This window comes from Lissotriton helveticus, chromosome 9 (genome assembly GCF_964261635.1).
Source record: "Lissotriton helveticus chromosome 9, aLisHel1.1, whole genome shotgun sequence".
NCBI lineage: Eukaryota > Metazoa > Chordata > Amphibia > Caudata > Salamandridae > Lissotriton > Lissotriton helveticus.
In genome coordinates, this window is record NC_136070.1 from 835,025,277 (window position 1) to 835,313,634 (window position 288,358).

The window sequence follows — 288,358 nt, forward strand, 5'->3', positions numbered from 1 at the left end:
TCTTTAGTTATTCACTTGGCAAAAACAAACTTAACTTAAACTGTAACTTTCTATTCCCGCCCACGCATTAGACTTAGGTCAGGTACACGGGGTAGGCGTATTTAGAAACACCAGTTGAGTACGTTTAGTCAAATGTATATGTGTATGTAAATATATTTTAATCATTTTAAACATCATATGGCTCAGAAACCATATCAATGTTTTTACAGTATTATTTTATACTATTGCTTCTAATGTATGCACTTTACTTAACTATAAGTATTGCAATAATATCGATCCATTTCTCTTGTACGAGAAAAGAGACTGATCAATAAATAACATCTTTTATTGAACACGCCCGTCTCTTCCTTTTCTCTACATTCTGATGAGACTAAGAATGCACGTACTGACTGAGTAAAATAATTGCCTTGTGCTCACACGACTCATGAGATTGACTCTTGATTAGGGGAGAGCAAAGTTGTCATGTTCTATGGTTGTCAGAAACTAAATCCCTTCTTGTCTAATCAGGGGAGTTAATTCCTTCCTTGAACATTCGAGAAAGTTTCTAGCGAACTCTGAGCTTAGCTGGCAAACCCAAAAATTAAGTCTAGTATCGACAGTAGTAGACCTAGTTAACGTCTGGTCTAGGCCTTTACTGCTGTAGGTACTATTCCAATGCGCAGAGCCTATTGGGAAAATAGGAGCTACACTACATAATGAATGGCTAAATAAGGTTGGGAATGTTGCTGCTTACGTTCAAGGACTGCTAAAGGCTCAGTGTTTTTTGATGTAGGTGAGGAGATTGGCTCACTGACCCTCCTGATCGCTAGGTCCTATGATACCTCAATACATGTTTATATCTTGCGGATTGTTTGTCGCCAAAGAGAGTTCTAGACACTTTTTGGTTATGAGTTCTTTTGAAGGCTGCGTAGAGACACATATAACTGTACAAATATATAAGGAAAATAACAAATATAAATAACCTGGCTGTTCTTACATACACATATTTTGTTTGGAGGCACTGCTTTCACTGTGTTTTATCCATCCTTCTCCTTTAGGAGTTGTGATGAGGGTCTTCTTATGAAAACTGTTCCTCTCACTCGACCTCTGAGACCAATACCTTCCTTCAGTGCCTCTTTGTCTTTGTGTCTGCTGCTACTGCTGTGGCCTCTAGGGATATCCTGCCCGTCCCAGGTGCCACTAAACCGGAATAATCTATTTCTCTTCGGTTAACTTATCCTTGTGTTACTGTAGATGGGGCTGGTGATGGTGGAGCAGGGAGGTATCAAAGTATCACTGGGAAAGGTGATTTAGAAGTGGACGAGGGTTGACTGAAACTCATGCTAGTTGATTACTTTTTCTATTTTTATTTAGCCATAGAGAGTGGAGACCTATACAGTGTCTAAATGTTGGGAGGCTTATAGAAAAGTTTTGGAGAAGGGGCATGAAGGAGGAGAAAGCTAAGAACATCTGAGTATTCTGAATATATCAATAGTACAGGAAACCAGAGGAAGAGATAATGTGATTAAAGGAAAGTAAAACAGGAAAGGTACCTGGCAGAGGCTTTGGCACATCAACTCTCAGGGGTATAGATAGTGATAGCAAACAGCATCTGAAGCTGAAAAAAACAGTTGGAAAGAACCATTCTAATGCATTCCCCAGGATACCTAGTGAATTGAGAATCACAGCATGGTTGGGTGGAAAATCGTATTTTATGTAATTGATGTTGGATTCTTATATCTGCATGAATAATTAATTGTTATTAAATATGTAAATTACTTGTTTATATTCTGGATATATGCAGTTGTATTTTGGCAAAAGCCTGAACATCCTCCCTTGTTGCAAATTGTGATGACTAATGTTGATGGGATTTCTGGCACAGAAAGACAGCAGAAACTATTGTGCGTAAGGCAATAGAGTCCCCTATACCATATGAGCAATTCTTACTATATTATATGTTAGGGTCAACAGAGACAACATAGTAATTTCCATGCAAATCACTATTAGGTTTTTTTCTGAATAATCTGATAAGTCAAGCTGTATTGTGAGGATCACAGTTGCCTGCTGTATGTATGTGAGAACTTTCAAAGCAATCCCTACCAACACCTGCCGCCTTAAGACCATCTTTCAATTCCCTGAATAAATTTTTTTCTGCTGCCTTCAAACCGATTTGAGTTCAAGTGAGCAGCTGGTACATAATCATGCAAGTAAGCATAAAAGTTTTTTTATTGCGCAATTAATTAAAATCATTGCAATGTACACACACTAGGTTGACCATTACGTATTAAAGGTGAAGAAATGCACAGAACAGTTAAAAAAAAAAAAGTAAATTAATAAAAAAGACGTACCATAGTGTCACCAGGAGATGTGGAAAATCAGGCTGGGTCAGAAATCAGATTAGGGGAATTAATGTCTAGGATAAACTTAACAAAACGGGCCGCCAACTGCGGCGAGTCTCCCCTCATGCAAGCGTCTAGTGCTTCCTGGCAGGTCCTGATGTTAAGAAGAAACCAAATAGGACGCAACCAGAAGTTTCTTTGGATTCGGAGTTTTTGGAAAATGCACAGTATGTGAATAAGGTTTTCCTCCTTCTGCTTGCAAAAGCGGCATCGAGAGGATGCCTCTTTCCTGTACCCCTGGCCAAACTTGTATGCCATCAGCGGGATTAAACCAAAACAAAATCGCATTAATTGAAGTTTTATGTGAACTTTCATGGGAGCTGCCAGATATGGCGGAAGAATTTTCTGGTTGTATAATTTTGAAACCCAGGGGCCATGGAAGAGCTGAGCGACCCGTTGCTCGTCGTGGTCGCTTGATAGAATTTTTGCTTGTTTGGTTAGAAGATTTGTTTTCGCCGCAATGGGCAAAAATCATGTAATCATGCTACTGCTGCAACCTTACTCTTTGAAATAAGGGAATGCAACTAGAGGTAAATCACCTTAAAACATATGGTGTAGAAATCCCCATAAGCAAGTGTGTGAAGTTTGTTGTTTTTGAAAAAGGGGTGATGTGTGTTTTTTACTCTAATTTGGAATATATAGACATCCACACATTGTAGCAGTACAGATATATTTATTTATAAACATATTACATTTCACAAAAATACCTCCATTTAGCAAAATATATTTATACATATATTTTAAAACAAATTACAATGAAATAAAGTTATACACCTTGCAAGGCCCAGTAGGCTCATGCTGAAATCCCAGGCTGGTATTCATTCCTCCTTAAGGATTTTCAGCACTCATTGCTCTAGCCACAATTATATCTCACTTTATCATTTCACATGACAGTACAGCTTTCGTCTAGCTGTATGATGATTGCATTCATCCGAAAAAACCCAATTATCCCTTTTTTGGGGCACACTATATCTCAGCCTTGAATGTAGTCCTTCAAGGAATCACACATTCTGTTGGCACTGTTGTTAGGTTTCTCAACAGGGTTGTGTTCATTTCAGTATTTGTCCTTCATTATTTGTATGTTTAAAGGTGAGGCTACACTGTTCACCTTCCGTTTTATGAACCAAGTAGCATCACATTAAAATTACTTCTCCCAAATCCACATGAACAATGCAATGTCCATTATATGATGTTTTGCCACAGTATAAACATAAACACTGTACGCAGTGGGATCAGGAATGTTTCAGCAGATTCAAACTCAAATCATCTTCAAATATGACTGGAAATAGTCTTCTTTCCCACATGACCCAACATGCACAGACCTCTGCATTGTGCAAGCTCTGGGCTGGATTTTAATGCATGTTAATATTTCAGATGTGCAAACATTATGAGTCTGCAGTGGTTTAATATCATTTTAAGAAAGAAAACTAGACCAAATCAATTGCTGTCCGAACAGAAAGGTCCCCTCTGAGTATAAGTCATCTGGCATGCTTTACGTCAATAAGAGTTAGGGATGTGTACAAGCTTCTACCCCCATCTTGACCTCTGGTACTCCTGGCACATCTCTTTTCTATCTTAGTTCTCTGGAGTCGTGAAGGCAGAATTTAGAACAGAAATCAGACAGGGCTATAAGAGCCCAGTTCACTCTTTGTAGATTATATACATTACTCTTCCCTTAGTCCACAGTAATTAACAAAGGGATGTAAAGGGACTAAGAGTGGTTCTAGGGAATCAACCCCTATTTTTCGTTTTTTTGATTTAGTGAAGGACAGGTGCCCTCTTCAGGCTGCTCCACAGCACTGTGTTGTCATTTACTGTTGAAGTGTGTAAGAAACCACTTCTATGATAGCTAGAATATTGAAGAGAAGTCTCTACTGCTCTCCAAACCAGTTGTAGAACACATGGTGTGGTACAAGTGAGGATATGCCTCAGTGACCAGTGTCTCTTTGAAGTGCAAAGAGATATGTTATCAGAGGAAAAACGTGAGATGTCTTCAGTCTCTGAGATTTGAATGGTTTACAGAAGAGAAACAGGAACATTAAGAAAGCTGCATAGCTAAAACTCTTTATATGTTAGTCACACAGATTGTAGTGTGAAACAAATTACCTTTATATAGTCAGCTCAAGGTGCAGAAGAGTTTGAACATTCATACGGGTCACCTTCCTGTGTAATAAATGACATTTCGACCTCTACATTGGAAATACAGAATTTCCAGGGTGAGTTACACTTCGACATACAAAGTCGCCCATGAGTAGGACTTTTTCATTTGAATAAGTGTAGATGGCTGAGGGGGATAAAAAACTGGGATGGGCAGCAGATATGTGGAAGTTATGTACATACTCACAAAAACATCCTTTGGGGCACTCACAAACATTTGCTTGTGATTTATTGCACTTATGCACACATTTAAACCCCAAAAGATGGATCTTAGTGCAGTGGCGGCTCCTCGAGGGAGTGCTGCAGGGCGATGCTGCGGGGGAGGGACAGAGTGGGGGGTAGTAAACTACGGAATGCGGCCAAACGGAGTTGTGTATATAAATAAATAAATAAAACGAATTACATTGCGCGCTGTATCGCCGATTTGGCGTTGCAGCGCCCGCGATGTAATTCGTTTTATTTATTTATTTATATACACAACTCTGTCGTGTTGCATTCCTGAGTTTACTACCGCCCCACCCTGCCCCTCCCCCTCCCCGCCTCACCGCCTCGCAGTACTCCCTCGAGGAGCCGCCACTGCTTACTTGTTTAGTAGATTAAAAGGACAAACAGAACTGAAAAGTGATTTCTGTGCAGGTGTGTCTCTTCTAGTTAAAAAAGGGCAAAGATGATGGCGAGAAAATGGATTTTGAACATATTTTCTCACTTCCATCGCTGTTGCCTTTTTAAGCATGTTTGGATCTAGTCAGATGCAGGGGTGTCAAGAAAACTGTGGCCCCAAAATAAGGCATATATATCTGAAAGCATGGTTAGGGGCCGTGATATCGCCTTATGCCCTTCTAAAATATGAAGCCTTGTAAGACACAAGTCGTTGAGTGTTTGACCCCAAATGCTATATCTCATGGTTGCACCGTTCAGCCATGAGTACTGAAGGAAATGAAATATTTACATGAGGTGATGATGAACAGAAACTGGTATTACCACTTTCTGGTTTCCCAGTTAATGTTTGTTTTAGCAAGTAAAAGTATTAAAGTCACATTTCTTTGGAATAAAGATTTAGTATCCTCCTAATGATAGATTTTGAAAAAATATTATTATATTTGTTTTGTTTTAAGTAAAAAAAAACTATCGTTTTTATATATTGAATTATATGAAAGTTGTCATTGACATATAATGTGTATTTGAAAGTGTACAATAAATATTTGAAATGCAGATATATATGTAAGAGGCAAGTGCTGCAAAGAAACCAAAGCTTTGCAAGCTCTCGTAGAAAAAATAATACCTGAGAAAATGGGTGTTTGAATTTGGGCAGCGTTCCCGCTATTCACTTAAAGAAGTCTTTAAGAAAATTTTAAAGGAAAATAAAGTCGACAAAAAATAGGTCCTGTTGGGAAAAAAAACCCTGCAGCATCTATTTTTGCAACAGTACTACTCATCCAAATAAAGTTTTGGCACAAAAATTCTCCTGCTTGCATTTTTTTTTTGTTGCTGTGTTAAACGCTGCTAGGTGATATATTGGACAAGCGCCACACGCGTTGCAATTTAACAAAGTTGAGAACTCCTCACATCCATGTTGGTGAAAATTGTCCCACTTACCTCAACATTCATTTAGAATATATTAATACAATGTTGCCAGTTTAGTGTAGGACTTCAAACCTTGGTTTGGCGCAGTGCATACAGAGAGAAAACATCACAATCTCTTAGTGTCAGAAGAGAGAGACACATTTTAGAAACCCTGATATAAAGTATTTCGACTGAAAATAAGTCAGCCTCTGGGTTACTTCAATTATTATTAGTAACCCATTGATTAATTTTGCTGATTGCGCTCCTGTTGATATGTCTTTTTTTTAACCACTGTGAAAGGCGGTCTCTTAAATTAATTAATTCGAACATTTACAAGCAGACTTCAGGTGCACCAGTTGGATGTGATGTTGTTGTTTAACTTTACTCCCCGTGCGAAGAATTTCTGTCCTTTTCCAAATTTTACTCCTCCTTCTTCACCAGTTCACATTCTCTCTTGACGCGCGAAAAGGGGCCCAAGGATTCGCAAAAGACAAAATCCCAAAGGACTTGAGCCCATGAGATGTGCTGGGGCAGGTTGTCGTAATATTCTGCAGCGATCCTCTTCACCTAATAAGAAAGTAACGCAGAATTAAATATACGTGGTCAGGGTAATACAAAGAAAAGTCAAAAGCAAACACTTCAGAAAAGCCAATGAGAGCTACTAGCAATTTTTGAAGATCCACCTTGGTCAAATAAACTCTATAGTACACTTGGGCCCTAAATCCAATTTCAATGCAAACTCCAATTTGCACCCAATTTCGTAGTGGGTGCTATTTTCTCATGAGTTAATTTCACATGTGCTATTAGCCCACGGGCAAATGACTTACCCTATGCTGACAAGTGTTCAGTAGATAAAACTAAGCAAAAATCGTTTTGAGCTAATAGAAAAAAATCTCTTGTCCATTCTACGTGGCCAAATCCGAATTACACGCTATCTACCAACACGATTATCATCAGATGTTAACTGCGATAAACCTATGAACCAATTTCGCAGGATATGTAATTGGCAAATGGGCAAATAACACTTGTGTAATTAGTGCATAGGTAGATACCACCCGACTTTGAATCCAGTTTCAGGTGAAGGCAGGAATCTGCATCCAAAAAGCAATTGGTTCCTCAGCTGTACTTAGGGCCTAAGAGGGACCTATGTTCACATAATGTGATAAGACTTGGGATTGTTCAAATGTAGAGGTGTATTTTTAGTGTGCCATACCATGATGGGAGCAGCTTACCCAACCCATCTTGCGTAGCTTCATGAAGCCACACGTGTCACATCAGAATTCTGACAGCTGAGCAGTGCTACTGTACCAAGAGAACTGACCTCCTGGGCCCAGTTTTTCCATTTCTTCCTTTGTGTTTGCCTTTCTCATTCATTTTCTGGTATGCATGAGCATTCTCCTTTCTGATCTGCTTTGTTGCAAAGAGATGGGTTTGACTGATCTAGGCCCATGTTAATGGCAGTAAGGGTACGGCATACGAGTGCAAGCAGGAGTGGGGGAGAGCACAATGTGTGTGTGTGCATGTGTGCACATGCACACATGTGTGAAGACAGCAGAATTAAATGAGGCGGGCCTGATCAGTCATATTGTGGCAGTAGTATGCTAACCATTTTGTGTTTCTTCATAGCTGTGCCCGGTACGAGCCACCCTAAGCTTTAAGGCTATGGCTTACCAGCATTTTGTAGTCTTCAGACATGTGATAGACTTGGGGCAGAACCCCCTGGCCAAACCTCTTAAACAGTATCTATGGAGGCAAGGTGCAAAGGACTGAAAGTATTAAAAATTGCAGGTTAATATTTTGTGGGGAATGGTGTTTTCTTTTTCCTAATAGTTCCTTCCACTTTTGATTTCCTAAATTGGGCCACCAAGGTGATGGATTTGGAAGTAAGCACAGCAAAAGAGATCAGAATCACTTTTATCTGTGCTGAGTGTGTGTGGTAACCAAGGCTTTAGCCAATTTCTTGGTCATGAAAAGGTTATTTCTAGTGTATTTAGGGAAAGCTCTAAATGTAGAAATGCCACTATGGGACTGAAAAACTCCTGTATTTTAGATTGAGTGCTAGATGAAGCACTCATGCCCCATGTGAGGGAGTGGTAGGATGAGTGAGGGATCCTATGGTAATAGGAGTATAAGAATTTTCTTTCGAAAGGCAAAGGCGGAATACAACATACAAAAAGGTTATTGAAGCTTGGTATGATCCTCTATTTTCTGTAAATTTGTTAAACAGTGTGCGAGAATTGAGCCCTTATTAAAACAGATATTAAAATCTCTGAGCACTATTAACTAATTAACCTAAGTTCTGAGGCCAGATGTACGACCATGACAATTTGCAACTCACAAATTGCGCTTGATTGCGTGTCGCAACTTGCGAGTCGCAAAATGCCATGTACAACAGTGTCTGAGAGACTATTTGCGATTCCCAATGGGGTTGCAAATTGCATGCCTCATTAGTATTCATGAGGCACTTGCAATTTGCGACCCCATTGGGAATGGCTGTCCCTCCCAGTAGGGTGACCCGAGTTTTAAAGCAAAAACAAAAAACAGGACATTTCCCAAAAATAGAAGAACTGCAATTTTACTTTAACATAGTGCACAGAATGACACTGCTCCTTAGCAGAAAATTACAGAAAAGGCAGTAAGCTGACCCTCTTAAAAAACCAGGACATGAGCTCAATTTCCTGAAATCTGCCGGGACAGCTGTCAAAAAAACTGGACTCTCCGGGCAAATCCGGCACGCCTGGTCACCCTACCTCCCAGGGATGGTGGCCTGCTGGGCTCAGCAGACCTCCATGTCTGGGACTGCTTTTAAATAAAGCAGTTTTTTTTTATAAAATGCAGCCAGTTTTCCTTAAAGGAAAACGGGATGCATTTAAAAAAACAAAATGAAACGTTTTCATTTATTTTTTTAAGGGCAGGTAGTGGTCTCTGGGACCACTGCCTGCTCCTAAAAAATATTTCCCCTGCATTTGCAAAGGGGAAGGGGTCCCCATTTGCAAGTGCATTATCACCCTCTTGAAGAGGGCGGTAAATTGCAAGTGTTTTGCGGGCGCAATTGCGGGTTCAAAACATTCATACATGGGGTAGAGAGTCGACCTTGAAACGCCCCTGCCTAATAGCGAGTCGCAATTCCTATTTAGTCAGTAGCATAAAAATTGTGACTCGCTAAATAAGAATTGTAAATGGCTCTAATTGTTTTGACATGCGCATCACGGGTCGCTAACTCATTTGCGCATGCAATTTAGGGTCGTACATCTTGCCCTAAATAATGCCAAACCCAGTGGGAGAGCATGAATTCTCAACGTAACAACTCCCTGGGTAGTGGAAGGAGGCTGTTTAAGAAAGACTATACTTTGGGTTGTCATACCGTGAGAGACAATAGAATGTCTAATATTTTAAGGCTTTGGTACCCTAAATTACTACTTCTCCTCCTTCCACTACCAGTCAAGTCCCTCAATTTTTACGCCTGGGGCTGGATCACTAAACATTTTTGACTGGCGATAAATCACATTATGGTTGGGAAGTTAGGGTAATGCTTTGTACAAACATTTTCTACTACCTTATTAAGACAGTAGCTTTCTGATGGTGGTACAATGTGACAAAAATTTATGCGTTTATTTGCTGCTTACAATTTTGTAGTGGTTGGGAAATGTTCAGTTGTTTTTTCGTCTGATGAATTTCTGTATCACATTATTGCAATGTGATGTAGTTGTGTTTTGCTGTGGTTGCTGTGTCATCTTTCCACTGTTTTTATGTGTTATGTTATGTTTTAATTGTGTTGTTGTGTTCCTTGTGTACGTTATTGTGTTATGTTCTGTTGTTTAACTTAGATATGTCGAAAAAGGCTATGTTTTTAGCCCACAGCAGCACGTCTTTAAATTTCGTGTGACAAGCAACAATTTACCACCGACTAAGCTGGTACATTTTTACTCCACCAGCCCATCAACTGTTTGGGACACCGGTCCGACCAAAACAATGCCAGAAACCATCTGTTAAATTAGCACTGAGAGAGCTTACTTTATCTAATGTAGTCTTTGGCAGCGCAAAGAAAACAACAAGCTTCAAATTTGGAAAGATTGTCACCGCCTTTTGTCTCACCCGAAACTGTTTACGCAGCTGCTAAAAAAAGGTATCATGCTAATACATGAGAACTGATTCAGTTTAGGGTGTTACATAAAAAGGATTAGCCAGGCACAAAAACAAAGGCCACCTTCCTGAAGGAGCAAACATGTTTGGCAAAGCGAGAAAACGAGTTTGGCAAGTTACACACCCGTGTTGATAACGTTTTCAGTCTCAATAAATTAATCGAGAGATCCAGTCGTATCTTGTTTTTAAGCTAAATCTGCCGGAAGAATCCCAGCGGGTGTCAACACTTCACTTGACTGCCGCCAGGCCTCCCCGTTTAGCAGTAGTTTTCGACGCCATCACAGCTCACAGGACAAATGGGGCTAAAAAAACATATCTGTTCCACAACTTATTCTCCAGACACTTTTCCAAACGCGACAGTACATTTACATACCGCAAGGCGACCCATGATGGGGAGACCATTGTCAGCATGATATGAGTATTTAGCCTTTAGAAATGACGAGGGATTAACATTTATGGACCGTTACGCAACACTAGTCCACGCGAAAGTACAAGGAGGGGGGGTACAATCCATTTTGTTCACAAACTGCGAGGACTAGGCTCACCTGCCAGCGACGTAGCAACGATTTAATTGCTCTAATAGAGTCTAATTAATAAAAGCGCGGTAAATGGGAACCCACTTCCAGGCTGAAACTAAAAATAGATAAAACTGCTGTGGAGTGGTCCATTCACACCACTAGGCCCCACTGCGGCCGCGCCTGCTTAACTTTAATAGCTACAACGCCCTTGTTCGTTGCGCATGTACTTGGTTTTTCGTAGAAGATAGTCTCATATCAGGAGAAACTGGAAGATATAATAATTTGCCCCGGAGCGTGCACTGTGGTCAGACGCACACTTACGGCGTCGTTAGAAACGATTTTATGTTTATTGACAAACCAGCTGTGTCACTGGTTTATAAATAGACTTCTGTCACAATAGGTTTGTGTTTTTTATTCCACAGCCAGTGACCTAACCAGCAGAGCCGGCCCTGGAAATGTTGCTAGACTAGCCCAAGGGGTGGGAAGGGGGCGCCCCCTGCCCCGCCCCAGTGGCGTAGCAAGGTTAGGTGGTACCCGATGCGGAAAATGACAAAATGGCAAAAATATGTTTAGGACACATTTTTTTTACCCCCCTCAGTGATGACACTTGTCACCCCCGGCTTGACAAAGTGGCAAAAATATGTGTTTAGAACATATTTTTTTGCCATTTTATCACCCACCTCAGTGATGACACCCGGGGTGTCCCGCACCAACCGACCCCCCCCCTTTCCTACGCTACTGCCCCGCCCCATTATCTTTTGTATGTGCCGGCCTCGCTGACTGGATAAACGCCCAGTGCCCACTTGCCAGTCCTGCTCTGCATCAGACCGTGTGTCCTCTGTCATCATGTAAACATTCTTCAGAGAAAACACTAACTTTTGCAATGGTGCCAGCTGCTGCCATGCTAAAACAGATCACTTTAAGTGCTCACTTTCGAGACTGCTAGATTTGCACCGTGAGTGCTTGAATGTGAGAATGAATTAAAAGCTGGAATGACCACCTAAACAGACGACGCATGGATGAATGGGCGGCTGGGTGAATGGGAGATTGGGTGAATGAATACAAAGGTGTTACAGTATGCAATGAAGCAAGAGCAGTGTAGACTGGCACAGTTGAGGTTTGGGGGTAAAGAAAGATTAGTGCCAGGGGCCAAGAGTAGTTTTGAGGCACAATATGTGTGGGAGAGGCAATGTCTATGGTAAGGTGCACAGAGGGGAAAAACACAACCTTATAAACAAGCACTGGCGTTGCCAATAGGTCTCGCAGTAGGAAAGTTGGAGCTATTGGCTTTGTAAATGACATTTTATATTTATGTTTTGTGATTTACAATGCCAATACTTTTAACTTTAGCAAATGTGACACTTTTAGCATTTGTAATGCCACATGTTTTGTATTGACGTGACTTAGATGTATTGATATTACAAATAACAATGGCTTTTAATTTTTTTAAATAATTAATACTTAAATAAAAGTGATTGTAATTTATAATGGCAATAGCTTAAACTTTTGTAAATAACTTTTGTGAAGATTATGTTCAGTGACGAAAATCCAAGAACAGAAGTGAAATATTAACATTTTTTTGTGACATTTGTAATAAAGTTTGAAACATTGAGAGAACATATTTGAACCAGTGATGCTGTGGTGGTGCTGAGTGATGCTGTGGTTGCGATGAGCGATGCTGTGGTTGCGCTGGGTGATGCTGTATTTGCACTGAGTGATGCTGTGGTTGCGCTGAGTGATGCTGTGGTTGAGCTGAGTGGTGCTGTGGTGGTGCTGAGTGGTGCTGTGGTGGTGCTGAGTGGTGCTGTGGTGGTGCTGAGTGGTGCTTTGGTGGTGCTGAGTGGTGCTGTGTTGGTGCTGAGGGATGCTGTGTTGGTGCTGAGTGATGCTGTGGTGGTGCTGAGTGATGCTGTGGTGGTGTTGAGTGATGCTGTGGTGGTGCTGAGTAATGCTGTGGTGGTGCTGAGTGATGCTGTGGTGGTGCGGAGTGGTGCTGTGGTGGTGCTGAGTGGTGCTGAGTGATGCTGTGGTGGTGCTGAGTGATAATGTGGTGGTGCTGAGTGGTGTAAGAAAGAGAGTGAAAGAGAAAGGTTAAAAGCATGTGAGAGATCAAGTGGAAATGAAGAAAGCGAGTAAGAGATACAGGGAGAGGAAAAGCGAGGGTGAAGGGGAGGTGTGTGTGTGCATTCGTAAAATAAAGATAGTGGCAGTCTAATAGTGGGAAAGCATGAAATACAGCTCTAAACTAACGCAAAAGGACTAACAGTTGTAAATAAGAGGTTGGGCTGGGCAGAAATGCGAGTCACGGCCTGGCGGCACATGAGCCAATACGTGCAAATATGGCACTTGAAAAGGGCTAAGAATGTTTACAAATCTGGCCAGGTCATCTTGGAGGAGAGTGGCACTTTATAGTGCAAAGAAAGCCCTTCTGCCATGAAACGAACATTACACAACATTAGACGCACATGACATCAATTGTGCCTATCTGAAAACATCGTTCGATTGCGTCAACCAAACAGCTGTGTTGTAACAAATAACTGCGCAGATCATGGTTTTTTAGTAAAATTAAAACATATTTTGTGCTATTCGAACAGGTTTAAACAGAGAGCAGAGAAAGGTCGGGAAAACGATGAGTGAGAGAAGGAAGAAAGGCATGGACACAGAGATCAAGAAGGCTGCGAGTGGGAGAGAGAAAGGTGGGGGTGAAAGGCTCAGAGTGGATGTGGGGGGGGGACAGTGGGCGTGAGAAAGAGTCTAAGGCGGAGTGCGAGCGGTTTGCAAGGCCACGAAAGATAGTGTTTTTGAGAAAGTGAGATTGAAAATGAGTAAGAAAGAGAGTGAAAGAGAAAGGTTAAAAGCATGTGAGAGATTAAGTGGAAATGAAGAAAGCGAGTAAGAGATACAGGGAGAGGAAAAGCGAGGGTGAAGGGGAGGTGTGTGTGTGCATTCGTAAAATAAAGATAGTGGCAGTCTAAGAGTGGGAAAGCATGAAATACAGCTCTAAACTAACGCAAAAGGACTAACAGTTGTAAAGAAGAGGTTGGGCTGGGCAGAAATGCGAGTCACGGCCTGGCGGCCGTGAAGTGTGAAGCAGTGGGCGGGGAGGCAGGAGCAAATGGTGAGGGGAGCCTTTGAAGAGCAAGGCAGGGGGGTTGAAGCACGTTCACGAGCAAGTGCACTTCTACAAATCCGCATCGTGAACTCAGCTTTCTGGTTTGACTGCAATAGGTCTCTCTGCGAGACCTAAAAACATAGAAAAGGGTAGCGAAGAGAAAAGGAGGCTGGCAGAAGACAAACTACGGGTAAAATAAACAAGCATAACGCGGCAATAAATGGCAGGCACTGAAACGGAAGAGAAGAGCAAAAGAAACGTGCTGGAAGCCGTGAATCAAGGTGGGGGCCTGAAGCAGTGGAGTGGGAGAGGTGAGTGGGAGAGGTGAGGGGGGAGTCACGGGGAGATTAAGGGACAGAAGGCAAGCAGATTTGCAGACCTGATGAGCGAGGAGGGGGTGCGAGGGATGAATGAGGATGGGGTAGCAGGGGAGGGAACACGGCCTGGGGGAAGCTGGCTGGGGAGGGGGAGGAGAAATCCAAGTAAGGCTGTGTGCGGGGAGAGAGAGGGGAGGTGCTGGGGAACAGATGGCCGTGAAAGTTTATGGCCCAAAAGCGCGTGCCTGTGGCCACGTGAACTCGAAGAAAACCGCACCAAAAAACCCTTGGTTTGACGAGTATTTTGACCACTAGAATTCTAAATGGGGCACTACTTGACCCAATTTTATATAGCAGAGGTGTGCATCAGTGTAGGTCCTTGAGAGCCAAATCCATGGCAAATGTTCATAATATCCGCCACGTGCCTGTTAAGGATTTTAAATTCATTGTATGTGTAACGATCTTACAAGGATAGCTTGAAAACCTTGCAAGGAGCCTGCCATCCTCAAATTGAGTTGGGCATGCTTACGGCATAGGTAGCAATGGTACTCATACTAGAGGCTAGAGCATGGCACTTATGGTGATTAGCACACAGTGCATAGGTCAATCTCCCCTTGGTCACTGTAGCACCAGTCAGATTCACAAACAACAACCCACACATTGCAATGCAAGAAACACCTTTACATGGGAAAATATCATCAAGATCATGGTGGGTTTCACAACAGTAAAGACCACAAACCATGCAAGGTAGGTCATGCTGCATATGAAGCACCATGGAAAAGAGGAACAGTGGAGCTGCTGCACAAATAAATGGAGTGTTTGAAAATAAAATAATTTTGCAAAACTGACTATCAGCACACACGGTTTTAAAGTATTTGCATTGACCTAGGCGCGTATGAGCTCTAGAGGCTCAGAGCACCTGCTGCAACCTGCAATGGAAGAAGAAGACTGACTGGAGTATGAACATAGCTGTGGTTGGCAGAAACAGTCTTAGAGGGTTAAGGAAAATGGAAATTATCCTGAGATAGATGAAATATCTGAAGAAGCAGAGTCCTGAGCTCATTAGGGCTGGGCTCAGAATCTTCTCAAGGGGACCAGGTGCTTTATGTTAGCTTCTTGATGTGTCTCAATGGTGTATCCGATGATCACATAATTAAAGTACACAGTGAGCGACAGAGGCTGTGAAGATCAGCACTAGCCGGGTTACAAATAGAGTTGTCATACTATCAGAAATCTATCAGCTCCACCGGTATTTAGAAACCAACCCAGGTTAAAGAAAATCATGAGAATCATGATTGGCCGGGAATTTTTCCTTTTGGAATGTAAACTGAAAGCAACAAACATGGAATGAAAACCCACCAAAAGAATTCTAATGCTTCTAAATTATTCCTAAATTTGTTGTAAAGCAAAGTCCAAATTGTTGTGTTAAAATGGATTTAGTGGGTTTTTCACAAACTGCAATTTAGGCCCTACCAGAAATCCCAAAATATTAGTGGATTATCTTTTCTGTTTAGTCTTTTAGTCTTCCGACGGCGTATACCCCGGAAGACTAAACAGAAAATATAAAAGTGGATAAGCAGACCGACAGAAGAGACCGATCTTGAAAGGAGGAAATATTGACGAACAAGAGTCATCTCTTTGGGCAACCCTCTGGTGGAGTGCCTTTTTCAATTTCAGTTCAGCTCTTACAACATCCATTGTGAAGTGGGTGCTCTTTCATGCACGGGTCATCCATGCACACAATACCTGAGAGACTTGGAGCTGGACTTTGCAATGGTGGCAAAAGCCTGGAGTTTTGGAAGTAGCTGATGGAAGCGTAGAATCTGATTGTGGCAAATAGGAGGATTGTCCTGATCCTGATTGCATGTTGTATCATATAGACTGAAGAAACAACAGATTCACCCCAGAATGCATGAGCAGGACCTCAACTGTTTTCAAGGAGGGCTGTAAAGGATCCAAATGGTAAAGAAGACGTCTGTCCTTGTATACCACTCCATTTCCTAACCGTCTAGCTTTCAAGGTCTTGCTCAGTAGGCTGTTTAGTCAAAAGGCCTTTGGCGCGCAATGTTTTGCATCCCATAATTAGGAGGGTAAAAGCAAAAACTACAGTTCCCAAGATGCAGCGTGCTGGTCTAGGACTTGTTGATTGCCAGCTCTGTCTTTATCCGAAGGTGGATTGTAGAGTTCCAAGACCCATCTCAGAGTATGGTTCAGAAAGAGCCCCAGATATTTCCCAGGCATGTATTTTCAGTCTACTTTTTTTAGGCACCCGTTTTCAATTTAAATAATACAATACATTATACTCGCTGAAATGCTACTCTATTTTTATTTTGCCTGTATTATTAATACAAACATGTTGCTTGAAAAATGTCCTAATGCCTGCAGCAGTTTTAGGGAAACGTATTGCACGAGTACACTCAAATGTGCGCCCCATTCAGAAGTCATTTATGTACACGTGGAATAGAATACTAAGCATACAACTGCAGCTTGTGATTTGAATTTAAAAAGACTGTTTGAGAAGGGCGGTGGAGACAGCTGCAAGGCTCAGAGTTGCTCATCCACCCCAAGAAACGGTATCATTAGACATAAAATTCAAGGAAGGCTGATGTATTTATTTTGTATGTTGAGCCATGTAAAAGCAAACATAAAAAAAGTCACCTATTTGATTGATGTCTAATAAAATATCATTGCAACTTAAAATAAGTTTAACAATACCAACATGCCTGATTTTGGTTGCTTGCCTTTTGGCTTTGTCAATACTTGCTTTGTTTTGTCATATTATGCTTTGTAAAGAGTTATTGATGAGGGAACCACTGGGCCTCACAGATATATAAAAAAATCTGGTAGAAAGCACACATTGCCATAGTAATTTCTGCCACTGAAGGCTACAACTTTGTGTGAGGATGTGCACTCTGAGAAAGAGCAGATTGCCCTCACTTACTGTGAAGTTAGCCAATAGCTGGATTCAATCAATCAATCAGGCGTTTGTTGAGCGCGACTACTCATCCATAAGGGTCTCAAGGAGCTGGGGGTGGGAGGGTGCAGGTTCTAGTCCATCAAGGAGGGGGTCCGTCGAAGAGCCACGTTTTGAGGTTTCTTGCAAAGATGGGGAGCTATGTTGTCTGTCTGAGGTGGAGCGGGAGGGTGTTCCAGGCTCTGGCTGCGAGGAAGAAGGAGCGGCCTCCCAATCTGGTCTTTCTGGTGCGGGGGACCACGGAGTAGGAGAGCTGAGCTGATCGCAGGGTCCTTTGGGGTGCGTGGAATTTGAGTCGGCTGTTCAGGTATGCTGGTCAGGTGTCGTGGAGGGCCTTGTCTGCGTGGGTGAGCATATTGAAGGTGACTCTATCCTTGATGGGGAGCCAGTGGAGTGTGCACAAGTGCTGTGAGATGTGGCAGTGTCTTGGCAGGTTGAGGACCAGTCTTGCACTGGTGTTCTGGATGTTCTGGGGCTTGGGGTGGGGTTTTTGTTTATTCCGGCGTAGAGTGCGTTGCCATAGTCGAATCTGCTGGAGACCAGGGGGTGAGTGACGGTCTTTCTGTGTTCGAGGGGGATCCATTTGAAGGTCTTACAAAGGAGGCGGAGGGTGTGGAAGCAGGAGGACAAGACGGAGTTGATCTGGGGTTCCATTTTGATCTCAGAGTCCAGGATGATTTCCAGGTTTCATGTGTGGTCCGTAGGGGTGGGTGGGCTTCTGAGGGCGTGGGCCCACCAGGTGTCATTCTAGGCATTGGGGTTTGGGCCCATGATGAGTACTTCTGTTTTGTTGGTGTTTAGTTGTTGGCAGCTGTTTTTCATCCATTTGGCGACGGCTTCCATGCCTTCTCGAAAGTTGTGTCCGGCGGTGTTGGGTTCGTTGGATAGGGAGAGGATGAGTTAGGTGGGCTGACCCATTGCGCCATGCTGGGTGGGTGGAAGAAAAATGTTAATGAAACAGCAACAGGCCTATGGATTATAAGGGCGATCTGAAAGTCCCTATAACGTAATATAAATATCATTTTAATAAAATCAAAGGGTATTAACTAATGCTAGACCTAAAACTCAAAAGCCTCTGACTAAATTGTGAAGATGAGCTCTACATAGGGTTATTTACCTGATATACATTGGGCTGTTGCCTATATTAGGATGAAGCGTTTATGAATATTGAGAAGTACCAGCACGTATGCTAACAAAAAGGATTGACTGCTTCCTTATTAAGGTGCATTTACTGAAATTCTATATATTTTCAAGTTTGGCCTAGAAACACCTTTAGCTGTAGCCAGACTCATGTTTAAAAGACAGCAACATGCATTATAAAGTATTTACATAAGGGCTGGACTGGCCGTAGCAGGCATCGGGTGTTTGCCCGGGTGGCAGGACGGGTGGGTGCCAGTTTTGGGGTGGTGGAGCCGTTTTTGTTACTTAGGGCTGGTTTTGCAGCAATGCTATAATATCGCCCCCCTGTAACAAAAGTAGCAGTGCTGATGGCAGGTTTTGTTAAGCAGCAGTGCTTCACTATTTTCCAGCCGGGGTGAGGGCCGGTTCAACAGAATTGCCAGGGTTCTGCGTTGGGGTCCCAGTCCAGCCCTGATTTACATACATAGGGAAATGGGGATTGTGGTCTGCCTTCCTTTGCCAATTGTTAGTTTTCTTGTCAATCCAAAAGTGGGTCAGTCCTTACATAGTATACATTTGGTTTTAGACGGGGTGTGCAGGTTGTTTTCACTGACTTTCTCTTCGGTGGCAATTGTATTTCGTGTTTCTCTGCTACATTGTGATTAAACGTTTGTTCAGTTGAGTGGTGGCACTGAACCTGTGCACTTAAAATGAAACCCAGTAAATGCCTTTCTGCCTGTTAGTAGAGAAACTGCTATTATCCAGCATGTTTATATTTTTATTTTGCACAAGTATTTATTTGTTTTAAATGGGTTTTTATTGGAAATTCTGTTGGGCATCTTATTATTGGGAAGTGTGACATAGTGTTTTCAGTACATGTGTATAAACTTACTTTCTCCAGTGTTATTCGATTGTATTTAGGCTTGCAGCAAGTTTCTTTTTTCCCTAATGTTTACCGCTACTTTACTCAAAACACTTATTTTTCAAAGGTTTTTTATTTATCATGTTAACTGGCAGTATTGAATCCAAGAAACATGTTTAGAGATGTAGCTTACTGGCTATAACAGCTAACTTTAGACATAGGGAATCCGGATGAATCCCAGCGTTGCCTTAATCTTCTGTGTAAATTACTTAGGGTCCGATTACGAATTCATTGTTCGGACTGCCACCAGCCCGTCGGTGGTGGTTCGACCACTACATTTAAAGTATGGCGGTCGGACCGTCACCAGTCTGACGACACACCGCCAGGATCTAGGATCCCAACGGTGCTGCTGGGACTGGCAGTCGAGAATGGGGGAGGTGCCGAAACAGGCACCGCCGACCAGATTAGGACCTGCCTTTCTTCCAAGCATTTAATGGCGAGGAGCCTGCCATGAAATACTTGGCAGAAAGGCATGCAAAGGGGCCCCCAACAGAGTCCCTGGCCGAATCTCCTCGTGGGGGTGCATGTGTGGGGGGCACATATGCCCCCCCCAAAAGTGCACGGTTGTGTGTGCACTGTGTGGCATGCACGACATGAAGCATGCAATCTCGTGCACGGGCAACCTGGAGGCACAGTCATGGTGGCGGTAAGCGTTTAAGGCTCTGCTATGGGTCAAACATATCACCGCCATGACACCACCACCAAGCACCACCCGCCATTGGTTACACTCCCATTAGCCATTCACGGTCCGACGGGAAGACCCACAAACTCACAATCAGGCTCTTAATCTCGTCATTCCTATGGAAAAAATATGTAATCTCTGGCTCTCATGTAAAGCACATTAATGCCCTCAGACCAAATTTACGCAGTATAAAATTGAAAAAGAAAAGAAAACTACATACATAAAGAAGGACTAAGGAAAAGGTATTACAGTTTATGCTGTATCCTTCAGTAGTTGTTTACTTTTGCTGTACCTTTGTTTCTTTTTCCATAACACGTACAATTAATATATTTCCATTTACTAAGTAGACTTTTTGCAAAGGCATTTCAGTTACCATCCTAATTGGCAGCACCGAATTCAAGAAACACGTTTTAAAGATGTGGCCTAAAGTCTAGAGCTGTAGACTTTACTTTCGACCTGGCGAACCAGGTTCGAATCTCAGCTTCGCCTCAACATTCTGTGATTCTGGGCAAATTACTTAATCTTCCCATATCTAAGAACTCATTGCGTATCCTCTGTTTTGCACAGAAAGCAGCCACGAGTCAAGATTTTGCTATATAAAACTGCAAAAACCAAACAAAAGTTCAAACCTAATGAAAGACAAATGTAAAAGTATTACCATTTATGTTGTAATCTTCCGTTGTTGTTTACTTTGTATCAAGATAGCTCCTGACCTGTTACACTTAAAGCAGAATTCTAAGTAAAGGAATTTATTGCTGGAAATCAGACATCGTTTCTGGCACACCTGTAACATTTCTGCTCCTGTGCATCCATGTTTTTATTTTGTATTTGAAAAAATATGTAAATTTCAGGAACTTGTCTTCCTGTGACTATACTATGTCACACGTACAGCACTTATTTTGACATCGTTCCTTTGTGCCTAATGTGCTAAGGTTATATATGGTGAAAGTGCTGCTATTTAAAAATATGTGGTAGGGTTCAGCTGTTTCCTTTTTACATGACTTTGTCCCACCAGGCAATAGAGCGCACATCAAGATAACTGTTTTTAACTTTTCTCCAGGGTCACTTGTTTGAAATGGTGCTGTAATGTAAGCCAGGTTGTTTACCTTAAATTTGCACAGTTACATCATGTTCTCTCTCTCTCCCCTTCACATCTAAGATAGTGCTTTGTGCAGGTTTAATATTTAAATGTGTTGGGGTGTATATATCCTGTACATAAATCTGTTTGCTAATGTGATTTAAAGGAATTTTGTGCTGCATATTTATTTATTTTTTATGAAATTGGTGTCGAAAGAAAGCTGCTGATCGTCATAATAGAACAGTAATTATTTATTGTTATGGGCAGTTGCTAGTGTTCAGTCTGCCACATATTTCAATAAAGTATTGGTTGTTATGCCGCCCTTTTCGTGTGGCCAGGGTCTGCCCAGTGGGTCCATAAAACCTGCTTTTAGTATGTACTAGTACAGTATGGATGGGGTAGTGCCTCAACTCAAGTGGAGAAGCGTGGCTCAATGGTTAGAGCGGCAGACCCTGATGCAGAGGTCTAGCCCGGGACCAGGGTTCAATTCCCCGCCTCGGTGGGTCTTGAGCTAAAAATAAATTCCACGGACCTGATCATTCTCGCCTAGGTGCCTATTCCAATCATGGAGTCCCACTCTGCAACTCTGGGCAATAGCTTGCTTAATCTCCACAACGTAGTTACAAAAAAGTGGTCGGTTAAATAACATATCCTAGCGGTAATTTCATCATTCAATTATAAAGGTACACACACGAATCAAGTAGCATTGAAACTGAATTTAATTCAGCTGTAAGCATTAGTATCCAGTACTTTCACACGTATTATATTTCATTTCATACAATACAATTTCTGAAGTCTTCATTCAAAATAGTGCTCGGTGAGTGTCAGAGAAAGGGGGGATTTCAGTAGGATAGGGTGTGGTTGGAATAGATTAAGGGACAAAGAAAAGGAATTGTGTCCTGTAAACAATTCTATCTCATTCGAGAACATTTCTAGTCAATGGTAGATCAAACAAGGTTCCCTATATACACTATACACGGGAGCCATATATGGCAAACTTTGCTGCGGCGTGTATGTATAAAGGTGGTGTTGTCGACGTTTCGACCCCTATGGTAAGGGCGGGTGATTCCTCAGTCTAGGGTCTTCATCAGGACAATAAAATCAGTGACAGTGAGCACCTATGGAAACAGAGATGTATATCGCTTAGTAAAATAAATTGAGGGGGGGGCAACACTCCATGTCCCACATGCACGGTGTACCTACATATATATAAAGGCGTTTTGAAGATGTCCCACCTCGGTTGAGAGGTTCATGGTGGCCTTCTAAACTTAATAATGCGCCTTATGCCAAATTTATCTCGTGATCCCGTTTTTATAATGGGAATCTGCCAATTTACAACCACCATTCTCCGTTTATTAAAATGACCGATTTTTAGGCTGGGAGTACTCACTAAGATCAGTGAATATCACTGATGGTTTCCACTACGCGTAGTGCATAGAGATCTGATAATATAGCATACCATTGCTTGTCACAACGGCTTAGTAAGCACAATTGATGCTACACACACGGGTTGTTTTTGTCTCTCGATCCCGTTATTATTTTTAATTATTAGCAGAACTCGGGAATGGTAGTAATCACTGCTATTACCGTTGATCAATGCCACACTGAGTCTGGAGTGTGTCAGAAATTGTATTGTATGAAATTAAATATAATACGTGTGAAAGTACTGGATACTAATGCTTACAGCTGAATTAAATTCAGTTTCAATGCTACTTGATTCGTGTGTGTACCTTTATAATTGAATGATGAAATTACCGCTAGGATATGTTATTTAACCGACCACTTTTTTGTAACTATATGCTGACCCAGGTCGGTGAGGAAAGGGTTTACCCCGTTATTACCTACCACCTAATCTCCACAACGGCCCCCACAACGCTAAGGATGCCTGGCCTCCACCTTGGGGGTGCACAGGATGGGTTCCACAGCGGTATTCGTACAAGCGCCTTGAGACCCTTGCGGGTGAGTAGTGCGCTATACAAGTATCAATTTACAATTTACATTTTAACTCGGAGAAAATGTTTTCCTGTTGGGATAACCACTGATAGTGTGCCCCTTTGGAAACCTTGACTAAAGTTCGTGTTTTGAATATGAAAACGTGGTTTAATGTGCACCGTGCGTGCGCTTTTTTGTCCATATCTATGGTCTTGCCATAGATGTGGTCAAAAAGGGGAGATGTGACCTAGTGGCTGGGGCTGCCCACTTTGGAACCAGGGAACCAGGTTCAAATCCCATCTTCAGCTCAACGTCCTGTGATTCTGAGCAAATCACACAATCTCTTCGTGCATGAAAACGATATTCATGTAAGGGATTATAATGTCTTGGGGCCAAGTTTGTGCTATATAAAATTTTAAAAAATGTAAAAAAAACAGTTCACCCAGTTCATGGTGCAAGGCAGTATTTCGGTCTAATAATAGCATACGGATTATTTATTATTAAACCAAGCAGCTAACGTTCTTCACGGGCCATATAATAACTAATAACGTTCCTTTTTTTGAAGATATGTTTTTATTCTGCACCATGCATTTGCGGCTAGTGTTTTGCCGAATACATCTATAAGAGTGTTTTCTTACATTGGTGTTGGTACAAGGTAGCCACTCATATTAGCACACTAATTATTCAGATGAAAACTAGCTACCAGCTTGCCTCTTTGACATTGTTAAATAAAGGTCCGTTCGTCAAACAATGCCATTTCTTCTGTGCATTGAGCACAGGTGGCTGCTGTCTGTGGGGCACTTGTTTCAAGACTAAAGTAGATATGGTGAACACTATGGGGCTTATTTACAAGCCCCTTGCGCCGCCGGTACGTCACTTTTTCCCGTGTTAAAAGTGACGCACCAGCAGCGCAAGGGGCTTCTAAATATGCCCCTATAAATATTATATACTATAGTACAATAAATACTGTTGTTTTGGGCACTCACAAGCCATAACTCTCTTTATATTTTCACTTACTAACAGCTATGTTTTTCCAAACTACTTTTAAATAAAAACTAACTTGGCTTATATTTATCCACTGAATTTCATTTCTAACTTTGCAATCTCATATTATTTTCAAACCTTTATACAACTTATGAATTTAATAAGTCAGAAATAAAAAATAAAAGAAATTATAATATGCCATAAAAGGGTTGGTACAAAAATGAAATCACAAACGCACAGCACATATTCAAATGGCCTGATCTACCGGCTTTGCCTGCACTTGCTTTGAGAATTGGGGTTAAGGATATCGGACCAGATAGAAAAAAGGGGAATGGGAGGAGAAGGAGGAGGAGTAAATAAATAATGCCAAGTGGAGTTCCCATATGGCCAAGATGCTCCTTAACCACAAGCGGGTGTCCGGGGCAATCTTAAGAGAACAACAACTCTCTGCAAGTAGGCCAGTAGCCCCGGCCCGTGAGGTATATGATGGCAAAGCACTTCCCTCGGCCCTCTATGGGTCCGAATTATGGGGCTACGAGAATACCATCGATCTTGTAAGATCGGAAAATACGTTTTTTAGAGGTTTGGTTTCTCTCCCAACCTCTATCATGGACATTGCACGTCTCCGCCCCCTCCTATTTTGGGCACGTATAAGAAGGACCCCCGAGCTGGCCAATTATGCTGCTGGCCTAAGTGAACTAATAGCAGCAGATACAGGCAACAAGATCAAATGGATTTTTGATCTTAGGCAGCTTGTCTCTGATATAGGGTTTGGCGGGGCATGGGCTAATCAGACTCCGCCACCAAAACAAGATTTAAAAAGTGCATATTGGAAATGGATACAGGCAGAGGAGGCGCGTACTCCTAATCTGGGGACTCTCACTGAGCGGTTCTTGGAACACAAATCAGTCCGGAAATTTGAACCTTTTCTTGAGTTCATCCAAATTCCAAGGGACAGGGTGCTCTATATGAAGTTGAGAATCGGGACTCTTCCGCTAGGAGAAACGATAGCAGCCTGGAAGTGGCGTAATCCATCAGCTGCTTCTTGTCCCGGCTGTGTAGCCCCCCATTGAGTCTACCGCCCATTTCCTCTTTGCATGCCCAGCATACAGGTCTGCAAGAACCAAATGGCTCAAACCCATTTGCAAAAAGCTGGGTTCTAAGAACTACCGTGTGGCGCTACGCATTTTAACATCTGACACCTCCTCCCTCACCTTGGTCTGTGGTGTAGCAAAATATTTGGGTTGCGCATGGCTAATACGTTCTAAGCTCCTAGCGAAAAGCATGAGCCAGGGAGTGTGCAGGTCCGCTTGCTGATATATTGTTTTTATCATTATCAGTTTTAATGTTTTTATAGCAAATATATTTATAACGAAAATGTTTTTGATGAATTTATCTATTAAGTTGTATAGCACAATGATCTGTTTTAAATTTATTGAATTTGGGATGTATATGCTTTTATGATAATTTTTATCGAATAAAGTACATACAACAACAAATAATGCTAATGTGTTTTGCATTTGTCTTTTAATCTTCTTTAAAATTCCAACAGCCACAGAATCTGCAATGTCTATCAGCTTCCTCCTGTGAGAGGCCTCCAATGAACAGGATCGAAGACTTAACTCCATCTCATCTGAGATGGGTTGATGAACTCAAGGAGCAGTTCTCACTACAGTGGGTGACCCCAGGCTTCAGTACTTTAGCATAATACATTCTTTAAGATTACTAAATCTCCCTCTACACCAGTGAGAATTAACATATCCACAGCTATGCCCTTGAATCTGAGAAAAAACCCTTCACTGTAGTATTATAGTGAGACTGGGTGGAAAAAAACCCTGTCACCGGGGGCAGTTAGGTTGTAACTTTCCAACTGTACCTTTTCCAACAAGCATTCGCAAAGCCAAAAGGGCTTGGCTTTAACAGGTGAGATTTGGATTTGCCAATGATTTTTTTATTTTACTGGTATAACATACTGAAACGTATACATATTTAAAAAAACGGCCACCATGTCGGATCACAGCCCCTGCGGCAAGTGTTAGGTCCCTTCCCCAGGTCCGAGTGTCAGATCAAACGTCCAATTAATGCTACACATATAGTTGGCTAAGAATAATGCTCTATTGGTGCTGCCAGCTAGGAACGTCAGAGATCTTTTCCCCTCCTTTCTCCTGTTCTGGCATTTTGAGCCAACTTCAGACCTGCTCAAAGCAGTTTACAACTATCCAACACTAGTGTCAGACATACACGTTCAAATTAACAGTATCAAACCACAAATAACTGGTTTGGGTGGTACATGCCTATTTGTGATTCAAGTATCAGGTCACAGTCAATGCAACCAGAGTTGAGTCACAACCCCTTGACACCCTTTTCAAATTATATGGCCCTGGCATCAAGGCGTCAAATAACCAAACTGTGGTACCAATGTCTGCTCAGAAGCCCCTGATAACTCAAAATATTTCCCTAGGTTTAGTGTCTTGGCACATGGCACAAGTTTCTGATCACAAGCATCTGACATTGTCAGGTCACTGGCACCCACTAAGCGATTCAGATCAAAGAACCTGCAAAATGTCTGAACAAAAGATGGAGAATTATTTATGATTGAACAGAACATACTCTTGTTGTTGGAATGCAACCTGCGCATAAACGTGACTTGAAGTATCAAGGATAGCTCCTCCCTATGGGATTTGTGCTGAATAATGGAACTAGGGAACCAGGCCTGTCAGGTTTTGTAAAGACTGCTCCCATCTTCCAGACATGGCGGCTCTGGTCCTATGCACCCTTGAACTACTGAAGCTCTGTACCCATTTCTGGTGCTGAAATCCCAGCTTCATGAGCATCAATCAATTGTGTGCAGAAGAATACTTGTGAAGAAACAACTAGCTGTGCTCTGGTTCCCACACTAGGGTCGCCTTATGTGCAAATCTCTGGGCTATCTCAGTTTACCGAGTGGAAATCCTAGTACTACATGGAGCTTCATGTAGTGTGTGGAGACCTCTAGATTGTGTTTAGATGCTCCACCTCCAGATCCCTCACATTTGTTGTCTGTACAGATATGTGCCAAACATTATACTGTGTACATTTATGTGCACGTTCTTTGGGTGATGAAACGACCCCTTAACGTATTTGTGCCAACTCTTGTGATAGATGCCGGCCTTGTGCTGCATGTAGATTGCTGTGGAGTATACAAATCCATGTTATGATGATGATTGCAAGTGTATTGTACTGTACTGTATTGCGCTTATTACCCCTGAGTGTGGTGTTGAAGTGCTAAACCATATGGGTAACAAGCTAACACGGGTGGCTGTGAGGATGGAAGTGTGTTGTCTTTGAGCCTATGTGTTTCCATGTCCTCCGTGATGACTATTGAGGTATCATGTTATGGTATACAGACCTTAGTGGTGTGATAGCTGAGGAATTTTAAGGGATTGACTCCCATTGTTATGCTGGCAGTTTTGTTTAACTTATTGAGCAAGAGAAAAATCCCACTTGACCTGTATTTCTTCTATTATGTCTAAATAGCACAGTGTGTTCTGGCCTTCAAAAGCACTACACAAAATACATGCTATGTTGGAAAGATTTTTTAATTAACAGCTTTTAAAACATTCTTTTGGTCGACTCAGTATCATCAATAAATGTATTACTCTCATATATCTCTTTCAAGGTAATGGTGATGATTTTAGGATACTAAGGGATAGTTCCATTGTCAAGCGCATCTAAATTTCCAGAAAACTTTTAGACTGACAATTCATGAGTTAGGGTTATAGGCCTCTATGTATAGTTCCCATGTGGAGCTCCTAATTACTGTTATTTAGCAGGGACTGCGAGTACTAGTTCTTTGTACCCTCTGCAGGTCCCCCAGGGCCACAAAACACGAAAGACATACATCACTACAACAGACTGCTCACATGATGATTCTCAGGCGGGACCTAGTACACCCACTGGAACCAGTTCAGTTGGAACCGGAGAACTGAAGTTTAAGGTTAAGATCTAACGTGTAACCTCCACATTTCTAGAACAATAAGGGATCATGGAAGGTTCACACAGCTTTTGAATCAGATTAACAAGCCACAGCCAAAAGGATCCTACCTTACGATTAAGGGAAAAGCATCTGTGTCTTTCTTCAGCTGAATAAGGGTACAGATATTCTCACCCTTGTCAGGGATGATGTAGGAACAGTTCTGGGAAGGCCTCCCCACAATTTTTCTTTTGCAGGCACAATCTTGCTAAATTTGTGGCATTTTTTAAATTTTTTACGATTTTGCAAGTGCAAACGTTCACATGATTTTCACCCATGGGAAAGTGGTTTGAGTAGAAAATGTCATGCAGAAACAGTATAACTGCAAAAGAAGGACATTATTTCCCCAAACCATTCTCCTGTCAGTATCTTGGGTGACTTTTTTTTTATATTTTTTTTTTATATCCTCATTTGCCTGACCCACTCTTATTTAGCCTCCAACTGCCAACCACTTGATCAAGGTGCAGGGTTTCCTCTGCACCTTATACTCCATTTGGTGGAACTCGGCAAGAGATGGCCCGAAGAGTATCGTGGGAAAAGACTCCAAACTTGACGTTTTATTCAATTGAACTAGCCATTCGGAGCCGACTGGGGGGGGCCTAGTTCTTGGAGTTTCAAGGCATAATCATAGGACCGGGAAAAAAAACCAAAAAAAAAAACCCCGGTTATTGTCTCTAACGAACCAAAACGTCCCAAAAGATACGACTACGATCGCCACCTGATCTCTTCAAATCTGTTTTAGAGGTTGCGTAGAGAGACGACAGCCAGTTTGCGTGAGTTGGTGCTGAATTTTCAATCCAGACCTTGCATATCTCTCTTCTTGCAAGCAGTATGGCAAAGAACAGAAATGTCCTTGCGTGACCCTTTATATTGTTGTCCCATCCAAATATAATCAAGGAAAGTGAGATGGAGATCGAAGTATTAAGAATGGAGTCCAGAGTTACTTTAACTTCATTCCAAAACTGTAATATGTTGGGGCATTCCTTGAACATATGGATATCTGAGGCTGCGATATGGCCACATTTATTACATTTCTTCCCTGGGATGAATTTAGATAGTTTTAACGGTGTAAAATATGCACGGTGAATTGTGAAAAAATGATTACGCCTTAGCCATGCGGGTTTGACGCATTTATATAGTAGGGTGCAGGAATTCTGCCAGGTTTCGATGCTCTGGGCACCCAGATCTGAGCCCCATAGTTGTTCCGGGAGGATGAAATCTCCGTCTGTCTCTTCTAGCAGGCACCAGTACCACTGCGAGACCTCTTTACCCCCTGCTGGTTGCGCTACCAATTTCTCTTCAGTGATGCTATGCTTCCCTAGTGATACCCCGGACCTATTTGTTGCCTTTACCCAACTATCTAATTGTAGAAACTTAAACCTCGAGAGCTCTATCCCCCGCTGCTCCCGCAGCTCCTCCCAGGGCCTCAAAGAGTCACCTGTCAACACTTCTCCCCATGTTAGTATCCCTCCTGCTCTCAACGGAGTAGTAAGCCTGTCATCCCAGCAAGAAGGGAGCCCTGGAGATTCCCAGATGGGTGCAAGGTTAGAGTAGTATGACAAACCCAGGTTCCTCCTTATATGTGACCATAGCTTCGCTTGGGACATAAGAATTTTTAATTTAACTTTCTTGAAATATTTCTGTTCTCCAAACTTAAACATGTAGCCATTAGTTGGTAAGCCAGCACCGATCAACATTGCCTTGAACATGAGACCTATTGATGTATTGGATGGCACTTTTAAGAGCATTCTCGAATGGGATAGTTGGAATGCCCACGCATAGTATTGCAAATCGGGCAGGGATAGCCCCCCCTTTTCCCTCCTCCTCCTCAGCTTTTTCCATGATATTCTTGCTGACTTGTATCCCCACACGAAGGAGTTAAACTCTCTCTGGCATTTCTCTAGCGCTGTTTTATCAAAGGCGAGGGGGATCGTGTTAAATAAGAAGGTAAACTTGGGAAGGATTGACATCTTTAACAGACTTACTCTGCCTAGGATAGTCAGTGGAAGATTAGACCAAGATTTTAATGATTTTTTAATTTCCTTAAGAATTCTCTCAAGGTTAACTTGAGCAATTTGGGCGATATCTTGCACTATCCGGATTCCCAAATATCTCATTGAGTTTGATGTGTTTAATCGTAGGTCAGGTATGTTCCATGCCATGATGTCTGTTTTGGATGCGTTTATCTCATAGCCCGAGATACGGCCAAAGTCTTCAGCTCTCTCAATGACTACTGGGAGTGCGGTCTCCGGGTCTGAGGTAAAGACCAAGATGTCATCTGCGTATAAAGCTACCCGCTTTTCCCACTCCCCGAACCTAAAAGCTGGAATAGAATCTTCTCGTCTAAGAACTTCCGCAAACGGTTCTATATATAGGTTGAAGAGGAGGGGGGAAAGCGGGCAGCCCTGTCTTGTACCTCTAAAGATCCTGAGCGATTCAGACAGTTTGCCATTTATTAGAAGCCGTGCTGTTGGCGATTTATATATAAGCTTTATTGTTCGACAGGATTTCTCCCCTAAGTTGACCTTCTTTAAAACGTCGTTTAAATAGGGCCAGTTTACCCTGTCGAAAGCTTTAGCCGCGTCTAGGGTGAGGGTTGCCAGCGGGATAGAAAATGCTGAGGCGATGTCAATTGCACCCACTAGATCGTATGTTAGGTCGGAGAGCTGACGCCCTATAATAAATCCCTTCTGGTCTTGATGGATTATTTCCCCCATTACTGAACCCAATCTAGCTGCTAAGATGGAGGCATATATCTTGTAATCGTTATTCAACAATGATATAGGGCGGTAAGACCCACATAGTGTTGGATCTTTTCCAGGTTTTAAGATCAAGACTATAGTAGCCTCGCTCCATGATTGAGGTGGGTCGTTGCCGTCCTTCAGGATACCGTTGAAAAGGGCCGTCAGGGTAGGGACAATTGTATCGGCCAAGGCTCTATACAATTCTCCGGGGAGTCCATCAGGACCTGTAGCTTTGCCATGTTTTAGTGCGGAAACGGCCTTTTTAACCTCTGCCTCTGAAATGTCCAATTCTATTGCCTCGCTTTGTGCTTGCGATAAGTATGGAAGAGATATCTTATCTAGCCATGAATTCCTTGCCTGTTGGTCATCTATAATGTCATCCCTGTATATTTCCGCAAAGAACTGCGTGAAGGCAGTACTAATTCCTACATCTGATGACCTGAGTTGATTTTCCCCCGCAACCATAATCCCTCTTATGTGGTTTTTTGCTTGGTCTGCTTTAATCCTCCAGGCTAAAATCTTACCTGCGGTTTCTCCGAATTCAAAGCTGGATAATTTACTCGCCTCCCATTTCTTTGAGACCCTTTCTTGTAGGATATCTTCTATCTGACTTCCGAGGTCTGACATATTTTTTTGATCTTGTAGTGACCCAGTTGTGCCCCCAAGCCTTTGTTCAATTGTCTCCAGCTCCTGTTCTAGGTTCTGGATTTTTAATAGATAGTTTTTCCTCATAAAGGAAGCTCTGTTAGTAATGCAACCTCTCAGGTATGCCTTAAGAGTTTCCCAAACTAGAGCCAGGGAGGTCGAGTGCAAGTTGATATCTAAAAACATCCTAGCTTCGGAGTTAAGGTATGTCACTTCCTCCGGGACCAATAAAATGGTTCGATCGAATGACCAGGAGGGGTGTTTTTTTTTAGCTTGAAGTTTTAAGATGAAAGACAGAGCTGAATGATCGGATAGGTGAGAGGGTATATACTTAATATTAGCTATGGAGTTTTGGAGACAGTAGCTAAACAGGGCAAAATCTATTCGTGATGTATGTTTGTATTTTAGATTCTTATAAGATACCCCTGGTTTAGTGCCGGCTCTTTCTCTCCATAGATCTGCCAGGCCCAGGTCCTCCATAATCCCTTTAAGAGTCTGTCTAGATTTTGAAGGGAGTTGACAGCTATGCCTACTACTATTGGTGGTTTTTTCTAATTTCGGGTTCAAAATAACGTTAAAGTCCCCTGTCCAAATTATGGGGTCAGAGGTGGTTGTTAAATCGTTCCTTATTGTTTCCAAAAAAGATGGATCATCAGTATTAGGACCATAATATCCAGCTAGATTGTACTTCTGCCCTTGTATGGAGAGGTTAACTATGAGCCATCGTCCACTATTGTCCTCTCTGAATTCAAGAATCCGCACATTTGCTGATTTTTTGCAAATTAAGAGAATTCCTCTTATATTTGCATTGTGGTCGGTACTTAAGAATACGTCAATCCATTTTTGTTTTTTTAGTATTGCATCTGCCTCGTTTTTTAAAAGATGTGATTCTTGGATAATGATGATCTGTGCCGGGGAATCGCGCAAATATTGTAGAATGCGTTCTCTTCTCCCTTGTACGCGCAGACCATTCACGTTCCAAGATAGAAAATGTATCGATGTCATTTTTCCTTCCCAATATTCACTTCCATACCACACAGTTTGGTGTTTATTACTTTGTTGCTTTTAGTTATTTTATCTAAGGCAGTTGGACTATTAAAAAGAAAAATCTGCTTTGAAGGGCCAAGCTTCTGAGGATAATTTTGAGTTTTTATGCTTTTGTGTCCCCCCCCCCCCCCACCCCTTTGGAGAACCCATCCGTACTTACTCCGGCCAGTTGATGGGCCGGTTCGCGCTGATCTGAGCTCTTCTTCTCTCAACACGGAGTTGCACTCCTTAAAATTATCTGGGAAAGAAAAAAAAAAAAAAAAAACAGTGTTCTATCTTGTGCTTTCACCATCACCATCACCATCACCCTGTTGATTTATATATTTACGTTCTCCAGATAGTGTGGGTTTTATTTATTTGTTTATTTACTCAATTTATTATTTTCTATTTATATATATTTTTTTTTTCTTTCTTCTTCCCCTCTTCTCTACCTCTATTTCTCTTTCTCCCTATTGTTCCTTTCAATTTCTCCCCTCTTTTTTTCTTTTTTTTCCCTTTTTCACTTCAAATTTTCCTTCTCCCCCTGCTCCCCCTGCTCCCCCCTGTTCCTCCGACCTTTTCTGCTTTTTTTTTTTTTCTTAGTTTGCCCTCTACCATTTTTCCTTCTCTTTTTTTTTTTTCCCCCTACTTCCTGAGGGTTCCGAATAGCTCGCAAGATGCATTCTTAAATACTTCGTTATTCAGCCTATTGAGTAAGTAAACTGAGTAGGGGGGAGGGTCCTGGTCGTTCAACATTTGCCCTGAGAATGGTTCTGGATGGACTCCAGGAGCTCATCCGCCTCGAATGGTGTTCTGACATTATGCATCTTGTTATTGTACATGATGCGCAGGTAGGCCGGGAACCTCATCTGGACTGTTGCACCAGCCGTTCTGAATCTGTCCATCTTCTGTCCCAGCTCCCACTGCCTGTCAAGTGTAGTCAGAGCAGATCTCAAAAGGGAATTCAGAGCATTTTGTAGTTTTAAGTTTGAGGCATAAGTCAGGAAGTTAACAAGGATTTTCCGAGGTTTAGACCTGCCTGCATTAAGACGAAACGGGTCACGATGGATCCTCTGGATGTCTTTCTCCAACACTTCAACTGTTTCCTCGAGATCCAAAGCTTCCTTCAGTAGATTTACAACGAAGCTCTTAATGTCCCCCCCTTCTTTCCCCTCCGGTATTTTGAGAAGACGCAGGTTGTTTCTACGTGAGAAATTTTCTAAAGATTCCATTCTTTCTTTCATCGCATCCCCCTCCTTGCGTAGGTTGTGGATTTTTAACTCAGCTGCTTCAAGGTTGGCTTTTACTGCTCCCACTGTGCTCTCTAATGCCTCCGTTCTTTCACCCAAGCCATCTACTTTCCTCTCCAAAGCTTCACAGGATGAGCGAATGTCGTTTTGGTTTGATTTAGAAACCAAAAAATCATTACGAATTTCTTCTCTCATTGAGGCGATTGAAGCCGCCAAAGCTGCCAATGCAGACTCGGTAGTAGTATGTGTCGTGTTACTGGCCACCTCTTCCTCATCTCTCTCCCCTAAAGCTTTTGAGGGGCCTGTCGATGTCAGGTTCTGGGCCTCTCCTTCATCGTAGAGGATATTTACCCCCACCAACTGTGATGGAACGGACAGTGGTGGGGGGAGAGTGGGTCTGCCATTTCTGCCATTTCTGTTCGTGGGAGTAGATTCACCAAAAGGATATCAGTACTCAGAGTGGTGTCAGGGCTCTCGTCCTGATTATTAACTGGGCTTAGATCTAGAACTTGAGGCAGGACTTTAAAAAAAGAGCGTAAAGAGGGGGTTATTTTCACAGCACTGTTGGTTGAGACCAGGGCCTTAGCCCCTCCTTGGCTGTTTTTACTGATTTTTTTATTTCCCTTCCCTTTGGCTTTCGTCCTTGTAGCTATCGGTTTGGTTTTCTGACTAATTTTCCCTTTCTCTTTCTCTTTTGATAGAGCTGAGAGACTAAAAGGGATAGGCTCGCTTGAAGGCTTGCTTACAGCGGGGACGGGAGGCAAGGCAGAAGCGGGGACAGAGGACTCAATTGCTGCCGCTGTATGTGGCACTGACACTGTCTCTGAAACAGGGGATTCTGGTAGCTGTAGTAACGACTGGCTAACCCTTTTAATCTCTTTTAGATTTTTAATTACACAGTTGAGATTACTTGCCTCCCCTAATGAGGCACCCTTGCCTCTATCAAGGCTCGTTTTCCCCGATCCCTCCGAATGCAAAAACACCCCCACCCGAGGTTCCTTGCTGTCGCAGGTTACTGAGCCTCCGGCACCAGCTCGCGCCTGGGTATTACTGATGGGTTCAGACTGCTTCTGTAGCAGCTGAACCACTGCGCCTCCAGAGCCCACGCAGTCAAGCCTGCCTCTAAGCAGACCTCGCGCCGAGCGACCCCGGCGAAGCTCCACGGCTGCTCTGCTCCACGGACACTGAGGGAGCGGAGAGCTGCTGGAGGGCAGGGCGAGACACATCCGAGGTGGAGCCGGCTTGGCGAGGGAGAATCAAGCCGGCAGGCCTATTGTTCACGCCGCTATTCCAAATCCGCTTTTCAAATCCAGCGGCTTCAATCACCGGACACTGTGAGACCGGAAGGCAGGGCGAAAACACTCCCGGAGCGGATCTGGTCTGGCGAGGGGGGATCAAATCGGCAGTCCCCGACCTCGCTCCGCTATTCCAAACCCAGCGGCTTCAGTTCATCTCGCCGATTCAGGTAGGGGAAATGGAGCAAAACCAGCAGATCCTCAAGAGTAGCCGGTCTTAGTTTAGAGGCGGAGAGGAGTGCTTCTCCATGTCAGGGGAGCTCAGGCGTCTAGCGCGCGCACCGCACTAGCCTGCGGCCGCCATGTTCTCCAGACCGCGTCAACCATTCTGATCTTGGGTGACTTTTGAACATGTTGTTTTATTCCATATTTAACTTTCGCATGAGATACTCATGAGTGTATTTCCTTCAATTTTACATAAAATATGTGAATTTTTATGAAAGGAAATTCACAATTTTCCCCACCCTAGGTGTGGTGATGCAGGCTACACTATCACTACTTAACTGTTGGTTGCAGTCCTCCAGCCAGTCTTGCAATAAAAAGTCTACTGGGCTGCCAGTCCCTACTGGATACTAGGTGGCTGAAACCTACTAGGCCACAGCAGGCATCTGGCTCTAAGGGTACTGGCTCTGGATATTGTTATTTAGCAGCTTGACTCTCTGCTCACCAAGCAGCACGCCTTCCTGCTTGTAATGATCGGTGCCCTAGGCCCCAATGCGCAATAAGTAATCACAGACACAGGGAGTTACTATGTAGAACAGGCCCAGGGCACATGCATCAGGTCAATTTTATTGACAGGGTCACATGACCTGTGACAACTGTGCTGGATGGGTGTAGGGTGAGTGTGGAAACCAGGCTTCTGGGAGTGGCTTTTGGATACAAATCCCTTGTAACCACTAGAACGTGACCAGCCGGTCACTACACTGGTCCTTCTACCAGCAGCGACCGCGCCTCTCTCCTATTCCTAGGGCTAGTCCTGGTCTTGAGTGGGAATGGGAGACAGCCAGAGTCTTGTACATGCAAACACATCTCCGAGCAGTACAGAGACCACTTCTGATTGCAGATAAAGTGCACAGATACTGATCAAAGAGACAGCAATTAGAAGGAACCGGAGGTTGTGTAAATTAATGGTCATCCTGGTAGGGGCAAAAAGAGGCGAGGCTGGTTAAGAAGATTGAAGCTTGGGTCAGCAGGTCCGGAAAAAATGGGAGAATGTTGGGCTAGGTAAACAGGTGGGCAGACTTATGCAATGCCGGTAAATACAGGATAGGGTTAATAAAACAGGGTGGAACAGGAAAGCGGGAGTGCTGATATAGGGCAGTATCTCTGATCCAATAAAAAAAAAAAAGAGAGCAGGGGTGTGCGAGGGGGAGGGGACTGACAGGCACCCATGTATGGGAGTACAAAGGTGGACTCAGTATTATTAGTTCAGCTTTGCACCAACGTCTACACTGCTGTAGCCAAAACATTCAGGAGCATTACAGCAGGGAGCCCTACTTGGGGACAGGTGCCAAATGTTCCATCTGTATTCTGAAAAGATGGAGACGGAGCCCTAAATTTTTTGCATCCGCCTGACATGAATACTTTATTTTGGGGAAACCCTGATCCTATGTGAAGCTTTCGCCCAAAGCAATGTCATCACGACCATTTCTACAATATCAAAAAACACTATGACGGTAGAATACATTATAAAAATGCATTAACGTGGTAGATAGAGCTAGAAAAATACAAAAATAGATTTCCCCTTCGTACACACACAGCTTCAAACAGGTTTTTCTCGTTTTAAAATTATGGCAGAGAATAGGAACTTCGTCATGAGAAAGGAAAGAAGATTAAGTGATTAAAAAGAAAGGGCAACAATGCGCTCTATTATACGGCGTACACAAGAAGAGACAAAGTGCTCTGAGAAGGTTTGTCCTGAACTTGTTCTGTCTCGTCCTTTCAAGGGTCATAAAACATATAAATAGAAAATACTCACCTTTTGTGTTCCTACATTCTAACCAACCATAAAGTACTTTTAAATAGAATAACTTATCTGTATGTGAGCCTGCCCATGTATGTACCAGACTGCCCATGCGTGTGCGTGTCTGTGCCTGTGCACACCTGTGTGGATATGTAGGGGCTGTGGCTATGACAAGCACAGCATGTGGAGTGTCCCCAGGGCCCATGTATGTGAGACATTAACTGTATCTTAGTAGCAGCAGTCTTTTTCTACCCAGTCATGGCCAGGCAGGCCCATTTCCCTTGTTTGCATTGGAGTCCATTTATTTATTTATTTATTACGGAATTTTATATAGCGCACAGATACCCCAACGGGGTGTCCCGGCGCTTCTGTGAGAACTGATGCTATGTCTGACTCAGATGGTACTAACAGAAGAGAAAGGTTTTTAAAGCCCTCCGGAAGGGGAGTTTCTCCTGGATGGTCCGGATGGACATAGGTAGCTTGTTCCAGTGGGAAGAGGCACAGACTTGGAATGTTTTTTCCCCCAGAACAAACTTTTTTAAATCTGGGGGTGGAAAGAAGATGTTTAGAGCTTGATCGGAGAAGTCTGGTATTGCTGTATGGACGGAGGCAGGTATTGCTGTATGGACACCATGACACCTTGTTACACCACCGTGTATGTGTGCTACATTGACCAGGCATATGTTCTTCATTTTTCATTCTCTAACTCATCTATAGAATAACTATCCCTCTGTTTTTGGTTTCTTGTACAACCCAGTTAGCCCCCAAATTTACGCTTTGTGAGCAACCACCAAAAGTGGGTTCACAAAGGAATTTTAGACCATAACATTACACTTACATTTGAACATGGCTTCATTTACACATGTTAGAAGTCTACAGAATGACTCCTGACAGGAGTGAATGGTCTTTCGACTGCGTAATGACCCACCACAACTGTGCAGCATTACAGAATAGTAAAGAGCAGTAAATATCTCTCAGGCAAAATAATTTTCTGTCACAGATGTGATGGTGCAGAGTTGAAGATGTTTTTGAATAATACGTTGGCGCTTTTTTAAAATGTTATTTTACTCATTTTCAGTAACATCATGACAATGCACCCCAACAGTTATCCTTACCCATCAGTAGGAACTCAGTCACATAGATGTTCTTCAGGTTAAATGTGAATTACTAGAGCCTGTTCTAACAAAGCGACTCTCCTTCCAGGGTAGGAAAGGGAATGGATGATCACCAAAATTAGAGATGTGAGGGATCCTCCACAGGGAAAAGTTTATTCCTTGGTGGAGTAAAAAGGGGTGTGGAGTGGGCAAAAACAAGGTATAGGTCAAAGTTTGTAAAAATGCCCAAACTTGTAAGCTTGTAGACATTCACAGTCTTCGAAACAATCCTTACCACCATGAAAATGTGGGAGTTAAAGCTATGTAATTATGTGCCAAGTGGGCATAGGCCATACCCAGCTGGCAATGGATGGAAGGGTACAGGCCAATTCCATACAACTGCTAGAGTATAGCACAACAAAATCCCAAAAATTAGTAGACAAAACGTTTTTAAAGGGTGTTGTGGTTGTCTGACAACATCAGTAACTAATGAACTATAAAAACTAAAATAAGCATACAAATTCCCTTAAAAAACATAACTTGAAAGAATGTTGTATTTACTATCTAGGTTTTTAAAAAAACACCAAATTCCTCAATTATGATGAGCTAGGCAACCATAGCGCACCTCTAATGCACTATTCATGAATGAAGCATGACATCTTAGATGTCATCAGAAATGACATCACCAAGGACATCACTGGTTTCTTCAACTACATCTGCCTTCACACATGTCTTCACCCACAACATCATCCATAATAGCGCCTAACCACTGTCCCTTTTCAAATATGTTTGCCAACAGGGAACTAAAGCATTATTTATTTAGAAATAGAAGTTCTGTAGGATAGCTAGATGTTGACATTATACTGAAAGTTTACAAATCCATTTTAATGTGCTCAACGACATCTATTGCTTATCACCTCCTTTATTCTGGATATAATGTGTGCTGGGGCATCTAAATGTTGACAGTGGTGCTTCCGTCTTACAATTGAATTTAGTGGGAACTGTTTCTTTCACAAAGTAAAAAATCAAAAATCTACAAAATAGGCATCGGAACCTCGTATGGGTGAAAATATCTGGCTTTTCAGATTCATTAAAGTTTCTTCAGTGTTGCCAGGAAACCTGGGACAGGAGCAGGTTTCTATGTTTAGCCCTAGAGGTCTTTTTGTGTATTCCATTTCTCTTGAGCATATTTTTGCATGAAAAAACCTTATAACAGATATCCCTCTCAATTAATCAATTTGTCAATTTAACTTTATTATGACACAGAACTCCTATGGAGGTCCAAATAATTTAAAACAAATGATAAAACAGTAATATATTTTACAGCTTAAGCTCCACAATTAAAAAAAAATATAAAACCTCCAATCTGTTGCATCTATCCAATGTAACGATCTTATAAAAAGTAACAGCGTGCATAGCACCATAAAACGTTATATTTCAGTACACGAAAAACAGATGCCATTTTCTGCTCGCTTAGTTCCAAAAGACAATATAAAAGCAAATATGACCTATAAAGAACTTATTAAAAACTGCATGTTCAAACCATCACAAAGTACAAGTAATGCTTGGAGCAATCTTATGAGTACAACCTTAAAAATTAGAGGAAACCAAGCACAAAATTGGAACGTGCCAGTATCACATATCTAAGGGTATCAACAGAAGCCCTAATAAATATTCAAAAAAGATTTTAAAGATTGGTAAATCTTATTACAAATTGTTTCATTCAGGGGGTACAAAACACATTTACGGGCCTTCAAGGCAGAGTGAATCTTAAATTTAATAAGCATAGGTTTTAAAAAATGACAATGAGCATACTGCAACACAGAGCACACAAATAGTATATGGTTAAAATTGTGGATATATATGCGGCACAGCTCGCATCTTCTTTCCTTTTTCGGGGTTTTGTCCCAAATACCAGTAATCTCCAGTAGAGGGAGCAGATCTAATCTCATCAATAGGATAAACCTTCTGATCCTATGAGGCAAATTCCATACTAAATAGGGTTGAGGTTTTTTCCCCAGATTGCTCTCACACGCCACCTGATTACACGGAGTTGACTGGCATAGTGCAAGTCTCTGGCCAGGCTCATATTGGACATGGAGCCCTTTATCAGGCTCATCAGGACGAACTTGGGCATTAAATAATCAATATTTTAAACTAAGCCCAAACATTTATTAGCCCGCTCAAAGGACCTAAAAACGTGCTACGTTCTTACAAGAATGTACGACATTACAACGCGTTCTATTACAACGTGTGCTTTCACAACACGTCCCTTACAACGCAAGTCGTTACCACGACTCGCGTTGGGGGCGCGGATTGAGAATAGTATAATTTACTATTCTAACACCAATCCCCGTGGACACTAGGGAAGGTGTTGGAATAGTAAATATACTATTCTTAATCCTCTAGCCCCCTCCAGCGCAAGTCGTGGTTACGACTTGCGTTGTAACGGACGCGTTGTGAAAGCATTGCGGAGTAAAATCCGCGTTGTAAAGGATGTTAACCTCTTACAACAGGAGGAACATTTCACCTTCAAAACTGCCCTTAATGCTCCATCCTCAGCATCTAAGACAGAGTTCCCCCACCTCAATACAACTGCCAGGGAGAAGGCTTACGAAGATAGTAAACCAAACTCCAGGCACATAACATGGGGAGCTGCAAGGATATTCAAAATACACAATTGACCTTCAGTCCCTTTGAAAGATTGCCAATAACTCAGATCCAATACTTCATAAGCATAGAACAAAGAGGAGAGAATTTTGGGCCTGTAAACAGATAAGACATGCTCACAATGATGCCTCCCACAAATTATATTAAATCTATGCAGGGCATTCGTGTGAGAGAGGGCTCCACTCACACAAAGTTTCATGTGATCAGTATCCAGCCCATTGCTGGAGAAGACCTTCCCAAGATAAAAATACAAATCCACTATTTCAAGTTTATCAGAACTCAAATACCATTGAAAGCTCCTCCTTAGTCTCAACTCATTCTTATAAAAGATCAAAACTTTGCTTTTAGAAATAATGATCTTCAAAAAATGGGCTTCAGCATACTTAGACAGAGTTTCTAGACAACTCTGCAAACCAAGGGGCGTTCAGTCCAAAATAGCTACATCATCACCAAACAGTAATGGAGATAGTGCCAATTCTTGGGGGGCTGGGAAATACCTCTCTCTTGGTTTAAGCTGTCTGGAAGGTTGAAAATATATAAAAAAACAAAAGGGGATAATAGACATCCTTGCTTAAGACCGGTATGGGGTTTTTACCATCAGGGACAGAACTTGCGTCCCTTCCATCAGAATTTGACAACAAGTATCCATGTGTAACTTCATATTAAGACCCAAGAGTTGGTGTGGAATACCCAGGAAAAATGCTTCCTCCACAGCGTTTGGTGATCCGCTTCATCAAACACCGTGAAGAAATGAATGAACGCCGTACATAATGGCATCCCTCGAGAGAACCTCAAAGAAAAGGGAGGTTCCCCTGTCATGTATGTCACGGAGGGGGATATTCAGTCTCAAAGAAAGTCCCTGTTATGGTTGTAGCAGACTAGGATCGCTGAAGGAAAACTAAGAGGAGGTGGTAAGTTTATCTTCTTTAACTAGTGGGGATATCGCAAGGCGAACTCCCTAACTCAATAAAGTCTGTTTAATAAAATACACAAAAGTAACTGGCACTGATACAAACATGATTCAAACATTTTAAAATACCACCTAAAGTGGCGACAAAATCAAAAATGCAGTCAAAAGTTTAAAACTTTTAAAATGTTTGAATCATGTTTTAGAATGTGACCCAGTTGGGAGGCTAACAATAAATTTTGTGTACTTTTATAAATTGTTTGTATCAGTGCCAGTTACTTTTGTGTATTTTATTAAACAGACATTATTAGGGGGCTACAACATCTACTGGTGCATCACATGCCACTAGTGAACGGGGGAGTGAGAGCCGCCAATCAAGCCAGGATGGACTTGTACAGGTCACAAGAGAGTGAAGAAACTGCAAGGGTCAGGTATTATACTATAGAAGGGCGGATAGAACATGTTATGACCTTGTAATAGTAAGAGATACAATAAAACAATCCCTTAGGGAAAACAGAGAAGCTTTGCACAAAATCCATCAGTAGTTTAACAGCTGTTGTAAACAGACAACTGAGCTGTAATTTTTTTAAAAATAATTTGTGTGCTGATTACTAAAATGGCAATACGGTCATTTATAATGTAGGGCCTTTTTAGGGGCTTCGAATGTTTCATCCTTGAAGCCAGGGGTTTAGGTGGGGGGTCTCTGAAAGGGGTGTGGCTGAGGAACTTAAGGGTGTGGCCTAAAAGTACTTAAGCTAAAAATATGTGCTTAGTTAGAAAAGTGTGCCGCCCGACTGGTATTTTGCTTCTTCCGTCATTGCATCCAGATATATAATACAACAAGTAACATTACACCTACAACAAGCCTGGAATATTGGCTTAGTCAATAGCTGTTAGTTGCATAGGATAAAAAAAGCAACGACTGTGGCTTTGTTGTATATGGAACATTGAAAATGCTTTAATTCTAAAATGATGAGAGCGTGAAAGAACTACAACCAGTGTCTTTGAAGTTACATCAAAGGCAATGCAGAGTTACGTTTTATTTCCACTGAGGGTGAGTGGAGGGGGGCAGAGAAGCACATGGTGCTTTAATGTAACACACAGAGTGACGAAGCAAAGCATAGAATGGAGGCCACTGCAAAAACACGCAATATACTCTTGGCAAATCAGGTAAACGTAGGTAATATAATTGGCACGCACATAAAGCGCTCCGATACCATTAGGTCGAGTTGAGGTTGCACTATATAAATTAGCGCAAAAATAGATGTCGCCATAAACATGTTTATCTTTAATACCTGAAAGCAAGGAAGGGGGGGCAGCAAACTGGGCTACTGGGGTCCCGTGGAAGTCAGGGTGTCCTCCACTTTCTAATAGCTGTGGAAGGCAGCAGTCCAGCTCCAATCCCTATGTGGTGAGTGCAGAGCAGTTGCAGCAGCAGATAGAGCTTTGGGTTGCAACTCGTTGTTCCACTCGCAAGCATGCACACAGCCCCCATGCCCAGGCTCCAGCAGCAGGAAGCCACTGGCACGGTTAAAAAACACAGCAGGGGCTCCATGCAACCTCACCCCCGAGCGGTTTACCTGCCGGAGGTTTCACCTGCCGGGGATCACGCATGCAGATACGGCTCTGGGAAGGGCCTGTCCAGACAGTCCTGTGGGAAAGGCATCAGACACGGCTGTCAGAGGAGTGACGTGGCTCACCTCCTCACGGCCGACCGCTTGGACGGTCCTTCATGTTGTGAATTGCAGGCCCATGCCAGAGGTGCCCGAGTCCCGCAGAAATCCTGTGCTCGGTGCACCAGCGCGTGGGTGTCAGTGTCCAGCCGTGGGCCGTGAGAGGGCACCTCAGTACACACCCGCGTGCACCCTCTGAGGAGCAGTGTGAGGTGCAAGACATGCCTGAGTGGTGGCAGGCCCATCCAGCCTTCAGTGGGTAGTGTACTCTGAGGCCACGCTAGGGCCACCCCTTACCCCTTCCGACGCTTCCGTGCTGCTGTGTGTGCTTTACTGTGTTTGCAGGCGAGTTTTATTATCTTCAGGTCAGACGCTACGCTTTTCGCATGTTTAGTACTTGGCATCAGAAACTATTCCCAGGTAAAGCCCTTCATCTGCTTCTACCGCTTGCCCTTCCGTATCCTAGCTTTTCCCCTCCAGCCTCACAATATGCCTCCTTACCACGCCCCACATACCATGGACAGCTGCCAAGGGTTTGGATTGCTCATGTAAGCCATTTTTAAAGGGGGTCGGAGTGCTTCTTATGGCAATCCAGCTTCTTCGGAGACACAGTGGTGCACATGCCACACACAGTGGAACAAAAATGGGAGAAAGCAGCGCCTTAATAAAATAAATACGAACGGACTAATAGCAAACAGTATCGGGCGGAAGGTGGCAGTCGGACGTCACAGCACAGGGAGATTAATTGAACTGGGAGCAGCGCCGTGTGCCAAATGAAAACCTGAAGCGGAAAACTCACAAGCAGCTGGGAATAACGATGGACAGCAAAAGGCCGTGGGAGTGACCAGCAGGAGGGAGGAGGGGAATTGCGAGATTCACTTGCGAGAGCGATAATTGCTGCCATATGGCGGCGCTCACTCCCGCAAGTGAATCTCCTGATGTGCCATTGAAGGCAATGGAACTCGTGCACGTGCTTGGCTGAAAAGCCAAAGCGATCCCAAAAGGTCTTTTGCCTTGGCAGCGCATGCGCGCTGCATAGGCGAGACCTATAAATAAATATATATATATATATATATTTCCAATGCCCAGTTCCTCAATCCTCGGGACTAGTTTCCAAAAAAGAGCACTCAGAGCCGCTCCAGCGTGGTTTGCCAAATTTTATTTCGGTTTTTCCAGTTTAGCAAGGTTACAAACGCGTTTCGGCGTTGCCGCCTTCGTCAAAAAAAAAAAATATATAAAATTTGGCAAACCACGCTGGAGCGGCTCTGAGTGCTCTTTTTTAGAAACTAGTCCCGAGGATTGAGGAACTGGGCGTTGGAAATATATATATATATATATATATATATATATATATATATATATTGACAGTAGTAGTACAGCTACAAAACGAGTTTTAATGTATTTAAAGACAATGATTTGGGACAGCAACTGCCAAAGCATTTCCGTTCAATATACATCATGCGGGAGAACATTTAGATTACGCAGCACATTGGTGAACTTTAAATTATGCAACTGCAATTTACATAATTTGGGAAATTTTGTGTCACGCTTGTTTTGCCAAATTCCTGAAAGTACACCATTACGCCACTTTGCATAATTATATGCGGTTTGCAGTATAACATTTATCACACACTTGCTATTCCCTGTAATAATTCACTGGGAATGCACAGAAACAACAGAACATGTGTGGCTGTTGTTAGTGGTGTTTTTGATTTTTGCACATATTTTAGAATGAAATGTGTCCTTCTGTCAAAAATTGACAAACGGATCGAATTTGCTCTAAAATATAGTGCTAAATTATGGATTTGCATTTTGCATGATTACGCGTAATTGTGCCATAAATTCACATCATTAGATGAAAACAAATTACTAACATTTTGCACACCCCTAATTTAGATGTCTGTGTAGAAAGCAGGATTCCATTTTTATTGTATCTAATTAGTTGTGAGTGAAACTGCAGCAGCCTTTCCTCTTCATGCAATGCAGAATGTGTTGCAAAGTCGATGATGTCATTTGCCATGTCACCTGGAATGCCAAGGCCCACATTCCCCAAGTTCCTGTTTGCCCAGTGTCTAATGATATATAATGTACACATTACACTCTGGGGAAACTTATCTCACTTTGCAAATGCACCTATATTTTTCTTTTCTTTACACCATAGGGAGATCCAATCTATAAGCAAACACAGTGTGTGCAGGGATTGAAATTTACCAGTTCACATGGAATCAGCACATAGGTTTTCTTATGACATTCATCATCTTGGGGCTTATTATGTTACCATAAACACATGATGTTGGTATTGGACTATACACAGTTACCCTTTATCCATCTCAATAAATTACAGGATTTCTTACCTCTGGAAGTTTGCTCCCTGGTATGCTGGGAAAGTCGTGGTGCTCCATATGATAGCCAACATTAAAGGTGAGCCAGTTCAGGGGCCCATAGTAGGAATATGTCTCGTAGCCTTTAAGGAACATGTAGTGTTCGGCTATAAAATGCCCTGAAATGGGATGCAGTCCCATGGATAACACAGACCCTGCCAAGAGGTAGACCACTGGCTTCAATCCCCACATGTGGTAGAGCAGCAAGTCAAAGGAAAACTGTACAGTTGCGTTGACCATCTCCATCTGCGTAATGGGCTTGGGGTTAACATAAAGCGGCCTCAACACGTAAAGCAAGGGCTGCAAAAAAAGCCAGATGATCTTGCGTAATGGGGTACAGAAGAAGCGTCCCTCAAAATCTGTAGGGATATCCACGTCCAAGCCATCGCCTCCAAGGTACCGATGGTGATCGATGTGGTACTTCTTGAAAGACACAGAGTAGGGCATGGCTATGGGCAAGTTTGCAAACATGCCGAAAAAGCGATTCCACTTGGCGGCCTTGTTGCCGAATGCCACATTGTGTGAAATGTCATGGATGGCCAGAGTCAAGGAGTGGTTGATGCAGCCCCCAAATGCGTATGCCCAGAATATTACCCACTTCCAAGGCAAGTCTTGTACAAAGTAGCAGGCCACAACCTGAACAAGAACCATTACGGAAACGATCCACTTCAGATGGGGGTCTGGGCCCATGAGATTTTTCAGTTCTGGGTATTTGGCTGCAAAAAAAAAGATGTAAATAGATGGTTAGCAGTGAGAGTATTTAATTGCAGAATACGTCCATTCATTTTTCTAGACATGCATGTCCTCACACTGACCAATGTATATAGCCTTTGATGAGAAGGGCAAATAGCAGTTTGGTAATTTGGACAATTATTTTCTGTCTCTGTCTGGGAGATATCCAAGGGTACAGATCAGTAAAGTGTGCCACGTTGATAGAACTAGATATGCTCAACATTACTTGGACAGTAAAGTACTGGGCCGAGAATGATGCTTTATATACGTATTTATTATTGCACAGGTTTTGAGTGCAAACCCTGGCACAAACCACATAAAAGAAATTAACATAATGTTTTTTTTTCAAAAACGGTATAAAAAAATAATATATTTTATTAAAAAAAAAGATGAGAAGACGTTTAAGACAAAAAAAACATTGTATTAAGGCAGCCAGCATAACCGCATAAGCTGAAAATCAAGAGGCATTTAACAGTGATAAATTCTAAATATTTCAGTATTTATTTGCATCCTGCACGTTGATAGTGTTGCCAAATTCAATGGGTAATATATTCCAAACGGAGAAGCCCTTTTTAACGGTTCTTATTTTTATCGTACCAAGGGATGCATAATATATTTGCATAACAGCTACAATCATGTCATATGGCACTTAGAGTCCCACAGGCAACGTCTATGCAAGCTTTTCAGATCTCAGAAGAAACAAAGGGGCCCATTAGGATGGCGGGCGGATTGCCCACGCCAGGCTGGCGGTAGCCACCGCCAGCCTGGTGGGGGCAATCCGCCCGCCATCCGTACTGAAATGACCCCCCGCCACATTAGGATGGCTGGGGGGTCCGCGGTGGACGGAAAGACCGTCCGCCGCATTTCGGCCCCGGTCGCCTTGCGGCCGGGGCGGAAAAGGTTTAATATGGTGGCGGTGTCTGTTAGACACCGCCAGCCATATTATGATGGGCAAAAACAGATGCCTTTGGCATGTGGTCTTCACTTTGGGGGCCCCCTGTGGGCCCCCGGAGAGAAGGAGAGGTGGGGGGTGCACACAGGGGGTACCTGTGGTACCCCCCTGCATTTGCATTAACAAAGCGGCAGGCACCGCGCGGTGCCTGCCGCTTTGTTAATGCAAATGCATTCGTGCATTTCACCACAATGCTAAAAATGTAGGATGCACCCGCCACAGTGGCGGTTGCATCCTAATACCCCATACGGGACGCCCGCCCTTATGGTGGGTGGTCCCAATGACAGATAGGATGGCGGGCGGACTAAGTCCGCCCGTCATCTTAATAGGCCCCAAAGTCTTTCATAAAATAACACTTTCTGCAAGAAAAGCCAGTAATCTGAGAGTAACATGAACATATTGTAACCCCCGTGCCCCACACCATAAAACTATAACCACCCATTACACAAGTCAGTTGATTGGTTGAAGACTGATTTATGGTGTACAAATTAATTTTCCACCTTGCCACAGTCTGCTGGACTGAATCGCCATTCAGACTGTATGGCCAGGATAGCTTCTTCATCTGAAGATGGTATAGTTGATGTGTAGCGAATCATCATAAGCTTACCTCACTGGAATAAATATATATTGTCATTGTAATTGCATTCATATAGTGCAAGGCGTTGAGGTGTTTTTCAGCGATTAGCACGCTACTCCATAACCCAAAAGGATTAGTGGTGAATTAGTATAGGGAAATATGAAGTTAATTTGAGCGGTAAACATGCGAGTCTGTTAGTTGGATTGAAAAGGATAGTGGAGGGATTGAAGAGGGAAAGTGTTTATTTGGGCAGCATAGGAGGAGGAGGTTTGGGAGTAAAGGAGACATGTAGAAGGAAACAGTCTCTACAAGTGGATTAGGGAGGAGGATGAGGTATCATGTTCATCGGAGGATTCCGGAGATAAAGACTTTGTAAGGTATAAATCAGAAATGTCTGCCAAAATGTCGAAATACAAAATATCAATGTCAACAATATCGACATCCTATCTCCAACAAGGTAAGTACAAAAATATCGGGAAAAAAATATTGATGTCAAAAATATCGTAATTGAAAAATATCGTTTTTTTAATAAAAAAAGATGTAAAATAAATTAAATAATGCTTATAAATGTAATAAACATAGTTAAAACTATGTAATTGTATTTAAAATTAATAATTAATATACATACATAAATACAAAATGAATTGAACTTATAAAATTATTACATAACATATACTTACTTAATAATAACCTTTAATAATTATTTTAATAACGTATAAATAATTACAAAAATTATAAATTACAAATACATCTATACACATAAAATAATAATATAAATAAAAATTAAATAAAAATGACTATTCCCACTCCAGAGAGTGCAAGAGTAGGGAAAGCGTTGGATAGCGTAGGGGTAAAAATTACTATTCCAATTCCAGAGTGTGCAACAGTAGGGAAAGCGTTGGATAGCGTAGGGGTAAAAATTACTATTCCAATTCCAGAGAGTGCAACAGTAGGGAAAGCGTTGGATAGCGTAGGGGTAAAAATTACTATTCCAATTCCAGAGTGTGCAACAGTAGGGAAAGCGTTGGATAGCGTAGGGGTAAAAATTACTATTCCAACTCCAGAGAGTGCAACAGTAGGGAAAGCGTTGGATAGCGTAGGGGTAAAAATTACTATTCCAACTCCAGAGTGTGCAACAGTAGGGAAAGCGTTGGATAGCGTAAGGGTAAAAATTACTATTCCCACTCCAGAGAGTGCAACAGTAGGGAAAGCGTTGGATAGCGTAGGGGTAAAAATTACTATTCCCACTCTAGAGATTGCAACAGTAGGGAAAGTGTTGGATATCGTAGAAGTTAAAATATAACATACTTATAAATACATTAATATTTTAAAATATTAAAAAAGTAATTAATAAATATATCTAAACTATTTACAAATACCAATACATCAGTATTAAAAACATAATTACCAATTAATAATTAAGTAACAATACATTAATAATCAATACCAAGTATTAAAAGTTAATTACCTATTAATAATTAATTAACAATAATACAATTAGCAAAAACAATTAATGAAACTAAATTATTACTTAATTACATTTAAGTTACTTCCCACCCTATTCCCCTATAAACCCATAACCCACTAAAGAACATAATCATCAATTAATCAATACAAATTAATTACCAATGAATAATACATTACCAATTAATAATTAACAATAATATAATTAGCAAAAACAATTCAAATTAATGACTACTTAATTACATTTAAATTACTTCCCACCCTATTCCCCGATAAACCATTAACCCGCTACAGAGCATAATTATTAATTAATCAATTTATTAAAATTCATTACCAATTAATAAAAATTAATTACCAATTAATTAAAATTAATTTATAATTCCTACAAATTAATAATTAATTTAGTATAATTAAATTACTTCCCACCCTATTCCCCTATAAACCCACAACCCACTACGGTACTAAAATACAAAATTTACTTACATGACATTAAAAAAAGAAAAATACATAATAAATACATAAAAATATACAAAAAAAATCATGTAAAAATCGATATTAGTAACATCGATATTACTAACATCGATATTAGTAACATCGATATTACTTACATCGATATTAACAAAATCGATATTACTTACCTTCGAAATTCTGTCCCTTCGATATTAAAAAAACGATATTACTTACCTTCTATATTCTGTATCTTCGATATTTAAACATCGATATTATTGTATGTTGATATTTAAAAATCGATATTTTATCTGCCTACCATAAATCAGGTTATTTCTTTCAAGCGCAAACAAGCATTGTCAAACTTTTTCACCAAAAAAGTTGGGCTAGTTGGAATGCAGTCACTTACAGTCACTTTAGTCAACCAACTGCAGTAGGGAGCCAGTCAGGGGGACCAGCAAGATCTCAGAAACAGTTACCTCAGCAGATGAAGCAGTCTTCAGTCAGTTCCAGGCGCTTTTATCCTGTGCCGGACTTTCCTATGGAATTGGTGCTGATGCATGGGATGAAAGGAGCCTAAGGTGCTCAAAGGATGCTGTGGGTGTGATGCAGTTGACCGGGGTCTTGCTGTGGCCACTCCTAGGTCCTTGGAGGGGATGAGCAGACCTGGTCACTGGGTTGACATCTCTCAAAGTACTCTTGGTGCTGGCAGAAGTCCAGTTGGCACTGGACTACCGGTTGCAGAGTATCGCAGTCACAGTCAATCCTTCCTGGGAAGGCAAGTCGTTCTCTGGTGGTCCCATCTGCACTCTGAAAATACACCTGGGCTCAGTGAATTCAGGGGCAACTTTGTGCATCGGGTCCTGGTCCCTGTGCTGAACGGCAGAACTTACCAATGGGTTAAACCACTTTGGGCTACCAACTTGCACCAGGAGGCTTCCCAGCTGTTGTTTCCTTGTACTGTGAAAAGGAGACCAGTTCACTGACTGTTGAAGTCTCTTGGCTTTGGCTGTGCTCTGAAGATGACTTCCCCTCACAGCAGGCACAGTCACTCTTCTTTGCTAGCCACCAAGTTCAGCAGGTGCAGTCCATGCCACTCTCTTTGCTGGTTTCACAGTGCAGCAGGGAAGTCCTTCTTCGGTCCTCTTCCAGTCCTGTCAAGATCTGAGTTCAGGGTTTCCTAGAATGCCTACTTATGTTCAGAAAATGCCCTCAGCGCAGGATGCGGTTAGTAGCCAATTGGCTAGCAGGTTCCCTCCCACCTGATGACCACTTCCTTTGAAGTGTGACATCTGGGCTTCCAGGATACACAATTCTGCCCTCTTCCAAAATGGCAGGACCCCTCCAGGCATGTAGAGCTCCCTAGCCCAACCCAGTGGTGGTGCTACCCAGGGGCTACACACCCCTTGAAAACCAGTATGGCTACTGGTTTCACCTCTCCTGTCTCAAATACCAGCCTATCTGCCTGAGCAATAGAGCAGTCCCTCTCCCAACTGTTACCCATTTGCCCTTTAAGGGCGGCTTCTCCTTTGAGGCTAACCTTTTAGGGCCAACACTTGTATGTCTTCCTTCAGGAGGGAGGTGATACCTCCTTACAGAGCAGGCCCCTATGCATCCTTTCCTGGGAGTCATTAGTACGTCTCCCCAGGAGCGCAGAAGCAGTCTCGGCAACAGGACCCCGTGTGCAACCAGTACGGGCACAGGGGACTGAAAGCAACAAAGTGGCAACTTTGCTAAAGTTGTACACGGCAACATGTTACATTAATTCTGACCTGAGAATCAAGTCAGTCTTAATGTAGCAAGTTGTTCGATACCTTGAATGGCCCACTGTGGTCGCACCGTTCCATTGTTAGCACAGCTGAGGGGTTAGCGTGGAACTCTGCACTCACAAAATGGGCAACCAAGCTTTTCCTCAGTAAAAACAACAGTTCCGTATTTTCATTGTCAAAGCATTTAAAGTTACATGTCTCCTGGTGGGATATGTTGCACTGTGCCTTAGGACACAATAGGACTGCCATAGGGGTGATATACATATACCAGGGTTAAGTCTGGCTTTGCCATTTCTTTAAATAGCAAAGTCAGGCCAACAGTTAAACTACTCTTCCAACCTGTAAATGGTGCGCTAGGAGTCTTGTTTTACTTGTATCCCACCCAGGGTGGCATAACCAGTGCTGCAGTCCCTGGGGGGATTTTTAATGTAAATGTCCTGGGTACCCAAGATATCAGTTACTAGGGACTTACAGGTAATCTAGCTCAGCCAATTCAACATATCAGTTTAAGGGTAAGGGCACAGGCACCGATGTCTGGTTAGCAATCCTCAGTGCACTCTTAGAGTCGAAAAACCAGCGGCATCAGTCCCAAAGCCTGGGGTTGAACATACAAAAAAGGGGCATTTCCTTACAATATTGTGAGCAGATGGAGAGTTAAGTATAGTAAATGTATACTTCCCTCTACGATATTATGGTATGTTATATTTAGATCAGGATTTGAACCTGATATTTTTTTCATCGGAGTAAAACACCATTCAAAGGATATCAGCAGGAGAGGGGATTTATGAGTTAATTATGGGTAGAAATTGTTTGCTCGAGTCTCTTCAGACACCTAAACATTTGGCCAAATTCACCAAGAATGTATGTGAGCAATCTTGCAAAATGCTTTTTACTTATGCCCACATGTTAGCTGTTTAATATTCAAAAAGAGACTTGACTAGTAATTCAATGGCAGTCTATCGAAGATTAAAGAGGACAACATTTAAGACTCATATTCTGCCACCTAATTAATTAAAGATGTTTTTGTCAACATGGCCCATTGTTTTGGTGATAGCCCTCTGTACAGCTTCAAAAATGTATGCTATGCTGCCCTGCCCAATCTTTTGTTATTTCTGGATTAGCTTGTGTTTTAATTTAAGTGAACTCAATAGTTGTCATTTAATGAAATATATTCTATCGTGTGTTATCCCACCTGTGCTGTGCTGCAGGAAGAGGAGGTATCCAAAGTGTATTCCCCTTATTCACTGTGGGTGGCTATTGCCCCCTCAAAAGAGGCCTTGTGCTTTTGGAAGCAGGTTTTTAGTCCAAGGCACAGGTAATTCATTTCTACCCATATGAATTCACTCCCTATTGGCTCTCTCCTGCTATAGTTCCTATACTTGTGTCCTATGCCTTCATTATTGGGGGGATTTTATGAAGGAGCAGTGAGAGAGAGAGAGAAAGAATGCTGGGTGAGACCTCCAGACGCCAGTCTAGGGAAGGCGATTCGGCCCCAGTGAGTGATACTACACGTATCCGTGTGGTTTCTGGAAGAACTTGGAAACTTATAACAGTGATTGAAACAGTGAATACTTATTGCACTTATGTGCGGATGACTGACGTCTTTGTCGACATTTCAATACATTGCATTGGAGTTCCATATACTGTCATCGTTCCCATAAAGAGGTTACCCTGCCGGGTTGGAATTATCACCGGACGTGGGCCATAATTTTGAGGATCCAGCCATTGAGCCCTGAAGAGTTGTAGCATCTGTGTATGTACAGACCTACAACGAAACACGTGTCGGCTGGCTGTAAATTACCATTGATGTGATGACCAAATAAAAGGAGATATACATGAAACTCCAAGAATCGACGTTGGACACATTTCTATTCAATTGCATATAGTAGCACACTACTTTGTACACTTGTTTTAAGTGCGCAGGACTTTGTGTTACAATGTGAAAACACGCACACGTCCTCTCCACAAAAATAACCTCGGTCCGTGATGAATATATAAATTGTAGACAGAAGCGGGAAGGCAGCAATAGCTACATTTAATAATGTGAATTATCTAGTATTTCCAGTGCTCCTTTAGGCGCACGCGCTGTACTTACAGCATGTCCTGTGTGTCTGCAGCATTTCAGTTTCTGCATAAGGCAGCTCTGTGGCTAAACTTGGACGGAAAAAATCAGGTTCAGTCATTTTATCCCTTATTTTGTTTACAAGCTGGCCCATAGAGGAGCATCTGTTTTGTCCCTTTCTTCGCAGCGCCTCGAGAGCTCTCCTGTTGATTCACCCGGTGTAACGCTGTGTGCATGATTGATTACACGCCTTGTGCCCCTGTCGGATTACATGTATCATTCTATCAAAGAAGGAAGGGCAATCTTGTCAACTCAGTGGTGCAGGCGTCACAGCTTTCAGGTAGAAATGTTATTTGACTGACATCACAAAAAACAAGAAAGAGAGGGGAATGGAAGAGGAGAATCAGAGGGTGGGGACAAAACTCTGGCAATGGAGTGGTGCGTGTAAAAGGACTCGGAGTTGGAAATTAACTGTGTGGGTGCATGAGTGAACTCTGCCAGGCACGCGAGGGAGGGGAAGAGAGGGGTAGAAAGGGGAGCACAGAGCGCGAGAGAGCCTCTAGACAGGGCGAGACGGCGAACTGCCTGCACGCGCAGTCTGAGATAAAAACACCGCAGTGAGACTGGGTACTTTAAATGAAATTCTGTTAAGAACAAGCAAGAAGAGCAAACAACGCACTGAACTGAGAAAACTTCACAGAACTCGAGGAACGGGGTGCGGGAACGTATTTACTGAAATGCACGCTTTTTTTAAAATTCAAATACACTTATTTGGAGGATGTTTCCCACGTGTTCTGCATTTGTAGAGAGCGTGGCTTCCCCCTCAACCTACGTCTGCAGTGGCACCGCCAGGCACCGAGGGGCGCATCAGCAAGAAATGATTTGTGTGCCATTTCCAAGAGTGAATTGCACACTGGGGGGCATGGTGGCTACGATACATTGGGTGGTTCCTCACATCTAGTCCAGGCGGTGAGTGAAAGCATATGCACAGTGTTGCGTGTGCGGCGCCAAAAGTGAAAGCATATGCAGCATCGTGCGCGTGGTGCCAAAAGTGAAAGCAGATGCAGCATCTGCTTCTAAGCGCGCGCGCATAACAGCAAGCTCATCGCCACACTGGTAGCATTTTCCGAAGCCCTTACTAGAGTCTCGCCAGAGCAGCGAATGTGCCCTGACTCAGCGAGACCTAAAAATGTCTTACTGGTTTACAAGCTTCTCCTCAAAGGTCTAAAATATAAAATCAACCCCTTTTTAAAGGTTTACAGCCGAGAAGGATGGGTTAGGGAGGCATCCTATTTTTTCATTGGAGTTTTGTGAAGCAAAAAAATTGCTGAGTGGACATCACTGGAATGTTAAATTGCCAGCATCTAAGACGGCTCAAAACTATCTTTATTTGTCAATAAAGACGAACAGGTTCTGGAAGTAGGGCTGCGTGGGGTGCTGCAGCATCCCCAAAATAACCATGCTTGAGTTCAGAATGTGAATGAGCCATAAATAAAGAAATGCTGTTATCAATGTCTCATGTTTTCTGTTTATTAAAAGACAGAGGTCGAATGCCAGGCTATGTCTTCTGAAACATTGCTGCTTATTATTTTAACGTGGAGATTGGTGTTTACTTCTCTTTCTCTGATTGCAAACTGAGAAGTAAACTATGTAACAATCTTACTGGGGTACCAGGAGTCTGAAATAAAAGGTTGTAGAATGTAGTTTTTTTTCTAACACACAGCAAATGTAAATGTCTATAAATAAACTGTATACATATTTGAAAATATATCAGCAGTTAGGAAAGAACAAATGAGGCCACAAAGATTTTAACAGGATCCAAACAAATCAGGGGTGATGCACAAATAATAGATAATCGCTGAAACCACATTTCCACACATTATCGTTTGTGCACTTCAGTGCTTAATTTGTAAAATATTAAGTGCCAGGGCTTTGACCAGGAGGTCACTGCTGCTTGCACCATCCATTGCCCTTCTCATCGCTGCCAAAACAACTACTTCTAACCATCTCTCTCGCATGTAAAAGCGACAGTTCAGATTTTTCCAGGTCCCCAAAGCTAAAGGAATGGCTGGGGAGGCAGGTATTAGCCAATTAAATGTATATTGTATTCCTAAACAACCGTTGTTCTGCTCATCTCTAAATTAGATGAGCAGCGCCACCATGTGGTACAGTGTTCTAAGTATGGTGTTGACAATTAGGTGCTGGTGCTGAGCACCGGAAAGCACCGGCTCAAATTAAGCACTATAATGTTTTATCAGTAGAACTGCATGTTTTTGCTAAATTAGTGGCCATTCAATTGAATATATGGTCTCTGTAAATGACAGTGCTCTACCACATCATCCTTTAGTAATATATTTGCAACCGTGTGTTCTAAAATTCACGACTTTCACAATGGGCTTTGCTTATTTGCTACAGTTGTTGTTTGTGGGATGTAGGAAATTGATTTTTTCACAATCCCTATTACTTCAATTAGGTAACATTGATGACAGCACTCCAACTCTAAACATTGGTCCAGCATCACTGTAAAGACGGGGCATAAACATAGATTTTGACTAATATCATGTAGTTCTAAATCAGTTGGCACGCGGTGGGTGAACCACACGCATTAAAGGTTTATTCTAAGGTAAATGTACAGGTGTTTCCTTTAATGAGGTCAACAGCAGTTTGCATTTCCCTTTTGAGAAGCACCCTGCCTTTTAGAGAAGTTAAGATCAAAGTTAAAATAGTATTCACTGAAAGAGAAACAAAGCACGTCCACACTGGAGCAGTGAATTATTAACAGTTAAAACCCTGTTTCCTAGACGTAAGGGCAAGCCAGAGATGGACGCATCAGGGTGCGGCTTATGTGGTTGTGAATTCAATGCAAGAGTTTCACCAGAGATAACACAGGACAAGGGTCAGCGTGACTCAGCCAATTCAGGGTGGAACCTCCGCTAGCACTTTTGCCCCACCCATGCATTCAGTATTATAACTTTTGTATCAAAGACCTGCCAACAGATATGGTGCCACCCTGCTTCACATGATATCGTCTCCCTTCAAGCAGTCACCCGGCGAGGAGGCAATATCACACAGCTGATCAAAAGGTGAGCTGGGAGCCCTGCCTTGAGTAGGTTTCCAGCTCGTGTTTGGAGCCTCTGAACAGCCAATGTCCATCACGTGGTTTGAAAACACCCCAGGACATCGGCGGCAGACTGAGAAACTTCCATTTTTTTGTGGGGGGTGTGGGGGGGCAGAGGTGGTAGAAGTGCTTCACTAGCAGTGTTCCAACCAGAGCCCCTCCCTTTTAGGCCTTGCCCTCTCCTCTCACACAATGACAAATATTTGCAAGTTGACATTGTATTATACTTGTAAAATCTTCTTTTTTCAATAAATAATTTTGAAATAAAAACAAATTACGTATCAAGAAGTAACCTTGCTAAGACTGAGAGCAGGCTATCAAGCAATTAGATATCAACAGGTGTGTACCCTATCAATGTGTGATCCATGATGATTATAAAGTCCTTTTAATAATTCCAAGCTTTGCCTTATTTATTTATTTATTTAGAGCTTGTAGAGCGTGTTCAAAATGCTCAGCTATTGGAGCACTTTATATGTGAACAGCAGGACTACATAAGCATTTAGTCTGATCACATTATAGCCTGTTGAGATTACAGGATAGAAAGTTAACAATCAAGCACAATAGCCAGCTCTCTTAACTATTTGTTGGCCAAAAGCAATCCATGGATTGAAAGCTGAGGGGAATCTGGACATATGGAGTCTAACCCTGTGTTAGGAGAAAGTCACCTATCGGCAAGAAGCCACGGGGCCTGTCATGTTGCCCTGTAGTCCCACTCAGTTGGAAGGGAGCAGCCAATTAAGAATCCAGCGGAGTTGTGCCACCCATCCATGCAGTTCAGACCTACTTAAAATTGTGCTGAAGGGTTGGTCCTTCTTACTTACTTACAGGTGCTATATAGTTGAAAATTATAGGGTCTACTCAGGTGGTTGGCCATTTTTATTCCCAATATGGCTTTACGTCCTTGATAAAATATTTTGTTGTGTAGATATGCAGTCTTATCGGTTGTAACATGATCCCAAATCATTCATTGTTTATTCTGGGATACACTTATAAGTAGTCTTAAATCATATCTCCCTATCTCCCTGAGGCAAAAAAGGAATTGAGGGTGGCGCAAAAGAAGTATTATGCAGCTATTAGATCTGCCAAAAACCATTATTACGCAGGGCGTATTACTAAGGCCAACAACAACAGCAAGGAAATCTTTGCTATTGTAAAAAGCTTTGTTTCACCCTGTGCCGCTCAACCTCTATTGACCTCCTCGGAGAAATGGTGCGAAGAACTCTCCGTATTCTTTGTTGACAAAATCACCAAAATTCAGGATTATTTGCTTACTGTCTGCAACAACTTTTCATGTCCTCTGGCCATTTCCTCTCCCATGATGCCTAACCACACTGAACAGTTTGCTAGTTTTACCCCGGTAGAAAAAACGGACATTGTTAAAATCCTTGCTGCCTTACAATCAGGATCTCCCTCTGACCCTTGTCCTGCAAGAGTATTTGCGGGACTTGCAGATACAGTTGGATATGAGGTGACGCATATTGTTAACCGTTCTTTTCTTACTGCTACCGTCCCGGCTTGCTGGAAACAAGCGAAACTGCTCCCACTCTTAAAAAAAAATGGTTTAGATCCCACTGTCACCGCCAACTTCCGGCCTATATCACTGCTGCCAGCTCTTGCTAAAATATGTGAAAAGGTTGCTTTTTTACAACTGGACAAATTTGTCGAAACCTCTCAGGCACTCCACCCAGCACAATCAGGTTTCAGAGCAGCCTTTAGTACAGAGACTGCTCTAGTTGAAATTTCCGAGGCAATCCGGGAATGTTTGGACGGAGGTGGCAGAGCGGCTCTGATTTTATTGGACCTCTCTGCCGCCTTCGATACGGTTCCTCACTCCCTTCTGCTCACCAGACTAGCGGCCATAGGCATCACAGGCCCCGCCCTCGACTGGTTGACATCATTTCTAGATAATAGAACACAACAAGTTTGGATGCCGCCCTTTGCTTCCTCCCCCCAAAAACTTACAACTGGTGTCCCTCAGGGTTCCACCCTCAGTCCCCTGCTTTTTAACATTTATCTTACCCCTCTCATATATCTTGCAGAACAGTTAGGAGCAAAAATTATGGCTTACGCCGACGACACACAACTTCTGTTTACATGGCCAAAAAACAACTTGGATACGTTGGGAGCCCAATCCTGCCTATCATCTGTCTTTCGTTGGCTAGCCTTTGCCCAACTAAAATGCAACGAAAGTAAATCAGAGATCCTGCTGTATGGGTCCTTTCCAGACAACTTTAGTGATTCTCTCTGGCCTGCCGATCTACCATGCCCTAAATCTATCGGTGGCCCTTGCTAAAAATCTAGGAGTATGGTTTAACAACGACCTCAAATTTGAGGATCATCTAAAAAAACTCACAGGGGTTTGCTTTTCCACACTCAAAATGCTACGCAGATTTTTTCCTCTTCTTCCGAGGGAGGCCAAGGAGACCGTCATTCGCGCCCTTATACTATCTAGATTAGATTACGCGAATGCTCTTTTCTGCGGTCTACCGGCTTATCTGATACACCGCCTCCAGGTTATTCAGAATGCCGCTGTGCGTCTTTTGTTTAACATACCCAAAAGCTCCAGTGTCCGCCAACCTCTTCGCGCCCTCCACTGGCTCCCGGTCGCTCACAGGATTTTGTTCAAAATCCTTGTTCTCTCATACCGCGCTGTCCATCAAACCGGTCCAGTCTATTTGAGAAAAAGATTTTCCCTTTACGTCCCTAACCGACCCCTTAGGTTGGCTAATTTATGCCAAATTACTGTACCAAGATTTAAATACAGCAGACTTGGTGGCCAATCCATCTCTGTCAGAGCTGCGACAGCTTGGAACACCCTTCCCCTCCACTTGAAAACAGCTCCTTCCATCACTGTGTTTAAGAAAGGACTGAAGACCCACCTTTTTAACACTATTGTATAGGGCCCGCCTCCCTCTCTCTGCTCCGGTTTCTCTCTGCTCTGCCTTCTCTCTCTTCCGCGCCAGGATACTATTTTCTTAGTAATTGAGCGCGCTACAAAAGCCTTTATAATAATTTATAATAATATCTCCACTGAACGGAATACATTTTAGCTAAGTGCCTACAGGACATGATTTTATTACCATATGTGTCTGACCCACTGAAACCAAACTTGTTATAATTTGAGAAAAAGTTGTTATTACATGCTTTCCTGGCATTGCAGATCTAATTTAGCAGTTGCTCTCCTTCTGCCACCACTGTTCAAGTCACTCATAATCACAAGTCTGTGCTTATGTTAAGTGCTGCTACAATACAGATGATAGATCTTATCCAGTGCTTGGTCTCTCCTTCCTCCTGTGGGAGGCTCTCCCCACTGGTCGAGGCCTGTGTCACCACTGCTGTTGTATCTCCAGGTGGCCCAGGGGTGTAACACAGGCCCCAGCAGCCCCCGTGGTGCTTGCGGCTCGCAAGCTCCAGGGGCCCCCTCAGCACAGCACATCGCTGGAGAGCTCCGGATACAGTGAAGAGAGGTGCCCTCCACGTATCTTGCAGGGGGGCCCCCCTCAAGTTTCGTTACGCCACTGTGGCGGCCTCGACTTGATTGCCGGCTGCAAGTCTCTACTTCCCTGCCAGCTACATGATGTTCTGCCGTGGATATCAGTGGGAAATAAAGCTCCTGGAGACCGGCAAAGGTGGAAGGAGGGTACCTGCAGGGGAGAGAGGCAGGTAATGCGCAGTGGCTGTAACCTGGGGAAATCAGCAATCTTTTTCAAATTCCACCACACCTATAGCTTCAGACTTGGTGTCTCATGGGAGAGTCATCACTGTACTCAATGGTAGAAGATGAGAATATTGTGTTGCACCTTGGAGTCTTCAGCCGTTTGCAAGCCCTTTCTTTACAGCCCAGCCAGATTTTTTGATTTTTTACAGATTAAAAGCTGCTCAAAAAACATAAGCACATGGGCACAATCGTTTTCTTGGGAAACAACCTTTACAACGCAACTTTTACAACGCACTACCATTACAACGAAACTTTTACAACGCAAGATCCATTACATCGCATGCCATTACAACACAGTCACTAAAACGCATACCATTACAACGCATACCATCACAATGCATGTCATTACAACGCAGTCATTACAACGCATACCATTATAACGCATACCATCACAACGCATATTACCCTTACACTATCCCAAACTTACCCTACTGTTGCACCCCCTGGAGTTAGAATAGTAATTTTTACCCCTATACTATCCAATACTTACCATACATGCAATGTAATGGTATGCGTTGTAAAGGTAGTATGCGTTGTAATGGAATGCGTTGTAATGGTAGTTTTTAGAAAATTCGTTGTAATGGCATGCGTTGTAATGGGATGTGTTGTAAAGGATTTTGCGTTGTAAAAAATGTGTTGTGAAGGCATGCGTTGTAAAAGTATGCATTGTAACGTCATACGTCTGTTTTCTTAGCAGATTATCACTTGCACTGCCAGAAGCTAGCGCTGATTGCCTTGTCCTGATTCCACCACAACTCTTTCTTCCATTTGTGTACAATTACTGCTGTGTTTCTCTTTCATCAATGCTTTCTGCCTATGTAATTGCTTTCTTATCTTCTCCTTCATTCTCTCTTTTTTGCTGTTATCTCTTGCTCTGTGCATTTGAATTTAATTCCTAATTTGTAATAAACCTTCCTAAACTTGGCTACTGATTCCTGGTCCTCATTGTGAAGCCAAATGGGTTGCACTATTAACTGAAATTTGATTGACTGTAAATGCTAACTCAAATCACTTCTTACTTAGTTGGGCTAAAAAGGTCCATCGGAGGACCAATGGTAAGCAAGTGGTCCAAGAAAACACTGCATCAGCCTCTTACTTATAAAGGGACCTGAACCTGGGCCACCTGCTTTCATCTATATGGTCCGTTGATAGGGTACAATGATCCAGAGACAGGCAGATTCTCTGAGGCCGTCTATGTGGGAACTAGCTCATCCAAAACAAGTGCAAAGTGCTGAGGATCAAGAACAGGCACTGTTAAAGGGTGATTCCTGTGTAGACAGATAGTCAGGGACTTGCTGTGACTCTGCACTATGGGCCCTTTAACCCAGATCTCAAACTATTGTTGGTGAGCCACAGCCAGGGGAGTGGAGGACAAGACCTCCACTGACCTCCTGAGCCAGTGGGCTGCATGATAAACCAAATGAGACTCTATGTGGTTCCCTATAGAATTTTTGAAGTGTACCCAGTTTATTAGAATGCTGGTGGTTTGTGATTAGTTATGATTAGGGCTCCAGGCGTTAAGGTATTTTTTTTAACATTTCAGTCTGTATTTATCCATATTTATTTTTGGGCCATTTTATCTGTATTTATCTATATTTATTTTGTGTTTTGCATATAAATGAAGTTGTAAAACTCTGCATTTCCATATTTATTTAACCTATAGACGCACCCTCATACTTTGATGTCTCTTGTGGTTAAGCTATTTAAGCTGCCAAATATTACATAACAATATATCCACTGGTAAATACTAGCATTAATAATCACAGGATGTTGAGCGTCTTTGCCGAGAATCGAACCCGGCTACCCATCGCCGGCCTAGCCATTAGGCTACACTCGCTCCTCAATTCTTTGTTCCATGTTCATCTTCCTCAACATACAAGTGCATAATCTGCTTATTGCCGAGAATTCATATGTAAGGGTTGGATGATTGTTAAATTTAAAAAATGCATATGTTTTTCAATTTTTTCACTTAAATAACGTTTTCTCTGATAAGTCTTCCCTTCACTCACACACGGTTTAACTCTCCTATGGAGTGTAGACTAAAAATTGGGAAACGTATGCTAAAAGGGTTGCTAATAAGAATTAACGACCAGTTTTGCAGCAGAAATGACGCCTTTTACGTGTAAAAAGGTACAAGAAGCCCTTATTAAGTGCATACATACGCAAAGAGAATTGAGGGATGAAAAAGAACTATCAAGAATAAGATAAAGAGACCGGAAGTGAAGGGTGGTGGAAGGGAGAGAGTGAGGTTGAGTCAAGATTAGGCAGTCCAGGTAATCAGCGAGCCTGGCTTTCGGCAACGCCGGAGATGGGCTTCTATGAAAAGCTTTGAGTTAATGCATTTATTTATTTATTTTGCAAATAACACTCCTGTTTCCAAGTCTATGTTTTGATCCATTTTAAAACGAAACAAACATATGCTTTGCACAGGCGTATGTCTGGTACTTTATGCGCCTGAATATGTTTCTCTTGTATGTTTCTCCTAAGAAATAAGCAGGTATTTGCCAGCGGCATAATTCTTTGCTTTACACACTTTTTGAAGTTTGTTTTCAAACTTCACGAATTCAAGAAAGTGATAACGTCATAAAGTTTGTCATCTTCACCAGCAGAACTTTCATTTCCTCTACCCCTAATGTCATCCAATCAGAACCAACAAGAGCAGTGCTACCGCGTGAGTCAGCTTCTGCAAGGTGAGTTTTCATTCGAGCACTTTAGAGGCATGGTATGTATGTATGTTTTGTTATTTCCAAATGTGAAGTGAGATGGTTAGCAAATGGAACGCTGAACAGGGGTCAAGCCCCAAGGCGATACATGTAAAGCAGGAATGTGGTTGATGAAGTTATGTGGTCTGACAGCTCTTGTGAGACAGAAACCTGTTTGTTCAGTGTAGTTACATATATACATAATGGCAATGTTCCAAAGGAAGCACGTGCAACAGTTTCTTAATATCTATTGGAGAGACAGACTCCAATGTCTCCAATTGGTGTTACAATTCCACAGACCGATGACAGATTTCACTCATGCCTTTTGCACTAGCAACTGTAGTTCAGGATTCATAAGTATTCTGCTTGCCTTTTGTGAAATATGCTGGCCCTGGCTTCCATTAAAGACTTACAACCACAGCCAACTCCCATTTTACAAAGTTCACACTAGGTAAGACCCAGATAAGCCTACCTGGTGTCCCACTAAACTTGAAGGTAAATTGACGTTGGCAATTGTACGCAGACAGTCTCTCCAGTTTATAGTGACCATTTAGTTTTGTATGTATATCCCCATTTGTCTTCATATCTTTCATGTCTTTTTTTCATTTCTTTCAAAAAAGCAAATACACAACTAATTGGGCAGTGATGAACCAATTTCGGTCCAAAAAAATCTTGAATCACTCTGTTGGCCTTCATATTCTCTTGACATTTTTGGTGGTGCTCTATATGGTTTTTCTCCTTGTTTCACATCTAATAACCCACTGTTTAATTCACAGGCACATATGCAGTCCCGCTTCACCACTTCCTCCAACAGTACTCCGCTCAGCACCTGGTCTTTCAATTTTTCACTCCAGACTGTATGTTTCAGAGATCGAATACACTGGTTTGGTTTCAGTGATCACCTTAATTTCAAATAAACACATGCGATCATTGAGTAAGGACTAGTCAAGAACTAATTTGACCCGAAGGCCTGTTTCATTGGTTCCATGGGACTCAGCACAACATCCCTCTCTTCAAATCCCCTCGACTAAAAGACTATGCTAGAAAATGTTCTTTGCAATGTTATTGAACAACTGGCCCTCCCAAACTGAGAACCAGAGTCAAAACGTAAATGGTCTTTCTGTGATCCGGCCAAACTGAAATGGGTCATTCAAACATTCTAACAACAATAGCTCAGATCTTGGTCTGAAGCTGACAAATCCAGGTAGGGCGAATATGATACCAAGTATGTAAAAAAATACTTTCTTTGCTAACGACCAATTCAAGGAAGGTGCGCCTATTCTCCCCGATCTCTCTGTGATGTATAATGTAAGCTATCGGACTCCTGTCGGAGATTGATATTCACTTTCTTCTGTATTCAAAACTGAGGGCTACTAGTTTGCCTCACTCATCCTCCATCATACATTTTGACCCCGCCTTTTGTACTTGGGGAAACGTCAGACATGTTAGAATTTTCTAGAGAAAAGGGCCTCTGCAGATTCCTTTCTCTGGAAACAGCCCATCCGAGGAGATGCTATTCTCAGAGCCTATCTAACCTCTTTCCCCCATGTCTTATCAAATATTTGTAATGCACCAATCCACCTCCACCTGTTTCTCCAGCTCTTCCACAGATTTAGTGTCCCTCCCCCAACTCCCATCCTCCTTCTCTCCAGGTTTCATATCACACATAGCGTCTGAACTGTTTGTGCATCTGCACCACCACACACCTACACCCATTCCTTTTCACTCTTCTACACTCACCTCCCCTTGCTCACTCTTTCCCCTCTATCTTTCAAGTACCATAAGCCTGATCAGTTTCAGTATTATAAGTGTTGGGTACTACAGGATGCATGTCTATGTTTCTGTTATCCCACTCGCTCTGCACTTTATGTGCTAGCGTGGCCACCTCTCTCCATGTATCACACACATCATTTGCAACCCTAGGCTTAAAACTCCCAACATCCTATTGTTGGTAGGCGTGTTATTCTTACTCAGTGGAAGTAAAGTAAGACTACAACAACCAGAATGCATTACGTCACCCCATTCACGACCAGGCCTGGAAACAGAGTCCGGGCAACAATGAATTAGTTGGCCTCACTGATATAGCTTCCACTTGTACCACATCAACACATATTTTCATGATACAAAAGCTACAACTATTGGTTTTTTTTCAAAGCGTGTTATAAAAGTGTTTTACGGTGCACTTAGTGCAACCAATGTTGACAGGTAATGGAGGCCCAGGCAGATGATGCAGTGGCCCACAGTGATGCTGCTTGGTCAGGCAGAGAACACGATTAGTCACAGCTTCAAGACCGACGCATTGTTTTGTGAAAGTGTCTAGATGACAACCCCTAAGTGAGACTTTAGGCATCACCACAACAATAGCTGCCAAGGCAAAGCTGACCCTGTAACGACCGAGGAGGAAGGTTAAGGGATAAGACATCAAGGATGCACCATGTCATGGCAACTGCATTGTCACTGCCAGAACACAGCCTCCCATTACATCATCTCTTTGACAGTAAGAAAGTATTTGAACAATACGTCTCTAACAACAGAGCCTTTCCTCCAACTCCCACTTCCTTTGCATGAGTCACCCTTACCCGAGCCTCCTCCCCGAGCCTGACCTGTTCTGCTTGTGAGCCCCGTGGGGCAGGGAGGGCCTCTCTCACCTGATTTGAGGAATTATAATTACTTTATTGTACAGGTAATTAAAACTCACAATATGAAAATTGCATCGTTAAAATCGTTATAAACCTAATTACACATATGTTGTTAAAAGGGAAAGGTATTAAAATCATATAAAGTCATCATTCTCGATTGCAATGTCTGTAATCCACCTATAAAGTTAAAAGTCTGACTCAATGTGCTGGTGCGTGCGTTGACTTGGCGGGACCATGGCAGACTGTTTCTTGGTTAGCAAATTGTTGCATACTGTTAGTCACTGCGCCATGTGGTTGGTTCATAAGTCTTGTGGGCACAATGTCAAAGAACTTCATCAGTCTACAATTTAGCTGGACCTCTTCAGGTTTGAAGCATATCATCACAGCTTGCCTGCAGCTTGTTATACCTTTTTGATTCCAAAGTGATCGAAATAGGGCGCGCCTTATGTCTATCAGGTTTGGGCAGATGCAGATTATATGTATTAAATCCTCAGTCCCTGATCTGCAAAAGATGATCTTCTGGCCTCCTTTTCCATGGTGCCAAGTGAGGTAGAATTGGTAGAATTCCGAAACGCAGATTTAAAAATGTATCTTTTGTCTTCCTCGTGAGACCCATTTTCAGGTATTCCTGCGGTTTCAGGGCGTTGTAGTCTTTCAGCACGGCCCATCCATGTGCCCTCTTGGCCAGGGTTTCTTTATCTTCAATTGATGATATCAGGTTTGTAACTTTTGTTACCACCTTTTTGAAACTATTATTGTCAGTTGATGATTCCCAAAGGCTAGTTAAATCCAGATGTTCCAGTGAGTTTAAAAGGTATTTCTCAGCGGGTGAATTTGATCGTATTGACAGTTCTGTCCATAGATGAGCGTTTAGGGTTTCTTGCTCCGCGCCCTTGATTTTGTGCCAGCATTTTATGTAGGCGCCTCTCCTCTCCACCGTTTGTTTTTGGATGCCGAATTCGAGGCAGATTTGGGCAGGAGACACATAATTTGGCAGATGGAAAATTGCCCTGTATGCTCTGCTTATTATTTTGTCTAGAGCATTAGCGTCTTTCCCTTGCATGGATTCACTTCCGTATGTAAGCATAGGCTGTAGGCGTGCTCTAATCACCTGTAGGAGGGGGTCAAATGATCGATCAGGGAGAACTTTCTTTAATGGCTTCATTGAGAAATGGAATGTAGTACACTTCCGTGTTAGAGCCTCTAGCTGGGGTTTGAAGGAGCCTCTGCTGCCTAATAATACGCCATGGTATTTATAGTTGGTGACTCGGCCCAACCTCTGTCTGTCCAGGGACCATGCCAGTTTCTTTGATTTGTTGTAATTCACCGACATAACTTTAGTTTTATTTAAGTTAATCTTCAAAGCGTTGTTTGTTGAAAATTTGTTAGTGGTGTCCAAGAGATGTTGCAGTCCAATTGGGGTACGACTTATTAAGACGAAGTCATCAGCGTAGAGGAGGTTTGATAACGAGATGTCTCCCAGCCGTGGTGCGTGAGTTGGTTTTGTCCAATTCTCCGGGCAAGTCTGCGAGTAAAAGGTTAAACAACATGGGGGCAAGGACGCACCCTTGTTTGAGACCTTTGGTGGTGTTAATTTGCTTGGAGAGGTGCGTCCCGCTACCAAGTTTGATCTTGACCCAGGTGTTAGTATGGAGTAGTATCAACTGCTTCAGGAGTGGCCCCGGTATCCCCCACTTGTCTAGTTTCTGGCAGAGTTTGCTTCGGTCAACATGATCAAATGCTGCACTGTAATCTATAAAGCATAGAAATAGTGAGCTCTTGGTTATCTTGGCAGCATCTGTCATGAGAGTTAGCACCATGATGTTTGTAATTGTGCCCTGTCCTCTGCAGAATCCGGTTTGGTTTATGGGGATAATGTGTTTTAGGGTTGCCCAAGATGTTAGTTCCTCCAGAAGGAGACCCGCGTAGTACTTTGCCTCTGTGTCAATTAGGGCGGTGAGGCAATAATTACTTGTATTGCTCCTATTGCCCTGTTTGTGGATCGGACTAAGTATTGATCCTCTCCAGGATAAAAGGCATGTCGCTGTTTCCCTGACCTCCAGAAAAAGTGGCACCAGTGTCATGCTCCAGAAGTTGGCTTCGTGCTTGTACATTATTGGCAGGACTCCATTGGGCCCAGGAGCTCCTTCCAGTTCCCCTTTGGATATTTGTTGCTCAATACTGGCTGCTGTTACTGTATGTTTTTTATCCTCACTGCCTGAAGGTGGTCTAAGGCTTGCTGTTCCATATTTCTCCAGCGTTGCGGGGCTGCACGAGGTCTCCACCTGAATAGTGTCTTCGTTTACGTTTGCTCGATGATTGATTGTAATTTTCCTATTACTCTTTGTGTTCCTTGTAGGTTGATTCTTTCCTCTAAGTAAGCCCCCCCTCTGGGTTTTTGTCATTGAAGCGTGTCGATAAATAGTGAGCCCATTCAGGTTCAGATATATGGGAGTTTATTCCAATGTGGCTTGGACGTTGAAGGCTTTCAATTGTTTTCCAGAATCTGGCGCTGTTCTTCTGTTTTGAATCGGATACGATTTGCGCCCAGAGCTCCTCGTTGATTTGCCTTTTCTTTTCCCAGATCGACTTGTTATGCCGAGTCTTTAGGGATCGCATCTCCACCTGCAAGGCATTGCTGTTTGGTTGTTTGCGGAGCATCCTAAGGGTCTGGTTTATTTCCGTTTTAATGTCTTTATCTCCAATGAGGTTACTTTCGCTGTTATGTAGGATGGTGAGCTCTTAGTATTGATTTTTTGCTCTGTGGCGAATTTTGTTCCAAGTTCTGTTACAAATTCTACCCAAGCCACTAGTAGGTTCGTTGACAAGCTGATGATCCGGTGCAGAATCATTTTTGCGTTGATTGTTAGCTCTTCTACTTTGTTGGTCTTGCACCTTATCCGTCTGAAATTGGTGGTGTGCTCCGTACCGGCAGTTTTTCTTACTTCCAGGTCATTCGATCTGGTGACATGTAGTTCCACTTCCTGTGGTTGGTGGTCGCTTTGACCATTTACACCGATCTTGAATGAGCAAATAGTGTCGAACAGGGGGAGTGATACGAGGGTGAAGTCGAGGTGCGAAGAGGTAGTTGAGGAAAAAGACGTAAGTGCTTGGGGTGTGTCCTCTACAAATCAACCATTTAATACCCTCAGATTTAACTGCTCTAGATCTCTTAATAGCTGACTTGAGCATCGTGTTTGCTTGTTAGGAGTGACTATGGCTTGATTAGGAATTCCCCAAGCGATGTTAAGGTCCTGTGCTATTTAGTCTTCTGGTTTATCTCCGAAGAGTTGAAGGTTAAAGTCAGCTGCCAGGAGTAAGTTTTCCATTTCCCTTTCTTCCATCAGTCTTGCCACCTCGGTGACCAGTTCTCTCGCGCCTTTTAATCTATGCTTGGGATGTACGTATATTTTTATTATGTGCAGTCATTGGGCAACCTGATTTTTTTTCGATTGTTATTGCAATTGCCTGTATGGCACTTGGAGGTGTAATTTTTGCCTTTATTGCTTCAATTTTTCCTATGGTAAATATTGAGGCAAGCAATGCCAAACCTCCTGAGCTAGGCCCATAAGTCGAGCTTCTAATGGCAGGATGGATTTGAGTGGAGTATCCTTGAAGAGAGAACTCTTTCTCCTCCCAGGTTTCTTGAAGTAAAATCAGGTCGAATGATTTTAGATAGTTTAGTGTTTCTGGATCGTCTAGTTTGCTTGTCAGACCGTTTATGTTCCAAATGCATATTTTTATTTTTGGAGTGTCGCCTTTTGTGGAAGACTGACTTGGTGTCCTTTGTCACTTTGTAACACCTGCGGATTGTCCGCCGTATGTTTGCCTAGCTTGGATCATGTTGTTGAGCTGTCAAGGATTTTAGGTTGTTATTCAGTCCTGGGGAGTTACTGCGTGCTCCTTTTAGGATCGATTTGACTCTTTGCGGGCTATCTTTGTTACTTCCTTCTAGGAGTGGTGTGGGATAAGGGGGTCTCTTTCCTGGTTCCAGTTTTATTTCCCATCTGGAGAATCTGAGCGTTTCCCCTAAGATTTGACCTGCTACATCTTTTGTTTTCCATACTGACTTTGTTGTTTCACTGTCTCGTTGATTAGACGAAGAGTGAAATTCAATTGCTAGCAGGTCTGTGTGATAGGCTTTTAATTGAGTGGATGAGTCTTAATATATTGCCCCTGTTTAAGGTGTCCACTCTTCCTCTGGATTTGAATTCGGGGATGAACAGAATAATGTCTGTCTCATCTATTCCAGGGGACGGTGTGCACTGATAAGCGGTTGGCATGTGGTGATTGACAGTGTATAAGGGTTTAGCACTGTATGACGTGTTGTTGTATGTAGTGATGATTCCGTGCTGATCCAGGGTGATGGGTTACTTGCGGGGATTGGCTCTGTTTATTGACTGATTAGTGTTTATTTCGTCTATGCAGAGGTGGGTCGAAACCTCTGGGGCCTGGTCTGTGTCGTGTGTTCCACGTTGCGTTTGTTGTGATGATGCTATTAACTTTATTTCTTCCGTTCTCCTTCCTGTAATCCGTATGTCATGTGCAGAATCTGTTGCAGAGATGAGTTGCTTGTTGTTGACTGGGCTGGTGTATTTCTGCTCAGTCTGTTTGCCTGCTTCCTCTTTAGGTTGTATCAGTGAAGGGGTCTCTTTCAAAATCGTTGTGTCAGTTAATTCGATATCTGTAGGAGATGGCTTTTTTTCCTCCATGAACATCTCGTTTTTTTCGTATTTGTTCTTTGTCCCCTGGCGCTGTTATTGGCTCGATTTCTTTGATGCAACAAGCACCTGTAGTCTTTCTGTTTCTGCCCTTCCTTTTTTGTTTGCGGCGGGCACGTGCGTTTGTGGACGTCTCTGCGCCATCCCTATCGTTGGTAGAAATATTCAAGAAGGAATCATCTCATGTGTGTTTGGGTTTTGGCGAGGAGTCCCCTTGCTTGCTGGTGGTGTGGCGGATGTTGCCACCTGGTGCTTTTTCGCTGGGACCTGTACTTCCAATCTTTGCGATTAAGTATTTTCTTTTAAGTCCACCAGGAGGTTCCCCAGAATTGTTGGTAGTGTTGATAGCTTGTCAATTATCAAGGAGCAGATGCATTCAGTTCTTATTATTTGTGATAGTTTTGCTGGTTTTTGCCCTCTTTTTATAAGCCTGCTAGTTTATTTTCTAACCCTGTGGTAGCGTCTGCTAGCGCCTGGAGGACGGTCAGCTGCATATCCAGTTTGCCTGATTGATACTGCAGTGCTGTGGCTGACAATTGAATTGTGTTTAATAGGTTTACCCAAAATGTATTGGTGGGACCGTTACTCCCTTCGATAAGCGGGGAGGCAAGCTCTTCTGTGGAGCTATTGTGGGTAGGTTTTACATTGTATGAGGCCACTAGGTCCTCCCATTCTTGTGATGCCAGAAAGGTCATGTCACTGTTTGGAGTGCTCAAGTCCGCAGTTATCAGGTGTGAAGGGTGAATTAGTGGGTCATTTCAGTTTGGACGTTGTGTTTTTCAACAACTGTTGTTCCTGATGCTTGGAGTGACTGGTGTTCTGCTACTGGCTGACGTTCTACTACATCCGGTCGCAGTGGGGATTGTAGGTCCATTATGATATCGTTGTTTGAGTAGATTACATTGCCGGGATCTTTGAGATAAGCAAATTTTGTATACATTTTTGGCTGGTAGAGATTTGTGTGCTTTATTGAAGATTGTCAATCTATATCTATGTTCACAATCTCATCCGTTTTTTTCCTTTTGGCTTCTTTGGGGGTTCCCCCTCTTAAGTCCGTTGCAGGTAACAAATACTTTGCTCGGTTGTCTTTCAGACAGACCGTTGGGGAGACTTTTGTTTCTTGGGTGTCACCTTTACTGATGGTACCGTTGTCCTTGATGTTGCTCCCACTGGGGTTATCATTTTCTGGGACTTCTTTACTCTCATAGATTGCCTGTACGACTGTTTTTTATTTATTTGAGAGATGACCTTGTGAGGGGTCTTCTTACTCTTCCAGTCCTCATGACAGTACTGCGGGGGAAAAAACATTTAGGAGTTTGGGTGCCAAGGCGGAAATGAGTCGATGAATTGGCGTAGTAATACCAGGGTTACTGTTTTGACAGGGCTTGCTTCTGCTGACCCCCTGCCACTGCCTCCTACCTCCTTACGGCTTTCTTTTTACCCCCCCACCCGCGGTGAACTGTGAGCTATTCTAGGCCTCAGGCTCAAGCAGGGGAGGTATGGCGGTCCTGATTCCCTTTATACGTCAGTGGGGTCTTCTTGTCACTGCTTGCCGTTTCCTACCACCACGGGTGCTGTGCTGCTGTCTCTTCCTTATGCACTTCCTTGTGTCTCCTTGTCTCCCTGTACCCCCTTGAGGGTGAGGTACTGAGGTCTAGGGGTCTAGGATCTAGGAGTTGGCATGGACCAACACGGCGTGAAGAAGAAAAAAACCAACCACACCCACTTTGAGTGCTAGCAGTACTTAAGCTCTGGTGGGTCAATGGCTCGATGAGGGCCCCAAGGCGTCAGGTGTCAGTGGGGGACAATGCAGGGGCAAAAGCTGACTCACAGCATTCAGCCTTACTTGTTCCTCCTTCTCCTATTTTCTATGTGGAGGGGGCTTCTATGGGCCGATGGGAGCTGGCTGCTCGTGTCCCCTCACACCCCTCACCCCTTCACCCCCTCCACTCCGCTCCCGTACTCTGTTCCGCTCCTCCAGTAAGGGGGCAGAGGGGGGGCGTGTGGATAGGCAGCCTGTGCACTGTGATAAAGCTCCCAATCCCGTGTGCGTGTCCCAGGGGCTTTCAGCCCCTTACTGCCGTTTTCCTGAGCCGGGAGCAATGGAGCTGTAGCGGTGTCTGCTGGGGTAAGCAGTCCCAAACCCCCGCTCACCGGCGCTGCTATGCGGCTGTGGTCCGTTACAGGATGGCGCTAGGCACAGTGGGCTCGATGAGGATGTTTGTTTATGCAGGCAGCAGGCAGCACTCCACACACCGCACGCCGCCGCTACAGCCGCTTCAGCCTTCCTCCGTAAACAGCTGCTCCTTGCAAGTTCTTCGCAAAACACGGACTTGGAGGAAGCATACCTGTGAACCAGCTATACAACAGTGGGCTCTGCTCTGTATCCTTTAGCGACCCATCTGTATCCCCGACAGTTACACCACCAAGAACATCCCATCCCAGGCACACAAAAAAAATCTAATTGCGTGTAATATTTGAAAACATGCACTAGAACATCAAAAAATACAGCCTTATTTATATGGCTTCTGGGCGTACTTCTGATCAGGAAAAGGAAACTCTGAAGAAAAAACATTGTAGCATTGGCTCATACCCAACTAAAATATTTAATTTACTCATAGTTCCCTAGTAAAGTGCACTATATATGCCCAGGGTCTGTAAATTAAATGCTGCTAGTTTGCCTGCAGAACTGCTTATGCCACCCACATAAGTAGCCCTTTAACCATGCATCAGGCCTGCCACTGCAGGGCCTGTGTGTGCAGTTTACTGCTACATCGACTTGGCATTTAAAACAGCTTGCGAAGCCTTAATCTCCCCTTTTATTACACATAGGTTACCCCTAAAGGAAGCCCTAGGTTGCCCAATGGGCAGAGTGCTGAGTAAGTAACAGATAGGACATGTACTTTTATGTTTGACATGTCCTGGTAGTGACAGCCTAGTTTTTCACTACTGTGAGGTCTACTCCTCTCTTAGGCTAGCACTGGGAATTCACTTACATACTTCTAGAAAGCTTTTGACCATCTTTTTTGTAAACCATACCATAAAGACTAACATAATTTATAATTTTTCATACCCTACTTCAAAAACAGGGGCCTTTTTGTGCTTTGATGGGCCAAATCCACTCTATACAGAAAAACAAGCAGAAGAAGTGCAGCATGAGGTGCCAAGGACAGCAAGCAGAGAGCTACTGGCCTAGCTATTCTGTCACCATTTAGAGCTCAAGCAGCATCTATCACCTTTACAAACTTTTCAAAGCTTGTAAAATCTCACAACTTTTTCAATCACAGCATGAGAAGTGTACCGAAGAGTCTTCAGGTGCATTAGTTGCTGAAGGAATTGATGCCAAAAGTGATTTTGCTCTTGTGAACTGTGTGTGCCCATAGGCAAATGTCTCAAAAGGTCACTTTGCAGCAATGAGTAAGCTGGATATGCATCAAATTTGGTGTCATGGTTGGTGATGGTTTGCCACCAAGTCCAAAAGCACCATTAGTATTCACCAGTTGGTGGTAATGCTGTTGTGTAGGATTCTTAGACCTGAGATGGGGAACTATCACTCCCTCCTCAGATGCTGAGAGGTAGTCCACGTGGAGCCTAGCTGTGTTCATAAATCTACTTCAATAAATGACTCTACACTGCTTTTTTAATGCTGTTCATATAAGCTTGGGTTTCAAGGTGGGTGGTCTAGGAGTTTAAGAATTGTGTTTGCATGAATTCTTGAGTGGTTTCCACCATATTTCATTCTCTTACATTTCTTTTGATCAGTACATAGGTGGATCTGACTTTACTAGTAGGAATATGCTGCGAGGTGCCAGATTTGTAAAATACTCAGCTCCTTGTCCTCAGACCAATTTGTGGACTATGCATAGAACTTTTAATTTACCCATAAAGCTATTCACTTCAGAAAACCTTCTCAGAAAGCAAGCAGAAAGGCAATAGAGAGAGAGCCTGGGTCATTTATAAATAAAAATAGAGAATGTATGTGAAAATGTCAAGGTGCAAAAGTCCACAGGTGTGAAATTTGAGGGAATTGGACCAAATATTATTTTAATCTAAAGTGTGCATTCTGGTAGTGCCCCTGCATATATGGCCAACACAAATTTGGGCTTTGTTCCCATCCTTTCATGCTGGAACGGTATTTTTTAGGTTTCATCTACAGACTGCTTTAGTTGTCTATAGGTAGACTTACAGTTTTCAAATATACTACATATACTTATATGGGACTTTATGTCCTCCCCTTGCTCGTGATTGGCTAGCTCTTTATCTAGCTCACTTCCCTGATTCTGATTGAGTGGCTTTCCTAAATATGGGTAAGTCTGTCAGCAGCATTTCGGGCTCAGCGTTTTGAATGTTGAATGTTAATCTTGCAATATGTCACATTTTGACTTTCAGTCGATGTGAAGGACTCTTTTCTCTTTCTGCTGGCTCCCTCTGCCTCATCCATCCCTCTTTAATTCTCCCTCCCCTCCCGCCCCACCAATTGTGAGTATACTACCCACTGGATATGATTAAATAGAATAGCTTTAGTGTCCAGGATGCCAGCGAGGGCAGATGAGCTTGCTCTTCGAAAAGGCTCCAGTACCCTTAGAATTACAATTGAGAAAACACCGAATGAGTGGTTGGCTGCTGCAACCCAAATGTTGGCATATGTGAAATGAAGGCTCGGCTTGATAATAGGGGTAGAGGAGCCACTGGCAGCTCAAGACAGCTGCCTGGTTCTAGTTCAGCTCAAGGTCTTCTTGACCACTCTAGCCCAAACAACCTGAGCTTTCATGTGGCTTCTGCCTTCCACTTAGGCTGTCACATGATGTATTCAGAATAAAGATAAAGCTTTGATGACAAACCTTTGATATAAATCAGAAAGGGGAGAGGAGTCGGCCTAACGGCTAGGGCGGTTGAACTTGAATCTGGGGAACCAGGTTCGAGTCTCGGCAATGACGCTGAGCATCCTGTGATTCTGGGCAAATCACTCTGTGCCTCACAAAAATTAATGTGTCCTCATGTAACGCAACTGGTGCTTGTAAAGCACTGGGATACCCGATACCAGGTCAAGTTCGCGCTATATAACACTCAGTAAAAAAAATAAAAAGGAACCAACAGATACCGATCTAGTGGCTAGTGGAATTGTTTAAGTTTAATGTGTTAAACTATCACTTTTAAATACTTCTCAATGCAGTGATATATTCTTTAGTACTGAAAACATCCACATGTTATACATTTTTTAATAGAAATTTTAAGCAACTTCATCATATTGTAACATGATTTTTGTTGCATGACTTACATGCCAATATTTTCAGGACTCGGCTGGTGCACAAGCTTTTAGAGCCAAGCCAGATCGTTGGCTCGGCTCTCCCTCTTAATTTGTTTGCTTACCCACCTCTAAAGTGCTGGGCATCAATAACAGTTTCATATATGGCAGCTGCAGATTACTAGTGCTATGTACTTAGTAGGCTGTAGGTGAATTATCCTTTGACAACCACACTGGTTTTAACTATTTCAAATGTTCATTCTTCTTATAACATTTCTTTTACCGCTATTTTAAACAGTATCAAAATCTGTAGTACTTAATTTTATTATGTGTGTAACTAGGTCCACTGCTATCATCAAGGGGGTCTGGTGTCATCATAAACCACTAGCGCAAAAGTTCAGTGGTTTGTAAATGTCAACAGAACCCAGAGATGGCAAGCTATGACCATATTGCACATGGAACCTGTTAAGTATTTTTTATATTACAATTTTATTTTGGGGTAGTTAGCTTGAACAAGTTGTATTGTTCAAAGTGCAGTTGACTATGGGCACTGATTGGAGTTAGAATGTTTAGGTTTTGTTTACTTTTAACAAATTCATTTTTGATAAGCCAGTGAATTATTCAAGTCTCTGGGTTTAGTTTTTACTGCATAACTATGGGTTCACTGCATTTACCACATACTTTGAATAATCTGGAGATTTCACCACAAATTTACCCAGGGTTTGTGGATTCCCCTAGAGGGGACCGAGAAAATAGCGAGAAAATTAACCATAAAAGAAGATGTTTCACTACAATTCGAAAGACACCAAACATGAACTGTTTACCACTTACCATTTGGACATTACAGCCTATTAAAAGCAATGAGGTAACTCCAATATTATCCTATAGAAAACGTACGCCTTACAAAAGTTAAAAATGAATTTAATAGTTTTTCACTAGCAGATATGTAAAACTTAAAAGTACATGTCCCACGTCTTAAACGCATTGCACCCTGCCCTGCGGCTGTTCAGGGACTACCCTAGGGGTAACCGATATGTATTGAAAAGGCGGGTTTGATTCTGACAAAAGGTTTATTTTGCCAGGTCGAAATGGAAATTTAAAACTACATAGACACGCAACAATGGCAGGACTGAGACACGTTTAAAAGGCTACTTAAGTGGGTGGCACAATAACTGCTTCAGGCCCACTAGTAGCATTTAATTTACAGGCCCTGTCTACGTGTAATACCACTCTTCTAGAGACTTCTAAGTAAATTAGATATACCAAATGGGTATGAGACAATTTTACCATGTTTAGAGGTGAGAGCCCAAGACCTTTAGCACCAGTTAGCAGTGCAGTAGTGGTAAAGTGCACAGAGTCCTAGGGCCAACAAAAATTACATCAGAAAAATATGGAGGAGTAAGGAAAAACCTTTGGAGGAACACGACCCTAAGACTGACAAGTCTGACAGGTATGACTATATTCCTTACTTGTTGTTTATATATGTATATATATATATATATATATATATATATATATATATATATATATATATATATATATATATATATATATATATATATATATATATATATATATATATATATATATATATATATATATATATATATATATATATATATTTTTTTTTTTTTTTATTTTTTTATTTTTTTTTTTTTCTCTCCACCACTCTTCCAAATTTCGAAGAAAGCGAGACACCCAGAGCTGCAGTTCAAAGATTTATTTGGCAGATGACAAAGTTTCCACGACGCGTTTCGCCATTACGGCTTGCTCACGCTCGACTCGTGATGTTGACAGCCATTTTTAAAACCCAACACCTAGTGCACATAGAATTTCATCACGGAATAGTGGCAGACATCTTGTAATGTGTTATTACGACATACAATTCATTCCTGTAACACATGGAATTGGTATCTTATATAGTCGTACACTCACAATATATACATATGAACCATTTTTATGTTATACCATTGTATTATGATACCTCCGAGTCAATTTAGAGTTTTCACAAACACCAAGTCTCCGTTGTTTGTTTATCATAAATAATATTTAACGCACATCTGCGATACTCAATAAAGTTATATCTCATCAAATGCAAACCCAATTATGGAACAACTTATTATTTCCAAAATTAGCGGGCAACTCTCCCTGCAATAGGCTGATGGTAACCTGGCAACACAAATGACGTTTGTCAACAATATCATGATTTTTCAATAGCATCGGGCGTATATTTTACAACCAAATGACGTAACCCTGCCCCATATTTGTTGAGCAGTTCAGCCCAAGTGGGCATACCGCCCTCTGTTTGCGGTTCAGATGTTGCAGGTTATACAATTCTGCCCTAGTGGGCATCAGCCAACATTCCTTCAATCCCAAATTGGGTCTTTCAAATGGTACCAAAAGTTTCAATCAATTAAATCCATTCTGTCTTTCGATCCAACATTACGTGTCATGCCATGTAGATGGTTATATTCCTCAATTATCCCGTGATGAGTGAAATCTAAAAATAAAAGTATCATATTTTAAAATCAAGAAAGCAGTGGACAAATAGCAGTGTTACTACACACATTGCGAATTATTCATATAAGTGTATTGCCAGTTCTTCTGTCGTATTCAACCCCATGGGTGTCAGACATGCAAAATCCACAATGTATTTCGACTCTAATTTTCTGAGTGATAATTCTCGATTACCACCTCTCAATCCAAGCTCAACACAGTCAATTACTACTAACTGGACAAGTTTCTCATCTTGCATGTGCATTGCTGTAAAATGTCTGGCAACCGGGTATAATTTGTTGTTGTTATGTATTGCCCGTAGGTGTTCCATCACTCTTTTCTTTGCCGGATGTTTGGTACTCCCCACGTACCATTTGTTGCACGGACATATTAGTAAGTACACACTGTAGGGAGTATTACATGTCAGTCGTTTGCGGATGGTAAACTCTCTATTGGTGTTTGGGACTGTTATAGTTTTACAATTCCTACTGAATCTGCAAGCTTTGCATTTCTGGCAACAAATAAACCCCCCACTTTCATTGCCGTTTAGGGTCATTTTCGAACTCACATAGTTATGACTGAGTTCGTCTTTTAAAGATCTTCCTTTACGAAATGTAATTTGTGGATTGTCATTCAAATATTTCTTGAGGTGACTGTCTGTCTGCAAGACATGCCAATGTTTTTCAAAACCTTGCGTACCTCATGTGCCTGCTCAGAAAAAGTCGTTATGAATCTAACATTCTCTGATTCTTTCTTGTCACTTCTAGGATTCAGTAATTCTTCCCTATTTTTTGCAGCAACTCGTTCTTTCGCTGAAGTGATTATTTTCTGACCATACCCTCTGCACTGGAATCTTTCACACATGACCTTTTCTTCCTCTTTGTAAGCTTGTTGTGTGCTGCAGTTTCGTTTGGCCCGCAGCAATTCCCCATAAGGAATGCTACAAACCAAATTCAGAGGATGGCAGCTGTTCGCATTCAAAATGCTATTACCAGCTGTCTTTTTTCGAAAAAGTCTGGTATTCAGTTGATCATTGCTTACTTCTACAATCACATCCAAAAATTCTATCATCTGGTGGTGAATGGGTTCTGTGAATTGCAAATTCAGGTGATTTCTATTGAGGTTCTCAATGAACGACTTCACCGATCTCTCATCCCCACACCAAATGAAAAAAATATCATCTATGTATCTAAGCCACAGGGCAACCTGATCGAATTCTGCCATTTCTCTGACCTGCTCCTCCCACCAGCCCATGAATAAATTCGCGTAGCTGGGGGCGAAGCAGGTCCCCATGGCTGTGCCCTGTGACTGTCGATACAAGATGTCATTGAACAAGAAAAAATTATTTTTGAGACAAAACTCAATCATATCACAGATCATCTCTGAATGTTCCAAATACGAGATTGACCGAGTTTTTAGAAAGTGTTTGATTGCCTCTAAGCCATGTTCGTGTCGGATGCAGGTATACAAACTGCTTACATCCAGTGTAACCAGCATGTATTCATTCTCCCAGTGTATTCCATTGACTACTGTTAGGAAGTGAGTGGTATCCTTGATATAGGACGGATGGGACATTACGTATGCTCTTAGATAGTGATCTATATACTTGGATGTATGTTCCAACAAGGAGCCAATCGATGATACTATCGGGCGCCCTGGTGGATTTAAGGGATCTTTATGAAGTTCCGGGAGAAGGTATAACACCGGTATTCTGGGATGTGCACAATATAGGTATTTGTATTCATCATTCTCCAATAATCCTTTATCATTCCACTCCAGTAGAAAATCTCTAAAATTGTTATTAGATTTGAGCAATTCATCATGGGTTGTCACACAATAACAGTTAATGTCACTCAATTGACGTTGGCCCTCTTCCAAATACTTGATCGTATCTAGTACCACCACAATTCCCCCCTTGTCACTTTGTCTAATGACAATGTTATGATCAGCTTTCAAGTTGTCAATTGCTGTAAGTTGGTCATAGGTTAAGTTTTTATCGGTTCGTGCAATTTTCTGATTACGTATTCGTGTTAGGTCTTTTAAGACGCCCCTTTCAAAGACGTCAATTGCATCGCATTGAACAGCAGGCAAAAAAATTGACTTTGGTTTAAAAGTAGTTCCTGGATTAATTCCTACATTTGCATCCAAGTCATCTCCTATATCTGTGTTTGCGGGGTCAGAGTTCAAGACATGCAGTAATTCTATATCAACTGTATTAAGATTACTGATAGTAGTAGAGGTACTCACATGTTCATCAGATCGTGATCTATATATCAAGGATACCACTCACTTCCTAACAGTAGTCAATGGAATACACTGGGAGAATGAATACATGCTGGTTACACTGGATGTAAGCAGTTTGTATACCTGCATCCGACACGAACATGGCTTAGAAGCAATCAAACACTTTCTAAAAACTCGGTCAATCTCGTATTTGGAACATTCAGAGATGATCTGTGATATGATTGAGTTTTGTCTCAAAAATTTTTTTTTCTTGTTCAATGACATCTTGTATCGACAGTCACAGGGCACAGCCATGGGGACCTGCTTCGCCCCCAGCTACGCGAATTTATTCATGGGCTGGTGGGAGGAGCAGGTCGTCAGAGAAATGGCAGAATTCGATCAGGTTGCCCTGTGGCTTAGATACATAGATGATATTTTTTTCATTTGGTGTGGGGATGAGAGATCGGTGAAGTCGTTCATTGAGAACCTCAATAGAAATCACCTGAATTTGCAATTCACAGAACACATTCACCACCAGATGATAGAATTTTTGGATGTGATTGTAGAAGTAAGCAATGATCAACTGAATACCAGACTTTTTCAAAAAAAGACAGCTGGTAATAGCATTTTGAATGCGAACAGCTGCCATCCTCGGAATTTGGTTTGTAGCATTCCTTATGGGGAATTGCTGCGAGCCAAACGAAACTGCAGCACACAACAAGCTTACAAAGAGGAAGAAAAGGTCATGTGTGAAAGATTCCAGTGCAGAGGGTATGGTCAGAAAATAATCACTTCAGCGAAAGAACGAGTTGCTGCAAAAAATAGGGAAGAATTACTGAATCCTAGAAGTGACAAGAAAGAATCAGAGAATGTTAGATTCATAACGACTTTTTCTGAGCAGGCACATGAGGTACGCAAGGTTTTGAAAAAACATTGGCATGTCTTGCAGACAGACAGTCACCTCAAGAAATATTTGAATGACAATCCACAAATTACATTTCGTAAAGGAAGATCTTTAAAAGACGAACTCAGTCATAACTATGTGAGTTCGAAAATGACCCTAAACGGCAATGAAAGTGGGGGGTTTGTTTGTTGCCAGAAATGCAAAGCTTGCAGATTCAGTAGGAATTGTAAAACTATAACAGTCCCAAACACCAATAGAGAGTTTACCATCCGCAAACGACTGACATGTAATACTCCCTACAGTGTGTACTTACTAATATGTCCGTGCAACAAATGGTACGTGGGGAGTACCAAACATCCGGCAAAGAAAAGAGTGATGGAACACCTACGGGCAATACATAACAACAACAAATTATACCCGGTTGCCAGACATTTTACAGCAATGCACATGCAAGATGAGAAACTTGTCCAGTTAGTAGTAATTGACTGTGTTGAGCTTGGATTGAGAGGTGGTAATCGAGAATTATCACTCAGAAAATTAGAGTCGAAATACATTGTGGATTTTGCATGTCTGACACCCATGGGGTTGAATACGACAGAAGAACTGGCAATACACTTATATGAATAATTCGCGATGTGTATAGTAACACTGCTATTTGTCCACTGTTTTCTTGATTTTAAAATATGATACTTTTATTTTTAGGTTTCACTCATCACGGGATAATTGAGGAATATAACCATCTACATGGCATGACACGTAATGTTGGATCGAAGGACAGAATGGATTTAATTGATTGAAACTTTTGGTACCATTTGAAAGACCCAATTTGGGATTGAAGGAATGTTGGCTGATGCCCACTAGGGCAGAATTGTATAACCTGCAACATCTGAACCGCAAACAGAGGGCGGTATGCCCACTTGGGCTGAACTGCTCAACAAATATGGGGCAGGGTTACGTCATTTGGTTGTAAAATATACGCCCGATGCTATTGAAAAATCATGATATTGTTGACAAACGTCATTTGTGTTGCCAGGTTACCATCAGACTATTGCAGGGAGAGTTGCCCGCTAATTTTGGAAATAATAAGTTGTTCCATAATTGGGTTTGCATTTGATGAGATATAACTTTATTGAGTATCGCAGATGTGCGTTAAATATTATTTATGATAAACAAACAACGGAGACTTGGTGTTTGTGAAAACTCTAAATTGACTCGGAGGTATCATAATACAATGGTATAACATAAAAATGGTTCATATGTATATATTGTGAGTGTACGACTATATAAGATACCAATTCCATGTGTTACAGGAATGAATTGTATGTCGTAATAACACATTACAAGATGTCTGCCACTATTCCGTGATGAAATTCTATGTGCACTAGGTGTTGGGTTTTAAAAATGGCTGTCAACATCACGAGTCGAGCGTGAGCAAGCCGTAATGGCGAAACGCGTCGTGGAAACTTTGTCATCTGCCAAATAAATCTTTGAACTGCAGCTCTGGGTGTCTCGCTTTCTTCGAAATTTGGAAGAGTGGTGGAGAGAATTTAATAGCCTGCTGGTGGCTGCAGCGAGACGGCCCGAGACAGCGTGACTCTGTTACCAGCATTGGTGGCAAGTTGATATATATATATATATATATTACCTACTGGCGGTCGCCAGTAGGTATATATAGTTAGGATTTTTTCCCTATGGGATTTTTGAAAATTCTATGTCTAATAACTTTGGCGTTTGTGGACGGAATTGGCTGAAATTTTCAGGAAAATGGAACATTTTGTTTCTGAGCAGCCCCTGAAAATTTGGGGGGGGGGGCTTGTCAAGGGGGGGGGCGAGAAAAAAGGGGGGTCCCAAAACGCGTTTTTCCCATGTTAATTTCCATAGGGCGGTTGGCCTCACTTTTAGCCCGAACGGCTGAATGGATTTGCACGAAACTTGGCAAAATTGTAGGGACTGTTAGCCCGATGTGTCTTTGCTAGGTCTCAATATATGTGCTCCAGTGGATTTTGAGAAATTAACGTTCAAAAAAAGATATATATCTGTAACAGCGCACCGGGCAGCGCTCCGCTTCGCGTACTTTTCGCGTTACGGAGCTTTGCGAACCGAAGCTGATTGGTTCTCCCGCGTCTGTAAACATTCCAAACAGTCCGTAGCGGCCGCCATCTTGTCTCTCGGTAGAATCGAGAGACAAGAGGAGGCCAAAGCGAAGGGGCAAATGACCATAAGGGGGCATAGTAGATCCTCCCTGACCCCCTAGGTTTGATGTGGAGGTTTTAAAATGGCCCCGCGGGGCAAAAATAAATAAATAAATAAATAAATAAATCGACCGGGTGAATGGATTTGCATGAAACTTGGCAAAGTTGTAGGGACCGGTAGCCCGATGTGCCTTTGCTGGGTCTCAATATATGTGCTGCAGTGGATTTTGAGAAAATAACGTTCAAAAAAAGATATATATCTGTGACAGTGTCCCGGGTAGCGCTCCGTTTCGCGTACTTTTCGCGTTACGGAGCTTTGCGAAGCGAAGCTGATTGGCTCTCCGGTGTCTGTAAACATTCCAAACAGTACGGAGCGGCCGCCATCTTGTCTCTCGGTAGGATCGAGAGACAAGAGGAGGCCAAAGCGAAGGGGTAAATGACCATAAGGGGGCATAGTAGATCCTTCCTGACCCCATAGGTTTGATGAGGAGGCTTTAAAAGGGCTCCGTGGGGCAAAAAAAAAACAACAAAAAAAATCGTTTTTTTTGGTGGGGTGCGCCCGGTTAGCGTAACGGGAAGCGCACTGGGGAGCGTACTACAAGGAAACAAGAATGATTGACTTTTAACTTATTGTATGTTTATAGACTTTTTTTTTCTTTTTTTTCTGCTGAGTGACGTCTCGGCCTATCTCCACGGGATGCAGTCCCTACCATCTCGGCGTTTAAGCCCAGGGGGACCGGTAGTGTGGGAGAGATAATGTCTGTTAACGTTCGATTCGAAGGAAATCAGGAAGTGTTGAAAAACATTGTCTGCCAACAAGCAGTAATGATGGGACCCCCTCTATAAATAAAATCGGGCCAGGGAACAGAGGGGAAAAGCAAGATACAATCAAAAGAAAGTTCCCTCGTTGGCCACAGCTATTTTGACTACGTGTACATCATAAACTTAATGCAACAGGTGACAAATACACAACAATTTTTTGGGATTTTTCTTAACCAATATATATCATTTTTATTTTTATCAAGTATAATTTATTCATAGCGTTGCTTACATATATATATTTTCATTGGAGAAAGAATACATATAAAATACAAAATTGTTCACATGACATAAATACATCTATAATAATTAAATACATGCAAAAGAGAAATAATATACCATATCATACACAATTGAAAAGAGAAAAAGAAAAAAGTGATTAAATAGCTATCTCTCTACCCCTGGCAAAACACAACTATTCAAAACACACCTACTCATTCATACTAACGTTGCATACACATACACTACGTGCGGAAAAAAGGGGAGTCTGAGTACTCGACAGCAGGGGAACCCTGCTGATTAGCAGGTCTCAGGAATCAAATATGAGACCCCGCACTCTGGTCTACGCGCGTTTCGGCGGCATAAACAGCCACCTTCCTCAGGACCTTTTTCCTCTTACAGACACAGGAAACCAGGGGACCTAAAAGGTACAAAGCAAAAATATTGTTGTGGGTAACGGTGTCACCACGTGGAACCAATTCAATTCTAAAACCACAACTATGTACAATTTAAAACTCATCGTTGACACTTGTGCTCGGAGTGAAATACCACTTTGTCTCAATCTGCAAGAAAACCACATGGTGTCACAAGCGTACAATCAGCTAAATGAAGTAGCTCGGAGCTCAAGCAAGTACCCTCAGAACATGCTGGATCAGACTAGGATATCGATCCGTCAGAATAATGCATTACCTAAAGATCTAGCTAAAACAGCACCCTCTATAACGAACGCAAATACCTCCAAGTTAATTGTCCGGATAAGTATACTCACACTGTGATGCATCAGCAAATACTAGAATCAATGAAACCGGTAACTGGGGCCATAGCGGAGACAATATCGCAGTCTAGCAAATCCCTAGAAAAAGAAAGGAAGAAATCCTGCCGATTCACTGCATAAGTAAAAGAAAGGGTCCTTAGTCAGGATGTACCACACCTAAGCTATAATACATTACCTCTATAGGGCTTGCGGGAGTTCCTATGGTAATTTGGAAGTGGCGCGAAGGTATAATTCTTCAATGCGAGGAGTGTATCTTATGAGCTGGTTGAAAAAATTACAAAAAAAAGAAAAGAGAGAAAACAGAAAAGAGAATTATATGAGAATTGCCCATCCGACTCCTCCGTGCTCACTGGTATGACCAGTAGATGTGGGCATGACCACAATGTGAGGACCCACCTTACATCCTACGTATGGGGTCGCTGTACTGAGTCCCAATTCTTCTGTTGTCGTTATTTATTCCCTTGGACATGTGCAAATCTCTCCATCAAAAAGTCCAAAGTAAATCACAAATTCTTACTACACTGGTTGCTAAAAAGATAAAGAATAACTCTTTTTAAAACAAGATAGATCCTATATCCATAATGAGAACTGTCTGTAGGTTATATTAGTCACATAAGTGAGAGAGACATCATATCTCAACCCACCCCTCACAACTCACGTGGGGCGTCCCTATTCTCTGGCGGGATAGGACTCCATGAGATACCTTCCCCTTGCACGCACCCAACGCAGACAATGCCAACAATTTATGCTGTGAGCAGTGTCCTATCTTCATGGAGATAACTGATAGCGCCCATCGGCTTACTCCGTCTATCTACAAATACTGTTCCCATAACCTTAACCAAGTATTACAAGTACCGAGTTCCCGCTCTCCCGCTATTGCTGGTCCTCGTCCGCTCCCCGTAAGTAAATTCACTATAAGATGGAAAATAAAAAGCATACGCGGTGGCCTCCCTCGACTCGTTTTTCTAAACACGCACATTATTAACCGGTTCTCAGTTGGCTACTTACTCAAATTATGCACAAGGTGCGGCGCCAAGGACGGAACCCCCACCGGTACAGATGGTTCCAAACAAGAGTGAGGAGCACCGGACCCGTAAAAATACCGGGTCAGACGATACGAAATCTCGCGAGTAGAATGAATCGAAGACGGACTTCTGACAACCTCCTAGATACGTGAGGTAAGAGCAAGGGATGACCAATGGGGTCGTATAAGTAAAGACGGACTACCGTCAAGAATGTACGTTTGAGTACACTTGATGAAACGGGTGCTGTTTATACGCCATGTTGGAGGGGTGGCTCAAAGCCTGAAAGTCTGCAGGACAGTCTCACAGTATTACGTAAATACAGGCACACCAATGTAGTAAACGGACTCCCACAAAAGACGAGGATGCCTACCTTAAATTACAGGAAAAGCCTAGTGGGATCGGTAAGGGTCCTGGAAACAAACAACGGACTCCCGTCGAGATAGATTACAAGGAAAGGCCTCACGTCAGGAATATCTAACAACCGCCATATTGGAGGGGTAAAGATATACCAGAAGAACTATGTCTTCTCGAATCATATTAATGAAAAATACCAACCATTGTAAGATCTAAGAATAAATTCCTGAAGTTGCCACCTATTTGCCGAATATATTCAATCGAGGGGAGAAATCCCACATGTGTCACGACACAGCCTGTGAGCGAAAGCCTAACATGGCGAAATGCCAGAAATGTAAGTCTTGCACATCTTATACCTCTCAAAGTTCTCATTATGGATATAGGATCTATCTTGTTTTAAAAAGAGTTATTCTTTATCTTTTTAGCAACCAGTGTAGTAAGAATTTGTGATTTACTTTGGACTTTTTGATGGAGAGATTTGCACATGTCCAAGGGAATAAATAACGACAACAGAAGAATTGGGACTCAGTATAGCGACCCCATACGTAGGATGTAAGGTGGGTCCTCACATTGTGGTAATGCCCACATCTACTGGTCATACCAGTGAGCACGGAGGAGTCGGATGGGCAATTCTCATATAATTCTCTTTTCTGTTTTCTCTCTTTTTTTTTTGTAATTTTTTCAACCAGCTCATAAGATACACTCCTCGCGTTGAAGAATTATACCTTCACGCCACTTCCAAATTACCATAGGAACTCCCGCAAGCCCTATAGAGGTAATGTATTATAGCTTAGGTGTGGTACATCCTGACTAAGGACCCTTTCTTTTACTTATGCAGTGAATCGGCAGGATTTCTTCCTTTCTTTTTCTAGGGATTTGCTAGACTGCGATATTGTCTCCGCTATGGCCCCAGTTACCGGTTTCATTGATTCTAGTATTTGCTGATGCATCACAGTGTGAGTATACTTATCCGGACAATTAACTTGGAGGTATTTGCGTTCGTTATAGAGGGTGCTGTTTTAGCTAGATCTTTAGGTAATGCATTATTCTGACGGATCGGTATCCTAGTCTGATCCAGCATGTTCTGAGGGTACTTGCTTGAGCTCCGAGCTACTTCATTTAGCTGATTGTACGCTTGTGACACCATGTGGTTTTCTTGCAGATTGAGACAAAGTGGTATTTCACTCCGAGCACAAGTGTCAACGATGAGTTTTAAATTGTACATAGTTGTGGTTTTAGAATTGAATTGGTTCCACGTGGTGACACCGTTACCCACAACAATATTTTTGCTTTGTGCCTTTTAGGTCCCCCGGTTTCCTGTGTCTGTAAGAGGAAAAAGGTCCTGAGGAAGGTGGCTGTTTATGCCGCCGAAACGCGCGTAGACCAAAGTGCGGGGTCTCATATTTGATTCCTGAGACCTGCTAATCAGCAGGGTTCCCCTGCTGTCGAGTACTCAGACTCCCCTTTTTTCGCACGTAGTGTATGTGTATGCAACGTTAGTATGAATGAGTATGTGTGTTTTGAATAGTTGTGTTTTGCCAGGGGTAGAGAGATAGCTATTTAATCACTTTTTTCTTTTTCTCTTTTCAATTGTGTATGATATGGTATATTATTTCTCTTTTGCACGTATTTAATTATTATAGATGTATTTATGTCATGTGAACAATTTTGTATTTTATATGTATTCTTTCTCCAATGAAAATATATATATGTAAGCAACGCTATGAATAAATTATACTTGATAAAAATAAAAATGATATATATTGGTTAAGAAAAATCCCAAAAAATTGTTGTGTATTTGTCACCTGTTGCATTAAGTTTATGATGTACACGTAGTCAAAATAGCTGTGGCCAACGAGGGAACTTTCTTTTGATTGAAAAACATTGTCTGCGCCATCTTGCCTTTTTTCAAATGCCACACTTTTGTCGTGCACGGCAGCCATTTTAGATGCCTTGACCAGACCCACTCTCTGCACGCTGTCGATCCTTAGCATGGCTCCCCACCCTCGCAAGCATCTCCCCCAGGCACTGGTCACCCCCGCTCTCTGTCTTATGCATGGGCAATAAACCTCCCCCATCTGCGCTGTTCTTCCCTGAGAATCACACCCTGTGCCCGCCCGACACCTCCCTTTCGCCCTATTCACTACCGCACCCTCTGACACTCCTCTTCCTCTGTGTCCGATTGTCCAGGCCGGTCCCAGGCTATCAGGTAGCCCTACAGATGTAGTTTATGGCCCCAGCTGTAAAGAATCACCCCTCTTCAAAGGAGTTATAGTAGATCAAGGCCCACACCCGATGAGATCCGTCACACCACACGCGTTCCTACTATCTGAAAACCATCCTGTATTGTGATTGGGGAGGGGACCGAGCCTGAAGCGGAAGATTCCAGGGATGCCTCTTTGTACATCAAAGTTTTTACAATTATGTGTCACATTAAAAATATATAGCACTCCAACAAAGTAGTAGGATTATAAAACTTTAATAACTTATAAATATATACAACGCAACAAAAACAGTAAAAACATTTAAACATTTTTAGGAAAAAAGAAGGAACAATGGTCAGTAGCGGTCGGTTGTGCGAATAGTCCCAAGGCAGCACAACGTCCTGAGTTCTGGATGGCACCCAGGTGATGTTGCCTGGGTGCCGCACTGGTTTTGGGTATCCTACAATGCTGCTCCGAATAACGGCGTGGGGCGTCCAGGGGGGTGGGTCGTCAGTAGCGGTCTGTTGTGCGAATAGTCTCAAGGCAGCAGAACGCGCTGAGATGTGGATGGCACCCAGGTGATGTCCAGTAAGTTGCCGCACTGGTTTTGGTATCCTACAATGCTGCTCCGAATAACGGCGTGGGGCGCCCCGGGGGGGGGGGGGGGTGAGGCGGCGTGAACGGGCCTCCCCAGGTGGAGGCTCGTCTGCTGTAGTGGGGCGCCCCTTTACCGTTTCAGTTGCCATTCCGTCCGCTTTTGGTACACTGTGTCAAAATCCGCCATTCAGCTGAGTTGCGCCCACTCTTGCGGTGCAGCGATAGGCGGCTGCCACAGGACTCTCAAAATGGCGGCAGGCTCTTTCCTTTTTGGGCCTGGTCCACTGAAATGGCCCTGGGACACCTTGGAAATCGGACGCTTGTCTGCTAGGTCTTGGACCCCATTCTCGAAAGCGTCCCCTCAGCCTTGAGGATTCTACAAAAGTCTTGGGGGCCCCCGACTCCTGCAGGCTTCCGGTGGGGAGCGGCTGCCATGATTGCTCGCGGAATGATCACGACGGAGCCACGAGATGGTGGTGCTCTCATGCTGACGCCAGCTTCAGTCTGAAACATCCAGAAACAAGGTGGGGCTTTCATCGTTTGGGGAAAAAAAAAAGTTTTCATCCAATGAAAAGTGTTGTTTTTAGGTCATATGATCAAGCCTTCCATCATTAGGAAACCAAAAGTAAAATGAACCAATGAAAAGTTTTATAAACAAGTCACATGACCTGTTATGCGGCATAGGGTATAAAAAGCGTAGAAAATCCGTTGGCACGTGAGGCGGCGTCAGTAGCGGACCGATGTGCGAATAGGCCGAAGGCAGCACAACGCGCCAAGATCCGGATGGCACCGAGGTGGTGTCTAGCAAGTTGCCGCACTGGTGTGGCCATCCTACAATGCTGAAAGTCGGCGTGGGGCGCCCCGTTGGCCTGTGAGTTCGCGTCAGTAGCGGACCGATGTGCGAATAGGCCGAAGGCAGCAGAACGCGCCAAGATCCGGATGGCACCGAGGTGGTGTCTAGCAAGTTGCCGCACTGGTGTGGCCATCCTACAATGCTGAAAGTCGGCGTGGGGCGCTCCGTTGGCCTGTGAGTTCGCGTCAGTAGCGGACCGATGTGCGAATGGGCCGAAGGCAGCACAACGCGCCAAGATCCGGATGGCACCGAGGTGATGTCTAGCAAGTTGCCGCACTGGTGTGGCCATCCTACAATGCTGAAAGTCGGCGTGGGGCGCCCCGTTGGCCTGTGAGGTGGCGTCAGTAGCGGACCGATGTGCGAATAGGGCCAAAGGCAGCGCAACGCGCCAAGATCCGGATGGCACCGAGGTGGTGTCTAGCAAGTTGCCGCACTGGTGTGGCCATCCTACAATGCTGCGCCGAAAGTCGGCGTGGGGCGCTCCGTTGGCCTGTGAGTTCGCGTCAGTCAGTGGGGGTTGTTTGAGGATCTGACTGCATTGGAAAGCAATGTGATGCTGTGCGTCGCCCCCAAGATGAAGGTTCCTCGGCTGCAGTGGGGCGCCCCTTGGTGTTTCACTCGCTATGCAGCTGAGTTGCGTGCGCACTTGCGGCAAATAGGTCGAAGGCAGCACAACAATATTTTCTGAATAGAAGACACCACAAGGCGCTGAGATTCGGTTGGCACCGAGGTGGTGTCTAGCAAGTTGCCGCACTGGTGTGGCCATCCTACAATCCTGCTCCGAATAACGGCGTGGGGTGCCCGAAGGGGGGGGGGGGGAGGAGGCGGCGTGAACGGGCCTTCCCAGGTGGAGGCTCGTCTGCTGTAGTGGGGCGCCCCTTTACCGTTTCAGTTGCCATTCAGCTGAGTTTCGGCCGCTCTTGATGCTACAGCGACAGGCGGCTGCAACAGGACTCTCAAAATGGCGGCCTGTTCTTTGGATTTGGGCCTGGTCCACTAAAATGGCCCTGGGACACCTTAGAACTCGGACGCTCGAATTTGTTTTCCTTTCCTCTACATGCAAAAAAAGGTAAATGCCCGGTACGTTACACGCCTCATCTGCCACGATGTACTCTCCAGAGGAACCGAAAAAAAATATAGTTATGGTAACTATACCATGCATCGTCATATGGAGAGGTGGCACCGATTAATTATAGTGCTGCATAAAAGAGAGATTTGGAGGAGAACCCCCGATCTGCCAGTACATTCACCAAAGAAGTGGCACTGACAGCATCAGAGGCAAGGGAAACGGTCCCAAATATTTAGAAGAACTTTGGAAAGATTAAAATGACATGTTTAGATTGTGGCAAATTAATTTCATGTGGACAGATGAGTGTTACTCTAATAAATACAGCATATGAACATCATCATAGTCGATGGTTGGTAGAGACATTTTGACTATATCCTGGACCTGCCCGTCCTCGCCCAAAATGGCGCCGGAATAAATGGGACTCGTAACTCCTTGTTGTGTACTGGTTGCAGAACCTTGAAATCACGAGATACGTATGCAGTTTTGAAGCACATGGCGGGCGGGGACGAGAATTGATTGAATATTTCGACATCCCTATTGATATTAAGTTCTGATGTGTTATTGATTACTGTACTATTGAAAGTTCGAATTAACGTCACCCATGGTACTTGCCCGCAAATGTATATCTAGATAATTTTATTGTAACTGGCTCTGTCGTATTTTAATTATTAAATGTACGTCCACCGATTCCGCAACTGTTAGACACCTTAGTTCTTGCAACCTAATGGCCCGCCCGTTACGTTCCTCTACAGTGTAAATGTCTACTCATCATATACGATTACAGTTTGCTCCGTGGCCGGCCCACGTGGTTATAGGCCCGTATTTGTATACTGACGTTTTCACAATAAAGGTTTTTAAAAGAAAACATGGTAGTAGTTTTTACATTGGTAAAGTTTTTAATTATAGTCACTGTTTTAGAATCAGTAAAAGGCAAGTGAAATAAAGCAGTCCAATTACATGACGGGTAAAAGGTATAATACGCAGGAACGCAGTAAAGATAAATGGTCGAGGGCTGTTGTGTTTTCTACTCCTGCAACATAAAGTGATCGATAAGAATCTGATATTCAGGCGTATCGGCGACTAAGACAGCAGGCCGAGCCTCTTTTGCTCAACGGCTCCGTCATGGGACGAAGAAACGCCCTTTTTCTCGAAAAAGGAATATATTTTACTTGCAGGACAGTTGTAAATTTTCCGGGAAAGTACATTAGCCTGGAACATTATAACATATGTTTAAGAAAAAATAATGTTCGAAAGTAATAAAAAGCGTAATTTTTAGGTCATATGACCAAGCCTTTCATCATTAGAATAAGAAAAGTAAAATGAACCAATGAAAAGTTTTATTAAAAAGTCACATGACCTGTTATGCTTACGTTACGCGCTGCGCGCCGCGCCCCGGATCGCTTCCGGGAAGCTGCGCTTCGCGCACCGGAGCACTTCCGGGTGCGCTAACGCGGCGTGTCATATGACGCATTACGCGACAACGCAGGTCCAGAATATAGTCAAAATGTCTCCACCAACCAGCGGTCGGAACACAACCCCTTTCAGCAGGCTAAATAGTTCTGTTAAATGACAACAGAAGGGACAGGCAACAAGAACCATCAGTCAAAGAGGGGAGGGCAAGTTCTTCTCTACCGGGTCACGTTGGGGCGCTACCGGAACTGATCGAATTGGTAGTCTACAGTGTTTCTGGATGTTTCAGACTGAAGCTGGCGTTAGCATGAGAGCACCACCATTTCGTAGCTCCGTCGTGGCCATTCCACGAGCAATCATGCTAGGCGCTCCCCACCAGAAGCCTGTGGGAGTCGGGGGCCCCCAAGACTTTTGTAGAATCTTCAAGGCTGAGGGGACGCTTTCGAGAATGGAGCCCAAGCTCTAGCAGACAAGCGTCCGAGTTCCAAGGTGTCGCAGGCCCATTTTAGTGGACCACGCCCAAATCTGAAGAGCCGGCCGCCATTTTGAGAGTCCTGTGGCAGCCGCCTATCGCTGCACCGCAAGAGCGGGAGCAACTCAAGTACATGGTGAGCGAGACGCTGTAGTCGAAAGAGCGGGCGGTAAACAGCTGAATAGCGGAAGAGGCACAGTGTAGCAAAAGCGGGCTGAATGGCAACTGAAACGGAAAAGGGGCGCCCCACTACAGCGTGTCTTTAGGTGAAACGGATTGTGGGACAAGGTGAAGAATGGAAGAGTCACCAAAAGGCAAAAAGTTCCGCTTGACCCCGGGAGCCGGCCACCTATGTCGGGGGCGATCTCAGGCCACACCAGGGCAACACGACTTGGGGAGGGGGCCGGAGCCAAGCGCCCCCTCCGAGTCCGCGCCATGACACCGTCCCTCGGGGGCCTCCGTCAAGCGGTTCAGGGTGGCACCGCATCACATTGTTTTCAAATGCAGTCACGTCCTCAAACAGCCCCCACTTACATTAAGAATAGTGAAGCTGAAGCAAGTGCAAATAGGCTTCAGACAGTGTTACAAGCACTCCTCAAAACTTTGAACCATCAGAGTGCATGAGTTTCATGCTCGATCGATTGAGCTAGCCGGATCGGGCAACAAAAAGTTTAAAATAGTTATGTAAATAGTTATTTAATAAAATGTTTTACCCTGTTGCTTTGCTGGTGTGTTGTATATATTTGTAATATTTGCATAGAGTTTATCGTTATTTTGGGCGGGGTGGGTGGCGGAGCCGAGCTGTCTTGCAGCCATCATGGTGTGGAGTTCAGTTCATCTCACTAGTTTCGTATTTCTCATGAGGGGTTGTTCCTAATGTTTCTATTTAAGCGAGGTCAAAAAGAGATCCCATTAGTGGCCTACTGATTTTGCTCGATTCCTTTTGTTTTTTTACACGATTTTTCGCTATCTGCAAAGACTAAACAGAGTATTGCGACTCTGTGCTTGTTTGTAAATAGAGAATGAACCAAAGAGAACCAATTCTAAAACAGTAAATGCTTGGATAACAATCAATCAAATGGAGAGAGAAGCAGGCACGACGGATTACAACGGGGGCAAAGGCCTGCGTTAACTACCCTTCACTATCTGCAAAGAGAGAGTACTCCTAATAGAAATGAGGGGGGGGCAGCATTCAAAGCAGATCAGTGTGCATAAACACGAAAAATAAATTTCTTACCACGTACTTGACATTCGACAGCTTATGATATTTGCTATTAAAAAACCATTGAAATTCACTGAAAAAACCATAGGTTATAGACCATATATAGTTAGGAATTAGCATTTACAAAACCTTGAAAATTCACTGAAAAAACCATAGGTTATAGACCATATATAGTTAGGAATTAGCATTTAAAAAACCTTTTTTACTCACACAAAACCATTGAAATTCCATATATAGTTAGTAGTACTAACTATATATCGCGCACCCGCAATCCACTGCTGATCATGTCACATATTACATCATTCATGACATGGTCAGTGACATCACTGATGACATCTCAAATGACATCACTGATGACATCTCAAATGACATCACTGATGACATCACTGATGACATCTCAAATGACATCACTGATGACATCACTGATGACATCTCATTTGACATTACTGATCCCATCACTGATGACATCATTCATGTGATAATACGATGAACCTCTTCAGACTCTAATATAACCTTAGATACACTCAGTGTAAACAGACACTCACAGACTGTCACTCATCCATGGAGTTACTTATACACCTAGTCAGTCATGCAAAGAATCAATCACACTTCCATTTCCTCAACTATACAGTTATACACACCTTACTTATTCAAACATATACTAACACATATTTACTCTCTTTTACAATCCCTGATACAAGTTCACAATCATCCATACAGCCACTCACACATTCACTGGCTCTTATGCACAGTTATTTATATATGCCAACTCTCACATGTACTGTGTTTTACATATGTACTTACTTTGACATGTAGCACTGAGATATCCATTCACTCACCAATACACTGATGCACACAGTCAACCACCCATACAGCTGTTTCCACGTGCACTTTTGAACCCATACATCTAGTGAATCAACTGCTCACACATCTATGCACAGAGTCATACACTTCCCAGCCACCCACACACACACTCAGTCTCCCATACAAATACTTGAGCAACCAATCAATAACCCATATACTTACTCATATAGCTACTGATCAACACATGCAGCAGTTTACAGTACAACAAACATAATGATGCACAAATTAACACAGTTCAGTCACTAACCCATGCACTCAGTGAGACACATTTAACCACTCACTCATACAGTCAGTCATGCACCTACTAAATCCTTCATCCAGACACTTCTACATCCACTCATTCTTCAATATGTAAGACATATTTTAACTTTACAGAAATACAGTCACTGGATGTTGTCATCAGTGATGTCATCAGTGATGTCATTTGAGATGTCATCAGTGATGTCATCAGTGATGTCATTTGAGATGTCATCAGTGATGTCATCAGTGATGTCACTGACCATGTCATGAATGATGTAATATGTGACATGATCAGCAGTGGATTGCGGGTGCGCGATATATAGTTAGTACTACTAACTATATATGGAATTTCAATGGTTTTGTGTGAGTAAAAAAAGGTTTTTTAAATGCTAATTCCTAACTATATATGGTCTATAACCTATGGTTTTTTCAGTGAATTTTCAAGGTTTTGTAAATGCTAATTCCTAACTATATATGGTCTATAACCTATGGTTTTTTCAGTGAATATATATATATATATATATATGTTATGTTATATGAGTATTTATTACGCGCACAACTACTCTTTGAGTATCCTGGCGCGGATATATATATATAATATATATATATGCGCGTATAGAGGTACATAGAGGTAGAGAGGTAGAGAGGTAGAGGGGTAGTAGATTGAGTAGTAGAGAGTGAGTAGTAGAGAGTATGAGTGTGTAGTAGAGAGTGTGTAGTAGAGAGTGAGTAGTAGAGAGTAGTAGAGTGTGTAGTCAAGAGTGTTTAGTAGAGAGTAGTAGGGAGTTAGTAGAGAGTGTGTTGTAGAAAGTGTGTAGTAGAGAGTGAGTAGTAGAGAGTGAGTAGTAGACTAGTAGAGAGTGTGTAGTAGAGAGTAGTAGATTGAGTAGTAGAGAGTGAGTAGTAGAGAGTAGTCGAGAGTGTAGTAGAGAGTGTGTAGTAGAGAGTAGTAGATTGAGTAGTAGAGAGTGTGTAGTAGAAAGTGTGTAGTAGAGAGTGAGTAGAGAGTGAGTAGTAGAGAGTGAGTAGTAGAGAGTAGTAGAGAGTGTGTAGTAGAGAGTAGTAGATTGAGTAGTAGAGAGTGTGTAGTAGAGTAGTAGAGAGTGTGTAGTAAAGAGTGTGTAGTGGAGAGTGAGTAGTAGAGACAGTGTAGTAGAGACAGTGTAGTAGAAAGTTAGTAGAGAGTGTGTAGTAGAAAGTGTGTAGTAGAGAGTAGAGAGTGTAGTAGAGAGTGTGTAGTAGAGAGTAGCGAGTGTGTATTAGAGAGTGTGTAGTATAGAGTGAGTAGTAGAGAAAAGTAGAGAGTGTGTAGTAGAGTAGTGAGTGTGCAGTAGAGAGTTTGTAGTAGAGTATGTAGTAGAGTGTGTAGTAGAGCATTGCTGAGAGTGTGTAGTAGAGTAGTAGAGTGCGTAGTAGAGAGTGAGTAGTAGAGAGTGAGTAGTAGAGAGTGAGTAGTAGAGAGTGTAGAAGAGAATGCAGTAGAGAGTGTAGTAAAGAGTGTGTAGTAGAGAGTAGTAGAGAGTGAGTAGTAGAGAGTGAGTTGTAGAGAGTAGTGAGTGTGTAGTATAGAGTGAGTAGTAGAGAATAGTAGAGTTGTGAGTGTGTAGTAGAGAGTGTGTAGTAGAGAGTAGAGTGAGTAGTAGAGAGTGTGTAGTAGAGTTGTAGAGAGTGTGTAGTAAAGAATGTGTAGTAGAGAGTGAGTAGTAGAGAGTGTGTAGTAGAGAGTGTAGAAGAGAGTGTAGTAGAGAGTGTAGTAGAGAGTGTAGTAGAGAGTGTAGTAGAGAGTATGAGTGTGTAGTAGAGAGTAGCGAGTGTGTAGTAGAGTGAGTAGTAGAGAGTAGTATAGAGTGTGTAGTAGAGAGTGTGTAGTAGAGAGTAGTGAGTGTGTACTATAGAGTGAGTAGTAGAGAATAGTAGAGTAGTGAGTGTGTAGTAGTAAGTGTGTACCAGAGAGAGTTTAGCAGAGAGTGTGTAGTAGAGAGTGTGTAGAAGAGAGTAGAGTGAGTAGTAGAGTAGCAGAGAGTGTGTATTATAGAGTGTGTAGTAGAGAGTAGTAGCGAGTGTGCAGTAGAGTAGTAGAGAGTGTGTAGTAGAGTGTGTAGTAGATCATGTGTAGTAGAGAGTAGAGAGTGTGTAGTAGAGAGTGTGTAGTATAGTATGTAGTAGAGAGTGTGTAGTACAGAGTAGTGAGTGTGTAGTATTGAGTGTGTAGTAGAGTGTGTAGTACAGAGTAGTGAGTGTGTATTAGTGAGTGTATAGTATAGAGTGTAGTAGAGAGTAGTGAGTGAGTAGTAGAGTGTGTGTAGTAGAGAATGTGTAGTAGAGTGTGTAGTAGAGTGTGTAGTAGAGTGTGTAGTAGAGAGTGTGTAGTACAGAGTAGTGAGTGTGTAGTAGTGAGTGTGTAGTAGTGAGTGTGTAGTAGACAGTGTGTAGTACAGAGTAGTGAGTGTGTAGTAGAGAGTGTGTAGTAGAGAGTGTGTAGAGGAGAATAGTAGAGAGTAGTAGAGAATAGTAGAGAGTGTGTAGTAGAGAGTGTGTAGTAGAGAGTAGTAGCGAGTGTGTAGTAGAGTACTAGTGAGTGTGTAGAAGAGAGTGTAGTAGAGAGTAGTGAGTGTGTAGTAGAGAGTGTGTAGGAGAGAGTAGTAGAGAGTTTTAGCAAGTGTGTAGTAGAGTAGTAGAGTGAGGAGTAGAGAGTGTGTAGTAGTAGTACAGAGTAGTGAGTGTGTAGTATAGAGTGAGTAGTAGAGAATAGTAGAGAGTAGTAGAGAGTGTGTAGTTGAAAGTAGTAGCGAGTGTGTAGTAGAGAGTGAGTTGTAGAGAGTGAGTAGTAGAGAGTGTGTAGTAGTAGTACAGAGTAGTGAGTGTGTATTATAGAGTGAGTAGCGGAGAATAGTAGAGAGTGTGTAGTAGAGAGTAGTAGCGAGTGTGTAGCAGAGTAGTAGAGAGTGAGTAGTTGAGAGTGTGTAGTAGTAGTAGTAGTACAAAGTAGTGAATGTGTAGTATAAAGTGAGTAGCAGAGAACAGTAGAGATTAGTGAGTTTGTAGTAGAGAGTGTGTAGTAGAGAGTAGTAGCGAGTGTGTAGTATTGTAGCAGAGAGTGAGTAGTAGAGAGTGTGTAGTAGAGAGTAGTGAGTGTGTACTATAGAGTGAGTAGTAGAGAATAGTAGAGTAGTGAGTGTGTAGTAGTAAGTGTGTACCAGAGAGAGTTTAGCAGAGAGTGTGTAGTAGAGAGTGTGTAGAAGAGAGTAGAGTGAGTAGTAGAGTAGCAGAGAGTGTGTATTATAGAGTGTGTAGTAGAGAGTAGTAGCGAGTGTGCAGTAGAGTAGTAGAGAGTGTGTAGTAGAGTGTGTAGTAGATCATGTGTAGTAGAGAGTAGAGAGTGTGTAGTAGAGAGTGTGTAGTATAGTATGTAGTAGAGAGTGTGTAGTACAGAGTAGTGAGTGTGTAGTATTGAGTGTGTAGTAGAGTGTGTAGTACAGAGTAGTGAGTGTGTATTAGTGAGTGTATAGTATAGAGTGTAGTAGAGAGTAGTGAGTGAGTAGTAGAGTGTGTGTAGTAGAGAATGTGTAGTAGAGTGTGTAGTAGAGTGTGTAGTAGAGTGTGTAGTAGAGAGTGTGTAGTACAGAGTAGTGAGTGTGTAGTAGTGAGTGTGTAGTAGTGAGTGTGTAGTAGACAGTGTGTAGTACAGAGTAGTGAGTGTGTAGTAGAGAGTGTGTAGTAGAGAGTGTGTAGAGGAGAATAGTAGAGAGTAGTAGAGAATAGTAGAGAGTGTGTAGTAGAGAGTGTGTAGTAGAGAGTAGTAGCGAGTGTGTAGTAGAGTACTAGTGAGTGTGTAGAAGAGAGTGTAGTAGAGAGTAGTGAGTGTGTAGTAGAGAGTGTGTAGGAGAGAGTAGTAGAGAGTTTTAGCAAGTGTGTAGTAGAGTAGTAGAGTGAGGAGTAGAGAGTGTGTAGTAGTAGTACAGAGTAGTGAGTGTGTAGTATAGAGTGAGTAGTAGAGAATAGTAGAGAGTAGTAGAGAGTGTGTAGTTGAAAGTAGTAGCGAGTGTGTAGTAGAGAGTGAGTTGTAGAGAGTGAGTAGTAGAGAGTGTGTAGTAGTAGTACAGAGTAGTGAGTGTGTATTATAGAGTGAGTAGCGGAGAATAGTAGAGAGTGTGTAGTAGAGAGTAGTAGCGAGTGTGTAGCAGAGTAGTAGAGAGTGAGTAGTTGAGAGTGTGTAGTAGTAGTAGTAGTACAAAGTAGTGAATGTGTAGTATAAAGTGAGTAGCAGAGAACAGTAGAGATTAGTGAGTTTGTAGTAGAGAGTGTGTAGTAGAGAGTAGTAGCGAGTGTGTAGTATTGTAGCAGAGAGTGAGTAGTAGAGAGTGAGTAGTAGAGTGTGTAGTAGTAGTACAGAGTAGTGAGTGTGTAGTATAGAGTGAGTAGCAGAGAATAGTAGAGAGTAGTGTGTGTGTAGTGAGTGTGTAGTAGCACTGCCCAGTCAAGGTAAGTGGGGCGCAGAAACTTCAGAGAGGATTGGAAGACGTGAGAGAGTAGAGACAGATTGTTTTAGTCGCAGTGTGCGGTAAGGAGTGACAGTATCACCTAGCGTAAGACAGATGCCAGTATCCCACCCAGAAAGTAGGGACGGCGCCTCTGAAAATGGGACAGGTGGCAGTCGTTGTCTGGGGCAGGCTTGGGATTTAAACACTCTGCATGCCATCGGACTCGCATCACCGAGTCATCACTTTCTACCTTCCCGTGCAGCCCTGGCAAAAGGAAGCCCTCCTTTTAAAAACACTCGAACAAGTCACTGTGCTGTGTTTTCCATTCTGCATAGTCTTCGTTTCTTTCTTGCCCTCTGACTGTGTAATGCTCTCATCCGTGCACCCCTTTTTTGGCCGTAGGTCAGTCGCAGTTGGCGACATTAAAATATTTGTGCTTTAGCAGATGCATATTTGTTCGCGTCCATGCCCATATGCCGTAGTATTTCCCTTCACGTGTGCACATAACTGTATAGTGTTCATGTGCACACGCCACTGCATAATTGTGTGCTCTTTCATGTGCACGTGCAGGAATGCATCTGTGACTAAACATCTCTGCGCGTCTGGCAGGGAGCCCCGTAAAGCACCTAGTAATCACGCCAAGCACATAGCATGATGAGAAAACACAGCAGGGTGGCTCCTACGTAGTATGCCCAGATTTCAGAAATTCAGTGCACACTTCTGGGTGCGCGTCTCGAGCGCGCAGGGCTGAGGGTCATCGTATCACCTCTCTCGTGCCAGGCCAGTCAGTTTGTCCTCACTAACAAGTCTTTTTGTTAGTCGTGTTTATTTATTTCTAAATATTCCTTTGTTCCATTTTTTCTAACGTTTCTATATTTTTACAGAGCAATAATTGTCCATACAGACAGTCTGTACATTCTTGAGCACAAGCGATCCTCTGCAACTGGTGTTGCTAAATGCTGGCGGTAAATAACCGTCTCGAGGAGAACGAGGTCAAGAGGGGCGAAGCCTTAGGGTCGTGCTTGTCATAAAACGTGTTTGCCAGTGGGATTCGCTTCAGCAGACAGTCGGCCGCTCTAGGTGGTCCACAAATATCTCAGTGTTGCAGACATCCCAAAAATTGGTGAAAACAAATCCTCTGATAATGTACTCCGGGGGGGGGGGCGTCCCGGGTGCGATCTTTCACTCAGGGATGACGATTTTTGTGTGTGGATGACGCAAGTGGGTTCCCCGGGTGCGCTCCCCCACTGATCGCAATAAATGGGCCTTTCAAGAGATTTGTGCTTCTTTTTGGATGTAGGTCACATTCTGTCACAAGATGTAATAGATAAAAAACAAATTTCGACTATTAACAAGCGCATCCCGAAATGAAAAAAAAAAAAAAAGAGAAACGCGCCAGAGCTTATCTTTATGGGGCCATGTGTTTGACACATATGGCCCCATAAAGATAAGGATCCTTTTGCGACGGCAGTAAGTCAAGTGAGTCCGTCCAAGTGGGACGGCTCAAAGAGAGAAAACTGTACCTCAGAGGATGTTTATCCTAATGGCTGGCCACAGTTTAGCATAAACAGTGACGCCGGCCAATGGGAAACAGGGGTTGGGCTTAAAGCCGCTAGTGAAAGCTCCTTAATATCATTAACTCTCGCCAACGAGACTGCGCATGTGCGCAGTCTTACGCTAGCCGAGACCTGAAAAGGGTTGGCAGAGGCTGAGTACATTGCCAAGAGGTAAATCAATGGATGACGGCTGACAGGCTGGTGAATGAAGGGGTCACGCCTGTTCGAGGGGGGTTGCTGGGGATTACCAGTAAGAAAGAGGATGCAGTTACACAGCCTTGGTCTGACCTCTGGGTGTGACATAGGTCTATCTATGGGCTATGTCTACGAGAGATGCCTCATACCCTAGAATCACTAGTGCTAGGGATACTGCCCTATGTTGAAAAGTCAAATTAGAAATAGGAACGACCAAAAGTACATATTTCGAGGTGGAAAACATAACTAAAAGTAGTCTGTGGTTCCAATTAGTTTTATATGCAAAAGTCTGAAAATGTTTATGCTAAAACTATTCACCCATGCTGTAAACTACTCTAACCTCTCTCTACACATATCCCAAGTTTTAAAACGTCCTCAGCCCTAACTCTCAACCCTATCCTTCCTGCTACACATATGGCTTAGTACTAAGCCTATAGCTCGTCCCTGACCCCATCACTACCCTAATTATCTAGCCCTAAACCTAACACACCTAATCCTAAAAATTTACCCTAGTGTTTTCCCTAGCCCTAAACCTCGCCCTCATCCATTTCCCAACTAAAACGAAAACGATTAAAACATTATAATGCCCATTCTTTTTTACATTTTCAAACAGTATTTTAGACACTTATTTGCTTTCCCTTCAAAGGTTTCGGGTGTAATTGTCTTTTGTTAGTGGTGGTGCAAAACTCTGTTTGTTGCGGAACCGCAAGTCTGGGATCAGGGGCTAACAGGCTATGAACAACCTGCCACACCCCCTTCAGGGTGTCTGTGTCCCTGTCTCATAGGCGACAGTAAGCAAAAGTATGCCTGAGTCAAACCATATGATTCCCTCTGCACCACCATCAGGTATATAGCACTTACAAAAGCTGGTGTGTGGGTGGCTGGGGAACTCCTTCTAATTTCTCCCATCCACAATTTACTAGAGTCTTTCCTTTGGTGCAAAGAGAAAGTTACGTGAATGGTCAGTTCAAAGCTTATAAAAGGCTACTCTAGTAATATTGAAAAGCTAGACTGCCCTGGTTTATCCAATTTTCACAGATTACCTCCTGTTGAATACTAAGGCGGGTCTCACCTAAATTGGTTGGGTGACCCCTGTTCTTAGGCAACAAATAACAAGGTGAGGGATGGAACGTTTGCATTAATTTCAGACATTGGTATGGCAATTACTTGGGGCTGCATTCCATCCCTTCATTTCACCCATCACGCCACTCTAGGCAAAGACCTGCTTTATGCAGTACTGACCCTCCTCCTCATGAGAACATTCCACCAGAACTGCCAGGTAAGACCCCTCCAGAAAGGACCACAAGCAACCCCAGACTGGTATCACCATATTTGGGTTTCACTAGTTAGATGTAACTTGAGTTACATAGCAGTGAACATGGGGTCTATGTCCGGGGAATCTCATTTCTTTGATGGTTCACTGCAGTAGTGGAATAGCACCAACAAATTCATGTTCCTATCATATTGCCTTTCCTGGCCTCATAGGACAGTGGTTGACAGCACTATTCTCAGCTTGCAGAAAGCATATCCCTGTGATGTGACTGTTCTATGTTCTAAGTACTAGATATCATGTGCGATTCATCCATGTGGGGATATCTTGGCACTGCGCTGTAATTGACCAGACAAGAGAAACTCTAGAACAACCATGTTTTCAGGAATTCTTTTAAATTGTTGAACTTGGAACGGGAACGGATATGCAGAGGTAGGGCATTCCAATGAAGAGATGCCAGATAAGAAAAAGCCCTGTCTCCAAATTTAATGGTACTATGCGGGGAATCTGTGGGAGGCTGGTGGGCCTATAAATCTTCAATTTTTGTTGCAAGTACATGGGCTGAGCCTGATACAAGGCCTTGAGGGTTTGGCAACACAGTTTATAAATGTCATGCTTCTTTATTGGTAACCAGTGCACAGTTTTAAGGATAGATGCTGAGGGAGACAGGGCTGGCATATTGGCAGTTAATTTGACAGCTGTATTTTGCACCACCTGCAGTTTGGCCACCAACAAAGTATTAGTGGCTGCCAACAATGCATTGCCATAATCCAGGTGACTTATAATCAGCACCTGGACTAATATTTTCTTGGAGGCGGAAAGCAGCAAAGGGAAAACCTTTTTTTAGCAATTTCATTTTGGCAAAACAGATGCCACATGTTGTGTTGATCTGCACTCTCATAGATAACTCCTGGTCGATTTGTACTCCTAAATTCTTCACTACCTGCTTAGAAAGGGGAACAGGGCTGAGATCGGAGATCCACCAATCTGGTGACCACAGTTCCTGTGCTTTTCCAAACAGTACGATCTCGGATTTGTCGCGATTTAACTGGAGCACTGGAAATTATAAATGGATTCAGTCACTCTGCAACTCTCTCCTGAAAACAACCAGCAGGTTGTGGCCTGAGGCTGAGAAACTGAAAGCAATGAACTTATACACCATAAGTGAAACATATGCCCTGAAAAACCAGTTTGTGGTTTCTCAGTGCCAAGAGTAAAAATACCAGCAGTGTCTGGCAAGGAAAAAGGACGAGAAGCATGTGAAAATGTGGATTTTCCACACTGTTCATTTTTGGGGTTGAGAAGAGCAAGAGGTGTATCTTCAGGAAGGGGTGTATAGGTGTCTCTCCCCTATGCCCTAAAGCTGTCTATTATTAAGTTGGTAGTGGGTCGAGTCCAGACAGTTCCAGATAAAATGTTTAATTTGTCAAGTATACCTTGGGATAAGCTGCACTTGGGACACAGGTGCAGGAACCCCGAATCTGTGACGTATTTGTGTAAAGCATCTCCTGTACCCCTCTTGCACACCACTGATCATGGGAAAGAAAGAGAGATGTTAACCTGAAATGACCCCTGGTGGATCCGTCATGACCTGTTGCAAAGAAACATTTAATCTTTTAAAGTAGTGCTTCTCACTATTTCTGCCTTTAGCAAAATTCCCACTTGTTTATTTTGCCATTGGCCGCGTGAAGGTTCACAAAATACAATTTCAAATTATCTTTTTTGTTATGTGCAAGTGACAACAGTAGTAATGCTAGTGGCACTCAATTCTGAGGCTCTTATATTTATATTTTCAGAGGAGGGTGGCAATCGTGATGGGAGAATAGTACACAAGTACCCAACACCCATCGAAGTAATTTATATGGTGGATGTAGGAAATGTTCTGACAATTCATCCCGCAGTTAAGAGAAACCGTTCTGCCCGATATTTGGAAAATATGTACATAATTTGTGTCTTTCTCCCACTAAGAATGACACTTTTTTTTTTAAAACAAAGCTCAGTGAGAAATCAAAGTAGATGTGCATTGCACACAGGTTCCCGGACCCTCACAACTAAAAAACTATTTTTTATTAATTCGGTATTACCATTTACTCATTTATAACTTGGAAACGGCGGAACTCAATGTTACTCACATTTTCGCCATGCTGTCCGATTGAGGATAGTAAAACACACAAGAAGATGGATGGAATGTTGCACAATGGCAAAACATTCACCCCCAGTCACAGATCTGGGTTTAATCCTTCGTTATTTTGCTCACCAAGCCACCCCAGTTCAGACATGGCCATATGCAAATCAGTCTTGACCCTGTGCCTCTTGGGAACAGTCCAACCCGAACTGCCAAGCCATGTCTTCCCTGGACCGGAATCAAGCATCCTAGGACCGGTTTCTGGCTATCAGCCGTCTTCAGCCAGGATAGCTTGACTCCAGTGGCTTAGTGAGCACGGGACCCACGTCTGGGCATACCCTTCCCGCTTTGTTCGCCATAAGTTGGCAGGGTATGCTCAGACGTGAGTCCCTTGCTCACTTTGCCACTGGATTCAAGCAAGCTTGGCTGAAGACGGCTGTAATGCCAGAAACCAGTCCTAGGAAGCTTGTTTCCGGTCCAGGGAAGGCATGGCTTGGCAGTTCGGGCTGGACTGTTTCCATGAGGCACAGGGTCAGACTGATTTGCATATGGCCATGTCTGAACTGGGGTGGCAGTGTGGGGTAAAGAACGGTGATGGATTAAACCCAGATCTGTTGACTGGGTGTGAGTTTTTGATTGGTTCAGATGCTCCGCCATCACCACCCCCTTTTGTACCGCTTCGTCCGATTGAGGATAAACTGCTGAACCTTCCAGTCCCTCAAATTATAAATATGTTTAAAGTAAAACTAAACACAATAAAAAGTGTACTGTGAATTATCTAGTCATGTTTAAGTAGTAGCTGGTATTCTCCCTACTTCAACACATACTGCTCTATGATAGCATTTTGAGTTTACAATGCCCATGCCGACATACAAGTGTGCTTTGTAAAGACCTCCAATGTTGTCTTGAGATAAGTTCACATCGTTTCAAACGCACTGGACCCTATTTAAAAACTTAAATACTGTTGCAAAAACAAATTTAGGACAAAATGTGTCTATTTGCCCATTTGTGAGAGTAGAGATCTCTGTCATCATGAGTGAGGTGTTCTCCGTAGCCGTAGACCCCCCTCAAGGGTTTGGGATAAGAACGTTCCAAGGTATTGCAAGGTGTGGCTTCCCATGACAAGTTGGGAACACCCATTAACTTATCTAAATCCCCTTTCTAAACCTGCAAAGAGTTGCATTTTTTACTCCAGCACTTAGCTGGCACAAATCCCTTTCGAGGATAGGAAGGGGAATAAATTACTTTCAGATTTGGTGGGGGTGTAGGGGAAGGGGATTCTCCATGGAAAAAAACCAGAGAGGGACGCTGATTCCCACCAATATGACTGTCCCCAGAATCCATATGGAAACATGTGTCTGTCACACTTTTAAGTGCAGATTCCTGGAACTTTCTGTGAATCACCAGAAGTTTGGAACCTTCACTCACATGTAGGTCTGTAAGTGTAGAGTTACTTTGTTCTTTGAGGATACCACTCATTGTGTCTCTCTCCCACCCCTTTCTATGCAGCAGGAGCATGAATCCAACATTCTATTTTACTGAAAATGGAATCTCAAAGCTACACATTACCTAGTGGTCACCGCAGCAGATAATCCCCGAGCTATCTCTTTGGGTTTGAAGCCAGTAGTCTGCATGTACAACAGCTTGACGTGATGCATTTTAAGGGCTTCGTGAATGTGGCTTCTGTTTCAGTGTATCTCACCTCTAACCAATGGTACTTCGAAAGCCTCATCAACTACCACAATTCACATTTTAAGCTCTATTTCCCTTCATTCCTCCCACCATGTTTGGTTGGGGACACCACATTGGTTCTGGTGAATCTCAGACTCCCATTCTTCCAATTTTGCTGATTAAGACATGTCCCATGGAGGTGGGACTGGCTAGCGTTAGGGTACGGATATCGCAGGGTAGGTGGTTATCTTCTTGAACCTCTATGCTTCTTACCACAATCTCCATTTGCCTTATCCTGTCCTGATGACGTTCCTGGCTGCAGGAGTGAAATCTCATCAGGTTGGACCCCACAATGATGGCTTTACAGAAATATAATGCTTCCCTTGCTTGAGGCTCAGTTGAAGCCAGAGAGGCCACTGAAGGTTTCCAAGAGTGGGACTGAGCTCCAGCATAGGAGACTTGAGATCTCAAAGTGTCCCATGTTTAGAGTGCGTAAGTCATACCATTGAGTCTTATTTATATTCCTGTATTCTAGTGCTTGGAGTTTTTATTTCCTATTAGTAACACAGGACTTTACGTAACAGAATATACAAATATTGGATGAAGTGGTCACACCACAATTGATATAACTTAACTAGCCCGTCAGGATCACGCATGGGCCCTCATATGAGTTGGCCAGCGCGGTATACCTGAAAAGGGTGGGCGGAGGCGCTGAGAATACTGCTCTGGGAATTTACATGTTTTCTGGTGTCCACGGCTTCGGAAACATTGGTTCCTCAACTAGACCCAATTATTCTGGGCCCAGAGCCTCCAGACTCAGAGGCTTCTGAAGAGGTTCGACCACTGCAGGCATCAGCTGTGCCTGCAAACCCCCCTCCCCCCCACACCGGCCCTCATTCTTTTCAGCTGTTTAAAAAGCTGTGTTATTGTGCCACCCTCATCCCAAATCTACCCCTGAGTGCCAAGAAATACACTCCTGTAACATTTACGGTCTCCCCCAAGTAGATGGTAAATGTTTGTGGAGTCCGGCCTCACTATTTCTCTGCAGTGATAATGCAGGACTTAGAATAAAGCCCTTGGTGAGCAACATAGCAGGGCTGGCTTTAGGGAAGTGCGTCTGGCGCGGCCACACTGGGCGCTGACCTGTGGAGGGGGGCGCTGACCTCAGGGGGCGCTGTGTTCAGCAATAACTTATGATTGGAGAGATGAGGGGCTCCTTTGCCTGGTAGTAGTGACAGAATTCAAGGAGGCGGCCATAGGGTGTTGGGGGCGCCAAAATGATTCTCGCACGAGGCGCCATCAGAGCTAAAGCCGGCCCCGTCAGTACAACAGGAGAAACTAACAAAAGAAGGAAGAGTATAAAGTGAGATTGAAAGACAGGATGAGCAAGGTGTCCAGGGGTGACAATCCGATGCTCAACAGATATATGAATTAGTTCACAAGTGTGTTGAGTAGTCAGTTACAATGGACAAAAGCGGGTACATGTACAAAAGTTTTGTGTGGACACTCTTTTAACCTGACACAAAACGTGACGAGTATATTTATTATACAATATATAGGCCCGGGAGCACAATGCAAAGTTATATTGTGCCACATGAGCGCACACTCAGACAATAATGAATACACCCCAGCATGCCTGGAGAGTGGACCTCGCCAGGGCTTTAAGTGAACCGGGTCTCACTAGGTCTGAGCACCTGCAGTTTTTTAAAGGGGGCCTCGAAACGGGTCTCTATCGGGCTCTGTGTTGTGCCATGGGAGAGGCGGTCCATGTTTTTTCGGGAATGCAGTGACAGGCACATGATGTTCACTGCTCACTTCTCACTGGTTGAGAAGTTACGGCATGACGTCATGACAGTTGAGCGTTGTAGCGGAAGGGAAATCCTTTAAAGAGAGTCATTTTCTCTCTGGGTTTCCCTTCCTTTTTGAAACTCAGGAGCAGCAACATTGTCGTGGTGTCAAGTCAATAGTCCTGACTTGTTGTAGGTATGATGTTACTTGTATAGTAAGTGAATGCAATGACGAAACGGCAACATACTCGGGCGGCACACTATGCTAAGCAGGGATTTCTAGCTAATGTGTGTTAAGCCACGCCCTTAAGTACATTGGCCACGCCCTTTTCCGAGGCCCCTCACTTTTTTCATCCTACTTAAAGCCCTCGACCTCGCTAAACGTCACATACAGAACATGAGCTCTTACGTCAGTTACATTGTTCGTACACACAGTTTGCTCCTCATTGGCTGAGTATTAATTGTTGTTACAGCAATGTTTGCTGTTTACAAAACGTCATGTAGCCCTGCACGGCAATCTGCTTCAAAATACAAAGCCCGGAGAAAGCAGTCAGTGCAGATCCCCCTCATCCTACGGAAAAAGATGTCGGGCCAAAAATGTTAAGATAACACCTCTCCCAAAGCAAAATGAACCATTGTCGAGGCATGTATTCCACGCTGATGCCCATCAAGTGACCTAACACTGTACCTGTGCCAGGCAGCAGGGGAGCTCAGGTTACCCGTGCCCTGGAGACTGGCACCTGGAGCCCCGCAGGAGAGGAGTGTGTGTGCAGTCTGCGGAGAAGGTTATCTGTAGGATCGGAACACCGCCAGAGAACCAGATGAACTCAAGACCGCGGCTCCAGAAGTTGCACAACCCACCTTAATAGCCAAACCAAACACTGCCAGAATGGCTCCCACGTTCACAGCAAATTTGAGGCCTCCTGTTGGTGGGTTTTCTGTGCCATCAACATAATATGATTTCATTTATATTGTTTGGGATGTTTCTAAAGCGCTACAAACAACCTTATTGTACTGTATTGCATTGTATATAGTGCTTACTGCCCCTGATAAGGTAGTGCTTTATGTAGGGTAGCACACTACTCAATAGTCCGAAGTTAGTGGTTCCAGGGACAAACCTAAAGGGAATTTCTCTCTCTGCAGCAAGGACATAATAAACACACGATGGTAAACACCCAACCGTTGCTGCAGACTGCCTTTCTCCCCCCGGACTTGCTGGCTATGGCAGCACTCTTCCTGGACTTTCAGACCTGGACCTCTGTGTTCCCCGCCATTTTCTTTTTATGACTCACTTCTTCTTCTACCTTTCTCCTCCGCCTTTTTAGCGATCTCTGACCTCCCCCTCTGTCCTAGTGACCTCTCTATTGTCTCTCCTGATGCCTCTGACACAGTCCTCGCTGTCTTACTTGTTACTATCTGCTTCCCTCTCTGGTTTGTCTCACTTTCCTGCCCTTCTCTGTCCCTTCCTTGGTGCTGTGATGGTATATCCAGTCATATCCCCTCCCTATGTATATAGAGATAACTCTAATCACTAGTATATGCAGTAGACCGGTGCGCTCTCTCCCATTTCTATGTGACTCTTAGAGTATATCCATGTGTATCCCCTCCCTATGTATATAAAGATAACTCTAATCACTAGTATATGCAGTAGACCGTTGTGCTCTCTTCCATTCCTATGTGACTCTTAGAGTATATCCAGTCTTACCCCCTCCCTATGTATATAGATATAACTCTAATCACTAGTTTATGCAGGAGTCCGCTCTGCTCTCTACCATTCCTATGTGACTCTTAGAGTATATCCATGTGTATCCCCTCCCTAAGTAGATAGAGATTTCACTAGTATATGCCTAGAGTTTATCGATTTGTATCTCCTCCTTGTGTGACTTTATCTCTTGTACATTTGCAATTTTTCTCTGTTTGTACCTTTTTATAACGCATGTAATCCTAAATCCGTATGTTTTCAACTGGTTCTTATGTAAGTCAAAAATTTGCAAATTCTTTTTGTACCGTCAGTCCTTATGTTTGAAACTGGGTCCTATGTAAAGCGCTCTGACACCTTCGGGTAAAGTTCGCGCTATATAAAATCGCATAAATAAATAAATAAATAAATAAATAAAAATCCAGTGGTTACTAATTATTGTTGTAGATTTGTTGGTTATTGGATTAGCCTTGTGCTCCAAGGAAATTAAAGTGATGAGGTATTAAGTTAATAGGAGATAGATGTAATTATTAGAGTGAACTAATGAAAGCTGAAACCCCACCCAAGAGGCGAGTCATTTAGACATTTAAGATATTTAGTCATTTAGACATTTAAGACTTAGACATTTCCAACTGCGTCCATCATAACCTTCAAACACACTTTAGCCGAAGAGGGGATTGTGTGCTTTGGGGGCCTCTCGCCTCCTTCTTAACCCCCTTCGCAGCTGACTAGCCCTCTGATTGGGGGAGGCCAAGTCTGTCCTAAGGCGCCCAATCGCGGTTGCCCTCTTTTCGCGGGCTTGCATCCTGGGGGGTGGGTATGGTTGGATTGGGATTACAAATCGTCCCGGGCACGCTTAAATTGTAGCCCATATTTGTATATTGCCTTTGCAAAATACTGCTTCGGCAAAGTTTTATTTAAAAAAAAGGCCATGGGTAAAAAAATGAACAGATTCATTTACACCGATGAAACACACCTGAATACAAGTGAGGCCACTTTTGCTCTGGCCCCCCTGCCCGCGCACAATATGCATATGTTAATGGGCCGGCCCCCGCGAGAGAAAGGGAGTGACTCCTCTGCCCTGTGATAAAAGGGAGGTAATGGAGGCCCATCTACCTCCAGAAAGGCCACTCAGGCACCCACTGGCGGCATCTGAACAACACAGAAACCGCCAGATCGCCCCCCAGACTGCTCAAAAAAGCAGCCCACAGCTGGAACTGGACATCGGCCCCTCGGGCATTGCCCGAGTGCCAGCGTTAGCAATCCGACGCTGGGGGTGGGGGGCTCTCTTCCCGCCTCCGGGTGGTGATTGTCCCGGGACCCCATTGGGTCCGGCTTTGCCTTCCCGGCCCGGGCTCCAAAAGAGGGTTAATGAATACGCTGGAGGAGGTAGATATTGTGAGATAGCCAAGAGTGGTTAAACAGTAGAGAAAACTGATTAATGGGAACAAGATGAGCAGATAAGTTAGAAAGGTTTTAGTATTGCAGGAATCATTACTCAGGAGAAGAGTTCATGATTTTAAGGTGGGTTATGATTTGTTTACAGACGTATAGTCGAAAAGAATGAAGGCAAACATATCGTAGGATACACTCAGAAGCACCAAGGCATGAATAGGCGGGAGTGTAGGAGAGTGTCATTCAGTCAGTAGTCAGTCAATTATCTTTATTTCGCAGTATTTCTACTGCATATAAAGTGCACAGAGTAAAAAGAAAGACATTAAAAACAATCTAAAACCAATTACATTAATAAAACAATATTACAATCAGTTAAAAAAACATTAAAAAAAAGAATAACTAGTTCCTTTAAAATTCCAATCTTAGAGAGTGGTATTCAAATGGAAAGGTAGCAGACAGAATTAACCCTAGATAAAAATCATTCAGGGTTTTTTGGAAATGTTGAGGTAGGATGCAATCTCAGGAAGCATAAAGAGTAGAAAGAGATTTTGAGGAGTGGACAATCATTGGGGTTTGCATTTAATATACCAGCATGTGTTTGTTTTGCTTTGTTTGAGAACGCTGCATGGGTGTTGAGTTTCTATGGGGATGTGGTTCCTACTGATATTAGGGGTTGCTTGTTAAGGGATCCTGTTGATTTAGCACTTCATTCAGCTTTGAGGGTCCCAGAGAGCATATGTCCGTAGGCAGGAAAGAATATGTGGCTCCTTTGTTGGCTCACATTGACAATAACCAGGTCCTTCTGAACTCTAAAGACCTGATTACAAGTTTGGCGGACGGGTTGCTCTATCACAAACATGGCGGATATCCTGTCCACCATATTACGGATTCCATTATATCCAATGGATCATAATGGAACCCTTAATAGGGTGAACAGGATACCCGTCACGTTTGTGATGGAGTAGCCCGTCCGGCAGACTCGTAATCAGGCCCATACTCATTTTTAGTAACACTTTACCTCCATGATCTACCTTTCTTCCCCTCGCTCCACAGAAATTGTTCTGGAGACCAAAAACCTCTACATCAGTGGTTCCCCAACTTTATTGACCCGTGGCTCCCTTGACTGGGTTGGCGGTTGGCCGTGGCTCCTCACCATTTTTTTGCCGGTGGGTCAGGCAGCGCACTGTGCTAGGCACGGATTTTTGGCTTGAGTGTTTTAGGCCGCATCCTTCGTTGCATCTGCCACGCCCTTTGAGACCCCCCCAGGTTTTTTTCATCCCACTTGGGGCCCTGCATTTGCATGGATGTAGGAGTGCTTCACCCGTCGTGCTACTAGCTGCATGGGTTTGTGTTTTGAAAAGCGCCGCTGGAGTGGTGTGATTTTGCTGAAGTTGCTTTTTTGCAGGATTGGGGATGAGCTACATGGTTCGCCATCTGCTGCATAGTATGAAGCTGTTGACGGAGGGGTTGTTCCTAGCTCAGACAGATCAAGGGGTACTGGTGATTTGGCGATGTGTGTTGCCACGTGTGGAGAGACACTTGGCAGAGGTCTTTCGGTGGCTTGTTTGTGTATTTGACTGTTTGGCTGGTGGTGATGAGGTGGAATGTTTGTCCAGACAGAATTGGTATGTGTAGAAATGACAGGGTGATGGGGTATGCTGTCGATTTTTTGGGAGTGGTTCTGGTTGCATGGTGAGGCGGCGCCTCTTGGAGTTTATTCCCAGTTGCACTTGTTTGGCAGCACCCCTTCTAGAGATTGCACCCTTATCCTTTTTGGACCTGCTTGGACCCGGAGTTCCTGTGCCTACGGGGGCAGCAAAGGTTCTGTCGACTAGATGTTTTTGGCAGGCATGGGCGTAGCGCAGGAGTGCGAGTTCTCGGGGTCAGGCGTGCCCGGGAGAGACTGGCTGTGGCCTGTGGCGATTGATTTGCAGGCACCACAGAGGGCCCGATTGTGGCGAGGGGGTTCGTTTGGTTCGAGAGAAGAGTCTATTGTATAGCATGGGAAAGCAGGACATGTTGCATGGGCTGGGATTTGCTGGGACTGCAGCCGGTGATGGAGGGGATGTGTTTGGAGCTGGAAGGGGGGATGGGGGGGGGGGAGGGGGGTGAGGGGGGGTAAAGTACAGCTGCCCAGTCCGGTTGGGCGCTCTTGAAGAGTGTGTGTGGTGGGGGTGAGCTTGTCGCAGCCTGTGATTGCAGGAATGGGGCGGGAAGTGGAGAGAGGGCGCTCTACGCCAATGTCTTCAAGCACGTGCAATGCGTATTGAAGGTGGCATTTCTTTCAAGCCCCCCCACATCCTGCGCGGCACCCCTGGCTTCTCATCACGGCGCACTGGGGTGCCGCGGCGCACACTTTGGGAACCACTGCTCTACATGTATGTACTACTTTCATAGGACCATTTCAATGAAAATTATCGGTTACTTTTTTACCTAATATTTTGTTTATCTTTAAGAGTCTTCTGTTTTAATAGTTGTATTTCACACATGTATTTCCCATACTTTTGCTTGACATGTCAAACGCTCTGACATCTAGCAGTCTATATACCATAAGTATGATAAACAATGCCGGGCTCTGTTCAGCACATTATTGCTTATCGGGAATGGTCCACTGATTTTTCACTGTTAACACATTTTAGCCAGCATACACTAGCTACCACCTAGGACCCAGAGCCCGATCGGGTTCATGCATATGTAGTTGTGTCCAGTGTATTTAGAGGACAAGCCACATTCAATCCTAAAGTTCAATGAAGGCCATTATTCCCACATTCTGCAGTATCTTGATAGCTCACATATGACAACGTGGTGTCCCAGACATGGCATTAGAGTGGAGTGGGAACAGCAATATTGATCTGGGTCACTGAATCTCAAGAGTGCTTGAAATGAAGTTCCTTCCGGATGCAAGAAAAAAAAAAATCATACAACATGGATGAATGGTTTCAACAAAGGTGGATTGCCCCCAAGATGGCCTTCAAATTATAGAACAGATGCATGATATAATTTCCACTGCGTTATTGCCGCTTCGGGAATTTTGGAGGATCATGTCTGTGCATAACAATAAGAATGATGTAGACATGTAAAAGTAATGAGAAGCACAATGAAACATTAAATGTGATTATCCAAATTCGATGCTTTTATGACACATGATGTCAAATAAAGCTATTTTGAATTGAGTTGCTTATCCAAATTCACAAAAATGGGATGAGGGCAAATCTGTTTTTTGAGACAATACAATTTGGAGCTAAAAGCCTACAGCATTTTTAACCTGCTGTTCTTTTGCCTGTTCTTTAATTTCCCTTGAAGAATGCCCCATTTTTAGAATGCTCTGTGGCCTTCAATTCCAAGGACCGCCTGGACACTGATTCCGGTAGGAAACAGTTGTAAAGAGGACCCTGTATTTGAGGGAAAGTGTAAGGCTCTCATTATGAGTTAAGGGCTAAATTCCTATTCCTGTGCTTACTTGTATTTCCTATGAGAGCCATTCTGCTAAATTAAATACGCAGAAGGCACCTAGGCTTGACCATGGAACAAGACTCTATTACTAATGAGGTTTTCTTGACTATCCCTTGAACAATTAAGGCTAGAGCTTGTACAGCTACATTTCTCTAGTGTAAGAGTGATTTGGGTCAGATATACAGATGAAGTGAGTGGACTGAAACACAATCTATAACCCTGAAGTTCCAACAGCAGCTGTGTACAGTCAAAATATAGAATCCAATGTTCTACCATGTTGGTAAAAAAGATTTTAAAGCCTTATGTAAATGTTCACAGAGTCGGGGTAGAACTAGTGGCCAGGCAAATGTGACATTACTCCCTAATGTGAGCAAGGAAAATTGACCCCAACTCCTGGTTTCATAAAAAAAAATATTAACTAGAATAGTAGCGCAGTGGGGCAGTCAGGCCACTAGGCCCCTTTGCCACTGCACCTCCTTCACTATTAATATGTATGCTCCCTGAGGAGAACCAGAAGTTGGTAAGCTGCTGGTTTTAGGTATCGTACCAGTAAGCACAGAGGGATAGGCTAATTACATGTCTGTTTACACAATTGGGTTTTTAGCGGTTCCTCAAATTTGATAACGTAATTTTCAAGTGCTGGGTTTCATGCTTTTTGGCCCTGTCAGGGTCCCTCTGGGTCTCCATTATCAGAACTAAAGGGTCACGGTATTTCTACCCTGCTGCCTTTTCCTTTTTTTAAACTTTTTTTGTGGGCCTCGACTGAAGCAGAGACCCAAGATGGCTGCTAACACTTCCTTGTTGAATAGTTGGCAGCCAATCAGATCGGAGCATGAGATTGGGAAGTTTCGCGAAGCAGTCACGTTCGTATGTATACACATTTGGATTTTCATTAATATCTAAAAAATTACTGAATGGAATTACACCAATGCACAAAAAGGTCGCTTTCTATACCTAAAGTTACCTTTCTGCTTACCTTTCTGCTAAATCTGGTGTCATTCCACCTAGCGGTTTGGGCTGTAATCGTGTCTAAAATCCCAAAGGAAAATTACATGGGCAAAACACTTTTTGGGACCCCCCATTTTTCTCGGCCCCCACTTGACGAATCACCCCGAAACTTTCAAAACACGAGCTGAACCAACTGTCATAATAGTTTTGAAAATGTCTCAAGATTTGACAAGCGGCGCCAAAGTTATTGGAAAAATAAAAAGCACTTTTCCTATGGAAACTAAGTCCTAACTATAAGTACCTACTGGCAACTGTCATATATATATAATCACACACACACACATACACAGTGGAGGTTGCCACTCTATAATTATAGTTAGGTCAGCATTTTTACTAGGAAAGGCATTTTTTGTTTCTTTAATAACTTTTGAGCTGTGACGAATCTGCTCAAAACTTTCCAAATAAAAAGTTCATCTACCTAGACTCCTTCATGAAAAGTTTGTCACTGATCCGTCAAGCGGGAGGGATGGGGGTAGAGGGAGGGGGAACTAAAGAAAGGGAGCAAAAATGGAATTTTCAGTGTTAAGTCTCATAGGTAAGTTTGCTCTCCGATTCAGAAAAAAACAGCTGTACGTAATTACACCAGATATTGCAAAAAGGCAGAACTGTACTCAGAAAGCATGTTTCTTGTTAATCGGTGTAAATCCGTTCAGCTGTTTTCTAATAATTAGCATTTAAAAAGGGACTCGGTGGGCATGAAGGGGTTAACACTGGAAAAAAGATTAGAGATATCTGGACTGTTGGTGTCCAGATAAGCTCTGATTGGCCCATTTAAAGTGAATAAGTGGATCACGAATGGCAGGCCACAAAATGGAGAATCTGTTGTGGCAGCCATTAAAGGACTCGAGGAGTCAGTTGCGAGTCATGAAAAAACAAATCAATCAAGGGAGATGTATATGAGGACAGGGTGGGTACACCCTACCCCCAGGGCCATGTGGTGTGGAGAGGGAGGTTTAAAGGGAACCCTCACCCTCTTTAAGTGCAAATTTGAGACTATCTATATTTTGAGTCACAGGTACCTCCCATGGTCCTGGGAGTGGTGCCACAGTTCAGGGTTGGTCATAGACCATGTCCTGCGGCCAATTGTCATTGTTCAGGCCATAGTCTATTAGCACTGAGGTTGGTTGTCTGCAGAGGTTTGAGCGCCATCTGAGGGTTCTGCATCCTTAGGGAGCTGGGTGCAGAAGCTAACTGGATCCAGGCTCTGCCGCCAAATGGTGGTACCTGGTCAAAGCCTAGGTGCTGCAGAGGGTTGGGCATTCACTTGGCATTGGTTGCCCACGAGGGGATGGGAGCAAGGTTTGGTCAGAGGTTGGGTACCCATGGGGAGTAGAGCGTACGGGCCAGGCCCTGTGGCCAACCTCAAAACCCTGCTACAAGCACCTGGTATTGCGTTACCCAGCCAGGCCACCAGTGAGGTACTGCAGTACTAATACCGATGTACCAAAAATCTATTTTAAAAAAAGTCGCTCATGTGCACTGAGGGTTTACAGGTCTGCAGTGGGGATGGTGCCCGCCCACACAAAAGGGGCACACTGGTAAAGGCCATGCACAGCATGTGGTTAAACCACCAGGGGGAGAGGGTTGAATGTAGGGCTGAGCAAGAGGCCAGGAGCTGCAGCCAACTTTTCCACTGCTCAAGGCTGATGGACATAGGCAGTGAGGGGGGGAGCACAGATTGCACCGAGGGTATTGGGTGTATGCTCAACTTTGAATATGATTAAAAAAACACACTGAAAGTCACTCAAAGAACAGGGTTAAAGTGACATTATAGTTAGGTGATGAAATAACAAAGGAAATGATGTTTAAAAAATGAAAAAACACTACAATTCGCTGGTAATAGTTTAGTGCACTAACTAAATCTTTTCCCTTGTCATGCACTGCTTATGACCTCACGACATGTTAAATGACAATTGATCTCACTGATGACATCTCATATTACATCATTGAAGATTATATTGATGACATTTTACTTATGGCCCATTCAGAGTGAATAGGTGGATCAGAAACAAATATGTCTTACAGGAAGGAGAAAGGTGTTAAGTCAGAGCACACTGCACTTTTACTTCCCGGGTTCTATTGTAGGTCAATGCTATATCCAGTTCCAAGTCTCTTGCCATGATATCACCAGCTTTCCTACTTATTACAACTGTTCATGAAAATTTCAGCCAGAAGCCCTCTCAAATGAATTACTGTGATGTGACTGGTCAATCAAATGCATTTATATTTAATCATAAAGCCATGCATACTGTTTTCTTTCCTGTTTCCAAGATTCTACTTAGACTTAGTAAAAAATGTAGCAGTTACCATGCTTACTCCCTATTTATAGTTACCCCATTTAGAAATTATTCTTGTATTCCATTGTTTCTGTTGCCATTCTAACCACTGAAAGTAGTTAGCAATGGAAAAGCCAACGGGTCTTGACGGTGACACCAAGATACAGAGATACTGACTTTACCAATGGTTGTTTTCCCCCTGATATCCTCCTTCTATGAGCATGCATGCCTGAAGGTCATCAGTGAATGATTTGTCTTTAAGCAATGAATAAATAATTTCACAATGGCCGCCGTGCATATGCACTCATGCACAGTGGTCATCTTGGTATGATTATTCTAAAAGCAAAAGAGAAAATATTCTAGCATGGCATTCATGCAAGTACACACATGCACCTTAGTGTGAGTGTGTTTAGGCGGTACAAAGAGAGTGGAAAAGAAAAGCCGGTCGCTGGAGGAGATAGAGGGAGACAAAATAGTGCCTGTTGCACTGTGATACAAGGTTTGCTGTCAGTAGATGGATACAAGCCATTCAATCAAAAGACAGGGAGACTAAAGTACATCTTGGGTGGAATACGGGGACAAAAGTCATCAAACAGGAGCAGGCAATATAGGGAGGAAAGGCAGGATACTATTTTTAGTAATAGAGCGCGCTACAAAACCCTTTATATCATATCATATCAAATCAAGAGACTGAAAAAGCCAATGATGCATGAGCAAGGGCCAGGCAAAAAGCCTACTTCCCCTAAATTGAATACAAAAAATCTATTGTCAACAAACAGTTAAAGCTGTCTGTGGGAGAGATAAGCACAGGCAGGAAAGCAATTGAATCCGCAGCAAGGCACTGAGATAAACAATAAAAAGCCAATGAATCACGAGCAAGGTTCAAACATAAAGCCCACTTTAGTCTATGTTGTATGCAATAGGTCATTGCCAATGTACAGCTAATGGTGTCTGTAGGTAAGAGCTAAAAAAGCAATTACATAACGGTGCCATTAGTTGTTACGGCGCTTAGGTGACCTAGAAGAGGATAGAGTGCTCCACACAGTGTTCCACACAGTACAAATAATTGTTTTAGTTTAGATGTATGTTTCAAAATACATGTGTCAAGGTTACTTTGAATGACATGCAAAGAATCATAAAAGATACACAAGCAAATCAACCGAACCAAATCAGCTTGGGACAGCCTTTTCAATTGAAGGTATAAAGTGATTCCAATGAATACTACAATGTCGTTTCATGTACCCATTCTACCTTCTGATCTTATAAAAAAGTTGGAATTATTTCATATTTTCTACCTCTAGAAGCAAGAAAGCTGTGCCTGTAATACATCACTGTTTATTAACGTTTAGCCCAATATTGAATTCCCAGGCTGTGTGATGTTGCTTCTTAAAATACCAATTAGGATCAAAGGCGTGTACGTCACTTCCTAGTACTCAATTGTTTTTGGTCAAAATATGCCATTCTAATGGGGGCCTCTCTTTACAACTATACCCATCATGCCAGTTATAATGCTGTTTCCATAAATATTGTTTGACAATTAAGTCATCTGGCAAATCCGGGACTTTTTTATCATGGTTTTGCACAATGATTATTTAGTGTCATCATTTATCACCTTCGCTCTTTTGTTTGTCTGGCTGGGACTTTCCACTGTTTGATTTTACCTAAATAAATAATTTTTGTTTCTACCAGATCAGACCTTAAGCGATGCTATTTTTCTGGTAACGCCTGCCTACCTTTCCGAATATCAATAGAATTCACATTTAAGATGGTCATATTAATCACCAACACAAAGAAATGAGAAGCGATGCCAAGCAGCTTTCATTGTGCTTCAAATCAGCCAATCAGGATCTATTTGGTGGAGAAGGGAACATTAGAGCTGCTTTGGACACTGAGGGCCAGATGTAGGTAGCCAAATACCGGTCGTATCAGCCGATTTCGGCAGTTACCGACCGGTATTTGGCTTTTGAGATGTAGGTGGGTCGTTATTTACAGAATTGGTATATTTAACGATTCGGTAAATTTACCACTTCGGTATTTTACCGAATCGGTAAATATACCGATTCTGTAAATCCATATGTAGCTGGCACTCCTAAGAGTGCCACAGGCACTTAAGAGTCGGTATTTTACCGCACAATCCTATTGTGTGGTAAAATACCGAATTCAGGTGTGCATGCACATCTGTGCATGCACACCTGTGCAACGTGACACACAGACATGCCCTTAGGGCATGTATGTGTGCCACATGTCACAAGCCTGTACTTGGGGTGCTAGAGGGTGTCAAAGTGACACCCCCTGCACCCTTGCAGGATTCGGTATTTACCAATTCTGTAAATACCGATTCTGTATTTCCCATTGATTCCTAAGGGCTTCAAGGCCCATAGGAATCAATGTTAAATACCGATTCGGTATTTACAGAATCGGTAAATACCGAATCTTACCGAATCGGTATTTGGAAAATAAGATTTACCTACATATGCCTCCTTCCTATTTACCTACTCTTAAATACCGAATTGGTATGATTCGGTATTTAAGAGTCGGTAAATAGGAATTACCTACATCTGGCCCTGAGTGAGGAACACAAGTGGCATTATTCTGAGTGAGGCAGTAGCTTTGAAATTGGGTGCAATTGGTGTTTTCTCCCAATTTCTAATCAGGGGCCCCATACAAATTGCTACAGTTGTTATGATGAGGACTTTACCTGACTAAAAAGCGACAACCAGCTGCAATTTGTGTGGCCAAAATATTGTGCAAATTGGAATAATGTGTGGCAATCCAGTCACAAAGGACAGGACCATTATTGGAAATGATTTCCCATTATGTTTGGGAAAATCAACATTTAGACACAAGTAACAACTCAACACAATGTTATTGCTTCCTGAAGGTTTTTATTGCAGAATGAGTATCCAAGTGACAAAGCTAAAATCATCCGCTCAATCCTGCCTTGGGCAGGAGGATGCAGCACAGACCACTAACAGGGTAGTGTGTAAAAGGGTGCTTTAAAGAACCAGGTGCACATCAAAAATGAAACCTTGTTGTACAAACTACAATCGCCTATACACCCTGTCCTCCAGTCTGCCTGGACTGCACCACAAATCCAACTTGACCCGGGGGAGCACCTCCCAAAGTCGGCTGCCCCACAAGCCACTATTTCCTTCATTTCTTCCTAGCGGAGTAAATGTGGTTTAGTGGATAAAGGGTTACGCAGCAGGGAGAACAAGAGACCTACATTCTTAGTGCAATGTGCACACACTGTGTGATGCTGAGTAAACCCATTTATCTAGCCGTGCCTCATTTCCCTCAATGCACACATTTAGACGCACATTGAAAGAGCGGTAGGGTGGGGACGGACTTTGATCTTGGTAGTTAAAGCGCATGAGATGGTCACATGGGGACGCCATCTGTGACGTCATTCTTTAATGGTCCCAGTTGGAGTGGAGGTGCCCAGCACAAAGTCCAACTTCATATTGAAGCGGAAGTTGATAAAGACTGAGCAAGGAAATGGCTGGCTGTGGAAGGGGTCGTGGCATAGGTCCTCTGCTGCTCTCTGTTTTTTTAAGCTACCCATCTCTCAGTGCAGCTTTCCTGGAGGTGCAAAAGCATGGCATTCCACGCATGTGCACAGGCATGCTCATATTTTTAATCCTCCTACTGGCGGTCAATAGGGCGAGGCACCCGGACATTATTTTTATTCATGTATCCAAAGACAGGATATAGAATATTAAATGGTCCTTGAACATGTGGCCATATATCCGGACCTTCCTTCTACTTGTGAGTGGAAGCATGGAAACAATGTTACTTAAAGGAGAGATACACATACGGTAGAGCTAACTCAGAACACCAGCACCACCCCAAGGCTCGGTCTTTGGGGTATTGTACAAAAATATTGTTGTAATTTTATCGTCTGACATAAATCCTATGTCCTAAATATCTCTTACAAAAATATCACCTTATTGGAGTTGATAACAGAATATATACAGCCATAAGACAATATCTTTATATACGCTATTTAGCACATTAAAATTATGTCTGTTAATATTTCTGCAAAGAATATCCTGATATACAACTAACTGACTTTGGTGGAGTGTGACCAATCTCCTTCAAGACCTGCAATTTCTCTCTTACTCCCACCAACCTCTCACATTTCGGGCCAGCTGGGTGCGGTCACCTATTTCTCATAGAAGTTCCCTGTTCTCTAGCCAACTAGCGCATCTCTAATGTTTTCTGAGCGGAGGTGGGACTGTCCGGTTATGCATTGCACAGCACTTGACCGGGGTAATGACCTGTTGGTGAAGCACCCATGGGTCAATGGCCAGGAGTGAGCACAGTGCAGGGTGAGTGTGAGACTAGAGGGAAGCGGGCAACGTGACATTGAATCATAAGAGAAAACCTTGTTTTGCGAAAAATAGTGTGACTCCCTTCTAAATAAGGAAGGTAAAGATACAGGTTTATGGGTATGTAGCTTTTGTATTGTGATCCAACTGTTGAATAACATTTCACCACCTGCCCTGCACTGCATAAAAAAAAATCAAAAAAAAAAAAATCGAAGGGGCAGAAGAAGGCGGTCAAACGCTACAAGCGCCTGGCAAATTCAAGCCTGGGACTGACAGGCATTGGCAATGCCAATAGGTCTGGTTTTAAAGGAATGCTGTATGGATATGTGACAACTACAAATAGATAGCATGGGATTGGAAATGTGTTTGTAAGGAAGCAAAGTACTGTAGAATAATATTGGCATAGGTTGAACGACCAGATTACAGGTGCACTGTCAAGCCAGATCTAAACATCCATATAGGTTAATGACTGCCCTCCTTCCATCTGTGCTGCAGCCAGAGAAACACCATAAATTATATAGTTATCCAAGACAAAGCCATGTGTGTGTGCCTCAAAGTTTAAGCTCAGGCAGCTGAATAAATAGACAAAATGGTCACAGCTGTGTTGAGGACACGCATTTTTTTGTGGAAGCACACAACTTCAGCTCAATCAAAATATGTACTCCTGGCTCCCAAAATAGGGGTGGAGCCAAACCCCTCTTTTGGTGATTCTCACATAATTGTCTGCCGATAAGCGGGAAGGGGAAGAATGTAGAGAACCACTCTTCGTAACAAAAAAAAAAGAAAAAGAGCAGGAAGAGGCAGACAAAATTACTGCAACACAAACACCTGTCCAAATGGGCTGCCAAACGCGATCTTTAAGCATGACCCGGACCTGTGGTCTGAGATTCTAACGCCTCTGTTCAACCAAATATATAAACAAGCAGAGTTACCCGCATCCTGGAAAGGCAGTATCATCCATCCCATACTTAAGCATGGTGACCATCGTAACCCCAGAAATTTCAGACTGATATCGTTAATAGATGTAGAGGCTAAGCTCTATGCTTCCTGCATTCTACGAGAACTACAAGTTTGGATAGCAGAAACAAAGATAATGCCAAAATTTCAAACGGGTTTCAGGCAAGGTATGGGAACAATAACAAATTTAACTTGCCTGTCTATCCTAATGGATCAAGCGGTTGCAAAGGGATGCCGCTTGTATGCCTGTTTTATAGACATCAAGTCAGCTTTTGATCGGGTAAATAGAGAGCGCTTGTGGATGAAATTAAAAAGCTGGGGGTTGCCACATCAACTCTTAATAGCCATCAAAGCCCTACATCACCATACTTGGGCAAGAGTGAAACTGGGAAACGGGGGTAATACAACCAGGAGCATCCCGACACATCAAGGCCTAAAACAGGGCTGTGTACTAGCCCCCATCCCTCTTCAACCTTCTTCTGTCCGACCTCTCAAGCGCACTGGAATCGGCAGACAGCCATCCACCATCTCTAGCTAACAACCCAATATACTACCTACAATATGCTGATGATATTGTATTACTGAGCAAAACACCAATCGGCATACAAAGAGCTATAAATAAATTAACATCGTACTTAGAACGGGAAAGCCTAGAATTAAATAAAGAAAAAACTAAAGTGGTCCGTCTAGTAGATGCGCACAAGCTGCGGTACAAATGGATGACTCAAGGGGCAACGGTGAAAGAAGAAAGGATTTATAAGTATCTGGGAATAATAATATCAAAAGGTGTTATCCACAAGGACCATAAAACAGCCCTACAAGCAAAAGCACAATCTTTAATCTTTGCGTATCGTTCTTTAAAAGTAAAAATGGATTGCCCTAACTATAACCATCTACTAAAAGTAATGGCAGCGCAGATCATGCCTACCCTATCTTATGGCCTAGCGACGTGGTGTGGCAAGGAGGCCGATCTTTTAAATGAATTACAGACGAAAATTTATAAAATGGTCTTCAATCTGCCAAAATCCACCTCAGCGTCACAAGTCAGGCTTGAATTTGGACTGCAAAACCAGAAGTTCCGGAGCATGAGCGGCTTCGTGAAACTCTGTTATAAACTCTGATCTGCAGACCCAGACACATTGGACTGGCTGAGCTGGGAGGAAATCAAAAAACGGGCAAACACCGCACACCCAAACCCTTGGGGAAAGTACCTGTGTGGAAAAGCTGGAGTTGGAATCAGTCTGGAAATTAGGGACAGATAAAGCAAGCCTAAGCAAGTTAGCCAATGCGGCAGTAAAAAGGAAATCCTTTCTGGAGGATAAAGAGACATTGGCAAAACGTCGGCATGGCTGGACTATCATGAACTCTTATACAAACTCAAAACCACTCGCTTACCTATCATCTCACTTTAGTGACTATTTAAAAAAGGCTTTCATCGATTATCGGATGGGGATGCACGTTTCAAAAGACTTATTGCCGTCCTGGAAACCCTCCGACCAGAAGGAGCAATGTCGCCTCTGTGGGTATAAAACTGAAACCCTTGCCCACTTTCTTTGTGTTTGTCCTGCGCTGATAGGACAAAGACGACTGTTATTGAAACCTATTTTTAACGCGCTAAACATACGCTCTTGTAGACATGCCGTTACAAGCTGGCTTGGAGGTTCCTCCATAATCCTGGCATGCAGCGGAGTTAAATTTTTGGCAGAAGTAAGAAATCGCCTTGGACAAATTGAAAGGGGGGATCACCAGGTTGGTGGGCTATCAGGAACTTTTTAACACTTTTTGACCTTAATTTTATTAGATGCAGAGAGTTTATAACTCTAGTATTTTTAATCAATTTTGTATTGTTATTTTATTATGCGAATTTTGTAATAATTTTAACCAATTATGCAAATAAAAATTTTGACTTGACTTTGACACCTGTGTAAATGGTGTGTTGGTGTATGTGCCAGGGTGCTACAGTGAACTATTCACCAATCAGGTTACTGAGAGAGGCCTTCTGGGTGAAATGTGGCCCAGGTATGCCTTAGAGGCACAACTATTGCCTTGAAGTGGCTGTACAGTACGGCTTAGTGTTGTATCCTTGCACTAAGGCTATCAAGCAGCGTCTTGTGTGACTTTTGTATTCAGAGCATACCCTCAAATAAGACAGTCATTCCGCAGGCAACCGCGCAATCATAAACCAACTATTATGTGTACTTTTCACGATTGCTAAAATGGATTACGAGTTGAGAAAGCATGCCAGGTCAATCCGTATTTTGCTCCTTTTTAGGTCTTGCCTATTGTCTATTACGACACATATTGTTACCTTACAGTGGGCTTAGAGCCCAGACATTGCATACAATTGATTGACTTCATTGTCACTCATTTGCCTGCTTTTTCTTATTCATTCACATAAATCATGACATTCAAATGTATAGACTTCCAAAAGGGATTCAAAAAAGCCATTGACCATCCTTTGCTGTGTGCATAACCATGTTCACATTCAAATGATAGACCACAAAATATTTCTCCTACTATGTGTTATGCTTTTTTTAAGTAAAATGGACTGGTGCTGCCGTTTATTGACCTATTCATTAGGCATTAGAAAAATAAAACTATGAATGTATGTAGGGACCGAAGAATACATTTTCCCTTCACACAAGCTCCATTTGTGCACATTGTTGTTGACACTGGGCACTTATCTGCATACCTGTATCAATGATTTAACATTTGTTTTCTCTAAAATCTAATCTTAATATATTTTACAGGTTATATTGAATGCCACTGTTCATAATATGTTTTGAAGCCTAATCAAAACATTGGATCCATCTTCATTTACTTCTGTGAACATATGATGATTGAATAAGAGGCTGTGTACAGTAAATGAGTACTTATGCATGTACAATTCATTTATTACATTGCACTAAAATGGCTTCTGCAACCCATCAGGTAGAGCAGGGAAAAACATAAGGGGTATTTGTTTATATGTATTAATTTATGGTCCAACCCCAGCTCTTGTCTTACCAGGCACAAACCCAATTCATGCTTCCCCTGTTGGTTTTAACTCTTCCCATGGACATGGGGCTACAGAAATCCACCACGTCTGCAATGGGGGGAGACAAGCGAAGAGGGGGGTACATGCAGCACCTGAACTCAATTCAGCCTCGATCTTGAGTGTGGTTGAAAATAAAATAAAAACTTCTCTGCTTAGGGTTTGCTCTAGGTGGACCCAGTACTTAACTTAACTTAAATAGAGGTCAGAAATAGGCAGAAAAAGGCAGAATGAAAGTCAGAAATGAGCAGAAAGAGGCAGAATCACTGGCGTAACGAAACTCGAGGGAGCCTCCCTGCAAGGCACTTAAAGGGGCCCCCTCCGGGCTCAGTCAGGAGCCTTGCAGCCCCAGTGCTGTGCTGAGGGGACCATCTGGAGCTTGCCCCCCCCCCGGCACCGTGGGGGCTGCGGGAGCCTGTGTTGCGCCTCTGGGCAGAATAAAGGTCAAAATGAGCAGAAAGAGGCAAGTAAACGCATAGAAATGAGCTGAAAGAGGCAAAATAGAGGCCAGCAATTAGCAAAAGGAGACAAAAAAGAGATCAGAAACAAGCAGAAAGAGTAAACAGAGGACAGAAATGAGCAGAAAGACCTACTCAGAGACTCATGCACGGACTCACAGGCTCACTCAGAGACTTACACACCCACTCGCAGACCCACTCACATACCCAATCAGACACTCATGCACTCACTCACAGACTGTCTTACAAACTCATGGAGGCACTCGCAAACCCACTGAGACACTCTCACACCCACTCACTGACCCACTTGGGCACTCACTATGACACTCATGCACCCAATTACACACCCAGTGAGACACTCACGCACTCACTCCTACACCCACTGAGACACTCAAAGGTTACAGGTTACAGTTAGGAAATAAAATGTAAAAAACCTTAGAAATTACCTGACAAAAACCCAAAGGTTACAGGGACATTATAGATAGGAAATATAGATTTTTAAAAAACGTAGAAATTCAATGAAAAAAACAAATGTTACAGAGACATTATAGTTAGGCGCAGATTCCACTCATACAAAACCAGTGAAATTCAGCAGTCATAGTTACCTAAGCTAACTTTAACTTATGCCCCTGCAATCCACTGCTTATGACCTCACATATTATATCACTTATGGCATGGTCAGTGACATCACTGAGGACATCTCATATGATATCACTGATGATATCATCCACAGAACCACTCACACACCCACACAACTGCTCACATACCTATTTGCAGACCCGTACAAGAACTCACACAAATGCTCACTCATCTATAGAGCCATTCACACACACTCACTCACACAGCCACTCATACAACATGCCATTCATCCTTATACCCACTCTCTCATCCAGTCACACACACCCACTCATACACCCATATAGACACTCACACATGCAGTCACTCACACACTCACCCATACGCCAGTAGGTGACCCACCCACTAATACATATAGGCACTCTGAGAACCACTCACTCACCAAAACAGCTACTCATACAACCAGTCACTTACCCATACAGCCACACACATAGCCACATACTCACCCATACAGCTACTCACACAGCCACTCACTCATCCATAGACCCACTGACACACACACTCACTCACCAATACATTCACTCACATAGCCACTCACTCACCCACACACCTACTTACACACCCACTTATTCACCCATACAGCCACTCACACACCCAAACAGTCACTCACACACCCACTCACACAGCCACTCACATAATAGATATTAGAAGTAGCATTACTCATTAGTAGTACACCTAATATACGAATGTAACTATTGTAGTGTCTTAATATATATGTTTAACAATCATAAAATCTTACAAAATACTTACACTCACTGGATGATGTCATCAGTGATGTAATTTGAGATGTCCTCAGTGATGTCACTGACCATGTCATGAGTGATGTAATATGTGAGGTCATAAGCAGTGCATTGTGGGGACGTAAGTTAACTCAGGTAAATATAACTGCTGAATTTCACTGGTTTTGTAAGAGTGAAATCTGAGCCTAACTATAACGTCCCTGTAACCTTTAGTTTCTTCAATGAACATGTGTGTGTGTATATATATATATATATATATATATACACACACATATATATATATATACATATATATATATATATATATATATATATATATATATATATTCCAATAGTTCTTCAAGCAACAATGGCCCCCTCTATCCGAGGGTGCGAGTGTGTAGAAGAGAAGCAGCACAGCCAGACAACAGCAGGTTGTAAGTAGTCCTTTTTATTTCTTTAAACCACCGACAGAGAGACCTTTGCATTTTGGACAGAGTCTTCACCTGGGTCTTTTATGTATATTCTTTTTATTGTTGAAGCTATATAAGCCATACAAAAAACAATCTCGCAATTAGGAATATTGCCATAGAAGAACAATTCATCAGCTTCATGTGCATAAAAGCAATTCCGAACATCCGGGAGCAGGCAGCACCCAGGAAAATAATACAAATGGCAGCAGAACTAATTAAGTAGCGCTAACTAAGTAGCGCTATTGGGGCATTATTAGCCAAAGCCCTATGCAAATAATCATTCAGATGAAAATGAATATTAAAAAACAATGCATGACCTTTTAACAGTAACTAATTTTGAACATTTAAAAGCCTACGGTGCCCCAGGAGTGAGTAATAGTATTGTGGCAAATTTCACCAAAGTCATGTGCATTTGGTCTTTACCCAGTGCTTAATTTGAGCCAGTGGTTTCCGATCCTCTGCACTGGCACTTAATTATCAACCCAGGTGCTTGTGACCGTCTGCCACAAGGTGGCACTATCTGCCTAATTTAGAGATGACCCCAACAACAGTTAATTATTAATTCTGTATACATTAAAACGTACTACTGCCTGCAGTCCAAACTATTCTTATAGCTTTGGGGGCCTGGAATAGTCCCAATTTTCACACTTGTAGTAGTGTGATGGTTAGTTGTTGTGTTGTTACTATCATTGGCGGCATAGCAGGGGCAATGTGTGGTAAAAGCTGTTGTGGCACCCTGGCTCTTATGTTTTGTTTTTTTTACAAATTAAGCACTGTCTTCACCGAAGGCACATCAATTGACATTAAGAAAGAGGGCCTGGGTTATACATACCACTGTGTACCAAATCACTGGGTCCTCATGAACATATAGAGGGTAAAGCCTCGTGGACAGAAAGAATGTTCTACTTCAGGCCGCATAGAAGTAGGAAGCCACCAGAGCGAACATATATCAGTACCCACTATGAGCAAAATGACAAAGCTGCATTGCATTGTCTGACATTAAATATGATACAAAGAAGAATGAAATGCAGTAAAGTTTCCTCAGCACCTTGATTGCAAGTGCATGAGGTTGAGGACTTGGCCTTTCTGTGCCTATTTTTAGTGAACGTTTTTACTGGCAATGTGCCCAGGCTAAATCTTGTATAGAGCAATCTTTTTAGGTTGAGCTAAAGCTGATCCACGTGCTGCTCAAACTTACTGGAGGGTTAATATTCCAAAAATCGTGTAAATTGATCTCCTCCCTGCTTTACTTTCAAATTGGACCATTATTCACCCTTAATGTAGGCTGCACTTGCAGGTGTTATCTTCTCGGGGTTTATCCAGAAAGTCTCACATCAAAGGACCAATAAGGTGCTTGCAATGTGGCTTTACCAGGGCAAATTCTTTATGCTGTTAAGGTTTCCAAATTGCACGCTACCCCAGGCATTTTGATGAACTGACGTCCATGGCAGTCGCCCATATCTTTACAAAACACATACAGCTTGTCCTTTCAATTTCAAAACTGCCCTCATTTCCAAACGTGGGCCATGTTTTTTAGCTATGAGATTCGCAAATGTTGACCACTGTTCTTTTGGTGCCAGGGACTATTTTCTGATGCAGTCCGACCCTGCTTGCCAACGCCTGCACACATCAGGCACTGGTAAGAAATGCACTTTCTTCGGTGTGCTGAGCCTGCCCTAAACTGTCCTGGACTAAAACTAGGCACACATCGCACAGACTGGTTTCCAATCACGGTTTCGAAATGGCTACGCCCCTTCACCGAACAAGAAGCTGGGAGTTTATGGCACCACCCCTTCCTCTACTGCAGCAACGCGCTAAACGTTCCCTTTGTGTCAGCAGAACTGCCGAGACCTCAGATACCTTGAGAATGCGGGAGGAATGCTGCACGCCCAGTTGAGGTTGGCCTAATCGTGGGAATAAGGGCATGGCCGGCAATGTTTGACTTTCACCTCCCAGTCACCGAGATTGCTTCTATTTAAGATTTGTCAGAAGCGTTAATCTGACAACCAGCCGCCACAAACAGGTGGGTTTCCATTTCTAATGCACTTCTGGTTTTAACACACTGGGGGCTCTGTGACAGTGGCCTCTGATTTCTCAAAAAGGTAACCCACTTAACGCAGATAGTCAAATACCATGTTCTAGAGGAGGATAAAGGAACTTTGAGTTTCTAAAAGTTCCCGAATCCTCCAGAGCTCTCTCTTGGTAACCCATATCAATAGTTGGTAGGGAATCAAGATCAGAGCCCCTCCTACTCCACCAGATGCATCAACAAACATTTCTGAAGCTGCTGCCAATTTCCTGGGGAAGTTTAAAATCCGTAATGGACATTGGCTGTGCAGAACTTCCACAAACGAGCTGGAAAACTACTTTGTGTCAGAGGTTTCCTGCTCCCTGGTGCTCACCATCATCTCCCCGCTGGGTGACCTTATGAAGAAAGTCGAAATAGCATGGCACATAATGGCACCGTCTGATTTGGCAGGCCTGGCATTGTTTGTTCTTTTCATTCAGTTGCTAGGAAATAACTATTTACAATACAAATCTAAAATCAGGATGTGTATGCGAAAAAAAAAGCACCACTGGTGAACTACCCACACTTGTGAATGGCCTCTTGACCAATATTTACTCTAAATAACCAGTGTTTTGATACAGATTGTACATCAACCCAGCGAGATTCAAGCATTTAAAGTGAAAACGCTATAGGATTAAGGTCTTCCCTAATGCTTTATCTCCTTCGACTGCGGCCTCATTCATCAGGCCTACAGAAAGGCCAGAAAGATGTATATGTTCATTGATAAAGACATTTTCAAGTCATTGCTGTTACATTTGCATTTCTTTTTATTGACGTTTGTGGTACTCGTCTGTTTTCCTTTTATTCCACTTCTTTGTTTTTTGTTTCTGCTTGTACTCCTCTAACTTAGCTTGCTGATTAGCAATATATATTTCATTATTCATATCTAAGGGCCATATGTAGGTCATCCAAATGTACTGATTCTAAAATACTGAATTTTACTGATTCGGTATTTCAGAATTGGTAAATGGTTTGTAGGTATTGATTCGGTAAATTTTACCGAATCGGTAAAATTCGGTAAATAACGATTTGGTAATTCCCATTCATTCCTATGGGCCTGGAGGCCCATAGGAATGAATGGGATACCATTCACTATTACGGATTGGGTAAATACCGAATCGGTAATAGGGGGTGCATATTCGAGGGGGGCAGGGTGTCACATTGACACCCTGTTGCACCCCTGAATCGTGCATGGGTGCACATGTGGCACACATACATGCCCTAAGGGCATGTATGTCTGCCACATGGCACTTTTGGAAAAGCACAAATTTGCTTTTTCTAAAGTTTTCGATATTTACCACCGACTTTTAGTTGGTGGTAAATACCGAATCCTTAACTCAAAAATGCACTCACTTGAGTGCTGCCAACATTACGGATACAGTAATTTACCGAGTTGGTATTTTAAGGATTCGGTAATTTACTGATTCCTTAAATTACCGATTCGGTAAATTACCGAATCCTTAAATTTGGCTCCTACATCTCAAATGCCTAAAACCGGTCGGTAACGGCCGAAATTCGGTAATTTTGGCCGTTACCGACCGGTATTGGGCTACCTACATATGGCCCTATATGTAGTAATTTCAGAACCTACTAACCTCTAGTCTTTGCAGAACTGTTTAAACATTGGAACTGTTTTTTTTTATTACTTCAGTGTCTTTGTATGTTATATAATAAAAATGGGAAGGAAAAACAGAAAATCCGGAAAAAAATAAAAACTCATCAGTGCACACAGATTTTTGGAATTCGGAACACTTGGCCAACTCTATAACCCACCTCACGGTATACCCTAAATAAAAAACGGAATCATCACTCCTTCATAACTTCACCATATTTCACGAAAATATAAACATAATAAACGATATTCGTATTATTGACCTCAGAAAGATTATTGGATTGGCAGGACAATGTGAGCCAGTGACTTCCTGTTGGACACAGATTTTCGCCAACTCTGCATTAACTCGTTTAGCAATTTCACTTACCATAGAGAGGAAAATTGAAAAGCAATCTTAGAAGAGGACAGCAGTTGTTACAGAGGATAACAATAACCAGGATTTTACACTGCGGGAAGGTAGAAGGTCTTCAAGAAAAAAATGTCTACTAAGGGGAATCTTACAAATTGCCTTCAAGTTGAAAAGTGCAATATTGGGTTAGATAACATTGCCACATAAATACACAAGGGTGCAAGAATGTTGGATTAAAGAGTGAGTGAACGTCAGACCCCTTTCAGGGGCAACAGAGTAGACAGCAGGGGGGATTTCGACAGGCGACAACAAGGGAATATTAAATATGTATTTAATTTTCCCTCGTGGTCATCTGTCGGATCCTCCACCAACCCACTGCTCTTGCCTGCATGGGCCGCTGCTGAGTCTCAGGGTAGCGGGGGGAGCAATCAAAGGCTTCTCAGGGAGGTAGTGTGAAGAGAAAACACTCAGAATTCAACAATGAATCAACAGCACAACGTCCAATCCAAAGCTTGTTTTTTTAAGTGATTTTAAATATCACAGCAGGACAAAATATTACATCATTAGATAAGTATTGAATTTAATGTCAAAGGACCTCACACCAGAGCTTAAAGTGAAAGTTTGCACCTGCCCTCTTGCTCTTCTCCTCACTCTACTGCCCCCTATGTCTAGGGTGATTCTTTACCCTAAGTCAGGTGTAAGCAAATTTAGGCACAGTTGCAACTTTAATGTTTTAAATAGTTGTCCCTGGATAACTGGCATATCTGTTATATAGAGTTCTTTAGCCCAAAACAGTCTTACCTATAAGAATAAATACTTATACCGGTTTGGCTTGGTTTAGCTTGGTTAGGCTTAGCTAGTGCTTACAGTCTCTCAGCAGACTCTAATATATATATATATATATATATATATATATATATATAGAGAGAGAGAGAGAGAGAGAGAAACTTGTAGAATGGAGGGAGAGGGGGCTGTTGGAGTGGGAGGAATATCACTACCTATACTGTGCCCATCCGAGAGTTCCCATTTTATATCTACTCCCGAAACTACATAAAGATCAGAGTAACCCACCAGGACGACCCATAGTTTCCTCTATAGGATCATTATTGGAGAACACATCGAAATACATTGACCACTATTTAAGACCTTATGTGGTGGCACACCTTCCTACCTGAGAGATACTACTCATTTTCTAACCGCTATTGATGGAATACATTGGGAAAGCAATTACATACTTGTTTCCCTAGATGTGAGTAGCTTATATACCAGTATCCAACACAATCAGGGTCTAGATGCTGTCCAACACTTCCTTAAAACCAGATCAATTTCTTTGCTCCATCAATCTCAGATGATCATATCAAAGATCGAGATCTGTTTGAAGAATAACTTTTTTATCTTTGATGACATCATGTACAAGCAGTCACAGGGCACGGCCGTGGGAACCTGCATCGCCCCCAGCTATGCAAATTTATTCATGGGCTGGTGGGAGGAGCAGGTTGTCACTGAAATGGCAGAATTCAACAACATGGCCCTGTGTCTGCGGTACATTGATGATATCTTTTTTATTTGGTGTGGGGATATAGCGTCAGTGAAGAAATTCATTGACAAACTCAATTGGAACACGTTGAATTTACAGTTTACTGAGCACATCAGCAAGGATGTGATGGAATTCTTGGACGTGCTATTGGAAGTCAAAGATAATCAATTGACTACCAAATTGTTCCGAAAAATACAGCTGGTACCAGCATCCTCAGTGCCAATAGCAGCCATCCGCGGAACCTGGTGTATAGCATTCCATATGGCGAATTATTATGCGCCAAGAGGAATTGCAGCACTACGGTGGCCTATAAGGAAGAGGAGGCAGTTATGTGTCAAAGATTTTTGAATAGAGGTTACAGCAAGAAAACTATTAATACAGCCATTGCTAGGGTGGAGACTAAGTCTAGGGAGGAACTGTTACACCCTAGAAAGGACAAAGAAGAAAGTGAGAACATCAGATTTATTACCACTTTTTCTGGGCAGGCAAATGAGATACGGAGAATTTTAAAAAACATTGGCATGTCCGTATGACCGATGATCATCTCAAGACCAATCTAAGTAGCAACCCCCAGAGAACATTCAGGAAAGTAAGGTCTCTGCGGGATGAATTGAGTCATAATCATGTTACAACGAAAGAGGGAGGTCAAAGCACCAACACACCCGGGTTCAGATGATGTCGTAACTGCAAGGCATGCAGAAACAGTAGGGACTGTAAGAAATTAACATATATATATATGTGATGTCATTTGAGATGTCATCAGTGATGTCATCAGTGATGTCATTTGAGATGTCATCAGTGATGTCATCAGTGATGTCACTGACCATGTCATGAATGATGTAATATGTGACATGATCAGCAGTGGATTGCGGGTGCGCGATATATAGTTAGTACAACTAACTATATATGGAATTTCAATGGTTTTGTGTGAGTAAAATAAGGTTTTTTAAATGCTAATTCCTAACTATATATGGTCTATAACCTATGTTTTTTTCAGTGAATTTTCAAGGTTTTGTAAATGCTAATTCCTAACTATATATGGTCTATAACCTATGGTTTTTTCAGTGAATTTCAATGGTTTTTTAATAGCAAATATCATAAGCTGTCGATTGTCAAGTACGTGGTAAGAAAAAACATTTTCGTGTTTATGCACACTGATCTGCTTTCAATGCTGCCCCCCCCCCTCATTTCTATTAGGAGTACTCTCTCTTTGCAGATAGTGAAGGGTAGTTAACGCAGGCCTTTGCCCCCGTTGTAATCCGTCGTGCCTGCTTCTCTCTCCATTTGATTGATTGTTATCCAAGCATTTACTGTTTTAGAATTAGTTCTCTTTGGTTCATTCTCTATTTACAAACAAGCACAGAGTCGCAATACTCTGTTTAGTCTTTGCAGATAGCGAAAAATCGTGTAAAAAAACAAAAGGAATCGAGCAAAATCAGTAGGCCATTAATGGGATCTCTTTTTGACCTCGCTAAAATAGAAACATTAGGAACAACCGGTTGAAAATAGCAATGTGTATGTACATAAGCGGCGTTCATTTGTGTTCACAGTACCCCTTGTTGATTGTTTGAATCGAGCATTGAATTGTTCGAAGTTGGTTCTCTTAAGGATCTTCTCTGCCTGCAAACGGGGAAGAATAGGAATATTCTCTCTCCCTTTGCAGATAGTGAAGGGTAGGTAACGCAAACCTTTAACACGTCGTGCCTATTTCGTTCCTCATTGATTGATTGTTTGCCCGAACATTGACTGTTTGGGAATTGGTTCTTTTTGGAGGTATTCCCTGTTTGCAAATAAACGTAGGAAAATCTTTGCAAGTAGTGAAAGGGTAGGTAATGCGGACCTTTGTCCCCCGTTGTAATCTGTCATGCCTATCTACTCCCCACTGATTGATGCACCTGTTTCACCCGGACCATTTACTAGAGATAGGTCATCTGGCCCGACCAGAGAGCACCCCTAGTGAAAAGGACATATGCAATAATAACGAAGTGATCACTGTATCCTGTTAACAGAAACTTTAGCATGAAACAACCTGGAAAGAAAGGAATAGGAAAACGAAAATCAGTAGGCCACTGATGAACTTTTTATTAAATAACAAACAAAGAAACGATAACAATACGTAATGATAAAACCTATTATTGTCCTAGAAACAAGAAACGTTAGAAGTAAGCCCGTAATAAGAAACCTGAAAACAGTAAGAGAAACCAAGTGTGACATTGCAACGGCCACAAGGCAACGAGGCTTCATCGACCCTCACTGCCCCAAAACGTGTCTGTCCCACCGCCTGCCACGGCCAAATAACGGCAAACTGGGAAAGATACAAGTCAGCAGACATCCGCCCCATTCTGGAAACTTCCAAAGTGCAACAGGTTTTCGGCTACGCCCAGCCGGAAGCAACACGTATAAGGCGGGTCCTGCTGCCAACCGTCGGCAGAAGATCATCACGTAGGGTGTAGCCGGAGGAAAGGCCGAGGCCAATGGGACCCGGCCAGGGGGATTGCTACGACAACCGTGGAGAGTTGCAAGGGGGGGAATGTCCGTGTCCTCGACCCTCCCCTCTCTCTCCCAGCCCGGCCACCATCAACCAGAGGCCGAGGCCGACGGGATCCTGCCGCGGTAACACTGGAGAGTTACAGGTTCGACCCCCCCCTCTCTCTCCCAGTCTGGACCAGCATCCATGGAGGGCCTGGGAGTGGAGAGGCCACTGCACGAAAGGCCCAGGAGAGGCGCCGCGCGCCACGCGCCAAGGTCTGTCCCAAGAATGGACTAAGGGACCCGTTCCTGGGGCCGTGGCAAGGAGCGTCCGGCCACCATCAACCAGAGGCCCGCCCCAAAAGACGCACTGGACATTTCTTTTTTCTTCCATAATGGCTGCAACAACCCTGGGGGGGGGATGTCTTGCACATGCCTCCGACCCCCCCTCGTCCTCATCGCCTGGTCCGGCCATAACAAATGTCAAGCGAAACGCCGTGGGGTGCACTGGGAGGGAGAGACGGTGCGAACAGGCCTCTCCCGCCTCCCCAGGTGGAGGCTTCCCAGCTGCACCCTCAGCGCTCCAGGCGCCCGGAAAAGGGTTCTTCCACTGTGGCGATGCTGCAACGTCTCGCCCGGCAGGGTGGAGCCCGTCCGCTCATTTGACCCCGCGATCGCCGGTAGCTACCGAACTCTCAAAATGGCGATCGACCTGGCAAGAGCGGGCCCAGCATAAAGAAATGACCCGGTCACTGGTTGACTCCACCACCGTAGTCCTCCATGACCTTGAAGATTCTAGAGGAGCCGCGGGAGTCCCCGACCCCCGCAGACACCCCCGATGGGGAATGACTGCCATGATCGCCCGTGGAGTGACGAAACTGTAGCCGCGGGACGTCGGCGCTCCCATGCTGGCGCCAGCCTCAGTTTGAATGACTAGAATCCTGCAGACCACAGTTCGGATCAGTTCCGGTGAAAGCACAGTGTGACCCGGTAGGAAAAATTGTTGCACCCCCTCCCCTTTTTGTCTGATCGTTCAAACCACCGATCCTTTCCTTTGCCCTTTTAACGGAACTTTGGACTGCCTCCCCCCCCCCCCGGGGCGCCCCACGCCGTTATTCGGAGGGCGGCAACTTACTGGACATCACCTTGGTGCCATCCACATTTCAGCGCGTTCTGCTGCCTTGGAACTATTCGCACAACAGACCGCTACTGACGACCCACCCCCCGGGACGCCCCACGCCGGATACCCAAATCAGTGCGGCACCCAGGCAACATCACCTGGGTGCCGTCCAGAAATCTGGACGTTGTGCTGCCTTGGGACTATTCGCACAACCGACCGCTACTGACCATTGTTCCTTCTTTTTCCCTAAAAATGTTTAAATGTTTTTACTGTTTTTGTTTTGTTGTATATATTTATAAGTTATTAAAGTTTTATATTCCTACTACTTTGTTGGAGTGCTATATATTTTTAATGTGACACATAATTGTAAAAACTTTGATGTACAAAGAGTCATCCCTGGAATCTTCCGCTTCAGGCTCGGTCCCCTCCCCAATCACAATACAGGATGGTTTTCAGATAGTAGGAACGCGTGTGGTGTGACGGATCTCATCGGGTGTGGGCCTTGATCTACTATAACTCCTTTGAAGAGGGGTGATTCTTTACAGCTGGGGCCATAAACTACATCTGCAGGGCTAGCTGATAGCCTGGGACCGGCCTGGACAATCAGACACAGAGGAAGAGGAGTGTCAGAGGGTGCGGTAGTGAATAGGGCGAAAGGGAGGTGTCGGGCGGGCACAGGGTGTGATTCTCAGGGAAGAGCAGCGCAGATGGGGGGAGGTTTATTGCCCATGCATAAGACAGAGAGCGGGGGTGACCAGTGCCTGGGGGAGATGCTTGCGAGGGTGGGGAGCCATGCTAAGGATCGACAGCGTGCAGAGAGTGGGTCTGGTCAAGGCATCTAAAATGGCTGCCGTGCACGACAAAAGTGTGGCATTTGAAAAAAGGCAAGATGGCGCAGACAATGTTTATCAACACTTCCTGATTTCCTTCGAATCGAACGTTAACAGACGTTATCTCTCCCACACTACCGGTCCCCCTGGGCTTAAACGCCGAGATGGTAGGGACTGCATCCCGTGGAGATAGGCCGAGACGTCACTCGGCAGAAAAAAAAAGAAAAAAAAAAGTCTATAAACATACAATAAGTTAAAAGTCAATCATTCTTGTTTCCTTGTAGTACGCTCCCCAGTCCGCTTCCCGTTACGCGAACCGGGCGCACCCCACGAAAAAAAACGTTTTTTTTTTTTTTGCCCCGCGGGGCCCTTTTAAAGCCTCCACATCAAACCTAGGGGGTCAGGGAGGATCTACTATGCCCCCTTATGGTCATTTGCCCCTTCGCTTTGGCCTCCTCTTGTCTCTCGATCCTACCGAGAGACAAGATGGCGGCCGCTCCGTACTGTTTAGAATGTTTACAGACACCGGAAAGCCAATCAGCTTCGCAAAGCTCCGTAACGCGAAAAGTACGCGAAGCGGAGCGCTGCCCAGAGCGCTGTTACAGATATATATCTTTTTTTGAACGTTAATTTCTCAAAATCCACTGGAGCACATATATTGAGACCTAGCAAAGGCACATCGGGCTACCAGTCCCTTCAATTTTGCCAAGTTTCGTGCAAATCCATTCAGCCGTTCGATTATTATTATTATTATTTTTTTTGCCCCGCGGGGGCCTTTTAAAACCTCCACATCAAACCTAGGGGGTCAGGGAGGATCTACTATGCCCCCTTATGGTCATTTGCCCCTTCGCTTTGGCCTCCTCTTGTCTCTCGATCCTACCGAGAGACAAGATGGCGGCCGCTACGGACTGTTTGGAATGTTTACAGACGCCGGAGAACCAATCAGCTTCGCTTCACAAAGCTCCGTAACGCGAAAAGTACGCGAAGCGGAGCACTGCCCGGTGCGCTGTTACAGATATATATCTTTTTTTGAACGTTAATTTCTCAAAATCCACTGGAGCACATATATTGAGACCTAGCAAAGGCACATCGGGCTACCAGTCCCTACAATTTTGCCAAGTTTCGTGCAAATCCATTCAGCCGTTCGGGCTAAAAGTGAGGCCAACCGCCCTATGGAAATTAACATTGGAAAAACGCGTTTTGGGACCCCCCTTTTTTCTCGGCCCCCCCTTGACGAACCCCCCCCCCCCCAATTTTCAGGGGCTGCTCAGAAACAAAATGTGCCATTTTCCTGAAAATTTCAGCCAATTCCGTCCACAAACGCCAAAGTTATTAGACATAGAATTTTTAAAAATCCCATAGGGAAAAAATCCTAACTATATATACCTACTGGCGACCGCCAGTAGGTAATATATATATATACCCACACAAAGGTTGCAGGGACGGTATAGTTATTCTCAGATTTAACACACAGAGAACCATAGAAATTAATCAGTTATAGTTACCCGAGCAAACTATAAATTACACCCTCGCAATGATGCTCATGATCTCACACATTAAATCACATCTCATCACATGGCCAGTGACATCACTGATGCCATCTCAAATGAGTGGGTGTGTGTGACACGATGTATAGATCTGTGAGCAGGTATGCAAATTGTTCTGCGGGTGTGAGTGGGTGTGTGAGTGGGTCTGTCGATAATGTGATCAGTAATGTCATTTGATGTCATTTGAGGGAGCCCGCGCTTGTTTTAAAAAAAATATTTGCCATAAAAATAGGCAAAAACAAAATGCTTTTTAGCCCTGATGGATCTCAGCATCAAGGCTACGGGATGAGGGAAATTCCTACCCTGCCAGCTTTTTTTTTGGGGGGGGGGGGGGACTTGGCTGAGTCCAAGTCCTAAGATGGCTGCCAACGCTTCCTGGTTAAAGTGTTGGCAGCCAATCAGGTCTCTGCACAAGATCGGGAGGCTTTATAGAGGGGTCGTGCCTCTATATAGCAAAATTTGGATTTCTTTTTATATCTCTAAAACTACTGAATGGATTTACACCAAATAACATAAAGCACTCTTTCTGGACCAAGAGCTAGCTTTCTGCCAATTTTGATGTAATTCCATCCAGCAGTTCAGGCTGAAGTCGTGCTCAAAATCCCTATAGGGATTAACATAGCAAACTCACTTTTTTAAACCCCCTTTTTCCTTGCCCACTGCTTGCCGGATCACCCCAACATTTTCCATGCACAACAAGACCAGACTTGCCACTTTTTGGGGAAAATTTAGTGAAGATTTTTAACCGGCACTAAAGATATAGGCAAGTCAAAAAACACTTTTCCTAAGGAAACATGGTCCTAACTGGTGACCGCCACTATGATATATATATATATATATATATATATATATATATATATTATACTAGCAGCCCGCCCCAGCGTTGCCTGGGGCAGAAAGGGGCTGGGGGCAGCATTTGAGGCTTGCGTGCACTAAGGGCTCCCGCCCGTCCCTCTGTGCACACCCGCTCCCGGCCCGACCCCCTCCCGCCCGACTCCTCCCGCCCGTCCCTCTGTGCACACCCGCTCTGACCCCCTCCCGCCCCGACTCCCTCCCGCCCCGACTCCAATGTGCCTTTACCTTACCTGAGCCGCCGCTCCTTCCCGCGCTCCTCACTTCACCGCCGCTCCATGTCCGCCGCTCCTCTTCGTCATGACGTACCTGAGCCGCCGCTTCTCCCCGCGCTCCTCACTTCACCGCCGCTCCATGTCCGCAGCTCCTCCTCGTCATCACGCACATCGCGGCCAGCGCTACGTCGCGGCCAGCGCAGCGTCGCGGCCGGCGCTACTTTCAGGGCACTACTTTTTTTTTTAAAGTTATATTTTTAAATGTATGTTTTTTTTTATTTTTTATAGCCTATGTCCATCTGCACACCCTGACAATTTCTACAATGTATCGGGTGTGTGGATTGGCGCTGTGGTTCCCGAGTTTACCTGGCTCAAAGGTTTGTGTTCTCTCTTTATAATAGTAGTATAGATATATATACATATTACCTACTGGCGGTCGCCAGTAGGTAGTTATAGTTAGGATTGTTTTCCATAGGGAAATCGCAACATTCTATTGGGAATAACTTTGGGGCCGGTTGAGGAATCTGCCTGAAATTTTTAAGAACTTTGCCTCGCGGCGCTCCGGTCCTTCCCTGAAAGTTTGGGGGGGATCAGTCAAGCGGGGGCCGAGATAAAAGGGGGGTCCCAAAACGTGTTTTCCCCATGTTAATTTCCATACGGCGGTCGGACTCACTTTTAGCTCGAATGGCTGAATGGATTTTCACCAAACTTGGCAAAATTGTAGGGACTGGTAGCCCGATGTGCCTTTGCTATGTCTCAAGATATGTGCTCCAGAGGATTTTGAGTAATTTAGGTTCAAAAAAATGTATATATCTATAGCCGCGCCCCGGTACGCGTACCGGGGAGCGCACCGGGCGCGCTACGCGACTTGCGCACGGAAAGCTGATTGGCTCTCGGGTGTCTGTAAACATTCGAAACAGTCCGGAGCGGCCGCCATCTTGTGTCTCGGTAGGATCGAGACACAAGAGGTGGCAAAAACAAAGGGGGAAATAACCAAAAGGGGGCAGGGTAGACCCCCCCCTGACCCCCTAGGTTTGATGTGGGGGTCATAAAAGGGCCCCGCCGCATAAAATTTTTTTTTTTAAAAATTCGATTTTCATGAGGGGAACGCCCGGTACGCGCCCCGGTGCGCGTACCGGGGAGCGTACCCTGGAGAAAAAATAGTGACAGACTTCTTTACAAATGTAGCATTTTTTAATACATTGGAGGGAGTTCTTTTTCATTTTTTTTAAGAACACAGCTCTTTGATGAGAATTGGAGGTAGCTCTGAAAAGAACTTTTGTTTTTCTTCTTTTTTTTATCAAAAACAAAAACAGGTAACTGGAAACAGCTCAACAGGAGCCAAAAAAAATAAAAAATTAGGCCTGGGGATAGCAGCGGTGGTTCTCGAGAGCTCGAACCATGAGTGTGACACTTTGCTCCCCATAGCAAAGAAGATGGTCACATTTTCGGCATTTTAATATAGCCTGATTAAAAGCAGGCTGAATATTTGGTATCATCTCCTGCTCACGCCGACGCACAGAAGGTGTTGCTCCACCGGTAGAAGTAGAGCCACCATCCCTGGGAGCCTCTCGTGCCAGAGCCCTGACACTCTCCCGTGCATAGTTCTGGGGATGTTTCCTTGACACGTGCCGTATCATCGTCCAGTTCCCGAAGCTGTATTTTTTTTCTGGGATTTCCTCTCGATAAGATGGTGTGGCATATTTGACACTCTACCTTTGGAGCATTTACCTTCTTTTCCCCCTCTGGAATTTTGAAAAATTTCCAAATGAAATGTTCCTTCACAGTTCGTTCAGGAACCTCCTCATCAATGAAATCCTCAGTCTCATCACTGCTGCTGGATGCTCTTGCAGCCATGATAATAGAAGTAAATATGACACAGGTGCCAAAAGCAGGTCTTGCACTCACAAAAGTGAAACAAGAAGTGAAGTAAATGGGTGGGGATTTCAGTCTTTGTAAAAAAAAAAGTTAGGAACCAATGAAAAGTGTTATTTTCAAGTCACATGATCCGGGCTTTCATCATTTGGAAACCAAAACTGATCTGCACCAATGAAAAGTGTTATTTTCAGATCACATGACCCGTCGCGCTTACGCTACGCGCCCCGGAGGCGCCCCAGGGCGCGCAGCGTAAGCGTGTCAGGACGTTGCGCGATCGTATGCGATTGCTTGCTTCCGGGTGCGCTTACGCAGTGCGTCATATGACGCATCACGCGGCTATGCGAAACGTCACAATGTTATTTTCGTTCGCGGGAATAGCGCTAACGGGACGCTCCCCGGTACGCGCCCCGGGGCAGGCCGTAACATTGCGCTTATCCGTGCGTTCACCGGTACGCGCCCTGGGAGCGCCCCAGGGAAAAAAACAAAACAAAAAAAAAATTACATAATTATACAATATAAAATTTGTTATGAAAAATATTACTTTTCATACCTATAGAGATTTGCTATTAAAAAACCATTGAAAAAAATCACTGAAAAAACCATAGGTTTCACACCAGTTATAGTTAGGAATTAGCATTTAAAAAACCTATTAAATTCACTGAAAAAACCATAGGTTTCACACCAGTTATAGTTAGCTGGAAATTTTACTCGCATAAAACCATTGAAATTCCCACGTTATAGTTAGTTGGACTCACTATAACTTGCGCGTGCAATGCACTGCTGATGACGTCACATATTACATCACTCATGACATGGTCAGTGACATCACTCATGACATCACTGATGACACCATCCAGTGAATGTGTGTCTTTCTGAAAAATAAATGTGTTATATATGTATATGTAAAAGTTGATGGAAGAATAAATGTTTAAATGAGTGTTTAGATGGATGGTTTTTTTTAAAAAAAATTGATTGGTTAACCTGTTTATTAAGTGTATCTTAGTGAATACATATATTAGAGAGTAATGGTTAAATATATGTATTAGTGTTTCACTTTGTGTATAAGTAGCTGCATGGGTTGGTGAGTAGCTACATGTGTATGTATATGGGTTATTAGATGGTTTTCCTAGTATCAGTATGAGTGTTTGTATGGTTTGGTGGGGGTATTACTTAGCACATACATGCATGAATGACTGACTCTCTCTTTGTATGTGTTTTTAAGACAGCATATGTGCAGGACTGTATGGGTGGATGAGTGTGTATATGTGTGTGTTAGTGAGTGAATGACTGTCTCACTAGTGTCTTTATCAGTAACTATATATGTTTTAATGTAGTATATGTGAATATTGATGTATATAAGTGAGTATATGTGAGAGTGAGGGATTGTAAGCGTTCCTGTTTAAATTAGTATGTGTTTCTATAAGCGATTGTTTACGAGAGTAAGTATGTATAAGTTTCCTTAGAAGTAAAGTGGTAGTGTGTGTATAGCTGTATATACAAATAAATGGATGTTCAATAGTTTATTTGCATGTGTGAGTATGTGTGTGAGTAACTTTTGGTTAACTGTCGGTGTGTAACAGGATGTATAGGTGTATCACTACATATGATGAGTGAGTATATGTATGAGTGACTATATAGAACTGTTGGTGAATGAGTGGATGTGTATATAGATGGTAGAATTACTGAATTGGTTGTTGTAACTGGTATGGGTATCTCCATTTTTTTGAAAATTTTAGTTTCTATTTTTGAATATGTGTTTCAAAGGTTACATTACAGTGAAAGGAGATCTGTCACTCTGTCACAAGGATGGTGTCATCAGTGATGTCATGAGTGATGTCACTGACCATGTCATGAGTGATGTAATATGTGACGTCATCAGCAGTGCATTGCACGCGCAAGTTATAGTGAGTCCAACTAACTATAACGTGGGAATTTCAATGGTTTTATGCGAGTAAAATTTCCAGCTAACTATAACTGGTGTGAAACCCATGGTTTTTTCAGTGAATTTAATAGGTTTTTTAAATGCTAATTCCTAACTATAACTGGTGTGAAACCTATGGTTTTTCAGTGAATATATATATATATATATATATATATATATATATATATATATATATATATATATATATATATATAGATAGATATCAGTAGGTAGCTATAGTTACAACACAGCATTTTCCCCATGTTATGTTTATGGGGATTTTTCATCTTTTGAACAGCTGAACAGCATTACAACAAATTTGGCAGAAAGCCAGATGATGGCCCAGTAAGCGTGCTATTTCTGACTTGGTGTAAATCCATTCAGTAGTTTCAGAGATATTTAAGCTTAAAAAATCTAGATATCTGGGGATGCAAGTCCTTGCAGTGGACTCGCAGATCCTACTGAAATTCATCTTGGGACTTGGCTTGAAGCCGAATTCCACACAAAATGAAAAATAAAAAAAATAAAAAAAGGACAGGGTAGGAATACCCGTACCTCGCAGATATGGTGGGGGTGGGTCCCACAAGGACCCTACCGGAGATCAAAAGCATTTTTTGATAGAATTTTCCCGCAAATTTGTGGGTGGACCTGCACCACGCATCTTTTTCATGAAGCCCCCGGTTCAGCCAAATCCCCAGGGCAGTGTTTTATAATAAGGTGGGAGTTGCCCATGCTGCACCCCCGTGCCCCAGGGACAGCCACCTCCATGGGGCAAATATAGGCAAACTAATGCAGGGGCCCACAAGGCCCACCACAGCCCCTGGGACAACCACATCCCTGGGGCTTCATGTATAAAGAAGGTGGGACAGTGCTGACCCCCCACACAACCTTGGGGACCGCCACCTCCCTGGACCTTTACATTTAAATATTACAGGGGCTGCACAGACCTCCCTGCCCCCCTGGGCACCACCAAATTCCCAGGACCATTTGTTAAATTAGTGCAGGGGAGGCCTGTATGGTCTCCATGGCAGCCCCGAGGATCGCCACCTCCCCAGGGCTTTATGTTTGTAGAAAGCAGGGGCTGGCAACCTCCCACAGATCCCCAGGGCTTAAATAATATAATGTAGGGGTCCGTTGCAGATCCCCGGCCCTGGGTACCACCACCACTCCCGGAGCTAAATGAAACAAGAAGGTGGGCAACATGGCCCCCCTCCTGGAGTACAGGATGGCCCTGGGGACCGCCACCACCCAGGGCCGGCTCCTGCTATGTCCCGGAGTGTGCACCCCTGGGACATAGCTGTTTGCTATGGCTTGGCTGGAGCTTTATGCTCCTGCCTAGCCATAGCAAACTGTGCTTGCTTTCAGCAAGCGAGAGCCTTTCAGCCCCCCTCCACAAATAAAAGAAACATTAATTTCTTTTTTTTAATTATCAAGTCGCCGGAGACAGATAATCCCCCGCTGTCAGCAAGGCACAAGAGCGCAGAAACGCATAAGGAAAATGGAGAATGTTGTGCTGCTGTGTCCTTTTAAATTAGATGCCACATATCCGGAACTGGGCCTCAGCATTCATGTTTACGCTATATATATATAACTCACGGCAACATAGACAGTAGGTTATTTCTTTTAAGTTGTTTATTAATCACACCACAGTGCTAACACAAATATATATAATTAAGAACCACGTTTTCATAGGAAAATTATTTTTAGGTTTCTGTGTGTCAGGGTGTGACACGAGAGAGCAACTGTGCGTGCCTTATGATTCTTAGTGCCCGATGAGCAAAGAACGGAACCTGAGAGAAGAGAGACCGAGACTGGAAACTGTATGGTGTTTTCTTTATTCCTTCTGATAGGGTTTGTCATTGCACCAGGTATCCTTTATGTTATTGCAATGCATGTGATGTGCAGGTGCTTGTGGTCCCCAGAATAAAGAGATGTGCTGCATAACAAACACTCACTCCTCGAGAAATGCTTGCTGGCCTGTAGGTCAAACTGCCATGCTTTCCTTTCCTTTTTACTGAAGATAGCGAGCTCTTCCGAACCAGACCACAAGTCCCATAATTGGTATCGTGCTGCAATCTTGGCCTGGCACGTGAATGTAATGGAGCACCACCCGATAGTCAATATGCTTCCCTCCTGGAGCTTTCACCAGGAAGGAGATCATCTTGATGCTCGCTTCGCCTGCATCTTCGGAGACCCGCAGACACCACATCTGAGAACCTTGCCTGGGGTCACAGATAAGGGGTGTTGGACTTGGGCCTTTTGGCAGGTTCACCCTAAACGTTTTGCTTTGTAAGGTGACTTGGTGTTAGTTGTTTTTGACTTCTGCACACTTTAACACTGTGTCCCAGTGTAAAATGCGTGCACAGTCTGAGTGCGTGTGGTGAGATTGGCCTGCCCTCCCATAGGAATGCATGGGGAATGTGTGTGTTCATGGTAGTTCCTGATGTGTGGGGAGTGCAGGCTTGAGTTTGGTATGTGCGATTAAATGCTGCGCGATGATGTGCGCAGATTTTATGTATCTAGTGTGGAAGTGCCACTTCTAGAAGTTGGCATGTCTGTGTAGTAAATGTGAATTGACTGTCTGGCTTGGGATTGGCTGGAGCTGGCTGGTGTGCCTGGCTCCAGGAGTCAGGATGGGTCCGCCCCGGTGGTGAATGGAGAGATCTGCATGTTGATGGGAGGGAGGAGTGCACCTGGGACCTGAATAGGACTGGGCCTTCCCGCCACAATGCTGGCTCGGCCCCCTGCAGTGCGTCTGATGTCCCTAGCCTGTCCTGTGAATGGGGAGAGGGCCTGAGCACAACAAAGTGCTCCAAAACCAGTTGCATTGGGTTTTCCCTTAACCCTGTGCCACCAGACAAAGGAGCTATATGTATAAAAAGGGGCTGTGACCCCATGGAAAATGTTCTCTCTGACTGATCCTATCTTGAGGGGGGTCTGCTGCTGCTGGGCGCCAGGAGAAACCACCACTGGGAAATGCCTGTCTGTTGGAGGGCCCTGTGAGCTGGCTCCTGGGCCCAGCCTTTGCCCCCCTGCTTCCCAAAAAGACTTCTGGACTTTTGCCTGCCAGCGCCTGGGAAGCGCTGGCCTCCCCTCACTAAATAGCACTTTTTGGCCACCGAAGCGGCGATCCCTATCTGGAGGGATTCCCCGGCGTGGGGATCCCCCTGCCTGTGGGATTATCGGCGCGGGTGCCCAACCCGCTCATTGCCGTAATTTATATCCCTAGCGGGTGCCCACCCCGCCAGGAACCTTGTTCCAGCTTTTATGCCCAGCGGGTGCCCACCCCGCCAGCGACCGTGTTTTCAAATCGGGAGCCTACCCCGGATTGCCTCACGAATCACCACCGCTGGCCCAGGAATTCCCGAAGTCAGGCAGCCCTCGCCGAGACGAGGGCGGGGCCCGACCGAGGAATAGGAAGTCCGGCCGGCGGAGGAGACGGGGAAGCAGGGCTCCCGCAGCCGCGGTGTGAGCCCTGCATGTGTCTCCCAAAGCAGAGCGGGGCTCCCATGTGGTGGGGAGAGCCCAGCAACCGCCTACAGGCCGCCAGAGGAGCCCCATGAGAAGGGTTTCCCCCGAGCAGCCCCCGCCCAGGAGTAGCGCCGGGATAAAGAGGAGAGCACTGCTGCCGCACTCGAAGAGGATTCCAAGTGAGCCCGGTAAGTGGGGGCTCCACGTTGGTTTAGTTCCCAGAAATAGTGCCCTGCAAGGTGCAGGGTCATTTCTGCTTGGCTTTGGCGCAAGCCTTAGCCAACCAGAAATCCCATTTCTAACAAGGTTTGTTACATCCTCTCCTATTTTCTTAATGTTCTTTTGGTGTGTAGTGCAGACAAGCAGTGGTTGCAAGGTGATGGCTCTCACAGGAGGTAGAAATGCAGGCTCCAAGCCAGAGTATTGTATTGTATTGTATTGTATTGTAAGGGGAACTTGTAAAGCGCGCTGACACCGTGGGTTTCCTGGCGCTGGCAGACTACTGAGGGACTGGAAGGGTTTAGCCGGATTGAGGGAAGAGCCAAGTTTTTAGGGATTTACGGAAAAGGGTGAGGGAGTTAGAGGTTTTGAGAGAAAGGGGGAAGGAATTCCAAAGTTTGGGGGCCAGAAATGCGAATCTCCGGCCTCCGGGTCTGCAGAGTTTGACAGGGGGAATGAGTAAGAGGTGAAGATGAGAGGATCTCAGGTTCCGTAAGGGACTGTAGGTCCTAATGAGGGATTTCAGAAAGACGGGACAAAAAACGGATAAAGATTTAAAGGTGAGGCAGCCGATCTTAAAGGCTGCCCTCGAGATGACGGGGAGCCAGTGCAGTTTTAAAAGAAGGGGTTTGGCAGATTGCCATTTCGGAATCCCAAAGCCCAATCTCGCCGCTTGATTTTGAACAGATTGTAGTCTGGAAAGAGATGTTTTAGGCAGACCGTGATAGATAGCATTCGAAAAATCTAAGCGGGAGAGGACAAGGGCCATGATTACTTGCAGGAGAGCTTCAGGAGTGAGGAGATAGGCCACCTTCCTAATCCTGCGCAGCTGGAACATGCAGGAGGAGACAACTGTCCCCACCTGGGGCCCGAGGGAGAGACCGGAGTCAATAGTGACCCCTAGGCTTTTCACCGAGGCCACAGGGGTGGGGGGGGGGCCAAGTTCTACCGGCCAAAAATGCGGACCCCAGTAGGTAGACAAACTTGGGCACAATGAAGTGTGAAGACTGTGCACCTGGTTGTTATCAGCCCTCCTGAAATGTAATTCAAGACAAAACACATGGGCAAGCCCTGCCTAAAAACGTCCCCACCTTTAACCCCTTCCATGCTGCCGTCGGCCATTGGCCGACGGCAACGCTACCTCACTGATGCTGCCATCGGCCATGGCCGATGCGGCCCCGCCTGTTTTGCGGAAGTGCCGCATTTCCGCAAAATCGCGGGCGCATGGGAGGGGTTAACAACAGAATCTGCTGATTGGCTACCTTCTCTAGCAGCCACCAAATGGCAATATTGTGGAAAATCTAAACAGCTGTCCCTTTGTAGATTGACCTCTAATGATTTCTGCAGGCAGCACTGACACCATCCTCCCTTACTTCAGTAAATGGGTCTACACCCTGTAGCTTCAGGAATGTAAGCAATACACTTCCCCGATTTGGAGGAAGCTGTCACTAGCCTCCACCTAGAGCTGGCCTACACCAGGGGCCGCCCATAAAGGACTCCACTGGTCACAGAAAACATGATCACATTGCACACAGTTTCACTGTCAAGTGTGTACTACACATACACACTGTTCTCATGCACTTAACACTCACGCAGGATTTTGGGGCAAAGGTCTGGATGCTACACTGAAGTATAACTTTTAATCGAGTTCAGCCTGTAAGCCACACTCCAGGACACAGCAAAAAGGTATGTCAGAACTATTAATTCGCAAAAAACGTTATGCTGACATCACTGCTTCAAATCAACGATCTAGAGGGGATGATAGGTGGGCACCTCCAGGTCACACAACCATTTCAAAATCTTGGCCAGGGACAGGTCTAGGCCTCAATGTGAATGCTAAATTAGCATGATAACTGGGCCCATAAAAATCAGAATACCAGAAACACATGCAGTTGGGTTACTCAGGGCGAAGGTACACGCCTGCACGTCATGCAGTGGACAGTCCCATCCCAACAGTGAGAGACTCTTGGCTTTTATATTTACATTATATTTATACATCAGAGAGGCCCAGTAGTCAGATACAGCTAAGGAGAATGTCCGTTTCCCTTTTCCCTGTTTTATGTTGCAAAAATGCAATGCAAAATAGGAGTGGGGAACAAAATGCGCCATCTATTCTGGAATCTTCTGTCCTCGCAATCCTCATTCCTCCCGAGTGACACCCCCTTTGTTTCTGATTGTAACATGGCTTTTCGGTTATCTTGTGTCACTGTTCAGAGGTCTTAGTAGTTATTAATTAACTCCATTTTCCAAAGTAATACTGCTTGGGTGCCAAAGAAATTCTAATCAGGCAATAATATTTGCCTTCTGTGTGGGGACCAATGTTTAACAATGGCACACTGGAGTCACTATTGGATTCAGCTAGAGCTTAGGTGACTTATGTTTCGCAAACCATAAGTGTTCACACTCACACAACTATTTCAGCCACTCACGTGTTCACTAATATGCACACACAATTACTATAATAGTTCAATGTCTCAGCGACTTCTTATTTCACCACCTTAGCCAATTACTAGCTAGTTCACTAACACACAAACGCATGTCTCACCTCACTGACTCAATGTCTCACTAGCTCCATGTTTACGTCATTCACAATGTCACTGGCTGACTCAATTCACTAAGTCACATTCTCCTTAGAAGTTCTTGTTTACTGATAACGCTCTTTTACTTACAATCTCACTCACTTTCCACTAAGTCACTCACATCCTCACACAATTTGGGTCACTTGCGCTCCCTGAATGACTCGAATAGCTTTGCCTGAACCCTCGTTTCCAGTCATTTACTATATGTCTGTCTCCGCTCTAAACTCTCTCAACACATTCCCCCCAGCAATTTTATTTGCTGTTTAATATAGCGCAAACTTGGACCGAGGGCACCAGAGACCTTTACAAAACAACAAATCGCAGGATAAAGCTGAACCAGATATCCTAGTTGCAGAGGTGGCAGCTCTAGCAGCTTGGCCACATAGAACACACATGAACAGCAATCAGAGAGATGAAACATGTATGGATGTCACCAGGCGCGCAATGCCTATAGGGCTCAAAGGGCTTTGACACCCCTCCCCGTTGTGTGTCCCAGCCAGGGCTGCTGCAGCCTGAGCTACAGTGGCATCGACTGGGCAGTGTCTGGAGTCTTATCTCTGCCACACCGGAGTTTTTGCACAGGTCTTTAAAAGACCATTTACATGCCTTTTTGAACTGCTTTGTTTCAGGTGTTTTCCACTGGTTCAGTACCCTCTGGGCCCCCACTCTGCCTAGTCCTTACCTTTGTATTTTACTGAGGGCCACTGGTATTATGCGATTGTGTTCCCACTGCGATTTTCGCATAATTATAGATTTGCTGCATTTGACACATAATCCATCATCTGCTGCGTAATCTGCAGATTTTAACAAAAAGAATGTGTTTCTAGCTCAAACAGTTCAAAAGTTACTACAGATGCAGCAACCTATGTTGCTGCGCAGTGTAAGGCCCTTTGCAAAGCTGGGCAGGTCACATTTCTGTTGCTTATAGTTATATTTTGGCATTAAACTGGTACTAATGAGTTGCAGTCAATGCCCAGGCAGTGTTGCCCAGTTTAGTTTAAAAATAACGAAGTAAGGAAGTAATACTACTACATAATATGCTGCATTATGCCGCATAATTTGTCTTTTTTACCCACATAATTTAGTTAACTCTCCCGCATAATTTGGTCCTCTCCTGCCGCATAATTCCAGTGGCTCTAATTTTACTTTTACAGCCACAGTGGGGGGGATGTATTTCATGAAAAGGCATATCACCAGTAGGGATGCAACCTTTTCAAAGAAACATACCGGCCATTTGTTGTTTGAAGAGCCTGCAAACTAAATAGGGCTGCAAATAAAATTCTAGGTACACTACATAGGGCTGTAAATACAAGTGTATGTATTTATTTGTAATAGGACATTTCTCTTTCGTTTCATTATTAGTAATGGATCATTAATGCAGTCCTAGGGCACATTTAAAAGTGCTTTCTATTTAAATTTGCTATTTGAAGTATACACAGATAAGTGCTAAAAATACCCGGCTTTAGCGGGCTTTGCTTATTTTTGTACCAGTTCGGACATCAAAAGACTAACCTGGCAACACTTAATACCAGCATTCCTGATTGATGCCATAATAGCAATAGTTTAACTTGTATCTGAAACCCTATGCTAGCCGTCAATATAATGCTGAGTTATTTCAAGTGTCTTGGAATACATCCTGCATTCAGACAATTCACTGCTCATTCTCACCACTCACCCTCACTTTCACGCTCACCCTGCATTAACACTGCTCACCAGGCACTCATGCACCCTCCTCCTACACTCCTACCCTGCACTCACACGAGCTTACTGCTAACCCTGCAAACATATGATACTCCACTCACCTGTCACTTTTGCCGCTCACCCTACACTCAGAGTGATCACCCTGGACTCACAGTGCTCACCATGCACTCACACTGTTACTCTGCCCTCAAACTAGTCATCCTCCTCTTACCCTTCACTCACACGAGCACACCTCTCAGCCTGTACTCACACCACTCACCATGCATGCACGCTGTTCATCCTGTACTCACACGACCACACTACTCAAACTGCACTCATGTGACACTTCACTCACCTATTACTCTGCCATCTAACTCAAACAAGCACATCACTAACCATGCATTCATTTGTCCCACTCTGCACTTACACCCGCACCCAAACTCATATAATCACATCACTCACCCTGCAGTCACTATTCTCACCATACTCTCACACTGTTGAATCACTCACTGTGCACTCACACAGCTCACCCTTCTCTCACATTGGCAAAACACTCTCATAATGCAAACAAGCCCATCATTCACCCTAGAGACAAATCACTCACTCTGCACTCCCTCATCTAACCCATTACTCACACGGACAAACGTCTCAGCCTGCACTCATACATCACTCTGTTCACCCTGCCTGCACATAGAGACAGCAGTCTGAAGGAACTCATAGGAACACCATCACCCTGCACAAACTCCTCTCACCCTGCACTCACCAGTCACCCTTACAGATCACACTTCACTCTTGCCGCTCACTCTTCACCATACACAGGCATACCACTCACCCTGCATTTACACTGCTCCCACCACCCTTCACTTACGCCTTTTACTCTACACGCACTCCTCTCACCCGACACTCACATGAGCCCTCTTCTCACATTGCATTCATGTCACTTACCCGACACTCAAATCCAGGGCCAGCTCTACTCTAGGGCAGAGCGACCGTTGTATTTGCAAGTATATTATGGTTTGAAAAGCTTCTGCTGCCACACTAAAATGTCCAAATAACTTTGGTGATTAATGTTCTTCCTAGAGAGAGACCGGAGGTTTGTCTAGTGAAAATGTTGACCAATGGTAAGGTAGCATAGTGGGTTAATATGCCTGCTGCAAAGAATGTGTAGCATGCAGAACACAAAATGCATATATTGTTAATAGGTCTGTGGGTTACTGCTTTTGTCTGAGAGATCATTTGTTACTTGCAGTTTATAAGTCAAAAACCCAACATAAAACAGTGAACTATTAGCCGTCATCAAAGAGCTGCATGCAAACTACAAAGTATAGATTACAGTGTTATGATTTGTTCCCCAGTCTTTCATTATCCTAATGTTGGAAAAAGAGTTCATTTGAAAAGAAACCAATTCTGATTATTAAAGAGAACCCCCAACCTTGGTGTGATGTTTTAAATTCTGAGTTTGTGCTTCTCCAGACCAAGCTATTATAGCCTTAGAGCCCGCCATTGTGGGCTCTACTGGCCATTACAGGCCCACTCCAGTGTTCCGCGCGGGCCTTTAATGGCCGGTAGAGCCCACTATGGAGAGCTCTAAGGCTATTAGAACATTCTGCCCCTAGACGGCTGAATGTTCTAATTTGTAAAAGAAAGGCCTCACAGAGCCCGAGGAGATTATAATCTCCACGGGCTCCATGTGGCCTTTAGTTCACAAAACAACTGTGAATGAAAATTGAAATGTTGGAGCCATTAGAAGCCCGGAGCACTCCATTGTTTTCAATGGAGCTCCCAACATTCCAATGCTCTAATAAACTATAGAGTCTACCAATATGGATGACATGTAACTCCTACACCTTGTAGTCCTCTGTTTTACGTAACATTTCCTATACACTGATTTACACACGTATGATTGATTGTCCCTGTGTAAGGTGTGTGATTTAAAGTGCTCTAAAACCCTACACTGGTACGAGTAGTGCTATAAAACTAATTAAATGCATTTGAGAGAGAGTGGTTATGGATACTTGAGGGGCACTGTTAAAGGGTGGTTTAAAGGAATCCGTGACAGAAGTGGTCATTGGAGGGCACCAACAAACATTGTTGCATTTGGCGCCACCAGCGCTAAAGATGGCCCTGCTCACATCGGTACATTTTTCATACTACACTTGCACCACTCATGCACACTATTCACCATCACCCAGCACTTACACGAGCACACCTTTTACTCTGCACATACACAAATTTCACAAATATCATGAATATAAACACATTTCTGCAAAGGCACCAACAGAATACCTGCTCTTTACATAGAATTAAGATGCCTACTTAATTCCATCTGCAACAACGGGGCTGGTGTAAGAGGGCCGAGTGGACTGAGAATGTGGGATGGCACAAGGAGGGAGAATAGGGCTGAGACTTAATGGTATGGTGCTGGATTGAAAATCGTCTGACGCCTTCAGCCAGTCCTGGCTTTCCGTTCACCACAATACTTCATTCTTGGAAATGTAGGATTTTTTTTTTTACATTGTAAGTTGGGTCTGGAGATCCCAAAATGCATTACTGGATAAAATCCATGGTTGTTGAAGAAGTCAAGCATATCATAAAATCAGTTGGATTATGTGATATTACATGTTAAAAAGTTGATTAGTTCATTTTCAATGCTGTGACTGCTTTAACCATATGTGAAACCAACTATAAGTTCTGTACAGCTATTATGAGGAACTGCACTTTTCATTCATATCATATTTGTAACAAAGATTGACAAGGAAATTAAGCTTCACTAAAAGGAAAGACAGGTATAGCAGAAGCAGCAGGGCAAAAGTAGATTGACTAATGGAAGTGTGAGTGGCAGTGTGTCTGTGTGTGAGTGTGACAAAGTACAAATGTACGAAAGAGTGCAAAAGATATAGTGAGAATGAGTATGTGAGAGAATGTGTGTGTGAGAATGTGTTTGTGCGCGAGTGTATGTATGTTATACGTGCATGTGTGCTGTTAGTCTGGCATACTTGCCCTATATCAAAAATACAACAGAGAGCGATAGGGTCAAAGGGATATTTTAAAACCTGCCTCAGTTCCAATCCCTAAACTACACAATACCAATAACCAACAGAACTGGGGGTCTGATATAAGCAATGCCACCTAATGCCTCAGCCTACTCTAAGAAGTGAGTGAAACAAAAAAAGCTAAGAGACAGGAGTGTTGTGAACAAAAGGAAATCATTGAGCAGAAGCTTGGATTCCCATCAATTGCCGCTGTGATCAATCTTATCATTTGGTTATCCACCCATATGGATGATATGTCTCTTGATCATAGAGACTAACTCCCAAACCAGGAGAGATTCGCTCAATGGGATCAAAACAAGAGCCCCAAAGAAAAGAAGAACAAGTTGTACGTTTGTTAGTTCATGACCACATGGGAATTACGTGCAGTGCAAGCAAGACAAAGGGTATGGTGATTAAAATAGAGTTGTGAGGAGAAGAAAAAAAAGTTTTATTAGGAATATCACCCCACACACTAATCTAAAAACAGAACAGTGCAAGAAGCAGTATCAACAAATATCTGCAATTAATAAGGCCAACATGTTTCATCCAATAGGGTAACAATGCCCTCGGCTTTCTTCAGGGCCTCTGTTCTTACGATTTTGCTACTGCAAAGAACAATATACAAAAAATGCAAAAAATGATGTGAACAATTAAAGTGAAAAAACTGACATCATTAAGAGGTTGGAATGAATACAACCTACTTGTACTGATCCTCCACTTCAAGGGATGCAGATGGCATCTACAAGAAACATTTCAAACACAACTCCTGTTCAGTTCACTTTTAAAAAACTAAAAACTTATGCTCACCACAGACCTCACCTCACCTGGACCTAGCTCAGGATATCAAGGCCCCGCTCTAGAGAAGAAAAACAAAGGGGAAACCAAAGGTTGGAGAGGTTTGTCCAACCACTGTCAGTCCTTACCCATCTCTTCCTCTTTAACCCCTCTTATCTTAATCTTCTCCGATCTCACCATTCTAAAATAACCAATTCATAATGTCCATTTACTATCCTTACACAGCATCTTTGCTCACAAAGCTGAACAAGCACACCCCGAAGTACCAATAGGCTCTCAACTAACCCAATGGTCTCTTGGATGTACTGTCTATTGACTCAAATATAAAAAGGGCATGACTGTTACCTTTCGTTCAATAAAGGATAGATCAAGGGGTTAAATCACCACAAACCACACATTCAAAAGTTACAGATACACCTCTTAAGACCTAAACCCCTCACTAGGACTGAAAATATCACCGTCCTCATGCCTAGCCGGGCTCCTCTCTGAGCCCGGCTCTGTTCAACCTATACATGAGGCCACTGGCTAGTGTCGTCCGCCCTTTTGGAATTAACATCATCTCATATGCGGACGACACACAGCTGGTGGTCTCAATGGCGCAATAGTCATCTCGAACAGCGCCAGGTGGGCTCAGAGATTGCCTAGAGGAAGTGAGGAGCTGGATGACGTCATCAGCCCTGAAACTGAACGGAGATAAAACTGAGCTAATGCTCCTAGGACCCTCAGAACCGGCATTTCCCCCCTCCCTATGGCCCCCCAGCCTAGGGCCACCGCCAACCCCAAAAAACGCCATCAAAAGCCTTGGGGTATGGCTGGATAGTTCACTTTCCTTCAATATCCAAGCCACTAAACTTTCAGCCACATGTTTCTCCATTCTGAGGGTACTAAATAAAATCTTCCCCATCCTCCCCCTGGAAGCCAAACAGGCAGCCATCCAATGACTCATCCACTCCCGTCTCGATTTTAACAACGCACTCTACCTGGGTGCACCTGAATATACCCTTCGAAGGCTGCAAACTGTTCAGAACAGCGCTGCCCGCCTCTTACTTAAAATCCCCCACAGACACTCAGTTAGGACCGGCCTAATAAGCCTCCACTGGTTACCGGTCCGGCAGAGGGTTCTGTTCAAGGCGCTATGTACAGCCCACCAAGCCTTCTGGAACATGGGTCCTATCAATACCCGTAATCTGATCAGTCAGTACATCCCAAAGCGGAATCTCCGTTCTAGCCAGACCCTCTTGGCAGTTGTTCCAAGAATAAAGAGATCCAGAACCGGCGGAAGAACGTTCATGTACAACGCAGCAAAGGCCTGGAACGCCCTACCACTTCATCTTAGAGCCACTCAGAACCTTAATATATTCCGCAAACAACTGAAGACCCATCTCTTCATTTCTGCTTGTTAAATCCGCTATCTTCTTGTCTCCCTTCCCTGTGCACTGTAGGGTTACGATTTTCCTAGCGCTTGGACGCCCTCGGGCAACAACTGCGCTCTACAAATCCCCAAGTTTACAAGTTTACATCTGCATCTCTTGAAGCGAAGGATCAGTACAAGTAGGTTGTATTCATTCCAACCTCTTAATGATGTTAGTTTTTTCACTTTGATTGTTCACGTCATTTTTTGCATTTTTTTTATTTTGTCCTTTGCAGTAGCAAAATCGTAAGAACAGAGGCCCTGGCCGAGGGCATTGTTACCCTATTGGCTGAAACATGTTGGCCTTATTAATTGCAGATATTTGTTGATACTGCTTCTTGCACTGTTCTGTTTTTAGATTAGTGTGTGGGGTGATATTCCTAATAAAAAAAATCTTCTCCTTACAACTCTATTTTAATCACCATACCCTTTGTCTTGCTTGCACTGCACGTAATTCCCATGTGGTCATGAACTAAGGAACGTACAACTTGTTCTTCTTTTCTTTGGGGTTCTTGTTTTGATCCCATTGAGCGAATCTCCCCTGGTTTGGAAGTTAGTCTCTATGATCAAGAGACATATCATCCATATGGGTGGATAACCAAATGATAAGGTTGATCACAGCGACAATTGATGGGAATCCAAGCTTCTGCTCAATGATTTCTTTTTGTTCAAGACACTCCTGTCTCTTTGCTTTTTTTGTTTCACTCACTTCTTAGAGTAGGCTGAGGCATTAGGTGGCATTGGTTATATCAGACCCCCAGTTCTGTTGGTTATTGATACTTGCCTTATAGCCTAGGGCACATTTAGCATGTCGATGGGAGTTGTGGTTACGTAGGACAACCTGGAAGCCCCGACATGCTTCTCTTAAGACACCATCATTGGCTGTGTGGACTCAAACTATCTAACTGAAAAAGCTGCTAGGCCAGCCATAGCCATTGCCAGGGACACAGAACATGCACCACCACACCTGGCCGAAGGCCCTGACATGCTGCACGTAATTCTTATCATATGGGGTGGAACCATTGCAAAATTTTGGAACTGATTTTTGAGGTAAGTCTTCTCATAAGATTACCTGTACATATTTTATAGGGGGTGTCAACTGCAAAATACTGACCCTTCTATACCGAAAGGAATTTTTACCGGTACCCATGACTATGGGAGAACTATCCATGGTAAATTTGTGGCACTGTCATGTTGTATGTACTCCTTGGCATAGGGGACTCACCCAAGGAAAAATGCTGACCTTGGTATAACGGAACTAATTTCTGACTTATGACATTTGAAGAAAACATGATCTACTCCTAGGAAAAGCCTGGCTTCCCTGGTGGACCATAACAGTACTGTACTATTCCATGACTGCCCTATAGGGTCTGTGGAGTTTTAGCAAATTTGACACCAAAAGTTTCAAATAATTCTCTGGGGGGCAGCCCACTCTCCCTTAAACCACCGACAAGAAATCTGTACAATTTTTTTGCTTGGTAGAATTTGGTGGAAGTATCACACCACACCACTTACAAAGATCTTTAGTCTGCACTAGTGAGCAGAATTTGGAAGGTGTAGGGGGTACAGTTTAAGAGTTGAGCGTGCACTGTCTCTGCCGAAAGGACAGGAGCAAATACTTTGTAATTAAATAAAAGCATTGTCTAATCATAACATGGATATTATTGCTTACATTTAATAAGTGGATAAGCTCTCTTAAGCTATTTGTAATTTTCCCCAATTTACAGTCAAAAGTGAACCATGTGGTCCGTGCTATCCCAATAACTGTGAATCTGGCTCCCATGGCTTCGGAGAGCAGCACCTGTTTGGGCAGCTTCAGTTGGGAGAGCAAACTGAAGCAGTACATTGAAGCAGCAGAAAGTCATGTCCGTCGGAGTACTGGGATGGAAGAGCAGAACCAATTGCATTCGTTAACTAAGGTGTTTTAAACAAAAGCGCAACACAACACTATACAAGTATCTTAACTTTTCCAGACTGATGCAATGGTTGTAGGGTATTAGTCGTTATCCAGAAGCGGTGCAATGGTTTCATTGCACTTTGCTTTATTTAAAATTGCTCTGTTTTGTGTTTCAGACGCATACTGCATTTTAAAAATGGCACGCAGAGTTTTGGTGCAAGTGAAAAATAAAAATGAATGAGACCTGGTCAGATGCTTTCAGTCGAAAGTGCTTTCATGTAAAACCCAGCTCAATTGATTAATCATGGTTGCTTAGTTGTGTTTAGATTAGAAATTAACCTCACTATAGAATGTACATTCAATTTAGAAAATATGGGTGTTTTTTACATTCAAAGTAGCATATATTTGTGCTGAATTAACACGCATTTTACAGTGTAGAAAGGTTGAATTTATTTGGCAGGCTGGCTCATTTTATTTTAGCAGGACACAAGGCAAAACACACTGATTTTGTTTTTTATGCTCTGTGAAGCCAGAGAGGAAGGAGGGGCAGCGTCTGCCGGGGTGGGGGGTTCAGGCAGGCAGAGCGAGGACAGAGAGGACCAGCTGATAGAACTGGACAGGTTTGGGTTCTAAAACTTTAAGTTTCATACTTTGACTAACTGGCTCTTTGTAAAGACGTATTTTGTCCTAGGCATTGTATTTCTATTTATGGGAGATTTTTGCCAATTATTAATTATTGATTAGTCTTGTAAAACTCACTCTAGTATTATATGTTCTTAAACTCTTTAAGAGTTTCTGATTGACATACAAATTGTTTTTTTCTTCCTTTATGGAGTGATTTCTATACAATCTATAATATGTTCTGTATTAATTGTATTTTTCAATTCTGTAATTGATATTTGACCAATGAAAAAGAGTCAGAGAACTTTAATTTTTGACTAGAAAATAAAAACCTGTAAAACTAATCACATCTCTCATTATTGCCTTAAATATGTAATTGCATTTGATTTTCATGTTTATGCAAAGTCTCCTGATAGTTATAACACGGTGGCAAAGGTCCATCCCTTTTAAGCAGTAAACAAGAGGTAAAAGATGATTTTCATTGAGAAATTACTGTGAAATTACCACTGGATCAGTTCCTATCTGCACCCATTCTGCCTTTGATTCCTTGAAATGTTAGTAAGTGGCTGACAGTGACTACAAAGAGCTAGGTAGTGCACAGCTGCCCTGTTGTAATATGTATCCTTTCTAGTAGAGCATATTCATGCAACACTATATTTTTTTCTAAATTAATATGAGCTCAGTTATGGTTTGTTCAATCCGTACATGTTTAGTGGACACCATTTAATGTGGCAGTGCATGGATACTAAACTGATGCATATTTGTGCCTCAGTGTGTACTCATTGAACTAAATATATGGTATTTCCAATAATTGCCCATGTCTGTACAGCAAACACCTAGAGGAATAGCCACTGGTCAACCTTTATATGGTAAGCAGCATGGATGCTTAATTTTTAATATTCTTTTCTTCTGAAGTATTGCCCAGGAGTAGGTTGCAGAATAACCTGACTGGAGCAGGAACGCCATGAGACCTAATGCCTACGCTGCTTCAGAGTGACCTGCCCTATGTCCTGGAAAGCTGACCAGTGGCATGAAGAGTAGACAGTGATCAAGAGACCTTAACAAGAGACAGGAGATCTGACCAGTCAGAGCTATGATGGAACTCAAGTCCACAAAAAACAGCCCTGCTAGAAGAATTCACAGGAACAAGGGTCCTCAAGGTACACTACCTGAAGTGGCAGTAACTTTGGACATCTTGATGCCTTGACAGCACAGTCGACCTCACCACTTGCCCTTGGTGTGAACTTTGTTGTGCATCTAGCAGTTCTCAGGCAACAATAAAAATGTCAAGATAACTCTGGTGATTAATGTTCCTACTGGTGAAAGATCCGAAGGAAGTGCCAAAAAAGATTGTAGCACCTGGCACCACCACCGCTAGAGCCGTACTTCTATGGCAGTGTTAGCCACCCCGCCCCCCGCCCACCCCCCCGAAGTTTGGGGCTAGTTACGCCCCTGGATGTCACACATACATGTCCAGCACAAACATTAATCCTATGGACACCAGCCCAGTACCTACACTAATATCATACACACATGGAGTGCACAATGAGCTTGTTAAAAACATACATTTCTTCAAAACAAAGGAGAAGTACACTGCTATCTTACTAGGCTTATATCTGAATGTTATGTGCAGGTCATGACCTGGTAAAGGATAGATGGGGGTGTGAACTTCGACACTGAATTCCTCCAACACTATCATGGCTTGATTTCCAATGCCTATGGTGCAACCGCTGTGCCAATCTTTTATTTTTTGCACTTTTATATATCTAGAACTATGGGCATTAGAGTGCTTTACAAGAGAACCAGAGTATGTTAGTAGAGATTGGAGAGCCACTAAAAGCTCGAACCATATGCTTGGCTCTGGATCAGCACGAGTTCCTCTTGAAACCTCGAGTCCGAAATTTGCAGAGCAGTTACGTGAGGTGATGTTGCCTCATTTCTGTTGCTGCTGAACTTGTATCATTGGGGACTGGGTTCAATCTCAGCCTCAGCATCTTGTGAATACTGGCAAATCTCACTGTCCCTCAAAAAAGCATGTTTATCAGTCTGTCATTCTTGTAAAGAGCTCTTACATCCTTTAAGAATGGTTCCCACTACCCAAAATAAAATGTGGGCTCTGCTTATCTCACCCTCCAAAAATCATAGATAAAGCATTAACCTTTGATGTCAGAAAGAGACACCCATTTAGTGGTTTAATTGCAGAGTGAACCTGAAAATCTGAGATCAATGCCAGCTTCCCTGCTTGACCAAATTGTGTGATCCTATGCATATTCTTTATTTCACTGATCTTACTTTTTGTTCATTATCCTGTAGCCTTAAGGCAAGAGCAGTCGACCTCAAAGCCGAGGAACCAGTTCGAGTTTTGGCAACCACGGTCAACATCCTGTGATTCTGGGCAAATCACTTAATCTCCCCGTGCCAAACGAAAATGAATGTGTTCTTCTGTAACGAAACTGGTACTCATGTAAAGCGCTCCGATACCGAATGTCTCGGGTCCAGCTCTAAAACTCTAAAAAAAAAAAAATAGGAGCGCCTGCATATACATGCATTCAGGGTCTGCAATGTACAAAAACTTCTCTGTGTTACTGACTTGCCTCTTAGTTCATTAATAGCATTGTCACCTGGGTGGGGAATGGAATGTTTCTTAACGCACACAATCTTATGTGCAAGCAGTCTTAAAGTAACAAAAGCTGTACTCTAAGGAAAAGCAAACATGGCATCCAACGACATATGCAAAGCTTCATCTTGCCAGGTAGAGTGAGAAACTGCCAAAGTCAGTAACAAGACTTGCTTGACAACCCTGTTGTTGTTGACTAATTATGTCAGAGAAGTCCTACCACTATTGCTGTGTGCATGCATTAAAGTGACAGTCAACAAAGACCACTTTGAAGTACATCCTGGCATGGACAGTGTAGAAGACTGTGCATAGCTGACTGGAAACCTCAACTGATTTTTAGGACAGTAAATAAACACAATTTAATCAGATCAAGGACCAACAATAACCATGTCAATGTACCCAAGATGATTATATAAGTGAAATGTTATGTGCTTGGCAGTGTTTAATTTATACTGCTAGTGAGAAATCAACACTCGTTTTTTGTTTTTTTAAACTTGGACTTACTTTTCATCATCAGACTATGACCCAGAGCAAGAGAGAAAGCTGCATAAAAGGAAGAAAGAACTTGAAAGAGAAAGAGAAGAAACCAATGGCAAAGGGAGACAATAGGGACTTAAAAGAACCTGAGAGAGTGAGATAAAGAGACAGGAAGTGGAGGGTGGCCGAACAGTGGAAGAAGGAGGCATGAGATGAAATGGAAACTAGGCAGCCTTGGTGTTCAATAACCAGGCATCCCGTAGCAAGCTTCAGTGAAAAGCTTTGGGCTTGCTGTAGTGGCCTTTTAGCACTTTAGCTAAATGATGTCAGCCACCAACACAGTACAGAGTTTCTAATCCCTAGGTACTAACAGTGGTGTAGCAAGGCACTAACATAAGCATGGAAAATGGGCACCTCTATTCCAATGCATAATGAAAAAATACTCATACCTTGGGTGGGATGTACGGCATTACAATCCATTCCTTCACATTGCATGCCTTTTCCATGCAGCCTTTACCATGCATGGTAAGTATATTTAACTTACATAAAACTGCATTTACTATATATATATATATATATATATGTCAACACAAAGTTCAGATTGATGGCACTCCACTCGGGGAATTTTTCAACAGCGTTTATTTAAGTGGCTGTGATTTGGTCATCACAGCCACTTAAATAAAGGCTGTTGAAAAATTCCCCGAGTGGAGTGCCATCAATCTGAACTTTGTGTTGATATTAAACGGGACACTGCCTTGGTCCCGTTGGTGGCACCAGCCGGTGAGTGCTCCCCCTGCGACGAGGCAAGTTGCAAGTTCATATATATATATATATATATATGTATTTATTTTTTTTAAGAGGGGAGCAAACCCTTCTTTTTTAAGGTACTCCTAATCTTTCTTTATCACTTCCACATCCCTAAACCCTAAAATGACTTGTACCTTCCTTTAACTCTACCCACCCCTAAACCCTAAAATTCTTATTTATTGTATTTGTTGACAGAGAACTCTCCACTTTATCAACAAAGGGGGGAGCCGTGATAGGGCTATGTTTAACGGGGTCCAGTGTACAAGCCCATACGAAATGTAACACAAGAAGGGTACAAAGTTCCCCAAGTAAGGTTAAGGTGCGGAGAGGAGTACATCTAGCGTAAGGGAAGGTGGAAGGGAAATTCTCTTTTTGGAACTAAAACCCTCACACACCTAGCAAGCTAGGTGTCATGATTCATCATATGGGTTCTGCTCCTCCTCAGGCTGGCGCTGCAATGTCTGACGGGCACCCGCGAAGGGGCTCTTTAACGGAGATCTTTTGTTCCAGCCATATTGTGCATGCGGGTGAGAGGGTAGAAGCGGTCGCAGGTGGTGGTGTAGTCGTGAGGTGACTGTGAATTAAAAAAGGTTAGGCAATCCACTGTGGACTTTATTTGCGTGGTTGACTACCTTAATAAAAATTAGTGAGAGGGGAGATCCTTACTGGTACAAGGATACAGTAAAAAATCTACTACCTTCTATTCAGGTCAATATTTTTCATGCGTTCTATGCAATTCTTCAGGACCTAAGTGGGACACAACTAGCTCCGGCTGCTCCTAGTTCTGACCCAACGCTGTGGGGGTAGGTGTCGACGGTGTTACCGTGCACAACAGAGGTACCTGATTCTATGGTGCCGGTTCCACGGGAGCAGACTGTTGAGGCACCCTAGGGACCACCTTAGGGTCGCAACACTAAGAGCAGGACCAACTGGCCTGCCCATATACTGACCACCAGACACAAGGTTGTATATTGTCACTAATTGTGTGTAGTACAGTCCCACTTAGGTCCTGAAGAATTGCATAGAACGCATGAAACATGTTGACCTGAATAGAAGGTAGTAGATTTTTTACTGTATCCTTGTACCAGTAAGGATCTCCCCTCTCACTAATTTTAATTAAGGTAATCAACCAGGCGAATAAAGTCCACAGTGGATTGCCTAACCTTTTTTAATTCACACTCACCTCACGACTACACCACCACCACCTGCGACCGCTTCTACCCTCTCACCCGCATGCACAATATGGCTGGAACAAAAGATCTCCGTTAAAGAGCCCCTTTGCGGGTGCCAGTCTGACGAGGAGCAGAACCCATGATGAAGCATGACACCTAGCTTGCTAGGTGTGTGAGGGTTTTAGTTCCAAAAAGGGAATTTCCCTTCCACCTTCCCTTATGCTAGACGTACTCCTCTCGGCATTTAAGCTTCCTTGGGGAACTTTGTATCCTTCTTGTGTTACATAAAGAACTCTCCACTCCCTTTTTTACATTTACTACTAACCTTCCAATACCACTACCCACCCCAAATCTTGCAATTAGCCATGCTTCCCTTGACCACTTCCCAACTCTAAACCCTAAAATTAAACTTTCCTCCATTTACTGCTACCCACCCCAAAACCAACAAGCATTTGCAATGCAATAGGTCTCGCATTTCCGCGAGTTTAAGCTATTGGTATTGTAAATGACAATGCCTTTTACTTTATGTTTTAAAAACGAAAACAAAAATAAAAGGCATTATCATTTGCAATGTCAATAGCTCAAACTCGTGTAAATCCGAGACCTATTGCATTGCAAATGCTTGTTAATGTAGGGTAGGGTTGAGTGGGTTAGTCTTCCTCCTCGCTTTCGAGTCTTCGAGATAACTTTTAAAAGACTGTGGAAAGGAGCAGCTCAACCCTTACTGCACTCCTGCTGTTTGCAATCAATCTCTCCCTTTCTCCTCTCACGGCCTGAGGCCCACCTCGGGGGGAGGGGGGTAACTCTAACAGCCCTCACCTCCAGATACAAGCTGCGAGACAACCGACTCAAACCGGCCAGAGCAGCTCCAGCCCCAGTAACACCTTCCCCCTCCCACGAGTTCGCACTTAAGCACTGCTCACACTAGAACCTGCACACAGACATTGACCACTGCTGAGTGCCGAATTCTCTTCCATCTTGTAGAGGAAATGTAATTAAACAAGCGCTGAAAGAACAAAAGAAGCAGCCGCAACAGCAAACTCTGAGCTGGAATGCGATTTATTCAACTAGCGCCAACCAGTCGGCCAAAAACAAAGTTGTGACCTTGGGTAACATGACTGCTGCTTGTGCACTTATGTAAAGCGCTGCAACGCCTTCGGGTCAGTTTCTCACTATTAAAAAAAAAAAAACGCACAATGCCTGCAAAGAAAACAAGCAGAGAACAGAGAAATGAAAAGCACGTCAGCCATTGTTGAAGGCAAACGCGGTAATACGAAAAAGAAAGGTCTTAGCTGCTGCTGAAGAGACACTGTCTCCCGACGCAAGTAAAAGATCGAATCTCGGTGAGTGGGGCCAAAAGCAGACAGGGTAGCAACCTTCACTGTAATGATTGCCTCCGGTGCAATCATTACACTGTGTTTTGCATCATCCATGATGCAAAACAACGCTCATGAATGAAAATTGTAGGCGGAGCAGCGACACGACTTCAGGAATCGTATCGATTCCAAGAAGCCCTCGTATGGCGAATGCTGCGCATGCGCTGCTTACGCCAGACGGGACCTAAAAATGACACATATCTCCCTTTACCACTACCCGTCCAAAACCCTCAAATTAACTTTACCTCCCTTTACCACTACCCACAACCAAGGCCTTAATTTACACTTACCTCCCTATACCACTACCCAACCCTAAAGTGACCTTCCCCTTCCTATATACCTGCCTACCTCTAAATCCTAAAATGATCCTTACCCCTTTACTCTTAAACCCTAATAATTACCTTTATCACTTACCTATACTTCCCATGTCTGGCAAAGGCAATGGTTGTTAAAGGCGCTGTTGTAAAGGCTATTTCCCCTTGGGTGCCAAGTGATACTCATAGCCATGGCCCCAAGGCCATTGCACCTGCTGCCCCATTGCCTACTACGCTGCCGCTCTGTTCTCTGTAGGTTAGGGGTCCTTGAACAGAAGCCCTGTGGAGGGAAATGTGACCTCACAGAGAATGAAAGGGTAGCCACTCAGCTAATTCCAGTGTACGCCATTTGAAACCACGAAGTGCCTCATTTACTAAAGTCAAAAAATGAATATTAAAAATAAAAACAGCGAGCGCCTTGGGTGAAAAAGACTCCATAAACTGATACTGCACTTAAAAAGGGAAAAAGTAGTAGTCCACTGAGTTACAGCTCATAAACTGGACTTCCTCACGTCTGACTGTGGACTTGATGTCAGCTCTTGGGAGTTAATAAGTAATAGAAACTCCTCACAGTAAAACCCTTGCAGCGGGTTTTCCGGTTTTCCTCCCTTCCCAATTTCGTTCTCGATCCATAATCTCGCCTTTTGCAAGCTGCTCACGTGCAGGTTGGTAAAGCATACATACCCCTCCTTGTTTCCATGCCACACACTGAGTACACATCATTTTGCACACGCCACGGTTTAATCTTTATTTCCATTCATTTAATTTCAAACAACGCATCTTGCTAGATGAGACCATGCAGGGGTATACCCGCTTTGCCTACTCTTCCGAGCTGAACTAGAAAAACGTGGGACGCCCCTTCGTTAGTGCTTCCGTTTCCGGCGGTGGGAGTGGGCAGTTAGAACGAAGCTGTCAACTGGAGGCCAAGTAGCTCGCCAGGCTGGACCGGTTCCACCTGTGAGGCGGCTAACAGAGCGCCCAGTGCCTCGTCGCCTCCTCTCCTCTGGGGCATTTACACTGTGTCGTTAACATCGGAGGTAAACTGAGAGGCCGTCGTTTTACCACGGTTTTGGCATGCAGTGGGACTTTTCAAATAAAACGTACTTTTGTGTATCCAAATCATTAAACATTAAGACGCGACAACAATGTTGGTCATCTGTAGCAGGCGCGCAACACCCATTGGGCTCAGTCCCGTCCCCTCCCCCCCCCCCTTCGTGTGTGTCAGCCGGGGCGGAGACAGCTTTGCGGGCTGGCGAGCATCTAATTGCAACCGCACCCAGGTACTTAACAGGTCTTTAAAATACCATTTACTTGTAAACGAGGCTTTTGTTGTGTGTCGCCCCTTATTACAGCCACTCTGTCCGTGGTTGGAAGAATTAGCCCCCCCTCCCCCGAAATATTTTCCAGCCCCCCTCGAAATTTGGCTCTAGTTGCTCGCCTGATCTGTAGGAAATGAGTGCTGGAGATGTATCTATAGCTAATAAATACTCCCGCTTCAACATGCGACGCACAAAGGGAACCAATCACATACATTCACTTTGCATTGTTTTTAGGATGTATCGTATGTGAATTTAAGAAAAAAAGACAAATACCGATATTCTGTCTGTAAAGCGCAAAGAGGCGCCCCCGGTTGATTTAGGCGCTGATAGTGGAACCCAACTTAATAGTGTTCGTTTTAAAGTCCTAGGAAAGATAAAAGATTAAAGCGGACCAAAATATTCGCGATAGCAAAAGTAAGGTATGTGAGCGAAAGATTAAAGGAGCAACTGGCAGTGGATGCCCCTACTCCACAGAGCTACCACAGCAGCATCGCCAGTATGTAAAAGAGTCGCAACTCGTATGTTTGTTTCAATTCGTAAAATAGCAATTATTGAATGAAAACCATTATTCAAATTCAATTTAGCAGTTGACGACGATTAGCTGTATTTAATTCTAGTCCTTCAAATAACGCCCTCCAACAAGATAGTTATATTCATTTGACTAATTTAAGTAATGTCAACGAGGCCAGTTTTTTCGATTATAAATCCTCACTCACATCTTACCTAAAACAAGGTGGACCAATTGTGGACTGATAAAATCAGGGTAACCTGGTAGCTCTTTACAACAAAAGATAACTACCCGCAAAAAAAATATTTAGAGCCCCCATGACGAATCAAACTCACCCAAAATCTCCTTTCTTCTGTCTGAATGTGGCTGGTCTGTGTAGACCCATTCAAAATCCTTCCTCGCCACCGTGTTCCCCATAGCCGTGGCTGCAGGTGCCTGCTCTGCGTGTCCGACGAGGCTCGCACTTCTCTCTGACTGGGACGAGGGGCGGAGGTCGGGTAGTGTTGACATGGACTGGGAGTGTACTAGGAGAGTCTTCAAGGCAATCTGCTTTTTTCTGTATCTAGGTGCCGGCTTACTGTGAACGCCCCTGTAAATAGAACAAGCCTCCTTGGAGTACAGGTGACTTTTTTTTTTTTTTGCATAATCCTGATGTGGAAATAGTTTTTTACCTTCTGAGTTTCTGTGACCGGTGCATCTGGGTCACGTAATCTAGGCATACAATTAAATTAATGGTCTTTCCTGTTCATTTTGCTGGTTCTGGTTGGGGTGTGATTATTTGTGTTGTGAGCTTCTGAGTCTCAAACTAACCTGGAGAGATTTCACAACCTACTCCCTAGCCTCGATGAAGAATTTGGGAATACTGAGGCATCTAAAGGAGCAATTCAGTATTAGTGCGCACAACGAGCAAGTCGCTGCTCACCTCCGCCGAAACCGCCCTTCACGACCCCAAAGGAATGAGGCAACATAACATTGATAAAGGTGGTTCTACTAAGTTGTAGGCATTTTAATTCACACAGTTCCAGCGAGGAATGAAAACCGTCATTATTTAGACATTGGTTATGAGCATACAGGATGCCAGACAGGCAAATAGCGCACAGATTGTGATTGTACAACAAATACAACAAGCATTTGCAATGCAATCGGTCTCGCATTTACTAGAGTTTGAGGAATTGGCATTGTAAATGACAATGCCTATTATTTACTTGAAGCAAATCCATTTTTGTGGGAAATGAAGCTAATGGGAAGAGAGGAGAGGATGTGAGGTGTAAAACTGTGCCCTGGTACAGGTGAGGAGATGCTAGAGAGGGGGGTTGGACTTGGAGGTGCAGGATGAAGGGCGAGGAGGGACAGTGGAGAGGAAGCACACAGGGTGTGCAAATGACGGAGGGAAGTGGGGAAGAAGAACACAGGGTGAGCACATCACGGAGGGAAGTGGGGAGGAAGCACACATGGGTGAGCACATGACAGAGGAAAGTGGGTGGAAGCACACAGGGTGAGCACATGGAGGGAAGTTTGGAGGAAGCACACATGGGTGAGCACATCACGGAGGGAAGTGGGGAGGAAGCACACATGGGTGAGCACATGACAGAGGAAAGTGGGAGAAAGCACACAGGGTGAGCACATCACAGAGGGAAGTGGGTAGGAAGCACACAAGGGTGAGCACATCACAGAGGGAAGTGGGAGGAAGCACACAGGGTGAGCACTTGACGGAGGGAAGTGGGAGGAAGCACACATGGGTGAGCACATCACGGAGGAAGGTGGGAGGAAGGGCACAGAGTGAGCACATCACAGAGGGAAGTGGGGAGGAAGCACACAAGGGTGAGCACTCCTCGGAGGGAAGTGGGGAGGAAGCACACATGGGTGAGCACATCATGGAGGGAAGTTTGGAGGAAGCACACACGGTGAGCACATCACGGAGGGAAGTGGGGAGCAAGCACACATGGGTGAGCACATGGAGGGAAGTTTGGAGGAAGCACACATGGGTGAGCACATGACAGAGGAAAGTGGGAGAAAGCACACAGGGTGAGCACATCACAGAGGGAAGTGGGTAGGAAGCACACAAGGGTGAGCACATCACAGAGGGAAGTGGGAGGAAGCACACAGGGTGAGCACTTGACGGAGGGAAGTGGGAGGAAGCACACATGAGTGAGCACATCACGGAGGAAGGTGGGAGGAAGGGCACAGAGTGAGCACATCACAGAGGGAAGTGGGGAGGAAGCACACAAGGGTGAGCACTTCTCGGAGGGAAGTGGGTAGGAAGCACACATGGGTGAGCACATCATGGAGGGAAGTTTGGAGGAAGCACACACGGTGAGCACATCACGGAGGGAAGTGGGGAGCAAGCACACAAGGGGGAGCACCTTATGGAGTGAAGTGGGGAGGAAGCACACATAGGGGAGCACATCGCAGCAGGTGGTGAAGATACCTCGCACACCAGAGCATGCAAAACTAGGCACCTCTCCTTCCAAGAGCATGCAAGGCTGGGCATCTCTCATTCCAGGGTGTGCAAGGCTGGGTACCGCGCAGACCAGTGTGTGCAGGGTTAGGTCCCTCATATACCAGGTTCCATCCAGGTACGTTTTAATCCAGCGGATGCTGGCGATGGTGCCACTCAGGGCAGATGGTGCAGAGGAAGCTGGCTTTCAGTGTCAGACCAGAGGCTCCACCATGGCAGAGGCCCTGGTCATAAAGGGTGGAGGGCCGAGGACACCCTGACCCTGGAGTGCGACCACAGAACCTCTACAGGCAGAGGATGCCTAGGGAAGGGTCTCTTAAACTGCAGGATGGAGCAAGGGAGGCCCCCTGATGCAGGAAGGCGCCCCCTTGTGAATACAGTATTCTCATGGAGAGCCGCGAGCAGAGTACACAAGTGCGGATTGGGGCTTCTAGACGAGCGAGCATTTTGTACCAGAGGGTGACTGTAATGTTCCTGTTTCTCCCCTTAACAACAGGACACATCGTAGTGATTAACTCTTTTATTTATAATTTGGTTTCTGCTCAGAGAGCGCCGAGCCGTGGTGTACCAGCTCCGGCACTCGCGCTCACACTGGGGAATGCACGCGCAACTCTACAAAATGGCCGCCGGGCACGTCGCGTCGTGACGCGACGTGCGTAAGCTAGAGCGCTAACTCTACATATCTCCCCTTTTTATATCAACACAACAACGTTAACTCACAGTCCATCACCCATATCATAGTCTTGGAACCTGCACGGTTTCACCACCGTTCTCCCACTGCTGGTGTGTCTTACCGGAGTGGTCATGGCTCTCCCCTCGCTAGTTTCTTCATCAACTCCTCTATTGTTCAGCGCGGGTGGGCTCCCCGTCGGCCTCACCTCATTCAACTCCATCTCCATGCGGGGGGTCCCCCTGCGACCTTGCTCTTCCATTCCTTCTCCATTACACATGTTCATCTCCAGTCCACTTAGTTTGTTCCCTCCATTGGGCTCCGCTGCTCCTTCCAGCTCCCGCTCGCCTTGACTCCATAGTAACACTTTATTGCATCTCGCCATGCGGTCCTGGGACCACACATTGCCATCACTTAACAGGGCGGCTCTGTCATATACCTCCTTGACCTGAAGGGATCTGCTGTATTTGCTGTCACCCTTTCTTTGCATAACCGCCAACTTGACTCTCACCCATTCTCCTTCTTCTAATCCAGTGTCTCTCACATTCATCCGTAAATTATAGTGTTTGGCATAGACAGCTTGTGCTCTCTCCAAGTTCGCTTGCACCACTGCCGGGGACCACTTACTGGTTACTGTTTTTTCCTTCCACACTCGGTTGTCCTTCGTGAATGGGTCGCGACCCCTCAGGATTTGGAAGGGGCTATACCCTGTTCCAGTGGGGGTGATTCTGTACGCCCAGATCATTTGCCATATTTCTTTCTCCCAGTCCTTGTCTCTCATTATTGCCGCTTGCACAGATCCCATTACCACCCGATTAAAGCGTTCAACTAGTCCGTTACCCGCGGGGTGATATATGGATGTGTGCTTGGAGAGGATGCCATTTCTCTCCATGAATTTAGTCCACTTCTCTGAGGTGAACTGAGGGCCATTGTCACTTAGGATGACTTTGGGAATGCCCTCTCTCACGAACGTGTCATCCAGAAATCTTAGAATTGTCTCTGTGTCCATCACTTCTTCTACTCTTACTTCTGGCCACTTGGAGTATCTGTCTATGAGGACACACACATATTTCTGAGTACCTTGTCCATCCAAAATCGGGCCCAGGATATCTATGGACAGCTCTTCCCACGGATTCTTTGGAGACTCAAACTTTCCCAGTGCCGGTCTCAGCGGCTTGAGTGTTTTATCCGCTCCTTGGCATTGTATACATTCCCTAACATATCGTTCGGCTTGTAGGTCCATGCCTGGCCCCCAGTATCCTTGTTTTCCCTGCAATTTTGTTTTACCAATCCCCAAATGTCCTTCGTGGAGTATCGCTAGTAATCTTGGAACTATCCCTGCTGGGGGGATGACCTTGTCTCCCCTGTACACAAACACTCCTTTATCATCCATGGACAGCCCTTCCCTGACCTCGTAGTATTTCCGTAAATCTTCGCTGAGGCGTTTCTTTTCCGGCCATCCATTCACTACGCACTCCTTTACCTCCTGTATTGGCTGATCTTCTTCGTAGGCTTCATTCCACTCTTGGTTGCTAATGACCCTTTCCTGATCATCCATCAGGGCCACCATTTCCTCTCCGCTGTCCTTGTCTTCTTCCTCCGTATCCATGGCTGCCGCCCTACTCAAGTAATCTGCCACTTTACTCTGACTGCCCTGAATATACTCCACGTCATATCTATATTCCAACAGTTTGAGTGTCATTTTTGCAATCCTGGGGGTGGCACTGGCGTGCCCACTAGAGGTGAGTACTTTCACCAATGGTTTGTGGTCGGTCTTCAACTGAAAGCGTGTTCCCCATAGGAATTGTCGGAACCTTGTCATTGCCCATACCACAGCTAACATTTCCTTCTCTATGACACTGAACTTCTTTTCTGTGTCACTCAGTGTGCGAGAAGCGAAACTCAGTGTTTCCACCACTCCTCGTCCTCAGTCTTGCATCAACACGGCGCCCAGCCCCTTATCGCTGGCATCCGTTGTGAGTACCGTTCTTCCTAGGGGATCGTAGCCTTGTAGGGGTACTGCTCCCACGACGTCCCTTTTTATGCTTTCAAACTCTTTCTGTGCTTCTTCCGTCCAGCTGAATGTTGTCTTTTCTCTCGTCAATTGTCTCATGTGATGTGTTTTTGTTGCGAAATGCTGCACAAATTTACTATAATATTCTGCCATACCTAAAAAGGATCAGACATCTTCCTTGCTGGTGAGGGATGGCGCGTCGCAAATCGCTTTCACATTCTCCGTCTTGGGAGTGATTCCTTGCACTCCAATTTCATGTCCTGAGTAGGTCTCAGTTTCCATACCGAGGCGGCACTTCTGCCACTCTGCCGTTAGGCCTTTTTCTTCCAGCACCCTCACCACCTTGGTTAGTTTAGCGTCGTGGTCTATCCTGTCTCGCCCCATCACCAGGATGTCATCCTGAAAGTATTGGATGCCATCCATGTTCTTGAACAGTTGGTGCATCAGTTTTTGAAACACCGCTGCTGCTGATGCCAGTCCAAACGGCATGCGCCGAAACTGGTAACATCCGAACGGGGTGATGAATGACGTTAACCTCCTACTCTCCGGGTGTAACGCTATCTGGTGGTATGCTGAGGTTAAGTCAATGGTGGAGTACCACTTTATTTCTCTTGTTTTTGCTAGCATCTCTTCGATCCTTGGTAAGGGGAACTTCTCCACCACAATATTTTTGTTAAGTTTGTGCAGGTCTAAGCACAATCTGACCTTCCCATTGGGTTTCATCACCACCAACAGTGGTGCCAACCATTCTGCACATGTGATCGGTTCAATGATGCCCTTTCTCTCCAACTCTTGCAGTTCTTCCTGCACCGCCTCTCTCACGGCGAGGGGCACATTCCTCACCTTGTGTGACACTGGTTCTGCTCCTGCCTTGAGTTCAATCTTGTGCGTGAACTTTTCTAATTTCCCCACTGTGCCACCAAACACCTTGGGGTACTCCCTCTTCCATCTGTCCAGGTCCGGCCATCTTTCTGGCTCAGTGAGTAATATCTGAACTTTTCCTCCAGGGTGTAGTTTGATACCCAGGTCGCCCTGGTCCAACCAACCCAGAACCGATGGTCCTTTCTCTGAGATGTATAGCTTGCAATTGGCACTGCGTCCTCTGAATTCGAACTTCAACGGCCGGAACCCCACCATGGGGATGCGGTCTCCGTTGTACGTGACAGGTCGTATGTCCAACCGTTCTAGTTCTGGGCCCAAATGTGGTTTAAATGTCTCATTCCACACCGCCCTATGGACTATTGTGTAGGGCGAACCCGTGTCTGCCACTATGCTTATTGGCACTCCGCCGATCGTCATGTCTAGCACCGGTTTGGTCGTTCTCTTGGTATCCGGTATCCACGCTCAGCACCTGGTCGTAGATGCACAGTACCGTGTCTTCCTCTTCTTGAACGCTCACCTCTGGATCCTCTTGTTCTTGGTCTACGTATCTCACCATGCTCTTGGCGGACTTCCTGCGACACACCTTCTCATAATGCCCTACGATCCCGCAGAACAAACATTTGGCGCGAAACGCCAGACATTTTCTGTCGTATGCTTCATGTGTTATACTACCGCATCGGTAGCAGGTCTTCTTACTGCTCCCCAGTTGTTTTCCTGGTGAGCCTGAGTTTCCCTGCCATCTGTTCGGTCCTTTCTGTGCAGTCCCCTTGTTCTTATTTTCTCTACGGGGCTCCTCTTCTTTACTTATGTTCACCATCGGCCTGGATATCATCTCCTTCTTTGCCGCCTCCGCACAACGGCGCGCCAATTCTGCTTTCTTAACTATCACCATGACGTCCTTTAACGTGGCATCCCCACTTGCCCATAACTTTTCTTGTACGGCTTTACTTGTGGTGTGCATCACTATTTGATCCTTTATGAATTTGTCCGGAAACGTGTCATATTTACACGTGGAGGCCAGTTTCCTCAATGCCGCTACATATTCTTCCACCGACTCCCTGACTTCTTGCTTCCTCTGTTGGAAATTGTACCTGTCGATTGAGACACATACCGTCGGTCTGTAGTGTTCATTCAATTCCTCAATCGCATGGGCGTATAAGTCATCATCCGTACTTGCTCGTTGTTTGGGTACAAGATTTTTGAAAACTCTGAGTCCCTCCGGGCCCAGGTTATGTAACAGTATCCGTCTCTTCCGTTTACTTGTAAATTTCTCTTCATTTTCATCCTCTAGCACTTCGATAAAGTTATCAATGTAGTCCCTCCAGTCCTCCCATCTCATAAGGGGCTCACCTGGTTTGGGCAAGAATGGCACAGGTGCCGTTGCAGATGATGCTTGTGCGCACATAGTTTCGCGCTTTACCGGGGGAGGGGTCTCACTTTGGCTCTTGGGGCTGCCTGGTGCACCGTCTACCTCCTGCTTCTTAGGCTGCAGCTGGGGACTTTTCGTCTCTTCCCCTGCACTCTTCCCTGAGGTCGCCAGTGCTCCTGTCTGCGGGGTGATCTGTGCTGCAGGGTGCCCCTCGTGGTCTTACCCCTCTGCGTGTCGTTTTTGTCCTTCTCCAAACCCAGGGTGGCTTTCGTGGGGATATGGGCTCTGCCGTGCTCTCTGAGGCGTCTCTGACGCTGTGTGGCTGTGATGCTTCCAGGCTAGTCGCGCTGGTCTGTTAGTGGCACTTGCCTGGTGCCGGTCTTCTCCACTTGTCTTTTTTTTTTTTTCGTCTTATGTGTTCCGTTTTTTCTATCCCGCCCTCGTCGCCATTGTAATGTTCCTGTTTCTCCCCTTAACGACAGGACACATCGTAGTGATGAACTCTTTTATTCATAATTTGGTTTCTGCTCAGAGAGCGCCGAGCCGTGGTGTACCAGCTCCGGCACTCGCGCTCACACTGGGGAATGCGCGCGCAACTCTACAAAATGGCCGCCGGGCACGTCGCGTCGTGATGCGACGTGCGTAAGCTAGAGCGCTAACTCTACAGTGACCAGCTCGTGCATCTGGGAGCACCTGCTCGGGGGAGGGAGATTTATTACAAGGCGAAGGGCTGGATATCTACGGTTAAGGAAGTCTGTAAGTGCCTCGTATCGTCAAGGACGTGGGGCAGATTTTCTGCGTGAGAAATTGTGTATTGTTAGACCGTGTGTGAGGGGGAGGATGCCCCTCCCCCAGTCCTGCTAAAGGCCTTGGCTCACGGGATCAGCATGTCCCCAGACGGCCGCCGTATCAGATGCCGCCTGGAGGTGCAGCTGCTGCACATGGCGGTGCCCGGGCTGTGCCCAGGTGCAGGGGTGACCAGGCCGTGCCCTGGTGCAGAGGCCTGGATTGTGTAAAGGGGGTGCAGACGGGGGCAGGGGAGGGGAACTTCGGACTGGTACTCGCACAAGGCCACCAACGCCGCAACAAGATGCCCACTACCCAGTAATCTGGGCCCTGGGCAGACAGGGTCCGTATTTACTTGCCCAAACTTAGATGACAACTTCACCTTATTTAACTAACTCCTCCCCACATTAGCTCTACCTACACAGTCCAGCACTGCTACCCCTTACAGATGCAGATTTGGTCAGCGCCTGACCTTCCCACTGTACTTAGGGAGACACGCACATCACCTTCCCCCCCCCCACTGTAAATGTTCAGTAACAGACCTGCAACTTCCTGTCCGTGCCCCCTCCCTTCATCGAGTGTTCAGGTCTTCTTTCAATGTATCTCTATTTACAAAATAGGAACAAAGCAAGCCTCTAGTGAATGTATGGGACAAATCTGAGTCACTGTGGCTGCCTCTCCCACCACATGCATCTACAAGCGGGAATTTGTATTTTGGACAGGGCTGTGTTCAGTTACTCATGGGGCACTGCGACTTCACTAAATCTATAATAATTATAAGCAGCTGTAGATCTGCATGGCTCAGTGATAAAAGATCGGCTTGGAGTAGAGAAACGTATGCTTTTTAACCCACTCATGCACGGGGCCACAGTGAAGCAATCCCTACTGCATGAAAAATAAAAAGCGCGGAAAAAGCCAGCTGCCGACAGCAGGTGAAAGTGCCAGTTCCTATGAACGTAAACTCGCTGGGAGGAGAACATGGTGCGGCCATGTCTGGCCGGACAAGCTGCGCAACTAACGGATCCACACCTCCCAGCAGCCGGGAGGCATCGCAGCATGGCAGGCAAAATATTACACAACATAGCACAAGGTAGCTAGCATGCAGCAGCCGGGGAACAAGGCCCCCACATCTACCACTAGGCGCAGAACAAGAAACTATGATGCCAAGCCCGAGTGGCTAAGTCTCGAGAGTACTTTCCCTCCTGGGGTTTATCCGCAGCAGGTGATGTGATTCCCCCTCCGGGGTACTGCGTATGCACAAACACGGCCAAAGATGAAACGGGCTAAGTGGCCGATTAACGGACTGGCAAATGTAGTTACCTGCTCTGCGTCGTCTCCTGCGCTCTCTAAGCTTAAGCTCTTCACGGCTGCTGCACCTCACACCACTGCTTCTTGCACCTGAGTCGCCATGTTGTAACAGGAACAGAAACCGCGAGGGGGGGTGGGGGATGCAAAAGTCGCGCGACATGCTGGGTGCAGCACCAGCTTCTCTGGGTGGGCATGTTGCCGCCACGAATAGGACAGCCATGATTGAGTGGAAACATAAGGGCGCAATAGAAATATGAACAAGCAAAACAAAACAGTGGTGCGCGCGCACCGCGGGGGAAGGGAGCAAGGCGAACGTGCGCTGCTGTGCGTGCTGGCTACCGATGGGAATGGGCGGAGCAAAGGTGGGACATGCGCCCCCCTTTGCCCAATCGCGTGCCGTTTTTAATTTAAAAAACACGCGAAGCCCAATGGCAGCCAGCAAGAGTAAAACCACACGCACAAGTGTGTGGTTAGCTTTCAACCCCCCGCACTGCAACGCTAGGCGCAAGACCTAAAAGCTATCCATTACAGTGCAACCTCTCCGGAATGCTTTGTGCGAGGAGGTCCCTTTTCATATGCATTACCCATGCCCTCCCTACTGGCATCAGAGATACTATTGGCAACACACGTTTTAATGACAACTTCCCTCTATTTCACAGAGGGAAGGTCAATACACATATTTGCATACCATCCTGTAACACCAGAGCCCTGCATAGTGCTCCGTCCATCCCAGGGCACCAGTCACCCCCTTTAATCGTCACTTCTAGATATCTCGGGGTAGGGCCAGGCCCACCAGCATGTCAGTCCCCCTCCTGCCAGCCCTGTGCCCCCAGAAATCAATACCCCATCAAGGGGTCAGTCCAGGAAATCCAAGTACAAATTTTGGGTAGCTCCCCTTTTCTCTGCTCCTTAAAATTGCGCCACAGTGCGATGAGGTAATTGGTGAACTTGCCCCCCCATTCCGCATGCCCCTAGGATTATGTGATTGAAGAGCTCATGGCCCCTGAGCGACACATGCACCCCATCCTTGTGAAACAGCTTCTCCCTGGAGAGCTGAAGTAGGTTATGCCAGCTCATGCCTACGGCAGAGCCCTCTGGAATCTTCTGCAACAAATGTTTGCACTTCTTAATGGACTCATTAATATCTCTAGTGGGTGCTCCTCCTGCCATATTCGCCTAGGTATTTCCTCAGACTACTGTATCTTGGATCACTTTAGACTGGGCTCGAGAACAGTGTCTCTCACATGCCCCGCCTACCCAAGAGGACCACGTCGTTGCACCCTGCGTGGATGACTAGAATATAAGGCGATGGGACGTCTCCAGCATCAAGCACCGCCAACATGTAAATTGAAGCTGCTTGAGAAGACAGCAGACGATCGTTACCGGGACTAGCCCCGTTTGTCGCCTAGTTTGGACAGGCTAGACAGGTGCAGGGGCAGGGGAAGTGCAAAGTTGGGGGAGGCCCTCCTTTAGATCAAGTGACTTCTGACGTAACACTAAAAACACACAGCTCTCCATGTGCCCACTCCTTTTATGACTTCGGGAGACAAAACCCAACACTGCTGCTGTAGTGGCCGCCCCTATCCGGAATGAATGAGAACTAAAATGATCGATCTGTTCTGCCAGAATGGCCGACGCATGCTTGCAAACCCATGTAAATTGGAAGTGTGTGAGTTGGATACCATCCGCATGTACCAACGGATTGGAATGACTGCTCCATGTCCATCTGCGGAGATATTCCTGCATTAGGCTGTGCCAAGGGCTGCAGAGAGATACACCCATACACGTTTCCCCGTGGATTTGTTTTACACCTCTTTATGCTAAGCTGGAGGGAACTGTCACACAGAAATATGTCTGAGATGCCAACCCCCACAACCTGATCCTCTCTAGATGCTGCAACCAGTTCGGATATCCTGAGGACCCCAAATAAAACGAGAGAGTAGGCCAAGCCAAAGAGCTGCATTTCATAACGTGATGAGCACACATCAGGCAGTACGCCAATGATACGTGAAAGGCTAGCTACATCAATAGGCCTCCTGCCATCCTGAGCCACAGGGGCCAAACGGTCCCATCCCCTGATTGCTCTCCTTACCCTAATGTCTTTTGTAGGGTCCGCAATGGCCCTCAGATCCGCGAAGGAGATTGCTGAAAGCTCCTACTGACCATTGTTTATTTCATTTATTTACGAATTTATACAGTGCATAGCTGCCCCAGCGACAGGGCGTCCCAGGACTACCAAAAGAACAAGTGCTGGAAAGAGCCAGGTCTTTATAGCCTTTCGATAAGCCAGATGATTCTGAAGCCATCTAATGGAAATCGGGTGCAAGTTCTATAGGTGGGCCGCTAGAACATTAAAAGAGCGACCACCAGCTCTAGCTCTTGGAATTTGGGGGCTGCAAACCAACCCAGAGTTGGCAGAGCGCAGAAGGCAATTCGGAACATACTGGACTAACAAATCAGCTAAAATCGGAGGGCCTTTTTGAGTCAGAATTTTGTGCGCCACATACAAAGACTTATACTGGATCATTTTAGCTACTGGCAGCCAGTGAAGCCTCGGCAAAAACGTAGACACCGAACATGACTTGGGAAGTGTCAACAGAGCACGTGCTGCAGCATTCTAAATTCTTTAGAGGCGTGGAATACAAGATTTATTGGCACCTAGATAAAGAGAGTTGCCATAATATAACCTGGCTAATTGTAGCCTGAAGGATGGTGTGGCGGATTTTTGGTTCAAAATATCCCAGCAGAGGTTTCAACCCCCTTAAGAGTCCAAAACAGGACCCTGCTAAAGCTTTGGATTGGGTATCAAAAGAGAGATCACTATCTAGCCAAAAAACTAAATTCTTGACCACCTCTTTAAGCAGCGGCGCAAGTTTGAGTTTATCAGGCCACCACTGTTCTGATCAAAGATCCCTATCTCTCCCATGCACAAGAATTTCCAACTTGGCAGCATTAAGCTGCAAGCAGTTTGCTGTCATCCAGTCAGCAATTGCTAACAAGTCATCTTTAAATTTGAAGAGGTTGTTTTTTCACTTTTTGGAGAAGGCTATGACTAGCTGGGTGTCATCGGCATAGGATACCAGTGACAACCCTCTACTTTTTGCTACCATTGCTAGGGGATGGACATAGATGTTAAAAAGCGCAGGGCTCAATATCGAACCCCGAGGAACCCCATGCCTGATGGCATACACTTGCCAATGGTGAGGTGGCATAACAACTTGAAAGGTTCTGGCTTCCAAAAAAGAATGGAACCAGGCCAAGGCCGGCCCCCCAACCCCGATCTCCTGCAACCTACATAATAGGATGTCATGGGAAACAGTGTCAAAAGCGGTACTTAAATCCAAAAGAATTAAAGCGCAGAGTTCCCGACATCGAGCCTGCTACAGATGTCGTCGGTCACAGCCAAAAGCGCCGACTCGGTGCTGTGACGGGGCGAAAACCGTTTTGTGAGGAATCAAGGATTTTGTCATGCTCTACAAATTCAGCCAAAATGGTATTTACGTAGGATTCTGTAGCCTTAGCTAAAAAAGGAAGCAGGGAAATCAGATGAGAATTACCCGGGGCCGAAGACTCTAAGGAAGTTTTCTTTAAAAGAGGTATAACTTTTGCAAGCGTCCATGTTGCAGGCAATGATGCAGAGGACTGTGATAATTTGATCAATTCTCTAACCGCTGGTAAAATAGAATTGTGAACTTGACAAAGTTGGTCTGGTCTCAAAGGATCGGCTGGGGAACCTGATTTGATTTTAAGGCAAAGAGATTCAGTCTCGGAGAGCGAGAGTGGGGGAAAAGAGCACAACGTTGGTTCAGAAATTAATATCCTGTCCTCGAGCTCATCTATTCGGTCAATGTTGGCAGTGACTGAGGGGAGGCTGTTATAAAGAGACGCTACCTTGCGCACAAAAAGACCTGTTAATTCATCGCGCTGAGTGTTGGAGAAGACTGGGGAGTCAGCTTTCACATTGAAGTGTTGCATCTTTTTAAGAAGGGAGAATATCATTTTGGGGGGGTTATTGCTCTTCAGAATTTTAGCAGCAATGTATTCAGCTCTAGCTTTCCGGATCAACCTATGATATGTCTTAATTGAATCACAGTATTTATTTTTTGCTTCCATGTCATAAGCAGGCCTCCAGGTTGACTCCAGTTGCTTGCAGACGTTTTTGGCTTTAACCAAGGATTCATTAAACCAGGGATTAGAGGGCTCCTGTTTCTTCTTTAAACTAAATTTAGCAGGAATGCAAGTATCCAGGGCTTGAGTCAGCCAGTCCTGAAAGAGTGTATCAGCTGCCTCTATATTAGGAGGAAACTGTGGTTTAAGACTTAACAGAGAGTCCAAAAATTGACTAACATCCAATTTATGCCAGAGGCGTTTCATCACTGACTGGGGACAGTTCAGAACAGGTTTCCCTGGCAGCCGAAAGGAAAAAGGGACCAAAAAGTGGTCTGTCCAGACCAAAGGAACCGGGGACGACACTGGTATAGAACACAAATTTGAAAATATACGGTGCAGCAGGTGGCCAGCAACTTGTGTACTATCTACCACACATTGTATCAGTTGGCAGGCCTCTAAGTTGGCTAGAAAGCAAGCAATACCTGTTTTGCCATTGTCTTCCAGATGAAGATTTAGATTGCCCAAAATGGTGAAATTTGCTGTTTTACTAACGAGTAGGGTAACCCTATTCACTAGAGCTTCCCTAAATATTTTAGATGACCAGGGCTAAGGACTTGCCATGATCCTGCTGCTTTGCCAGGAACTGCAAGACACCCTCAGGAGATGCCTGAAATGGTGATGTCTAGCCCTGAGACTGGACATGGATCTGGCTATATTTCTGGAAAACGCCCTCCCCATGGTAAAGACTTTGAGTGCAAAATTCAGCTATCCCACTAGGACTTGAAGCTGGGGTACAGTAACTTTTTTGTCCGCTAGGCACACCTCAATTGAAGCCCGAAAAGCAGATGCCTTTCTCTAAGGAAGCCTGCAAACCCTCTCCACTGAGTCTATCTCTTTATCCAAGATGAAAAGAGTGGTTGCTGGACCCTCCGTCTTGTCCCCTGCCAGCGGCACTCTCAATGTTTGTTAGCTTGCAGAAGCTCAAAAGGGCCCTCCCACAAGTTAAGGAGCCCGTTGGTCCCAAGAACATGAAATCATCTAAGTAGTGCACTATGTCATCTGATGCCACCAGATTCTTTATTGCCCACTTCAGCAACCGACCAAAGTTTCCAACTGGTGAGCATGCTATAGCGCACCCTGGGGACATGCACAGGTCCTCATAGTATTGCCCTTTGAGTGTAAACCACAGAAGCTGGGTGTCCTCTGGGTGTACCGACTAAAAACTAGCACACAGCTTCAATGCCAGATTTGGCCATCAATGCCCTCTGCTCCAGTGTCTGCAGTTTCCCAATCTCCTCAGCAAAGAAAGTGTGCCTAACAGTGCACCATTCTTGCTCCAGGACATCATTAACAGATAACCTGAAAGGAAAGGACAGGTTGTGAATCAGGCAAAAAAAAATATCCACATATGGCACAACACTGTGCCAACTATTCTCTCCTTCAGCAACTATCTCACTAGGAGTGAGATCCGTGCTGGCGCAAAACTGATTGAATACTCATCTGCTGCATTGGCCTATCATGTAGTGTCGGTCCTCCAATAGCCTCACAATATCCCATCCTGGTGTCTCGCTGGCCATGTGTTCCCTGAAACTGCATGGGGTTTCCTATTTTTAGAGAGCATGTCATGCTCGCCTTCACTGGTATCAATGTGATTAGCAGGGTTTGAAAAATCATAAAAGTTTTACTAGTCCTGCAGGTCTAGTAACTTGAATAATCTACACGGCCTAACGTTAATGTTCTTTTCATGTGAACTGGTGTAAAATTGGGTGATCCTAGGCAAACATTTTGTTTTATGGAGCTGCATTATTTTCATTATCACATAAGAGAGCACCTTCAAATATGCAAGTTCACTATTTCTGCTATATAAAAAAACCTCTTTTTATTTACTAGACTAAAGGTTTGCTCCATGTATAATAGGAATCGAGTCCACATATAGGGTACACATGATGCCTGGCTTGCTTCTTTGTTTACTAATAGCGTTGTCATCTGGGCAGGAGCAGGTGCAGGAATATTTCCAAGTTCATGTTTAAAAACTCACTTTTCATAAATATATTACTAAAGCATGATATGGTAGTGCACTGTCATTTATTAATAGAAAATTTTCCATCAAAATGGTCACAAAACTTTCCCACTAACATGTAGTTTTACTGATAAAACTATATAAAGCATAAACAATGTTTGGAAATTGTGTTTCAGCAAAAATATTTAAAATTTGCACATCACCAAGTCAAGTGTGATTTGGTTTGATCCTATAAAAAACATTTTTTCACCACAGAATTACAAAAATGTGTCTTCTTAACTAGTGAACTATATTTGAAATGTTTGAACAAATCACTTATTCGCTATTTCAGTGTTGTGTTAGAAAAAAAGCCTGAAATCTTAGTCTTTCATTTCACATGCTTTGCACAGCGCGATTGTTGCACAGTTCACGTTACAAAAATCCTCTAACGTCAGACTCAGAAAGAAAAGTAAATGTAGAAAGACAAACTGACTTTTAACCTCTGTCTCTGAAAGACGAATAAATGTGACAAGTTAACAAGATTATTGCTCATTCACTTTGTGAGCAAGCAGAACACCTGTTGTCAGCTCCCAGAACGGGCGAGCAGGCTCTAGAAATAGCTTGTCCTGATTGAATTTTGCTTGCCATGACAAGTGGATTTTTGAGCCCTGATTAGGCAATCCCCTTGCACCCTTTGTGTGATCTAAATTGATAAGGCCCCTTCCTTCCATAACATTCCCCTCTAGTTGAAATTTCAACTATTTTCAAACCAGTCAGTCAGAAAAACTTTATTTCATTCACCTTTGATCAAAAAAGTACTACGCAAAACAGTAGACTTATAGACAACAAATAACACATCATAACTCTTTAGACAAAATAAGCCTACCTACATAAAATAAATCAAACTTTAAATACTCGTTTGTTAGTCCGTTTCAGTGGCAGCATGAAAGAGAACATTTGAAAGAACCATGAGAGTTCATCATTAATATACTTGTCAAAATAACAGAATATAAAAATAGAATTTCTTCTATGAATACTAAAGCATGTTTATCAGCAGCATGGCAACCAAATAGCAGCATAAGGAAAAGGGATAACCCAAAAAAAGGTGGCCTTTAAAGACTATCAAGTACACATTTTGCATATCTAATCCACATTGCCATAAGGAATTTGGCCACACAAAATACCACAATCCGATTTGAATCTGTCTGCAGTATTCGGAATGCCTCCTGATGCTTCCTGGTTCCCAGTTTCCTGCATAGAGAGGCAATCCATTTGGCTTGGGACTGATTATAAAGGGGGGGAAATACAACATGCTTGAGTGACTCAAAGCCACATTGGCAGCAGGTACAAGACTCATCCACTGTATCCATTTCATTGTGCCACTTTGATTTGAAGGTATTTACAGGTAGGTACCCATACCTAAACTGTAGGTATACTTTCATTGCAGGGTAATGTTTCATATAGCAGCTAAACTGAAACAGAGAGAAAGGCAAAGATATAACCCCATGGCTTAACCAAACAGCAGAGTCAGACTTTGCTACAGAAAAGGGCAAATGTTCTATTTTTTCTATGTGCAAAAGAGTGTAGGTTGCATCTTTCATGGACATGAATTGCTGTTTGTCAGTCAAATTAAATGGAGAAAAAAAAGCAGTTGCATTCAAATAATCCCATGACACTTTTCCATTTTCAATTTTTGCAGATTCCATGCAAATTGCATCACAGAACTTAATTGATTCTGACCATGATATAACAGAGACACATCTTCTTGCACAATGTCAATAACAGAGGAAACAATATTATCTAATGTATAATTGTGGGAAGACAGTGTATTAATAATGCTGTCAAACAAACAAACCTTTATCTAAATATGGCTGGTCTATTTCCCGCGAACGAGATGCTGCTTCAATTTAAGAAAGTTTCCAAATTTCATTGTATGCAGCGTATATCCATCATTTTGTTCTAGGAGCTCTCGGTCCTAAGACAAATTCGGCCAAATTAATATTGTTGGACAACAAAGATTAATGTTGTTTAACGGACAAGAGTGTAGAGTGCTGTAATCAATGTTGACACAATTTACCAACAGTATAGGTTGTGACAGTGTGCAAATCAGAAAATCTAGGGTCGGGTCTGTCTTGTGTGAAACCTAAACTAGAGTTATGGAAATGAAGTTGGCAGGCATTCAAACTAGTTGGCCAAAGTAGACAACCTAGGGGGTCCATGGCAGATTCATTAAATTAATTATTTTGGGACAAAGTTTGTAAAGCCTTAAGGGTATAATTTGTATGTGTGCGCCAATTATTATATTGAGCTAATCTAGGAATGGCAGGGGCAGTCATTTTCTTAGCAGTTGCCAGGCCAAAGCATGTGGTCTGGTACACTGTATTATTTAAAAACAAAATTTGTGTTGGAATGAGGCAGGCACGATGCAGCGCCTCAGTGCAGCACACTTGTCAGTCTTTAGAACCCCAAATTGATTTTAAGTCAATAGTGTCCTTCCAATGATCTTAACCTTTTAGGGATGGAGCATTACGGAAGGAATTGGAATACCCCAATTTACTATGGGTTAACATGACTTTTTGAGTTGAAGGGCCACCTAATTTGAAATAATATGACTCAGGATTTGCTTTATCAAAATCTGAGAAGTATGTAAACTTTTTCCTATGTGTTTTTGAGGTTCCTTTTAGGGGTGTAGGGCAATGTTCCCATTGTGTGTAATTTACAACAGGATGTAATGTACTGGTCTTGTGTATAAAATGATGCCCATAATGTTGATAACAGAATAGGTCCCCATAATTTGCAGAATTCATATACAAGTCTTCAGCATCGAAGGCAGCATAATATTTTAAATCTGAAAACAAAGCTCATATCGCATGCACATCCCAATCATCAGAAGGAATGTCTTGTATGACCACATCACCCATAGAGATCTAAAGATATGGGGTATGTTAATCAGCTCTGTCGGACCATGAACCTGAAAATCCACTTTATCCCAAACGATACTATCCGAAGCTGGGAACGCTGAAATGTTAACAAGAGTCTGGTCACGCTTCATGATGTGCGAAGAGGAATGGGGGGCCATAATACCATCAACAGAGTTCACAGCAGAGCTTTCAGGCAAGTAGTGATCATTGATGAGTTGGAAAATACAGTTACAAATCCAATTGACACAACAAAATTTTTAGTATCAACCAGATGTATGTGCATAGAGGAACCAAATAAGTCTGTTTAAACAGGTCAAACAAATGGACAATTCTGTTGGGTCCCTTGAGGAGGTGGAGGATGAGTCACAGGAAAAACTGCCATGGTGCAAAGGACTAGCCGGCAAATCATGCAAAGACTCAATTGTGGGATATATGTATTCAGCCTGTGCATTGCAGGAGGAAGCAGGGGAACATAAGATTGGTCAACAACAGTGTCCATCTCGATGACAGTGTAGTGTGGCAAATTGGAAGATGTTACATTCTCTCGAGTCCTCGAAATTGTAGGACACGAAACAGCAGGCATCACACTATTCAGAATCGGCCAGATGTTGTAGCTTGACATTGTCCACTGAGATGTATTTGTTGTTTTTATGACCTGGAAGAGGAGGTAAAATAACTGTTCGAGAGTACCCTTTAGGCCAAGTACTGGAACCGGTGCACAATAAGAGGGACCAAATTCTTTTTACTTTTCCACCTTTTCTCGGACCAGATCTCCAACTTTGTGAAGCCAGCTGATCACTGGATTCTGGAATGCTGCGTCAGTTGCTCAGGACCATTGTTCAGTAGCGAGGCTGACACAGGTCTCTTGTAGGTTCCGTAACATAGCAGAATGATTATCTACATCAAAGGTTGGGGCAGCCGCCGCAACATCTAGACTATCAAGGTCTGGCACAAATATTTTGATGCCAAAGAGCATTTTGTATGGGGTCTGCCCACCCAGAGGTCTTCTAGGGAGATTATTTAATGCACATGGACTGCATACAAATGGGCTACCCAGTTCCTGCGAGTACCTAAGACTCTTTTCAGAAGAGACAAGGGAACCCAAAGGCAATATGGTAGGAACCTTGGGTGTATCGATTGTTACTAAAGACAGTGGTCCCTCGACAAGAAGAATTAAGGGTGTAACTTTTATCTGCACATGGTCAGCTGACTTTCCCGCAAAGACAGCGCGGAGATACCCCTTCTGGGGTGATTACTGCGCTTTATAAATTTTATACATACATACATTCATACATACAAGGAGCAACTGGTCAACATATGCAAGATAGACACTATGGGCCAGATGTAGGTAAATCTCATTTACCGATTCTTAAATACCAAATTTTACCGAATCGGTATTCATGAATCGGTAAATGAGATGTAGATAAAAAATCGTTATTTTTTACCGAATCGGTAACATTCGGAATCGGACTTTCGGAATTTACCGAATCGGTATTTACCGAATCAGTATTTACCGAATCAGTATTTCCCATTCATTCCTATGGGCCGAAAGGCCCATAGGAATGAATGGGAAATACCGAATCGGTAAATACCGAATGTGTAAATACCGATTCTGTAAATTCCGAATCGGAAAGCAAGCAAAAGTGAAACTTAAGAAAACAGCCAATCAGGTGCTACCACCCTCCCCCTCCCTACCAGGAAGTGGCAACCCAGGCAGCTGCAACTAATTAGAAGGTTCTGGAGAGGCAGTCAGAGCTGAGCAGTCACAGAGCAGCAGGGAGAGTTTTTTTGAAAGTTTACCAACTGAAAAATGGCAAGCAGCAGTGAAAGCCAGAAGGCAGAAAGAAAGAGGAAAATAAAGTTCAGCAGCATGGAGCTGCAGGTACTTGTGGAGGAGGTAGTGAGATGCACAACAAACTTTTTGGCAGGCACTCTCTCACTGTTCCCGAGTCTGCCAAAAGAAAAATCTGGCAGGCAATTGGTAAAAAAGTGAATGCTGTGGGAGTCACAACCAGGAATACTGAGGATCTCAAAAAAGATTCTATGACCTCAGGAGCCTCACCAAGAAAAAAATGGCTGAAATCCACAAGCAGGCAGGCCTAACCGGTGGAGGCAAGAACACAGCGCCCCCCCCTGACTGACCTGGAGGAGTTGGTGGCCTCAACCATTGAGGCAGACAGCGTCTGCGGACTGGGAGATGTGGACAGCTCAACCAGAGCTGCAACAAAAAAAAGGTAAGACACATGCGCTGCATTACACCCCATACCAACCTGCTTCCCTTTACCCTTTGTGGACAAGCAAACCCCAGTCCAGTACTGCTATCACTATACAGGAGCAATGCATTATGGGAAATGTAGTCAGCAAATGTAAGACCATGTGTAACAGCGCAGACATCAGCAAGTTAGTGAAATTAATGCAGATAAATGAAAGTGAAATGTGTAAAGCATTTATTGTAGTGACTGTGACACAGTAGCACTCAGTTGATATACGCTTATTTATAACTAGGGGCCAAATCAGGCAGTCGACCCACTGACACAGAAGGGACTGCACCAGTGAGGGAGGAGAGTGAGGAAGCAGGTCCAAGCCAAGTGCAAGCCTCGCAGGAGGAAGGTGACACGACTGGCATCTCCCATGAAGATGATACTGTACAGACCCCAGAGTTGCTGCACTCCCTACAGCTTTCCCAATCCCCTCACCAGAAACTTCACCATCACAGCTCCAGTCCACTCCTGCAACCCCACCATCCAGGAGGTATGTCGTGGCCCCACTACCAATAATGGAGGCAGCAGAGGGTGAGGGTGAGGCTCAAGTCACCGTAGATGTGAGTTCAGCAGCACTGCAGTCCACAAATGAGACAGTCACTGCTCGCAGAAGACAACGCAGAACCAGCAGTGCAGGTGGACGTGGTGAGGGCACTGTATTCCGTGGGCTGGAGGGGAGCATGGTGCGCATTCAAAGGATGCAGGGCAAATCCATCCAAGCCTGCCAACGCCAACTCCTAGCCCTGAATGTGCAAATAGGGGAAGGGCATGAGAGACATTGTGGAGGCGAATAAAGAGGTTGCCAAAACAAATACGGACATTGCAGCAGGGATGCAGCAGATGAGCAACTCAATTACGCAGCTATGCACCAAACTTGACAGTCTGTCACACACAAGGCGCAGGGATGCCCATGCCCACAATACGGCCATCAATCACCTGGCCACTGCCACATCCCTGCTATGCAGGAGGGGCATACATATGCAGGAGGCTTTGACACAGAATACAGCTGAGGTCACCAGGGGCATGACCTGAATTACGAGTGCACTAGAGGCAATGTTGATTTCCCACACAGCACAGAGTCCTGCCCTGGATGTGGCAGAGGCTGATGACACTAGTAGTCGGAGCAGCATAGCAAGCGCTATTGTGGAGACACGGAGGAGTACCAGGCGCCAAGCTGAGGCTGCAGGGCACGCTGAACAAAGCGAACAACATCCTAGTGGCTCAGGGAAGCGCGGGCGCAAGTGACATTACCGGTCATGGGTGAAGTAACCCGGGACATACAGTCCCCACGTTTATAATGTTTATTTTGTTACACTTAAGTGCTTGAACGTTGTGGCACCATTAAAATACATTGGTCCCATACACTGGGTAACATAAATTGTTAGGGGGGAAAAGGCAGGGGGTTTCAGGCAAAAATAATAATAATATAACAATAATAATAAACATGCATGTGTGCATACTCGAATAAGGTCCAGTTGCTGCGGCTCCGGCAGGGCACTCAATGTGCCACATTGACCGCCTTGTCGGAGCCGCAGCAACTACACACAGGCATGTTTATTATTACTGTCTTGAGGATGATCCCATGATTTTCCCCTAAGGGATCGAAACGTCGTCGACACCATATGTACCATATGCTTCTAAATATTTGGGATCACAATTTGCAATGGTACTCTTCTGTAAATTAAGTCTGGAAAGCAAGATTGAACACAGACTTCGTATTTTTGCCTGAAACCCCCTGCCTTTCCCCCCTCACAATTTATGTTACCCATGTATGTTCTTGAGTTGGATGCAGATTGTGTCCCACTTGTATGTGTTATTGATTGCTTTGTTAAAATATCTATTGATGAATAAATGCTGTCCGGCAGGATAAAGAACATAGTGTCTATCTAGCATATGTTGACCAGTTGCTCCTTAAATCTTCTAAGACTCTAGCTGTCAAGGATTGCTTTAAGTCACAGTTCTTTTGCGCCACAATTGAGTTGCCCTCAGGCCTGTATGGAGACAAAAATTGCACCAGCACCCCCAAAGACTTCATCGCATCCTTGTACTCCTTAGAGGGGAACACTGGACCGTGGTCAGAATTAAAGGTGTCACCGGCAAAAATCCCTACAAAGACACGTAAATCCCTGATGACATTTCGAGTGTCAGCACTGAGTTGTGGCCACACCCAAAGGAATATAGTGCACAAATCCACTGCAACTAAAATATATTTGCAGTTATCTGAAGGAAAAGGACCGTAGTGATTAAGATACACACAAGCAAAAGGCCGATTAGCAATGCTTATTTATTTATTTATTTATTTATAAACAGTTTTCTATAGCGCGAACTAGACCCTTGGGTATCAGAGCGCTTAATATCACATGGCATAGGATAAAAACAGCAATGTAGTTAGATAATAAAAGAAATGATAAAAGACTGCTACAAAATTACAAGACACGAATAATACTGTTCTGAGGTAGTAGTTGATTGATTTCTCTCCTCTCCTGGATTGTCTCTTGCCTTCCGCCAGTGTCCTCTTACCGTTTGTCATTTTCTATAAATAACCCGATTTGTTATCTAATAGACCCCCACTGTATAGTCACAAATGGCGAATTGCCTACCAGTGTTTGTGGTGGACGTGTTACCGCAAAAGACTTAATCTGCTGACAGATGTCACAAGAAAGTACACATTGCGGGTCTGTTAATATAAACCACGCCACCAATAACGTTGCTGCAAAATAGAAACAGTCGCAGATACTCCGGCATGGGCTGAAGCCATGCCTTCTTGTGTGATTTTGATTAAAGTGTGTCTGCGGTCCACGTTGGTAATCAGCCGATCTCCAATGTCTGGTATTCTAGCAAAAGGAACTTGTTCGGGAGTTAACTGACGAGCATATTTCGAAGGGAAACCCTGCGGGTAATTGAGGCCTTCCTTTGTAGCGGCTATTGCTGCCAAAATGTCATTATCAATCTTATTTTTGGATCTTGTAATGGCTGGTTTGGAGCACGTGGCTACTGCAGATTTGGCAGCTTCATCAGCCAAACAATTCCCAACATCGTGTGCTCCCACACGCTGGTGGCCAAGAGTATGTATAACATGTGTGAGTGGTAAACGTTTAAGATCTGCCACTCGAGCCCAAAGCGTTTTATGCTTAATTGTGCTGCCTTTAGAATCTCGATAATCATTTTGAGACCAAAAGAATAAGATGTCATTGAAAGACTGAATACAGTAAAAAGAATCTCAGGCAATAAGAGTCAAAATGTTTGGATCAATAAACTCGATAGCAAGAAACAAATTACCCAGCTCAGCCAATTGTGCAGTACAGTCTCCCAGTGCCTGAGTATGCCCTATGGAAGATTTGAGTTCTCCATTCACCATCGTACCGGCTACAATAGCACAAGCTGCAGAGTAAGCATGTTTAGAACTGTGGCCGGTTGCGCTGAACCATCGGTGTAAATAGTACATGTGTAGTCTTCCAAAGGAAGTAAAGACAAAGGAGGTGGATGAACATGTTCATACTGCAAGAACTCCTGTGTCTGTAGAGCAGGGTCAAAGATAAAGGTGACATCCGAGGACGTTAAAGAAGTAGCCCATTGAATCCAACGTGGATGCAAAGCTTTTGAGTTTGGCATACTTGCCTTCATTACTGCTTCTAAGGCAGGGTAATGTGTAACCACCAAAATGCGTTTTCCCTGTGCCAGGGCGTGTTCCTTCAGGACCGCCATTTGCACAGCCGTCAAAACTTTCTCAACAGTCGAAAACCTCAATCGGCCGAAGTGTACAAATATGATTTGTATGCAATTGGTACTGTGTCCCCTTCATTGTATGTCAATTAAGTGAAACCCACTGTGCCGGGTACGATTCGTATCACCAGGTAAGTGTGTTTATCACATGTCAACAAGTATTTAGATTCAAACAAGTCAGATTGCAAAGAAAGTAAAATGGTAGAATGGTCCCGTAACCAGCTGGCTTTTCAAAATGCAGGTTGTAGCAAGGCATAAAGTGGCTTGATATGCTGGGCATATTCGGGAATATAAGAACGCCCGAAATTTTTAAATCCCAGCAGGGACTGAAGTTTTTTCAGTGTGGTTGGAGATTGCAACTGTGCGCATTTCTCCAGAAAGAAGGGAACCAGGCCTCAACCTTCATTGTTGAGCTCATAGCCCAAGAAGAGCACCACATAACAAGCGATGTGAGACTTGGCAAAATTAAATTTGTAACCGTAGTCCGCAAATTGCAGAATTATGCGGTCAACTCGGCACAGATGCAGCCATAATTAGTCATATGTGAGATAGATATCATCCACATACGAATATGTATCTGGGTCTATGCTGTCCAACAGTGTGAACACGTGCTGCGAAAACACCGGGGCTGTTTTGTACCCCAATTGGCAAACGGCGGTATTTTTTCTGTTTTCCACCTGTTGTGAATGCGGTCCATTGACTGCATTCATGTGACAGGCTGTGACTCTAAAAACCATTTGAAATATCAAGTGTTGTTTTATATTTTTTACGAACTATGCTGTCTACTAAGGCAGAACTATGGGTATTCTGTACCGCAAAGGTCCGACAATGGGAGTTCAAATGATGGTAATCAAAAACTATGCAGTAAGACCCATTAGGTTTGGATACAGTAAAGAGCGAATTATTCATTGGTGACACACATGTTTCGATCACTCCTTGATATTCCAACTGAGTGAGAATATCAGCGACAGGACCTTTTGCTTCCTATTGAATGGAATATTGGGGTTGTGGTTGAGGCATCGACCGCAATGGAATATCATGTAGCGGTGTATCTTTATCACAGCCAACTTGATTACAGAGCCGGTGCCAGGGCCAAAGCCCACTCCACTGCAAAAGCCTCTGCATGCTCCTTGGGAACGTAACGTGAAAAACTAGGAAGTATCACGTCCTCTACGCGAGCCGCGGCCAGAACAAAAGGTGGGGGCCAGTCTGCCGCCTCTAGCAAAATGTCATATGAAGCGGTCAGATTCTCCCAGACAATCCCAGGGATTATACACTCAATGTCACCCTCTATACAAAAAATGATGTCGTACAGTCAATCCGGGGGGCCGTCCGGGTGTCAGCTGCTTCCACAGTAAAGAAAGTATCCGTTGCTGTCGCCTCCAGACAAGGAAGCAGGGTCTCCCGCACTATTGTAACTTCTGCTGCGCTGTCTAGCAGGGTTACCACCCAAGTCCAATCTAGTGGTTGTGTTTTCACTGTCTGAGGCATATCTCTCTGTCAAAGCAACAACTTTTTTCTTGTAAAACTGACGATGCTGATCATGTCCTCTTGGAGCTGGCTGATTCTTGCCACGATCCCCACCACTAGCTTGTGAGCCGGATGTGTCCTGTGAAGAATGAGGAATATGCTGATCAGGGACCTAAAATCTATCAGGAGTCTTAATTTTCGAGTGATTGCGCAAGTCATAAGTACGCTCAGAAGATTCATGTGTTGGGGAAGTAGCACGTGACCCCTGTTTCTGTTGTTTTTGTTGCCCCTTTTTTTTGTTTCGCCAGTTCTTTTTAGAAAAGACTGGACATCCATCTGTCTCAGATGGCACCTTAGGCAGGGTTTGAGCCTATGTGTGCGATTGAGTAAAAGGTTTGTTCCCCAAACTATTGCGGCCAATGGTTTTATAAGCTTTTGAAATAATGTTTGGTAATTTGCGTGGTCTGTTCACTTCAGGGACTGCTGCCAAGCCGTTAGCGACTTGAAAGCTCATAGCAACGCCCTTGACATTGGCAGGGATCATTTCAGCCACCACATCAAACACTTCCACCAGATGCATCTCCAGGTCCACAGCCGCTTTAGTGCCATGTTCATCTTGAACACGCTTTATCACGGAGGGGAGGACAGTCATAGATGGTGTGCCTAAAAACTTTGAATATACAGCTGCAAACACCTTTCCCCAGGTGTTACAATCAGCTAAATCAGAAATCAAGTCCTTAGGCAAAATAATAGTCAACATTTTGTGTTTTTCTACAGGAGAGGGGTCAGGAAAAACAGCTTCAAGCTGTCCAAGTTTCTCGGCAAGCCAATAAGGTAATTCGTCCTTATTTGTCGGACACTTGCCCATTACCAAATTAACCATTACGGGACTGATAGTCATCCCACCAGTCCCTGTAGGTTGTGCGACAATTCCAGGTGGAGCCACCTGGAAAGCATGCAACACTAACTCTATAACAGCTCTGTGTACACAAATTAAGGAAGTATGCAACACCCGCAGCTTATCAAGCGTAGCTGTCGTTAACCCATGCAGGTGTGGTGCATACCCAGCTAACACCGGCCATGTGGCCCCTTCTATTGATAAAGGACCTAAATGGACCAGCGTAAATGTGTGAGGAAGGGTGCCATTAAACCAAATTCTGTGCTGCCAAGCTGTGATCGGAACCTCAAGGGTCCGATAAGGTTGATACGCAACCGGAATAGCCGCGGCGGTGTAGTCATGAAACACATTGTCATCTGCTTCCACCGCCAGAAAGGTGACCCAAGAGTAAAAGACTTCGAATGGATCCGCAGGATCCGCTTCTACCATAAAAATCAAAGACACCCCCGCATCATGGACACCATCATTTCTTAGGAAGTCCCCGATTGTGTGCGGCAATGTTATGCCCCATCACGAAAGTATGAAGTACAACTTAACATCAGGCAGCACAACAAGGGTAAATAAGAGTGAGTAACCGTTTTTATATAACTTCAAGCTTGAAAGAACCTATAAAAACATCAATATAGCAGGTTGTCCCGTCACAGCCACCTCAGGAGGCAGAAGTGAGGGTATTGTGAACAAGCACAAGCACTACTCAAATGTCTCACAGATAAGAAGCAGACCAAACGTTGGTGGCGCCATGGTGCGGGGATTCTATACATATACAGAACTATGCATAGGAAAACAGGACCTCAGTGAATAGGTGGGGTGCCAACCTACCACATCCATACCCAAAATCCTAAACCGACTAGCTATAGTGTCTCATTTGTTCTCCGACGCTATCAATGATTAGACAACCCGGAATGCGTCACTCTATCTTGGGAATCACGGGCGCTAGACACTCTTTCGCTCATTCACTCATACCTGTCGACAACGTGAGTAATCTGAAATGCAGTATAGTTTAAAATGTTTATTTCAACTAATGCGCTCTATGGTGCAGTACACAACCAATACTAGCAGTAAAATGCATAAACACAATATAGTCAGCATTGTTACAATACCATAGAATACGAACAGTGATAGCATGTTATAAAAAACAGTGGAAAAGGACGAACGACGTAACCACTCTCCCCGTGACAAGAGATAGTTTATCATAGAAACGAAGATCTCTGGGCTTTGTCAGCAGCAGACCCATACCTCAAGGCCTAGATGCAATGTTCACATCGCAGGACAAGAAGAGCTGTTCTTCTAGCCGGAATGGTGTCCCTCCAAGTGTTTCAAAATAGGTTGCAGTTGCTATATTAAAGTACACGATTTCCAGGAGTGCAGCTGTGTGTAGTATGTTATGTCTAGGTGCGAGGGACTAACCAGAAGAGAATAACAAGGGGCATTCTTGTTTAACCTTGAACAGCGTGTGCAGACTAAACCTCAGAGTGCAGCAAAGAACTTGCAAGGTAGACAGTTCTCATGTGAAAGGGGCACAAACCGAGCCTTGTGAAATAAATGCATGCAGTGTTGTGCGAAAAAGCAGCCTCATGGCAGCGAAGCTCAAGCTAACCTAGCAAATGTTGACAATTGACCTATAAGCCCTACCACAAGCAGATTTCTATATGGACTCCAAGATTTCTGGATTTTCTCTATACAGATCACTTGGTATTCTATCAGGACCTGGGGCATGGCCTGGGACACAAGAGTTGATTGCCTTTATTTTTTCTTTTAACAAAAATTTCAGACTACTGGAAGTGGGAGTGATGCCACTGACTATTGGTGCACTGCTTACCTTTGCAATGCTGCATTTGTCAGAATTCAGCTGGCTAAAATACCATACCCACTCGTTGAGTTGGATATAGAAGTCCAGCATTACCTTGTGTCCATTTGTGGCCACAGCAGCTGATCTCCAATATGCCTTTGTATTTTTGTTAACCAAGGCTTCATTTAGGTTCATCCATAGTGAGCTCTCCCATTTCCTCTTTGTGTTTAAAAGCACTTTTTGATAGTGGGCTCTATATTTAACTACCTCTTCTTGAGATCTGAATTTAATGGACACAAGGAGCTCCCCTCCTCTGTACAATCGTCCACGCACCCAACCGTCGAACCAATGCCCCCCACCACCACCCTTCGCACCTGGACCACGGTGACCACCGTAGACACAGCCCGCACGATGAACACCATCCACTCCGGATCACCGACCGACCCCTGCCCACACCACGTCTTCAACAAGGCCGACTCCACCATCGCACCCCAACTCCGGAACATCATCAACGCCTCCTTCAACACCGCCACCTTCCCGGAGAGCTGGAAGCACGCCGAGATCAGCGCCCTCCTAAAGAAACCTACAGCGGACCCCACCGATCTCAAAAACTTCCGCCCCATCTCGCTCCTCCCTTTTCCTGCTAAAGTCATCGAGAAGATCGTCAACAGACAGCTGACCGCCTTCCTCGAGACGAACGGATCCCTCGACCCCTCGCAGTCCGGCTTCAGAGCCAACCACAGCACCGAGACCGCCCTCATCGCAGCCACCGACGACATCCGGACCCTGCTCGACAAGGGGGAAACAGTGGCCCTCATTCTCCTGGACCTCTCCGCTGCGTTCGACACGGTCTGCCACCGCACCCTAGTCCAGTGCCTCAGCAACATCGGTATCCAAGAGAAGGCACTGGAGTGGATCATCTCGTTCCTCGCCGGAAGAACACAAAGAGTCCGCCTCCCCCCGTTTCGCTCCGGGGCCACCGAAGTCATCTGCGGCGTCCCGCAAGGATCTTCACTCAGCCCCACCCTCTTCAACATCTACATGAAACCTCTTGCAGCCATCGCACGCCAGCACAACCTCAACATCATCTCTTATGCCGACGACACCCAGCTGATCCTCTCCCTCACCAGAGACCCCGACACCGCCAGAACCTGCCTACACGAAAGGATGAAAGACGTCGCCGAGTGGATGAAGGACAGCCGCCTGAAACTGAACTCGGACAAGACGGAAGTCCTCATCCTGGGATCTTCGCCCTCCGCCTGGGACGACTCCTGGTGGCCCCCAGCCCTGGGCACCGCACCCAAGCCAACCGACCACGCACGCAACCTGGGCTTCATCCTGGACCCCTCCCTCTCGATGACCAGACAAGTCAACGCCGTCTCCTCATCGGGCTTCAACACCCTGCGTATGCTTCGCAAGATCTTCCGCTGGATCCCGACCGAGACCAGGAAGACTGTCACCCAGGCACTCGTCACCAGCCGACTGGACTACGGAAACGCCCTCTACGCCAGAACCACAGCCAAGCTACAGAAAAGACTCCAGCGCATCCAGAACGCCTCCGCCCGACTCATCCTGGATGTCCCCGATGCAGCCACATCTCCAGCCACCTGAGGAACCTGCACTGGCTCCCCGTCGACAAGAGGATCACGTTCCGGCTCCTCACCCACGCACACAAGTCTCTCCATGACCTGGGCCCCAAGTACCTCAACGACCGCCTGACCTTCTACACGCCCACCCGCCAGCTACGGTCCACCAGCCTCGCCCTCGCAGCCGTACCACGCATCCGAAGAGCCACCGCCGGAGGAAGATCCTTCTCTTACCTGGCTGCCAAGACTTGGAACTCCCTCCCCATCCACCTTCGGCTGACCCAGGACCATCTCGCCTTCAGGAAACAACTCAAGACCTGGCTGTTCGAGCAGTAGCATACCCCTCCCCCCAAGTGCCTTGAGACCCTCCCGGGTGAGTAGTGCGCTATACAAATGGCATGATTGATTGATTGATTGATTACAATCACCATTTAGCAGGCATCAGGCTTTGGAAAACACGTCCCTTTCCTTCTGTCCTTACCCAACACTTTCCTTATTTTGTCTAGTAACTTATCATGACTACTTGCCAACTCCTCATTTCTAGATGAGAGGCAAACTAAAGGTCATAAGTGAGTAGAAAAAAGGCAGAAAAGGAGAAAAACCCACTCAGACGCTCAGGCACCCACTCAGACACTCGTGCACCCACTCACACACCCAGTGAGAAACTTCTGCACTCACTCACTCTTAAAGGTTACCGTTATAAAATTCACTGAAAAAAACAAAATTTACAGGTACGTTATAGTTAGGAGATAGAAATTAAAAAAAGTTTGAAATTCACTGAAAAAAACAAAGGCTCAAGGACGTTATAGTTAGGAAATTTAATGTTTTTTAAATATAGAAATTCACTGGAAAAAACAGAGGTTACAAGAATGTTATAGTTAGGCTCAGATTTCAAACATACAAAACCATAGAAATTCAGCAGTTATAGTTACCTGAGCTAACTATAACTTATGCCCCAATGCACTGCTTATGACCTCACATATTACATCACTCCTGACATGGTCAGTGTCATCAATAATGACATCTCAAATGAAGTCACTTATGACATCATCCACAGAACCACTCACACACCCACTCAGACCCCCGTGCATCTTCTCACACACCCACACACACAACTACAGTACAAATCATTCACAAATCCATACAAATGCTCATGTACCCACTTACTCCTACATAGAGCCACACCCACACACCCACTCACTCACTCAGTTGTACAGGTACTCTCACAACAAGTCACTCACCCATACATATACTCACACCACCACTCACTTACTCATACAGATACTAACACATGTACTAATTCCTAACTATAACATATCTGAAACATAAGTTTTTTTCAGTGAATTTCAAAGGTTTTGTAAATGACAGTTTTTAAATGTATTAATTGTTAAATTTATTTGCTTGATACTGATTTGCTACATTTTTTTAACTATTTATTTTTAGATATTTTGTTTTTTAAATTACATTATATTTACATTATACATTACAAAATATACTTTCTCAGAATGAATTACTTTAGTTTAAATACTTTGCAAATAGGCAATAGACTTTTAAGTACAGTAGTTGCAGTTGTTGCAATGGGCAACTCAATTTCAAACACAATGCAACATTGAGCTCAATATGAATTTCTAGTTAAATGCAATTAGTTACTTTATGGATTACTTTTCTAACCACAGGACTGGATCTTAGATTCAGTCCTTGGACATCTCCTGTAAACAGTTGAGTAAAAGCGTTTTGGTTACAGTAGTGATTTTTAAGGAATATTATTTTATTTTAAAAGTGACAGAAATGTTTTCAAATAGAATCACCAATGTTATCCTATGGGAGGAAATTGACTTAGCAGGTAAGTAGTGTTATCGTTACTTTTTCTTACTCAGCGGTGGATCCTGGATCCAGCACGGGTGCATCTCCTGTAAACAGTTGAAAAAATGCGTTTAAGTCATACAGGCGATTTTAAGGAATATTTTTAGTTTGTGAAAATAGACACTTAGAGAAACTTTTCAGGTGAAAACCAAACAATGGAATTTTATGGAAGGAAATGCAAGTTACTGGTAAGTACGATTTAGGGTCAGTGCTGGGCTAAAAGATGCAGCACTGAGGTCTCTCCTGATAACAGGTGAGTACATCGGAATTCGTAGTTCTGCTGGTTTTAAAGGAATATTTTAAAGTTCCAAAACTCCACACTTAGAAGAATTTCCAAGTGAAACCAGTCAATGTAACCCTATGGAAGGAAATTCACTTACCAGGTAAGTAGTGTTATCGTTACTTTTTCTTACTCAGTGGTGGATCCTGGATCCAGCACTGGTGCATCTCCTGTAAACAGTTGAAAGAATGCGTTTAAGTCATACAGGTGATTTTTTAAGAATATTTTTAATTTGTGAAAATAGACAGAAACTTTTCAGGGTAAAACCAGACAATGAATTCCTATGGAAGGAAATACAAGTTACTGGTAAGTACAGTTAGAATTACTTTTCAGGGCCAGTACTCGGCTAAAAGATGCAGCACTGGATTCTCTCCTGATAACAGGTGAGTACATCGGAGTTCGGATGATTTTAGGTGAATATTTAAAAGTTCCAAAACGCCACAGGTAGAACAAATTCCAAGTAAAGCCAGTCAATGTTAGCCAACGGAAGGAAATTCAAGTTACTGATGAGTATGGTTAGAATTACTTTTCAGGATCAGTACTGGGCTCAAAGATGCTGCACTGAGGTCTCTCCTAATAACAGGTGAGTAAATCGTAATTCGTAGTACATACAGTAAGCGCCACAGAGCTGCGTAGCAGAGAGATGTAAAAAGGGGCACAGCCTGCACCACCTCTCTGCAACGCAGCGGCGCTTCCTGGAACCAACTGGTAGGCTACTTGGCCCCCATGGTCTCTCAGGTTATTAGTGGAATTTTTTCCCCAACTTAAAACGCGCCACAGGGCATGTTTGCACACATCACGTCAGGCCCCTCCCTTCACCACTGTGTAAACGCGCCCTATCACCGTTCTAAGTTGAGAGATTAAGTCCCCTTCAATCCTAAGGGTCCCTAGGGTCAAACTAGCCCACCACATACCTCCAGTAAGCGCAACAGAGCTGCGTTGCAGCGAAGTGTAATAAGGGGCGTGGCCCCTGAACACCTGTCTGCAACACAGCTCCCTGGCGCATACTGGAGATACCTGTTGGGCTATTTGGCCCTCAGGGACCCTCAGTATTGAAAGAGAATTAATTCCCCAACTTAAAACGCGCCACAGGGCGCGTTTGCACATTGGTGAAGGAAGGGGGCATGGCCTGAGGTGATATGTCTGCAAACACACCCTGTGGCGCGTTTTAAGTTACAGAATTAATTCCTCCTCAATCCTGTGGGTCCATGGGGGCCAACTAGCTCTCCAGGTACCTACAGTATGCGCCAGGAGGCTGCGTTGCAGAGAGGTGTTCTGAGGTCACGTCCCTTTTTACAACACTCTGTACCGCATCTTCGTTGCGCTTACTGGAAGTACCTGGTGGGCTATTGGCCCCCAGGGACCCTCAGTATTGACAAGGAATTACTTCCCCAGCTTAAACTGCGCGACAGGGTGTGTTTGCACACATGTGAACTCAGGTCCCGCCCCCTCCCTTCACCATTGTGCAAACGTGCCCCGTGGTGCATTTTAAGTTGGGGGATTAAGTCCCTTTGAATCCTGAGGGTCTCTGGGGTCCAACTAGCCCACCAGGTAGCTCCAGTAATTGCCACAAGGCTGCGTTGCGGAGAGGTGTAAAAGGGGCGTGGCCTGAAGCACCTCTCTGCAACGCAGTCCTGTGGCGCTTACTGGAGGTACCTGGTGGGCTAGTTGGCCCCTAGGGACCCCCAGTATTGAAGGAGAATTAATTCCCCAATTTAAAACGCGCCACAGGGTGCGTTTGCAGATTGTGTTTGTGAGGAGGAAGGGCCTAGGGACGATGGCGTCTTTTAAAAAAAAAAAGATTGAAAGGGGGGCTGTGTGGCCCCCCTTCCTTTTACTTTTTTTGGGCCCTGGGGACCCCAACCCCCAGGGCCTGACCTCCCGTGGCCAATTTCGGGCCCCATGGCCAATTAATTTAATATTTTTTATGGAGGGTGGCCGCATAGCCCCCCTCCTCAGTCAACTCTAAGGCCCCGGGGACCCCATCCCCTGGAGTAAGCCATTGTTTTTTTTGTGTTAATGTTGGAGGGGGCCACGTGGCCCCCCTCCCGGGCCCTCACCGTTGGGGACTGTGGGGGGTCCCCAATCTCCCCACGGTGCCGCCGGCTCCCCGCCTCCTGCGGGAGCCGGCATTGCGTTTCCACATGGGAAGCAGCTAACATGCTGCTCTCCATATGGAAAAGCAATCTGCTTTGCTTCATTGAACCGAGAGCAGGTTTCCCTGCTCTCGCTTCAATGTAGCAAAGCTGTTTGCAATGGCAGGGTGGGAGCCGCGAGGCTCCCGTCCTGCCATTGCAAACAGCAGTGTCCCGGGGTAGGCACCCCGGGAAACTGCAGGTGCCGGCCCTGGTGGGTGGCGGTCCCCAGGGCCTGTACAGGGCTCCAGGGGGGGGGCCACGCGGACCCCTCCCACATTTGTTCGAAGCCCCGGGATGGTAGTCCCCGGGCTGGGGGGCCTCAGAGCCCCCCACACCTTATTTTAAGTAGCCCCGGGGGTGGCGGTCCCCTGGGCTGGAGGGCCAGAGAGCCCCCATCCAATTCAAAAAAGCCCTGGGGGTGGCAGTCCCCGGGGCTGGGGGGGGCAGTGAGTCCCCCGCCTATAATATGTTGTAGCCCCGGGGGTGGTGGTCCACGGGACTGGGGGGCAAGAGAGCCCCCCCACCCAATTCAAAGAAGCCTGGGGGCGGCGGTCATCGGGGCTGCGGGGGAGCCATGAGTCCCCCCGCCTATAATATGTTGAATATGTTGAAGCCCCGGGGGGTGGCGTTCCCAGGGGCAGTGTGGGGGGATTGAGACCCCCCACACTTTTTTTGATGAATGCCTCCAGGATTTGGCCCCCCGGGGACAAATTAGCATATTTAGCGCGGAAGACCGCGCTTCGATTTATTTTTTTTTATCGGCAGGATGCGCATCCTCCTGCGCGCATCCTCCCGTTTAAAAAACTCCTAGGGGTCAATCAGGCAGAGAGAGTAAGGTTGCAACGAGTGCAAAATGCATCAGCCAGAGCTTTGACGGGCCCCCCCGTCATCACGCGGTTGATAGCACTCTGTTCAAACTCCACTGTCTCCCGGTAGAGAAAAGGATTCAATTCAAGACCTTATGCCTTGCATTCAAAATCTTGAAAACTGCCTCACCGCCCATGTTATGTCCCCTTCTGACACCATACACGCCCTGGCAAACTCTTCGTTCGGAAGGCCGGAATCTGGCAATGGTCCCTCGTGTCAAGCTAGCACGGATGGGAGGACGCTCCTTCCGGTATCTTGCAGCAAAGCTCTCCATATTCGTGGACTAAATGACCTTCTGGCATTTAGAAAGGCCATTTAAACCCATCTTTTCTGTTAGACTGCTCTGCTATATGATTATCACTTTTCCATCTGTTGTGGCTGTCTCTACTACCTCTCAGGTAAGCGCCGGGACGCCCCTTTGCTGGGGCAGCCGTGCGCTATAGAAAATCATATAACATAACATAACATAACATAAAAACATTGGGGGCCTTGGAGGTCCTTGTGGGACCCCCTGATCAGGCCTAGGGGGTCAGGGTGTTTCTACCCTACCCACTTTTTGCGTTTTGTGATGTTTTTTTTTAATAGGTTTTTTGTGCGTCGTTCTACCAAGGCACAAGATGGCTGCCAACACTTCCTGATTTGGAGTGTTGACAGCCAATTAAAATACAGCTCGTGTACGGCAGGGTGCGCTTAGGGTACGCGGACCCTCCGAGGCCATAGATATATATGTACTTTTAAATGTCATTTTCTCAGGAACTACCGAACGGATTTACACTGTTTAAGCAAAAGGCACAAGTCTGAACTAAGGACTACCTCTTTGGTGTAATTCCATTCAGAAGTTTGGGCTGTAGCCGCGGCTAAAGGTCCTATGGGAAATTGCATAGGAAAAACACGTTTTGGGACCCCCCCCCCTTTTTTCTCGGCCCCTGCTACACGAATCATCCCGAGACTTTCAGGATAGGAGCGAACCGGAGCTGGACAAAAGTTTTGAAAAGTTTGCGAAGATTCATCAATCAGCGCCAAAGTTATTGGGAATAGAATGTTGCAGATTTCCTATGGATAATAGGTCTTAACTATAACTACCTACTGGAGACCGCCCAACCAACTGCTTTCCTGCACTTTATTCATCTGGTGGGGTTGGTTCTGGGGCAAAGGGCGCAGGACCCGATATATATTAAAATCACACTCATGCAGCAGCGCAAGTAAGAGCCCCCACTCCAGAGGGATATTTCAACATAAATTTATTTTGGCTGACACATTTCAACCTGCCTAGTCTTTGTCAAAGCCACAAACCACACTAAATGCTCCAGAATTCCCTTTGAAAGACATGAGTAAACATAATAAACCGACTTGTGGAACCTAAGCCAGTTATATTCTCACAAATCAAAGAAAGACTAGGCATACACAAATAGGCAAAATACTACATATTTAATAAACACGGCTATGCCCACAAATAAAATACACATGCCAATAATGAGAATATTGCCAAACATGACACATTTTTAAATACATTATCAATTTCAGCACACAATGCAAGATAGCCAGCCTCATTCATGAATAACCACCAATGATGCACCAGCGTGCCCAGAGTGTACAATATCAAATATTGAAATCAAACATATAAATAAAGCATGATAACAGATCTATATGGAGTACAAGCAATTGAGGGTGATGAATGATGTTTTGCAAATATCGGCTGGACATAGCCCTGCAGTGCATTACCACAGTCTCGGTCACACATTTAATTTCAATTCAAAATACTTTATTCGGTTTACAAAGGAGAAAACCCTAAAAAAAAAAGTTGCAAAACTTCATTAAAATATACGAGGCACATATATACATTTCAGAACATGCTGCATGGGTAGCCATTTCTTACAATATCAGGGGGTATATATACACTATAGTCAATGATCAGGAAAGTGCTAAATATACAGGTAAAATAGGACAGCCTCATGTGTCCTCATAGGAGATAGCAGCAAAAACAACTGTTAAATAGATACAAAGAAAATGTTGGAGTTCCATACAGTTTCAGTACCTCAGAGAGCATTACAGGAATCCAACCACAAATGGGATTCATTCTGGCTTTAGCTTTTGTAAAAAGTAAAGGGCTGGGCGGACCTGAGTAAAATGTCACTTTTTTAAAAGCTAGTTTAAAAAGAACCTCCGGGGACCTTCATAGAAGCTACAGAAAAACATGAAGTGCAGCAAATCCTGTGGAGACACTCCGTCGCAGCCACAGGGTGCTAACACTTGTTCTCTATTGCACCCCTTTGGACCAGCAAGTAAAAATTGGAAATAATCCATTCGGAACCTGGTCAGTAAAAAACGTTCATGGGCCGACAAAGGCCACCGAAGATATGGCTCCATGTCTGGGGTAGTTTTAAGCATCATGAATTTACGGACGCTAGTTTTGGACAATTCTAACCCATCTCTATTAGATTTTTTAAGCAAGATAAAAGATTTCTTCACAAAAGCCACATCTGCTGCGGTAATAAGATCAGGTCTTAAAAAAAGGTCCGGTCGCCCCAGCTCTCCAAAGCAGCCCTTTAAATATTTTAACCACAGGATATTAATCATGTGGTCCAGGCTCAAAACTTCTTTCAGTAGCTCGTGATTAAGGCCAAGATCTTTATTTAGCCAGCAGTTGAGCCAGAAAAGCAATGGGCGCATGGCCAATGTGTCACAAATGAATGTTAACAATCTGTAGTATCCCTGGGCACTCAAAGTTTATATTTATGCTAAATGCTGTTTTTGTAATTAGGGGTTGCGCGTACATCTGTCGCACGTCGTCACTCGTGCCTTAAGAACTGAGAAACTGTAGTGAGCAACAAGTACTCACAAGATGCGCGCAAATTATTACATGGAACAGTGTGTTCCTACACATTTTTATCAAGTTCAAATCCACATGATTCTACAACATCCTTGTGTGATTTCCAAATCTTCATTTATTTATTTGTGCAAGTTTATAATTGTACTGATGTCATCTCAGTAAATCATTTATATTCAATCCTCTCAAAACACCCAATGCATTTCGGGTCATGAAAACAAAACGACCCTTCCTCAGGGGTCTGTAAAGAAAACATACAGGACCACGTTAGTTACCAGTCAGGTTAAATCAAACATTATATATACACAACACGTTCAAAACATATTGCGTTTCAAAATTCAATTGAATAACTCTGCAACATCAATATACGTCGATTGTTTATAAGCCACTCATTGCACGATAAGAAACCATAGAGAACATGAACAAGGTAAATGGAAACGTAATAAAATGTATGCAAGCCACTCCTACACCGTATAGCGGATACCTATGGTTATAGTAAATACATTCTCCAAGTATTATGTCACGGACACTGTGTCTACTTACTAGAGAGTCGAACAGGCTAGAAACGCTCTCACGGCTTCAACAAGCGAGGGGACGCGCTGCACAATGTTTTAAGCGAAAAGCCGGTAAGCATTAGTGACGCGCGGTCACATGATCAAAGTCAGGAAACACTAATCATTCGCAGCCGCGCCAAGGCGGGGAGTCACCACTCACGTGACATGTGCATGCAATGGCTTCAAGATGGCGTACCGAGTTCAACGTCAACAATGTTGACAACATAAATATTAGAAAGCTTGAAATAAATCGTAACAAACAAAAGAATATAGACAACCTAGCTCAATATGCGCAACAATCAGTTAATGTTTCATGTTATATCAACAAGTACATGATGGTGTCAATCAATTGTGTGTGTACGAGTATCACATTTATATTTTGATTTAAACACATTCAATCAAATGAATACATACAAGATATAGTGAAATTAACAAAGCGGAGGAAAGACCTTTTACCAATGTCTGTCAGGATCATCAAAATGTTTATAAAAAGCACGTATACTCAATCCTGTCATTCATCCCAGATGGCTGCAACGAATTCAATTTTTTTTTTATCCAAAAGAATTCAGCTTGTAATCGCTGTTTTTGAGGGTCGATGTCTTGGCGCTGTTTTATCACCTGCAGAATCGTGCATCTCAACTGTGAAATTTGGTGACGAGCCTCGATCCAATGATTAGCCACAGTAGATTTTTTGTTAGAGAGTCTGATGTTGCTCTTGTGTTCTGTGATACGTACTTTCAATTTTCGTTCAGACTGTCCTACATATACTTTCCCACATGGACACTTGATGGCATAAATTATGTTTTTACTGTCACATGTTGCAGAATGTTGTAACTCAATTTTGTAACCTTTTGAAGGATGGGTAAATTGATTGCCTACAATTACATTGCTACAATGCACGCAGTTCAAGCACCTGGACATGCCTTTATATGTTTTTCTTTCTTTTGTGGGACTACTCAAAATCTCTTTCAAATTTCGTGATCTTTGATGAGCGAACATTATTTTATCACTATATAGTTCTTTAAGATCAGGTTCCTCAGAGATCAAAGACCAATGTTTGTTCAGGATGCGCTTAATGCGTGTGACTTCTGTCGAATATTTAAGTACACAAACTGTTCTTTTATCTTGACTTGAGATAAATGGTTCAAGCAATGTCTCTCTAGATTTGGTTGTTGTTCTTTCAAGTGACTCTTTCAAAATAGCCTCAGGATAGCCTCTCTTTCGGTATTTTTGAGTTTGATTCTCAAGGGATGTGGATAACTCTTGTTCATCAGAGGTGATGCGTTTCAGTCTTAAGAATTGTGAAGTGGGCAGGTGCTTTTTTAGCGCCTCAGGGTGAAAACTCTGAAACAGTAAACAGGAATTGCGATCTGTGGGTTTAGTGTGCACCTTCGTGCTCAATTGTTGATTATGAAGGGTAATCCTCACATCCAGGAAAGAAATTGATGACTCATCAATAATATGAGTGAACTTAATTCTGGCATTATGGGTATTCAAGATTTCAATGTTCTTTACCAGAGCCTCTTTGTTCCCTCTCCAGATTACGAATATATCATCGATATACCGTTTAAATAGAATCAGACCACTTGTCCAATCTGAATTATTCAATACATGATCAACTTCAAATTTATGCATATAGATATTGGCGTATGAGGGAGCCCCCCCAAACCCCATGGATGTTCCATTGCACTGGTTGTAAAATTTTCCACTCCATTCAAAATAACTGTAGAACAATGCAAACTGCATTAATTCTAAGATGAACATTTGTTGTGATTGTTCGAGCTCACTGTGTAGTAAGCTCCATTCCAGTGCTTCAATACCCTCATTATGAGGTATTGACGTGTACAACGATACTACGTCGATAGTACATAGAAAGTATGTGAATCCTTCCTCAAACCGAATGTTGTTCAACATTTTTAAAAAGGCTGTAGTGTCCTTGATGTAGGTAGAACAATTCTGGACTATAGGCTGTAAGAATCTATCTGCAAATTTTCCTATCGGTTCTGAGATGGAGCCACAGGCCGAGACAATCGGTCTAAATGGAGGATTAACTGGATCCTTATGAATCTTAGGCAACATGTACAGTTGCGGTCTTCTTGGAAATGGTACTTCAAAGAATTTTTTAGTTTTTTCACTTATCCAATTCATTTCTTTAGCATGATTCACAATGTTGAGTAGAATGGCTTGATATTCTAAAGTTGGGTCATGGTCTAGAGGTAAATAAGTGTTCTCATCTGCAATATGATTGTTGACACTGTTATTATAAAAGGTGGTGTCCATAACAATCAGGGCACCGCCCTTATCTGCTTTTTGAAAAGTGAGATTAGAATTCGAACTCAGATTTTTCAATGTGTTCCACTCTTTGGAAGATAAATTCATTTTAGATGGTTTCGAGAATGGAATTTTCCGTACCTCAGTGAGCACTGATCTCTCAAATGCGTCTATAGTTTTGTGTGAAATAGGGGCACAGAATGTGCTTTTAGGCTTAAAGTCTTGATCCCAACTCATTTCACTTGTACTTGCAGACATATCTTTAAAGAAGAACTTAAGTCGAAGTAGTCGAAAGAATTTAAACAAAGCTATCTCAGTTTCTCCCAATGATGATCTGTACGTGGGAACAAATGTGGTACCTTTATTTAATAGTTGTTCTTGAGCTGTTGTTAACGTGGTGGACGAAATGTTAATGACTAAGTTGTTTTCGCACTCTGACTCCTTGTGCGTTTGGCCACTTCTTCTTCGGTTTCTTTTGCCCCTTCTCGTGGGTGTGGAGGAGCATTTGCTGCCGGACTGGTCTCTAAAAAAGACACCTGTTTTGATGTGCCATTTGTAGAAGATTTTTCTGTCGGTTGAATGGGCCTTCTTGATTGTGAGATCTCAGAGTCTGAGACTACACTCTCTTGGGATGATGTTGCAGTGGTTTTTTGTGGACGAGTGGATGGCTGCCATTTCTTCTGACTGTAAATTTCAGCCCAAGTGTACACTTCTTCTAATTTATAGTCGATAGTGTCACGACGGTATTTGCGAACTTTTCTTTCATTAACTTCTTTGGCATAGCGCTCCAATTTTGTGTTGATATCTTCAAGTGTCTTTCCGAGGTCGGGAATTTTATCAATCTCAGTTTTCAAAGTTTTAATTTCATTCTCAAGTTCAGCGAGTGTCTTAGATAATTCCTCCACAATGAGTAAAATAAGATCTAGTGAACACTTATTTAAAATCAGATACCATTTTTCCACAAATTGTTTACTGTTCCTGCATAACATAGGTTTAAGGGCTATCCTTAATCCACGTGGAATCCGCTGATTTTTGTGATAATGTATTAAAGTGGTGGCATGTAGCCTTTGATTTATTTCCTTCTTGCTGATGTATTCCAATTGCTTGAGTAATTGCGCAGTGGTGGTTTTTTGGCTGGTAAATAATCTGGTCTCCTGACCTGACAGAAGTCACACGCATTAAGCGCATCCTGAACAAACATTGGTCTTTGATCTCTGAGGAACCTGATCTTAAAGAACTATATAGTGATAAAATAATGTTCGCTCATCAAAGATCACGAAATTTGAAAGAGATTTTGAGTAGTCCCACAAAAGAAAGAAAAACATATAAAGGCATGTCCAGGTGCTTGAACTGCGTGCATTGTAGCAATGTAATTGTAGGCAATCAATTTACCCATCCTTCAAAAGGTTACAAAATTGAGTTACAACATTCTGCAACATGTGACAGTAAAAACATAATTTATGCCATCAAGTGTCCATGTGGGAAAGTATATGTAGGACAGTCTGAACGAAAATTGAAAGTACGTATCACAGAACACAAGAGCAACATCAGACTCTCTAACAAAAAATCTACTGTGGCTAATCATTGGATCGAGGCTCGTCACCAAATTTCACAGTTGAGATGCACGATTCTGCAGGTGATAAAACAGCGCCAAGACATCGACCCTCAAAAACAGCGATTACAAGCTGAATTCTTTTGGATAAAAAAATTGAATTCGTTGCAGCCATCTGGGATGAATGACAGGATTGAGTATACGTGCTTTTTATAAACATTTTGATGATCCTGACAGACATTGGTAAAAGGTCTTTCCTCCGCTTTGTTAATTTCACTATATCTTGTATGTATTCATTTGATTGAATGTGTTTAAATCAAAATATAAATGTGATACTCGTACACACACAATTGATTGACACCATCATGTACTTGTTGATATAACATGAAACATTAACTGATTGTTGCGCATATTGAGCTAGGTTGTCTATATTCTTTTGTTTGTTACGATTTATTTCAAGCTTTCTAATATTTATGTTGTCAACATTGTTGACGTTGAACTCGGTACGCCATCTTGAAGCCATTGCATGCACATGTCACGTGAGTGGTGACTCCCCGCCTTGGCGCGGCTGCGAATGATTAGTGTTTCCTGACTTTGATCATGTGACCGCGCGTCACTAATGCTTACCGGCTTTTCGCTTAAAACATTGTGCAGCGCGTCCCCTCGCTTGTTGAAGCCGTGAGAGCGTTTCTAGCCTGTTCGACTCTCTAGTAAGTAGACACAGTGTCCGTGACATAATACTTGGAGAATGTATTTACTATAACCATAGGTATCCGCTATACGGTGTAGGAGTGGCTTGCATACATTTTATTACGTTTCCATTTACCTTGTTCATGTTCTCTATGGTTTCTTATCGTGCAATGAGTGGCTTATAAACAATCGACGTATATTGATGTTGCAGAGTTATTCAATTGAATTTTGAAACGCAATATGTTTTGAACGTGTTGTGTATATATAATGTTTGATTTAACCTGACTGGTAACTAACGTGGTCCTGTATGTTTTCTTTACAGACCCCTGAGGAAGGGTCGTTTTGTTTTCATGACCCGAAATGCATTGGGTGTTTTGAGAGGATTGAATATAAATGATTTACTGAGATGACATCAGTACAATTATAAACTTGCACAAATAAATAAATGAAGATTTGGAAATCACACAAGGATGTTGTAGAATCATGTGGATTTGAACTTGATAAAAATGTGTAGGAACACACTGTTCCATGTAATAATTTGCGCGCATCTTGTGAGTACTTGTTGCTCACTACAGTTTCTCAGTTCTTAAGGCACGAGTGACGACGTGCGACAGATGTACGCGCAACCCCTAATTACAAAAACAGCATTTAGCATAAATATAAACTTTGAGTGCCCAGGGATACTACAGATTGATATCATTGGATTACAGTCAACCCCATCCCCGTCGGCACCGCCTTTACCATGCAATTAGATGACATCGCTCAGTTAACCAGCAATAAAGCTGAAACATTAGCATTTACGCCGGAAGCGGCAAAAGACATTTATGGGCTCATTCAGGAGACCAGATTATTTACCAGCCAAAAAACCACCACTGCGCAATTACTCAAGCAATTGGAATACATCAGCAAGAAGGAAATAAATCAAAGGCTACATGCCACCACTTTAATACATTATCACAAAAATCAGCGGATTCCACGTGGATTAAGGATAGCCCTTAAACCTATGTTATGCAGGAACAGTAAACAATTTGTGGAAAAATGGTATCTGATTTTAAATAAGTGTTCACTAGATCTTATTTTACTCATTGTGGAGGAATTATCTAAGACACTCGCTGAACTTGAGAATGAAATTAAAACTTTGAAAACTGAGATTGATAAAATTCCCGACCTCGGAAAGACACTTGAAGATATCAACACAAAATTGGAGCGCTATGCCAAAGAAGTTAATGAAAGAAAAGTTCGCAAATACCGTCGTGACACTATCGACTATAAATTAGAAGAAGTGTACACTTGGGCTGAAATTTACAATCAGAAGAAATGGCAGCCATCCACTCGTCCACAAAAAACCACTGCAACATCATCCCAAGAGAGTGTAGTCTCAGACTCTGAGATCTCACAATCAAGAAGGCCCATTCAACCGACAGAAAAATCTTCTACAAATGGCACATCAAAACAGGTGTCTTTTTTAGAGACCAGTCCGGCAGCAAATGCTCCTCCACACCCACGAGAAGGGGCAAAAGAAACCGAAGAAGAAGTGGCCAAACGCACAAGGAGTCAGAGTGCGAAAACAACTTAGTCATTAACATTTCGTCCACCACGTTAACAACAGCTCAAGAACAACTATTAAATAAAGGTACCACATTTGTTCCCACGTACAGATCATCATTGGGAGAAACTGAGATAGCTTTGTTTAAATTCTTTCGACTACTTCGACTTAAGTTCTTCTTTAAAGATATGTCTGCAAGTACAAGTGAAATGAGTTGGGATCAAGACTTTAAGCCTAAAAGCACATTCTGTGCCCCTATTTCACACAAAACTATAGACGCATTTGAGAGATCAGTGCTCACTGAGGTACGGAAAATTCCATTCTCGAAACCATCTAAAATGAATTTATCTTCCAAAGAGTGGAACACATTGAAAAATCTGAGTTCGAATTCTAATCTCACTTTTCAAAAAGCAGATAAGGGCGGTGCCCTGATTGTTATGGACACCACCTTTTATAATAACAGTGTCAACAATCATATTGCAGATGAGAACACTTATTTACCTCTAGACCATGACCCAACTTTAGAATATCAAGCCATTCTACTCAACATTGTGAATCATGCTAAAGAAATGAATTGGATAAGTGAAAAAACTAAAAAATTCTTTGAAGTACCATTTCCAAGAAGACCGCAACTGTACATGTTGCCTAAGATTCATAAGGATCCAGTTAATCCTCCATTTAGACCGATTGTCTCGGCCTGTGGCTCCATCTCAGAACCGATAGGAAAATTTGCAGATAGATTCTTACAGCCTATAGTCTCGAAACCATCTAAAATGAATTTATCTTCCAAAGAGTGGAACACATTGAAAAATCTGAGTTCGAATTCTAATCTCACTTTTCAAAAAGCAGATAAGGGCGGTGCCCTGATTGTTATGGACACCACCTTTTATAATAACAGTGTCAACAATCATATTGCAGATGAGAACACTTATTTACCTCTAGACCATGACCCAACTTTAGAATATCAAGCCATTCTACTCAACATTGTGAATCATGCTAAAGAAATGAATTGGATAAGTGAAAAAACTAAAAAATTCTTTGAAGTACCATTTCCAAGAAGACCGCAACTGTACATGTTGCCTAAGATTCATAAGGATCCAGTTAATCCTCCATTTAGACCGATTGTCTCGGCCTGTGGCTCCATCTCAGAACCGATAGGAAAATTTGCAGATAGATTCTTACAGCCTATAGTCCAGAATTGTTCTACCTACATCAAGGACACTACAGCCTTTTTAAAAATGTTGAACAACATTCGGTTTGAGGAAGGATTCACATACTTTCTATGTACTATCGACGTAGTATCGTTGTACACGTCAATACCTCATAATGAGGGTATTGAAGCACTGGAATGGAGCTTACTACACAGTGAGCTCGAACAATCACAACAAATGTTCATCTTAGAATTAATGCAGTTTGCATTGTTCTACAGTTATTTTGAATGGAGTGGAAAATTTTACAACCAGTGCAATGGAACATCCATGGGGTTTGGGGGGGCTCCCTCATACGCCAATATCTATATGCATAAATTTGAAGTTGATCATGTATTGAATAATTCAGATTGGACAAGTGGTCTGATTCTATTTAAACGGTATATCGATGATATATTCGTAATCTGGAGAGGGAACAAAGAGGCTCTGGTAAAGAACATTGAAATCTTGAATACCCATAATGCCAGAATTAAGTTCACTCATATTATTGATGAGTCATCAATTTCTTTCCTGGATGTGAGGATTACCCTTCATAATCAACAATTGAGCACGAAGGTGCACACTAAACCCACAGATCGCAATTCCTGTTTACTGTTTCAGAGTTTTCACCCTGAGGCGCTAAAAAAGCACCTGCCCACTTCACAATTCTTAAGACTGAAACGCATCACCTCTGATGAACAAGAGTTATCCACATCCCTTGAGAATCAAACTCAAAAATACCGAAAGAGAGGCTATCCTGAGGCTATTTTGAAAGAGTCACTTGAAAGAACAACAACCAAATCTAGAGAGACATTGCTTGAACCATTTATCTCAAGTCAAGATAAAAGAACAGTTTGTGTACTTAAATATTCGACAGAAGTCACACGCATTAAGCGCATCCTGAACAAACATTGGTCTTTGATCTCTGAGGAACCTGATCTTAAAGAACTATATAGTGATAAAATAATGTTCGCTCATCAAAGATCACGAAATTTGAAAGAGATTTTGAGTAGTCCCACAAAAGAAAGAAAAACATATAAAGGCATGTCCAGGTGCTTGAACTGCGTGCATTGTAGCAATGTAATTGTAGGCAATCAATTTACCCATCCTTCAAAAGGTTACAAAATTGAGTTACAACATTCTGCAACATGTGACAGTAAAAACATAATTTATGCCATCAAGTGTCCATGTGGGAAAGTATATGTAGGACAGTCTGAACGAAAATTGAAAGTACGTATCACAGAACACAAGAGCAACATCAGACTCTCTAACAAAAAATCTACTGTGGCTAATCATTGGATCGAGGCTCGTCACCAAATTTCACAGTTGAGATGCACGATTCTGCAGGTGATAAAACAGCGCCAAGACATCGACCCTCAAAAACAGCGATTACAAGCTGAATTCTTTTGGATAAAAAAATTGAATTCGTTGCAGCCATCTGGGATGAATGACAGGATTGAGTATACGTGCTTTTTATAAACATTTTGATGATCCTGACAGACATTGGTAAAAGGTCTTTCCTCCGCTTTGTTAATTTCACTATATCTTGTATGTATTCATTTGATTGAATGTGTTTAAATCAAAATATAAATGTGATACTCGTACACACACAATTGATTGACACCATCATGTACTTGTTGATATAACATGAAACATTAACTGATTGTTGCGCATATTGAGCTAGGTTGTCTATATTCTTTTGTTTGTTACGATTTATTTCAAGCTTTCTAATATTTATGTTGTCAACATTGTTGACGTTGAACTCGGTACGCCATCTTGAAGCCATTGCATGCACATGTCACGTGAGTGGTGACTCCCCGCCTTGGCGCGGCTGCGAATGATTAGTGTTTCCTGACTTTGATCATGTGACCGCGCGTCACTAATGCTTACCGGCTTTTCGCTTAAAACATTGTGCAGCGCGTCCCCTCGCTTGTTGAAGCCGTGAGAGCGTTTCTAGCCTGTTCGACTCTCTAGTAAGTAGACACAGTGTCCGTGACATAATACTTGGAGAATGTATTTACTATAACCATAGGTATCCGCTATACGGTGTAGGAGTGGCTTGCATACATTTTATTACGTTTCCATTTACCTTGTTCATGTTCTCTATGGTTTCTTATCGTGCAATGAGTGGCTTATAAACAATCGACGTATATTGATGTTGCAGAGTTATTCAATTGAATTTTGAAACGCAATATGTTTTGAACGTGTTGTGTATATATAATGTTTGATTTAACCTGACTGGTAACTAACGTGGTCCTGTATGTTTTCTTTACAGACCCCTGAGGAAGGGTCGTTTTGTTTTCATGACCCGAAATGCATTGGGTGTTTTGAGAGGATTGAATATAAATGATTTACTGAGATGACATCAGTACAATTATAAACTTGCACAAATAAATAAATGAAGATTTGGAAATCACACAAGGATGTTGTAGAATCATGTGGATTTGAACTTGATAAAAATGTGTAGGAACACACTGTTCCATGTAATAATTTGCGCGCATCTTGTGAGTACTTGTTGCTCACTACAGTTTCACAAATGAATGTTAACCCAGTCTCTTCATGTACTATTAGATTAGAGGTTCTTTTAGGTACCCCCAGCAGCTGTTTAAAAAAATTATTGTTTGCCACCTGAATTCCCTCCGATGCTGCGTATCCCCACAGTTCACTGCCATTACTGGCAATCGCTACGCTCTTTGCCTGCTAAATTTTCAGCATTGCCGCAATCGGGCGCTTGCCCATTTTTGCGGCAAAGTTGAAAATCGCTGCATTAGTTCTTATCACCTCCCCCCTCCTTCTCCGAACTAGAGCACCCCAGTCCAAATGATCATCCAGTAGGACGCCCAGATAGGAAAAGGTTGAAGTTATGGGCACATTTTCTGCATTCATCTTAAAGGTGTATAACCTCTTAGGACATAACCTGACTTGCATTACATAGGATTTTGAATTATTTATAGCCAGGTCGCGTTCTGCCATGAAGCTACGAAAGGAGTCAAGCAGAGCCTACAAACCTCTTGGGGTTCGAGCTAGGAGAACCGCGTCGTCCGCATAAAGCAGAACGGGCAGACCCCTTCGCCCTGCATATGGGAAATTAGCCCCTATTTCTATCAAGGTCTTGTCTAAATCATTGATATAAAGATTAAAGAGAAACAGGGCTAGAACGCACCCCTATCGTTCACCACTTTCAGTACTGAAATCCCTAGAAACCCTGAGATCCTGAGTGAATCTAATGTTTGCCTTGGTATCCCTATGCAAATTCCTCAGAAAGTCAACCAGGTTAGCCTCCAGCCCCATGGCCCTCATGGACTGCCACATCCTCCCCCGGTTGACACAATCAAAAGCGGAGGAGAGATCCATGAAGGCCATGTAGATCGTCCCCTGGCGGGTAACCGTATACTTTCCGAGGATCAGATATAGGTTAATGCATTGGGCTAGGGTAGAGTGTCCTGGGCGGAACCCATATTGGATGTCGGAGAATCTTATTATCTTCCGTCCAGGCAGCCAATCTATTTAATACAACTCCACCTACAACCTTAACCACAGAGTCGATAAGGGAAATCGGTCTATAATTCAGAGTACTATTACGATCGCCCTTTTTAAACACTGGTACGATTGTAGAGGTACCCCAAGACTCCGGACACCCTGTCTTTGCCGCCGCATTATGCACGGCCACCAAGACTGGAGCTCAGAGGGAAAGATTTGATTTGAAAAGGTCCGGCGGAATACCTTCCGGACCTGGCGCCTTATTACATGACAGACCGACAATGCCTTTCTCCACTTCACTATGGGTAAATACAACCATGGCATTATTTTGATCTCTAGCTTGCGGACGAGATAAGGTTGTGGCACTCTTAAAAATAAGGCTGAAGTGGGACATCCATTCCTCTTCCGTTATTTTGGTGCCTAAATCTTCTGCTCTGTCCCTTTCACAAAGGGGTCTATTAATAATACCCCAAAATCTTGAGCTACTGCATGACGTGCTTGGATCTAGTAATTCCCGCCAGGTTGCTTCCTTCAATTCCGTCTTACGGCTTTCCAGTGACTTTTTATAGATGAGACGGAGAGCACGGATCCGGGATTGATCCCTCGGCTTTGCTTTCAGTGTGGCCTTTAAGTCTCTGGCAGCTTTGGAGCATATTGGATTAAACCATTTGGGATCACCAGACAACGTTCTTTGTGCGGGGACAGATAATAATGCCCCCACCTTGGAGACAATCCCTTCAAAAGCTTTAAGAACGCCCATAGCGGCAGAGTCAGGTTACACACAAAAAGTGAGTTCGGCAGCACAGGATTCATGGACCTTTTCATAAAAAAGGGACGGGGCTACCTGGGACCATTTAAGGCGGCGCCTGCCATCCGTAGATTTCAGCGCGCCCGGCGCTACCACTGTGGCCTGTCTCTTCAGCATACTACCCACCAAATGCACACACACAGGATTATGATAGCTGTATGAGCTCTCCATGATTATAAATCCCCAAAGGATGGACGGGAGGCTAGCAGAGATCAAAATATGATCTACGAAGGACCCACTGCTACGACCTTTAAAAGACGGGACGGGTTGTTTAGTGGACGGTGCTGCAAAAGACATGGACGGATCAAATCGTATTCGTTGAGCAAATCATTAAGTGTGTCTCCCTGCACAGAGTGCTAAAAATGGAGACCCCGAATCCTGGCACAACCCATATCGCCCATACTAGTGATTTCAGGATCACCGCACGGGTGAACATTAAAATCCCCAGCTATCATAAGGCTGTTACAAACATGACCACAATACTGCCTAACAAAACCGTTCAGCTGTGTTATCTTTCAAACCCCCTGTCTGTTCAATGCATTGTAGAAATTAATCAAACACAGACTAGCGTTTCCACGCTTTAAAACAATAACTTGGGAGTCACTTTGGGCAGAGGAAATTTCCTTAATCCTGCAAGTCAGGGATAAAGATGTAAAGATGACCAAACCACCCCTAGCTCTTCCGCTGACTGATGGGGAGGCGGGGACAAAAAAAGCTTTGTACCCCTCCAAAAATAGGTTGCTGTTCACCATCCAAGTCTCCTGGAGACAGATCACAGCGAATTGCCTGATGAACTGCGCCCATAACGGGTCTATGATCTTCTCTGCTAGCCCAGCAATGTTCCAAGACAGAACATTATAGTCCTCTAACTTGGATGGATCCTCAGATGGTACAATGGGTAAATCCTCTAATAATTCAAGGTTAGGCAACTCAGACATCGACTGTACTGTTGACCCGGCACCCAAAGAAGAAGGATCAGCGAACGCATGGGGCCGAGCAATTGGATCTAGAGGCTCTGATCTTTTACTTAGTCAATCACAGTCATCCAGCCTTGAAAGAGCTGCAAATCTATTTGGTCCCTGCGGGATAGATGAAAAGTGGCAATTCCCCGTCATATTATACCTCTCGGCCATGGGGTTAAGATATCTAGCCCTAGTCGGCTCTGCCGGCTTCTGAGACCACGTATAACGTGATAAATTCAGGTTATCATGCCCTGGGGGCTCCGCCTTACAGAAAAATCCCAAGGGCAAAATCTGAATAGCTTGTTCCTTGTTTGCTAATCCAGCCCGGACCTCCCAGAAACTTTTCTCCACAGGCAGTGGGTTATTAAAGTTCACCACTATACAATCACCCCCCCTTGATTTCTTAGAACTTCCCAACCAAGCAACACGACGTATCATGATAATATTTTGTTCAATCACCTGGCCCACAGCGGAATTACTAGACAGCCAGTGGGTAACCTTATTCTTAAGTTGGGAAAAGCCCTCCTTTGGGCCTATTGGGAGAGACGGGACGTTCCCTAGGATAACCACCAGCGGTATCGATTGCGGCGGGAGATCAATAACTGCTAAATTCTGCTGCATGTCGTTGGGATACCCCTGCAGCATGCCCTCATTCTTTCCTGATCAAGGGAAGCTTGGCCGGGTTGCTTTACTAACGGAACCCCCTTTGACAACAAACTCTCAGATGGCTTGTCGCGCAACCCTCCTAAACTGCTAAGGATCATATGTGCAGCAGGAGACGCAATGCCAATCGGAGGACAAAAAGCCCCAGACACCCCCTCTGAGGGCATAGTGCCCAATACATTTTTGGGTTCTGATGAGACTGACGCAGCACACATTTGGGGTTGAGTAGATTGTATTAATTTATACTGGTCTGCTATACTTTGCTCAATGCAGTTTAGCTTAACCATGATTGGGCGTAGCTTTTCTTCCAGCATACTGCACAGGTTAGATTTAAAAGCTTCCATCATGGGGAAGTCAGCCACTGAGGGGGCTGCTCTCAAAGATGCCCTAATATCAGGTGCTGGTTTTAGTAGTACATTAGATTTAAGTTTTTTTGCTTGGCTACCTATTGCTTTGCCTTTTTTTTTCGTGCGACCATAAGACCGGCGTACCTCCCCCAGTTGTTGTGGTGGGTTAAGGTCGCCGGATGCCTCTATAGAAATGTAAGGAGTCATCCCACATTCCCCACCCTTTCTTTTGGTGACTAAGGGGACTGCCCCCTGTCGTTTTTCGACAATTACAATAGGAGACCGGGGCAAATATGTTACCTCCCCATGAGATTCTAATACGGGGAGAGCACGTCCGTATCTCGGGTAACACTACTCAACCCCAGTGAGAGTATAGTGCTTCCAGCCTCATCAGTACAGTCCTTTGATTGATTGTTAGTCCCACCCAGGAGAGGAAGAAGGCCGCTGGTGGGAGATCTAGATAAACACCTATTTACCAACTCGATCTCCCTATCTATGACTGAAGCAGCTCTAGTTAAAAAGACGTCCATGGTGGTTACAGTTGCTCTAGCTGTACTTAAGGACCCCTTCTGGTTCGCCTGAGTCTTTCGCCTCCCCATGACGGATGAACTGATTTATTATCCCAAGCTCGCCTCGAACAAATGGGCCCTCAGTAATCAACCTGCAGCAAATCTAACACTAAACTCTCAGACACAAGGGCCACCAAATAATAACAAAAACATAAACATGTTTAAAATGAGGAGAAGGCACCATAAAATATAGAAGAATGTCCAGAGAACTATAAATAAAAACTGAAATAACCTAGCCCAGCCCAGCCTCTTCCAGCCGCTGATGGGTGCGGACAGGCCCGCCCTTGGCCTGGGCTTCGTCCAGGCACTCCCGCGCGCGTCCCGCGCCGCAGGAGCCCGGCGCTGGTCTTATGCTCCTCCTGGCATACGTGGGCGGCGTTGACGACGTTCGTGCCGCTAAGGTTGCTGGGAGTTGAAGTCCCGGCCAGCGACCTCCGCTCACGGCCAGAACTGGGACTGAAAGCTGCCCAATTGACTCCTCTGGCGGTGGCGGCAAGAGTTCTGGGTACTGCAGGGTAAGTGGCAAGGAAGAAAGGCCCCCACGCCGCGGGAGCCCGGCGCTGGTCTTATGCGCCTCCCGGCGTGCATGGGCGGCGTTGACAGCATTCGCACCACTAAGGTTGCTGGGAGTTGAAGTCTCGGCCGGCGACCTCCGCTCACGGCCGGAACCGGGACTGAAAGCTGCCCAAATGACTCCTCTGGCGGTGGCGGCAAGAGTTCTGGGTACTGCAGGGTAAGTGGCAAGGAAGAAAGGCTCCCGCCCCATGGGAGCCCGGTGCTGGTCTTATATGCCTCCTGGCGTGCGTCGGTGGCGTTGATGGCGTTCGTGCCGCTAAGGTTGCTGGGAGTAGAAGTCCTGGCTGGCGACCTCCGCTCACGTCCGGAACCGGGACTGAAAGCTGCCCAATTGACTCCTCTGGCGGTGGCGGTAAGAGTTCTGGGTACTGCAGGGTAAGTGGCAAGGAAGAATGGCCCCACATGTTTACCACAACAATAAAAGTTACAATGCAAATAAATAGATAATACCCAGTTCGTAAAATATTTGTAGACCTGTTATCATTATTGGCATATTTATGTTGAAATATCCCTCTGGAGTGCGGGCTTTTACTTGGGCTGCTGGCGTGTGTGTGTATATATATATGCATATATATATATATATATATATATATATATATATATATATTTGTCTCACTATGAGGACGGTCTCACATATGTATCATTAATTCTCCAAATGAACGTTGCACACTCGTAAGCTATTACAAAATGGCTGCGAAACTAATCATGGTTTTGTGTAAGGCTGTATTGGCAGTCCAACACCTATGTTTATGTCGATGCAGCTGCCCATTGAAATCCTGTATGAAATAAAAGGTGGAATGAAAATTTGTTAACTGACATTGATGAAGCCCAACAGGATGAAACGCGTTTGTCGGTTTTGTTGCAAGCTTAATAAAATTTGATAATAATCTTATGAATGTGCGCATTCCTTTCGAAAATTATATATATATATCCAACTTCTAGACTGTAGACTCACTCTCAGGACACAATTTCAATACCATGTTGCTTTATTCTAAGCATGGGCATAAAATCCGTTTTGCAGGCGAATTTGCGGATTTTTGACAATTTCGCGGTCCGCGATTTGCGCGAATTTGCCCAAAAATCCGCAAATTCGCAAGTTGCGAATTATTTTGCTTGGTCGCGCTTGAAAAATACAATATCGCGCGCGCGGCATTGACTTACCGTGATTCTGAGTCCGCCGAGTTGTTTTTCTCCCGGTTTACGTGTGCTGCCCCATTTTGGATCTTGCTGCGTGATCGCGCGTGAGTTTTTCGACCGCAATTACGTCATCGCGGTTAGCCATCTTGCACAGCGAGAGTTTGACAACGCAAGTCCGTCATAAGGGTCCACGATCACGCATCGCGGGAGTAAACAATGCCGAACACGTAGATGCGGCGCGCAGCTGACATCCGGCGGGATATTCGAACAGCTCGCTTTCCCGGAATTGCAAAAATTGCAATTCTGCACAAGAAATCCACAGCAGGCAGCATACACCTTCTGAAAATCATGATTTTGATCAGAATAACTCCTCATTTGGCTGCACTTTTTTTTGGAAGGAGTCCATTTTTGGGGTGGGGCGGTGGGAGGAAGGAAGTGCCCCAGAGTCTCCAACTTCCTGTTTTTGTCCAGCAGGCTCCTCCCAGTGCTTTGTCCATCTCCTGGTCACTTTTCATTTGGATCTGGAGCTGGAAGGATTACTTTTTGTGGCTGCTGCTGGATATTTGTATTTGAGGACTTTTTGGACTTCACTTTTGGATTTGAGATTTTACAAGTAAGTTGGTGTTGTTTGTTTGGGGCATTGCAGTTTCTGCAACTACAATTTTAAACTTTTTTCAACTTTAAAAAAAATATATTGTGGGTAGCCACAGTATCCAGTAGGCCCAGGGTTTGTCATGGGTGCATGATACAAGTGTTTCTGTGAGTTTTGTTGAACTTAAATCTCATTTATTTCATTGAATTTTAGCTCACTATATGTGGATTTTTATTTTTTATTTTGTAGTGCCTGTAAAGCCACACTAGCCAGTAGGCCCAGTGGTAGTGACTGAGTGGTGCATGGGCCAAGTCTTTCTGTGGGGTGTCTTGAATTTAAACATCATTGAGGGCATGGATGGCATTGGATTGTGGTGATTTATGTGTGTTTTTTGACTTTCTGGGGTGGTGTTGGGGCCTGGCCATGTGGGTGGGGGTCATTTTGAGGGCTGGTCCAGGGAGGGCCTGGCCATGTAGCTGGGGTTCAAGGGCCCATTTTGAAGCCAGGCAGTGTGCTCTGAGCCATAGGCCTGCACCCAGTCTGCCCTGCTTTCAGCCATTATGCCCAGGGGTAGTGAGTGGTGCATGTAGCAAGGCTTTGTGTGGGGCATCTTGAATTTAAACATCATTGAGGGCATGAATGGCATTGGATTGTGGTGATTTTTGTGTGTTTTTCGACTTTTTGGGGTGTTTTTGGGGCCTGGCCATGTGGGTGGGGACCATTTTGAGGCCTGGTCCAGGCAGGGCCGGGCCATGTGGTGGGGGTCAAGGGGCCATTTTGAAGCCAGGCAGCGTGCTCAGGCCTGCACCCAGGTCGCCTTGCTTTCATCCATTAGGCCCAGTGGTAGTGAGTGGTGCATGGGCCAAGTCTTTCTGTGGGATGTCTTGAATTTAAACATCATTGAGGGCATGGATGGCATTGGATTGTGGTGATTTTTGTGTGTTTTTCGACTTTTTGGGGTGGTGTTGGGGCCTGGCCATGTGGGTGGGGGTCATTTTGAGGCCTGGTTCAGGCAGGGCCTGGCCATGTAGCTGGGGATCAAGGGCCCATTTTGAAGCCAGGCAGCGTGCTCAGGCCTGCACCCAGGTCGCCTTGCTTTCATCCATTAGGCCCAGTGGTAGTGAGTGGTGCATGGGCCAAGTCTTTCTGTGGGGTGTCTTGAATTTAAACATCATTGAGGGCATGGATGGCATTGGATTGTGGTGATTTTTGTGTGTTTTTCGACTTGTTGGGGTGGTGTTGGGGCCTGGCCATGTGGGTGGGGGCCATTTTGAGGCCTGGTCCAGGCAGGGCCTGGCCATGTGGTGGGGGTCAAGGGGCTATTTTGAAGCCAGGCAGTGTGCTCAGGCCTGCACCCAGGTTGCCTTGCTTTCATTCATTAGGCCCAGTGGTAGTGAGTGGTGCATGGGCCAAGTCTTTCTGTGGGGTGTCTTTAATTTAAACATCATTAAGGGCATGGATGGCATTGGGTTGTGGTGATTTTTGTGTGTTTTGTGACTTTTTGGGGTGGTGTTGGGGCCTGGCTATGTGGGTGGGGGTCATTTTGAGGCCTGGTCCAGGCATGGCCTGGCCATGTAGCTGGGAGTCAAGGGCCCATTTTGAAGCCAGGCAGTGTGCTCTGAGCCATAGGCCTGCACCCAGTCTGCCCTGCCTTCACCCATTATGCCCAGGGGTAGTCAGTGGTGCATGTAGCAAGGCTTTGTGTGGGGCATCTTGAATTTAAACATCATTGAGGGCATGAATGGCATTGGAATGTGGTGATTTTTGTGTGTTTTTCGACTTTTTGGGGTGTTTTTGGGGCCTGGCCATGTGGGTTGGGGCCATTTTGAGGCCTGGTCCAGGCAGGGCCGGGCCATGTGGTGGGGGTCAAGGGGCCATTTTGAAGCCAGGCAGCGTGCTCAGGCCTGCACCCAGGTCGCCTTGCTTTCATCCATTAGGCCCAGTGGTAGTAAGTGGTGCATGGGCCAAGTCTTTCTGTGGGATGTCTTGAGTTTAAACATCATTGTGGGCATGGATGGCATTGGATTGTGGTGATTCTTGTGTGTTTTTCGACTTTTTGGGGTGGTGTTGGGGCCTGGCCATGTGGGTGGGGGTCATTTTGAGGCCTGGTCCAGGCAGGGCCTGGCCATGTAGCTGGGGGTCAAGGGCCCATTTTGAAGCCAGGCAGTGTGCTCTGAGCCATAGGCCTGCACCCAGTCTGCCCTGCTTTCACCCATTATGCCCAGGGGTAGTGAGTGGTGCATGTAGCAAGGCTTTGTGTGGGGCATCTTGAATTTAAACATCATTGAGGGCATGGATGGCATTGGATTGTGGTGATTTTTGTGTGTTGTTCGACTTTATGGGGTGTTTAACTGATGTTCCTCTGGCTTCCATTGCTTTTAGGTGCTCAAGAGAACCACCAGTGCCAGGAAGAAGTCCTGCAGCGGTGTGTGCAGCACAACATCACGTGACGTCACGTGTGGCCACAGACAAGACAACTCTGTAACTCGTGCAACTGCAGCCTGCTGTTCTGACATCTGAAGAAGATGGCCCCAAAGAAAGGTGGCCGTAGCGAAAAAAGTTGCCAGTGCCACTGCCAGTAAGAAGGAGCAGAAGAAGCAAGTGGCACCACCTACCAAGGAGACTGGTGTGCCCACCGACACCTTTTTTGGGGGAAAAAAACCACGCCTGAAGCAGCAGCGGTGTCCGCCGGGGACAAAGCTGGAAGCAGCACCTCCGCTTCATTGGGCTCAGTGACATCACGCCAAGTTAGGTCCAAGACCATGAGTGCTGCTGCGGCAGCCACTTTGGTTGTTGAATCCCCATCAACCAGTGATGTTGGCTCATCACAAGAAAGTACCATCCAATCAACGCCGGGTGTAACTCAGCTGACGAGTGTTCAACAACCACAGCCGCAACGACAACCACAGGTGCAACTAGTACAAGCGCAAGTACATGGGCAAGGAGAGGCACAAGTACATGCGCAAGGAGAGGCACAAGTACATGCGCAAGGAGAGGCGCAAGGAGAGGCGCATCGAGAGGCTCATCGAGAGGCGCATCGAGAGGTGCAACTAGAGGCGCATGGAGCGGCTCAACTTCCCATGATGCTTGTTCCTCCAGAAGTAGGGGCACATCAGGAAATCGAGATTGAAGCGGAGGTATCATGCAAGGAAGCCACTCCTCCTGATGTTGATCCATTGTCTTCCACATCCCCAGCAAGAAAAAGGTCAAGGAGGGCTACTACTACTACAAGTTCTTCTTCAAGCCCCCTTCATTCTGATGACCTTGATCCTAATTGGAACCCACAAATGCAGTCTGAGAGTGAGGCACGCCATGAGCCGACAAAGGTAGCTAAGCCTAAAAGGAAGGTCCCCGCACGAACAAGAAGTGGTGTCTTCTGCTGCTGATGAACAGTCTGACGATGACCCAGTCATCACAGACGTCACTCCAGCCCTAGCGGGCATGCAGCAGACAAACATTTTCACCCTAGCCCGAATGGCTGCTGAGCCGGATGTGGGCACCACCACCAACGCAGTTACAACACCAAAACGACCTACAGCTTCCATATTTTCTCTTCAGAAGGGCCGGCAGGGACCTCCATCCAGCTCAACCTCCATTACCTCAAGTAGTGGTGCTGTAAGTGAACAACAGAAATAAATTCAGCCACGCCCATCCTCCACTTCATCTGGCATTGAAAGTCAAAGTAGCACCTCCACCACCAGCAGGCATTTCCAGTCCCCAGTTTGGGACTTCTTTACTGTTAGCCAAAAGGCGTAAAACATGATTGTTTGTTCGATTTGTAAAGTATCAGTTAGTCGGGGTAAGCTTGGTACCAACTATGGTACCGGAGGCCAGAGAGGTCATCTTATAAAACACCACCCTATCCAGTGGTATGCGCACCTAAGTAAGATCGAGGAAGTCCAAAGTAGAACTGATCCAAATGTATCCATTCACATTGCATCTGATGCTGACGAGGGGCTGATTGTGCAGGGGGAAGTCAAGAACCGACTAACATTTTCTCTGGTACACCCAGTACCCCTGGCAGCAGCACTGCAGTGGTAGCGCCTTCACCCTCTACCCCTGCAACATGTATGAGGCACACTAAGAGTCTGGGACAGACACCAATGCAAAAAACTAAATTAATGAGCCTAACTGGTGTGAAGTCTGCATCATCATCATCACGTAAAACGGTCCAGCCCACCATTAGCAGCATATTTTGGTTGGATGCGCCATTTGAACGCAACCACCCAACGGTACGTCTGTATAACGCAAAGCTGGCTAAAATGCTAGCGCTGGACCTTCTCCCTTTCTCTTTCGTGGAAGGGGTGGGTTTTCTTGAATTTGTGGCAACAGTCTGCCCTAAATAGAAGGTTCCTAGCCGGTCCTATTTTGCCAGAGTTGCTGTTCCAGCACTACATCAAGATGTGCTGGAGGTGATTGGCGCAGATATTCTGAAGAGTGCTGTTCACACTATCCACATGACAACAGACATGTGGACCAGTTGCCAAGCCCTTGATTACATGTGCATCACTGCACACTGGGTCTCTTTTGCAGGGGTCAAACAGTTAGAAAAAGCAGGTGTTGACACGGACACAGTTTTTCAAGCTACTCGCAAACATGCAACAGTAGGCATGTTTGCCATGGAGAAGTCTCACACTGCAGCTAACCTTTTGGAGGAGTTTAACAGGAAGGTCAAAGAATGGCTGCATCCAAGAAATCGCATACTTGGTTATGTTTCCATGGATAATGGCAGTAATATAGTTAGGGCCATGACTGATGGTGGATATCTCAGAGGGCCGTGTTTGGGGCAACAGTATTAACATCGTGGTGCAAGAATTCTTGAAAAAAGAAGACCCAGTCATCAAATTACTGACCATCTGCCTAAGAATCTGCACACATTTCATCCATTCTTTTAAGGCCCGGAAGCAGCTGAGGAGCATTCAACATGAACATAAACTGCCAGTCAAAGGACTAATCCAGGAGGTGGCAACACGTTGGAACTCAACCTTTTACATGCTTGAGCGTCTGTCTGAGCAGTGGTGGGTAATAAATGAGTATGTCCATAAACTGGGTTCTACTCCGAAAGAAATGAGGCTAGAGTTGGAGGAATAGAAGCTAATTGCAAGCCTGACAGACATGCTTTGTCCTTTTGAGGTCTTCATGCGTGAAGTCAGCAGGGAGGACTGTTCTTTGGGCAAAGCTATCCCATTGTTGGTCATGCTAGAGCAAGAAGCATATGATTTGGCAGAGAAGTTATTAAGGCGCCTACTTCACAATGAAAGGCTTCAAAACATACATACAGAACAACATTACATTTGTGCCACTATTCTGGATCGACGGTACAAAAAGGCAGTGGCCAGCAAAGCATTCATTCCTTTTGATGAAGCAGATGTTTCAAAGTACAAACATTGGCTCGCTGTGTCAGCCACTCGGTTCGAAAAAGAGCGGCAGAAATTGCACGGAGACAGCACAAGTACAACTGAATCAGCAGGCCATCCGGCGTCAAGTTCCACCTCTGAATCCGTGGCCGAAGGGAGTCACTTTCCCTCACAGCCGTTAACGACACCAGCAACCGTGTCATCATCATCCTCACCTGCACCAGGCCCCAAAAAAATATTGTCGAAAGCGCATTGGCTAACTCAGCATGGGTTTGCTCGGTCCACTGCTGCAAAGGCCACAGATTTTACACAAAGTGGAGTAACCCTGGAGAACCTTGAGTCGGTGGTGCAGGCCTGTCTGGATGACCCAACAGAGGTCTGTCTTAATGAGAACCCATTGGTGTATTGGTATAGGAAAAGGTCTGGATGGCGACTGATCACCAACCTGGCTCTAAATTATTTGTCTTGCCCACTCGCAAGCGTGTCTTTTGAACGTGTTTTCAGTGCTGCTGGTACCATTGTAACTTCAAAAAGGACCCGCCTCTTGCCCAAAAATGTGGAGAGGTTAACAGTAATCAAGATGAATCAGCACTTCATACCACCCGATTACAAAATACGTGAATGCACGCAGGAAGAAGAGGACACCTACTTAGGTGACGCCGACGGAAGTTCTTCTCTGTCATTTGACCTACTCCCATCTCAATTCATAGACTTTGAGGACGAGGTCTACTTCCCTGACACCAAGGCCTGAAAATTACTTCCTTTTTTTCGTACTTATTCACTTTTATTCCTGTGTGTCTTTCTTTGTTTTGCAACTTTTACCACAACAAAACTCTAATCACCTAATCACAACAAGTCCATCATCAGCACTGTCTTCATCTTATTTTCCTTATTGATTTGAAGGTGCCGCAGTCTGCATTCCTGATGTTCACAAGTTCAAAACTCAATCATGCTTCTCTATCCTCCTCCTCCAGACTCCCCCTATCCATTTCCCTCAAGGCAGATGGATGGATTATGGAGAATAAATAAACTTTGTCTTCATAGACGAGTTCCCTCAAGTGGGACTGAAATTACCGACTGACTACGTGCTTGCTGATTGTTGACAGACTTACTTCTGAAATTGACAGGAGAGGCTGCCCTGTGGGCCCTCACTTTCTGAAGAAGATGCGGGCAAAAAGTAGAACAGGTAATGAATAATGAGAAGATGGCATGCAGTGGACAGCAATGGCTGTCTGTCTCTGTTGAAACCAATTGCTGTTTGTTTTTTGTGTTTTTTGTGAACAGCGCAATTTGCCATGTTTTGAATATACCAGTATTGTAGGTTTTTGGGGGTGTTCTAGATTTGCAGTACTGGGTCGGGGGGTCTGGGAGCACTGCTGGCACAGTCTAATTTTGATTGCATTTGTTGTTAAGGAAATCCATGGTGGAATAGGGGAGTTATGGCCTAGCTGCAGAGCGCGTTTGGACAGAATTGAAAGAAGGCCTAAAATATTTTAAGTATGAGATTTTCCATTTTGCGGGTGGGTTGGCGGGTCTTGGGGCATTGCTGGGAAGGTCTAATATCGGAATCAAGTGGTTTGGACAAAATCCATGGTGAAATTTTATTTTTCAGTTTTGGCTCATTTGCCTGTTTTTGGGTGCCTGCTTGGGGGGGGTTCCTGGTGTTTGGGGGGGGGGTTGGGGGGTCTTGGAGCAACGCTGGGCATGGATAGTTTTGATTGCAAGTGGTTTGAAGAAAATCCATGGTTGGAAAGGGGAGTTGGGGCCTAGCTGCAGAGCGCGCATGGAGTGGTTTTAGGCGCCTTGACGCCCATTGGGCTAAGTCTGCGCATGAGAAGACCCGGTTCGTTCGTTCGTTCGTTTTGGAACTAGGCCTAGATATTTCTAAGTCCCTGTTTTTGTATTTTTGCTTTTTGCCTGTTTGGGGGTCTTCTACTTTTTTGCGGGTAGGTTGGCGGGTCTTGGGGCATTGCTGGGAAGGTCTAATATCGGAATCAAGTGGTTTGGACAAAATCCATGGTGAAATTATTTTTCCGTTTTTGCTCACTTGCCTGTTTTTGGGGGCTGGTTGGGGGGGGTTCCTAGTGTTTGGGGGTGGGTTTTGGGGTCTGGGAGCAGTGCTGGCACAGTCTAATTTTAATTGCATTTGTTTTTCAGAAAAAAACCAGGGTGGAAAAGGGAAGTTAGGGCCTAGCTGCAGAGCGCGCTTGGAGTGATTTTGGAATGAGGCCTAAATATTTCAGTGTGAGTTTTTCCGGTTTTGATTTTTGGCTGTTTGGGGGTGTTAAACTTGTTTTCGCCTGGGTTGATGGGTCTGGGGGCATTGCTGGGAAGGTCTAATACCGGATAAAAGGAAAGTTTTTCACTTTTCAGAGTTTTCACTTACTTTCGTGTTTTTGGGGGCCTGCTTGGGGGGGTTCCTGGTGTTTGGGAGGGGTTAGGGGGTCTTGGAGCAACGCTGGGTATGGATAGTTTTGATTGCAAGTGGTTTGAAGAAAATCCATGGTGGCAAAGGGGAGTTAGGGCCTAGCTGCAGAGCACGCATGGAGTGTTTGTGGAACTAGGCCTAAATATTTATAAGTCCCCGTTATTTTATTTTTGCTTTTTGCCTGTTTAGGGGTCTTCGACTTTTTTGCAGGTGGGTTGGTGGGTCTTGGGGCATTGCTGGGAAGGTCTAATATCGGAATCAAGTGGTTTGGACAAAATCCATGGTGAAAAGGGGGGTTAGGGCCTAGGGTTAGGGTTAGGGTTAGGGTCCTAAAATCGCTGTTTACACTTTACACATAGCTTGAGGGGAAATATCTGCAAATTTCACCCACACTTATTTATCCTTGAAAAGGAGACTCAGAGTACGCGCTTTCAAAATGATGCTTGTATGTTTTGTAATACTGTCGACTCTGAAACTGAAAGTGTTATTTTTGCACTACACAGCGTACCTTATATTTTTTTTCTCCGTGGTGTTTTAATATCACTTCCTGTTTTCCCATCAACAATTACAGGCCGGCTTTTACCCCGTGCAATGACAAAAAGGATGACCTCAGGCTTAGCGCCCCGCAATTCAGCATCCGCCAGGCAGGCAGTGGACAAGATGTCTTCTGGTCTCCAACATTGATCGGAGGAGCGTCAGATGGAATGGAGGAGTACCGCGAAAGAGGAATGTCTGGATGCATGCAACTTCCCAAATTCAACAGGACAACTACAACAACATACAGTTACAGTATCCATCTTCATTTCGACTTATCTTTTAAGTAATGTTATTGCTGTGAACTACTGTGAGTGTGACACTGTGCATGTGTTTGCTCTCTGCTTCAATTCATCCCTCCAGCCATTGTGTACTTTTTTCTTTGCTATTTTTTAGACTAATTTAATGTACGAAGTGGTTCTTCTCTCTGATGGCAGATAGGCAAGTGAAATTGCGTAATTACTGCAGCCCTGTACTGTCACATTGTTGTTTCTTCATAGTACATTGTAGAAAGTACTACTTACTTTACAAAACCTATCCATTTAGCAAACAACTTCATGCATGCAGTAGTTCATGCACGCAGTAGTTCATGCACTTCCTTTATGTCCCTTAAAAGATTTATGAATAGCTTTGTATCCAAAGATTTGTTTATCTTCATTTGTTGTTTGTCCATGCTGTGTTTTTTTCCTCTCTCTACAAAACTTTACCCACAAACCCCATTCCCATCCAAGTTTCAAACCCTAACCCTCTTCCCCCGGGCTGTGTGGTTTTCATTGAGGTGTGAGTAAATTACAACAATAATTCCAAACACTTGCTGGGGAGGATAAGGTGCAAGCAACCTCCTCAACTCAATTTTAAGGCAGCTAGATGAATCCTAGGATATTGTAATTCTGGGTAAAAAAACAACAATGAGTATTTTAAAATAGATTCTGAATTTCATGCCCACCATCGATTGAATCCATCATCAACATCATCCTCCTACATGTCAAGAAGACTTGTTATGTTACGCTGCTAAGTCACTGTTCTTGTTGTAGCCATAATCCATGCAATTCTTTTTTTCCCATACTTATCTTCAGCATTGCTTAGGCTACTGTTCCTTCTAATACTCCTCTCAGGCCACTTAATGTCTCATTTTTTTACTTTGTTTTTCATATGCTGCTACTGCTAGTGTGGTACCACTCCTACTACTAACACGACAACAACGGAATTTCGGTCCGGGATGGAGTAATCGCCATTTGCCATGCAGCCAGCGCTGTGCCTAGCTCTATTCTCAAACACGAATCACAGGTAAGATATGCATTTTGGGGAGGTAGAAAGATGGGCTAGGATGCGGAGTAGAGACTGATAGTAGTACAAGTAAAGTACTAGTAGGCTAATTGAATTCACTAACTCTGTTAGTGACATTTTTAGGTGTTTTAGATAATTCATGCTGGTAAGTTTGATGAAAACCAAACGTGCCGTAACCCCCGCCCACCATCCCACAAAAGAAGATCAAAGCGTACACTATGTTGAAGTATGTAAAATGAATAATGTATTTCCCCTAACAAAAATAAACTAGTCCCACCCCTCCCTAACCCAAACAATTGTCTATTTGAAGTAGTCCAAAAATAAATAATCCCCAACTCCCGATTTCCACCCCCCCAATAGTCTTTAAAAAAGGGGCAAGGGACACAGTCACTTCCGGCGGTGTTTGGGCAGGCGGTCCTTGCGGAGGTCCCGGAGCTGCTTTTCAAGGTCGTCCACCTTGCGCTCCAGGTAGTCCACTCTTAGGCTTAGTCGGCGCATGCGTTCCTTCCAGGCTCTGAGGGGGCCAGCTGCTGATGGTCTTGCAGCTGAGCGGCGGCGGGGGGCTGTCCGAGCACGGCGGTGGGATGGAGGCTGCTGGCTGGTGGACACGGTGGCAGTGCTGGAGGAGGTTGTTGACGTTCCCTCCTCATTCTCCCGAGCCCACATCCGGCAATATTCAACTCGAATGGCCTCCATCTTCCGGGCCCTGGCCCGGACAGCCATCTCCCCTCTGGTGAGCTTTTTGGGAGCATCTATATGAAGAAAGAAAGAAAAATAATGTAAACAAATACTCTTTAACAATAACACAAAATAATTCAACAGAAAGTTGTCTCACAGTAACACTAGCAATTTGCAAGCACAGTATAACATTTTGGCCTGCATCTTTCCGCCGTCTTTGTAGGCCTGTAACAGTGGGAGTTTCAGGAATTCTACTACCAGGCAGCACTATGGACTCAATACATAGTCAGAGAGTACACCAGTATTCGTCTTTTTTTCTCTACTTTTGCGAAATAAATTACTTGTACGTGAACTTGTGGTAGCCGGCATAATGCCAGCTCAGTCAGCTTGCACCCCAGAAAAAGAGACACAAGCCATGATGACGCAGACTTGCATGCATTACTTTAAGCAGTATATGCAGGTGGGGATAGGGAAGCTCTTACCTTTGTATAGGGGTGGCACTGGCCATACTCGGTTACATCAAGGGCTACTGCTCAATGTAATTTATATTTCGCACTGCCCCCCTGGGCCTTCAGTACTACAAAAGGAAAATGAAGATTATTCATTTGTGATCATGTCTCCAGCCGATCACATGATCTCTTTGCTTATGTGATGCATGACTTTAGGTGCTTTATTCTGATAGATTGAGTGAACAACAGCGATAATCCACCCATGATTAACACAGCAGAAAGAAAATTATGAACATAGGGAGTGTGTGTGGTAACCATAATTGCCGGAGGAAGGGACTTGACTTGATATAATTGTCAGCTATACAATACATACACAATATATGCTGTGCTTGCAAAGTAAACTACTGTACTGTTACTTTAGGCAAGGGAGAGTTTCAGAACAATCACAACTTGTAGTATTTGGATTTCCTCTGCTTTGCTACTCTGGCACGGACATGCTGTTCGAACAAAGTAACACTCTTCATGCACTGAGCGTCTGCTCTACATACACCTCTGCTATGTATGAGGAAGAAGATACCATCCAGGCTTCCAAAGTAAACGTCTATCATTCTTCTTAATGTCTCAACTGTAACAACTTTACTTTTTCTCAACAACCAAATAACACCCTTTTCATTTTATTTGGTAAACCACCGTCTTCTTGACTTGCATTTGAGTTTCACCCAAATGATATATTGCAATGCACACCACACATGAATTTTCTGACTGACCCACACAGGCAGTAATTTTTTCTTTCTCCTCCAACCATCCTTGCTTCAAGCAGCCATGCATCTGATTCCTTCCTATCAGCCACCTCTGCCTGCATTCATAAACACGTATCATTCTTTAGTCATAAATGTTACGACTCACTCGTCCTTCCATTGACCCTAAGTTCTTCCCCTTTTCGTTCATCACTATGACTTGGCTTCACGATAAAAGTTTCCCAGCTGATTTGAAGTCAAATAGAGGGGGCCATTGCTTACTCGAGAACTACCACCGCTAATGCTATTGCTAAGTCAAGGGTGACTGTCTTCTCCGTGATTGGCTAAAAAAAAATGTAATTCTAAATCAGTAACTGTTCTTAACAGTACAGTGTACTTGTAGTAGTGTACTTTCGACTGTACAGTACATCATACACTCCTTTGCGAGCCTACTCTAAAATGTCAATAAGTAAGGAGTATAATAATAACTTACCCCCGTCCGCCGCTGCTGAGCCATCCCCCTCAGCTCCTCCTGGTGGCGTCCCTGCTTGAGTGGACCCCTCCGCGCTGCTGGCCCCGGCACAGGTGGTGGCAAGTGCTGCATCAGATGTTGTGACGCCTAGAAAAAACATGTCATATTTTTAGATGCCATACACCACCCCCTACTTCGTCTCGTAATGGAAGAGAAAATGTTAAACAATTTTTAACTATTGGGGTGAAAAGAAGTCACGGATTTGGGGAGCGTGTTAACTTATAGGCTTAGCCATAACATGCAACTCTTTTTGGCACAACTGATGAATGCTTGCTCTTTAACATGCAAAAAACAGAGTTGATGGACAGAATGTAGAACAATGTCATACATTCACCCCAGTACAAGGATCTGGGCCTAAATCCATCGTTTTTTTGCACTCCACACCACCCTGGGTTAGACACTGGCTATATGCAAATCAGCTCTGACCCTGTGCCTCATGGGAACAGTCCAGTCCGAACTACCAAGCCATGTCTTTCCCAGACCGGAATCAAGCATCCAAGGACCGGTTTCTGGCTATCAGCCTTCATCAGCCTGGATAGCTTGACTCCAGTGGTGTGGAGAGCCTGGGACTCACGTCTGAGCATCTTTAACGTGCAACATTTTTATAATTACAGACAGAACCAACTACTCCTCTTCACCACCAGGAGGACTTGAAGTTCCAACAAGGTGAGGGCTCCCGAGTCCCGCACAGTTACTTCTGACTGAGGTATATGGAAAGTCGAACTGCACCTATCATCAACAATGTCCTATTTCTCTTGTCCATACTTCTGTATGTGCAGAATAGTCCCTGAAACACTAGCGGTATGGTATGTGCTACTATCAAATCAAAAAGACAACTACTAGCTTATTCTTGGTGGACATTGACATTTTGTTGTTGGAAATTGTCAAAGCACTAACATTAAGAAGACTGGAATAGACAGCAAGGGCAACCCAGAGGACTGCACTGAGTGCCCCTAGAGCTATTGCTGGATAAGAGTTTTGTTTAACACCGTTTGCCAACTAGGCAAGCTTAGCTACCTACACAGACCGACTCAGAAATAATAGTAAATAGTAGTAGCACAGAGAGTGATGGTAGAGAGGCAGGATAAGAATGTAGAAACAGTGTACAAGGAGATCAAAGACTATTTTGTAAAAAATAGAGTTAGGGAAGTATAATTATATTAACAACAGAACTACTTTCTGGGGCCAGCAGAAGAGCCTGCAGTGGACCGTTCCTCCTGCCCACTCTGTTCCGCCAGAGTCTGGGGTGGTGCTGTCCTCTTGCCCCTGGGAGGTGCTGATGATCATGAAATAAACACAAACATGGATGATTGTTTTTTGGAAATATTTGATTTCTTTGACCACAATCCTAAATTATCTCGGGGAAACAAATTAGCAAGAATTGCACTACATGTATTGACCTATCTGATCTGGTCAATTAGGAGGATACTAGTACAGTATTGCTGGATTTGCAGACCATCTACTTGGAAAGTTATGTAAATCACTAACTAAACCAACAACAAAAAGGTTATCCAGTATTATGGGTATCTTTTATAGATTCACATGCCTGAATCATTCCCCGTCATCGGGGTGGGAGTCCCCGGTATATACAAAGAGTAATGTCATAAAGACATATACATAGCAATAGGCCAGAGGCCTCTCATTAGTAACATATCCATGTCCTTTTGTAAGAAAAAGGACCAAACTTTGGCCAAGAGCCAATCAGATATCACCACCCTCCTGAACCTTCCTGGAAGGAGCCCTAGTCCCTCAGATTTTCAACCGCACGTCGTGCTAAGGGAGTCTCCTCTGAGCTCTGCTCAGTTTCTTTGTATTTCTGGATTTTTTCCACATATTTGTCTCAGAATTATCATTCTGTGAAGGATCTTCCTTTTACGATACAGAAAAGGGGGTGGTGATGAACAGAGTGTCTGAATTAAGCAGACCACTCTTACCCAGTCCAAAGATCAGGGCTTGATCCATCACCGTTATTTATCTCACTGCCCCATCCCAGCTCAGAACCTGGCTATATGCAAATTAGTCTGTCCCTGGCCCAGTGCATCATGGGAACAGGGCAGACGAAACTACAAAGCCAATTCTCCACCATAAGCGTGGAAGGGTATACTCAGATGTGAGTCCCTTGCTCATTGCACCATCAGGATTCAAGCAAGCCGGGCCGACGACGCCTGAAATGGCAGAAACCGGTCCCCGGAAGCTTGTTTCCTTCCCAGTATAAGAATTGGCTTGGTAGGTTGGTTTGCCCTGTTCCCATCATGCACTGGGACAGGAACAGACTAATTTGCATATAGCCAAGTTCTGAGCTGGGATGGTGCAGTGAGCTAAAAAACGGTGATGGATCAAGCCCTGATCTTTGGACTGGGTAAGAGTGGTCTGCTTAATTCAGGCACTCTGTTCATCACCACCCCCTTTTCTGAATCATTTTGTCCACCATAAGCGTGGAAGGGTATACTCAGATGTGAGTCCCTTGCTCATTGCACCATCAGGATTCAAGCAAGCCGGGCCGACGACGCCTGAAATGGCAGAAACCGGTCCCCGGAAGCTTGTTTCCTTCCCAGTATAAGAATTGGCTTGGTAGGTTGGTTTGCCCTGTTCCCATCATGCACTGGGACAGGAACAGACTAATTTGCATATAGCCAAGTTCTGAGCTGGGATGGTGCAGTGAGCTAAAAAACGGTGATGGATCAAGCCCTGATCTTTGGACTGGGTAAGAGTGGTCTGCTTAATTCAGGCACTCTGTTCATCACCACCCCCTTTTCTGAATCATTTTGTCCACCATAAGCGTGGAAGGGTATACTCAGATGTGAGTCCCTTGCTCATTGCACCATCAGGATTCAAGCAAGCCGGGCCGACGACGCCTGAAATGGCAGAAACCGGTCCCCGGAAGCTTGTTTCCTTCCCAGTATAAGAATTGGCTTGGTAGGTTGGTTTGCCCTGTTCCCATCATGCACTGGGACAGGAACAGACTAATTTGCATATAGCCAAGTTCTGAGCTGGGATGGTGCAGTGAGCTAAAAAACGGTGATGGATCAAGCCCTGATCTTTGGACTGGGTAAGAGTGGTCTGCTTAATTCAGGCACTCTGTTCATCACCACCCCCTTTTCTGAATCATTTTGTCCACCATAAGCGTGGAAGGGTATACTCAGATGTGAGTCCCTTGCTCATTGCACCATCAGGATTCAAGCAAGCCGGGCCGACGACGCCTGAAATGGCAGAAACCGGTCCCCGGAAGCTTGTTTCCTTCCCAGTATAAGAATTGGCTTGGTAGGTTGGTTTGCCCTGTTCCCATCATGCACTGGGACAGGAACAGACTAATTTGCATATAGCCAAGTTCTGAGCTGGGATGGTGCAGTGAGCTAAAAAACGGTGATGGATCAAGCCCTGATCTTTGGACTGGGTAAGAGTGGTCTGCTTAATTCAGGCACTCTGTTCATCACCACCCCCTTTTCTGGATCTTCCTTTTAGCCATGGCTGATACTCCAAAAAAGGGGCTTTCCGGACCTTGTGCCTCTTGTGGCAAAAAGAGGCTTCATGTGGATGACAGGCATGAAGACTGCCTTTACTGTCTATACCCTGACCATTCAGCAAAGGATTGTAAAGTCTGCCGCACTTTTTCAGCCAAAACTCTCAAGGACAGAGAGGGCCGCCTGCTGATATGGCTTCAGAGACTCAAGGACAAGGACCAGCCAGTCTCTTCAGGTGAGAGTGAGTGTTCCATTAGGAGTATACACTCTTCTCCCAAAAGGCCTAGAAGGTCATTCCTAGGACCATCTTTGCAGCCACCTCAAAAGAAGACGCCCAAGTCTTCAGAGGTTCGTTCTAAGGCCGTTGCTGTGAAGGTTTCTCCACAAGACCCTGCCTTCAAGAAACCTTTGGTGACAGTTTCAGCTCTGCCTGTGACAATGTCGACAGCCACTATCTCCACATCGATGGCATCATCTTTCACATCAACGTCGACGACTACTACATTCTCGTTGTCGACGGGTAGGTCTGTTCCATCTCTAATTGTTATTAAAAAGTCGTCGATGGCGCCACCGTCGACAAGTGCCTCATCGTCGACGAAGTCTAAACCGTCGTTGTCGTCAAAAACGTCATCGACGTCGACGAAAGCCTCATCATCGTCAACGAAATCGTCATCGGCGATAAATGCCCCATCGTCGACCACAAGTTCATCGTCGTTGAAGTCATCGTCGTCGACACCAGCGTCGATGAGACCGTCGACGGGCCCGTCGACGGCGACACCAGCGTCGACGAAGCCGTCGGCGGCGACACCTGCGTCGACGAAGCCGTCGACGAAGCAACCATCGTCGATGACGCTGCCGTCGACGACATCTTCATCGAAGAAGACACCGTCGATGACGGAATCTGGGCTAACTGTCGACGTTCCCTCGTCGACGACCGCTCCGTCGACGAGTTCGACGACGAGAGAGTCGCCTCCATTGAAGTGTACCTGTACGCACTTCAGGATGACTACGCGTACTCTCACGCCGGAGTTGACCTCTCCGAGCATGGTCCAGCCATTCCCCCCTGCTCATCTTCTGGATAATGAGGACTCGGATGAGGGCTCTATGTTCCAACAAGCGACAAGCCCATCTGAACTTCGCGTAAAACTTCACGAAAGCTCAGATTATGAGGAGCAAGGACAGGATGATTTGGAGTACCAGGAGGAATTCCAACCTCTTCCGCCTCCACAACAGCCTATGGTGTGTCTCCCAGCATCCATAGTGACAGATCTGCAGTTTCTCATTGCGGACTACAAACAGAGGTTTCCGTCCACTGCTCTGCCTCCGCCAGTGGTGGCACCGCCAGTTGTGACACCGCCAGTGGTGACACCGCCACCTAGGCCTCGGCCTGCTCCTTTAGTCCTTCAACCAGATCCGGCTCCCTCGCGTCCTCTGCCATCCTCTGATGAGGAAGACGAAGAAGAGGACCAACAACGAGAGGAAGGAGAGCTCCAGGACACACAAGACGAATGAGATGACTATGTGATGCCAAGGCCAGCATCTCCTGTACAGCCACAAGCAGATTCACCCCCGGAAGACATTGGGGGATTTCATAACGTCCTAGAGAGAGCAACGTTGCGCTTCAAACTCAAAGTAACGGCAACACCACAGGATTGCTTCCTTTATGATTTCAAGGAACCATTCCAAAAGGCTGTACGGTCCATTCCCATCATCGATTATGTCTGGGATCAAGGGGAGCAAATAATGCAAAACCCTTCATCTCTGGTTCCAGTGCTGCCCAGACTGGACAAAAAGTATAAAGCTCCTGACACAGCCCCAGCTTGCCTTATTGGCCATCCAAAGCCAGACTCTGTGATCACCCAGGCAGCAGAGCGCAGGTCAAAAAATCCATCGGCTGTATTGGCTGCGCCACCAGATAAGGAGGGTCGAAAGCTAGACAATATAGGAAAGAGGTTTTTGTCCATGTCCGCTTTAACGGTGCGTGCAGCAAACTCTTTGGCACTGTTGGGACGCTACAACCGTCAAATGTGGGCAGATACCGCTCCATACTTGGATTCACTGCAAGACGAGCAGAAAGAAGAGGCAAAAAATATTCTCCTTGAAGGCGAGCGTTCCGCTTCGGAGATGATTGATGTGGCGATGGATATCGCATCCACAGGGTTCCGGCAGCTGGCAGGAGCTGCAGTCCTGAGGCGCCAAGGTTGGATTAAGGCAACATCTTTCCGGCCGGAAGTTCAAACCAAGGTATTGGACATGCCGTATGAGGGTCAGCTTCTTTTTGGACAACACATTGATGAGATGCTACAAGGTATCAAAAAAGATACGGATACCGCAAAAGCTCTAGGAACTCTCCAATACAAGAATCCTTCCTTTCGGGGCTCCAGAGGAAGAGGTCAGTCCTCTAGAGGCACCTATCAGGGGTACAAATCCACGTATTCCTCAAATCAGCAATACAAACCCCAGTACCAGCAAAGACAGCAGCAAAACCAGTCGTCCTATAACAAGTCTTCCTTTCGCGGACGAGGGGGAAAGAAGGACGCAGGCAGACGGCAATGACTTCTCTCTGCCACAGGTCTCCAGTTTCTCTCCGCCTTGCAAAGTTGGCGGGAGAATTTTGTCCTTCCTTCGCAATTGGCAACAAATTACAACGGATCGGTGGGTCCTCCAACTTGTTCAATTCGGACACTCTCTGGAGTTTGTGGAAACTCCCCCCCAAAAGCAGCCAATCCCAATGCTGCACAAAAATCTGCATCTGCTGCAATGGGAACTCTCTCTCATGCTCAAAAAAGGAGCGATAGAAAGAGTCCCCCGGAATCAGAAAGGCAAGGGATTCTACTCCCGTTTAAATTCGAAAGAAGGAGAAAAAATTGGAGACCTATATTGGACTTGAGAGACCTCAACCAATACCTCAAAAAACAGTCTTATCGTATGGTGTCCATCCAGGAGGTGCTGCAACTCCTCAATGCGAACGACTTTATGGTGTCTTTAGACCTTCAAGACGCATATTTTCATATCCCAATCCACAAGAACCACAAACAATTTCTCAGGTTCGAGGTGTCGGGCAGGCACTACCAGTTTCGGGTTTTGCCTATCGGCCTAAAGTCGGCACCACGCATTTTTACCAAATGTCTATCTCCAGTAGCAGCGTACCTCCGCCAGTAACATCACCAGGTCTTCCCAAACTTAGACGACTGGCTCGTCAAGGCACCTACTTTCGCAGGCATGACCAAGTCCTCCAACGCCTGTCTTCGGTTCTTCAACGGTCTGGGACTTATTTTCAATGAAGAGAAATCCGTCCTTCAGCCGTCCCAGTGTCTCACTTTCCTCGGAACTGTCCTAGATACTACTCAGAGAAAGGCTTTTCCTTCACAGTGAAACTAAGGACCTGGGCTGCCCGGATTCAATCCAAGAAGTCCATCACGGTGCGCCTGTACAAGTCCTTGTTAGGGATGATGTCCTCGAACATCCTGTTGGTTCCACACTGTCGCCTTCGTATGCGTCCACTTCAGGAGGCGCTATCAGCTCAGTGGATTCAATGCAGGGGATCCTTCGACAACGTCATCCGGATAACTCCTGCCATTGTCCAGGCTCTGCACTGGTGGCTTCATCCACAAAATCTACGGCAGGGCCTTTCGTTCATACTTCCAGTCTCGCCACATGTGATAACTACAGATGCGTCTTTGGAAGGTTGGGGGGGGCGTTCCTTCAAGACCTTCAAATCAACGGGCAGTGGTCCCTTGCAGAGAAGCAACTGCACATAAACCTCTTTGAGTTAAGGGAAGTTTACCTGGCATTAAAAGCGTTCCTGCCCAGGATCAAAGATTCCCCAGTGCTTGTGAGAACAGACAACACCACCACAATGCACTATCTGAACAAACAAGGAGGAACTCGCTCTCTGTCGTTGTCTCAAGAATCTCAAAGAATTTGGAATAGGCTTCTTCAGCACAACACTTTCCTTCAGGCGGAGTACGTCCCAGGGACGGACAATGTCCTGGCAGACTCTCTCAGCAGGCAACGTTCCGTGTGCCACGAGTAGGAGTTGAATCATCAACTTCTCAGCTCTGTATTCGACCGATGGGGCAAGCCTCACCTGGATCTGTTTGCGACACAGCACAACGCAAAATGCCAACATTACACAAGCTGGCATCCCCAGAAAGGATCACTGGGGAATTCATTTTCGATCGGTTGATGCAACATCTTTGCGTACGCGTACGCATTTCCTCCATTTCCCCTGATTCCCAGGGTCCTCCGGAAACTGAAAGCAGAGCATTGCACCCTGATCTTAATATCACCAGCGTGGCCGCGCCAACACTGGTTTACAGAGCTTCATCTCCTGTCGCTGGAACCGCCGATTCTATTCAAGCCCTGCCCGACTCTCCTTACAATGAACCAGGGGCAAGTCCAGCATCCGGATCCAGCATCTCTCAGATTGTCGGCTTGGCTCCTGAGTTCAGAGAGTTTCAACACCTAGACATTCCTCAAGAATGCAGGGCAGTCTTAGCCCGGGCTCGGGCTGACAGTACCAACAACACGTATTCTCTAAAGTGGAAAAGGTTCTGTATATGGTGTAAAACAAACAAGATACACCCCTTTTCATCAACACCTGCACAAATTCTACCTTACCTGCTCCATTTGGCGCACTCAGGATTGGCCCATGCTTCTATTAAAATCCACCTGGCGGCCATATCTTGCTTCAGGCGTCTGTCATCTGGTACTTCCCTCTGGTCCGATAGACTGGTTAAGCAATTTTTAAAGGGCCTGTTCAGGACATTCCCTCCGGTGAGGGCTTTACCACCCACCTGGCAACTAAACATTATACTCGCTCAACTGATGAAACATCCCTTTGAGCCAATACACAGAGCCAACATCAAATACTTATCTTGGAAAACCGATCTCTTGCTAGCGCTCACATCAGTAAGACGTGTAAGTGAGCTGCAAGCCTTATCTATTCAAGATCCTTTCTTGCAATTCAAACAGGACAGAGTGATCCTACGGACCAACCCCAAATTCATCCCAAAGGTTCTGTCTAATTTTCACCTGAATGAACCTATAGTCTTGCGGACTTTCTTCCCAAATCCACTTTCCGCAGCAGAGAAGTCTCTCCACTCTTTAGACCTCAAACGTTGTCTGAAGTTCTACATTCACCGAACAGAACAGTTTCGGAAATCCAACCAGCTTTTTGTTGCTTTCAGCAGGCCCAGAAAGGGTCTTCCTTTGACTTAGCAGAGCATTTCTCGTTGGATCTCTGAAGCCATTACTTTCTGCCATCAGCAAGCAGCTCATCCTCTACATTCTAAAGTTCGAGCTCATTCAACCAGAGCTGTCTCCACTTCAGTGGCGCTCTTTGCAGGACATATGCAGAGCGGCGACGTGGAAGACACCACATACTTTCACCAGGCACTACTGCTTGGATACTGAACTGATGAAAGATGCAGCAGTGGGACAAGCTGTGCTCCGTCATCTATTTCACTAGAGGTGAGCCTTCTTTCTTCATCCCACCTTCCTACTGTCTAGTTGCACATTTCTCTATTATATTGTTTTTGGTACTTGTTATATTTCACAAATGGTATTCTTATATCGTGTGATTTTGCATGTTGTACCATTCGAAATGTGCTGGTTATTGCTTGCTACTCTGATTCAGGCATGTGAAACTATGAAAGATACCCATAATACTGGATAAGAAATGCGTTACTGACCTGTAACTGCAGTTATCCAGTATTGGTATCTTTCACAGACTCACATGCAACCCACCCACCTCCCCTGGAAGGGCTCACCTTGGTTCTCTCAGTAAGTACTACTTAGCACGGTGCTTACGAATATCTGAGGGACTAGGGCTCCTTCCAGAAGGTTCTAGAGTGTGGTGATATCTGATTGGCTCTTGGCCAAAGTTTGGTCCTTTTTTTAAAAAAAGGACATGGGTATGTTACTAATGAGAGGCCTCTGGCCTATTGCTATGTATATGTCTGTGAAATGGCCCCTCGGGAGACGACCCCCGGGACCCTGTCCCATACACCATCGGAGCTGCCCCCGTTAATACTCTTACCTTGCACAGCGGATCCGGCAACAACGGTGTCCCTGACACCCAGAACCCCTCCCCTCTCTGTTTTTCAGGAACCAATCCGGAACGATCGGGAACCGGAAGTGCAACCCGCTGACCCCGGAAGTCCAGCCTCCCCGATGCCGGCCGGAGAAAGAAAAGGCGGAAGCGGAGAATCAGAAGGGGTCGGAAGATCGTGGCAGGAGATTGCGACCGGAGAGGAAGAAGTGAGCGGAGAATACCGCGGAGAAGAAGACGAGTGGTGCGAGGACTGGTGGAGTCCCCCAGGAGGAAGCTGAAGAGCGGCCGCAACTCACCTGGAGAGTTGCGGCGGAGCCCGTGAGTAACCCCTCGCCTCTCTGTTGCACATTAGGTGCTTGTATATAGTATAGAGTAGTGTTTTCTTCTATTTTTAGCACATCTTAGGCACGCTAACCCTGTCAGGTCACTGTATATACCTGTAAAGCACTTTTGATGTAGATAGCCCTTGAGTACTAATCAACCCCCCCCCCCTCTAACACGTCTCACCCACAGTCCTTAGCCTCTGTATCCGTATCCTGAAGCCCCGTATCCTTTTCCCCTCACAATACCTCTTGCCACTCCTCACGTCCCGGTGTTGGTGGAGGCGCTTATAGTCCGATCCAGTGGGACTAACGGCTCCTTTCCTGTTTTTTCTCACATTGTCCTCCGGTGGACTCCCCGAGCAAGACCCGGCTCTACACCCGAAGACCCGGCTCTACACCCGAAGACCCGGCTCTACACCCGAAGACCCGGCTCTACATCCGAAGACCAGACACTACACCCAAGACCCGGAGCTACATCCCAAGATCCACCCCTTCTTCTCAGAACTCGAATCCCCTTCGGACCTCCCCATACACCCCTTGGACTCTGTCACACAGGACTCTCAGTATATCAATAAACCACACAATTGCACGTTATATCCGGCCTCCTTGCCTGCTTTTCCAGCCAGCCGACAGCCCACCATCACATTTGGTGTCAGAAGTGGGATTGCCTGGAAGCATGGAGGCCGCGGTGAAGAAGATGGCCGAGTCCCAAGAACAGCTGGGGAAACTTATGGAGCGATTCCTAAAGACCGCCGAGGATGACCGTGGCCAACTACATGACGTCCTAAAAGGGCAAGGGGACTCCCATGAGCAAGCAATGGGCAAACTCACCGACGTCCTGGGTCAACAGAGACCGATGACCTCCCTCCCCTCAGTCGTTCTGCAGAAGTATGTACCGGGGGAAGACCCGGATTACTTTTTTACGAATTTCGAGAGGTTAGCCCAGGCCGCAGCATGGCCGAACGATCGCTGGGGTCAATATCTGGGACCCTTGTTGACGGGCGATCTCCAGGCGGCTTACCAACAGGCTAACATACAGGGCAACACACCCTACCCGGATATCAAGAAGTGTATCCTGGAACGTCTTGGCATCGACGATGAACGATACAGGGTCAAACTAAGGCAAATCAGGGAAGGACCCCAGGAAACGCCTAGAGCCCTGTCTTTCCGCGTTAAGGACCTAACCAACCGATGGCTTAGACCCGAGACCTCAACTAAGGAAGATATCCTCGAGAAGCTATACCTCCAGCAATTCCTGGCCTCCCTGCACCCTGGGACCCAGCGGTGGGTAAGACAGCACGCCCGACTCACCCTAGAGACCGCCGTCGACATCGCGAGCGCCTACAGCCGAGCCCAGGAACAAGAGCGGCACAAAGATGAACACCCGTTCAAACCCCACGTCCCTACAGGCGTTCGCCCTCACCGGCCCTCGGTGCCACAACGCCATGACCTGCCCCCCGTTATACCTACCCCGCTCCTGTTTAGGCCGACCAATCCGGGGCCCCAGTGTTACAGTTGCGGGGGATTTGGCCATATTGCTCGTCATTGCCCTCAGAAAGACGAGCCCATGGAAGTAGGCTTGGTGCACAACTACGTATGTTCTCCACCGGACCTGGCTCCACCCCCGTTCCGATGTCCAGTGACCATTAACGGACAGAAGGTCCTCGCCCTAGCAGACACTGGGTGCCGTCAGAGCGTACTCAGGCCACAAGACATGACCTCTTCCATGGAACCTCCTTCAGGCATGGTTGCCATACAGTGCGTACACGGGGACACCAAGAGATACCCCACCACCCGGGTACATGTAGAACACCCTAAGGATTCCGGTTCCACTCTCAAAGTGGGTCTTATTCCCGCTCTTCCCGAACAAGCCATACTCGGAAGAGACTACTCAGGCCTACCCCAGCTTCTCCAAGACCCCACCGATTCTCTTACCAGGTGGTGGGGAGAAGCACCGTATCCACAGGGACTGTCTCCACCAGTTCATGACTCCAAGGTGCACAAATCCCAATCCCAGAAAAGGAAGGAAAAGAGGGACTACACCGTGGTACACCTCACTACAACCGAAGACCACCCCTGGCAGACAGACCGGGAATTCAGGGCAGCACAACAGGAGGACCCCCAGCTGCAGGAGGCGTGGGGCAGAGCCCTGGAAAACGAGGACCCCCTTAAAGTAGGTCCCTATTTTTTTCAAAAACAAAGGGTTATTGTACCGCAAGGGAGGGGCCCAACAAAATCCCCAACTCCTGATCCCCGGACCCTTCCAGGAGAAGGTTCTCTACCTGGCCCACAGTCACCTCCTGGGGGGCCATTTCGGTGATGAGAAGACCAGCCAATCGGTTTTGGAGAAGTTTTACTGGCCAGGCGTCTACCAGCGCATCAAAACGTACTGTCAAGAATGCCCCGTCTGTCAGAAACACAGTAGATACCGACCCCCCAGAGTACCACTACGCCCTCTCCCTGTGATAGACGTCCCATTCAGCCGCGTAGGGATGGACATAATCGGACCCCTGCTACCGTCTAAAAGCGGCTGTCGTTATGCACTAGTGATTGTGGACTACGCCACGCGCTTCCCCGAAGCCCTACCCCTGCGTCAACCTACTACACAGAACATCGCTAAAGCAGTCCTTGCCGTATTTTCCAGCGTAGGGTTTCCCCGAGAAATCCTGACAGACCAGGGCACCCCATTCGTCTCTGCACTAATGAAACAGGTCTGCGCCCAGCTGGGCATTAAACAAATCCGAACCTCGGCTTACCACCCCCAAACCGACGGCCTAGTCGAGAGGTACAATGCCACCCTTAAACAGACATTGAAAAAGTTGTTGGGACTTGAAGCTCGAAGATGGGAGGAGATATTACCGCTTGCCTTGTTCGCCATCCGATGCAAACCCCAAAGTAGCACAGGATGTTCCCCTTTTGAGCTCTTGTACGGACGCCCACCACGTACCTTGTTGGACATGGCTCAAGAGGCCTGGGAAGCGGAACCAGACCGGACCGGTCCCCTTCCCGAATACGTTGATAACTTGAAAACCCACTTGTCGGTAATACGTGATATCGTGCGACAAAACCTGGAGAGCGCACAACTCGCCCAGAAAGGACAATACGACAAGGGCACGAAACCCCGGGAGTTCGTTGTAGGCGACCAAGTGTTCCTGATGATGCCATCTTCGGACCAGAAGCTATTGGGTCAATGGCAGGGGCCGTATTCAGTCCTGCAGCAGGTGACCCCAGTCACGTACGAACTAGAGTTGGATCCCACTCGGGGTACGACACAGATTTATCACGTGAACCTCCTCAAAAAGTGGGAAGGGCCCCGTCCTGTCATGTCCGGTTCTGCCTCGTCTCTCTCTCTCTCCTTCGACCCCTGCCTCGATACAGACCTGACCAGTACCCAAAGACAAGAAATTCAGAGCGTTCTATACCCTCTGCGACAGGTGTTCTCCTCTTCACCTGGAAGGACCACTGTCACTGAACACGTCATTCACACCGAACCAGGAAAGACCGTCCGACAGCGACCGTACCGAGTGCCCGAAGCCCGTAGGGAGGTGATACGGAAGGAAACGGAACAGATGCTGAAAATGGGAATCATAGAACCATCAGTGAGCGACTGGAACTCACCTATCGTCTTGGTACCGAAGCCTGACGGGTCGGTCAGATTTTGTATCGATTTCCGTGAAATCAACAAAATCTCTACCTTCGATACCGACCCGCTACCCCGCGTCGACGAAATGGTGGAGAGGATTGGGAAGGCGAAATACATCTCCACATTAGGCCTCTGTAAGGGGTATTGGCAAATACCCCTCCGACCTGCAGATCAAAAAAAGACCGCCTTCGCCACCCCTGATGGGTTGTTCCAGTTCCTCGTTTTGCCTTTTGGTTTACACGGAGCACCCGCCACATTTCAACGAGCCATGAATCACGTCCTAACGCCTCATTCCCAATATGCGGGCGCCTACTTGGACGACATCATCATCTACAGTAACAGCTGGCCCCAACACCTGGAACACCTACAGAAAGTTGTCACCTCTCTAGGGTCTCTCGGATTCACCATTAATCCCGCCAAGACCACCCTGGCCGCACAAACGGTGAAATATCTAGGCTATCTCTTAGGCGAAGGCCTGATAAGACCCCAGAAGAACAAGATCGACGCAATTCAGTCTATTCCCTTTCCCCAGACCCGTAAAGAACTCAGGGCCTTTTTGGGATTTTTGGGTTACTATAGACGGTTCGTACCTAACTTCTCCCAAAGAGCAGCCCCCCTTACCGATCTCCTCAAGAAGACCACCAAAACGGAGGCCGCCCTCAGAGACCCCACTCCCCCACTGAAGCAGGCCTTCATGGACTTAAAGAACGCCCTGACGTCCGGTCCGGTATTGGTGAGCCCGGACTATACCCAGGCGTTTCTACTCCAAACGGACGCTTCCGACCAGGGTCTAGGAGCAGTATTATCCCAAAAGGACAGACAGGGAGAGGAAAAGACAATACTCTACCTCAGCAGGAAGCTATTCCCACGAGAGAAGAACTATGCCGTGGTAGAGAAGGAGGCTCTTGCCATTAAGTGGGCCATTGAAAGTCTACGCTATTACTTGGAAGGCCGTGAATTCCTCTTATATACGGACCATGCCCCCTTAGAGTGGATGGCTCGAAACAAAGGGCGAAACGATCGTGTCCTTCGCTGGTTCCTGTCCTTACACCCGTACCATTTCAGGACCTTGCATAGGAAAGGGACACGTCAGGGCAACGCGGACTACCTCTCCCGGTACCCCAGATCCCTTACCGGTACAAGAAAGATAGCTAGGGAAAGGGGATGTGAAATGGCCCCTCGGGAGACGACCCCCGGGACCCTGTCCCATACACCATCGGAGCTGCCCCCGTTAATACTCTCACCTTGCACAGCGGATCCGGCAACAACGGCGTCCCTGACACCCAGAACCCCTCCCCTCTCTGTTTTTCAGGAACCAATCCGGAACGATCGGGAACCGGAAGTGCAACCCTCTGACCCCGGAAGTCCAGCCTCCCCGACGCCGGCTGGAGAAAGAAAAGGCGGAAGCGGAGAATCAGAAGGGGTCGGAAGATCGTGGCAGGAGATTGCGACCGGAGAGGAAGAAGTGAGCGGAGAATACGGCGGAGAAGAAGACGAGTGGTGCGAGGACTGGTGGAGTCCCCCAGGAGGAAGCTGAAGAGCGGCCGCAACTCACCTGGAGAGTTGCGGCGGAGCCCGTGAGTAACCCCTCGCCTCTCTGTTGCACATTAGGTGCTTGTATATAGTATAGAGTAGTGTTTTCTTCTATTTTTAGCACATCTTAGGCACGCTAACCCTGTCAGGTCACTGTATATACCTGTAAAGCACTTTTGATGTAGATAGCCCTTGAGTACTAATCAACCCCCCCCTCTAACACGTCTCACCCACAGTCCTTAGCCTCTGTATCCGTATCCTGAAGCCCCATATCCTTTTCCCCTCACAATACCTCTTGCCACTCCTCACGTCCCGGTGTTGGTGGAGGCGCTTATAGTCCGATCCAGTGGGACTAACGGCTCCTTTCCTGTTTTTTCTCACATTGTCCTCCGGTGGACTCCCCGAGCAAGACCCGGCTCTACACTCGAAGACCCGGCTCTACACCCGAAGACACGGCTCTACACCCGAAGACCCGGCTCTACACCCGAAGACCCGGCTCTACATCCGAAGACCAGACACTACACCCAAGACCCGGAGCTACATCCCAAGATCCACCCCTTCTTCTCAGAACTCGAATCCCCTTCGGACCTCCCCTCACACCCCTTGGACTCTGTTGCACAGGACTCTCAGTATATCAATAAACCACACAATTGCACGTTATATCCGGCCTCCTTGCCTGCTTTTCCAGCCAGCCGACCGCCCACCATCACAATGTCTTTATGACATTACTCTTTGTATATACCGGAGACTCCCACCCCGATGACGGGGAATGATTCAGGCATGTGAATCTATGAAAGATTCCAATACTGGATAACTGCAGTTACAGGTAAGTAACGCATTTCTTTTACTACGACTGCCAGCACTCAGCAGCACGCGACGTGACAGACACAGTCCGTCATCATGATTGCAGAGCACTAAAAAATGTCCTACTACTACTACTAATAACAAGTCATGATATACTCAACCTGAACCTATCAATCCATCACTATCTCTTCTTCTTAGTGGCAGCAGGAGTACAAAGGAAGGACTAGACTTGAGTCTCTAGTCTCTCTAGCATTACGCAGTTCTGTAAAGTACTACACTCACATATATACAGGCCAAATGAGCACAAAGTTGCAAACAATTAAGCATAGTAGCAACACCACTGAGCAGGCGAGCACCTGCAATCACAGAAGCTATTTAAAGTTAATTTACCTGCAATGTAATCGAATTGGCAGCATTCTTGCTCTTCGGGAAAAACATATATTAGCAATACAACACAGAGCAGAAGAAAACAAAGTAGTTGTTAAATAGCTACTCACCAAGGCCAGGGATCTCCACACCGAGCAGGTGGAGCAGGTCCTGCTCGCGGTCAAGGATGTCCGACCACCGGTGCGTCGCTTGCTGGTAGGTGCGCCGGACCCCTGACTCCCTCAGCATGGCCCGGCACACCTTTTACCACAGCTGGCGACGCTCCCGGAGGCCATACCCTGCCGCGATCCTGCCCCCTGCTGCGATCCTGCCCCCTGCTGCCACGGTCTTGGGGAGGTGGCGCTGCACATAAAAGATCACTGCGGCCATCTCCACCGCGCTGAATGTCTCCCTGGCCATCACTTCCTCCCCTCGCAACCGCCCGCAAGGGAGCCGGGTACGGGGTGCGGGACCCTTCTCCTTCCCGGATCCCTTTGCCATGGTCCTGTACAGCAGGAAGAAAAAAAAGGAAAGAATAGGGAAAAAATAAAGAAAAAAAAAGTTTTAAAAAGTAGCTTTAAAAGTAACGAAAAGTTGAAAAAAACACAAAATATAGATCTAGAAAAAAAGAGGGATAGATATAGAGTAGAACAGATTAAAAACATGTCCAAAGAAACAAAGGATTGCACAGATGAAAGGAGGATTAGAAAGCATGCACAGAACTATAGCAATGAATGAAAAACAAGATGGCCGCGCCCATTGAGGACCGCGTGGGTAAGTTTGCGTGATTTTTCCCCCGCGAAAAAGCAAAAAAATGCGCGAACTCGTAATAGCACGCCGCACACATTGCGACATTGCCAATAGCGCCCGGAAACACGAAACGCGCACAAGATGGCCGCGCCCATGTATGACCGCATGGGCAACCTTGCGGTCGGTGCGCTGCAAGCGGTCCGCGAATAGGCAAAAAAACGCGCAAACACGCAAAAAAAAGAAATTCGCACGAATTCACGAATTCTGCGGATCGCTAATTCGCTTTCGTGCGATTTCGCGGACCGCGAATTCGCAGATTTCGCCCATACTTACTTGATTCAAAAGAGGCAGGATGGATAATGTTAGCCTCTGTGTCTTTAATGACATTTTGATTCTCTTCTCATATTCATTGGAGAATCATCATTTCATTACAAGAACGGAGGCTACCATTATGTGCATTAAAAGCCCTTCAACACCACACTTGCCTTAAGCTCGATTGGTCTAAAGTAATGCTTCACAAACATACTGAAATTAGACCGATCAGCTGCTTTCAGTATGTCATCCAAACTTCCACCAGACCGGAAAACTTTGCTTGCCGTAGCACCTCTCAATGAATTTGCGTTAAATCTGCCCACACTTATACCTTCTAGTTCCATTACAGATTTAATTCATCTAGCAATTGTAGCAGCACTCACCGCTCTATAAGTCTTAACGAATGACAACAACAATGGATTCTCACCATCTTCCTCAACTCCTGAACCCTGCTCTCATACTCTTTCAAACATTCTGCTACACTCATCTTCTTACACTCATCAAACCTAGGATAAAATACCCAATTAGACATAGTTTTGGTTCTTATCCAAATCGCAAAAAATACTGCATCTGAGCCATAAATTCTGTTACTTGCCTCCAATGCCTATACATCCGAAAACATTCAACAAGAAATTAAACATAGAAATGTGGCTAAATTAATTGAAAACCATTTTAAATGCAAATACTTGTTAACTGACCAAAACTAAAACAAACTCAACACCAAATTCACATCCTAGAAGACATCATATATCACTTTAGGAGGGATCCTCAACCTCAGGCTCTCCATAACGCTACACACCATAGCACGTCGTCCTACTGTCTTCCCACAAACCTGTATATGCCCTGCTGAAATAGATGACATAACAATTAATAGCCCGCAACTAAAACTTCTTCAAAATTGCTCCACCAAACAACATGCTACCTCTACAACTGGAGCCTCTACAGGAGCCAAACTCCTCTCCATGCACCAATGAACCCACCCGTTCCAAATTCTCTTATACCTTCTCTTATTACCTGATGCCCAAGACTCCTCGAGCTCTGTACTAAAGTCCCGCAAAATCTGCAGATCTCTTGATACTTTCCAAACAAGATGGTTCAGTGTTTCATTCTACACTAATGAATGTTCTTCTCCTACTCCATTTCTCAACAAATCTTTCCTCGCTGGAATCAGAAAAGGTAATTCACAAGCCAATTCTCATTACCTTAGGAAATCATGTTTGGGTGTCCAAAAGGAGTCACCAATAGCAAATGACAATTCTTTCTCCTCACCTTTAGAAGATCCGTCTAAATAATTGTAAATGGTGGAAAAGTATAGGCTCGCTTTCCTGACCAATTCTGTTGAAAAACATCCACTGGAGACGCTTCTGGAATCCAACTGAAATATCTGTCTATTTGAAAAGTCAACCATCTTGCTTAAAGATCTACATCCATAGGCCCCTGTATCATGTCTATCATCTTAAAATTGTTGAGATCCAGCTTCCAATCGGTGAAATCTTTTAAATTCCAATCTGCGCAAAATTAACTTGTCTTGGTATATACCCTGCTCTCAAACTTATTTTGTGCTTCAAACAAAAAATGACAATTCTTTCCCTTAATCAATGGGACCTGCTCCAATTGTAATCGATTTACGTGTGTCACTGCTGACGCATTGTCCATCCTCATTAGTATAGCCTGACCCTTTAATACTTCCCTGAATCTTTTCAACTCATACAAACCTGCAGTCAACTCCATATCATTTATTTTTTAATGCTACTTGGTAACCAGGCACAGACCAAAATCAGTAAATGTTGGTGCTCCAAGGGGAGAGGGGTTGGTTACCAATTCAACTTCGAAGATCCTTACAGCAGAGGGGATGTAACAGAAACAAAAGGTCTACCCTGAGCACGCTCATTAATATTTAAAGTCCAATAAATATGTTCGAGTCTTTATGTTTTATTCCAAGATCTGTTTCTTTATTCCAATTCAATCAGGTAGTATTTCCACAGCTTGATGAAATGGTGCTTTCACAAAAGACAGCCGTAGTATTTCCACAGCTTGATGAAATGGTCCTTTCACAAAAGACAGCCAATACGTGTTTCGCCATGTGTTGTATCACACAATTGACTTCTTCAGGGCTGTGAACCCAAGAAAAACAAACAATTACTGAGAAATTCTATACTCAGAGAATACGCATGACCAATACCCGTAAGTGAACTCAAGGGGTATCCATCACCCAGAGAATAATATAGTAAGTTTGAGAAAATCTGGGTGGAAGAGAGCAGAGCTAGCATCACACCAAACATGTGATAAGAAATAGAGTAGAGAGAATTTTGAAAGGGAAATTAGAACCTGTATTGTACCCATTTTATTTGAGGACATCATTGTCAATCTATAAATCATCACCGGATAGTTTCGCCAGTTCAATACACTATTCAATCTGAGCAAATCACGGTAGAAAAATAGTATATGGATACCTGTGGGTATAAATACAACCCGTTATCCAGTTCCCTTAAGTAATATAAAAAATACTATAAAGTAAGTGATATCAAACAGAAAAAAGCACCTTCTAACTTGCTAAGATCGATGTGTAATTTCTCTCTCTCGTTTTTGATTATAGTTAGTGGAAGACTTGATACAGTGATAAAGTCTCATGGACTATATATGTATATATCAACCTCACTTTCAAGGATAGATTTTAGCAAGTTAGAAGGTGCTTTTTTCTGTTTGATTTCACTTACTTTCTATTATTTGTATAGTGACCCAGACTCTGTCCCCTCTGCTTTCAGGTTCTTCACTTCTTCGATCCACCCTTGGATCCACCCGGACATCTTCCTCCTGGTCACCTGCAGCATCTTCTTGCAGCTCTCCATAGGATTCGACGACAAAACCCGACACGACTTCACATATATGCACCCTGCTTCCCTGGGTGAGGTAACTTGAGTACTCCTGTGCTCCCGTGGGTAATAACTATCCAAGTGTCCTACTTTAACTGGGTTTTCCCGTAGTCCACCCGGAAGGTCCGAAATCAACTAGTTTCTAAACTTTACGTTCCCATTGAAAGTCTATGAGAACCTGCATGTGTGTTTAGACACTGCACACACATCCTGTGGGGCTCCTGCTTCCTAACCTTTGGTTACTCTGTGTAGCCCCACCGATTTCCAAGGCCCTAGGCCTATTCACCTGTCCTGAAGTAGCTCTTATACCACTTCTTTAGTATATGGTTCGTGAGGCCCCTAGGGCAGAATTGTATTTGTGCAACTTAACGTATGCTTATTAAGCAACTTGTGCTGTATCTCGAACTCTTACCTCATAAAGAGTGCAGAGGGGTTGTGTTAGAAATAAATACATATATATTTGATATATACCTTGTGTGGTGTCCTTTCATTTGGTATTCAAGGGGTTATTATTGCTAAAACAATTCGCTTCACATGCTCTCTGAAGTGTTAGCCTAAGACTGCTTTGTCCATGCTACCACTAGGATAGCTGGTCTATAAGGTTGACTTTACAACCATCACCATAACGGTTGTTTGGACTGGTGCAAGGTACTCACTAGAATAGTGAACATCATATACCAGGCCAACTTCTCACATTGGTGGCAGCGGTGGGATAAGAGCTTGCAGATTGTTTTACCATAATCTCTTGAGATATCATTTGAAAGATCACATAAGGTACCTAGAGGTACATATAATTCTAGTCTTAAATACTTAAGTTCTACTGAACTTAGTTGTTGTAGAGTAAAGGGCCTAGCACACCCTGACTACAACTCCTAGAGAGGTTTAGTAGGTAACACTTAGTGTAGGTAGGTGCACACACCACACCTTACTAGATCATGTCTCTGAGAGCAGAACCAAGTGGATCTCTCCCAGTGGAGGTAGATCCTTTAAGGATACCTTCCAGATATGATACCCTAACTTTACATGATTTGAGGCACTTGTGCACATCTAGAAAGTTAAAACAGGGTTCCAACCCTACCCTCAAGCACCTGATTGGGCTCATGAAAGAATATGATGCTCAGAAGGCCTCTAACACAGGTCTGTCAGTTAATACAGATGAGGGACAGCACTCAGCAGGAGATTCCCCTTATCATAATCTAATTGATGATGATGAGGTAGAAGAAGAGGACTCTGATGGGGATGCTAATAGCCAGGTCCAAGTGGTAGTACTTAGCCAGGCCAACCTAAACCTACATGGGGCTGGAGGGGGCATAGCCCCATACAGCCCCCCAGGCAGGCTTAACACTGAGCACAGGAGGAGGAGATCCCTATCCAGGGAATCTCAGCCCTCTGGTGCCTCATTAGGGTCAGATGTTGTTAGGAGAATGTCTTCTCCTGAGAGAAAAGAACATCAGGCCAGAATGAGAGAAGTCAATCTGAGGATGGAGAGGCAATAACTTGCCCTAGCCAAAGAGAGACATGCTCTTGCAAGAGAGCAAAAGTTAAGTGGATTAGTTTCCACTGGTGGCAGCAATATCCCCAAGGATAAAGATAGGTCCTATGATACTAGAAACCTAAGTAAGATTGTCCCACCCTACAAGGTAGGGGATGACATCCACAAGTGGATAACTGCTTTGGAGAGGGCTTGCAAAGTACAGCAGGTACCCCAAAGTCAGTGGGCAGCAATCTTATGGCTCTCCTTTTCAGAAAAAGGTAGAGACAAGCTCCTCACAGTTAGTGATGAGGATGCTAATAGCTACACAGTCCTGAAGAGTGCTCCGATTGATGGGTTTGGCTTAACCACTGAGCAGTATAGGTTGCTGTTCAGGGATACCCTGAAGACACAGACTCAAACTGGACTGATTTTATAGATTGTGCTACTAAGGCTCTGGAGGGCTGGTTGTTGGGCAGCAAAGTACATGACTATACAGGATTGTATAATCTGATTATGAGGGAGCAGATTCTTAGTAATTGTCTAAACCAGCTTCTACACCAGCACCTGGTGGACTCTGATCTGACCTCTCCCCAAGAATTGGGTAAGAAGGCAGACACATGGGTCAGAACCAGGATTAGGCCTAAAAATCAGGGTGGTGACCAGAAGAAAGATTCTACCAAGCCCCAAGAGAAAGGTGGGGATAAATCTAAGGACAAATCCACTACAGGGCCCCAAAAATCCTCTGAGGGGGGTGGGTCCCAAACTCCTTCCTCTAATGTCAAGAAACCTTATTGCCATGTATGTAAACAACCTGGCCATTAGAAAACTGACAGCAGTTGCCCAAAAGCCAGCAATAAGGAAAACATTCCTCCAAGTACTACTCCAACGCCTCCTGTTACTACTAGTAGTAATCCCTCAGGTGGTGGGAATGCCCCCAAGAAGTTGGCTGGGTTTACTTGAGGGAACTCAGGTGGACTCTGACCTAACCAGGTCCCCTACCATAGCTACTCTTGTCTGTGAGAATGGCATGGGGTTTGCCAACTTCACTGCTTGTCCCAACACTTTGGGCAAGTACAGACAGGAACCCTTCATCAATGGTCAGAAAGTTGAAGCCTATAGAGACACAGGGGCTAGCATCACTATGGTGACTGAGAGTCTAGGCCCCTCATGACAACTTTTACCTGGGCTCACATACCAGGTGATCAATATTGATGGAGTGCAGAAAGATTATCCCTTGGCAGTAGTAACTCTCAGCTGGAGAGGTGTCACTGGCCCCAAGAGAGTGGCAGTGTCTACAAACTTGCCTGTTGATTGTCTACTGGGAAATGATCTAGAGTGGTGGAAAGTGATTGGAGGAAGCTGAGCCCTACATTAGAGGAGCCTCACTTCAGTACTCCATCCCAACACCGGCCTTTTACTTTGCCAAAACACACCACAGGTAGAGATGCACTATGGTGGAGACCCTCTGATACCCCTAGGGTGAGGGATTGCTTAGTGGATCATGAGACAGGAGGTAACCATGCTAGTGCAGGTACTTCCTTATATGACCACTTAGGCAATATAGGCTTACCTGGTCAAGGATAGCCGTATCTCCTTTCGTTTTTTGGGGGGGGGGTTGTGTAGGAAGGTGGATATTTGACTATATGGTTACCCCAACTTTTTGCTTAGTGTTTAGCTGGTTTTTGACTTAGGTGGCCTGGGATCCTGCTATTCAGGGCCCCAGGCTGTCTGCTCTCTCTGTAAAATGGACTCCATGTACTTTAGGTACATATCTAATTGGATATTGGGTCACTTTGTGAGCCCCTGTATAGTGTACCATAGGTACCCAAGGCATAGGTGCATCCAAGGCCTACCAGGGGCTGCAACATATATTATGCCACCCCTGGCTGGCCATCCAAACTGACACTACTGGCTGATCATTCAGCTGGGGCAAGGTCGTGTAAACACCCCTTGCTTAGGTATAGTATTCCTATACCTACCATTATATATAGACACATATATACCTATAAGTCACTCCTATGGCAGGCCTTAACAATCCTGGAGGCAGAGTGCTTCTTTTTATGTGAGATGGTGCTCTAGCATGAGCTGAGCCTGTCTGCAGCTTACAAAACCCTGTCCTTATAGCTGTTCTATGATATAGCCATACCATATACTCTTAAGTGCATTATAATCCTCGCGGTTGTTGCTAACTTTGGTTTGGCTTTATCAAAACATGTCGTGTAAGGTGACATACGCTTTGGAATACTACCCCCCCACCCACCCCGCCAGTTCTGGTGGCGGGAGTTGCATTCCACCCTTCTAGAGGGAGAAGACATGTAGTTGTAGCTTTACCCGGTTAAAGTTAAACAGAGCCTCAGCATCACAAAATGGATGCTGCTGCCACAGACACGAGTCTGACCTCCTGCTGCTGGACGAAACTCCGGCAGGGGAGGCCTGGACAATAAGTTTCCTGCCTTGGGAGGTGCGAGCACCACCCCAGACAGGCTCCTGTGTATTGGGGCAGGGTGGGTTATATGAAATGAGACACTGCGTGGGGCACACAAGGAGCCCCATGCATAGCCCGGTTCAAACCAGTTGCTGGGGCACTCCAGCCCCAGCTCTGGTGTGAAACTGGGCAAAGGGAAAGGGGTGTAACCACCCCCTTCCCTGGTCCCACCCATAGGAGGGACCTAGCAGGTAGTCCAGCCCCTCAAATTAGTATATAGGTAGGAGCTGAGTCTAGAGACTTTAGATTATCCTGAACTGAAACTCTGAAATGAAACTCTGGACCTTTGACAGTCTACTGCAACTTGAAGACTAAAGAATCTCCCTTGTGGTCAAGGAGTGACCACCCTGTGCAAACAGGCACAACCAGTAACTTTCCGGTTTGCTTTGTTGCCGCTCCAGACGAAACCCGATGACCTAGTGACATAGCCTCTGGACTTCCAGACTTCTCTGACTCCGACCCACATTCACAGCAAAGCTGAGACCCGTGGCGGACACGAGAGGCGTGGGACGGACATCCTGCAGTACCTGCTTTTTGCTAACTGTGCAGTTTCTGAGGCGTCCTCGAAGTTGTGCATTGGGGTTTGAGAAGCCCCAACCCCCAGCAGTAAGTGCACCGAAGCTCAGCCCTCCACACTCCACGAGTGCCGCGTGGGGCATGTGCCTGCATTTCTCCTCGACGCGTCTTTGCGGTTGCTAGCCCGTTGGCTAGTGGCCCTCCTGAAGACACCATTTTGAAACAACACCACTTGCCTGGTTGCTCTGGGCTTGCTCCTGCTTTCCTGTAACGGGGAAGCTCCTCAGACCTTGCTGGTCTGAACAGAAGCCGATCTTCACATCATGCGTGGGTTGCCTTTGACAAGGCTTGTTGACTCCAATCCGGAAGCCGAGATCACCAACAGCGAGATCCTTCGTGGGACAGTCTGTATCCAGCTCCAGGTTGTCGTCGACGCCTCCTGGTCCACGTGGCTGCAGAGACAAGCTTCACGACATCACCTGATTGCATCTCGACATCGCCTGGTTCCTTCCTGGTTCCATCCTGGTCACTGGCTAGTGACCGAGACTCTGTCCACTCTGCTTTCAGGTTCTTCACTTCTTCGATCCACCCTTGGATTCACCCGGACATCTTCCTCCTGGTCGCCTGCAGCATCTTCTTTCAGCTCTCCATAGGATTAGATGACGAAACCCGACGCAATTTCACACCTATGCACCTGGCTTCCCTGGGTGAGGTAACTCGAGTACTCCGGTGCTCCCGTGGGTAATAACTATCCAAGTGTCCTACTTTAACTGGGTTTTCCCGTAGTCCACCCGGAAGGTCCGAAATCAACTAGTTTCTAAACTTTACATTCCCATTGAAAGTCTGAGAACCCGCGTGTGTGTTTAGCCACTGCACACGCATCCTGTTGGGCTCCTGCTTCCTAACCTTCGGTTACTCTGTGTAGCCGCACCGATTTCCAAGGCCCTAGGCCTATTCACCTGTCCTGAAGTGGCTCTTATACCACTTCTTTAGTATATGGTTTGTGAGGCCTCTAGGGCAGAATTGTATTTGTGCAACTTAACGTATGCTGTATCTCGAACTCTGACCTCATAAAGAGTGCAGAGGGGTTGTGTTAGAAATAAATACATATATATTTGATATATACCTTGTGTGGTGTCCTTTCATTTGGTATTCAAGGGGTTATTATTGGTAAAACAATTGGCTTCACATGCTCTCTGAAGTGTTAGCCTAAGACTGCTTTGTCCATGCTACCACTAGGATAGCTGGTCTATAAGGTTGACTTTACAACCATCACCATAAGGGTTGTTTGGACTGGTGCAAGGTGCTCACTAGAACAGTGAACATCATATACCAGGCCAACTTCTGACAGACAGTATATATCTAGAAACTCAAAAACTGCAACTTCTGTGAAGGCGCCATTATTGATTTCTTCTTATTTATCAAGAAAACAAAAGTATCTAAAATATTCTTCACCTCCAACAACTGCACTTTCAATTCCTTGATATCTTGAGACATTATCAAAATGTCGTCCAAATACACTATGAGACAAATCCCTCTCTCTCTCAAATATGCCACCATCACCTTGGTAAAAGGAGCAGAAGATAGGCCAAAAGGTAAACATAAAAACTGGTACAACTGACTCTTTATTGTGCACTGCACGATCTTTTACTTCTGTCCCCCATCAAGATTGTAAAATAGGCGTCTTACAGGTCCAACTTCACCAACCAGTTGTTTGTCGACAGCATATCCCATAACAGATGAATTCCTTCCATCTTGAAATGCCTGTAAACCAAGAATTTGTTTAACTCTCTCATATTTGCCCCAGTCTCCAGCCCTTGTCCTTCTTTTCCACTAAAAAAAGGGTGTTCACAAACCCTTTGGCATTTCCCTCCACCGGTCACACCTTTTCCAACATGGAATCTATTTCACCATCCACCACAACCTTCTGTTCCTGAGTCAAGTTTAACTCTCTTGGCTCCCTATATTGCTCTGGAAATTCCACAAACTCTATTTAAAATGCATAAACAGTCTTTAATACCCAAGGATTTTGTGCTATTCCTTCCCAAGCATGCACAAAAAACCTCAGCCAACCCATCTATTTTTCCTGGTGAGGAGCCAAAAGTAATTTCTGTATTACCATTCAATCCCTAAGAGGTTTGGACTCATCCATGCATAACTCTGCTTATTCCAGTGCTTCCTCTTTGAGGGAAGACACCCGATGAGGCCTGAAAACCCCTTCCAAATCCTCTATTCTGAAAATAGTGTTGGGACCTTTGTATTCCTCGGCCAACAGATGGTCCTTGTCTACCAGACCTTCCAAAAACACCTCCTCCAACCACCTTCCTCATATTACACTGATTCTTATCGAAGGCTTTAAAGGTTGATATGTATTTACCCAAACCTTTCACTAATTCCTCTCCAAAAAGCAAGCTTTTGCATTGTCACTTGCTTCCTTTCGTGCCATATCCCCGAGCTTTGGGCTTATTTTCATTAAGATGGTCTTCCTTCTTTCTGCTATTAAACCTGTATTAGCGTTATGCAGAAAAACGAATGCTCTCTAACTACACCCCCTCAATAATTCCAACTCAACAGGCCTAATATTTAAATTAGCTTCCTCTACCAAGTCCATCATTTGTGCCAGTAGAACCAAAACACCGAATAATTTATTTTGGCACTGTTTTTATGACCGTTCAAGGCTCTTGTGAAGGTCTCTTCCCATTTTAAACAAGAAATTAATCATTTCAGGTTCCAGATTAGGTGTACAACAGACTTTTCATCTATCATTGGTCTTGAACATTCTGCCCCCAGTACACTTCTCACCTCTTTTTCTAAAGGTTTCTTTATCCATTCCTTAATAAATCTCCCAGCATGTACCATTGGCCACCGCCGACTAGCGGTTTCAGTGGAGGGAATAAAAAAAACGGGCACACAGGAAGTGACTAGAACTTCCGGACAGATTGGATGAATCAGCTGACTAGCAGCTGATCTCTCCACTTTAAAAGCAGGATGCCTCTCTCCACGCGCAGCGAACGCACATGAGGTGAGACAGTTATTGCTGTAACCAGGAGCGCCTGGGAAAGGGCTCCTTAAACCTTTCACTGCACTTTAAGAATTGCTCATTGCTCTGTTTTTAAATATTGCGCTTTTTAATAACACTGATCGTTATTTCTGCCAGCACTCACCTTCACTTCATAGCATTACCTGGTCCACCGCCGACTAGCGGTTTGAGTGGAGGGAATAAAAAAAAAAAAACCGGGCACACAGGAAGTGACTACAACTTCCGGGCAGATTGGATGAGTCAGCTGACTAGCAGCTGATCTCTCCACTTTAAAAGCAGGATGCCTCTCTCCACGCGCAGCGGACGCGCATGAGGTGAGACAGTTATTGCTGTAACCAGGAGCGCCTGGGAAAGGGCTCCTTAAACCTTTTACTGCACTTTAAGAATTGCTCATTGCTCTGTTTTTAAATATTGTGCTTTTTAATAACACTGATCGTTATTTCTGCCAGCACTCACCTTCACTTCATTGCATTCCCCGGTCCACCGTCGACTGGCGGTTTGAGTGGAGGGAATAAAAAAAAAAAACGGGCACACAGGAAGTGACTACAACTTCCGGACAGATTTGATGAGTCAGCTGACTAGCAGCTGATCTCTCCACTTTAAAAGCAGGATGCCTCTCTCCACGCGCAGCGGACGCGCATGAGTTGAGACAGTTATTGCTGTAACCAGGAGCGCCTGGGAAAGGGCTCCTAAACCTTTTACTGCACTTTAAGAATTGCTCATTGCTCTGTTTTTAAATATTGTGCTTTTTAATAACATTGATCGTTATTTCTGCCAGCACTCACCTTCACTTCATTGCATTCCCCGGTCCACCGCCGACTAGCGGTTTGAGTGGAGGGAATAAAAAAAAACGGGCACACAGGAAGTGACTACAACTTCCGGACAGATTTGATGAGTCAGCTGACTAGCAGCTGATCTCTCCACTTTAAAAGCAGGATGCCTCTCTCCACGCGCAGCGGACGCGCATGAGTTGAGACAGTTATTGCTGTAACCAGGAGCGCCTGGGAAAGGGCTCCTAAACCTTTTACTGCACTTTAAGAATTGCTCATTGCTCTGTTTTTAATGATTGCACTCTTTAATAACACTGATCGTTATTTCTGCCAGCAGTCACCTTCACTTCATTGCATTCCCCGGTCCACCACCAACTACCGGTTTGAGTGGAGGGAATAAAAAAAAAAAAGAAAAACGGGCACACAGGAATTGACTTCAACTTCCGGACAGATTTGATGAGTCAGCTGACTAGCAGCTGATCTCTCCACACGGCGAAGGCGCGCCAAACGCAAGCCCGCCTGCACCTGGACCAGGCCCAGGGCCACCCCCCTGGCTGTCTTCTATCAATCCCACACTCTAACTTTATATCTTACTCCAGTAAACAACTAAAAAACATATCCAAAACCTTCATTAACAAACAGACATGCCCCCATCTCAACCTGGAAACTCTATCCACCCAAGCTCCCACAAACTGCCCTAACTGCCCTTTCACGCTAAACACTACACAAAAGCACCCACCCCCCAAGGACCCCCCTCCCTCAGCAACCATACTACATTCAACTCAGCTCTTATAAACACTTGCTCCCTACCCAAACACAAATATGAACTCTTACATTTTTAGAAAATTACAAACTCGATCTCCTTTTTATAACTGAAACTTGGGGAGATCTGTCTTCAGGACCTGACTTCTCCACGGTAAACCCAGACGGCTTCTGTGTCAGCAGATTAGACAGATCCACAAAAAAGGGTGGTGGACTGGCACTTCTCTATTGTGAACATTACTCAATAAGGACAGAGTTAATCCATGTCAAAACCTGCAAAGCTTTTACCTTCACAATACTACTCACACACTTATACTCCTTCAAAGGCATTCTCCTCTACCGCCCACCGGGACCTCGTGCCGAGTTCCTCTCTTCCATAGGCCATTTCCTAGAATCCTCAGCCAGAGAAAGCAACTTCACCATACTAGGGGACTTCAATTTCCACATGGAAGCCCACAATGACCACTCTTAGCAGAACTAGAAGCAACTGGACTCTCTCAATTAGTAACAAAACCCACCCACTCAGCAGGCCACACTTTGGACGGCCTATTCACTAATCACTCTAGGAAACATTCTCCCCTTTCCCTGGACAGACCACTGTGCGATCTTTTTCAATATCCACATACAAAATCACACCTCTAATCAACCAATCCCTCTTCCCCCTAAACAATTCAAGGCCTGGAAAAGAATCTCCCCTACTGCTCTCAGATCTCATCTCCTGTCCTCCCAACAAGACCCACCTTATGAACCGGAGCAAGCAGCCACGCAATACACCCAATGACTCCACTCAGCCTTCAACAACTTAGTTCAGCAAAAAAACACCTCCAACAACAGAAAAATACCATCAGCTCTATGGTTCTCAGAAGCACTCGGGTTCGAAAAACAAACATGCAGAAATATAGACAGACAGTACCACCGGAACTATGACCAAACCCAAAAAAACCGATATAAGTTAGCACTCACTAAATATAAACACCTCATAATCACAGAAAAAGTAAGTACTATCTTAACCAAATTGAAACAGCACAAGACTCCACCAAACAGCTGTTCCAAGTCGAAGCCAGATTAGCAGGGCCCAAACCCAACCCCTCCATAACTCCCATTCAAACACTCTGCGACTCTCTAGCCACATTCTTTCAAGAGAAAGTCAGCCACATCTATACTAACTTTGCTGCTCACTCTTCTACTAACAACAAGACTACTGCTCCCATCAATAACACCAAACAAACATAACCCTACTCAGCCTGGCCTCACCAAGAGTAGCACCCTCCCTACCCTTCTGGAATTCACCAAAGTCACGCCAGACCAAATCTTAAACTACATTTCCTCCATCAAATCAGGTTCCCCCTATGACCCATGCCCCCCACCACACTAAAATTGATACCTGAGAATATCGCCCCAGTACTAGCCACCATCTGCAACTCTATGTTCACCACAGGAATATACCCATCCATTTGGAAAAAAAACCATCATTAAACCGCTATTAAAGAAACACAACCTCGATCCCACAGAAACCAAAAACTATAGACCTATCGCCTGTCTCCCTTTCCCCGCCAAAATCTTTGAAAAAAATAATTAATACTCAATTATCACAGTTCATAAATGAAAACAACCTCCTAGACGACCCACAATTCAGATTTAGGAAGGGCTATGGCACCAAAACAGCCCTCATCAAGGCCTCTGAAGAAATCAGAATGATACTCAATTGGGGAGGAGCCACGGCTTTGGTGCTGCTGGATTTATCAGCAGGATTTGACACGGTCGATCAATATACTCTTATCGACCGTGTCTCAACCATAGGCATCAAAAACCATGCCAAAGCCCTCCTAAACTCCTTCCTCAAAACCGCCCCCAAACAGTAATGCTAGGTGACTTTACATTTCCATCCTTCACCTTCCCTTGCGGTGTCCCTCAGGGATCCTCGCTGAGTCCAACCTTATTCAACATATATGTGTCCAACTTGGTGAGGGTCATAAAATCTCATGGCATGCGACTGACTACATACCCCGATGACACACAGCTAGTAATAGAGACCCATGACAGAGAAAAAGTCACGGCAAATTTTCAAACCGGAATGCTCGCAATACGCGCATGGATGGCAAACAATTGCCTTGAACTAAACTCAGAGAAAACAGAGGTAATGATCTTTGGCAACCTTTCCCCCAGCTGGTCTCTTTCCTGGTGGCCAACAGTGTTAGGTCCACCTCCATCCCCTGTAACTGAAGTCAGAAACTTAGGTATCATCTTTGACGACAAACTCTCCTCTTTTTTCAACATGCAAACAACGTTGTCTCCTCAGCTTTTTACACCATCAAAATGATGAAGAAACTTCTACCCTACGTTACTTCAAATGCAGGGAGAACTCTCATGAGCATGCTAGTCATGTCCAGGATAGACTATTTCAATGCAAACAGAAGAAACCTGGTCAAAGTTACTGTGAGTATGCCATGTTGAGTCTGAAACCATGAATCCATTAATGACACTGTAGTGATAGCACTGGGCTAGAGAAAATTCCCATCAGCCCACCCATCTGGTGGAGTATCGTCACGTGGGCAATGTATCATAAATCCAATTCTTGATCAAGGCACCTGGAAATGATGCAAAGATGGATTTTGTAGATATAATTTTAGACCACAGTGACTCACTAGTGATGCCAATGGAGTGCAGTGCGCGTGAAGAGTGGAAATGAAAGATAAAATTGACTCAAAGAACCAAAAGTCAGTTTATTAGGTATGGTACTAGGGTCAAAACTAAAAACAATGCCCAATAGTTTTAAATAATAACTATGTCAAGGCATGGTGTATTAAGGTCGACATGTTTCAGCTAGATGGACAACTGGTCCTAGCTTTCTTCAGGACCTGGTGAATACTGCGACTGCAAATTAAAGTAAATGAATTTACAATAATAGTGAATTTGTACACTAATAATGGATAAATCCTACCAGTTACTCTGAGCCCAGATGTGTACTGGTGATAATCCAATCATACCGTCTGTCCTAAAACAAGATGAAAAAAGTGTACAACTAAATAGCGTGAAAAATGGTTTCAAGGATGCAACAGACAAACAACATACATACAAACAAGACGGTAGAGAAAGTCTCCCCGTCACTCAGTAGTTGTTGATTACTACTGGATTAATGTATGTGAATCACAAATAGTCAAAATATCTAAACTTACCCAGCGTTATGTGGGAATGTGCCTCACCTCACCCGGTCACCCACTCGGGAATAGGGAGGCCCCGCTCTGTCAGAATGGAAAAAAATCAAAGGACCTCAGAAAAATATCAGGGGTACTTTAGTACAAATGGTCACTTATTTCCAATATTCTACTAACAAAAACCTAGTTGTAAAGGGGAGATTCAACCTCAAATGGAAACATGGTACAAACCATGCAGGGTGGTCAATGATGACCTTTTATGAGAAAATCAGTGGTGGCTTAAAAATTCTAGCAATGTCATGCACAGGAGTTCTACAAACAATAAGCACAAATGTCTTAGGAAGAGGGGGCAAAGTAACTGGCTGGGGCCAAAATGAAGCGTCCTACCTGTCCGTCGGTACCTCTACACCAGCATCCGAGAGGGAGTGGAGGTAACTGACGGTTGGGCGCGCTTTTCCGTTTATACCCAAGTCAATTGGTTAATAAGCTACAGCTGTGAGAAGGTTAGCTTGAGGGTTTGGTGTGATTCATTCTAAATCGCGCTGTTTGGTTGGAGCGCGCTTGCGCCATATGAAAACACTATACACTCGGCACATGCGTGATACAGTTTCAGTTACCAAGATGTGGAATCCTATGAGTAAACACGTGCGGTTATTGAAGCGCGCTTGCGCCTACAGTGACGCTATGCGGTATGCCCATGCGCAATGGAATTAAGGTAGTATGCGCATGCGCAATAGAATTAAAGCGTCCTGAAGCTTACTGCGCATAGTCAATCAGAACGAAGACAGTAGTCACGGCGTGTGTCTGCGCTGTGTTATAAGAACATTGAGGCTAGCGTCTCTATATGCAAAATGCTGTTTTAAGGTCTGATTTTATTTATATACCATGAAGCCATGCTCAATCACAAAAGAAAGGCGCTGTGATGACAAAGCACATACGCCAAACAGAGGCATAGTGTTGATATTTGTATGTATTACGCAACAGCACTTCTTGGAGAATTATATAATGTCGCTACCATCGTTGACACTCTGATTGCACATTCATGATAAAGGATAAACAAATTAAATGTGCATACAGAATTATCATGCAGAATAATGCTCTTGTGATATTCGGTAGGGAGCTCTTGAAGAGAGGAGTATGAGAGCTAGTTCAACCTTATAATAAATGATATACTATTCTCAAAGATACAGATGACTGGACAAAAGTGGATACACAGATCATTTAAAGTGATGTCCACGGTATATCATCATTAAGTCCCTGGATATGGCTTCTAAGAAGGAAAATCCATTTCTGTTCTTTCCTAAATAGGAACTTTGATATATCACTGATGTGAGGAGGGATATATGGCTGTTCTAGGATTAGCCACTTAATTTCCTCTGCTGAGTGTCTGGCATCTAGAAAATGATTCGTGAGTTTGGTAGCCTGTTTTCGACACCTGATGGTACTCTTATGTTCCCCAATTCTCAGCTTAATTTTACGAGTAGTGTAGCCAATATATCTTAGGGAGCATGGGCAGGTAATCATGTAAATAACGTTGTCAGTGTTACAGTTTGTGTGTTTTTTGAGGACCCACGTTCTGCCTGTTCCTATATCAACTGTCTTGGTTTTAGCCGTCTGAGGGCAGACACTGCATGATCCACACGGATAGTGACCAGAGACCGGTGGAAGATCCCATAAGTTTCCTGAATTGTCAATGCTGAAAGTCCGAGGCCTGGTATGGACAAGGGTGTCTCTCAGGCTTGGTGCTCTTTTAAATGAAAAGAGAGGTGCGGGGATGTTAGCATTAGTGGTATTGAGAATCCCCCAATGTTTGCGAACTGTTTTTTGGATGGTATTAGACAATGCATTAAATGTGCTAACAAACGTGAGTCGTTCCATTGGTGGTTTGGGTGGCCGTCTTTCAATTAATGCCTCACGATTGTTATTCGATGCACGTTTCCATGCTCTTTTTACAAGGTGATGAGGGTATTGTCAATCCTGAAGTTGAGTGGCTAATACAGTAGCATGTTTGTTAAACAAGTCCCTTGATGAACAATTCCTCCTAACTCGGAGAAATTGACCTACCGGGAGATTTTCCTTTAAGGAACGTGGATGGTGACTATTAAAAAGTAAAAGTGAGTTCCTTGCCATTGGTTTCGTAGTGAGCTCACTATGAAGCCCACCAGCTTCTGGAAAGATGGATAAATCCAGGAAAGAGAGTCTCTCATGACTGTACTCTAGCGTAAAGTTAAGATGTTCATTCTGGTTGTTGAGCCATAGATGGAAAGCCTGAATTTCTATGACAGAGCCCCGCCATACCACCAGAACATCATCTATATACCTCTTCCATAGCACCAGATGATCAAAAAATGGGTTGCTATGGTTGAGGATGTGATTTTGTTCAAATTGGTGCATATAGAGGTTGGCGAGGCTCGGGGCGAAAACACTCCCCATAGAAGTCCCGGAAATTTGAAGGAACAATTGGTCTTCAAATTTGATTTTTTTTTTCGTCATAGCCAATTCTGCACATGATAAAATGAAATTGACAGGAGTGATGCTGTCAAGGTCTTCTGCCGACAACAGACTTCTGATGGTTTCTAGTGTGTCTTGCTGAGGTATACAGGTGTAGAGCGACTCCACATCAAAGCTGACTAACAGATCAGTCTCTACATTGTATTCTACAGTTGGTAAAAGTCTGAGGACATCCGCTGTATCCTCAAGATATGTCGGCATCTTCTTGACTAGCGGTCTAAGAAAAAAATCCACAAAAGTAGAGAGAGGTTCCAAAAGGGAACCAATCCCTGAAATTATGGGACGTCCTGGTGGTGGTCTGGTGGCTTTGTGAATTTTGGGTAGACAGTAAAAGCCCGGGATGATGGGTTTCTCTGTCACCAGAAATCTAGCTTCCTGTGGTGTGATCCATCCTTCAGTATTCCCTTAATCTACTAAAGTTTTGATTTCAGCAAGTAGATGTGGAGTGGGATCTTCAGTCAGGCGTAGATAGATTTGTCATTATCTAATTGTCTCAGGCATTCATGCCGATATTGGGTCAGATCCATGATCACAGTGGCTCCCCCTTTATCCGCAGGTTTTATAATGATAGACGGATCTTGAGAGAGACTTATTAGGGCCTGTTGTTCTGGTTTGGAAAAGTTGTGGAAAACCCGTCGATCAGTATCCTGCAGTTGTGCGACATCATGTCTGACTGCCTGTTCAAAGGTGGTAACATGAGACGGAACCTGATGACTCAAGGGAGTAAAGGTCGATTTTGGACGTAATCCTGTATTGGTAGGTATAGCGTCTCCAGATTGAGAGTTATCAGTTCTATCTTTAAAAAAGAAGAAAAGACGTATTTTACGAAAGAACTTCTCAAGTTCAGTTCTCATGAGAAATGGATCTCCTCGATTGGTAGGCACAAAGCCTAAGCCCTTACCAAGGACTGTCTGCTCTACAGTTGTCAGAGCACGTGAGCTCAAGTTGACAATCAAGTTCCGCTCGTCTCTGCGCTGGTGCTCTGTTGAGCTGCTTTCCTGCTCCGGGTGTTGGGGAATGTCTGGTCGGCCTCCCACTGTACAGTCTGTGGTCCTCTTCTTCTGCCTCGGTTTTGTCCCCGGCCACGCCCTAAAAAAGACTGATCCGGGAAAAACTGAGGATACTGATATGAATTCAGCTGTTGTGCAAATGGTGGTGGTGGTTGAAAACCCCATGTGCCTGGTGGCCACCAAGGACCCGGATTTTGATAGTTGCCTGGATGTTGGTTGTACATGCCACCTCTCTGACGGCCCCCTCTTTTGAATGGTCGTTGTTGTTGACCACCCCTGGGATAGATACCGGTATGGCTAGATGACCCTGAATCACTGGAATTCGAATCAGAGCCAGAAGATGAATAATTAGAGCCATACTGTCTTCCCTTACTGTTGAAACTTGGGGCTACATAGTCATCACTGGTGTATGGATAAATCTTCACTAGGGAGAATCGTTCTAGATCTTTCTTGAATTTATCCAGTTTACTAGTTAAGATGTTGTCTTTGTAGTCTTTATTGGCTTTATTCGTTTCGTCAAGGTGTTTCTTGAATAAAGTACTACACGTGGCCTTGATCTGACCCTCAAGTATCTGGATGTCAATAAGCATAGCATCAGCTATCCTTTTGGCCGTGCTGATAATCAATATCAGCCAATCTCGTGTACAGCGCCATGCTATAAGGGACCAGTCACGTAAAAAAACTTTATCGGTCAGAAAGAGCCTGGGTGTATTTGTAACAATAAGGCCTGTCGGGGCACATTTTCCTCTAAGATATTGTGCCATGATAGTTCCATGGATGGAGGTGCGTGTATGTGATTTTTTTAAATTAAGCAACGTAACCCAGTCATCCTTAGCTATACTAGGGGTCTCAGGTAGTGAGTCTAATAGATAAGGGTTTTCATCTAAAATCAATTTAAGCATGTCGTCATCAAATGCCAATCCGGCAAAGTCAGCCATGGTTCAAGAGGGAATCTCCAAAACAATCAACTAGGTGAGCAAAGAAGGGGTATACCCTTTAAAAAGAATTATTTAATACAAAAAGACCCGCAACAGTAGTTGCTCTAAATACTGAAAAAATAAGGTAGGGGAGGGTCAGAAGGGTAATTTTAACGACCAGGGCAACTTAGGCCCCTATACTAGCAAAACAAACAGAAGAAACCTGGTCAAAGTTACTGTGAGTATGCCATGTTGAGTCTGAAACCATGAATCCATTAATGACACTGTAGTGATAGCACTGGGCTAGAGAAAATTCCCATCAGCCCACCCATCTGGTGGAGTATCGTCACGTGGGAAATGTATCATAAATCCAATTCTTGATCAAGGCACCTGGAAATGATGCAAAGATGGATTTTGTAGATATAATTTTAGACCACAGTGACTCACTAGTGATGCCAATGGAGTGCAGTGCGCGTGAAGAGTGGAATTGAAAGATAAAATTGACTCAAAGAACCAAAAGTCAGTTTATTAGGTATGGTACTAGGGTCAAAACTAAAAACAATGCCCAATAGTTTTAAATAATAACTATGTCAAGGCATGGTGTATTAAGGTCGACATGTTTCAGCTAGATGGACAACTGGTCCTAGCTTTCTTCAGGACCTGGTGAATACTGCGACTGCAAATTAAAGTAAATGAATTTACAATAATAGTGAATTTGTACACTAATAATGGATAAATCCTACCAGTTACTCTGAGCCCAGATGTGTACTGGTGATAATCCAATCATACCGTCTGTCCTAAAACAAGATGAAAAAAGTGTACAACTAAATAGCGTGAAAAATGGTTTCAAGGATGCAACAGACAAACAACATACATACAAACAAGACGGTAGAGAAAGTCTCCCCGTCACTCAGTAGTTGTTGATTACTACTGGAATAATGTATGTGAATCACAAATAGTCAAAATATCTAAACTTACCCAGCGTTATGTGGGAATGTGCCTCACCTCACCCGGTCACCCACTCGGGAATAGGGAGGCCTCGCTCTGTCAGAATGGAAAAAAATCAAAGGACCTCAGAAAAATAACATGGGTACTTTAGTACAAATGGTCACTTATTTCCAATATTCTACTAACAAAAACCTAGTTGTAAAGGGGAGATTCAACCTCAAATGAAAACATGGTACAAACCATGCAGGGTGGTCAATGATGACCTTTTATGAGAAAATCAGTGGTGGCTTAAAAATTCTAGCAATGTCATGCACAGGAGTTCTACAAACAATAAGCACAAATGTCTTAGAAAGAGGGGGCAAAGTAACTGGCTGGGGCCAAAATGAAGCGTCCTACCTGTCCGTCGGTACCTCTACACCAGCATCCGAGAGGGAGTGGAGGTAACTGACGGTTGGGCGCGCTTTTCCGTTTATACCCAAGTCAATTGGTTAATAAGCTACAGCTGTGAGAAGGTTAGCTTGAGGGTTTGGTGTGATTCATTCTAAATCGCGCTGTTTGGTTGGAGCGCGCTTGCGCCATATGAAAACACTATACACTCGGCACATGCGTGATACAGTTTCAGTTACCAAGATGTGGAATCCTATGAGTAAACACGTGCGGTTATTGAAGCGCGCTTGCGCCTACAGTGACGCTATGCGGTATGCCCATGCGCAATGGAATTAAGGTAGTATGCGCATGCGCAATAGAATTAAAGCGTCCTGAAGCTTACTGCGCATAGTCAATCAGAACGAAGACAGTAGTCACGGCGTGTGTCTGCGCTGTGTTATAAGAACATTGAGGCTAGCGTCTCTATATGCAAAATGCTGTTTTAAGGTCTGATTTTATTTATATACCATGAAGCCATGCTCAATCACAAAAGAAAGGCGCTGTGATGACAAAGCACATACGCCAAACAGAGGCATAGTGTTGATATTTGTATGTATTACGCAACAGCACTTCTTGGAGAATTATATAATGTCGCTACCATCGTTGACACTCTGATTGCACATTCATGATAAAGGATAAACAAATTAAATGTGCATACAGAATTATCATGCAGAATAATGCTCTTGTGATATTCGGTAGGGAGCTCTTAAAGAGAGGAGTATGAGAGCTAGTTCAACCTTATAATAAATGATATACTATTCTCAAAGATACAGATGACTGGACAAAAGTGGATGCACAGATCATTTAAAGTGATGTCCACGGTATATCATCATTAAGTCCCTGGATATGGCTTCTAAGAAGGAAAATCCATTTCTGTTCTTTCCTAAATAGGAACTTTGATATATCACTGATGTGAGGAGGGATATATGGCTGTTCTAGGATTAGCCACTTAATTTCCTCAGCTGAGTGTCTGGCATCTAGAAAATGATTCGTGAGTTTGGTAGCCTGTTTTCGACACCTGATGGTACTCTTATGTTCCCCAATTCTCAACTTAATTTTACGAGTAGTGTAGCCAATATATCTTAGGGAGCATGGGCAGGTAATCATGTAAATAACGTTGTCAGTGTTACAGTTCGTGTGTTTTTTGAGGACCCACGTTCTGCCTGTTCCTATATCAACTGTCTTGGTTTTAGCCGTCTGAGGGCAGACACTGCATGATCCACACGGATAGTGACCAGAGACCGGTGGAAGATCCCATAAGTTTCCTGAATTGTCAATGCTGAAAGTCCGAGGCCTGGTATGGACAAGGGTGTCTCTCAGGCTTGGTGCTCTTTTAAATGAAAAGAGAGGTGCGGGGATGTTAGCATTAGTGGTATTGAGAATCCCCCAATTTGTGCGAACTGTTTTTTGGATGGTATTAGAAGGTTGAACTAGCTCTCATACTCCTCTCTTTAAGAGCTCCCTACCGAATATCACAAGAGCATTATTCTGCATGATAATTCTGTATGCACATTTAATTTGTTTATCCTTTATCATGAATGTGCAATCAGAGTGTCAACGATGGTAGCGACATTATATAATTCTCCAAGAAGTGCTGTTGGGTAATACATACAAATATCAACACTATGCCTCTGTTTGGCGTATGTGCTTTGTCATCACAGCGCCTTTCTTTTGTGATTGAGCATGGCTTCATGGTATATAAATAAAATCAGACCTTAAAACAGCATTTTGCATATAGAGACGCTAGCCTCAATGTTCTTATAACACAGCGCAGACACACGCCGTGACTACTGTCTTCGTTCTGATTGACTATGCGCAGTAAGCTTCAGGACGCTTTAATTCTATTGCGCATGCGCATACTACCTTAATTCCATTGCGCATGGGCATACCGCATAGCGTCACTGTAGGCGCAAGCGCGCTTCAATAACCGCACGTGCTTACTCATAGGATTCATATATATCAACAAGGAGAGAGGTAGGGAAATTCAAAGACACTCTCTTAGTCCCCGGTTAAATGTCAAACAACAAAAAAAGAGAGAGGTCTAATCTGGTCAAGTACACGACTACCAGAAATGTGGAGCTCAACTAGAGTGACTGTGATCAATACTATCCACTTATCCTTTTGCTCCACATTTCTGGTAGTCGTGTACTTGACCAGATTAGACTACTCATAGGATTCCACATCTTGGTAACTGAAACTGTATCACGCATGTGCCGAGTGTATAGTGTTTTCATATGGCGCAAGCGCGCTCCAACCATTTAGAATGAATCACACCAAACCCTCAAGCTAACCTTCTCACAGCTGTAGCTTATTAACCAATTGACTTGGGTATAAAAGGAAAAGCGCGCCCAACCGTCAGTTACCTCCACTCCCTCTCGGATGCTGGTGTAGAGGTACCGACGGACAGGTAGGACGCTTCATTTTGGCCCCAGCCAGTTACTTTGCCCCCTCTTTCTAAGACATTTGTGCTTATTGTTTGTAGAACTCCTGTGCATGACACTGCTAGAATTTTTAAGCCACCACTGATTTTCTCATAAAAGGTCATCATTGACCACCCTGCATGGTTTGTACCATGTTTTCATTTGAGGTTGAATCTCCCCTTTACAACTAGGTTTTTGTTAGTAGAATATTGGAAATAAGTGACCATTTGTACTAAAGTACCCCTGATATTTTTCTGAGGTCCTTTGATTTTTTTCCATTCTGACAGAGCGGGGCCTCCCTATTCCCGAGTGGGTGACCGGGTGAGGTGAGGCACATTCCCACATAACGCTGGGTAAGTTTAGATATTTTGACTATTTGTGATTCACATACATTAATCCAGTAGTAATCAACAACTACTGAGTGACAGGGAGACTTTCTCTACCGTCTTGTTTGTATGTATGTTGTTTGTCTGTTGCATCCTTGAAACCATTTTTCACGCTATTTAGTTGTACACTTTTTTCATCTTGTTTTAGGACAGACGGTATGATTGGATTATCACCAGTACACATCTGGGCTCAGAGTAACTGGTAGGATGTATCCATTATTAGTGTACAAATTCACTATTATTGTAAATTCATTTACTTTAATTTGCAGTCACAGTATTCACCAGGTCCTGAAGAAAGCTAGGACCAGTTGTCCATCTAGCTGAAACATGTCGACCTTAATACACCATGCCTTGACATAGTTATTATTTAAAACTATTGGGCATTGTTTTTAGTTTTGACCCTAGTACCATACCTAATAAACTGACTTTTGGTTCTTTGAGTCAATTTTATCTTTCACTTCCACTCTTCACGCGCACTGCACTCCATTGGCATCACTAGTGAGTCACTGTGGTCTAAAATTATATCTACAAAATCCATCTTTGCATCATTTCCAGGTGCCTTGATCAAGAATTGGATTTATGATACATTTCCCACGTGACGATACTCCACCAGAAGGGTGGGCTGATGGGAATTTTCTCTAGCCCAGTGCTATCACTACAGTGTCATTAATGGATTCATGGTTTCAGACTCAACATGGCATACTCACAGTAACTTTGACCAGGTTTCTTCTGTTTGTTTTGCTAGTATAGGGGCCTAAGTTGCCCTGGTCGTTAAAATTGCCCTTCTGACCCTCCCCTACCTTATTTCAATGGCCTATTCCTTAACGCTCAGGAAAGAGTCTTAAACAAACTACAAATGGTCCAAAACACAGCGGCAAGGATCCTGACTAACACCCCCAAAATCTAACCTACATCCAACCTACTAAGCCAGCTCCATTGGCTGCCCATCAGGAGCCGCACAAAGTTCAAAGCCCTATGTATCGCCTATAAGGCAGTAAACAACACAGGACCTGAATTCCTAAAAAAAAACACTATGCCCCTACACGCCAACCAGACCACTACGCTCCTCAGCAGCAAACCTTATGACTGTCCCCAGAACAAAAAAATCTTCCTGGGGCGACAGAAAATTCACAGTCTCCACCGCCAGACTATGGAACACACTCCCCCTTCACATCAAAAACACCCCTTCTCTCCTTGCCTTCCATAAACAACTCAAAACCTGGTTGTTCAACCAATAAATAATCAGCTCTTACTCTGTCCCATCCTCTTCCATCCATAGCGCTGAGACACCTAAGGGTATTTGTGCGCTTAATAAATTGCATAAATAAATAAATCCACACTTATTGGATGTTGAATGTGATAGGGAGGAGACAGATCCTCTCCCAAAGGGTTTTAATCACCATTTTTGAAGTATACTCCAGATTATCCTCCCTCTCAGCGCTGAAATAGTCCTGTTGCAAGTCTAAAACGTACTCCTCATAAATTGATTAACTTCTGATCTAGTACAGTCTCCTTAATCCATATCTATACATTTCTCATCTGATTTCTCATGCGTGCTGCTCAGGACACCTTTGCTGTGCCTGAAGCTTCAGACACCTTTCTTTTTAGTGGAGTTTAATCCATTCTTACCAGAATTGTTCAATGGCATCCTCTTCACATGCTTAGTCTTTCTAAGCCTTTACCCTTGCTTCTCACATTTTCCTACATCCTCAACTGACCAGGATCAATATTCTTCCCTGGATCCTAGATACTTCCCTTTCCTTTCCAACGCAGAATCAATTGCCTCTTTCAATGTAGTCTTCATTTCCTGCCGTATCAGCTTTCTATTAATCTCCTGACTGATTATACCCTCGGGAATTTTCTGCACAATACTTCCCTCATCCGTAGCCATTCCTTGCAAATATTTTTGTACTTTTAATTCAAAACAAGTATGTGAATCATTCTAAAAATGGAACCTCTTTTCTTTTCTCCCTCACGAAGGGTGTTTCCAACCTTTGATAATCAACGGATTTCCCTACTCGTGAAGCACTGTCATGTTGTAATGCACTTCACTGCTGGTTGCCAGATCACGCGGGAGCCTCGGACTGTCCTGAGCCTTCCCCCTTCCCCCGATGTCATTACTGTACATGCTCCTCTCATGCGAGGTAAGCCCAAGAGCGATAATTGTTTTTTTTTTTAAATTGCACATTATCCACATTTACAAACTACTCCAAGCATCCGTGAGCTGCAAAATAGACCATTTCCATAAACTTACTTGCAGGAAGACTCATCCTCGGCCTTCCCTGATGAACCCACATAACACCACCTGAGGCAAATGCCCTGGCTCCTCATACAGAAGACATGTCAATTCAAGCTGATGACCCACACACACAGAGCTCTGCACAACCAAGGACCCGCATATCTTAACCACCGACTGAACTTCAATCAACTGCTGAAAAGATTAGGCTCTGCCTCCCTTTCACTTGCGCATAATCCCCACATCTACCGAAGCATAAGTGGAGAACGTTCCTTCTCCCACATTGCAGCAAAAACCTGGAACAGCCTCCTCATGCACCCCTGGACCATCACCTCTTCCGAAATTCAGAATGGCCCTCAAGACCTGGCTGTTCAAAGAAGCCTCCAGGACCTGCAAGCTCCTGGATACCCTATCAGGTGATTAGCCACACTTTATAAATCCTGATTGATTGATTGAATGATTGCCCTTCCAAAACCGAAACCTACAATTCTGCAATGTTATGGCCCAAATACTGAAACAAGCCACACACTCTGCTTCTATAAATTATAAGTGACAAATAACCACATATTTCTCTGTACAACACCAATAAAAGTCATCAAAACATCACAAATGTAGTAGACTTATCTGTCTCAGGAATAGCATTTAAAAGAGGAGGAACATTCTACGTGGGTATTATTCATGAGCTGATGGAGTTCTACTTCTGGATTTTTATATTATTGTAGTGTTATCGTTCTTTAAAGGTGCTGCTGCAGGAGTGGCAATTGAAAGATATATGCATAATGGTACTCTCCAGTCTGGTAATAAAATTAAACTCTCAGCCTACTGATAAGGGTTACTGCAGCAGAATCTGACCTGATGAAGATGATGAAGAAACAGTATGGTCAACAATAAATCCCCTTCTCTTTGCAGAAACAAAGCCATCGCATAATACATCATACGCAAACAATCTAAATAGGCCCTAGGAAGCAGAAATGAAAACCCTTAAAAGCAGCCCATTGAAATGGATCTGTGAAAGAGACTCTAGTCCCCAATTATACCTAGTTAGAATGGAAGGACTAGAGCAGAGAAAGGTAATCATGGTGGCAAGAGGCAGTATCACAGTAGTAAATGTGAGAACAAAGTAATGGTGTCAGCGAAGCCAGCACATAGTTCTTCAAATGCAGGATCCCTAAAGTTGAAAGATTGTCATGTCCTCACAATGTGCTCTTGTTATGAGGAGGTAAGAAATAAAAAGCTCAAAAAGATACCTACTTGAAAGACTGGAGCCAATAGGTAATGAGCAGTTGGTGAGGCATCTATTCAAGTATCAACAGCAGAGACAGTTCTCTAAGAGGCATTTTTCCTGTAGCTGAAAATCAAATAGGTTGTAATAAGTAGAAACTTCTGTTGCTAAGTAAATGAAACTGAAAATATGATGCTGCAAGCAAGAGCCATGGGGAAAAGCGGCATCACCATTTCAAACCATTTACACAACCAGATATGAACATCTAAACAAGAGGTCCAGTTCTATTGGTAACCGTTCTGAAGCATGCACTATTTCCCTATACTCTCCACATAACCCTTTCTGACAAAATGGAGACCTCCATGTTATGTTTTTCCCTAAACAGGGTGTATCATGAGACACTAATCCAACTGTAATGATGTTACAAGTGCCACACTCAACACATTAAGTAGATCACAAATGCATTTAGTGGTATGAAATATATGCATAGCAAAAACAGTTGTGGTGAGATGCACTCCTTTTTTCAATGCTTGTTTTTCTTCATATATTCTATATTTGATTAGTTCATTTCCATTAGTTATTCACCTTTGTTCGGCGTGCAAAACCTCTCCGCGCTCCGCCCAAATTGCGCTGCAATTATGAAAACGAACTGAAGTGAAGCCTGTTTAGACCCCGTTAAGCTGCACAGCCATATCCTCAAATAAGTCCAATAAATCAAACTTACATATTTTTTCTCTCTTTATCCTTATTTTCTCCATACTTTTATCAATCCTTTTATCTGTTAATTTCTTCAATTTATTTTACTCATTTCGCTTCCTTCTCAACACTTTCTTAAACAACACAGGAGAAACGTGTTTCCACAAGTCACCGTTTATTCCAGAATACCCAATGCATTTCGGGATTTCCCTTCGTCAGGGGTTTATCTGAGAGAAAAAAATGTATACTTTCAATACAACCCGACTTCTTAACATCAGTGTACAAACATAAAACGTTAAAAATATCGTCAATTAAACATTGCTCTCTTAAAATATTTTAGCAGTATACAACATTTATTGCTCATTTTCTCCTGATTTTGATGTATCGCGTAGCTCATTTATAAAAAAGGAAACTGCAACTTTCTTCTACATTTCTTGTTAATCCCCTCCATTACGACAACTTTAAAGTTAATCCAAACCCCCAGCTTCCACTGTCTACTTTCTATTCCAGTCTCAACTAAAAAATTCGTCCCATACCCTGCTTACCGTGACTCGTGCTCGTAATCTTTTTGCCCTCATCATTCTAATCTGCTTACACATTGTTCCCGCCGTCTCACGGTCTAACTGCGGTTACTCCCGCACTCTTGTTACTTGCACGACTACGCACTGTTTCTGCCATTTTTATCCTGACATCCCTTCCCCCGGTGTTCTGAATTAGTGCTCTACCTAAAATATGGACCGAAATTCCACCCTCCCGCTATACGACTTGTTCGTTGATACTTCAATAGGAGTCTATAAACACATACACTGTGTCGAGCTTTCCTTATAAAACTACATCGCCCAGAATGCTTTTCTGAGACAGTTACCAACTCTTCGTTTGAACACAATGTGATATAACACTAAATTCTTTCAATGCCATGAACAAATAAATGCAAATGCCAAATTGATGTATCTTAATAAAAACTTGTTTGTGTCCAATTAGTTCTCCAAGTCATATTGTATGTAATCTCAGTTTTAAGTGTCACGAAAACAGCTCTCCTGAATGTTCCATGCAATTCTCCATGTTGTTAAATGCGCTTCTTCATTTATCCATGTTTCTTCTTATCTGTGGGTGCAATCCCTCCGTTGGACGGTAAGTTCATACATAGCAAAAACAGTTGTGGTGAGATGCACTCCTTTTTTCAATGCTTGTTTTTCTTCATATATTCTATATTTGATTAGTTCATTTCCATTAGTTATTCACCTTTGTTCGGCGTGGAAAACCTCTCCGCGCTCCGCCCAAATTGCGCTGCAATTATGAAAACGAACTGAAGTGAAGCCTGTTTAGACCCCGTTAAGCTGCACAGCCATATCCTCAAATAAGTCCAATAAATCAAACTTACATATTTTTTCTCTCTTTATCCTTATTTTCTCCATACTTTTATCAATCCTTTTATCTGTTAATTTCTTCAATTTATTTTACTCATTTCGCTTCCTTCTCAACACTTTCTTAAACAACACAGGAGAAACGTGTTTCCACAAGTCACCGTTTATTCCAGAATACCCAATGCATTTCGGGATTTCCCTTCGTCAGGGGTTTATCTGAGAGAAAAATGGATAAAGAGAGAAAAAATATGTAAGTTTGATTTATTGGACTTATTTGAGGATATGGCTGTGCAGCTTAACGGGGTCTAAACAGGCTTCACTTCAGTTCGTTTTCATAATTGCAGCGCAATTTGGGCGGAGCGCGGAGAGGTTTTGCACGCCGAACAAAGGTGAATAACTAATGGAAATGAACTAATCAAATATAGAATATATAAAGAAAAACAAGCATTGAAAAAAGGAGTGCATCTCACCACAACTGTTTTTGCTATGTATGAACTTACCGTCCAACGGAGGGATTGCACCCACAGATAAGAAGAAACATGGATAAATGAAGAAGCGCATTTAACAACATGGAGAATTGCATGGAACATTCAGGAGAGCTGTTTTCGTGACACTTAAAACTGAGATTACATACAATATGACTTGGAGAACTAATTGGACACAAACAAGTTTTTATTAAGATACATCAATTTGGCATTTGCATTTATTTGTTCATGGCATTGAAAGAATTTAGTGTTATATCACATTGTGTTCAAACGAAGAGTTGGTAACTGTCTCAGAAAAGCATTCTGGGCGATGTAGTTTTATAAGGAAAGCTCGACACAGTGTATGTGTTTATAGACTCCTATTGAAGTATCAACCAACAAGTCATATAGCGGGAGGGTGGAATTTCGGTCCAAATTTTAGGTAGAGCACTAATTCAGAACACCGGGGGAAGGGATGTCAGGATAAAAATGGCAGAAACAGTGCGTAGTCGTGCAAGTAACAAGAGTGCGGGAGTAACCGCAGTTAGACCGTGAGACGGCGGGAACAATGTGTAAGCAGATTAGAATGATGAGGGCAAAAAGATTACGAGCACGAGTCACGGTAAGCAGGGTATGGGACGCATTTTTTAGTTGAGACTGGAATAGAAAGTAGACAGTGGAAGCTGGGGGTTTGGATTAACTTTAAAGTTGTCGTAATGGAGGGGATTAACAAGAAATGTAGAAGAAAGTTGCAGTTTCCTTTTTTATAAATGAGCTACGCGATACATCAAAATCAGGAGAAAATGAGCAATAAATGTTGTATACTGCTAAAATATTTTAAGAGAGCAATGTTTAATTGACGATATTTTTAACGTTTTATGTTTGTACACTGATGTTAAGAAGTCGGGTTGTATTGAAAGTATAAATTTTTTTCTCTCAGATAAACCCCTGACGAAGGGAAATCCCGAAATGCATTGGGTATTCTGGAATAAACGGTGACTTGTGGAAACACGTTTCTCCTGTGTTGTTTAAGAAAGTGTTGAGAAGGAAGCGAAATGAGTAAAATAAATTGAAGAAATTAACAGATAAAAGGATTGATAAAAGTATGGAGAAAATAAGGATAAAGAGAGAAAAAATATGTAAGTTTGATTTATTGGACTTATTTGAGGATATGGCTGTGCAGCTTAACGGGGTCTAAACAGGCTTCACTTCAGTTCGTTTTCATGAAATATATGCATACCAGGTTCCCCAATCTTAGGCCCAAAAATGATCATTTTCCACACTCATTCTAACCTACAGCAAGTTTATTGATGCATGCTTCACCTTTTGGATATGCTCACATCCTTATTTAGCCACTCTTTAGATATAGTTAGGATTCCAAGAGATAGGAATTCCTAGGTTTTTTGATCGGTAATCACTTTGCCCCCATTTGATGAGGTTTTGCAGACCTATTCCTTTTTCTTCAACGGAGGATGATGCAGAGTTTTTGTTGGACTTGGCCCTTTTTCCCGAATTTCCCCTATTTGAAGATGTCTCCCCCATGGTAGAGAAATGTGTGGTGTGAGATGCCATGGTAAATGTGATGCAATGGTGTACACACCAGTAATTCCCCCAATTGCAAGAATGCACCTTGGTGAAATGTCGCTTTTAAAATGGATGCCATGGGCTGTGTGGTGCCACCTGACTGTGGTGGGTTAGCAGTCTAGTTGTTCGGTTCCCAGCCATCCCAGCTTTTGGAGGGAAAGCCTGGCACCCCGGGTGCTCTACTCCTCCCCCTGAGCCAGTTAGAACCAGTTTCACCAGACGCTTCTAGAAGCTTCTGGCACTGTCTGGTAGGTGGGGTGAGGGGCATATAAATAAGGGGACTGTGCCTCCATGTGCTCAGTCAGAGCGTGGACTTGAGAGAGAGGGGACCTGCTGCCAGGGGGTACCGCCGCATGGGCCTGTGTGCTGGCCCCTAAGCCCATCAGTACCCCTCCACTGGTACCTGTGACCTCGCGCGGTGTCCTTTGAAGCACTCATCTGCTGGAGATCACCGCCGCGGCCTGGGTGCAGTGAGCCCCGGAGCTCTGCCTGCGCTCCCAAGTGTGTGAGCTAGTGTTGGGTGCTGCTGCGGATTGCGCCTTGGGGCCTGAGAGTCGCCGCCGCTGCCCGGGGCAAGAAGAAGGAGAGCGGGTGCCACCCCGCGGTGTTGGTGCCTCTGGCTTTATTTGAAACTGAGCGGGTGCCTACCCCGCACGTCAAGCTTGCCCAGAGTCACCGCCGCGGCCCGGGGGAACCGTCTACTTTTAAACTGAGCAGGTGCCCACCCCGCATGGTGCATCGCTGGAGGGAGCCTACCCCTCGTCGCTGCCAGAAGGAATTCCCTGACATCACCGCCGCGGAGCCTGGCAAAAGCATGAAGCTAGGTGGCCTGCCTGGAGGTGGGCGGGGCCGCAAGACGGAAGTGGGCGGAGGATCCACATTAGTGGAGGAGAGCCCCGAGAAGATGCGGGATCTTCATTGATCACCAGGAGGGGGCCCGGGTGAAGACCAAGGAAGCCCTGCGTGAGGAGAGAGGCGGGCAGGGACTGCCAAGGCACATTGTCGGTGCGTTCCCTGCCAGCGAAGACATCAGGAGCAGCAACCGAGGAGCTGGTTGCAGCCAGAGGCCCCGGACTGCCGGTGAGTAGGCCTGGATGGCTAGTGCTGCGGGAGCCGATTTGGGCAAGTGTTGTGCGCCAGCGCCCCCTTCATTGTTACAACTTTGGGCATACTGAAGCGAGTCCCAGAGTGGGGCTCAGTCATCCCGTGGTTGGGGGGCTTGTCGGGGCATATGGTCGGTGTCTGCCCCCTGTGCCAGTAGTCTGTTGGGGGCTTCTGTTGATGCCTTGCTGGGACGAGTGCTGACTGAACTTTACTCAGTGCCCCGCCGGACAGGGAGTTTTGCGACATTTTGGACAAAGCCTATGTGGGGAGCCCCAGGGTGGTAGTATTATATGCATAGGGCACTTACACTGATGATGAAGCCTTGTGTCCCGCAGGTTTAGGTACAGGGCGACTCCTGCTCAAGTAGTTGTGGACCCTGCTGATGGTTTTATGCATGATGTTCCAGGCCTTATGGGTTTTATGCAGGATGTGATTCATGCCCAGGATGTATGTTAATGTACTGATGTGATTTATGCTCTCATGTTCATGCCTACGCCTAATAAGGTTCTGAGGCCAGTAATGTTGCCTAAATGTTGACGCATGTGCTAAATTGTGTGTTATGCCCCTGTTGATGCCTAGCGCATAGGTGTGTGGCCACTGTGTTTTCCACGCCCTAGGAGGTGCGGTGCCCCTGACTAATGTCACACTAGGATGATCTCAGGTAGTTCATGCCAGACCTACAGTGTTTAGGCCCTAGACTAAAGTGAGTTATGCAAAGGGGTTTATTCCCCTAGTGACAACGCCAGAGGGTACACCTAATGTATTGGTGCCTGGTTCCACTTTATTGCCTCACGCTAATGTGACTGGGCCTATGCCTAACCTGATGTTTCGGTTTATAACTAACGTCACGCCTAGTGTGATGCTCATGCTCTTATGCTAATGAGGTTGTGGCCCCTACTCATGGTTTTTTACCTAATGGTATAGGTCTGATGGGTTCGGATGCCTAAGGAGTTTTCATGTCTAGTGGGATGCCATGAGGTTTTCATGACAGGTGTTCCGCCTAGGGCTCTATCTTCATGCTACTGTTTTTACCCTAAGGCTGACTGCTGAGGGGGTTGTACTCAATATCAATACTGCTTTTTCCCCAAGGCCTGACAACGTCTTTATGCTGGAAGCAAGGCCTCCTGGCCTGCAAGTGTGCTTTCCTTCCAGCTTTTAGGTCTGACGCTGATGTGCTCTAAAACGGATGGACTTTGCATTTGTTCCTTACCTTAATACTTTGTCCTCTTGCGATGGCAATGGCAATGGCAGCGGCCTGATTGGCTCTGCCATGTAAATAATCCCCCTGTAAATATTGCCTTGACACCAGTTGGCACAGTATAGCGATTATTGTAATTACTATTGTATGTTTGACACAACACAAAAGTTATTCTTTTCATCTAATCTGGTGTGGTCTCTTTTTGTGGTGCACCTTGTGTGTCCCCTGTGTGTACTGTGTGGATGCTTTGCACAGGTCCTCTGGAGTTTGTTCCACCCGCTCTGCACCACGCTACCCCATTTCTAATAGTTTGGCATAATTTGTCAAGGGAGCACAAAGAAAAAAAGAGTGTCCCCAAAACATGTTTCTCCCAATGCATTTTCATTTGACCTTTGTATTGCCAGGATTGTAAATTATGGTGGGAAGATGATCCTTTTAATAATACATGTAAGTAGGGAAAGTATTTCCAAAGTTATAAGGGTTTTACACTTTGTGATATTTGAGGCCGCGAAATACTGCAAAAGTTTACGAAACACTGAAAAATGATCATAG

At 44.3% G+C, this 288,358-nt stretch overlaps 1 protein-coding gene across 2 annotated transcripts; it reads right to left on the bottom strand.

The window, feature by feature from the left end:
• Nucleotides 1-3,031: 3,031 nt before the first annotated feature.
• LOC144781921 (sphingolipid delta(4)-desaturase/C4-monooxygenase DES2-like) lies at nucleotides 3,032-170,380 on the bottom strand. 2 transcript variants are annotated; one of them, XR_013601091.1, is made up of 4 exons: nucleotides 170,176-170,380; nucleotides 45,513-46,255; nucleotides 5,120-6,665; nucleotides 3,032-4,820 (listed from the first exon to the last, which is right to left on the bottom strand). XR_013601091.1 is itself a non-coding variant. In XM_078661006.1 (3 exons), the coding sequence occupies exons 1-3, from the start codon at nucleotides 170,348-170,350 to the stop codon at nucleotides 6,519-6,521; spliced, it is 1,065 nt and encodes a 354-aa protein (XP_078517132.1). In that variant the 5' UTR covers nucleotides 170,351-170,380; the 3' UTR covers nucleotides 5,057-6,518. The 2 variants fall into 2 exon arrangements, 1 of the variants encoding a protein (XP_078517132.1); XM_078661006.1 differs by lacking the exon at nucleotides 3,032-4,820 and having other exon boundaries at nucleotides 5,057-6,665.
• Nucleotides 170,381-288,358: the final 117,978 nt, after the last annotated feature.

Bases quoted from the DNA above. Each gene is read 5' to 3' on its own strand.
- LOC144781921 (XM_078661006.1), bottom strand. From the start codon at position 170,350: ATGTCAACACTACCCGACCTCCGCCCCTCGTCCCAGTCAGAGAGAAGT. The intron at 46,256-170,175 runs GTGAGTTTGATT...TTTTTTTTGCAG, and splicing joins CAGAAGAAAGGAGATTTTGG to CCAAATACCCAGAACTGAAA. The intron at 6,666-45,512 runs GTAAGAAATCCT...CTTTCTTATTAG, and splicing joins CAGGGAGCAAACTTCCAGAG to GTGAAGAGGATCGCTGCAGA.